The 279,904-nt window shown below is 44.6% G+C and overlaps 14 protein-coding genes and 4 long non-coding RNA genes across 36 annotated transcripts in view; 10 read left to right on the forward strand and 8 right to left on the reverse strand.

Moving 5' to 3' along the window:
• The first annotated feature begins 5,357 nt into the window (after window positions 1–5,357).
• Window positions 5,358–23,937, forward strand: LOC144988798 (uncharacterized). The gene is made up of 2 exons (XR_013652827.1): window positions 5,358–5,772; window positions 21,085–23,937. It is a non-coding gene; the product is annotated as an uncharacterized LOC144988798 (long non-coding RNA).
• On the reverse strand, window positions 11,218–21,180 carry LOC144988797 (uncharacterized). Its single transcript, XR_013652826.1, has 2 exons — window positions 21,045–21,180; window positions 11,218–19,491 (listed from the first exon to the last, which is right to left on the reverse strand). It is a non-coding gene; the product is annotated as an uncharacterized LOC144988797 (long non-coding RNA).
• Window positions 23,938–51,428: 27,491 nt separating the features above from the next.
• Window positions 51,429–57,703, forward strand: cryaa (crystallin, alpha A). Its single transcript, XM_004086021.5, has 3 exons — window positions 51,429–55,507; window positions 55,629–55,751; window positions 57,195–57,703. The coding sequence occupies exons 1-3, from the start codon at window positions 55,310–55,312 to the stop codon at window positions 57,402–57,404; spliced, it is 531 nt and encodes a 176-aa protein (XP_004086069.1). The 5' UTR covers window positions 51,429–55,309; the 3' UTR covers window positions 57,405–57,703.
• A 1,456-nt stretch (window positions 57,704–59,159) lies between these two features.
• hsf2bp (heat shock transcription factor 2 binding protein) lies at window positions 59,160–67,769 on the reverse strand. 2 transcript variants are annotated; one of them, XM_011494486.3, is made up of 11 exons: window positions 67,632–67,769; window positions 67,294–67,391; window positions 65,403–65,538; window positions 63,080–63,177; window positions 62,863–63,012; window positions 61,682–61,826; window positions 61,491–61,608; window positions 61,197–61,300; window positions 60,402–60,601; window positions 59,547–59,646; window positions 59,160–59,340 (listed from the first exon to the last, which is right to left on the reverse strand). In XM_011494486.3, exons 2-10 carry the CDS (start codon window positions 67,333–67,335, stop codon window positions 59,572–59,574), a joined length of 1,068 nt encoding a protein of 355 aa, XP_011492788.1. In that variant the 5' UTR covers window positions 67,336–67,391; window positions 67,632–67,769; the 3' UTR covers window positions 59,160–59,340; window positions 59,547–59,571. The 2 variants fall into 2 exon arrangements, with proteins under 2 accessions (XP_011492788.1, XP_020557033.1); XM_020701374.3 differs by having other exon boundaries at window positions 67,627–67,721.
• A 327-nt stretch (window positions 67,770–68,096) lies between these two features.
• ankrd10a (ankyrin repeat domain 10a) lies at window positions 68,097–81,477 on the forward strand. Its single transcript, XM_004086018.5, has 6 exons — window positions 68,097–68,370; window positions 70,460–70,612; window positions 72,415–72,506; window positions 79,897–80,129; window positions 80,572–80,649; window positions 80,750–81,477. Exons 1-6 carry the CDS (start codon window positions 68,173–68,175, stop codon window positions 81,082–81,084), a joined length of 1,089 nt encoding a protein of 362 aa, XP_004086066.1. The 5' UTR covers window positions 68,097–68,172; the 3' UTR covers window positions 81,085–81,477.
• A 3,391-nt stretch (window positions 81,478–84,868) lies between these two features.
• Window positions 84,869–92,486, forward strand: ddx4 (DEAD (Asp-Glu-Ala-Asp) box polypeptide 4). Of its 6 annotated transcripts, none has more exons than XM_023961237.2 (21): window positions 84,869–85,089; window positions 87,059–87,093; window positions 87,168–87,210; window positions 87,272–87,319; window positions 87,512–87,577; window positions 87,955–87,999; window positions 88,068–88,091; window positions 88,158–88,202; window positions 88,262–88,288; window positions 88,366–88,401; window positions 88,469–88,516; window positions 88,585–88,727; window positions 90,054–90,206; window positions 90,284–90,438; window positions 90,512–90,641; window positions 90,706–90,872; window positions 90,937–91,082; window positions 91,148–91,247; window positions 91,312–91,582; window positions 91,983–92,090; window positions 92,162–92,486. In XM_023961237.2, exons 1-21 carry the CDS (start codon window positions 84,999–85,001, stop codon window positions 92,240–92,242), a joined length of 1,962 nt encoding a protein of 653 aa, XP_023817005.1. In that variant the 5' UTR covers window positions 84,869–84,998; the 3' UTR covers window positions 92,243–92,486.
• Window positions 92,487–93,802: 1,316 nt separating this feature from the next.
• ccdc14 (coiled-coil domain containing 14) lies at window positions 93,803–100,550 on the forward strand. Its single transcript, XM_011494484.4, has 11 exons — window positions 93,803–93,986; window positions 94,098–94,141; window positions 94,213–94,276; window positions 94,372–94,444; window positions 94,551–94,652; window positions 94,883–94,948; window positions 96,951–97,469; window positions 97,938–98,036; window positions 99,545–99,688; window positions 99,942–100,044; window positions 100,124–100,550. The coding sequence occupies exons 1-11, from the start codon at window positions 93,963–93,965 to the stop codon at window positions 100,476–100,478; spliced, it is 1,593 nt and encodes a 530-aa protein (XP_011492786.2). The 5' UTR covers window positions 93,803–93,962; the 3' UTR covers window positions 100,479–100,550.
• Window positions 100,551–101,756: 1,206 nt separating this feature from the next.
• On the forward strand, window positions 101,757–111,055 carry LOC101174082 (ubiquitin-protein ligase E3A). Of its 4 annotated transcripts, none has more exons than XR_013652836.1 (11): window positions 101,757–102,289; window positions 103,078–103,122; window positions 104,633–104,937; window positions 105,036–106,282; window positions 106,353–106,497; window positions 106,954–107,159; window positions 107,991–108,155; window positions 108,246–108,985; window positions 109,065–109,138; window positions 109,278–109,421; window positions 109,993–110,805. XR_013652836.1 is itself a non-coding variant. In XM_023961505.2 (11 exons), exons 1-11 carry the CDS (start codon window positions 102,213–102,215, stop codon window positions 110,111–110,113), a joined length of 2,685 nt encoding a protein of 894 aa, XP_023817273.1. In that variant the 5' UTR covers window positions 101,757–102,212; the 3' UTR covers window positions 110,114–111,055. The 4 variants fall into 4 exon arrangements, 3 of the variants coding, with proteins under 3 accessions (XP_023817273.1, XP_023817276.1, XP_023817280.1); XM_023961505.2 differs by having other exon boundaries at window positions 108,830–108,985; window positions 109,993–111,055; XM_023961512.2 differs by having other exon boundaries at window positions 101,966–102,237; window positions 108,830–108,985; window positions 109,993–111,055.
• Window positions 111,056–112,479: 1,424 nt separating this feature from the next.
• LOC101170498 (cyclic nucleotide-gated channel cone photoreceptor subunit alpha) lies at window positions 112,480–119,934 on the reverse strand. Its single transcript, XM_004086017.5, has 7 exons — window positions 119,704–119,934; window positions 117,612–117,698; window positions 117,237–117,290; window positions 115,656–115,838; window positions 115,437–115,538; window positions 115,238–115,344; window positions 112,480–115,158 (listed from the first exon to the last, which is right to left on the reverse strand). The coding sequence occupies exons 2-7, from the start codon at window positions 117,683–117,685 to the stop codon at window positions 113,801–113,803; spliced, it is 1,878 nt and encodes a 625-aa protein (XP_004086065.1). The 5' UTR covers window positions 117,686–117,698; window positions 119,704–119,934; the 3' UTR covers window positions 112,480–113,800.
• Window positions 119,935–123,983: 4,049 nt separating this feature from the next.
• atp1b1b (ATPase Na+/K+ transporting subunit beta 1b) lies at window positions 123,984–128,262 on the reverse strand. 2 transcript variants are annotated; one of them, XM_023961674.2, is made up of 6 exons: window positions 128,034–128,262; window positions 126,907–127,035; window positions 125,765–125,920; window positions 125,505–125,689; window positions 125,323–125,406; window positions 123,984–125,236 (listed from the first exon to the last, which is right to left on the reverse strand). In XM_023961674.2, exons 1-6 carry the CDS (start codon window positions 128,122–128,124, stop codon window positions 124,976–124,978), a joined length of 906 nt encoding a protein of 301 aa, XP_023817442.1. In that variant the 5' UTR covers window positions 128,125–128,262; the 3' UTR covers window positions 123,984–124,975. The 2 variants fall into 2 exon arrangements, with proteins under 2 accessions (XP_023817442.1, XP_078795911.1); XM_078939785.1 differs by lacking the exon at window positions 128,034–128,262 and adding an exon at window positions 127,156–127,763.
• A 15,772-nt stretch (window positions 128,263–144,034) lies between these two features.
• On the reverse strand, window positions 144,035–160,338 carry arhgap1 (Rho GTPase activating protein 1). 4 transcript variants are annotated; one of them, XM_011492885.4, is made up of 14 exons: window positions 159,859–160,245; window positions 156,353–156,485; window positions 156,108–156,271; window positions 154,078–154,176; window positions 153,905–153,992; window positions 153,174–153,305; window positions 151,373–151,459; window positions 150,388–150,486; window positions 150,195–150,302; window positions 150,042–150,118; window positions 149,804–149,881; window positions 149,592–149,720; window positions 146,115–146,218; window positions 144,035–146,038 (listed from the first exon to the last, which is right to left on the reverse strand). In XM_011492885.4, exons 3-14 carry the CDS (start codon window positions 156,229–156,231, stop codon window positions 145,871–145,873), a joined length of 1,293 nt encoding a protein of 430 aa, XP_011491187.1. In that variant the 5' UTR covers window positions 156,232–156,271; window positions 156,353–156,485; window positions 159,859–160,245; the 3' UTR covers window positions 144,035–145,870. The 4 variants fall into 4 exon arrangements, with proteins under 4 accessions (XP_011491187.1, XP_078795924.1, XP_004084651.1 ...); XM_078939798.1 differs by having other exon boundaries at window positions 156,353–156,400; window positions 159,859–160,171; XM_004084603.5 differs by lacking the exon at window positions 156,353–156,485 and having other exon boundaries at window positions 160,199–160,338.
• Window positions 160,339–164,641: 4,303 nt separating this feature from the next.
• arl6ip6 (ADP-ribosylation factor-like 6 interacting protein 6) lies at window positions 164,642–168,493 on the forward strand. The gene is made up of 4 exons (XM_004084602.5): window positions 164,642–164,894; window positions 167,112–167,165; window positions 168,015–168,147; window positions 168,217–168,493. Exons 1-4 carry the CDS (start codon window positions 164,756–164,758, stop codon window positions 168,308–168,310), a joined length of 420 nt encoding a protein of 139 aa, XP_004084650.1. The 5' UTR covers window positions 164,642–164,755; the 3' UTR covers window positions 168,311–168,493.
• Window positions 168,494–169,747: 1,254 nt separating this feature from the next.
• On the reverse strand, window positions 169,748–179,000 carry slc19a2 (solute carrier family 19 member 2). The gene is made up of 6 exons (XM_011492884.4): window positions 178,276–179,000; window positions 174,030–174,551; window positions 173,715–173,961; window positions 173,449–173,641; window positions 173,242–173,383; window positions 169,748–173,162 (listed from the first exon to the last, which is right to left on the reverse strand). Exons 1-6 carry the CDS (start codon window positions 178,396–178,398, stop codon window positions 173,007–173,009), a joined length of 1,383 nt encoding a protein of 460 aa, XP_011491186.1. The 5' UTR covers window positions 178,399–179,000; the 3' UTR covers window positions 169,748–173,006.
• Window positions 179,001–179,526: 526 nt separating this feature from the next.
• On the reverse strand, window positions 179,527–187,509 carry atg3 (autophagy related 3). The gene is made up of 12 exons (XM_004084600.4): window positions 187,324–187,509; window positions 187,149–187,190; window positions 187,022–187,071; window positions 185,412–185,482; window positions 185,094–185,201; window positions 183,473–183,525; window positions 183,242–183,323; window positions 183,129–183,163; window positions 182,905–183,057; window positions 182,706–182,833; window positions 181,678–181,746; window positions 179,527–180,293 (listed from the first exon to the last, which is right to left on the reverse strand). Exons 1-12 carry the CDS (start codon window positions 187,393–187,395, stop codon window positions 180,212–180,214), a joined length of 945 nt encoding a protein of 314 aa, XP_004084648.1. The 5' UTR covers window positions 187,396–187,509; the 3' UTR covers window positions 179,527–180,211.
• On the forward strand, window positions 187,193–194,442 carry cars2 (cysteinyl-tRNA synthetase 2, mitochondrial). 2 transcript variants are annotated; one of them, XM_004084599.5, is made up of 16 exons: window positions 187,193–187,548; window positions 187,728–188,030; window positions 188,260–188,310; window positions 188,386–188,503; window positions 188,993–189,064; window positions 189,210–189,315; window positions 189,386–189,466; window positions 189,573–189,702; window positions 190,069–190,202; window positions 190,656–190,723; window positions 191,052–191,118; window positions 191,197–191,335; window positions 191,407–191,530; window positions 191,610–191,708; window positions 193,833–194,048; window positions 194,311–194,442. In XM_004084599.5, exons 2-16 carry the CDS (start codon window positions 187,822–187,824, stop codon window positions 194,380–194,382), a joined length of 1,686 nt encoding a protein of 561 aa, XP_004084647.1. In that variant the 5' UTR covers window positions 187,193–187,548; window positions 187,728–187,821; the 3' UTR covers window positions 194,383–194,442. The 2 variants fall into 2 exon arrangements, with proteins under 2 accessions (XP_004084647.1, XP_078796205.1); XM_078940079.1 differs by lacking the exon at window positions 187,193–187,548 and having other exon boundaries at window positions 187,966–188,094.
• A 1,094-nt stretch (window positions 194,443–195,536) lies between these two features.
• Window positions 195,537–279,904, reverse strand: part of LOC105358602 (NACHT, LRR and PYD domains-containing protein 12) — a 99,462-nt gene continuing 15,094 nt past the window's right edge. The window contains exons 2-13 of one of the 5 annotated variants that reach the window (XR_013652868.1): window positions 270,624–270,754; window positions 270,419–270,541; window positions 259,360–259,479; window positions 258,869–258,924; window positions 256,990–258,781; window positions 249,128–249,301; window positions 238,545–238,721; window positions 217,292–217,468; window positions 215,384–215,557; window positions 213,864–214,037; window positions 211,230–213,554; window positions 195,537–211,065 (exon numbers count right to left, since the gene is read on the reverse strand). Coding sequence is in view for 3 of the 5 variants with exons in the window: in XM_078939854.1 (XP_078795980.1) it covers window positions 213,539–213,554; window positions 213,864–214,037; window positions 215,384–215,557; window positions 217,292–217,468; window positions 238,545–238,721; window positions 249,128–249,301; window positions 256,990–258,781; window positions 258,869–258,924; window positions 259,360–259,479; window positions 270,419–270,541; window positions 270,624–270,754 (3,114 nt within the window). In the remaining 2 variants the exon portion in view is untranslated. Of the gene's footprint in view, window positions 213,555–213,863; window positions 214,038–215,383; window positions 215,558–217,291; window positions 217,469–238,544; window positions 238,722–245,013; window positions 245,153–249,127; window positions 249,302–256,989; window positions 258,782–258,868; window positions 258,925–259,359; window positions 259,480–270,418; window positions 270,542–270,623; window positions 270,755–279,904 lie in introns of all 5 variants that reach the window. The other 4 variants (XR_013652869.1, XM_078939857.1, XM_078939854.1 and 1 more) reach the window with 4 other exon arrangements.
• LOC144988919 (uncharacterized) lies at window positions 250,615–251,117 on the forward strand. The gene is made up of 2 exons (XR_013653011.1): window positions 250,615–250,751; window positions 250,839–251,117. It is a non-coding gene; the product is annotated as an uncharacterized LOC144988919 (long non-coding RNA).
• Window positions 254,224–255,808, forward strand: LOC144988937 (uncharacterized). The gene is made up of 2 exons (XR_013653036.1): window positions 254,224–255,651; window positions 255,734–255,808. It is a non-coding gene; the product is annotated as an uncharacterized LOC144988937 (long non-coding RNA).

Below are 279,904 nucleotides of genomic sequence, written 5' to 3' on the forward strand. Positions count from 1 at the left end.
ACCGACCTTTGAACTTTGACCTTGAAATCCCGTAGACCCAAACCTTAACCCCTAATTTCCATTTTCCGGCAGTGAGTGGTGACCATAAGGTCTTCTAAGAACGACCGCTGTGAATCCAAAGACCTGCTTCGTTTGGTAGCAGAAGTGGATGTCAGTGTTTGAACAGAATTCTGTGCAGAACCAAAGTCCGGTTTTGTTGCTGTTTTGTGCCTGTTTGACGTTTCTGATTGTGTCTGCGTCAAAGTGAAGCGCTTCCATGAGAATGTGTGTTTTCGTGTCCGCCTCACATTTGATGTAATTCCCTCCCAGGGCAAAACTCATTCATGCTAACAGAGCCAGCACTCGTTTTTTTTTCTTCTTCTCCGTGTAGATGTTGTTTTTTATTTCTCTCACAGCCACAAAAGCTCTTAGAGGTTTTTTGATGTCTGCCCTCCCCCCTCCTCCCTTTCTCCTTTATCTTCCTCCCCTCTCCTCTGTATCTGGTTCCCTCTGTCACACACATTTAGCCTAACCTAACTGGATTAGTACTCAGTTATTTTGAGAGAGAGAGGAAAGTAATCAGGTCAGCCTAATTCTCATTCATCTCATCGCTCGATTTTCGCCGCCACTTCCTCCGCCGGTTGGGGTTTATGGTATTAAACACATGGATGTCTGGAGATTTTTCCTCACCTGGAAAAGGAGAAAAAACTCCCAACAATCAGTTGATGGGATAAGGAACCTGAACTGAGAGCATGTTGGAGCATAATGGGATTTGAGGCGGGAGATTTCGTTTGGTGTGTAGATGCAGCGGTGCAGGGACGGAGACTTTACGCTAGCATTACGGCTAAACCGTAGAAAGGGGTTTTCTTAGCCGCATTAGTGGGTTCTGGAATTCTGATCCAGGACCTCCTCATCTCCACACGTTCCAACACGCTGCACTTTTGACCTCCTCTCCACCGTCTTTGACCTTTACCGCAGACCTGCGGGCTCTCACCTGGCCACCTTGTCACCAGACCGGACCATGAGGCAAATTTGACCTTTTCATGTTACACAACTGTGACTGTACCACTGCTGCTGTCCGGGTTCTGTGGAGCTCTGAGGGTTACGCAGCAGTGATGGTGGTTCCGTCCAATCAGGAGGACCTACCTCGCCTCTCTGGGCTGCTACATGCCACTCGTCATCACCATCATCACGCCTTCTAACCCCGAATTCAGATCAGTCCGTCTGTGTTGCATCTCCGTTGTGTTGTGTGTGGACATCTCATTGTCTCTGTTGCGTCTCTGGTCCATCCCTCCCACCCCTGGCTACTAGAGGAGTGGTTTGTGCTGCTATCCCCGTGTCATCAACATTCAAAACTTTAGCAATCAGGCGATCAACCCTTTTTGTCCCTTTCAGGGTCACGGAGCTGCTGGAGCCTATCCCCAACATCCAGGACAGGTCGCCAGTCTGTTGCAGGGCCACAATCACACACTCATGCACACTCACATTCACACCCAGAGACAATTTAGAGTTGCCAGTTGACATATGAAGCATGTTTTTGGACGGTGGGAGGAACCCAGAGTCCCCGGAGAAAACCCACACATGCACGGGGAGAACATGCAAACTCCACACAGAAAGGTCCCCCATTGGTGTTCTGGTTCAGGTCCCCCAGCCGGGACTTGAACCGGGGGCCTTATTGCTGTGAGGCAAGAATGCTAACCGAGTAGCTATATCATAAATGCTGATTTGTACATTCAAAATTAAACTGGACTTACTGTGTAAATGTCACCGTGAATAAGAATTAAAACTTTATAAAGTTTTATTTTGAAAGTACAAGTACTACAGACTTGGTGTTGACTCAGTGTAAATCTTGTGAATCTTTTTTTTTTTTCTACAGCTCTATTCCTATATACGAAAGTCTGTCAGAATTCTGTCCGGACACAAACAGCTATTATTTATTTCTTCTCCATGATCAATCTTCAAACGGTTGGCATCATCGTGACGTGAAAGGGACGCCATCCATGCGTCACAACCAAACCCAAGTCTCTGATTGATCAGAGTTCTACGCAAATTTTTCTTCATAAAGGCAAAAAACGAAGAGTCGTATAAGCCTGCATAGCTACACATGGCATGACAGTGTTGAATACAGAAACCCAAAACTAGCATTTACCACTTGAACTGAGGGAGGTGTGAACGTAGCTTAACACCTAAAACTTCTCAGCCAATCACAATAATTTTTGTCTACCTTTAACCCTTTAACACAAGAGCTTTAGCATTCAAGTCACCGGCGACATCTCGGGGTTGAAAAAGTGAAATTCATCATCGTTCTCTTTCTCATTGGTGTCCTGGTTGGTCGACCAAAACGAGCATTGTTGAACCCGAGGAGCTTCCCAACCAGAACATTACTGAGTCTCAAAGAAGGACTGGTTGACTTGAGAATCAATAAATCACCTTCATGGCTAGAAGTTGCCTGAACAAAGTCCCATTGGTGTCATGACTTGCTAGGCGAGACAGACCCAGACGCAGGAACTCGGACAGAAAACACAGGTGAGTAATAAAGTTTATTTGATCCAGCGAGGCTTGGCGTTGTGGCAAAGTGGGAGACTGAAAAATGGCTTGTGGCGTGACAGGATGAATCTGTGAGGAGCTTCAGGCTCAGGTGACCACCTGTGGTAATAATGTCCTGAGAACGAGGCATAAAACGATGGTAGGCGAGAGAATAAACACACGAACTATGAGTAACTTGATGACCAGAATAAGCACCATCAGGGGTAACGAACTGGCACTGAATACTGATTCTTGAACTCCCTTAAGTAGGTCTGGTGGATGATGAGGTGAGTGGTCACAGCTGGGTTGAGAGCAGAGAGGGGAGGGGGAGGAGAGCTGCCAGAGGCACCATGATAATTGGTTGCCACTCACCTGTGTGCGTGGAATTTGTTTTCCTCGTTTGACCCCTCCCCCGGGCTAGCTGTGAGCAGCAGTCACAGGAAGCATTTGTGGTTTAACCCCCCTGAATGCTGAGTCTTAACCATAGAGGCGTTGGGTCCCGATTTTAGAGTTGGATGACTCGACCGTGGATTTGAGCCCATGACTAAACAGTCTCAGGGCTGTGTTCCACTTTACAACTAGGTCCCATGACGGGGAAGAAGAACAAGTCCTTAAACGACGAATGTCATCAGTAGTACTGAAACTGAACTTGAAACTAGCCTTATGGATTTAATGAAGAGGCCTGTTTTATGATTGGCAGGTGAGTGGACCAATGGAGTCAACTGAACCTACCTTTTGCCCTGCCCATTGAACTGAACTGAACGTTTTTTTTTTTATTGTCTGGTTGATGTCAGAGATTTTCTATCTAGTCTATGTATGTCTACGCGTGACACTGACTAAGTAAAGACTGTCTGGTGTCGTTATTGGAAAAGAAAATCCTGATTCAGAACCTGGAGGTGCAGAAAGTTTTCACGTCAAACAGAATTTTCAGGTCAGAGACAGATGAAGCTGCAAGACTGTGATTTTTATTTCAGAGCTAATTTCGCTTGGCGTCACGTTGCACACGGTTACATCATGAACAAAAACAAGCCGGCGCTGCTTTTGGAAAGCCTTCAGAATAAAACATGAGACAGATTTTTGTTTTTTATCTCCAAGAAAGTTAGGATGCACATTAAAGTCAACCCCGGCAGAGAGAGCGCGGTCGCCGTTTGCTTCAGAGGCGTCAGACTCCTCCAGACGAGGACCAAAACTACAACGCCACAAGTCCAACGGCGCCAACGATTGAGGAGTAGAAAAACCTGAAGATCCTTCGGCTTCCCCTTTGAGAACGGAGGAAACATCGTTACGAAAGACCAAACGGCCGGTGATGGAGCGAGGAGGTTTCACCTGTGGTGGGAGGAAGAGAGGACACAAGTTGGAGCAACTCAACAAAGATTAGCAACTCAACAAAAACACCTTTGAATGCAATTTCATCAAAGATTCAAAACAACATTGAGGCGTTCTTGGTAATAAAAACAGGAATGTGTGCAATAGTGAATGGATCTGGGACAATGAAGTGCTTTGGGCCTTCATTCAATTCAATTTCTCCATCCATCCGTCCATCTTCCTCCGCTTTTCCAGGACCGGCTTTTGGGAGCAGCAGTCTAAGTAAAGATGCCCAGACTTCCCTCGCCCCACCCACTTCCTCCAGCTCGTCTGGGGGGGACCCTGAGGCGTTCCCAGGCCAGCCAACAGACATAGTCACTCCAACATGTCCTGGAGCCTCCGCCCAGTGGGACTTGCCCGGAACATAGTTTTTTTTTTGTGTTTATTTGATTCTATTAAAGGTACTTTGAAAAGAATGATGGTACTGTGATTTAGCTGCAGCTTCAGCTTTATTTTTGGAAAAGTCCCGCCCCTTTAACTGTCTCCACCAATCATTCTTGGAGGCTTATTATCATGTCATCAGTCTGACCAATCAGAAGTGCTTAAAGTCTTCACTTCCTCAAGTCACTTCAAGTCTCTCAATTCCAACAAAAATACCAGATAAAGCTCGTCTTTAGCGTTGGAGCTTTCTGCAGGATCCGATGTCAGAACAAGATTTAAGATTGAAACAGTTTTTCAATCTTCTTGATGAAATCAGAGGTCAACAGTTTAGTTCTCCTTCAAGGTTTGTGTTTCTTAACAGCCAAACATCCCAGAGTTTGGTCCAAGTCATCTTTCTAACTGAAACACTTTTCTAATAACGTCTGCATTATTTTATATGTTAAACTTAAGAAGAAGTAATAACAACATTTAAGAAACAGGATTAAGGTAAAGTGGCCAACAGACACAATTAAACTAAATTGAAACAATTTGATCATCTAAAAAGAAATAAAACATTTTTTTTAAAGTTTTCAAAGACTTCTTTTTTGATTAAGACAAAAAAAAAATTATAAAACTTCAACATTTTCACTTTTTGTGTCGCTACAGAAAACATAAAAATAATGTTAGTCTTTTTGTGTAAAATGTATCAAACATGTTGTGATCACATCGTTCAAAAATTACAGTTGCCTTTTCACTAACACAGAAATACATATAAAAAATAAATAAATCACTATTTAGAAAGAATATATTTAGAATATATCCTGGAGCTCATGACCATAGGTGAGTATTGGAACCGGTAAATTGAGAGCTTCCCTCACTTCCACTCGTGAAGACCAGTCGTGAACATTGGGGGACTTTAAGGTAAAATTCAAAAACATTTTGCTTATTTTAGCAGTTTTTTATTTTTGCTTTGGATTTTCTTTGGGGGGGGGGGGGAAACACGTTAATTTGGAGGGGGGACACTTCCACCCCTGGGACCCCCGTAGCTCCGACCCTGCATAATAAAAATCTAAGAAATACTGAAATGTAAAATAGAACCAACTATGTTGGGGGGGGGGGGGGGGCGCTCATTTTGATGCAATTACTAGTGATGCTTTCACCGACCCAGCTGAGCCTGTCAGCAAAACAAACACACCCACCTCACCCATCTGATGAGAATAGGCCACACCTGTGGTTCTCCAGGGAAGTTCATAGTCGATGCATTTTTGATTTGATCTACTAGATGTTGAAAACTGTTGATGACTTTTTCACGGTTATTAACTCAACTAACCGACCCACTAACTGAAGCAAACAAAGGAAGTGGGCGGTTGAATTCTCAGACCATCAGACCAGCTGGAACATTAACAGTGGACTCTCTTTGATTGTTTTTTTTTTTTAGTTGGTGGAGGAACTTTCAGCTCTGCAGGAGAACCGTGGCTTCAGTCTGGATGGATTTTAGTGGAGGGACAGAAACCTGGAAGAGGTGAAGGATTCATCTCGCTGGTGAGTGGCGTTCGTTACACCTCCATCCACGTTCAGGTGGAGTGTGTGAGGAGAGGTTCTTCTGGAGCTGCTGACATGGCACATGACAGAAGTGGACTCTGACGGTCCTGTAGACCACCAAGGAGGTGGAGGGGGTCCGGCTGTTTGGATCAAAGGGCTACACTACCATGATCCATAACTCTGTGCCTCACAGGAAGTAAAAAAAAGAAACTGGAGGCCAAACTCAGCTGGGAAATTCTCGTGTCCACAAGCCCCCACCCTGGAAAAAAAAGAAGAGAAATGTGTAACAAAGGAAATCAGTGTTTGGCAGAAGTCTACAGACGGATCTGGATGCATCATGAAGGAAAGGGAAATATTTGCCAGAAGAATTCCATTCCATTTCCAGAAAGTATTTGCTCCTGCAACACAATGAATAAAAATGAATAAAAATGTCTGCACTAAAAGGCACTTTAAAGCCCTCTTTTTAAAATCCAGAGTGCCTCACAAATGGATTTGTTCAGGTTTACTGATGTCTAAGTGATTTTGAGAGGGCCAAGGCTAAAATGTGGCTAACAGTTAAAATGTATAAATGTGATATTTGTGGCCTAAATCTTATCAATATTTCACTTTTCCTTTATATTCTTTAGTCTAAATGGGTTACCCTGCAGTGGATTTCCTAAAAGAAAGAAATTGGTGGCTTAAAGGAGCAAATCTCCACGATCAGGGGCTGCAAATCCATGAATCTCCTCTCTGAATAACAAGTCTCCTTCCTGTCTTCCTGAGAGTTCAATTACAGCACAAACTGACCCGTTTTCCTTCATTAGTCCGGCTTTTCTCTCCCTTTTCCAGATTATTGAATCAGTTTGAAGTCTTCCACCTGACCCAACGAACACCAGCTAATCCGTGTTTGTTCAAGGACAATTAGGCGCATTCTGCCGGCGTTGCTGCTTCCAGCCACAGCTGGATCCAAACAAGCAAACCCTTCCCTGACAAGTTGTCATGTCAACTAAATTGGCGGGGTTATGCTCGCCTCATTATTATTTTTTTTCCGCTCGCCTTCCAAAGTGGCCAAAAATAACATCAGTGGGTGAAGTTCACGGGTGTGCAGGCCTGGATGTTTACCTGGAAAGCAGACAACCTGGGTCCTTGCTTTAATTAAACAGCTGTCCCACCAACAGGACGCCAGAAATGTCCAACTTCTGACAGCCGACTCGTTAAATTGACCCTTAATTTGTAGAATCTTGAATATGGAGGGAAAAATTGAACACACTTTGTGAATTGGAAGCCCTTTTGGGCTTTTATTTGACTTTAAAACAAGACGAATTTGCCTTAACTTCAGTGAAAACCTGAGACTTTTTCATGAAATCATGAAATTTTCTGTCATATTTGGATCAAAACAAACGCCTGCAGAAACGGGGAGTGAAGCTCCTGAGCAGCAGCTGGACTCATTCACTCATTCTCTGCATGAAATGGGGCTACAGTTCTGCTCTCTGGTGCACACGGGAGGCTTTTGTGGGAAGATTCGCCCCAGGAGGACACTCTTCCAGGTCAGTCTGAGAACCTGGAGGAGCTGATGAGGAAGTTTGTGTCAAAAGTCCGAGCTGTGGCTTTGAAAGCAACATGAAAGACGGCGATATTTTCATGTTTTTCTTCTCTTCCTTAATGTGAGAGCCTGCTGTGTTGCATTCAGGGTCAGATCTTTGCGTCTGCTCAGCAGATGATACTGTGAGTCTCATCTCGCCTGGTGAAAACTGTCGAATGCCGATCGGCTGGACTCATTAGAACGGCTTATGTGAGCTCCGGCTCAGCCCTGAACAGCTCTGTCCTGGTCGGGAACTGGACTTTTATTCCCACTTTCTTCTGCTTGAAGGCAGTATGGATCCGGTTACACGGAGAGGCCAAGGCCCAGCGCTAGAGGGGGGGGTTGGGCCCGCCCATCTGCAGATCAGCCACCCCCGCAGGACAGGTTGATTCCATCTTGTTTTAGTTCTGTACGTGGCGATGGTGGACCCTAAAGTTACTAAAAATGGACGTTAGAACTTTGCCAAATACTGAAAATTGAAAAAACTACTTCAGCATCAGTGAGGAAAAAGCAGCTCAGCGGGTTGTTGACAACTTTATAGTTCTTTTCTTGATAAAAAAAATTAAAATAAACGAAAAATAATAAATGAAAACGTCTCCATCAGCGAGGCAAGTGCAGCAGAGCATCATGGCGACAAACATTTTTAGACATTTTGTTTTCATTTAACGTTTTTTAAAATGATAAAAATAAAAAAAGTACTTCAGCATCAGGGAGGCAAGTGCAGCCAAGTTCCATTGCAATAAACATTTTTGAGAAAAACATTTTTCAAGTAAAATTAAAATAAATATTTTATATTAAAAACATACTACAGCATCATTAAGGCAAGTGCAGCCAAGAGTATTGGCGACGGACATGAAAAGAAGTTTTAAATTAAATACGTTATTTAGTTTAAAGGAAAAAATGTGGAGCCGGTATAGCTCGTGCTGGTTTGCGGCGCCTTTAATCCGTGAAACCGGGGTTCAACTCCGGGCTGCTCCCTGTTCCCTTCTCTACTTCTGTGCCGGTCCCAAGCCCGGTTCCTTTGAGAGGGTCGCGTCAGGAAGGGCATCCGGCGTAAAACATTGCCAAGTTTACCATGCAACTCGTTCGCTGTGGCGACCCCTGATGGGAAAAGCCGAAAGAGAAAGAAGTTTAAATGAAAAAATGTAAAAAGCAGCCAAGCGCCATGGGGACGAGCAGATCAGCTCCAGCACATCCGGTGCAATATTTCTCTAGAAACAAATGTAGTTTCTGTAGTTTGTAGAATCGAAATAAACCCCTCTTTGCATTTAGCCGCCAACGTCTGGCTGTTGATTCATGTCTGAGCAGCAAATCTACGTCCTTTCTGGAGAACCAGATTGATTGGTTTTGGACCAAAAAGATCATCAAGTGCATTTCTATAAGTGGAATTTGCTTTCTCTCTCTTACTGGATAAAATTGGGGCTAGTTCCAAATGCATCACCTCCAACATCCTATTGGAGCGCCCCCTGCAGGCTGCTAGCTTAGCTGCATCGATATGTAGGCAACAGTGTTTGTAAAAACTAGTACTTAATATTCTGTGACATTCCTAAATTTCCTTCTGATTATGATAAATTCTGACTGATTGTGTTTTCAACTGGAAACACTGTAGGATTTCGTAATAATCACTGATCTTTTAGGAAAATCTTCACCTAAAATCAGCATCAAACCTTCAGAAAGTCCAGGGGCCTCATTAATAAACGTTGCGTACGCACAAAAGAAGGCGTACGCCACTCTCTACGCAATAGTTGAGATTTATAAAAAGCAAACTTGAGGGGAAAATGTGCGGTCCTTCACGCAAGCTCTGACCCAGGCGTACGCACAAAAACGGGTGAAATGAGAAACGGCGACACCGTCGGCAGATGGAAGAAACACGTGGAAGTGAAAAGGACAATACTGCCTCTCATAAATAACATGAAGACTTCACAAAGCAAGTCTTACAATTAACAGCTACACCAACACCCGTTGGACCGATCAGCAGTGAAACAAATAAAAAAATCAAACGAAAATTACAACAGGAATTCAAATGAACACTTATTTGGAAAAAGAAAAGTGAAATATGTTCTACAATATTGGCATGTTGTGCAATTCATCCTCATAAATAATATAGTTAACAGAACGAAATAATGTACAAAACTGATATTCTCGTTAATGTGTCCGTCTGGAGGGGCAGATATAGGTGCGGGTGGACTAATTGTCCACTGGGGAAAGTTGTTTTCATAGTAAAACATTTCTTCATAAGCTACAGAATTATGGTATTCATGCATATGCCTTTAGTTTGTTTTATTTTTGATAAAACAATGTATGGCGTATGTCTCAACCATTCAGAAAGCAACAAGAAATTACATTTGCGCTGAACAATTTCCCATTTCCACGTGGATTATTACCGACATCTGTAGCTTGTCAGATGCAATTAAATGGAGGGAAATAAAATGCCCATCACAATGCGTAATGACGCACAATGGCTGATCTTGCACTCTTAGAAGATGTGGCAAATGGAAGAATTCGGAGTGAACGCATCTTTAGACAGCAAGAAGACTTGCTGGCAAACGAGGACGAGTGGCTTATGAGCTGGTTCCCACTTCCTCGAGCCGTCCTGTTGGACCTCTGCGGGCTTTCAGGCCCGGCGTTACAGAGGAGCACTCGGAGGAGCCACGCGTGTCACCCGGTGCATCTGGCGCTCCGGTGTCCCCCCCCCCGCCCCCCCCGATGGAGCGCTGTAGCCTCACAACCTCGAATGGTTGTGAGGCTACAGCATTTACGGCGTCTGCCACCGTTTGCCGCTCACGTGCCTTTTTGGCATTAGTAATGCCCACACTGTGCCCTCCAAACAACACTTTCTCCTCTTTTCCACCTCGCCAACGATAACTTCTACTTCACATTGAGTGAAGTTCTGTTTTTTTCATTTCCTCTCTGTGTTTGCCATGGTTCCGCAATCAATGAATATTAATTTGTGGGCGTTTCACGGACTATTTATGGACAAATATGGGCGTGTCATGTAGCCGCAAAAGCTGCGCTGCATTTAGAATTGATTGTGATTTATTAAGGGAAAGATGCGTAGGATGTGCGTGCGCACGGTTTTATAAATCCGAATATTTCTTTGCGTACGCACGTCCTATGTTTCATCCGTACGCCACTTCTGACGCAAATCCTACGCAAAGTTGCAAAGAACTTTTGGTCTGCAGCCAAAACCGTGACTCCGTCTATTCTTTACTATGGATTTGGTCTGAATTCATGTGACAATGTATCCACTAAATTCATGCTAACATATCAATTCCATGTAGTTCTGCCTGCTTCATTCATGCATTTGTCTTTCAGGGTTTTGGTTGTTTGGGAAAATCCTCCTGCAGATATTTTAAATGATCAGGATAAATGATTCTGTTGGTGCAGATTGTGCTTGGAGCTAAATTTAAAGAAAGGCTGAATCTGTGGCACCGTGGCGCAGCTGGCTGCTTCTGGACGGCGGGGAGTCCTGCGGGACGGGAAGCGGTTCCTCTGCAGAGAAATCTGTCTGTTAAAAACACAAAGTGGAAAAAAAAACAAGGACAGCTTTTAGAACGACAACAAAAGGCTTCTTTTTCTGATTTCACAGGCGTCGATGTTTTCCTTCTTTAAGGCAATAAATCTGATAATACTGAAATTATGCAACCCGGGAAGGTTCCTGGTTTGAATCCCAGCTGGGTCCGTCTCAGTGAAGAGTTTGTCGGTTCAGTCATGGTTCAGAAGCAGGGATTGGCTCCAACATGGTGCCCCTGGCGTGAGTGGAGGTGCGGTTTCTGAAGTACCTGGGTTAAACCTGAAGGAAAGAGAATCGTCCGTTTTTGAGTTCTTTCCATCCATGCGTGTTCGATAGTCGAGAGTGGTAAAACAAACAAGGATTCAACCGGTTTAAAAATACACGGAGTTTATTTCCCTGACAATAGTTCTAAAGCACAGATTAAAACATTAATGCAGATATATCTGGATTCTCAAGTAAAGATCTACTGACGCACAAGTTACATGCGAATTACTCGTAGATTTTCCTAAGAACAATGGAAAACTTTGAAAACAGTCTTTTTAAGATGTGTTTGAATCTCCGCCTTCCGGAAAGATCATGGTCGCTGGTCCTCCGCCCCTGGTCGCTCTGATTCGTTAGCCGATAGCCCGCCTGCTTCCTCTGGCCAATAGCTGACGATTGCCAGCTTCGGATCCGCTCCGCCTCTCGGGGGCCCATTTCACCGGCGCACACAGTCCGATGATCAAGAGAGTCCCCACCTGGTCAGAGTAAATCATTCCTGGACAACTCAAGGTTCCTTTTACCAGTATCCAGAGCAAAGGTCAGCTTCAACCTCCACATGAGAACACGAATCTTAGCACTTTCCCAGGGGAAGAATCTTCAACCCAGATGGTACAGATATCGCCCATGGCATATTTATGGCACCTAAGAAAAACACCTAAGTTTGCACAAAGAACATCCTATGTCTTCACAGGATGCTGCAACCATAAAGCAAAAAGGAATGTCACACGACCATACATCTGGATAGTTCAAAATAAGTTCACTTCACACTAAGGATAAAGCTGTAATATAATAAAGAATAAGATATTAAAACATACATTTTCTACATTTCCCTCTCTTGATCACACAAAGTGTGATCACCTAAAAGACTTAACACTACAACACTCAAAAACAACAAAACATTACAAACCTAACCTAACCTGACAGCTGTGGTCTGAAGCCCGCACAATCTGGAACACAAAATATTTCAAAGGAGTTAGGCGTCCATGCATGAACGTGCAAGCGAAAAACCTGCCAGAGCATACTTTATACCATCTTTGATAAACATTCAGTTTACATCCGGACAGGAAAAATCTTGCGACGGCTCCGTGCTCCGCGGCAACCACCCCTAAGGATGCTCATGCTCACAAGATCGACCTAACCCCTTGGCACAATGTCATTAAGTAAAGTTACATAGTACAAAAACTAAAGTGGTAAACAAGGTAAATAAAACAAATTCAAAGTCTAATTCAGTGTAAGTCAAAGTCAAATAGTAAAAAAAAAGCATAACCGTAAAAAAGATAACAGTTCCTGTAAAGCAAAAGAACACCTGGAATTAAGGGGGAGGAAAGCGAGACATGTTAAGGCAGAACAAAATCACACAGATGACTAAAAGAAAAACAGAATTGTTAAACATAACAGCAAGCGTAATTCAGGAAATTACTTCCATCTCCTCCATGGGGTCCCATTGGAGGGGCTGTGATACATTGTTCTACCTAAATAAGAATAGCAATACGTAAAATGCAACAAAATCCAAAAGGTCCTTCAGGGCCTCGAACACTCGCGTCCTTCTGTATGTCCCACAAGCGCTGACCAGCTTGGACCAGGCATCCTATGAACTTCTCAATAAACCTGGTAATTAGAGATCTGATACAGAAGATACAACAGAACAGCGTGAAAGAGCTTGGAGTGTCCACACATACGTACCTTCTCCCCAAGATGAATCTGCTGTGGATCTAAATATTGATTAGCGTTAGGGTCAGGAACTCTAAAATAAAAAGCAATAACCAAAAACCATATCAGAAAAACAAAACACAAGACACAAGAATCATGTTACGCCTGCGGAGGGGAGAGCAGCAAATGTGATGGGAAAAAGTCCATCAGTGTTTCTCTTCTCAAAGGTCTGCTTCTCCTCATGCTGTCATTAAGAACACAAGTGGGGAAGAAAAAAATTCAAGACAAAAAGAAAAGTTCATTAGAGACAGTCGTATAACTGCCTTATCAACCCAGGACAGTGTCGTAAAACTTCCTCATCCTTGCTGAGGATGAGTGAACCAGAAGAACACACAAACAAAGCTGTAGAAAAAGTGAAAAAGGTCAATCTGAGTTACCATTTAAACATCCCTTCTAAACAAATACATTCAAATGATAATAATAAAACAATTTGACGATGATAATAAAACAATTTCCTTAAGACTCCCTAATGTCCATCTCCCTCTCTTGGAGTGGAAACATTGCAGAGTCAAACAGAGATAAGGCACAAACACAAAACCAGATTAATTGAAAGGAAAAATATAAATTGATTAAAAATAGAAATTGAACATAAAATAGGAGAACAATAGACAGATCAGTGCACAGTTCAGATTAACAGGCATCCTTGTCCACGGTCCTGTGAAAAGCAAGATCACAAGGTGAAGAAATGAAACCACTTATTGTCGTTGCCTTGCAGCCGTGAGGTCTGTCACCCTTGTCGTTTAGCATTGACCTCAAGGAGCAGTAGGTTCCACAAAACAAAGAAGAAAATGTCTTCCATAACCACAAAGACTCAAGAAAACCATAATTTCTCTTACTGTCTCTGGACATTTATGCTGCAAAACAGACTTTCTATGCTCCATAGACATCGAAGATCCTGCGCTGGAAACAGTTGTACCTAAAAATGTGACTTCCCTTCTGCAACGTTGCAAATTCCTGTTAGACACTTCAAAAAGTGATTGAAAATGCCAGGAGAATTTTTAAATCCTTGTGGCAAGCGTGTGTACTGCAAGCGGACACCTTTATACTGTAATGCGAAGAGGTGTCTGCTGTTCTCATGGAATGGAATGCAAAAGAAGGCGTTTGCTAAATCAATAGCAGTGAACCACGCACAAACCACACACATTGTGGGGTTAAAGTTGACAGCATGCTATGTGGATCAGGCACAGGGAGGACTGGAGTAATGATGACTTCACTAACAGCCCTTAAATCATGTGCCATGCGATAAGTTTTATTATCTGCTTGTAAAACCGGTCTCAAAGGAGTAAACCGTGAAAAATATGAATGCTCAATTACACCAGAGTTCCACAAACCAATCAGAATTTCCTTCATCTGCATCCTTCACTCAGCTGCACTGAGATCTAAAAACATTTGCTCCTGCAGTTACCTGAATCTCCACCGGGGAAACGGTGAAGCATGAACAAACATCAAATGAACCTGTTGACCATGAAGCATCAGAGAGCGTTTTTAACATCACCTCTGCATCTTCATGATCTGTCTTCTATCTGCTGCGATGACTGACGATGTAGAAATGCTCCAGAGCTGAGGAGTTAGTTCTTGAATGCAAAGTTATCCTGTACATTTTTATTGAGGGAGAGGAGTGAACACCTGAAAATCACAGTTTAGACAGTTGTTTTGTTTACATCCCTCTCAGTCATGGGTCTGAGTTGTCGAGCTTCATGACCAGGGGAGTGCTAATTCTATGTGCAATACAGGTGTGACTAACTTCCGGTATCATTGCAAATGTGAGTGTGTGAATACAAAATAAACAATATACCCTTTTGACCAATATATATGTCAGTGTAGTTTAAATGCCACGTATGGCTGTCTACCTGATGAAATGCTTCTCGGTACAGTTGATCATCTTCTCTGTCATAATAGAATGTGCATTTCAGGTCATCGGAGGCGGAAAAATAATGCTTCTAGGACAGGACTCATGGCATCCAAACCCGAAATACATGGACACACCTGGCGTTTCAGGGCCCTCTGGATCCAGCAGGTGTCAGCAGTAAGGGTTGTCTGTAGGTTGTGGCATGGCATCCAGTCTGAAAGAATACTGGCTCCTGTTTTGACAAAAATGTTCCATCCCAACAGATTCATAGGCGTGTGTGGTGAATGCACAAATGAATGTTCCACCATCTGGTCAAAAGTCAGTTGGATGGTCTTTTGCCGGGTTTGAGGAGTCAGATGTTCATTTGGCAGAGCTGATGGATTGTCCACTAGACTCATCATGAGTTACCTCTGAGCTTGAAAGGGACCATGGCTCCTGCATCACCAAGTGGTATTGTCCGACTTGTCACTTGTGGTCCTCGCCACAGTGGAGGAGCTTGGAGCGGTCGTGGGTGCTGTTCATGTCCTCTGCTCCTGGTTTGTGCATTCTGCTGTTGGGTACCTTGTTGTGGGCAGTCGTTGCCATTTGTCCTGAGCGCCACAGATGCCATTTCCAACTGCTGCTGGGGGTCCCTGGGTGGCTCACGCCTTCCAGGAGTGGATACCCGTCCTCCTGTCCTGGCCTCCGATACCTGAACATTGCTACGGGTCCTGAGGGTATTTAAACTCATCATGTTATTTGCTTTTTTTTTTTTTAAACAACTTCATTATCCCGTGTGGATTTTTCCTGCAGTATAAATAACTGTTTTTCAGTTGTTCAACTCCTCCCTTTGCCCTTTTTCTGCAAATGTGCTCTGTAGTGATGAATCAGATGCATTTTAAATCGACTCTTATCACCTCGCAGACGCTCCGATGCATTCTCCATGCATGCAGTCATGGCTTCATTTGATCAGCGGAGCTGACCCGAGGGTCAGACACTCCTAACACGGCTCCTTCCTGTGAAGCCAAAGAACTGAGAAATGCTCTTTTTGTCACTCACCCAATGAAGCAGAGGGGGTTTTCTGTGTAAAGATTTATGAGGTCTCAGGACGGCTCTGCTCTGCGCCTTTCCTGCAACATTAAAGCTATGTGCTGCTTGGAAAAAACATGTTACTGCAGATGTTGTTAAAGCAGATTTGTTACTGTCATGCTTTCTTTTCACCATCACCAACTCTATGGATGCTAAAGTTGGTTAATCAATGATGAAAATCAGCAAAGGAAAAAAAAACCTTAAACTTTTCTCTGAACTATATGACGGATGTGGAGCAAAATCTTTGAAAAATACATTGTTTTAGATGCATACTGGCAGCTAATCATTCACTTTTAATCCAGAAGCAAAGACAATTTGTTTTGACTTACCATTAAGGACTTGCTGTCCTACAAAAAGAATTCTGAGAAGTGCTAAAAGCAACAAAATTCCACAATTTAAGCTTTTCCTTATTTAACTAAAAACACAATTCAGACTCTAAACCACAACAGGTTCGTTAAAACACAGACAATCAATACGCAGACAATAACTTTTAACCGTTTTCTCAAAACCACACCAAAAGACATAACACAACAAATTAGGCACCTTACAGATAAACAAGATAAACCATTTCACTGAAATGAATCGTTTATCACTAGCATTAACATTCATGTTCTCCCTTCTTCTGTTCTACTAGAACCAGCACCTTTCCTTACCATACCTTTCTGTGTCCACAGACCCTCTATCACTTCCAATGCCGTTCATTACTACTTTAATTCACTGCTTTGTCCTTTCCCCATTCTGTACAACATCCACTTACACTGTCTTCAAACTATAATTACATCAAAACATGGGATCTGCTGCAAACTATCTTTAAACACCAATAAATCCTTTAACACCAACACTAAGTAATCTGAGAAATATCAAAACATATAACCATATAAAATAAATTAAACATTGCAAACATTCTTTTAAAGGGAGTCCGGATCTAAACCAACAAATACTTACAATTAGTGTCAATAACATTACTTTTTAGCAAAACTTAACTAAATCATGGTAATTAGGAATTACAAAATAAAGTAGAGACATTTATTCAAAATAAGAAAACCGAAATAATTGCAAAATCATTTTACACAAAATATATTGGACCGATATTATCTTACTGTGTTTTAGAAAGATTTGCCCAACTTTAGGCAAATTCCAGAGAAAGTTAGGCCACGTTCGAACAGAGGCAGAACAGAGACTGTTGCTGCAGGCTGCAGCTGCAGTCAAGCTGCTGTTGTGGCTGAAACTTCCATCGGAAGCGCTGCTCATAGACTCCTTTCTACTTAAAAATCTTTTTCGTCGAACTAAGACCACTGAAATTTGGTTTCTCTCCGCGTATAAAAAAATAATTTGTAGAGGCCGAAGCCTCCTTGGTGTTTCCGAAAATCCTAGACGCGCAAAATTAGTTCCTATAATAACTCTGTTTTTCGTAAGGGATTTCTTAACAGGTTGAACAGACACAAACCTAGTCAATTTGCTGCTTTCCAAATATCACAAGCTCCCAATTTGCCAACGTTCAATTTTGTACAGGCCGAACAGACGAAAAACCTGCATAATTATAATTGTCCAATTTTTCAAAATCTTTTACTGCCGCCCAAAGTGTATATTTTGCCACCGTTCAATTCGCTGTTCTAGGGAGGGTGAACCCAACACTTATTTACTGGGGTGCGCTCGCCCGTTCGTTCGTATAGGGTACACTGTACCACCCATACAATCGACTTCTCCTTTAATTTGAGATCATCAATACGCAGACTTTACAAAAGGCTCTGCTCACCATGATTATGAATGAGGCCTCTGAAGAAGTCGACCGCATGGCAGGAAGCATCCCCAGACTTTACGTCGAAAGTCTCAGAAATCTCGTAATAAGCCACTATGATGTGGTCCAACCGGTCTGGTCCGCGTTTCCTATTCACCCCCGACTTCACGTATCGGGGTCACCAAATTGAAGGAAAGAGAATCGTCCGTTTTTGAGTTCTTTCCATCCATGCGTGTTCGATAGTCGAGAGTGGTAAAACAAACAAGGATTCAACCGGTTTAAAAATACACGGAGTTTATTTCCCTGACAATAGTTCTAAAGCACAGATTAAAACATTAATGCAGATATATCTGGATTCTCAAGTAAAGATCTACTGACGCACAAGTTACATGCGAATTACTCGTAGATTTTCCTAAGAACAATGGAAAACTTTGAAAACAGTCTTTTTAAGATGTGTTTGAATCTCCGCCTTCCGGAAAGATCATGGTCGCTGGTCCTCCGCCCCTGGTCGCTCTGATTCGTCAGCCGATAGCCCGCCTGCTTCCTCTGGCCAATAGCTGACGATTGCCAGCTTCGGATCCGCTCCGCCTCTCGGGGGCCCATTTCACCGGCGCACACAGTCCGATGATCAAGAGAGTCCCCACCTGGTCAGAGTAAATCATTCCTGGACAACTCAAGGTTCCTTTTACCGGTATCCAGAGCAAAGGTCAGCTTCAACCTCCACATGAGAACACGAATCTTAGCACTTTCCCAGGGGAAGAATCTTCAACCCAGATGGTACAGATATCGCCCATGGCATATTTATGGCACCTAAGAAAAACACCTAAGTTTGCACAAAGAACATCCTATGTCTTCACAGGATGCTGCAACCATAAAGCAAAAAGGAATGTCACACGACCATAAATCTGGATAGTTCAAAATAAGTTCACTTCACACTAAGGATAAAGCTGTAATATAATAAAGAATAAGATATTAAAACATACATTTTCTACAAACCGCAGCTACATGGGGGTTGACCCGTCCGGGTTCTGTGGGTTCTAGTGTTGAACGGGTTCTTGGCGGGTCGTAGAGGGGAGCGGCTGCATCTTAAGAGAAGTGCAGGTGTCTTGATTTTCCCTTAAGGCTCTTAAGGTAACGTCAAGGGACATACCACTGTCGTGAGTGTGGTAATTGTCAAGTATTCGCCAGGCTAATGGACGTTACATGCACTGTTGAAGGTGATGCTGTGGTACAGTGTCCATCCGCCACACTCTAGTCCTTGGGGAGGTGTGAGGATTTTCCTGACTGCGGGCAAATCCCAATGAGATGTGCACGTGATACAGAAGTGCCCATAGGACGCCCGTAGGACGTCTACACAAACTACACTCCGATTGTCTAATTTCCTCATTTGTGAAGCTGCGTTACACACCGCCCTTAGCAACGCTCAACTCTCAGTCATGTATCTCTACGCAAGTTTCTATGACCGATTTCTGGTTCTACGGATCAAAACACGCAGCCAATGGACGCAGCTAAAAGTTAAACCAGTTGAACTTTGACCAATGGGGGACTCAGATTTGGTAGTGACGGATGGAAGTACCATCCATTTGAAAAGTGATCAAGAAGGAGAAATGAACAATCTTTTATCGGACTAAACCTGTGAAAGAAAAAAAAACCTGGAGAAAGATTTTTGACGTTTTGCCCCGAGACTCTACCAACAGTAGGTGGCGCACATGTGCTAGTAAACCGTAGAAGCAGAAGCCCCTCCCTGTGTGTCCAGTGTGAACACCATGGGCCATACTCGCATTTAGTGAGTACGTACCTCCATGCACAGTTCACAGGATTTTAAAAAAGAACAAATTTGTCCGATGCATCTGTGTCTTACCCTCACATGTAAGTGTTCACTCCCATCTGTTGCCCACAGCAAGCCCGTAGAGAAAAATGTGGATGAACACTTTCTCTCTTCTTCTTCTTGGGTGGTCTACGATCTTGGCACTTCCTGCAGGTCACCTGTGCAGGTTTGACAGACAGCCCGTATCCACCTGTAAGGACAGTTGGGATGAAGGCTTTGGGCTCCAGCGACCCCATGGCCCTATCCAGGATGGACAAATGGATGTTGAGACGGTTTCTTGGACCCCCCTTCTATGCAACTACAGGAGAAGGTGGGCGGATGTTCCTAAACCCTCCCACTGACCTTTTCCTGGCACAGCTCTGCCTCTCTCTGCTTCTCAGAAATGTAAAACCTCATTTAAACTAAAGGAAATCAGATATTCAGCGGGCGGATCGGAAGGGGAAACTCCTGAGGGCACAGGACCTTTTTTTAGCGCCCGTCCGTGTTTAATCACGCTGAATGAAGACGGAGGTGAATAAAACACTGAAATAGACTGTTGGATTTTTTTTGAACACGCCGTCTGGCCTTTAGGATGCTCAGCGTTTGGGTTTGAGAGGGAAAAGATCTTCTCTCTCCTGCTGGACGACTTTCTAAAATGACTCAGAACAACCAGTCTGACCAGAACAAACCTTGACAGTGACTGCGGCTCCAGCTATACGCCTGTGGACACGCCCATTTAGCCCCGTTAAGACATGCTGGACCTCACGTTCTCCCCGGTATCTCTATAGAGAAAAGACGTCTACTTTTCTGCTCCGTCTGTCATCAGATCGAAATTCTTTCAAATCACATTTAGTCCCTAAAGAACGTGAATGACATGAGATCGTTTCAGAAACAGACGTCTCCTGTTAGTTTGACGTCTCCAGAGTTGAATATTTAGAAAGATTTAGCTGTAAATCTAGAAACTAACGCCGTCAACAGGATGAGGTTTATCTCAGAACTGAACAATGTTCTAACAGGACGAAGGAAAAGAGCCGATTTCTCCGTCAGCGTTCCTCAGTCTGCGGTAAACCACAGATAACGTTTTACTGTATTTTACTGTATTCAATATAAAAGTTTCAAAGGTATTTTGAATCTGTTAACGTGATCCCTCTGCCTTGAACAGTTGCATTATGGAGGTTTGGTCTGCTGTAATAAAAAAGCTACTAAACATGTCTAAATGTATCTTTGATGCTTCACGGTACTTTCTTACACCAAAAAGTACCATGTAACTGTAATATATTACTTAGGCAAAGTTACTTCCAACTTTCTTTTCTACGTCAACAACTGCTGTGAAAATCTTCTCGCCTACAAATTCAGAGAAAGTGGAGAAATCTCTGTACGTCCGGGTCCAAACAGGAACCCACAAACTATTCTGGCCGTTTGAAGTCAATCTGATAAATTTTTGTTTGTTTGTCTGATCATTTTGGGCAGCAGCTTACGGCAAACAACACATTTACTTAAATAAATGTTTTTTTTAAATATATGTAAAAAAAAAAAATCGGTTAAACATGACAAAACATTATTTAAAGAATAAAAAACAAAAATTGGTGGAGGCGAGCTTGTGATTGGGCGAATGTGTTTGCATCAAATGTACATATAAAGGTGAAGACAGTAGAAGTTTAACAGAAACCGTTTTTTGTTTTTTTTTTACTTGTTAATTTATAACCTAATCTTGTTCATATCTGTGGTTTTCAACAGTCACTCGATTGATTTTTCTTTACGTACCTCTGTATCCTGATAACAGACAGAATTCTGGTTCTGCTAGGAGGAAGAACCTTGAACTGGAGCTGCTCTTCAGGAACCAGAGTTCAGTGCTGTGGCGGTTTCTCAATGGGAGCAAGTCCAGGACTTCCTGTTTATCTAAACCGCCATTCATTCATCATCAAACGGTTCTGCGTGGAGAACCCAGAAACAAATCAAAAGTTCTCATTCAGATCAAACACGTGAAAGTTGCAAACTAACCCTATCTGGTATTTCTGCTCCCGTTGATCTCTTTACAGTCAGACAGATTCAGGCCGCTCCTCTTCACCGCCGTGATTTCCTTCAGAAACAGGTTTTTTTTTTTAACCGGCTTTTTTTTTGGGTGCTTTTTCACCTTGATGAGATCACTTCTGCTGCCTTTTTCATCCCGCAGCTTTCACTTTTTGATGACACCTTCCTCTGATGCCACCGAGTCAAATAGCTTTGAAGCCTGAATGGCTGAAAGCGGCGGCGGCGGCGGCGCTCCGACTTCTCTACCAGACTGAAAAGCCGGTATGTAAATGCAGCTGCTGTTGAAAGGCGGACGGCGGTGGAAAAAGGCTCTTTCAGCATCCGGCACCTCAGCGGCAGGCGGGGGGGGGGGGGGCGGGGGGGGGGGGGGGGGCAGGCCGTCCCGGCATCCGCGACCTCTTTGGCTCGTTTGATTTGATTTCTTGCGTGGGGGGTGCAGCACGAAGATCACACCCAAGACAAACGGCCCGAAGACACAAAACACGGACGGATTCTGTGTGATGGTTGCAGAGAGAACCAGAGGAAAAAGAACTGAGGAAGTTCAAAGAACACCTTTAAAGATTCATCAGCTGATCCGAACAACAAGCGCGGATCACTTTGAATTTATTGATGCTGGTGGCCTCGCCGTAAAATGATTAAATCTGCCGTAAAACGCCGAAACCAGATTCACTCTCATTAACACCAGCTGGTAAAAAAACCCTGATTATAAATGCTGCCACAGAAAAACGGAAAAGGTGTTGCTTTTGTTTGCTGTTTGCTGATCAGAGGAGATCTTATGGGTGGTACCAACCCCCCCCCCCCCAGACAAACATCAGACAGATCACATCTGCAGCCCACTACTGCTGGGCTACTTCAAAGGCTGACTAGAAGAAAAAGAAGAGCCGGTCCATCTTTACTGCTCTGTTGGGTAAAGGGCCAACCGCTGGCAGCAACAATTTCCCCTGAATTTCTGGTAATATAAATTTACGACGATTAAACGAATCCAATCTCCTCCAAAAGGAAAAGTTTTGGCCCCTCCCCCAACTTTCCCAGCATGCAAAGCATCCACTGAATCGTTGAATGAAAGGGATTCTTCTTTCTCTTCAAGTTGTTTTGCTTTTTCTTCTGTGTTTGTTTCGACTCTGGAAAGCATCCATTCATTTTCTAAACCCGTTCAACCTCTTTCGGGGTTGCTGGAGCCTATCCCACTCACTGATGAAGTGACTGATAAAGTCTTCTCATTAGAATGTCCAGGACACGCCCCTGACTCCTCTGGGAGAGCCATCCAGCTCTCCATCATTTGGGCTTTGCTGGAGAACAAGGACCGCTTTCTGGTGAACTGTGTCCCGGTTCACTTCAGTGTGAATGCAAACAGACTTCCTACCGAGGGAATCAAAAAAAACAAATCTGATGAGGCGTGAATTACAAAACTGTTGGAAAATGTCCCGTCCACGTGGGGTCATGAGGAGGTGCCGGCTTCTGTTTAGACCTAACAGCTAAAGGAGTCTCTGCAGTGGCCACCCCTAGAGGGAGGAGCTAAAAGACAAAGAGGAGCTCAGAAAACCTTTCATTTTTTGTTTTTTTTTCTACTTCCTGTCTCTCCCTGACCTTGAGCAGTCTCTGGAACTGAACGAGTCTTTAGGTGGTTCAGTCCGCTTCAGTTTGGGATCAAACCAAACCAAGTCCAAAGCACGGTCCCCATGTGAAAGTGGATGAAGATTTATGTCACAACTGCATGAATTTCTTCATTTTTCCTCCCAAACTTGAGTAGTCCCGTTAGCTGTCACGAACCTAGGCATGTGAAAGCTGTTTACCGCATTTCACCCCTCCCTCCCCTGGAGGAGCGGTTGTGTCAGGTGACGCCCGCGCTCAGGAGCCATTTGGTGGTTTGACCCCCACCCCCCCAATCCAACCCCCTAATGCTGACTCGGTATGACTCTTGGTTTGAGTTCACGACCTTCCAGTCACCAGACAGACACTCCTCCACAAGGCCACTGAGCTGGTTGACTCAACCGTAGCCTGGTGGACATGAAGGGGAGCGGCCAAAAGATTAAGAAGTCAAAGGATTTTTCCATTTTCAAGTTTTTACTGGTTGTACTTCCTGCTTCTTCCTTGTCTGGTTCCAGCCACTGCTCAATATAAGTCACCAGGCGGTTCAGTCCGCTTCAGGTTTGGGTGTTTAGGACCAAACCAAACCGAGTCACAGCATGACCCCTGTGTGGAAGTAACCTAAAAGTGGATGAAGATTGAAATCATTCCTCCGAAACATCAGCGAGGATCAACAGGAGCCATGAAGGGGAGTGGCTGCACGCAGATTCTTTTTGGTTTTTTTCGTTTTGCATTACCAGGAGGTCATTTCTATAAGAGAAGAACAAAACAAAAGGCTTTTGGCTGCAGGCGTTTGGGACGACCCCCTGATGTCTAGGCGCTGGGAGCCAATGAGGCTTTCAGAGAGACGGAGCAGCTGGAGGACAAGAAGACATTTGAAAAAGAAGAAAAAGAAGCGGATCGCCTCAGAAACAAACAGCGGTGAGGATAATATTGAACGGCTTTGATGGCGGTGGGAAGTGGCGGCGACGGCAAACTGAAACTAAACGAAAAGCTTGGAGTGATTTCCTCTGAAGAGCCCTGAAATAAACCCCTTCTGGTCATTTTGTTTTTTTCTTTTTGACCTCTGAAACTGGATTAAAACCAAAAAATTAATATTAATGAAGCTAATGAAAATCTTCAATTGATTTAAAATCAGCAAAAGTTGTGCTGATGGGGGGGGGGGGGTCACGGGTTTGAGCTGATGGTAGGAGAAGCTGTCGGGTCAGAACTTTAAAAAAAAAGACAAAAAAACCCAAATGTTCTGTGTGTAGGTGTCTCTGCGAGTGTTTGTCAGAGGGATGAAGGGATACGGAGGGAAAGAGGAGAGAGGAGTAATTGCCGTGGGAGGAGGAACGCTCACCTCTGGACCGGCGTGGGCGGCCGGCTTTACTGTTTGGCTCAGAGAGGCTGTGTGTTTATCTGAGTACAGTAGATTTGTGCGACTCTCCGGGGCTCGCCGTGCTCTCCATTCCTCTCTGCATCCGCCGCTTCGGCTATTTTTCTCCCAGAGCCAGCGCTCCCCCTCTCTGCCCCTGCCTCTCCGTCTCCTCCTCTTCCTCCCACTCGCTGCACTTAGCGTTGCAAACCAGCCCACCAGCACGCATGCTCACACGCATGTGTGTGCATCATCGCCGAAGGGCCACACACACGCTTTTTTACATCCCATCACATGCTTGTGCATCAGCCTGGCTCCACGTCAGTTTAGCCCAGAACTCGAGCTGAAGCGCCGAGCAGGAGCTCCGGGTGTCGCTCGGGTCACAGAGAGGCGATTCCTCACGCTTTTCTCACACGTTGCCTCCGTGTTTTCCTGAAATACGGCGCCAAGGCCAACCGTCAACCATCGCTAGCAGACATCAGACACAGAAAATGAATCGTTCCAACAATGCAGCAACAACCGTGAAGATGGCCAACCTCCTCCCTGATCCGCAATCGGAGAAGACGGAGAACGAGAGCCAGGCCAGTTCAGAGGGTCACCACTAGGAGGCTGTTACGCAATCAGGCTCTTTTCTACTGACTTTCACATTTACCACAGAGACTGATTTACAGTATAAAACTAACATCTTTGTTTTTTACCTCTGTGGTCAGATGTCATATTTATTACCCCACTGTGGGGGCAACTATGAAGGGCTTATTTCCTTTGATACCTGTGTTTGAAAATTTGAGCCAAATTGATGCACAGCTAAATCCCAAACTTGAAGTCAGTGTGGTGTGGGGGGTGGGCGGTGGGGGGGACCCTAAGGTCAGTGGAGAGGGGCCCCATACCTTAAGGTAAGTGATAAGAGGCTTGAGCCCTGAGGACAGTGGAGAGGGGCCCCAAACACCAAGGTCAGTGGGGAGGGGCCAAAAACGCTGAGGTCAATGAGAAGGGGCCCCAAACGCTATGGTCAGTGAGGAAAGGCTGTAAAACCTAAGGTCAGTGGGGAGAGGCCCGAGCCCTGAGGACAGTGGAGAGGGGCCCCAAACCTCAAGGTCAATGGAGAGGGGCCCCAAACGCTTTGGTCAGTGAGGAAAGGCTGCAAACCCTAACGTCAGTGGGGAGAGGCCCGAGCCCTGAGGACAGTGGAGAGGGGCCCCAAACGCTGAGGTCAGTGAGAAGGGGCCCCAAACGCTTTGATCAGTGAGGAGGGGCCCTGATCCTTAGGTCAGTGGGAAGAGGTGTGAACCATGAGGTGACTGGACAGGGGCCCCAAACACCAAGGTTAGTGGGGAGGGTCTCCAAATGCTGATGTCATTGGGGAGGGGCCCCAAACACTTATGTCAGTGGGGAGGACCCCCAAACGCTGAGGTCAGTGAGAAGGGGCCCACACGCTATGGTCAGCGAGGAAAGGCTGCAAACACTATGGTCAGTGAGGAGGGGCCCTGATCCTGAGGTCAGTTGGAAGAGGTGTGAACCCTGAGGTCACTAGACAGGGGCCCCAAACCTCAAGGTTGGTGGGGAAGGTCTCCAAACGCTGAGGTCAGTGGGGAAGGGACATGAACCCTAATCTTTACTCTAACTATAACTTCCACCTCTAATGGGTGTGGTTCAAAAACCTTTGTGTCTCAAGCTGCTTCATGTTTGGTTCCGAGCCCGAACTTGGACTAGATTCTGACCCTGACGTCAATGAGGAGGGGCCCCTAACCTTAAGGTAACAGGGTATCCTTGGCAACTCTGATCCATTTTACAAAAATGTCAAATTTCAAGCCAAGAATAAGATAAATACCCCCCTCCCCCATTGGAGTGAAATAAACAAATAAATATAGACGATGGATCTAGATGTTGTCCTCTTCTTACCCCCTAACCCCTACCCTACTGGGAAATTGAACCCATGTGACGCATGCAGGTGTGGAACAGGTGCAGAGCCACATTCAGAACCTGGATTCTGTTTCTAAATGTGGAAAAAGAGAGAGGAAATGAGTTCTTTGTTGCCCTTTCTAAGTGATGTGAGCAGCTGCTGAACCTGCGTTTAGAGCGCTGCCTCAGAAAACACGCAGAGAGGCGAAGGGAACCGCGGACCCAGACAGCGAAGTGGGTCGTCGGGGAACTTTCTGCTGACATGTTTGATGACTTAAGCTGCGCGTGAGGGGAAGTCAGCGCTAAAGTGGGCTGAGAAAAAGCAGAGAGGCTCTTTGTGTCGGCTCATGTCTGCTGACGACGGGAGCTGTAAAGTTTCAACAGCCGTCACTGTCAGGCGCTGTCACGTTCGGTTCCCGGCTTATGGAGCGGCGCCGTGACAGTTGTTGGTTCTTTAGGTATTTTGATAGTGAGCCCGGAAATGATGCTGTGTCATAAAAAACACTTTTTGGGTCAAACACCTGGAGCAAAGCCAAGAGTTTGTATCATTTAACAGTTCTAGTAGTTCTGGGTCTATAAATATAATGTATTTAGGGCGGCAGTGGCTCAGGCGGTTGAGCAGGTCGTCCAATAATCGAAGGGTTGGTGGTTCGATCCCTGCTCCCCCCAGTCATCTGTCATTGTGTCCCTGAGCAAGACACTTCACCCTCCTGTCCTCCAGTGTGGCTCCACTGGTGTGTGAATGTGCATGAATGTCCCGGTGATGGTCAGAGGGGCCGTAGGCGCAAACTGGCAGTAGATGGTAGATACCATCACCAAGTATGAATGAGGAGGGAATGAATAATGGACACACTGTAAGCGCTTTGAGCGCCTGGAAAAGTGCAGATAAATCTAATCCATTATTATTATTAACGGTGTTACCTCTGTGTGGCGGTTCAATTCCGGGGCTTGTCCTATTTGTCTAGTCCAGGAGGTGGGGCTGAAATGGGTAGGTGCTGATAAATCTTCCTCTGGTTTGGGTTCTGTAGGTTTGGGTTCCCTCTCGGTACCGATCCAGAAGCTCCTTTTCGTAGAACAGACAGTTACCGTATAGGTTCTAGTGGTGCTTCGTCTTTTATTGACACAGGTTATAGGACTAATAGATGCTGATCTCCAATAGTAGGTGGACTGTAGTAAACGTTCATCTCCATAGACCCCGCCCACTTTTCTGTACGCTCTTCCATAATAAAGTAATTGCTTTACAGTCTCACTGAGATCATCTATTTTTAAACTATTACTAGTTTATTGGATGATTCAATACGATTACTGATCCCTTTTATTGGTGATTTTTTTCTTTATTTTTTTCTGAAGAATTTTTCATCCTGAAAGCAAAGGAATCATCAAAAACTGATCAGATAACAACTTGCAATGTTGTGTTGTTAAGGGTTACACAAACAACTTGTGTCTCCTCTGGTCATGTGACTGATGGAGCTGTTCAATATACTGCGGGCTGGGGGGGGGGGGGGTTAACACAAATCAACTCACAGAAGAATCAAAATATCTATAAATGACTTTTATTGTCTAATTTCATTACTAATCAATACTTTTACAGAGTAGACAAAACCAAGTGCTCTTTTAAGTACGATTATTAAGACTAGGACTTAGTGTCTGCAGAGCAGCAGTTCATTGGAACATGATCTCTGAGTTGTGGGCAGGAGTAACCCCGCCCCCCTCCCCTACCTGTCGACCTTGGAGCATTATAGCCCCATCCCCAGCGTACGAGAAGAAGCAGACTTTTATGAAGAAGCTGACCACTCAGAGTTATCAGCTGGGACCAAACGTGCCCCAAACCCCTCAACATCCGTGGTTTCAGGACGTTGAGCTTCTGGTTCAGTGCCGAGAGGGAACCCAGAAAGCAACTGAGTGAAGTTGAGGTTTTATTCTCAGACATGAAAGAATCACACAGGTTCTAAAGAAGCTTCATCTTTTCTTTTCACAGAAAGCGTGTGTGTGCACTGTTAAAAAACCGGGGTTCCATTCAGTCCTTAGGAAAGCTCTAATGTCCCCAGATCTCCACAGACACCTCCGTGAACGAAAGAGGAAGTGTTTAAAGCACCTTTTCTTCCATCCCTCACCTCCTTCATTGGGTTTCCCAGCTCGGGGTTTGTCAACACGGCGTCATGTTGTGGCGTCTGTGGCTGAACGAGCAACAATATTTAAGGGAAGGGGGGGGGGGTGCCTGTTGTTTCACAACGACTGCTGCCAAGTTAATTTGTTACCGACAAGCCCCCCCCCTTCCCATGGCGGGGGCCTCAGGTAATTGTCCACATCACTTACCCTCTTTTAACCCCCCCTGGGTTTTGCTGTTACCATGGAAACAGGACACACCAGGACTGAGGGGCTCCACGTGTACAAAGGCAATGAATTCTTCAATGAGAATTACATTTTAATTACATGGAGGAGCTTTAAACGAATCATTCGGCTCCGAAGTTAACACAGCCGACATGGGGGAGGGGGGGCTTGTTTATGGAGCTAAGTAGAGCTTAGTGGAATTGGCATAAAAATTTGTAAACACAACAGACTGGCCTAAAACAGTTTTCACACAGGTTGGTTTGGTCCTAGCATGATCTGGTTGGTTTGGTCCTAGCATGACGTGGTTGGTTTGGTCCTAGCATGACGTAGTTGGTTTGGTCCTAGTATGATGTGGTGGGTTTGGTCCTAGTATGATGTGGTAGGTTTGGTCCTAGCATGACGTGGTTGGTTTGGTCCTAGCATGACGTGGTTGGTTTGGTCCTAGCATGATGTGGTAGGTTTGGTCCTAGTATGATGTGGTGGTTTGGTCCTAGTATGATCTGGTTGGTTTGGTCCTAGTATGATCTGGTTGGTTTGGTCCTAGCATGGTGTGGTTGGTTTGGTGCTAGTCTGATGTGGTTGTTTTGGTCCTAGTATGATCTGGTTGGTTTGGTCCTAGTATGATGTGGTTGGTTCTGTCCTAGTATGGTGTGGTTGGTTTGGTCCTAGTATGATGTGGTTGGTTTTGTCATGATCTAGTTGGTTTGGTCCTAGTATGATGTGGTTGTTTCCAGTTGATCTAGTTGGTTTGGTCCTAGTTTGATGTGGTTGGTTTGGTCCTAGTATGATGTGGTTGGTTTGGTCCTAGTATGATGTGGTTGGTTTGGTCCTAGTATGATGTGGTTGGTTTGGTCCTAGTATGATGTGGTTGGTTTGGTCCTAGTATGATGTGTTTGGGTTGGTCCTAGCATGATGTGGTTGGTTTGGTCCTAGTATGATGTGGTTGGTTTGGTCCTAGTATGATGTGGTTGGTTTGGTCCTAGTTTGATGTGGTTGGTTTGGTCCTAGTTTGATGTGGTTGGTTTGGTCCTAGTATGATGTGGTTGGTTTGGTCCTAGTTTGATGTGGTTGGTTTGGTCCTAGTTTGATGTGGTTGGTTTGGTCCTAGTATGATGTGGTTGGTTTGGTCCTAGTATGATGTGGTTGGTTTGGTCCTAGTATGATGTGGTTGGTTTGGTCCTAGTTTGATGTGGTTGGTTTGGTCCTAGTTTGATGTGGTTGGTTTGGTCCTAGTTTGATGTGGTTGGTTTGGTCCTAGTATGATGTGGTTGGTTTGGTCCTAGTATGATGTGTTTGGGTTGGTCCTAGCATGATGTGGTTGGTTTGGTCCTAGTATGATGTGGTTGTTTCCAGTTGATCTAGTTGGTTTGGTCCTAGTATGATGTGGTTGGTTTGGTCCTAGTATGATGTGGTTGGTTTGGTCATGATCTAGTTGGTTTGGTCGTAGTTTAATCTGTTCTTTGTTTTTTCTTTCTTGGGGGCTCTCCTTACATGGCAGCAATTAAATCACAGCTGACCTTGTTCGAAACCAAAAAAATGATTCTGGTTCTTTCAAAAACAAGGGTTTCCACTTATAAATGAACTCTGTCCCAGTTGACGTCAGTGTGAACACAGACAGACTTCCTAAGCAAACAAAGCAACCAAATGATAGGAACTCTGGGAGAAAACTGTAGCAATGGTTTGACAACACAGACTCAAAAATAGAAAAATGTTATTAAAATGGGTGATTTGTAGGTAGTTTTGTGACTTTGTCCTACATGTAGAGATTATGGTTGTTGTTGTTTTTTAAAAACTGTAGCCTAAACACATTATAAATTAAAAAAAATTATTTTGAACAGTGTGAGTAAAATATTGAAGCATGACAGGACCCGTCCACAAAACAAGTGAAGGTTCAGGTTGATCCAAGCAGATCAAGAAATGAAGAAAAAGACGAATGACGTTTCATAGATGGTGAAGTCAGGATGAACGGACTCAGATTCATTTATAGTTGCTGGTTTCCCTCAGTTTTCATTTCCTGGTCAGAGCTCGTTTTGGTCAAAAACCCCAAAGCAATCAGCTGTTGGAACCACACATGTTCAAAGATGGTTTGGCTCTTCAGAGAACGCCGTATGTCCAAGAAAACCAAACCAATTAGAGGTGTGAGATTCCAGTCAGCAGGTCTGTGAGAGCAAACCTTCAACCCCCGCCCACCAATACACCATGACACCTGACAGCGATCCAGTTACTGAAAACTGCTGTTTTTGACCTGCTGCTCCAACTGTCTGGTCATCGTGTAGCAGCAAAAGAACAAAAATCTGTTAAGAAAAGATCTCTAAAGGTCAAACTAAACATGTCTTCTTAGGTTAAAGCTGCCATTTGTCAGCCCCCCTGATGCGTTCACAGCTTAGTTTGTGTTGAACTCTCCGTTTCCGCTCCGTACAGGACAGGAACTCCTCTCCCCGTCGCCTCACTTGTGTGCGTTTCTTCTTGTCACAGCTGGCTCCGTTGTTTTATTGAGCATTTCTCGCTCCGTCTCCTTGTTCCAGTCGCTCTCTGGAGTCCGAATAAACTTGAGGAAACATTAGCTCTAAAAATTATTAACAAACTGCGGCGGCTCCTGCCAGTTTCCGCCTCTAATAAGACCGTCTGTGTTTATCCGTTCTTGGCATTAACGCCTCTTGCTGCTTTAATGGCTGTACTTGGCAGGCTTTCCCAGAAGCCTCTCTGGTTACAATTATCCTGGTGCTGGATGGCCCTTCTCACACATATCTGCCTTTGCTCTCCACTCTTCACCAGGGAGCGAACACTCGAGGAAAGAGATCAGGAATTTCTCTGCCGCAGGACGAGCCAGCAGCTCTGCTTTAGTGCCTGGATAACGGAGCTGGATGGCCTTTTCTCTTCAACTGTAGCACCAGATACTCTTGTTTTTTGCACCATAAGACAAACTTAAGCCTCGCTTCTCTTTGTCTCTGCGCTCCAGAGGGTTTTCAGCGGCCCCTCCTTATTTAGTCACTTGGCATCTAGAATCTGGGGTTTGTTCGCCAACGGTTTGACCTAAAACCACGATGCAGGATGAAAGATGTCATATTCAAAACTACAATTTACATGCGTGTGTTCCTGATGATCTTAACTGGTGTTATACCATGGTCCGGGTGAATACTTGATTCTGATTGGCTGCTGGGTGTGCATTAAACCACAGGATAACCGCAGGTTGTACCACAGGATAACCGCAGGTTGACAAAAGAAGTTCCGGTCGCATAGCATAAATATTCTGTATCACTGCGCCAGCTTCTTTAAAACAACCTTTTGCTTCATCATTTGGACAAAAACAAGCGGTAAGAGGTGAACTTTCTCTCTGAACTGATGCTTTATTCAACCCATCGGGACGATCAGCATAGATATATCGCTGAATCTTGACTGCAGCGGTGGTGCAGCGCCTTGTCAGATTACATTACCATGACAACCGTTTCACTATTTTACACACTTTCCTTCGTTGATGGACATAAAAAAAGCAGAAAATCATTAATGCCATTTTCTTTACATTTCCAAGACCTGACGTTGTATTTATTTTCTGAAGGGAATAAGAAGGAGCACGATTTTTGATTGAATATTGTCTGGAATTCGTTATTATTTTGGAAGCAAACATGTAGATTTATGTTCTCAGAATAAGTTTTAGATTTGATGGGGATTTATTGAGATGAGACAACTAAGTTCTAAAATGAGTCATTTCCACCGATTACACTGGTTTTTGTCTCTGTGACCAAAATATATGACATTAAGGAACCTAAAACTCCAAAAGTATCAATGTTTTGCTAGAAAGCAAAGCTCCTTTTGGGCTTAAAACATTCTATTTGAAGTCCTTCTATCGAACATTTAGATGTTTTAGTTTCTTTTTGAAAGCTTGTGTGGAACTCCTCGTTTAACTGGATACTTTCTTTTTAAATCAAAACGGACAAACAATTGTCCTGATGTTCTTCCTCAGATCAGGGCAGATTTCCTCATTTTAGGTGACTTTAGTTACGCTACAGAGCCAGCAGTGATTCCTGCAGACGGTGCTCTGCTGTGGGGGTAATTTCTCACAGACTGGGGCAGAAAGAACCAAAGGAAAAGACTTTTGGGTCAGAACTTCCTGTCAGAACTCCGTCATGAGGGGTTTTGGTCATTTGAATCCACCCAGAACCAACACGTCCCAGCAGAACACACTTCAGCAAGCCGCCGGCCGGCCGGCCGGAGGACTGGATTCACCTCACGCCTGCGCTGTTTGTTGACCTCCTGTGTGCTTCAGCAAAGCGGGTCAGCTCCCTGAACTGCAGGATCCACCTGAGCGCACGGCGACGTGACGGGAATGCCAACGCTGCTGTGGAAGCAGGTCTGCTGACCTCACAGGCCAGCGGGGGTTCCAGTCTGAAACCTCCATGGAGCGGACGCTGGACCATCTGTACGCTACTGAACCGACTGGGGGACAAACGGGGATTTTACACACGCGTGACGGAGAAAACATGCAAGACAATCTCAAATCTGAAACTAGCTCTTCTCCTCAGAACGTAAAACAAAACGCTTCCATGCAGCCCATCGTATCGTAAGTGTTTTTAGTCTTATTTTTTTGTTTTATTAAATGTTTTTTGGAGGTTTTTTTGTTTCCATTATGTTCGGTAAAACAAAAAACATATTTGGAAAATCATCAAAAATTCTCAAAAAAAAGGAAAAACAATATTAAAAGACACAAAAAAAACTCGTACAATTATTTGTATCAAAGAGGTCAAGAAAAAAAAAACGATCTTGAAAAACATTTCTAATATCTCAACAAAAGTAAAACATGATTTAAAAAACATATCCAGAAAAAAATATATCAAACGTTTAGAAATTAATATCTCAAAACAAGAAAATGAGAATATCTTGACCAACAGTGAAGTGGATAAAGCTGGAAGACAAAACAGACCTGCCATGTTTGTGTGATCACACGGATCAGGAAGAAAAACACCCGTTTTTCCATTTTTTACTTGATTATGCTTCCGTATGAATGCCTGACGTCTGACTTTAAAGTACAAATGACGGTGAAGTGAATCTTAATTCACGTTTTTCTATCGTCAAGAGTTCAGAGCAAAAAAATCATTTCTGTTTCTACATACCAAACTTTACTATTATGTGATTTAGAGAAAAGTTTAGAAAGACGCAGAGAAAAGACACGTTCGAACAACTGAAAATCATAAAACTTATGTTGAAGATCTAAAACATTTTTTTTAGATCTTTACAATGATTATCCACTGAAATAAACGTAATCTTCACAGAAACAGATGCATTTGCTAATATCATGCTAGTTTTTAGCGCTGACCTGAACCCGTTCTACTCTAAAATCTCCTTTAGTCCAGGGGGCGGAGCTTCCAGACCCTCCTTCATTCACCTGGTTGACACAACCATCCTGAAGTCTCTGACGTACAGAGATTTCTTCATTTTCTGTGGTTTTTTAATGCTCCTCTGCCCCATAGATGCAGGAGACATCAGCAAAGTCTCACAGGAACAACTCCTCCATCATCTTTACAGCACAAACTTAAAATATCCCCAAATGTTGTTGTGTAAATGTGGGTTTCCACCTGATAAAAGACAAAACTAATGTTTCTCCATGGATCTGGAATATCTTTAGTCGTTTCATCTTGAAAACATCGTATTTTATTCAAGTCATGTCTCTAATGAAACCAGTTTTGTGACTTTACAAAAGGGGCGGAGCTACAGGAGGCAAAGGGGGGGGGGGGGGGGGGGCAGCTGCAGCCCCAGCAAAAAGCTTTGCCCCCTGCTCATTTTTCACCGACAGAGATTGAAAAATCATCAGTACAAGCGTCTTAAAGTAAAAATAACACCAAATATAAACAAATCTTTTAGAAAAATTTATTTTTGATCCTTTTCATTTTGTATTGGGCTTCAACTCTGATACCCCCCCCCCCCCACTTAAAAAATTCTAGCTCCGCCCCTGACTTTAGACATCATTTTACTTCATTTGAAAATGTTTTATTCTGGTTTTATTTTGTTAGAAAAATGTATTCTAAAAAAACTGTTGTGGCTGTTGTGTTTAAATGTGACGTTTTTGGCGGGAAAAGGTAAAGATAGAAATGTTCCCATACTCTAACTACATAAAACCTTATTTTTGACACAACTTGCTTGATTTAAGACGTAACGTTTCCATTTGTCAGGGCAATATACCTGAATGAGTGTTTATAGCTCATTTCCCAGCAGGAATCCCTACTTCTTTTAAAACAATTGTTTCACATTTATCATAAAATTTATTCCACCTGTATTCACTTGTTGTGAGGAGGACCGTTTTTTCAGGCTTGCTTTTGCACTGAAAGGTCATAAACTTAGATTTCTGTTATCTTCTCTCAGCTGTATTTTCTAGAAATGTCTTTGTTTTTAACCATTTCTAGCTTATCTGAGACAGTAGCTGCACTATCACTCAAATAAACGCATTTAGCAGCAAAAAGGTTGCATTTCTCACTTAAAGACACTTTTCCAGGATCTATGCTGATGATCTGAGGAATATACCGAGCTGTTTTTTTGTTATCAATGGATTTCAATAGTAATTCATGCTGCACTTTAAAATCTCCTTTAGTTGTGAATCTGATGATTTGTTTTGTCCAATTTTCATTTAATGAACTTCTCTTTTTGTAATGAAAGGAAAGAAAAGTATTTTCTGCTTCTTTGGTCAGCTTGTCTTCTGCAGGCGAGGTTTCAAACCTCCGCATTCAGACACTCTTTTGGGGATCATTTCCTCATCTGCATTCCGGTCCAGGTCCCAGCCTCCTCCTCCTCTTCCTCTTCCTCTGGCCTCCTTTCTGCCGTCATAACTGTCAAACCTCAGGGCCACCAGAGCCGACCTGTCCGGAAAAGTTTAGCCACTTGAAGGAGAAGTTGTTTGGGTCGATTTTTCCTCCCCTGCTGTAAACAAACCCGTTTAGTAACAGAAACTCTTCAGAACAGATGAAGTTCAAGAGCCTGGATTCAACAGGAAATGTTGAGATTTGCACAGAAATCAAAGGTCAAAGGTCAAAGTCGGCTTTATTGTCAAATGTACTGCATCCATAAAGACATACAGCACAGATGAAATTGCTTTCCTCTCACCCCACAGTGCAAGCAGCATATAAAAAATAAATAAATAAACGACTTAAAAAATAGATAAAAAGACGGCAATAATAAGAAGAATAACAGTAGTCTAAACAGTGCAGAGAGCAATGAGATGGTTAAAGTGGCAGTTTAAAGTGACAACAGTGCTGAGAACAGTAAGTGGATGAGTTAGTGATGGCAGTCAGAAATCTGGCGCTCCAAAGCAACTGTACTTCCCTCAGACCTAACAAGTTTTCCTCTGATTCCTCTCAGCTGTGAGGATTCGGCTCCTTCAGTTGGATTTCTTTTGTGCTTCTTGGTTCTTGTCATGTTTTCCGGTCAGAATCTCACCTACTTCCATTTGTTTATTGCCTCCTGTGTACATTACTGTCTAGTTTTCAGTTAAAAATCAGTAAAAATGTTTGTTTTTGGTTCGTTTAACATTTTCTTCTGGCCTTTTTCTCATGATGGAGAGCATATGATGAGAAAATTAAGCTTAAAATCCGATTTCAGAGTATTTTTTTCATTAAAATCATTGTGAATCAGGAGCAGATGAAATATTGCAGTTTGAAAACTATTGTATTTGTGATGTAGAAAATTGGGCGGGGCCACAAGCTCCCTGCTCCGCCCCATTCTGATGAATCCTCATGTAGTCTTGGCTTTCCTCGTCCGAGCTGGCATCTGGCTCCAAACTGGTTCCGCCATTTTTTTCGCATGGCTAATGTTAGCTTACAGGTGTGTGAGGGGCTGTAAGCTAGCAGGAAAGAGTGTAGAAGGGGAAGGGGGCGGGGTTGTTTCTCGTCTCCCTACAGTTTGTTTGTGACCCTGAGCGGGTGGAGGTCGTTGCCGTGGTGAGCGTCACATGTGTTAAAATAATAACACGATGTTCATATTTTACTGGCTCCATCGGTGGCGTTCTGCCTCGCCAAACCTCAGGAGTTATGATCGTCTGGTTCCTCCGGGTTCCTGTGAGCAAACGCCGGCCTCTCATCATGTCGACAGGGCGAGTTTCTGTGCTGCCGTCAGAACAGGAAGTGATCACAACACGCCGCCTAAGACAACAGGGACGTCTCAAAAGAGCTTAGTTGTGGTCAATTAAAGGACTTTTACTGGAAAATGTTTTGGTGGAGGCTGGTTCTGATGGGGCGCCGCTTTCAGCCCCCCCCCTCACCACACACACATGTCTGTGGACTTCCTGTTTGCTGCTGGTTTCAGATAAGGAGAAGAAAAGAAGGAGCGATGAATAAATCATTTGGTTCTGGGAGCTTTTCTTTCTCCACTGCAACCATTAAGAGATTCAAACAAAGAGTTTTTCATAAAAACCCGGCGGTAAACTAAACTTTTACGAAAACCTTTTCCTCACGTTTTACCCGAGGATATGAAAGTCTTTTATTTTGACACAATACTGAGAGTTTATGGAGAATTTATTATATTTTTGCGGATGACAAACACATTTTGTGTTATCAAACAAGTACAAAAAACCAAAAGTGCAAATATTCTAATGTCGCATGGAGAATTGCATCCTTCTATGATATTTTAATTCAATCTTTCTGTGTGGAAAACGCATCTTTGTTCCTAATTTCCACGTCTTAGTTGTCGATTTGAGTCAGTTTGTCACATTTTTGCAGCGTTAGCCGTTTCTGAATGTGGAATGTTTCCAAAACTTTCCACGTGGGACTTCAATAAAGGCTTGAAAAGATGTTTTTTGCTTTTTGGTGCAACACTGTTTTAGCTGCTTTGCTCAAGGGTGACGGACTCAAACTCTCGTGTGTTTTATGCCACCAGCTCTGACATCTAGATAGGCTGCTGTTATCATGTGTCACTGAAATAAATGGTAGCGTCTCTGTTTTTTGTTTTTTTTTGGAAAACCTAATAAAAGAAACTTTTATCCCGACAGATAAAGGGCGTACCGCAGGGCACTATTCCTAACCCACTACCTTTTTTATATGAATTAATACATTCATTAGGGGATTTTTTATCTTTTTCTTATCCCTTGTGCTATCCTAGGCACTTTAACATTGGGAGTTGGGTCATCTAGACCCACTAGACAGTGCTCTGAACCTTTTTTCTTCAATGGTTTGTGATCTTCACTGGTGTCCATGGATTACATGAAATCTTTCCACCTTTATCCACCTTTGTCATGGTAGGGAGAACACGTCAATGGTCATCTTGACCCCACAGGATAGCACAGGGGTTAAGGGCGTACCACAGGGCACTATTCTTAACCCACTATCTTTTTATTTAGTTTTTTAAACTAGAAACTGGAGAAAAATATTTATTGGGGTTCTAAGAAGACGAGACTAAAACCAGGTTTTTAATGACCGTAGTCAAGATCTAAAAAAGTAAATATGATCATGTGATGTCTAAGAAAAGACTCCCAAGTCCACATTTTTGCAAAAGAAAAATCAAATCAGAAATTGGATCATCTCTAATACCTTCTGTTTTTTCTATTCTATGTATATGACATTTTTGTGATCAGTTAATTTTCTTTACAAGCTCAAAACCTTTATAAAAAGTCATCTGAGAGCTCCTGAGGCAAACGCTGAAAGGAAAAAACTGGTCTGTGTGATCAATGCTCCGCCTTATTGACTGAACTCGATTTAAGAGCGAAACTCTGCGGCATCTAAAAATAGCGATTTTTTTCTGTTGGGAAATGTTCATTTTCTGCCTTTGCAGATAATATTTGAATCCTCAGGAATGTTTCTCTGCAGATGCGCCGAGGAAGAAGAGTGACTCTAAAAACCTGCATCATCCCACAAACAAACAAACAGAACAACACACAGCTGCACCTTTTATAGCAGCAGTCCTTCCCAGAAGGAAAATAATTCAGATGGAAAATGTATTCACTTGACGCCCACACAAATAACATACTTATTCTCCCACAAAACAAACATCCAATTATGTAGTTGGACTTGATGCCGGCTCAGGCTGCTCACCCGGCTGGGATCCTCGCGCAACATGAAGACATGAAAGTGACAGCGGTGGAGGAGCCAGGAGCTCAGAGGAGGCCTGATTAGAGACGCTCTGCCTTGTTTTACCGCCGCGAGAAACGTGCGCCGCCATGTGAGGAGCGCCCACGCCCACCTGTGGGCTGGGGCTTTGGCCTCGTGGCAGCAGAACCGGACGGCGAAGTGGAGGACAGTGCCGGATGTGGGCGGGGGCCCCCACCAAGTGCAGGTACTCCCCCCCTCCAGACACGATGGCCTGCAAACATTCAAAATGAACTCAAGGAATCAAATAAAGCACAAAAGTGAATGATACAATTAAAAGCAAAAGCTGGACAGAAGAAGAAAAGAGGATTGCGGCCTCAACAGGGCACTAACCAGCGTCTTGGTTGTGCCTGTCCCAAGCCCGGTAATTGCAGAGGGTAGTGTCTGGAGCATCAAACTTATAAGGCATAGATATGTGGATGGATGAACGTATACGATGATGATATCATTGTTTTCTATGCCTTTCAGAGGATTATGACACCCCAAACTCAACACCCCCCCCTCCCCAAGTATTCTACCTGAGTATTTTAGAGACTAAACTCAGAAAATCCACAGTAGTTTAACTATTGTTACGATAACAAATACACAGTTTACACTGCAAACAAATGCGGATCTGAGGACTTTTGTCTAGTTTCTGCTACTGGTATGAGATAGTTTGGGCACCCCTGATAATTTTCAAGATTTTTCTTCATAAATCACCAGTTAATAATAATAATAAATTTTATTTAGAATGGGCTTTACATTTTAGGTAAAATCTCAAAGCACTAATTACAGAAGTTAGAGAAGCTGTGAGAACAAACTTGTTCCTGTAGCCGGAGGTTCTCCAGGTCCACCAGCTGACCTGCAAGGACTCGGTCATCCCCTTCCCAAACTTTAAAAACAAGTGTAGAAAACCGTTCTGGAACTTTTTCCACCAACTGCTGGGAAGTCTGCAGAAAGCAGCTCCGCTGTTGTTTCTGCGTGCCTCCCCTTGCTGTCAGGTCCATGAGCAGTTCTGCTTTGAGTCGAACGCCTGCAGGCCCACACAGGGAAGCCAGCGGAGAACCCACCGACTTCCCCTCACCTTCTGCATCCACAGCTCTCCTCCAATCACACTCAGTTATCCTGTTGGTGGAGAGACACGAGGAGTTCAGAGATCCCAGGAAGACTACATATTTTAATGTCGTGAAGGATGCGTGATGTCAAACTGCAAACTTCCTGTGACCAAAACCTCCTTAAAAAAATGTAAAAAAAAAATGTAAAAAAAATAGAAAGTTTTATTAAAAAAAATAATAAAAATAATAATAATAAAAAATAAAATTAAAAAAAATTAAAAAATAAATAAATAACAAATAAAATAAATAAATAAATAAATAAAGGGAGGATAAATAAATTGAAAAATAAATAATTAAAAAATTAAAATTAAAAAAATTAAGGACAATAAAATCAAAGGCGTTTTCTACTATCAGACCAGAGGATCTGGATCTTTGTCGTCGAGTTTAACATCGTCTGTTTAACGAGGAAATGGGATGGTCCTGATGAAACTGATGCAGTCTGGAAACAGTTTAACATCAGAGGTGTCACCGGCGACGTCATTATTGTAAAGCTGCTTCTAGCTGCCCCAGAATTCGCTGAAGTTACTTTAACCACATAAACAGTGGAAAAGTTACAAAAATTGAAAGAATGTCAACACTGGAGTTAAAGCTGATTTCAAAGGCATTCTCTAGCTCGGGTTTTGTCTTTGCAATAGTCTGACCCGTTCAGGGTAAACTCCACCCTTCACCTAACAGTGGCTGGGATAGGCTCCAGCAACACCGTGACCCTGAAGAGAATTCATGGCTGGGTGTTTCGTCTTGAAACTTTTGTTAATTAAAGCTTTGTCTCACCGTTCTTGAAGCTAAAGACGAGGACAATAATGTCCCGTTATGTCGGACCAAAAGTTCCTGCACTGAAGTGTATGTACGTATGCACACATCCGGTATGTGACGGACGCTACATGAGTGTCCTTGAACGCGCTGGCATCACTACCCGGTGCTGGCATATGTACCTACATTTGGTAAAGGCTTGGTGGGAAATGTTGAAGCGGTTCCTGGTTGGTCAAAGTTCAGCTGGTTTAACTTTTGACGAGCGTTCAGTAGCCACACGTTTTTTACGTAGAGCCCGAAAACAGTCGTAGAAACTCACGTAGCGACGCGTAAACATTTGCACGTTTACATTGACTTTTCATCAGATGTGGGGGCTTGAATGCGTGTTGCCCAGGGTGATGTGAACGTAGCATGAGTTGCTGGGATAGGCTCCAGCAACCCTCTGACCCAGATCAAGCAGGTTCAGGGATTGGATGGACAGGTGTTTTGTCTTGAACTTGGTTTTAAATAGAGTTATGAAACCCAAACAGGAGCACAATAAGGTCCTGGAGAACAGAACCAATGAAGATGTGGCGTCAAACTGCTGTACTTCTCAGTTTTTAACATATTTCTGCCTCCATTTTTGTTTTGAAGAGGAAATTCTCTCAACTGACAAACATTTTGACACTCATAACCTGCAGATGCTTTTCAACCCTCCAAATTGTGGATTTTGACCGCAGTCCCCCCCGGCTCTTTGTCCTTTTTCGACCTAAGTGAAGGTTGACCGCGATCCTCCTAAAGCCGAGACGGACTGCAGCTCTGCTCTGCTTCAACGTTCTGCTGCTTTTCATGGTACAAACAAAGAGAACTAAAGATGAAAAGGAGTTTTTCAAAACGGGGAAAGCTTTTCTTTTAAAAAAAACTCTGGTTTCCTGGACGGCTCAGACATTTCTCCGTTTGTTAGCTGGACGCTCTGAGAAAAGGGGCGGTTCGTTGCTCCACACCAGCTTTCAGGTTGGTGTCGGCTCAGAACGCTTTTAAAACCGTCCTGTTTGCAGAGGTAGATGCTCCCAGTCTGAATCCACCAAAAAAGCAGCTGGTACTGTTCACTTCAAAAGACTTTTGGGAAGTTTGGTCCACACCGGTCCCAAGATACTCGTAACCCTTGTGCTATCCTAGGCACTTTAACGTTGGGAGTTGGGTCATCTATACCCACTAGACAGTGCTCTGAACCTTTTTTCTTCAATGATTTGTGATCTTTACTGGTGTCCATGGATTACATGAAATCTTTCCACCTTTATCCACCTTTGTCATGGTAGAGAGAACATGTCAATGGAAGGGGGGGTCATAGGATAGCACTAGGCTTAAAGGCCTCCTTAGGGCTCCTCTTGAATGCAACATATGAACTAAAACCTTTTCACACTGTCGTTCTTACAGATGGTTTCCTCTTTGAAAGTATTGCCTCTGTTGGGACTCTGCACTATAAAAGTGAGAACCTCAACAGTTCCGATGGCTCCTCCTCCTGCTGACATTGGGAGGATTACCATATTGGGTATATTGCTGCTTGCTTCATTTCATCTGATCACCTGTTCTGCCAGGTACTGAGGATTTTCCCCGTCTCACAGCTGTTGCCTTTCTCCAGCTTCCCTCTTGAGATCAAAGTGTCCGTCCATCGCCTGTCTCTGACCATAAGCGGCTTCACCCATCATACGACCACCGCCTGTTTGGGTTTACAATCTTTGTTGTTCCAGTTCTAACCCAGAATCCTCCCATGGCTTATTATTGTTTTACATACATTTTGTGCATTTTCCATGTATGAAATGTCGGTCTTTCTATCAAATTGATCACCTAGATGTATATTGTAGGAATGAAGGGGTTTTGTCCTTCTTTAGAACAGAAAGGAGGGAGACTTTCAAAATAAAGTGTTGAAAAAATGGTGGATTCGTTCAGAAAGTTCAGATCAAATGTATTTTCTGCTGCAGCGTTGAAGCTGATTCATTTGGATCGACAGAAACCTTGTTTTATTTTGCGCTCACCTCCAAAAAGCTGGATGCCGATAGAATCGTGACTAATCTGATAGATCAGTCGACTACAAAAATAAACTTTGGTTGCTGCCCGTGTCCAAACCATCTCTATGCTTTTTCTTGATGGTTTTCCCTCAAACTAAAATCTTCAGCGGATGTTTTTTTTTTTATTGTAGAAGCCTGACTTTAATCCACAGCTCTGCCTTTAGGCGATTGAGTCTGAACATCACAGAGAATTTTTTTGATCTCTGAAACTTCATCAACACACAATTTATAATAAATCTGCACTAAAATATACAAGGTCTTTCCCACAGAAGTCATTATTAGAAATGTTTCTGGTCTCCAGCTCCAAACTGCGGCTTTGGCAAAGTCAGTCACAACAGAGACGGATCAAACGGCATAATAAGCATTCATCATCCCGGTTGCTATGCAACAGCCCATGAGCTGGTATTAGCCGTCCAGCCTCAAACATTAGGACAGTAAAGACTGACAGAGTCGGAGAAGCCGCTCCACTTCGTGAAGATTACGTCGGAGAGGGGGGGGCGGCAGGGGCGGTGCGAAGGATGCCCCAGTGGTCCGGGGCCAGAGTGGCCATCACCACATAAACGAGGTCTGAGGAGCCTCGTGACGAGAACAGAAACAGACTGACAATAATGAGGACTTTTAACGGGTTCATGGCTCCTCCCATGAAGTTTCAGCTCCTCCAGATGTTTTGCTTTTACTTTATCTTTATGGTGTCTTCATCAGTCATGGCTTTCTTTCTTTGGTAAAACTCCACGAGAAGAGGAGAAAGAAAAAAAATATCAAAAAGAGAGGCTTCTGGGAAAAAAAGGTTAAAAACATCAATGTTTGCATATTTCTCATATTTTCTTTTACAAAAGCTGTTTCAGAGGATCGTTTTGTGGTCCAGTCAGAAATGTTTTCTTTCTTTCTCTGGATTTTGTCCTGAACTTTCAATTCTTTCACTCAAACATTCATGCGAACGATTCAAATCTAAATCTAACAATCAGAAAGTCCCACTCCTATCATTTTTTCATCTTTTTTCAAAGTGTTCCCAGTGGTTTTTTAATTATGAGGATTCTATTTTAAGACTTTTTCTAGCAACCCTGCCCCTCTTCCCTTAACTGAGAGCTCTCTGTTTACACTCTCTCCCACTAGCTTTAAATGAAGATATACAGTATTTTTCTAAATGTAAATCACGATTTTTAGCTGTTTGGTCAGGGGTCTGATTTATGTGAAATTAAAAGGTTAGTTTTGGCTAAAATATCCATTACTTTGCAGCTAACAACCAATAGAGGGCACTGTTAGTCTGCATATCAGCATTTGCACCGTCCGCCGTTGTGGGCCAGGGCGCCCAGTCCAGGGCTCAATCCTCTGGAGAGCCCCCCCAGCCCCAGACAAGCAGCCCATCGCCCCCCGGGAGCTCTGAGCATTCCCCCACCCCAACCCCATGCACCAACCAGGGCCTCCATAAGGGAGACCCGTCCCCAGGCAACCACACACCCACCCCGCCCGAAGTACAACACAGTGCAAGGCAAGGGTCAAACTCCCTGCCCAAAAGGGGGCCGTCCAAGAGATGTGGGATCCCTCATGGGCTTGGTTAACATTGGCCAACCGGGCTCCCCCCACAGTTGGAATTTTGGAGAGGCTCAGCACTCAGAGGCAAGGACCAGGACCAGCACCACAGTGTAATGGACACCGCTGCTGGGGGCCCAGTTCCCCCCTCCAGGGATAGAGTAGTAAACTTCATGTATCGCAAAAAAAAAAACAAGAGGCAGCGACATTGAGAGTTTGACGCCTGTCGAAAAAGAGACGCAGGACGCGAATTCGACTCGTGAATGACGTTCAATGTGAAGGCAGCATTACCGGGGGGGGGGGGGGGGGGGGGGGGGGGAGATTTGTGGCATTTTTCTACAAAAAAAATTGTGACTTCTGCTGCGGAGCGACTTAGATATGGTTTTTCTGTTTTTCTTATGCATTTCTTGGCTCCACAGGCTTTTCTTCTGGTGCGACTTAAATGTCTGAAAATGCAGATCTCAGAACCGCAATTTTAATCCTATTTTCTCTCTATTGTGAGAGAAAAAGTCACAAGGACATAATAAATACAATTTTCATTGGAGCGGATCTTCAATAAAAATCTGCAAAAAGCTTCTGTCCATCAAGGTTCTGCTGAGAAGGTGGAAAAGTGAGGCGCGTTTCTTATCAGAGTGTTTTTAATTTCTCATTCTGAATAATTGCCTCCATGAGGATGTTTTCCGACTAACGGAAACATTTTTTAGTGAACATGTTCCGTGGTCCGCTCTGATAAAGAAGAAAACCACCTGACTTCTCCCCACATTCAGCTCTGGACTTTGTCTCCATCCTGGAAAATAAAAAGCTAATCAGCCGGAGAAGGGGGTGCTCTTTGGTTTACTGCTGAAGCAGACTTCAGAAAAGCTGGCTTCCACTTTTAATCTCACTGAGTCTGGAAGGTTTAATAAGGAGAATAAGCCTCTGCACAGTCACAACTGCTTCTTATTACTTAGTCAGCAGTGCGGCTGAGCCGACATACAGTATCTCCGCTGCACCACGCTTTCTCACAGAAGAGGACTTCATGGAGAGTTTTGGAAATGAAATTGCTTCTGTCAGAGAAAAAAAACTTGTATTCCTGGTATTGATGGATGTTCTAGTGCTTCAGGAACCACTGAAGCACCACTGGGTTCTTAGTGGTGGTCTTTCTGTTCTCCCGGGTTAGGGTCAGAGTTCAGTCCTTCATTTTTCCATGTTCTTTATAGTTTGGGTTTAGACCTTAAACAGATCATCAGCGATCTCCTTGCAGCCTCATGTTTGCCAAAATACGCCATCAAAACCATCAGTGAGATTACATGGATCCGGTTTGGATCACAGGAGATCCATTCAATGGGTTTAGATAATAATTATCTATCTGATGTACCTCAGGGCTCTTTGTTAGGCATCATCCTTTTTATTTTTACATATCATGTTGTTGAGAACCAAAACCTGGTTGACTAGTGGACATGAGTTGCAAAAACATGATAAATTGGTGGATAAATTGGCAGGGCAGCATATTTATCACGTGCGGTTTGCATTTGTCCCCTCACAGTGAAAGTTCAAATCCAAATTTTTGTGTGAAGTTTGTTTGCTCCCTTTATCCACTTTGGCTTCCTCCAACAGTCCAAAAACATGCATCAAATGTTCATGGACCACTCCCTTCTTTATGATGAAGTACCTAGGATTGACTCCAGCAACCCTATTGACACTGCATAGACCTGGGCAGAAATAGAGGATGGATGAATGATGGAATCACCTAAAACCTGAATTTAATCATTGGTTTAAGGTAAATATCAAGTCCCGGGTTCTGTATCCCGTGATTAAAGGTGGTGGATAAAACACTGCATCATCTGCATACAGAAAATACAAGGAACCTCTAAATAGTACAGAAACTCAAAATAACGTTCCTTATGTGTGAATGGGCTTTGGATAAGAATGATAGAATACTTTCCTCCATATCAAGATACCAGAGTACTAGTACAACTAGTTCATTTGTTTGGAGTTCTGGTAGAGATGGGCATTAGATGTGTTATTTGAAAAATGTATTTACAATAAATATGCTTAATGTCTCATAGCTAAAAATGGATGGATGGATGGATGGATGGATGGATGGATGGATGGATGGAAGGATGGATGGATGGATGGTTGGATGGATGGATGGATGAATGATGGATGGATGGATGGATGGATGGATGGATGGATGGATGGATGGATGGATGGAAGGATGGATGGATGGATGGTTGGATGGATGGATGGATGAATGATGGATGGATGGATGGATGGATGGATGGATGGATGGATGGTTGGATGGATGGATGGATGGATGGATGGATGGACGAACAGAGAGGCAAATGGATGGATGGACCTTGGGATTGGTTCCAGAACCCCCGTTGACCCTGCATTCATCCAAGCAACATGTGGATGTCTGGATGGATGGATGCACAACCGGACAGATGGATGAATGAACAGAGGGATGGTTGGATGAACAGAATGGATGGAAAGGTATTTGTGTGTTTTTGTTGATAAATCTGTCTGCCATCAGCTGGTTTGTGTTCTTTTACAGGTTGGTGGTGCAGTGGCACTAACACGTGTTTAAGCAGAAAGCTGCCATGTTTAACTTAAGGAGCTCCAAAGAGTTCAAGAACAGGAATTCTACGGATGAAAAGTTGAAAGGACTGAAGTCCAGAAAGAATGTCTTCAGTGATCAGCTTCCCTTCCAGCTTTTCCAAAGCCTGGCGCTGGACGCCTTCTCTGCAGTTCGTCACCTGGAATCCCCGTCAGTCCCACAAGAGCCACTGACAGCTGCTCCACCCAGCACAGCCAGGACGCGGCGAGGCGTCTTCTGAGCAGTCAGTCGCCTGGCTCTTTGGGTCAACGTCATAAATAAACAACCCTCTGATTGCTGACGGCCTGCCAAACAAACATTCAGCGCTGGAACGCTGTTTTCCCAGCTTTGACAGCTGAGACGCTGACTGCAGGGGTTGCAGGTGAAGCCTTTGATCTGATCCTGAAGTATTCCTCCACCTCCCAAGGAGCAGGTATCAAACACACAGACGCTGCCTTGCTGCTGCGGTAATTCTCTCTTTCAAAGAGTCCAAATGTAAGGAAATAAAAGGCATGTAGCCTGAAAGCATGGCATCAATCATGAGGGGGAAAAAGCATGAAGTATATTAGCTCTCATTGCTGATTGTTTTTAATAAGGGCCTGAAGCTCCTGTCTGCCTCATTTCTGCCAAAAATGTTTGTTTTTTCCAAATTCTCCTGACTTGAAATTCCTCTGCTTCCCTTTTTATTGTATTTTTGTCTAAACTGACATTCCTAACAGGCTGAAGACGTACAGATAGATGAGAACGGAGAACCACAGGAGAGTTCATGGAGCTTTCACAGCTGCCAATCTCCAAAGGTGCGTTCAATGCGCCCTTGGAAACCGGCATTCAAGCCACCGCTTCTAATGAAAAGTCGATGTTAACGCACATTTCTGGGTCCTGCTTTCAAAACTCTCACCTTCAGGCGCAAGTCTGTACGTTTTTACGACTATTTTCAGGCGCTAAGTACAAAACACACTTTTCAGAGTTGAGTCTTTCTCTAAACGCAAGTAAAACAAAAGTGATGTCATTTTCCCCACACAAAAAAAGAAACAAAAAGTAAAAGAACATTCCTGGATCATCGCTCCAGATAGTTCCACTATTGAAGTTGTAAAGACCTTCAAGTGTTTGGGAATTTTATTGGACGAGTCATCGTCTTTTGAGCCTTGGCTTGATCCTCCAGTCAGAAAACCCCACTTCAAATCAAATCAAATCCAACATATTTTGGATTGCATTTTTCTAACACTTGGTTTATTGAAGTGCTTTACAGTCAATCAAATTTTAAAAACCAAAAGAAAGACATTTCACAAAAAATATGTATAAACCCATACAATGCCCCCCGTCACATGCACATACGCACACACACACACACACCATGGTAGAAACTCAGTAAAAACTGGGTTTCTACTTTTGAAACAAGGTTCGGTTCTCTTTCCATGTTCGAATTATGACACCCATGGCCCCCCACCCAGGCTCTGCGCACGTTGGATTCGGTTTTCCATGCCTCTCTGTGCTCCACAACAAACTCTGGCTCGCGAACTCGTCGCTGTGAACTGTATTCACGAATTGGTTGGCCCACCGAAGCTGTTTTTGGACCACTTGCTGGTACGACCTCAGACACAAGAGCCTCACGGGACGGCTCCCCCCATATTCAAGTGTGGCTGTTCAGTGGAGTTCTGAAGGACCCTTCGATCCCAGGACGTCCACCCGCTGTCAGAGCTGAGTGTCCGGACAGAAAAGCAAAGATGGCCTTTTAGCATAAAGTGTGACTGGGTTCCTCTTAGCACTGAATAAATCAATCACTCTGAAAGTAGATGACCAAGCCAGCAGACTCCAAAGTTCAAACAATGGGATTTTATTGATCCCAAAACAATAATCTTAATTAATAATTCTGGGAGAGCCTGTTGCCACCACTGCAACCAAGACTGCTCTCCTGCAACTGGGAAAAGCTCACCCCAAGGCTTAGCCCCGCCCACAGGCCAAAATAACCAACCACTACTTTGAAACAAATTCCTGGAGGATTCTTAAAGATAACTCCAAAATGACAGATATTTAACAGAAAAAATAGTAAAAATTCAAATATAGAAATAAGTTTGAAACAAAATCAATTAGACAGAAAGAGGAACACAGCGCAAAAAACAATTCTGACATGTGAAGTCACTTCCTGTTTCCTGTTTCCTGTGGATATGTATGCTGATGTGTACAATTCCCCAGGTTGGCTGTTTGTGGAAAGAAACTCAGATGGTGAGTAATATTCTGTTTAAAACCAAGTGTGCACCTTTATCCCTAGTGCTATCTTAGATGACCCCACCCTTCCATTGACATGTTCTCCCTACCATGACAAAGGTGGATAAAGGTGGAAAGATTTCATGTAATCCATGGACACCAGTGAAGATCACAAATCATTGAAGAAAAAAGGTTCAGAGCACTGTCTAGTGGGTCTAGATGACCCAACTCCCAATGTTAACGTGCCTAGGATAGCACAAGGGTTACACAAGATGTGAAATGTGAATGATTTGTTTGCCTGGGTGTGTGAATGTGTCTGCTGAAAGTTTAAACTGCTACTGGTCTGGGAGAAAAGAGACAAACAGTTGAGGCTGGTGTTCAGGCGCTGTCCTGGCACACCTACGAACCGCAAAAAACTGTTCAACTCCCAAAGCTCATTTCAGGTCTTAGTTTGACGCCAGCATGAATTTGATTTTTCATTTGATTTGAAATGGTTTATTTCAAGCAATCAAATAAGAGTAATACACAAAAACAATACAATCATCAGTCATACATTCATACAATGATGAATCAAACTTAGGATAATTAGACATAAAATTAAAAATTGCTTGAAAGGGAGTGGAAGGAACTGAACTTATATAATCCCACTAACCATTTCATTACATGATTTATCATTATCATAACTTTTATCAGACAGAATGAAGAATCTATAAGTATCAATGAAGCACATAAAGTTGAATTACTTATGTAGAAAATAGACATGACTATCTTAGAAATCAACACGGTAAATGCAGGTCAGTTATCTAAATGAAGGACCTGGAGACGAACTCGTTCAGCTGTTTTTAACTTTCTACATTTGTCTAAAATGTTAAAGGATCCCAATGGGACTTTCCTGGATAAATGATGTAAATAACCAACCCAGAGGACTGCTTTGACTGTCAGAGCGTTTGACCTCGACCACATCCATGGTCTAAACGACCCTCCTGGACATCACGGAGGACGAGTTTGACCCAGATTCCTTAATGAAACGTCTCCAACGTTCTTCAAACCCAACACAAGGACACAGCTAAACAGCTCTTTTTATAGTCTGTGATGGTAGGGGGTGGAGTGACCCATTCAGCGCCACTCCACTCCTCTCTTCCAGGGGGCGTGCATTATTCCAGCGCTGCCCTACTGCCTGGAGCGACCATCCAACCACTCCTGGAAAAAAAAAGCCCACGCTCAATAGCTCTAGAAGCAGGTTAGTGCTGCATCGGGGAGCAGGCGGTATTTACCCTGAGAGCTCCAGCCGGATGATGGGGACACACTTTAGCGTCTCTCAAACAGCCGCCGGTCCCTCAGTTTGATGCTGGTTCGCTGTCATTAAAAAAGTCTCACTTTGGCCTAGATTGAAGTTTTCCTTTCTGCTGTGAAACCCAACAGTGTGGGAATGTTTGGTTCCTGAGGTGTGGTGGTTCCCCAGCTTTTCCCAAATGGACACTACTGTCCCAGCCGAGACTGGAGTGACCTTTCATTGAGTCATTATCCTTCAAGTGTTTTCCAGGACGTGTCCTGGAAAAGAGAGGAGGATGTGGACTTTGGGTGGTTTGTCCCATCTGGTTAACGCTGGGAGCTGCATGAGAAGAAAAAGATTTGAATTTTCTGTCCCAATTAAGATGTGAGAAATGACTCTTCCAATCCTCTCTGGAAAAAATGCCACCTTCACATGTGTGTAAATAAGTCTGGAAGGACTGATTTTGCTCTGTTTGTGTGTTTTCTTGGGATTTTGGCTTCTTGGAGCCGGCAGCTACTTCCTGTTTGGAATACCAAGGGGGGAGGAGTCACTCAGTGCTGTTCTCATATTGGAATCAAGCATCAGTTTGGTGTCTCCCTTTTTGTTTCTGGTAAAATCCCAAATCGCCCCAAATCCAACCTTCTGAATGCTGAGAGTCAGGAAGGCCCTGGACCCCATTTTCACAGCCTTTGATATGACCCAACCCAGGATGTGGTAAACAAAGGTTAAAATGTTGTTGTGGTTGCTTTTCTTTTCACATTTCTATGGATTTCCTGCCACTGGGTTCTCCGCCTGACAGAAGGTCTGGAGTATTGACGACCAAACGTAGGGGGGGGGTTTCTACGGTGACCTTTCTCCTCTGCTTCTCTATACTAAGTTCCATCAGTTGCCACTGTGACCCACATCACACCTAAGCGTTTCACGCTCTTATTACTTCGTCGTTTATATTGAGAGTCTGATTTGGGCGAGCAACCCCAGGACGGCCATTACTCAGCTTCTTCTATTAACCCTTATGCTATCCTATGGGGTCCAGATGACCCCACCCTTACATTGACGTGTTATTCCTACCATGACAAAGGTGGATAAAGGTGGAAAGATTTCATGGAATCCATGGACACCAGTGAAGATCACAAATCATTGAAGAAAAAAGGTTCAGAGCACTGTCTAGTGCAGACGTGGGCACTGAGGGCCGCATTCCTGCATGTTTTCCAGCATACCCTGCTCTGGCATGTTCTAATTGGCTGGACACACCTGAAGCAGGTAATCAGCCATGAGTAGGGCAAGATTATTGGCTGGACACACCTGAACCAGGTAATCAGCCATGAGTAGGGCAAGACTATCTGGAAATCATGCAGACACACCGGCCCTCGAGGCCTGGAATTGCCCACCCCTGGTCTAGTGGGTCTAGATGACCCAACTCCCAATGTTAAAGTGCCTAGGACAGCACAAAGGTTAAAATGTCTTTGCAGCTTCTGTTTGGATCAATACTCAGATTGGGGAACACATCTGATCCGGTCAGTGATCTAAAGTGACAACAATGCCAAACCAAACACCCAGTTTTTAACAGACTCTTGAACAGACTCGTCGTTGGCTAATATGAGAAACTTTATATCAAAAGCAGCTTCTGAGTTTTGTCCAAAAAGTGAACGCAACCTCCTCCTTTGCTAGAAAAATAAACTGCATCCACTGCTGTGTGGTGGAAAAAGCTACTTTACAAATGATTTCTGAAGTTCTTGACAAATCCCAGAATACTGTGGGATTGCTTCTTCCAACCAGAGTACAGTCATCTAATTCTCTCAGGATGAACGCTAACCCTGTGGTGTGCTTTGTCATGGAGTTTAGATCATTTTTATGTTTGTTTCCCGCCTGGTCCATGTTTTGTGTGTTTTGGGGAGATCAGGGATCTGTCCCTTTTATAAGTACACTTTCCTTGGTTAATAAACATTGGTGTGGCTTGTGTTGATTGTTTTGTTTTTGTGTGATAATTCAGACGTTTACAGTTTGTGTTTGTGTGAAATGAGCTTTTTGGTCCAAACTGTAGTTTTTCTCTGTTTAACTTCCTTCACTCATTTATCGAAATCTACCCGATTGGACCACATGTGCAGCCCGAGGGGGAGCCTGACCCTAACGGCAGAACACTTCGTCAGATTTCGCTAGACAAAACCTGAAGGGCGTCTTCTAAGGCCGTCCCAGACACACCAGCTCCAGCTTTAATCTGCTTTTCTGGCGGACTCATCATGCATTCTCATATACTGAAAATGTGATTACTTCTTCTTTGTTTTTTTCTCCTCAGCAAGCTCGCTGGAACACAAATCTGCAGCTGTGCTAATAAGATCACAGCTCTTTTGCAATTTCAGTCAAAAACTTATGAGCGATGGGGTCAGAGGGGCTGGAGGAGAAACGCTGCAGATTTGATCCTCCTCGGTTTGCATGCTGATTAGACGTTTAACCCATTTATCTGTCGGGGAACGGCTGCACCGACGACGCTCGGCCGCTGCAGCACATTTCCCGTTCCTATTCTTCAGAGGTAACTCTCATTCTGTGTGTTTTGACATGAAGAAAGCAAAGGTAGACGCTGGAAACTCAACAGAAATAAAAGAGAATTGAAAACATTCTGGGCTGAAACGCTGCGTCTGGATGCTCCAAATCAAAAGGAGGCTTCACAGAACCGGAAAAACACAGGAAAATAATAAATCCATACTCCAACTGAATCATTGTCAGTAAACTTGGCGCTGTAGTATTTAAGAGGAAACACTGCCACCTTGTGTTGGAGCTTTGCACCAACCGACAGCAATGAAGAACCCAGAAACAATACCATTGAGGACTGAGAGCAGCGATGGAGGGAAGGGATAAACTTGATCCAGTTTAACGTCTCAAAACGGAAGAAGAGGAGCCTGAACCATGAAGAAGATTTGTCTTGATGTTTTAACAAAAAGAGATTGTTTCTTGCAGACGATAAAAAAACAAAACGATGTTTACAGGAACAATATAGGAAAGAGATGAATAGAACGTGTGTGGAGGTAAGGCTGTTATTACTATCTGTAAATAATAAATGTGTGTTTTTACACGCCTACAGTGGCCACTTTTCTGTGTTGGTCAGATGGCTGGGCGGGGGGGGGGGTCAATACCTGGAAATAGGACCCCCTGGTGATAATTATCAGGAAGGTGGGCCCTCTGCTGGGTTATGAGCTTGACTCTCTCTCTCCATCTTTGGTTCCTGCTTCCCTTTGTTGTAGCTTTGCTATGTTACAGTAATGGGGGGGGGGCTTTAGCAGGCTCAAGGACACGCATGCTAAAAAATGCACGTTAAAGAATGCAAGTTTAGCACGTTCAAGAACGAAGACCCACAGTCTTCACACCGGATAAGCAGGGAGGGGCTTTTTCTACTTTTCCTACTGTTTACTATCAATCAAACTTTATTTAAAAAGCACCTTTCACATAAAAGCACAACACAAAGTGCTTTACATTAAAACAAAATAATGTAAAACAGGCATGAAAATTCAAATAAACGAGCACAAAAAATAAATAAATCAATCAATAATAGGGCCCCCCTCCCCCTACCTACACACAGCCCCCCACTCCTTTCACTCATCCCACCCCCTAACTGATGGGGAAATACAATGAGAAATAAGAAATTAGAAATGAGCACGAAAACAAGATGTTGGAAATGCTGAGAATTGGATCCTCCCTCTCTGTGAACGGCAGGAAGCCAGCACTCACACCTCACTAACGACCACGGTGTGGCATAAGGGCCCCATGCTACAGCATCACCCTCACATCCTAGGGGTTACAAATACTCCACGATACACTCACAACACGCACGACAATGCCTGTTCCAGCCTCAGGAAAACTACAAGACACGGCTGAGCTCTCTTTAAGATGTAGCCACTCTTCTCTGTGACCCTCCAGGGACAACCCAAACACCTCCAGCACCCGTATGGGTCATGTGACTAAGGCTTCAACAATGTATGGCTAAGCATAGATGAATGGTTGCATTCATATTACCTGCTATTTTTATACCAACAATGGGGATAAGTGAATAATGGTGTAATATACGGAGGGCTAGAAGTGACAACAGAATGCAATAAACACATTGATGTCACATTAATGTTCAAGTTTGCTGACGAACATGTTGTGTGTAGGAAATGCATGTTTTATGGGTTGTATCTCTGTTTTTTTCCACTCTGTCAGGCCTCCTGAAAACAGCTTTTGGATGTGTGGGGGCTCAGAGCTCAGAGCTCAGGCTTTGTCCTTCCCATTGATAAAACCTCAAAGTGCTGACTCGGCCCAACCCCGCCCACTTTTACCACCTCCACGTCCGGTTGGTAGCGGCTCATCCTCGACAACTTGCCCCTAAAACATGCTGCCTGGCTCGGTTGCTTTTGGCCTGCGGCTGCACGGATCGCCTAAACCCCGACTAATCTGCGGGATTAGATTAGCGCATTTGATGCAAAGGTGGTGAACATGCAAAATACTCTCAACTCGACTTTTGAAATGACTTTTATTTTCCTGCAAATGAGATGGATTCTTCAAGTAGAACAGAGTAGCAAAGGGAGGAAAATGGTGCAAAACACCAAAGAATAAATGTGAACAGGTTTTTAGTCTGGTTTATGGAGGAGGTGCAGGTTTTTATCAAAAAATGACAGTTAGGGGATTAGCTGGACTAACAAGTTGTCCAGTTTTCCGGCCTGGTCTTTTTTTTTTTTTTTGCAAGCCTCAAAATGATCATCTGTTGGAACTGAATCTTTCCAGGCATTTCCATTATTCTAATGGAACATAATTAAAAAAACCATGTTAGAATTCATTTTTTCTATCGATTTCAGGTTCTTTGTTGTGAACTTGTCACGTCCTGACGGCGCCTTTAACCGTTTGAAAGGTCATCCTGTGTCCGTCCATGGCTTTCTGACCTCTTTGTCTCAGTCCGAGCCCCCTCTTCCCTCTCTATGCAGCAGGTTTGTTTTGGCAGCCACGGGTGTCTGGCGCGTGGGGGGTGGCACCGGGTCGCACCAGTCATCTCGGATTCTGCTGACCTGGTCCAACCCACCATGAGATAATGGCATTCCAGAGGGATCCCGGCTAAAGCCAGTCTTTTTTGGTGGTCAGGTATATAAAGAGGAGGCAGCTGCAGAGACCGGGACGAATTATCGCTGCCTCTTTGCCCAGAAAACAGAAAAGTGTAGGAAAACCCTGTCTTTGAACGATTTTCCGTCTTCACCTCCTGGACTCCAGGCCAAGTAGCTCCGTCGATTGACCAAACCGGGCACAGCCTTGTTTCTTCAGCCACTATGGATATTGCTATCCAGCACCCATGGTTCCGACGCACCCTGGGCTCCATGTACCCGGCTCGACTCTTTGACCAGTTTTTCGGGGAGGGGATGTTCGATCACGACCTCCTGCCCTTCACCTCCCCCACCATCAGTCCGTTCTACAGACAGTCGCTGTTTCGTAACTTCCTGGACTCCTCAAACTCCGGCATTTCCGAGGTACCCGACACCACTTCTTTAAAATGTTTTCAGCTCTTTTGTTTACAGCACGGGTTCGGTCAGGCACATGTGTCCAGCAAAGCGCATTGGCTTCGTCCATTTACAGCTGTTTGTCCCTCAGGTGAGGTCTGACAGGGACAAGTTCACGGTTCACCTGGATGTCAAGCACTTCTCCCCCGATGAGCTCAGCGTGAAGGTGATCGATGACTTTGTGGAGATCCAGGGCAAGCATGGAGAAAGACAGGTGACCTTCCCCTTCCCTTCCTTCTACTACAACCTGATTTAGGCTCTAGTGGTCAAGAACAGAGCAGAAAAACGCACAAATACTAGGAAAAAAGCATCCTAACAATCAAAACTTAAACAGGATTACTTTATAAAAATGTAACATGTAAAAAAAAAGGTTTTTTCATGGATTTTTAAAACCACGAAGCCATTTTTGTCCTATTACTAGTCAAAAATATGTCTTGGCTTGAGCCCTGTAAAAGAGGGTCTGTAACCCCAATGATTATTTTTCCTTTAGTTGTTTTTGTTGCCTTTAACACGTCAAACATAAACTTGCCTCAAAATTTAGGACCAGGAAGGAGTTAGAATTCTGAAAAACTTAACTTAACCTAACTCCACCCTTTCCACAGTTGCATCATGGGAGTCACCAGAAATTTGGACAAGAATTGAGTTTCTGAGGATAAACGTTGATGTGCAGTAAATGGTGCCACCTTCAGGAGGGTTGTTATCTTTAAAGCTGAAATCCCGAAAAAAACTGCTTTTCCTGTTTCCTTCAAAAGCCTCCTCTGGCTGTCGGAACGTCATTGTTCAGTGAAAATCCTTCTGAGCTAAAAACAAAATGTTTAATGTATCACCATCTCGACTGTGACCTTTTAAATTTTAAAAAAGCAAGATAAGACGGGGAAAAAGTGGTTAAAATCCAAATATGGAAAAATGGTTGACGACTCAAACATTTACTAGAATGTTGGTTTCCATAGAAAAAAGCTCCAACAAAAGCTTCAAAAGGCATAAAACGGCTGATGAAACCTAAACAGCAGGGATGTGTCAGGGCACAAAAGGCGGCAAATGTGTTAGACCTTATGGCTCCTACTGGGTTTGGATCAGTGAGAAATCAACCCAAGTGTTTGTTTAAATTGGTGTCATTTGACTAAAACAACAAAATGTACAAAATATGGATCTGACTTTTTCCTGAAGGCAGATCTGTTTGAAGATGGTAAAAGAAATCCTTTCAAAATTAGAACAAGAGTAGTTCAATAAATCTACTGTCGGTTAGAGGTTATCATACTTTAGATTCCAATTTGAAACTACAGACTACTCCAGAAGTCAAGGTTTCCTTGTTTGCTAAGCATCAATCGGCCACTAAGGGGCTGGGATAGGCTCCAGGAACCCTCAAACCTTTAAGTTACTCTTGCAAGTTACCTTCATAAGAGGAGTGTGGGATCATGGGATGTATATGTTAAAGTGGGGAGGGTGGGTTTTTATTTTCATTTTGGTGTTTGTGGTTTTGAATTGTAAAGCGATTTTTATAAATAAATTTTGATTGATAAAGTAGGTTTAGAAAATGGAACGCCATTTGCTTGTGTGTCATCAAAGGCTTCAAAAGAGATCAAAGGTCAACGTATGCCCTGAGTTTGTTCCAAAACAGGAAGTTCTTTTGTTTTGAAGAGCTACGCTGTTTTTCCAGGATGACCATGGCTACATCTCCCGGGAGTTTCACCGCCGCTACCGCCTCCCCTCCACTGTGGACCAATCGGCCATCACCTGCTCCCTGTCTGCCGATGGACTGCTGACCCTGACCGGGCCAAAGGCCAGCGGGGGGGCCGAATATGGACGCAGCGACCGCAGCATCCCCGTCAGCCGTGACGAAAAGCCCGGCGCTGCCCCATCCTCCTAGACTGAAGATCTGCCGGAAAACCACCAGATTCCTTTGCTATCTTTTTCCTGGGAGGACTTCTCTGAGCTCCTCCTCTCGTAGTCCTAGTGCGCCCTTACAGTGTTTAGTTCTGTTATGGAAATAGTTCCTTTGAGGGGTTTTCAGGAGAAATCCCTGAAAGACCTGCATGTTTCTCCTGCTACGACTCCACCTATTCTGAAGAACCATTTACTTCCTGTCTTCATCATTTGTGGCTTTGTTTAGTGCAAATCTGCTGAAGTCCAAACTGAGAAATATAATAAAGATAAACTAAACTATCAGCAGTGGATCATTATTCTTTTGAATATCACTTCAAGAACTGCCCTTGAAAGACGGGAAGAAGTCTTAAACCCAGAAACTCTGTCTTTAACCTTTAAAAAAAACTGCTATTGGGGGTGACATTTCTTCTAGCTAGAATTTGTGTTTCTAGAACACCGTTCTATCAAAGTAAATGCTCAAAAACTTTACGGTATTTTTCAGAGCGTACGTTTCTGTGTAGTCTGGCCAGGGGTGCAACTTATATGCGATTTTTAGGAAAAAAGTTGACTATTTTCTCTCTAACGACTGGTTGTTTCCCGCTAGCAAGCACTAGAGGGCGCTGTAGGTGTGTGTACAGCGACAGCAACGCAGAAGAAGAAACGCCGTCCAAAACAAACATGGAGGAAAGTCTCATTGCCCAACTAAACTTTAGGATATTTTCCTTATTTGTTTCGAGACAATATTATTCTTGATTTTATTTTTTTCCCTCCTTGGACGAATGCGGGATGGCAAGCCGTCAAACTGGGTCACAGAGAGACGGGGAAGTACCGCTGAAAGCGCCGTCATTCCGATGTAGCTCCTATCGTTTTAGAAGGTAACGATTGCTGTAAGAAAACAACATGCCGACTTGACGTGTGTTGAAATAGGGTTCATTTTCTTCTATAGTACTTCAGAGCGACTTGTATTTGCTTTTATTCTTCTTTACCGTGCCATTTTTTTGGCTTCTGGGACTTATACTCTGAAAAATACAGGACTTAGTTACGATGTAAATTTGTGAGTTGTGTATCAGCCAATAGCAAAAACAAAGCTACGGCTTAGTTGGTTTGAGCACAAAACAATTATTGTTGATTTAAAATTAATTCAGAGAGAGGTATTGATATTTGGTAAAGCATCTTGTAACCCTTGTGCTATCCTAGGCACTTTAACGTTGGGAGTTGGGTCATCTAGACCCACTAGACAGTGCTCTGAACCTTTTTTCTTCAATGATTTGTGATCCTCACTGGTGTCCATGGATTACATGAAATCTTTCCACCTTTATCCACCTTTGTCATGGTAGGGAGAACACGTCAATGTAAGGGTCATAGGACAGCACAAGGGTTACATTCATTTTCTAACACTGTAAAATGTGCAGTGATGTGTTAATTTGGTTGTCGGTTCAAATGTTACTCTTTTAACTTTCTATTTATTTCTATTGTAGCCCCTTGGTGACCTAAAAATGAGATGTCCTCACTAAAAATTGGACAGGATTTAGGTTTTCAAATGAAGAGAAATTGATGTCATTTTGGTACCACGGAGTAGGACGATTGTGTTCAACAGATCAATATAGGCTTGATGGTCTCATCAATACAAAGATAAAGAAGAGGAAACTAAAGGAAAGTTCCTACACAGAAAATCCACCAAAACATGAAAATATAAGATCTTCTTTTAATAAAAAATCGAAAGAGAGTTTGGAACCGTGAAAGAAGCAGGAGACAGAGCTGTGGGTAGAAAAAACTCTTTATCGTCTATGAACACGTGCCGTGAACCACATTAAGAGTGATGTTAAAACCATCCAGGAATCAAACATTCCTCCAGAAAGACTTTCCTTGGAACTGAACGGGAACCGAAACAGGAAGTGGGCGCCAGAACAGCAGACGGAGAAGCCTTCACATCCGCGACCCTGGAAACACACCAGTGAGCAGAGCAGAGGATCATCTGAGGACCTGAAGACCAGGAGCTTCCATGTTTGCCTTGTATGGTCGTTTGTTCTAGATTGCAGCTATGACCAGTTTTGAATCCTTTTATGAGTTTCTTGACTCGGTCAATGTTCTGACCTGTTCTGTGCCTGTTTTCCTCAGGTGGATTCAGGATCTTAAGTCCACTTACCGTCTGTCTCTCTTCTGAGATTTCCTCAGTTTCCTTTAGTTAGTTGAGGTTCTTCCTTTGCTGTCTGGGGAACCTCACCGGCTTGAAGAACCCTCAAACACTGCAGATAAAGAACATTTTATGACTTCTCTCTACTGATTCAAACCCTGAAGTGATACATATTGCAGTTCCACCACTGACCACTAGGGGATGGAGGCACTGGCTTCCATGTTACAAACTGAGAACCTGGCTTCTAGGATATTTATGGAGCTTTAAATCTTTTACGACAACTGTGAGGAGGCAGCTTTCTGTCATGAAAATTATTTTTGATTGACAGACAGACCCAAAAGAGATTTAAATGTGACTTTCAGCATGTTGCTAGGTTGGATGTCCGGTTATGTTTCGATGTTTCGTAGACTGTGTGTTGGAAGTCTAGATAACGTTTTTCTAATGAGCTAGCGTCTTCTCAGATTCCTTATCAGACATTGCGGAAAATAGAATCCAATTTACCAAATGAAATGAGACGACTCAAAGACCAGCAACTGGGACTGTAGCTGTAGCCCCGCCCCCTGTGTTTTCATTACAGCCGCTACGCAGAGTTGTGTCTTTTCTACGTATCTGTAACTGACTTTTCACGAATGTACCACCAATCTATAACTTTTGTATTGCGTATACAGGGCACGTATTGCGTTTAGAGCTAATCATGTTCCATACCTGATTCTATTTAGATCAGGATAGAATTCTATTTAGATTTAGATTGAATAAGGGGAAGAAATGAGCCCCTTCTGCCTCAGGCTGGAGCTTAACGGTACTCCCTTCACAAAGGTGAACAGCTTTTAGCTCAAAGCGTGACTCGTCAAAAAAAGGCCTGGGTACCTGTTTGAGGCTCTGCAGGTCCTGCAGGGTCTGCTGGGCCGTGGCTCGGAGGCTGGGCTGAGCGCTGGAGGTGAGCAGGCTAACGTGAGCCCGCAGCTCCGGGTCCAGCAGGGAGGAACCCAAATGGGGGTGCGTGTACTCCTCTAGTATCAAGGACTGGAGGAGGCGCAGACAGTGGAGGCTCACCTCCCAGTGTCCACCTGACCCAGAACCACATCAGAACCACACACTGAGAGGAAGAATGTTGACGTTTTAAGCCTTAGTCACATGCACCCGTACGGGCTCTGTGGATTTTTGGGTTGTCCAGGTTCATGGAGGCTCGTGGAGAAGTAGATCGTTAGGCCATCTGAAGGGACGCCATGAGAATGGAACGTACCCTTGTTGTGCGTGTGGTAGGTTTATCAAATAGAAGTTGTCCTTACGCCACACTCTAGTCATCAGTGGGGTGCAAGAGTTAGCTCAGTAACTTCCATCTGCACCCGTACTGATGGTACGTACACACCCGGCATGCGGTGTTCACACCGGACTGTCGCTACCCAAAACTAGTGCATGTACCGTTGGTGAGAAAGGTCTCTACGATCGGTGCGACCTGTCGCCCGCAGCATGCCCGTAGAATAATTCTATGTGAACATTTTTGCTCTACGGGCTGATCGAGTGGTCCACAACCTTACATGTGTACCTTGTACAGGTTTGACCATCTTTGGCCTCCAGACACCCCGAATCCACCATGAGGACGGCTGGGGCTAAGGCTTTACCCAAAGATACATGAAACAAAAACACGTGAGGTCTTCTCACCGTTCAGCAGAGTCCAGATGAGGCGCACCAGTCCTTTGTGCCCGCTGATGACCTTCAGTCCATTGATGTTGATGCTCACGTTGTACAGAGCCATCAGCATCAAGCTACAGAACAACAACACAACCGTAACAGAAATGCAAGCACTGGAACATTCTAGAAGCCGGATGGGTACGGGTTCAGTTTCTGCCTGCAGAGCGGGGACTTTCTCAGGTTTGGATATTTTTTTTGTACTTTAACCTGTTTGTGAGTTTCTTAAAGTCCTCTGATCATCTGTGTTCCCACAACCACACGTACACTTTGAGTTTCGGGAAGAACGCAGGCTTCATCTGCTCCAGAAGTTTCATCAGAGTCTCCAGCAAGACTTGTCCCGAACTGCAGAGGAAGTCCCGCCCACAAGCTACAGCCGCTACGTCTGATTGGCGGAGAAGAAAAAGATGTCAGCTGGCATCATTGGAGAGAGGGATCCATCGTCAGGGTCTACTCACTTGTGACGGTCCCCACCAGAGCCAGCACAAACTGGTGCTCATGGGAGTTGTAGTCGTCGGATTGGTCTTTTACCTCCTCATCCAGGGACTTTACGAAGCTCTCCAGAGTCTGAGCCGAAACGCTTACAAAGGACAAAAGCTTTCCCTGCAAAGCATTGGTAAGATTACTAACTCGTCCTGCTTGAAGCTAGTTTCAGAGCGATAACTGGAGCCGGGTCAGTTTACCAGGCAACCACCAGGTGTCTAGTTACACATCAGGTCAACGCCTTTTTGACTTCAGGGATTTAGACTCAAAATCAAAGAACCTGTTCCGACTGGAATTTTGAATAACAGTATTGATTTATTTTTTCTAGGTTTGAGTTGGTCCCTTTATGTTTTTGATTGACAGGTGATTGTGAATAATCAGGTCTAGAACTGGGCGGGTTCTGTAGACGTCCACCATTGTGCATACAAGACCTTTATACGGTGCAATTTGAGCGTCTGCTGTGGCGCGATGCTATAGCGCTAGCATGTTTTGGACTGTGTGACATTTCATTCTGCACTCACGTTAAAACGGAGGCAGGGAATGCAAATTTGAAAGTAGCCTTAGAGGTGCTACAATCTGCATTTTTAACCCTTTATCACCTGAGATGTCACCGGTGACGCCTAAAAATAAACATTTTGAACTACCGTTGTTCTTTGATTGTTTATACTTTAACAACTGTGATGTCACCGGTGACGCCTAAAAACAAAAACTTTGAACTAGCGCAGTTTTTTTAACTTTTACCCTTTAACACCTGAGATGTCACCGGTGATGTCTGAAAACATAAACCCTTCTACCTACTGTAACCTATGAAACCATTTAATACCGGAGCTAGAGCGCCAGTGTTGATGTTTTTTTTTAACTATTATAACTCCTTAACTGCTTATGCAGTTGACGTAATTCCAGCACCAAAGCTGCTTTTCTCCACGTCAGAATCTGCTGTTAATACTTTGTAATTACCGACTGTAGAGTTAGTGTAGTTGTAAGATTATAAACTCTGGAGCTAATGCTTTAATGTTAGAGGGATAAGTTAATGGCTGTCACTGTCAGACTTCCAGCTTTCATGACAGATGTTTGGATAAATTCACCAAAATGATCTGATTTTTGACCAACGGAACTGGTTGCTTTCAGCAGATTTCAGGGAACCTTCTGCACTCACATCAGCCAGCCACTGCGTGACCGTGTCCTCCCTGGCCGAGCAGCTCCACAGCAGGCCGCAGGCGGCCGACCCCAGTTCCGAGCAGAAGTCAGCCTGCTGCTGCAGTTCCTCCCCGCTCTGCCACAGCTGCTCCCGCAGCAGCAGCTTCTCCTGCAAACAGAGGCGTGGTCACGGACTGCCAGAGGAGACCCTCCAGAGAGCGGGCAGACGGCCTCACCTCCCTCTCCCCCTGACATTCGGTCTGAACCGCCTCCAGCCTGGACTTCAGGTGCAAAGCCTCCAGTCGCAGGTGCTCCTGTTCCGTCGGCTCCTTCTCTGTAAACACAGACATTTGTCTGGGTTCTTACCTTCAGACAAACGTCTGTGTTTGTCTGAAGGTAAGAACCCAGAAGGTTGAAGCTAGATACAGTTTTCCTCTCTGTTCTGTCTCGTAGCAGTACTGTCACCTTCTGTTTCCAAGACGTTTGAAATGTTGCAGTTCCTCAAAAGGCCACTGAGGGCTGGCTCCATTCACTTAATCCAAACTGGTCTAGTTTCTGGAGATAATTGGATGTTTTTTTTTTTTTGCTTTATTTATTATCCCTCAAATCTGATGGAGGCCATGATTGTTTCATCTGTTTTGATTTTGTCAACAGAGTGAAGGAACCAAAGACATGGACGTCAATATAAATCTCATTGTCCAGTGACCACCTCTTCTCTGATTCCTTGATGGTCCTTTACCGCCACACGCCTACGTGGTAACACCAGAGGGCGACACCTTCACTTCCTCCCTAACTGTAAAACCAGTCAGATCAGGTCCTCGGATGACCTCTAGGTCAAGGGTGCTCATTACGTCGATTACGATCGACTGGTCGATCTTCAAGGACATTAGGGTAGATCACAGGCCGACAAAGATAAATAACAAAAAAAAAGTACAGTCATCCCCTGCCCATTCGCGTTTTAATATTCGCGCCCCGCCCATTCGCGGTTTAATATTCGCGCCCCGCCCATTCGCGGTTGGCCGCAGGTGACGTCACAAGCGTGAGACGCAGAACAGCGCTCATTCCGCGAATTTTGAGAAACGATTTACTCTGTATTTACTATAAAGTATAACGACCCCGAGTTGGACAGAGCTGCGCCCCCCTGTTTCTGCCAGTTGCTGGACCACAGCGTATGTCAATCAGCGGTGGGCTGGTGACTGGTGGATTAGAGGGGGCGGGGCCTACCTGGGTGCGCGTTGGCTGAACGTTCTCCTCCGGCTGAGTGTATGAGCAGGCTGCGCTATTTTTGTTCGAGCTGTAACCATTCTGACAAGGTCAATAAAAGCCAATAAAAGCCCTGCAGCATCTCCAGCTTCTGGAAATGAACCCAAACGGCAGAAAAAGGTTCTGACTCTGCAGAGGCTCTGGGAGTTTTAAAAAAGCGTCAATTATTCGCGGATTTTCGCTATTCGCGGGGGGGAATTACTGTACTTCTAAAAAATCCTCCAGCCAATCAAAATCCTAACCGAGAAGTACGGGACTTGATTGACATGCAGAATGGCTAATCGGACATCCTCTGATCCATACGTCACTGCACAGGCGTGTTTAAATTCACTGAGCACAAATTCTGTCTGTTATCAGAAAGTGGCTTTCTGTCCCGCGGCACGTCATGTTTCAACAAAGGTTGGGGGGTCCTTTGATCCTGTATTCAGCCGAGACCGCAGGACCAAAAGGAACAGAGAGATGGACGACCTTACCCTGTCTGCTTCATGTGTTCTATTCTAATATATGAAAGTCATATAAAACAATCATCAGCGCAATCATTAATTCCTCCTCAAACGGTTTGTCCTTCCCCGGTTTGTAAAGGTCGCCATCCACACGTCACTACCAAATCCGAGTCTCTGATTGGTCATCTGGTTTAACTACCAACACACATTCCGTGGTCACACATTTTGTATGTAGAGCCCGAAAACCGTTGTAGAAACAGAACGTTGTAGAGTTTTCAACACGGAAGCCCAAAACGCGCAATTACATAGACCTTTGATTGGAAGTGGTCGCTTGAACGCGTTTTTTCCGAGGCCGGTGAGAACGTAGCATAAGAATGGCTGGGATAGGCTCCAGCAACCCGGTAACCATAAAAGATAAAAACTTGTGAAGTGCCGTGTGAATGTGATCGCTCTGAACGCAGACGTCTATAACGCACGACTATGCGTGTTTACGTCGACTTGTGATTGAACGCTCATTTCCGAGGGCGGTGCGATTACAGCGTTACAGGAAACTGCTTCCATTCTGTTATCATCCGGTAACAGGGCAGTTCCTGTGGTGGAGGCTAGTTTTCATACGATGACGGTGGTCATGTCTGCCTTTTTTCCTGCCTGATTGCAGTCCTTCCGCTGAAACCGCTTTTTTATCATCATTAGTGCAAAACGAGCTGCCATGGCAACGGCAGCTGTTTCCTGCAAACGATTACACGCACAGGAGGAGAGCTGCTATCGGAAAACCGCCAGCCCGCCATCAAAGCTTCAGGCGGCAAACACACACACGCCTGATGGCGTGAGCGGCGCGGCGAGGCCCCCCTACTCGTCTCTGGCCCCTGGGCCCTCTGCAGCGTCTCCATCAGCTCCGCGTTCAGCACTCTGGGCAGGAACTCCCGCAGCTGCATCACCTCCGTGGTTAACTTCTCCAAATCTCGCTTCCTCACGCAGACAAAACCGTCCTGGAAGTAAAGAGGAGATCTGAAGAGTGAAACTGGGTTCAGGTGTGATGTTCAGACAGCTAACGTTTCATTTATAGAGCTCATTTTGAAAGAAAAACACCAAAAAACATCAGCTGGCGGAATAAATCGTCTGGAGTGACATTAAAGGGAACTATAATAAACATATTTATGGTGTGCAATCTTCATTAGATTAAAATAAAATTATAGAAACGGTTATATCCGCTCACTTTTAGTGAGCTTCATAAAAACAAAAAGTTAAAAAGTACAGAAAAAAAGGAAACTCTCATTTCTTTGTCTGTTTTTTGATGACAAAAGGACTGAAATTGAAGAAATTAAGATTTTTGACCAGTTTTTATTAATGCAACAGCCCCATCTGCTGGTAAAAACAGTGTAAGACAGTTTGCGGTTGGAGAACGCCGTGGTTCCTAAAGGCCGTGTCCCACAGCCAATACATACATGTAGCACATGATGCATGGATTACAATTGATTATACGTGAATATGCGTGGAAAAAGTGAGAAAAGTTGTGTTTTTTACGTGAAATGTTCATGTAGACCACCAGTGGTCTGCTGGGGGGGGTCCAGGGACACTAATAGACTCAACAAACTGATCCGAAGAGCTGGCTCTGTAATTGGTTGTAAAATGGACACATTTGACCATTTGATATAATAATAATTAGCCAGTTTAGCTCGTGCTGGTTTGCGGCGCCTTCCGTCCGTGAAACCCGGGTTCGACTCCGGGCTGCTCCCGGTTCCCTTCTCTACCTCTGCCGGTTCCAAGCCCAGTTTGAGAAGGTTGCGTCAGGAAGGGCATCCGGCGTAAAACATTGCCAAATTTACCATGCGACTTGTTCGCTGTGGCGACCCCTGATGGGAGAAGCCGAAAGTGGAAGAGCTCTAAAATAATTGTTTTAGTTTAAAACATTTCTAATTTATTTCTACTCAATTTAGATGATTTGGATTAGTGTTATTATTTAAGTTATACCATAGTCCGGGTAAATCCTCGATTCTGATTGGCTGCTGGGTGTGCATTAAAAAGTTATATACCACGGGGTAACCGCACGGTGAAAAAAGAAGTTCCAGTCACCAAGCCTAAATGTTTTGTATCACTGCGCCGGTTTCTTTAAAACAATTTTTTGCTTCATCATTTAGACAAAAACAAGCGGTAAGAGGTGAACTTTCTTTCTGAACTGATGCTTTATTCAACCCGTCGAAAGATCAGCATATATATATCACTTTATATCGGTGAGTCTTGACTGCAGCGGTGGTGCGGCGCAGATTATTTGTTATAACAAATAGTTCGCTTTTGTGAGAAAAGCGATCCAAATTGAAAAAAAAACAACAAGAATTTAGGACTAAATACTGGTTACTTCGCGTCGGACAGTTCAGGTTTCCACGGCGTGCGTTAAAAGTGATAATGCATACTTCGTCTGCCATTAACCCTTACGTAAAAGTCAACGGAATTTGAGTTGTACATGTTTTTAAAATGGCAAAAAGTGAAGACAAAAATCAAAAGTTCCTGAGAAACATTGTTCTTTCTCTGTAACATGCTAAATACTTAGTATTTTTACTCAACTGTGCGAAACTTCACATGGAATCCTGTTAGTTTTCCATGATGTCAATAAAAGAACTGATTTCAACTGTGTTTAAAAAAACCAGGTCAATAAAGTTGATGTTATTATTAATTTATATTTATAGAAAATATTCAAATAATAATACACTTGTAAAGAAAATGTTGTAAATCGTGAAACAGCTCACCTTCTTCAGCCTCCGGGGTTTCCCGCCAGAAAGAGCGGCCATCTTCCAACCAGCAGTGGAATTGCGCCCCCTAGTGGTTTGGAGGTGGATTCTTCCAGCTGTTAAAATGATTACAGATTCAAATAATCATCATTATTATTTTTAATGAAATTGGCCATATAGGTTTGTTTGCTTTGTTGCACGGGCTAGCTAAACTTTCCCAGCAGTTAGCTTGAAACGTGTCGGTGTTAAAGACACACAAAACCATTTTTCTGTCATTTACTCGATTATTAACACAGTCTACTGTTAAATATGACTTCCCCGCGCGCCCTCTTGGTCGGTGCAGTCACGTGCCTTACCGATGCGTCGCGGGAGGCTTCAGCTCAGACGGGCTGATCCGGTCCGCGCTTTGACATTTGCCGGACGTGCACTTCAGCCTACGACCGTGTGGTGCTTTCAATGACCCTCGGAGTCGACATAATCCAATCAAAAAAGGATTTTTAGCAATCTCTTCAGATGTAGACGTACCGACGAATAGGTTGCTTTAAGGTAATACATAAACGCGCATGAAATTACATGTAGCTGAGCAACAATAAATGGAAACTAAGGTTTATGTTCAAGAAATGAAAACTCTTAAAGAAAAATATTAAAATAAAGAAAGTTATTTTATTACATTCTATGTTGTTGTGTAATATGATTTGGGTTCGTTTGAGAAACAATTAAGAAATAAATAACAAGAAAACAGAGTCTCCTCTCTGCCTTTATTTAGTTTTTCCCCGTATAGATTAGAAAAATCCGACTTTCGAGCTGTGCTCAAACGCCTCCCAGCCCACCTTTCCTTTGTTTGAACGTCTGTGTCGAGGCAGACGCGCCGCAGGTCGCTCTGCCCCACGTTCTCCCATGTCTGCGGGATTATCCGCCGAGAAGTGCGGGGAGGAGGTGTTCTTCACGCAGTTTCCCGTCCACCGCGCCTGCCGGGACGGGGATGTGGGCGCCCTGGTGCCGCTGCTGCAGCAGCTGTCGCACCGGGCTCCGCTGACCGCGGAGGACTCCTACTACGGATGGACTCCCATTCACTGGGCTGCTCACTACGGACGGGTAAGCGGCTAGCTTCCAGCTCAGAGACGGACCAGGTTTAGGGGATATCTTCATCCGGAATGTTTCTATTCCGCTCAAATAAACACTCGTCTGTTGTTCTCGTGAGGTTTCTAAAGTAGAACGTGCTCGTAAATGGGTCAGATGACGTATGCAAAGTACTTTTATTGATGTTTCATCTTCACTCGCTCTCATCCGTACATTTGTTATGTCTGGACCACCTGTTGTTAATAAAGTTTTAATCATTTTTTGAAAGCAATGCGAATGCTGAGTTCTGATTGGCTCTACCTCAGCCAATCGCTGATTGAGCGCCAAATTTAAACCAGGAAGAGTTTGTATTGCTGTGAAAAAAGTTAAACAGCTGCGCCTCTTTAAGAAAATGTTTCACTTTTTATTGAAACAAAATCTAAAAATAAATTAATAAAATCAATAAAGGTTATGAAATTATATCAATAGTAGGCTTTATGGACATTTTTAAAAAATTGTATTAATTGTCTGTGTTCCCTGCTGTTTACGGCAGGTTAGCTAGTGTTGTTTTTTGCTTTTAATTTTATTTAATTAATTCATATACAAGCCAAGTTAGGGTGAGCAAACATTTGAAATGCACATAAAAAATAAAAAAAATGGGTAAGGACATGGCAAGAAGGCAAGGCAACAGTTTAAAATAACAATAGTTTTGATATATTTTTGATAAATTACTGTAGTTTTCTTGTTTTTGTTTGAAATGCAATAAGACACTTGAAACATTAGAAAAATAAATCAATTTCATCATTTCTGTTTTTTTTTTTTAAATGCGTTTCTTTCAAACTAGGTGCAAGTGTGTATTTTGTGTGTAAATAAAATGATTTGTCTATCAGGGTGGTGTCTAGTGTTTGTTCTAAAGCTGCAGAAAATGTTCTGCCTAAAGGTTAGTTACTAATTTATTGTTGCATTTTTTATCTTTTATGGGGATATTATTACTTGTCAACTCTGGGAAGTGTGGTTTGATTGCCTTGTAAAATACCATGAATATGATTAAGTGATTTGTTTAGCTGTATGCATAAAAGAACAAAGCCTGTGGTCACATGACTCACTGGTTTGTGTTCATCTTGTCTAGTAGCTCCACCCTTTTTCATATTTTATGGCATCACTTCCTGTTTTTTTTAACTCATCTTTAGAAAAAACACAATTTATTAATAAACGAATCCCAAAATGCCAAAAAAAAAAAAAAAACAAGGTTAGTGTTTTTTATTTTTGGGGTGATTTAAAACCAACGCTATTTTAACCTCAGATTGATGCAAGGGTCAAAAAACGTTTAAAAAATATATTTTTTGCATTTTTTTGTAGAATAATTTATGTTTTATTTCATCCCTTCAGAATAATTACCCAAAAAAACAACTTGTTTTTCTTTTTGTGACAATGAAAGGAAACAGAATTAAATATATTATTTCTGCTCCTTTTACTTCAAAATAAAGGCACAGGTGCACCTTTTTTTTCTCTCAACAATAAACAAAAGGAAAAAAATATGTTGGTGTACACCAACAAATGTGGATTCCTGAATTTAACTTTATAGTATACACAAAACAAACCACTGTTTTCATTGTTAATATTATTGGAATATTACATCTTTGTTCAAATAAATGATTTCAGCAACGTTACTAGCAGTGGCTGTGAGATTTTTTCATACGTAAAGGTTTCAAGTGTGTTTTATAAAATTTTTCAATCATGACTGGAATAAAAAAGAACATGTTTGGGAAGTTTTGGAGCTTTTATTTAGAGCTTGTCGAGGAAAGGAAGTAGTTTTATTGTGAGGTGTACACAACCGTGTATAAAGATACGACAGAAAGGGTCAGGGAGGTCAAACTAAAGAAGCTGGATTGAGCAGCACGCTCATTTGTCCGTCAGCCCGGAGTGCTGACCTCTGACCTCTGGAGCGGAAACACCAGAGTTGAGTTTGTTGTGAGGAACATGTGCTGCGGGTCTGTTCTTCCTCACCTGGGGGGTGAGGGTGGGGTGGGGGGGGTTGTTTGGTGTTTTTATGGTGAAGTTTTCCTTTTGAGCTGGGATCGAGCCTCACCTCCTCCTCTTCCACCTCCTCCTCCTCCTCCCACAGCTGGAGTGCGTGGTGCTCCTGGTGCAGATGGGCTGCGAGGTCAACACCACCACCAGCCGCTTTAACCAGACGCCGACGCACACGGCTGCGTTCGGAGGCCACCCCCACTGCCTGGTGTGGCTGACGCAGGCCGGCGCTGACATCAACAAGCAGGTGGGTCTTTGGGACCGCCCCCTTCCTAATCTGGTCACTCTGAAGTCCTTCATTGGCCCTGAACATCCTCAAACATCTGCTCGGCTTTGCTTTCAAAGCGGATGTTTCCACGTATTTTCAGATTTCTGATTGGACGAGGCGCCTTTATGTATTATTTTTAAATAATACATAAAGTAAGTAACACTAGATTCATTGTTACCTTTCCTGTTCTGTCTTTTCAAAATAAAACTCTACAATCCCTTTAAAGCAATATTTTTTTTTTCAGAGGAAAGGACAGTAATCCGTTTCCATTTTTTTTTAGCATTATGGGATGTATTTTTGTTAAACTGGGCCTTCCCAACATTGGTCCCCCAGAAACGCCACCTGCTAGCTGCCTCTGCTCTAAGCAGTGGGATTGGATCCCCCCAGGTTCTGTGTGATGATCAGTACCAAGTCTAGAACTGGACACCATCGCTCTGACGAGTGTCCGTCTGATTCCAGACGAGTGAATCTCTTTAAAAGCTTTTGCCGTGTCAGCAGAAAACAGCAGGTGAAGCCATCCAGCTCTGCTAAACTCTTGATGACTTAATCTCTGCTGTCTGCCGTTGCTGCTAATCCTCTGTTAGCGTGACTGAGCTAAACCCACAGGGTTCCTGCAGCGCTGCTGCTGTTCTCAAGCGACGCACACCATGTTAAGCGTGGTGTTCACACTGCACAAGCAGGGAGGGGCTTCTTCTGTTTTGTCTTTTTCTGTTCAATAGCGCATGTCTGCCACCTACAGGTCGAAGAGGCTTGTCGAAGCGCCGCAAAACGGTTGGGTCTCATTCCTAGCGTTGTCGCATTGGCGTTAACACAACGTCAGGGGAGTGGCCTTGGTTTGTCTTTACATAAAAAGCAAACGCAGACATCCCAGACATGATCACTTTTCAAACAGTTCGCCTTTCCGTGAATTAAAGGGGACGCCATCCATACGTCAACGCCAAATGCAAGTCCCTGATTGGTTGACGTTTGATCTGGTTTAAGGTCAAATGTATGTTAATGTCCCACAGCCACTACGTCCATTTTGCAAAAGTTGGTCATACATGGAAAAAGTGTGAAAAATTGTGGTCTTCACGTGAAAACTGGACCACATCAAACCACGGAAGAAGTACGAGAAAACCACACAAAGAACGAGTAAACCAACGTAGAACAAGAACCGTGTGTGATTGTTGTGCTGCTCACGCATCAATTACATCCTTTTAACGTGATACGTGCGCCGTATACATGATGTAAAAGTTACACATCGGTGGTACATACATGAAAATCCGTTGGACATACGTGGAACGGTCGTGGAAACTCACAAACATGAGCATGCATCTGGCAAAAATCACACACAATTGCGCAAGATTTGCATAATAATTGTGTATAAACTCTGTAAAACACACATAAACTGCGTAATTCTCAACCGAACAAAAATTGAACAGAAACCCTCGACGGACATCGTTGCACATCGACAAATGACAAACACAAAAAACACTTATAAATGATTACGCGGGAATCACGAAAGACCGAAATTTTATACGTGGAAACTGTGTAGAATGTCCGTAGTGTCTGTGTGACACGACCTTTAACTGGCGACACGGGTTCAGTGGGCGTGTTTTTTGGATGTCCGTAGAGGGCGAAGGAGATCATAGATGATTCCGTAGCTACGCGTGAATGCAACTTTTGGACGTTGTCGAGGACGTAGCTTTAGAAGGCGCGACGCTCTCCGGAATCTTCAGGAAGGAGTCCACGTCCTCAGGTGTACCGCGTGTCGCCTAAGCATGTGTTTGCTGTGTCTTCAGGACTGCGTGGGGGAAGCTCCCATCCACAAGGCGGCTCGCTCCGGGAGCCTGGACTGTGTCCAGGTTCTGCTGATAGCCGGCGCGGAACCACAGTGAGTACACGGGACGGAGCGCTGAAGAAATAAAGAAGTGTGGGCTGGCCAATGTTCCATCCTTTTTTTGTTTGGTTCCACGCACTGCCCTCTCAGGGTGGAACCAAACTGGACCACCTATAAAAACCCCAACCATGCTCCTGTCCACATGTGGGTGCTGTCCTCTATTCTTTTCCTTTTGGCTGCTTAATGAATCATCTGATCATCTCTGCATCGTCCTCCATGTCCTCCTCCTCTACATCCATGATCCTCCCCTTCCTGGCAACAACAGCATCGTAACTAGGCGGGTCCAAACCATCCCCATCAGAACATCTGCCAGCATCTGCTCCTCTGATGGACTCATTCCTGATCCGTTTCGTTCTTTCAAAATAAAAGCTGTGTTTGATCCTCAGCAGGGTCCAGAGGTTTCACACCTGACCGACATTTACAGAAACAAACCGGATCAGATCCAGACCCAAATATGGTGGGAACGCGGTCACAACAGACAATCCAAATACTCAACTTTAGTCTAGTCTTGTTTTGAAAACTCAACAGTTTTTTTTTCTTTGTCTTTGTGGTTTTACTTTTTTTTTTTTTTTTTTTCAAAAAAAAAAACTAAATTTAACTAATCCTTAATCAGAAAACAAAAAGTTCAAAACTTCTAAACAGAAAACCTTTTTTTTAATGCAGTTGGGTTAAATAAAAATATAAAATTTGATCAAGTGTTGAATTTTGAAGACCTCTGATTAAAAATGTTATTTTCAACACGCTATCGTAGCATTTTTCTGACGATGGAGGACATATTAATAATTTGCATTTCTTTGTATTTTTTTTATTTAAATCGCTGTGAATCAGGAGCAGACAAAAAAAAACACTGATAGAAAAATAAACTGGGCGAGCCACAGGCTCCCTGCTCCACTCTGGAATTGGGGCGGGGTTCCTTTCTGTCAACGGTTCCACCCACATCTGGGAGACGAGTTTCTAATGAAGCCCGCTCTGCAGACACTATGTTCTAGAGCCGTTGTCCCCGCCCTTTTAAACTCCACGGACCGGTATGACGTCAGACAAAGTTTGCACGGAACAGTCTTTGAGATATGGTGAATGATTATTGTAGCAACGCTACGACGAAAGAGGAACAGAAACGTGACAACCACACTCTGAGCTTTAGTACTGACACACATAACATTGTACATCGCACAGGTGTGATCACCGCTGCTCTAGAAAACAACATCATGAAAAGACGACTGGGAACGGTTTGAAAACAGATCAAAAGAGGATGGGAGTGGGATTTTAAATAGACTTTTAAGAAAAATAAACTCAAATAATATTCATTCAAATTAAAAATCCTCCAAACCACTAACTTTTATTTAATGCAGTTGAGTTTTCAAAAATAAAAATGTCAGATTGGATCAGACCTTTCCCTTAAGTCCGTGTCACACAGCCACTACGTACATTTTGTGCATATTGCACAGATGAAAATTGGTCATAGGTGAAAATACGTGGAAAAAGTAAGAAAAGTTGTGGTTCTTTACAGGAAATTTTCACAGATGTATCGCGAATGAACCACGTTAAAATAATGGGAGAATTACCAATAAACCACGCAAAGAACGCGTTAATCAACGAAGAACAAGAACTGTGTGTGATTATTCCGCCGTTTATATGTAATTCATTAATGATTCATCTGTCAATTACGTAAATTTAACATGATCTGTGTGCCGTATACGTGATATAAAAGTTATGCATCAGTAGTTCATGCGTGAAAAGTCTGCTAGACAAACATGGAACGGGTCTTGGAAAGACACAAATTTGAGTATGCATCTCGCAAAAATGATGCACAATGCATAAGATTTACACAATAATTGTGTATAAACTATGAATAAATGCACGTGTACTGCGTAAAACTCAACCGACCAAAAGTTTTGAAGATCTCAAAACCGAATTCACGTAAAGACCCGTCGGCCGAAACCCTTGACGAACAACATCACATCGGCGGATAACTAACGCAAGAAACATTTATGAATTATCGCACATGGATCACGAAAGACCGACGTTTAATATTTGGAAAATTTTGGAAATTGTACGTAGCTACTGTGTGACCCATTTGATTGATTTGGACACGAATGTCCCTAAAATTAAGTTCCAAAATGAAAATGATCGACTCTGTAGACTTTTTTCCTAAACATTCCAGAGTCTTGTCCACATGATCACATTATTTTTTAGCTACCAACATTTTTGCTTTTTTTTTTAAAAACCATTTCTTGTGTGTAAAAGTTTATAAAAAAACTGTGAACCCCTTTGGTTGGTTGTCTCTCAAAAACTAAATGTTCTGCTCCGATTCCTCACCTCAGAGAGCCAAAAAGACATCTTTAACCCCTTCCTGCCTGGTTTGTGTCACACCATTTCAAACAGCAGTCTTCAGTGTTTTTTCTCTTCAAGACGCACAGCATGAAGGGGTTGTAATGTTAACTTGACTGAATGTTAGCCTGACTAACTATTACTGGCATGTTCAACGTCACATTTCCCATGATGCTGTTTTGTGTTTCATTCTGAAGAAAACGCATGAGTTCTGCATGTCACATGACTGGTTTCCAGTGACCTATGACCTTTCAGAAAAAGCTGAGAACCTCATGTGTTTCTGCTCAAATGTCATGCTCTGATCCTCAGACTATTCAAGAGGAGACCTGGTTGGTTTATAATTTAAAAAAGGCAAATTTATTAATAATAATCTTATTATTAATTCGATGAATTAATAATAATTCATCGAAGAGTAATGCTAGTTTTCTTCTCGTACTTGTATGTGGTTCTGTCCACGATGTTGGCATAGGCGCTGTTGATCCCGTGTGTTTTAGAAAAATTTGTATTTATCAAATTTATGAATCAAACTTGTCTGACTATAAATGCATCATCCCTTCACTGTGTCGGTAAGAAGAGGTTACTAGGCAACTGTATGGGGGAGGGGCCTACTGCTGTCTCTGAGCACAGAAACACAGATGGGCGGGGTGAGATTTGTAAACACACAGCAAACATTGCTGTCTTTAGTGGGAGTCTACTTCCCACAATTTTACTGCGGTTTATTCGACACTGCGTTCACACCGGGCTCGAAAAAACGCGTTCGTGCGGCCGCTTAAAATGAAAACTCTGAACGTGTGTAAATGTCCGTTCCACATTCAAAACTCTCCCGTCCTCCCGGCGTGGCTACACAGGTTTTTACAAACTTTTGCGGACTCTACGTACAAATTGCGCGCAATTTCAAAGTCATGACGCTAAAGCTGGATTCAGACTGGACGCATTTGGTTCACGTTAAGTAAACCAGTTTGTTTCCCCGATAATCCAGAACTAATTTTCAGTGTGAAAACACCCTCAGTTTATCGGATAGAGCTGTTAAAGAAAAGGCCTGGAACAAGATTTGTGAGACGGAAATCTAAAATGCCACGAAGCAGCCTTGTATCCAATCCGGCTTAATTCTGAATTTAGATGTTAAAGTAATCCTCTGTTTTAGACTGGGAGCAACCAACAGAATCCACTTCTAATTGTTATAATTCTCCCTTGGCATTAATAAACTGATCTATACTGCTTCAATAGGAAACAGCTTTACTTGTGCTCAGCAGCACAGACACACTTATGCATTTCACCGAGTACCGGGGGCGTTTTTTCAACACGTATTATTATTAGTTTAGACCAGTGGTTCCCAAACTGGGGGGCGCGGTGGAGTTTAGAAACAAAGGATTTGTATGTTTGTGTCAGTGTGGGGGGGGGCTCAAAAATATTCTAATCTTCAGAAAGGGGGGCCCTGCAGAAAAAGTTTGGGAACCACTGGTTTAGACTGTTTAGTTTAGTTTAGCTTAGCCATTACCTATTGAATTATATGACTTCATGTTCTTTATGATTCATTTTTATTGCACAATTACTGGTATGAGGCCCGTTGTGATAACTATTATTGTAAGTATTGTGCTGTATAAATAAATTGAATTGAATCTGGAGCACCTTATATATGGTTTAGTTCTGGTTGTGTTTACTGATGTTGATGCCATTTTTGAGGCACTCTGTGCAAATTGTCTGTCTGTTATTGTTTTTTTATGAGTTATTGAATGTTATTGTAAATACTTTGTCCAATCAAGGACTGATATTTGGTAGTGACATATGGATGCCGTCCCTTCCAACCGTTGGAAAATTAATCATGGAGGAGAAATTAATCATTGCAGTTTGTGACCGACCAGAATTGAACAACAGCGAGTGTTTTATAGAGATTCACCAGATCTGCACCGCTTTGAACGGTTGTAGTTCTTAGCAGGATTGCACAGTCCTGATCCATAACATCCGTTTTTCTTTTTGCTTTTTTGTCAACTTTAAAATAAATGTTAACCTTACAATAAACGTTTTCAACAACATAAACATTTTTAGAAGTTATTGCTGTTACACATCCGAAGCTCATTCAACTTCCTTAAAATGCTGTAGCGCAAGTGACGTAATGTTGGCGAATGCGTGGACAGATCGAGTAGCCGTTACAGATCTGGTTGCGACATTGGGCTGAAGGTGCGTTCAAGAACCCACGTTTAGCGCGTTCTTGACCTCGTGTGACATACGTCGTATGTCCATAGTTTTATAAGTACGGTAAACACGCTAATGTGGTTGTACAGTCACTGTAAGCCCAGTTCACAAAGTCTAACTGACAGACCAAAGTATCCTTGACTCTTTAGTCCCGCTTACTGCGTCTTATAGTCCAATGTGCCTTATATAACACAAGTTCCAAAAACAGTTCGGAAAAAATTTTCCAGTTCGGAAAATATGGTGCTGCATTTATCAGACTATTATTGTTGTAAACGCCAAACTATACTAAACTACATTTTGATTCTTGAACTTTTCACTAAACAGAATGTATAACAACTGATATCAACTATCAGTGTTAATGTAAAATCCAAACATAAGGAGAAACTGGAAAATAAAACCTTTTTCTGATGATGGTCAGTATGAAGTAACATTAAGAGAGCTGACATGTTATTGTCACTTAAATATCTCTATTTAGCAATAATCTCAAAAGTTTTTGCTTCTTTTTATTTAGTACGAGAGGTTGTGGTCCATCGGTTGGATCATCTGTGTCAGTGGAAACGCACCATGGGCTTTTCAGCTTTAAATCAGTGGAACACCTGCTGCATTTGAACCCACTACTGTTGTCTATTTCAATAATCTGCTGTTTTGTGTGACCAGAGGAGAACTGTAAACCCTGCTGACTTGGACAAACCAAACTGGTTCTGGTGTTTCTACAGTGTTTGAGTTGAATGCTTTTCTGGATTAATCCCAGAAAGAGGACGCAGTCCCCATTAGGCGCTGCAGAATCTACCTCTGCGCCTCTGCGAGCATCGCAGCTCTGCATCTGGCGAACTGGCGAGGTATTTCCTGAAGAGACTGCTGTTGGTGCTTAAGACAGGCCATGTCATGTGCTTAACTGCATGCCTAAAATGTAAATGTCTCCAGAAAATGTTGTCCAACTGGACGCTAAGCTGTTTACCTTGAAAATGTAATAAAAGTTACTGTAAAATTTCAACTCAGCTATGAGATAAAATACTTTAAGAATTTGTAAACAAGCTTTAAATGGAAGTAACCTATTTCAGTTTTTATTACATTTTAATTCTAGTAAACCTCGTTCACAAAAGCATCTTAACAAGTACTAACATTTGGTTTTAGTCTGAATTAACCATGACAGTATATTGTCTATGAAATATGAATAATTATACTTTTTTTTGCCCATTAAATTCAATTGGAATAGAATTGAATTTTTACTGGTCAATGTCCAAATTTCAACACCACAAACAAAACATAAGTCATACAGCAGTAAAATACAAGTAAAACATACATTATAAACTTTAAAATGTGCTATTTCTTATGTATAATAAAATATCAGCTTAGCACAGCTATTCATTTTGTGCTTTATTCAAGATTATTGTAGCTTTCGTATGCTAAAAGTTAGCCTATAACTTCAAAGATTAGTTTGTTTTAGCTAACGCTTTAGCTGCGGCAATATTGATTTATGATGTATACTAGCTGTGTTTTCATTGCACGTATGTGCATAACTTAATTGAAATTCTAGAAATGTGGAAAAAAACGTTTTTGCAATGACACTGTTTACATTAAATGATAATTATAGGAATAAACACAAACCGATAAGTCATTAAAAAACACAGATGTGAGCAGTACTTTGATACGTTTAGATTTGTGCCACGGCACTAGCGCTCATCATCATGTATCGCACGTGGGAGGGGCTACGGATTAAGTGATTTTTGAGAAATGGTGGTTTTACAGAGGAGCTGTGGATCCAACAAATTCTCGTGTTCCGCAAGTGTTTCCATTGCAGTTTTGCTAAATTTGTCAATTTAGATACGCCTTGAAAATCACCTCCCCCAAGCGCACAACCTTTTTTTTACAATAAATGCGAGTTTTTGGGGGTTTTTTTATGACGTGTTTCCATTAAGCAAATTTAAAATGGCAAATCCACTGTCAGTCAATGGAAAAGCAGCTAGTGCTAATGCTGTAGCTTATATTCTAGTTAGCTTAATGTATTACACAAAAGTGCAGTTAGTTAAACCTAATCATCGTACACGAACACGTTTCCAAATTTATAAATATTTGGGCAAAAGTTCTGATGAATTAACATGTTGGCTAACTTTAACAGTCAGCTAGTACTTGGCATAATATATTGTGGCACTGCTTTAACCAAAGTAAAGTTTTAGAAAAACACATTAGCAAACTTTGTTTGTACTTGTATGTTAATGCATGGATTTGTTGTAAAACGTGTGTGTATTGTGTGTATTATGTGTGGCATATGTGTGCGTGTATTGTGCTGATCATGTTTTAGCTAATACCTGAGCTAATTTGAATAGGTGAACTTACATTAAAGATAATAATTTAGTTAGCATGGAGTTGTGCATCACTAATGTACGGATATGTTTAAAAATGATTGATTTTAATCATGTTTAGGATTTAAAAAAGGCTAACATATTAGCACATTAGCTGTTAATGTATGATGTTTAGTCTGTTTTAACAGTAGATTAGCTTTTGACATCAAGTATTGAAATTACATATTTTTTAATGATTATTCATACTTTTAATATATATACATTTATATTCCTACATAATGTAGACCTTCAAATGTGAAGGGGTTTTTTCTTTTTTCATTTTATCAATGTAGAAAAATAAGTTTATTAAATTAAAATGATTGTATGGCAGCACAGTAAATTACTGAAATTTTGGGGGTCTTCGTTAACCTTTGAAGAATCTCACTGACTTTATGAATAACTGGCTGCATATTTAACCAAACCAGTTTAGTCTAAACAGTTGTTTTTTTTCTTGGACCGTAGCGATTAGTGGGGAGTGCAGAATAGCGTCAAGTTTGCTGAAACTCCCTGTCTCTGCTCAGTTTAAGGAACGCCAGCGGACAGACGGCGGCAGACCTGGCGCACGCCAACGGCTTCCACGATTGTTTCTGCTTCATCTCCAGAGCCCAGACCCGCCTGGGCCACCTCAGGGAACTCCACGCCCACCTGGCGCAGGGCGAAGACCGAGGGCCCGCCAGTCAGGGGCCACCTGGCAGGAAGAGGCAGCAGAACACCGTGGAAGGTCGTCACGTAAAGAAAGCAAGGCAGGCTGATGGTAAGACGACCTTCAGATGATCAGACCGGCCATCACATTCAGCAAAATTTTGTTTTTAAACCAACGTGTCATCCATCAAAAAAGTGAAGTTCATATTTAAAGTGTATTCAGCCTGATGAAGGATCTATAGACCCAAATATGTCAGAATAAACCATCAACAGCAGGAAAGGTTGTTCAAAACTCTTTAGCTTCCTTATTGAAGCTGAGTGGAGCCAGGCAAGTCCACCAGGTAGTTAGCTAGCTACCCAAGCTAACCTGTTTCCATTCATTTCAATGTAAACAATCTGACTTCACAACAGAAATGTGACTTCTTCGTCTTTTTTCTTTACCTTTGTAGTTAGATTTAATATCTGTGATGATAAATAAACGTAAAGATTTTATCTTTGGAATGACCCAAATGTGGGCGTGGCTTTAGAGCTTTGGACCTGTCGTCTGTCTGCAGGTGTATCGGAGCAGATGAAGAGCAGTGCAGGTGAGGAAGAGGAGGAGGAGGAGGGCATGAACCTGGAGCAAAGCTCTGGTGAGTCTGGACCCCCTTTTTCTGTGGTGAGGCCCTTGAAGAGCTTTAACAACGTTTGTTTCTAAACGATCTCAACTCGTTCAAAACTTTTATTTTGAAGGAGACCACACCAAAGCCACCGTGATTGGCTGTACCCCTCCTCCTACCCCTCTGTCTCCCATGCTGGGAAACGCAGAGCAAACCACCAGCGTCGCTCCACCGCTGGACAATCGGAATGCCCGGCGGGCGCACCAACCCTCAGCAGACATGTGCGGCTCGCTGCACCTGAGCGGCGCCGTCAACCACCGCTCCGACTGGTGGAGCCTGATGGAGGCGGGTGGCGGGGATCTGCTGCAGTACGGACACTTCCACGGCTTCGGAGACACGGCGGAGGACCTGAGTGACGGTGGCAAGCCATCGCCTGCGGGGACTCCCATCCTCCTCCACTGCTCCTAGCTCCTACAGGCTGGAAGAAACGATTATTTTGTCCAAAGACGGCTCCCAGTTGCCATCCTGATGTTCACTCGACTACAGTTCAGCCCACTGTTTCCTTTTGTTTTAGTGTTCTCCGGGACTGGAGGGTTTAGGTCCGTCAGGAGTTCTGTCCTTCACCAGCTGAGAAACCCCTCTCGTACCAAAGGGAACGTTTGAACCCCCCCCCCGTCTGAAGTATTGATGTTGTAGGTCAGGTTTACGCAGAGCTGTACTGTAATTCTCTCAATGCACTGAAGACCTGTGGGGGCAAGCACGCCGTCCCCAAAAACTGCCTTACAGCAACACAATGAAGCTCATTTTCTACCTGTTCCTGCTTTTTCCTGATAATAAACTAGTTTTGCATTTTCAGACAAACTCCAGTCTTCTGTTTTTCTTCAGGTTTTGGAAGATTTGCAGTCAAACGTTGACTGGTTTCGACAAAACGCTTCAAGAGGTTTTCACGTTTCACAACCACACGCAGTCATAAACGCGATTTAAGACTTGGAAGAGAGGCTTTTATTTTGATAAATCTATCGCGAAAGCAGAAATGGGTTTTCGCCATCTTTGACTGTTCCATCAAAGCTACTGACTTCACCCATTGAAAACATCTCAGTTCTTGCTGTGACTGAATGAAGTCAATTTTGTTGCCAGTTTTTTCGCAATACGCTCGCTGCCATGTTGGAGCCACACGTCGTCTGTAAGCACTGATTGGTTGGTTGAGTCAATGTTTCCATGACAACCACTCTCTCCAATCAGAGAGCAGGCTTCATGAAGTTTGAACATTAAATGTGGGGCATTTATTGAGGCATCTGATTGGTCCGTTTATAACTTGAACTACAGAAAAACCAATGATCAAGAACATGTAAAAAAATCTATATCAGATCAAGAATTCTAACCAATAGAATGAGTAATGGTTCTCTATTTCTCTTTAAAAAAAAGTCAATGGGTTTTTCCGGGTAGTTCCTGTTTGAAATGCCAAGGGGGAGGGGCCACTCAGTCAGGTTCTTGTATACAGTCAATGGTCGCCATCTACCACCAGACATATCTCCAAGCCAGTCATTTAAGATCTCCAAAGGTGAGAAGCCTTTCACAATAAGGTTCATCATCACTGTTCCAGTAAACCTTGTGACTCGATGTCTGTCACTGTTAAACCAATGGCATTCGTTTTTTTTGTGTTTTTGCAACCATAAGTCTGTTGTCATGTCAACAGGAAGTGAAGCCATAAATCTTTCCCCCAGCCATCATGCTCATAAAGTCCACCGGAAGGGGAGTGTCGCTGCTGGAAGGTTCCATCTGTCCAGTGGACGTGAAAGGCAGCACATTGACGCAAGATATCTAGCTAAACAAGATGGCGATGCATCTCAACATGGAGGAAAAAGGGACGCCACATTCCTTTGTTTACATTCATCAAAAAATGAAGCCTTGTCTTTTGGACAGTCAAATTAGCAAATTGTTTGGTTCAGGTTTGACTTCAGTTTACTTTAAACCGTCGACAATAACATAATCCAAGAATTGTCTGAAGGGAGGAGTTTTGAAGAAAACAGAGGACCACACGTTTCTTTTTGTATTTTTATTTAACTATAATCGTTACAAAACTCTCGCAGACACAACCACACAATGATGCAAGGCACAGCTCTTCACAAAAATAAATAAATAAAATTTACAAAAAAAAACGTGTACAAATATAAAGATATAGAAATCTTTCATCATAAATTGCAGATCAGTAGCCAGTCTTTAGCAGATTTACAAATGTCATCAATAAAATGACTTGAGTTCTGAATACATTTCAATGAGGATAAATAGGCTACGTTCACGCTGCAGGGATTAATGCTCTGATTTTTTTTTTAATTCGATTTTTCAGACTGTCGTGAAAAGATCAGATACAGGTCGCATAGGGGCAAAGATAATCGGAGTTGGGTCGTTTCAGCCTGCAGTGTGAACGTAGCCATAGAGTGTGACTTCATTTTTAAAACACAGGAAACTCTGCTGATCTTTTTATGATAATTTTATGATATTTCCCCAAAATCAGGTGAATGTTCACTAATTTTTCTGTCTCTTTTGACAACTTACTGTTATGAAACAAAATATCTTCTTTTGTGAGTGGTTGAGGTTAATTCTTTGACTTTTTACCAATTGTGAAAATCTCGCCATAATCTTTGGATCACGGGACATGAAAAAAAAAACAGGTGTCTGGTTGTTTCTGGGGCTGTGTGACAGAGAGCACACGGATCATCCTCAAAGCAAATCTACTCCTCAATGTGTCTGCAGATGGGTAATAATTGTTATAATTTTGAATTTTGATCATTTTGGGACCACTGGCCATTTTATGAATTTCCATAGTTGAGCACCGGATGTGACAGGTGTCTCAGTTATTTTTATGCCAAACTAGCGGGCACTTTTCTGTTAAAGTCATGGTGATTGTCTGCATTTTTTTTAGCAGCTGCTATGATATTTTAAATACATTTTTATTTTCTTGTTTAGCAGAAATTGTGGGTAAATTACACAAATCTGGGTTTATCTACCAGGTTGATATTTTAAAAATTAGCCCTTGTGCTATCTTAGATGACCCCTCCCTTCCATTGACATGTTCTCCCCATGACAAAGGTGGATAAAGGTGGAAAGATTTCATGTAATCCATGGACACCAGTGAAGATCACAAATCATTGAAGAAAAAAGGTTCAGCGCACTGTCTAGTGGGTCTAGATGACCCAACTCCCAACGTTAAAGTGCCTAGGATAGCACAAGGGTTAAGCAATTTTTCATCTGATATTTTTTAAGTTTTTTGAGCAGCTTTTTTTCATTTTTAGTCTTTAAACTGCTTTTTTAAGGTCATTTTCATTCCAGTTCCTATAGATTCCCATTTTTCTTTGATCCTCTCTTGAATTGGAGTGTTTCCAGTGTTGGATTTGCTGCATGTAGATTGGGTGATGCAACCAGATTTTCTGCTGGGGAGACTAGAGTGTAGGTTGAGCATCATCTGAAGGATGAAGAGGAAGAAGAAGGTCTGACTGGAAGGAGATGGTCCTTCAAAACCCACATGAACCTTTTAGTCCACATATTTTTGCCAATGTTTGATAGTTTTGATCAAGACGAGACAGACGTTCATAGGATTGTCCTTCCCACCTTCAGAGAAGATTGAAAGTTCTGAAAGAAACATCAGATTAGATTTTATGGTTTTCTGCTGTCGTGTACTTTTATTCGGTCCCTTCAGATGAGCTTTGGGTGGGAGACCACCATGGTTCTGGATCGTGGTCACTTTTGGCTTCTCCTTTGAAAACATTCATGTTTTCAGCTAAAAGCCTACAAAGAAAACAGTTTTTAGGTTGTGCCAGTTTATTTATTTGCTCCAAGCAGTGATTTTTTGAAAGTTTCCTTGTGGTTCCAAAACAGGAACCGATGTCGTAGAACCCAAAACAACAGGAGACCGTTGTTGTGGCGGCTCTCTTCGGGGACAGGTGTGGTCCCAGCAGGAAAACTGTCTCCTGACCGGGCGCTGAGCGCAGCAAAAGGTCCTCTGCTGGGTTCAGGACGGTCAGGTCATTCCCAAACCCCAGGGACCAGGCTTGTGGCCTGAAAACGGAGCCTGAACCAGAAAAACAGAAATGAGATTACATTAACCAAATTTAAGGGCAAAGGACTTGACTGTAAAGACTGTTTTCTTGTTGTTTTTATCCTTGTCTTTCTGTTGTGCCTCAAAACAGAATTTGACCTCTATTAATCACCTGAATTGAATATAAATTAGCGAATGTCTATCATTACCCCTAGCAGTGTGGGTTTGTACAGTTCCATTTCTAGCTTTTCACACGTTTTTACACTGCATTTGCCTCCAAATCTTAAGTTAAACCCCTTTTTCATAGTTTGATTCAACGCTTTCTAAGATTATTTTTTATTTTTAAATGTTCGTTTCTGCTAAACTATGTAACGTAGCTATTGCTCTTCATAATACCATTCCGCCATGTTTGATCAAGGCTCGTCCTCTAGAAAAGGGTAAGACAGCATTTACTTCGGCTTTTGTTTGATACGCCTAACATAAAGATTGCTTATCTTCAAAGACTTTGATTTCATTTATGTATTTGGACACCTGGAAAATGGATGCTGCGGAAATTATTTAAATCTTTGTAGTCTTTTCTCTGTGTTTTTGAGCGGGAAAGTGCCAAACCTGGCAACCCGGCAATTAGCAAGATCGCTTTGCGCAGGCTCGCGCCGCGTGCAGATTCAGTTTGAAGCTAACAGCAGCACGAGAAGCCACACGTGTGGAAAGGCCGCGAGGACAAGAAAAGTTGTTAAATAGTTGGTGAGATTTTGGGTTGTTGTAGATATATCTTCAATTTATTTTAAGAGGAAACCAATATTTATTCTGTTTTACTCAAAAACGTCGTCGACATTTTTTAAACATTCGGAAGATTTTCGTTAAGGCGCTTAACCTCAAAGGCGCATTAAAATATATATATAAAGGTGACATTTTAATCGTTTAACTTGTTTTAGTTGCCTCAGTTTCGTAATTTCTCCGGTTATTCATAAACTACAAAGTTGGCGTCGCCGTTCACGGCCTCGCGCTCGCTTTGCACAGTCGGCGGGAGCCTCTTTGATCACCCTTCTGCGCATGTGCACAAGGTTGTAGCTTACAGAGTTGGTAAATGCGTTAATATATATATTTTTTACTTTTCACGCCCTTAAAATCAGAACTCCACCGTGCGAGACTATTTATTGTCCTGAATTTTAGCGTATTTTGGACGCCAAGCCCCCCCCCCATTCATTTCCCGAAGCAAAAACGTTATAAGTACGAAGAATTTACAAAGACTTTTTATGAACCCAATGTGTTCCGAAAAGAACTTCGATAAATTCAAAAAAATCACATGAAAAATGTTCCAACGCAATGCATTGTGGTCTATATCAGTGAGCAGTGAGACTTCTGGAAAATTTCTAGGGCACTGGATTTTGAATTTGTAGACAGAACAGCCATTTAAAGGGAACTCAGACCAAATTAGTGTACAAATGGACAAATATTTTTTAAATAAAATGTAATCGTGTTCATAACGTTGTCAAGGTGAACGTGTGATGCTTAATAAATCTCCTAAAATTTAAGTCATTGAGAAATAGTCGTTCCTCTAGCTGAAAGTAAATTCTTACCTAATATAATAAAGAATAGTATTTTTTTTCAAAGTTCAGCTAAATTAACCAATAAGATTAAAACTTAAATGTTGTGCTCAAAAAATCCTTTTGCACTTGAAACAGAAAAATCTGTGCAAACAAGTTTTCACTTGGCACAAACCTGATTCAGTGTACGAGCCGATTGGAAGAATTTCTGACCAATCAGCATCAACCGTCATGTCCATGACTGATTGGCTGGCCACAGAAGGCAGTTTCTCACTAGTGAAAATAGTTTTTTGATCACCCAAAATATAAGTATAACAGAATACTGAGGAATGAGAAACAAATCCCTCCTGCTGCTGGTATCTTTTATTTTGAAAGGACGCCCCGTAAACATTTGTCCAGAGTGATAATCTATTTTAATATTTTCTCTAGACACCGGTGTCTTTAAAAGGGGAATTCGGACTTTGTGGGTTGTTGTCGGTCAGAAATGGACTGTAATGGTTCTTCAAAAGATGACGTTTCTAGATCTCCCTGATCTAGAACCTCAATACCTTAAAGAATGTTTTGTTTTTCCCAGATCATGAAAAAAAACCTACAGCTTACTGAAGTTATGACGTAAATGTGAACATATTTCAAAATCGTTGATGTTCAGATCTTTTCACAGAAAAGGAGACAAACGGGATTTATGTTAACAAAATCTAGAAGCTAACTTTTCCTCCAAGATCTTTTAGGTTTTTTAAATCTTGATAGTCTTGGATGGTTCAGGACGGGTTCAGTCTGCTGTGTTCTGGTCAGAACCGGTGTTCTGTGGGGTCAGGTTTTCCATCGTTATGCTCCTCTGAGCTTCCTCTTGTGTCTTCAGATCAGACGATTAAAATGGACGACTGGGAGGAAGAGGTACGCAGGTTTTCAGTCGGTTATCCAGGTGTTTTTTGGTGGACCTCCACCCTGACTCTGACTCTGGTTCACAGGAAACCGCACCGTCCTTCGCGCCCGTCAGCAGCACGGATGCAGGTACCCTGAGGTTGTGTAGCTGCAGGTTGTGTGTCTGTGTGATGATCACGCGTGTTGTCAGCTCCGCAGAGAAGCTCCTGGAACGGAGGCGCCAGGGACTCAGGAAATGGTGAGTTCTTCAGTCAGCCACCGTCCTTACCTTTAGGGTGGGGGTTCAAGCCCGCGGTCCCGTCCAGGACGTTGACTGTCTTACAGCAGAGCGGGCTGGGGGATGGAAGTCCACAGATTTAATCCAGTGTCCTTCGTGCTGTCAAATCCGTCTTCATGTAAGTGGAACCTGACACCTCTGCTTGTGTTTCAGACGGAGACAGCTGGAACCGCTCCAACCGAGGGCGAGGAGGTTCGGCCGGGAGAGGAGGCAGAGGAGGTGCTCTTCATCACTGAGTTTGAACTAGATGCTCTAGGTTCATGTCCACAGAAATCCTTTGAGTAGATGAAGGATAGAATCTGGAGCAGGACTTGGTCCTCTGTCTCCAGAACTCCTCTGCAGAGTTAAACGGTCGTCATGGCAACAGAGCCTGTCCTCTGTAGGGGTTTTAGAACGTTCCTGAGAGGCTCCAGAGGTTTTGGCGGTCCTCTGGGACCCCCAGCCTGCTCTGACGCTCGTGTGTGAAACCTTCTGGTGTGTTAAAGTCCAGACGCTGGGATTTGGACCGACGTGTTCACCTTCTGCATGCTGGATGAAGAGGATGGGACTTTGTCTAGACGCTTTGTGTAATAAAGTTTTTTTCTGGTGCTGGTCAGGGCGCGGCAGAGGCTTCGGACGGTCTGACCAGGACGAGCTCAATGGTAAGAATCCGCTCCGGTTTTCCCGCCGTCCAAACGTTTGCGGCTCTGACGCAGATCTCTGAACGCAGGAGGCGGCGGAGACTCTGAAAACGGTGAGGGGGTTCTGAAGGTGAGGCTCCACTGGGTTCTCTGTGGTTCCTGAACTGTGTGCTCTCCAGGGTTCAGAGGAAGAGGCCGAGGAGGAAGAGGAGGCTTCAGACCAGGTATGTGCTCAGCTTCACCATCCAACGCTTCGACTGCTTCAACGCTTTCTCTCTGGCAGGTGGGGGGGAGCGAGGAAGAGGAGGAGGTACGTGAAGACCTTTAGGGACCTTCAGCGGTTCTCCAGAAGGTCCGATGAACTGACGTGCTTTTGTTTGGCTACAGGTTATCGAGGACGGGATGAAGACGTCTTTGCTGCAGGTGACTGCTCTCAGCTTTCTGTGACCTTTATGACCTCCGACCTCTGACCTTTCGCTTTGTGTGAAAGCAGGAGACAGCAGAGGGGCAGAGAACAGCGATGCAGCTGACCCTGAACGTAAGCAGAACCCCAACCTTTATGTCAGGTTTCAGTTCTGGAGCTGCAGAGTCTCCTCTGATCCTCAGGGCCCAAAGTGACCTACATCCCCCCGAGCCTCCCAGAGGACGAGGACTCCATCTTCTCCCACTACAAGATGGGCATCAACTTCGACAAGTACGACGACATCCTGGTGGACGTCAGCGGGACCAACCTGCCCGCCGCCATCATGGTGAGGACGGGCTTGTGGGAACGTTTGTACCAAGCTTTAGAGGCGGAGCGTGTGAACGTTTAATCCTATACATGTTCAGACGTTCCCATGGGAACCACGCTGTGTTGGAGTCCCATGGGTGTGTTCAGGCCGGACAAGCGGGGCGGGGTTTCCGCTGGTGTCAAATTTTGTCCCAGTGCAAATTTCCTGAATCTTGTTTCCGTCTCTTTCTTGCTGCTGTATGATTCTGGTGTGACACTAATTCATTTCTCCCCAATTTCTCACGATTTCCCGGCGCCTTCGCTCTCCTGATGGGTTTTTAAAATGCCAGAAAAGTCCACCGGGGGGCGCGTCTCCTGAGCATGTAGGGGTGCTTGGCCCCGGTGCCACGTTATCCATTTTTACCAGACCGATAGGTTTCTGGCCATAACAGTGTTGTTAACGTTAGCAGACACGGCGTGTACTATCGCCCTCTTTCCTCCTGCAGGGGGGAGGGGCTTCTCACACTCTCGCATTCCTTAAACTTTCCTAAAGGGCCGGATTTGTGTGTGGAAGTGGGAGGGCCAAGCAGCAGTGTTTGGGGTATTTTCAACCCCAACATTTTTACCAAAATCCCTGTGAATTTCTGTCTGAGTCTGTGCAGAAGGAAAAACCTGATGTGAGCCAGAAGTCAGAGTTCATGTGATTTACTTGGAACGTCATTTCAGCCAATCACAATCAAGAAATTCCACACAGTTCCTAGGAAGGGCTGGAGGCGTATATCATTGATTTAATGAAGGTCTGAATGGTGGCCGCATTCGGCTCACCGGCCAGACTTTGGACATGTCTGCAATCTGGATTTCGTGTTTTCTAGTTTTGCCATTGTTGCTGTCATTGATCTGCTGGGACTTTAGTCAGCAGAAAAACTGCAGAGAACATTTTCAGGATTTGGTCCAAAGTGACCCAAAGCAGCTGTGATGGATGGAGTAGAAGCCAAGAACCAATCTAATCTCATCTATTAGCTTCCTACTCTGAAACGTCACAGATCCCTGGCGTTGAGGGGTCACACCTTTAGTATGTAGAGCGATGCAAACGCACACAAACAGGCGTTTACGCAGACTTTCCATGGAAGCATGAACGCACCTTTCCAACGAAGACAACGAGAACATCTCGGATGATTGGTTCTAGATCAGGAGGATCCAGAATCTGTTCTGGGTTCTACTTCCCTGATCCAGAGCCGACCGTTCTTCACGCCGCTACAGGAACTCCAAGCAGGGTCAAACGGTGGCCTTTGTAAAGATTTCTGGAGTTTTCCGTCTCCTGAACCAGGTCTTGGAGCGCAGATGTTGTGATGGTTTCTGCTTTCAGACCTTTGAGGAGGCCAAGCTGTGCGAGTCGTTGAAGAACAACATCAGCAGGTCCGGATACGTCAAGCCGACGCCCGTCCAGAAGTACGGCCTCCCCATCATCTCCGCCGGCAGAGACCTGATGGCGTGCGCTCAGACCGGCTCCGGAAAAACTGTGAGGCCACCGCCGGTTCCATAAAAGTCCGGGTTTGTTTTGGACGCCGGGTCAAACGGCGGCGTTCCTCCCCACAGGCGGCGTTCCTGCTGCCCATCCTGCAGCAGCTGATGGCAGACGGCGTGGCGGCCAGCCGCTTCAGCGAGATCCAGGAGCCAGAGGCCGTGATTGTGGCTCCTACCAGGGAGCTCATCAACCAGATTTACCAGGAGGCCCGGAAGTTCTCCTTTGGGTGAGTGGGGCTGGCAGGGGGGCGGGGCTAAACTGCAGCGGTGCCGGCATTGAGCCGTGCGGCGTCTCGGCAGGACCTGCGTGCGGCCCGTGGTGGTCTACGGAGGCGTGAACACCGGCTACCAGATGAGGGAGATCGAGAAGGGCTGCAACGTGCTGTGCGGGACTCCGGGACGCCTGCTGGACATGATCGGCAGAGGAAAGGTGAGCGCCAGTTCCTCCTGATGATCTGCCGCTGGAGGCTCCACCCCATAATGCTCTCCTCCAGGTGGGCCTGAGTAAAGTTCGCCACCTGGTCCTGGACGAAGCCGACCGCATGTTGGACATGGGCTTCGAGCCGGACATGCGCCGGCTGGTGGGCTCCCCGGGTATGCCGTCCAAAGAGGAGCGGCAGACGCTGATGTTCAGCGCCACCTTCCCCGAGGACATCCAGAGGTCTGCCCCGCCCACCCCAACGCCTGCTGGATGTTGTCCGCCACTCTAACAGGAGTGTTTGCAGGTTGGCGGCCGACTTCCTGAAGGTGGACTACCTGTTTGTGGCCGTGGGGGTGGTGGGCGGAGCCTGCACCGACGTGGAGCAGACCTTCCTACAGGTCACCAAATTCAACAAGCGGGAGCAGCTCCTGGACCTCCTCAGGACCATCGGTGAGTCTCGGCTTGTGGCAGATCCTCCTGCAGGAGAACCGGCCGTCATGGTGCACTCTCCTCAGGGTCTGAGCGGACCATGGTGTTCGTGGAGACCAAGAGGCAGGCCGACTTCATCGCCGCCTTCCTGTGCCAGGAGAAGGTTCCGACCACCAGCATCCACGGGTACGTCCACGCCTGTCTGCCCCCTGGGGCTGTTCTGGTGCTGATGATGTCACTGGTCCCACAGCGACAGAGAGCAGCGCGAGCGGGAGAAGGCGCTGGCGGATTTCCGCTCAGGCAAGTGTCCCGTCCTGGTGGCCACCTCGGTGGCGTCCCGCGGCCTGGACATCCCTGACGTCCAGCACGTGGTGAACTTTGACCTGCCCAACACCATCGACGACTACGTCCACCGCATCGGGAGAACGGGCCGCTGCGGCAACACCGGCAGGGCCGTGTCCTTCTACGACCCCGACGTGGACAGTCAGCTGGCCCGCTCGCTGGTCGGCATCCTGGCCAAGGTGAGAACGGCGCGATGCGTTCAGGATCCACCCACTCTAGAATGATCATATCTGTTTGGTTTGGACTGTTTAAACCCCAATTTGTTCTTGTTGCCCATGACAACTGGGGTCTGAGATTAGGGGTCGGGGCTTTCCCACAATCCCCTCACAGGAAATTTCCTTATCGTTTTTCTGAAATGTGGGCGTGGTTAACGAAAACCTGTTGCTAAAGAAATCTAACATCTTACTTTAGCCGATTCTTCAAAGAATGACAGATCTGTTCGTCGCCACTGGGTGACCAAAAAAATGAAATGGTTGCTATGGAGATACAAGCAGCAGGAAGTCAGGACCTTCAGCTGTAGGAGATGAGGATCTGCAGGGTGCAGAGGCGTCCTCCTCACGGCTCTCCCAATGTCTGCAGGCTCAGCAGGAGGTGCCGTCATGGCTGGAGGAGTCGGCGTTCGGCGCTCACGGTTCCGCCGCCTTCAACCCTTCGGGAAGGACGTTTGCCTCCACAGACTCCAGGAAGGTCTGCAGCCCTCCACAGCACGCAGAGCCTCCTGGGTGGGGTTGGTTCCTCATTCTGCTTTGTGGTTCTAGGGTGGTTCTTTCCAGGACAGCAGTGTGAAGACGCAGCCTGCAGCGCCCCCTGCTGCTGCTGATGAAGATGACTGGGAGTGAAGGCCCCGCCGCGTCAGCTTCCTCCTCCACTGAATGCCGAAGCGTTCCGTTTTTTTTTTTTTTTTTAAGGCATTTGAACTTGTGTTAAAGTAGAAACTGGGAGGATGAGTGTCCGACCGCCCACGTTCAAGTCCGGAAGAAGAGGATCAGAGGAGCGTTCTCCTGACAGAATGACTATAGAGAAAAGTTGGTATTGTTGTGTCCTTCAGCGGTTTTCTCCTGATAAATAAAAGTTTTCAACAAACGCCTTTTTTTTTCTTCCTTCATTATTTCACCCGACATCAAAGAAACAAACGTTCTTAAAGAATTGAGCCAGAAACTATTGAAACAACGGCTTTTTCTTTTAAAACTTTCCTGTAAATTTGCCAAATTCCCAGACTGCTAGATTATTTTTTTCTTCAGGTTTCTGCCGGAACCCTGAACGTTCCAGTGAAATCGTCGGAACATTCAGCTTCTTCAGGATTTTGTTCCCATTTACCTCAAAGGATAATAAAATTGGAATTCAGGCTGTTGTTTAAAAAATGATTAATAATCATTTGAATTTAAAAACTGTTTTAGGCTGGATGGAAGCATATCTTCGGTTTGATCAGAATTATTATTTTGAAGCCTTTTAACACAAGGTGGCGCTATCATTTCAGCTGTTGGGTGCTCATTACAGAACATTCCTGCATCTGGAAGTGGTTCTGCTCCGGTTTGTAGAACTGGATTAGGTTTGCTCCATATCTGCTTTGAGGAAAGGGGTTTTCTCTTCAAGTTCTTTAGAAAGTTGCAGAACTGCAAAATTAAATAAACCTCATTTAAAAAAAAAAAACCTTTTGCCTAACTGATCACAAAATTAAGACTTGTATTTTTAAAATTACCTATTTTTCCCCATTAAAGAATTTCATATAACAATTACCCATCTGAAGAATTTTGTGACAGAGAAATTTATAAATGGATAAGAAATAATTACTTTATTTATTTATTTGACACAGGGACACAATCGGTTGGACACGGTTCAGTAATCCATGCGCATAGTTTATCTTTTTCCTTTTTTTTAAACCACTAGCACCTGGCGGGTTCCATAGAACATCCCAAAACACAACTTGTCATAAATGTGACCAAATCTTTGAGTGAAACAATTCAAAGTGAATTTGATTTTTTATTCAATAAAAATAGAATAAAGCAAACCAGGAAAATAACAGAGATAAATCATCCGTCCGTCCATCTGTTTTATAGTCCAGATTTAGTAAACCTCTCACCGATCCCCGCCACCATCTTGTCTTGTATGTGTTTATGTGTTCATACATTTGTCTAATTTTGGATTCTTTTATTGCCAATTTACTTTTAGGTTAAATACAAATTTGACTGAATGTATAGTTTAATGTATGTAAGTAATGTTCTGTAAATACGTTTTTTATTTTGATCTTTTAGGGTGATTTTGACTTCTACTTAAGGACTGCAGATGTAAAATAGCCTGACTCTGGAATGTTTATTAGTATTTACATTCCAACTGTTCTATTTAAAAACAAAAAAACGCGTTTCCGGGTGGTCCTCGAACGCCGCACGCGCTGATTGGTCGTTTTGCTGCGTTTGAAGTTCCCTAACGGCCGCGCGGAGCTGCGGTTCGGCTCCCTCCGCGGTCCAAACGCTCGGCGAACGCCGTCAGGTGACCGCACGGGGGAAGTTACGTCACAGGTTCACGCGAGGAACGTTTATTGTTTTAAACGCGGCGAAAGTAATGAGCGTAAAACCTAAACGCCAGGTACGGAAGTGACGTCATAGGCTTTTAATAAAGTTTGGACGCCGCCTGTTGTTAGAGGAAACAAAAAGTATTAGGTCTTGTTGAGCACTTTTGTGTTGTTGTGGCTAACAGGAAGTGACGTCAGGGAGGCTGGCAGGAGCCCTCAAAATGAGCAGGTGAGTTTAGTGTTTTTCAACAGAACTCCTCTGGAGATGTTCTCAGGTAAAGTCTGCGTCTCCTCCTCCAGACAGACTGCAGGAGGTCCGCCGCACGCCGCTTTCTCGCTGTACTCCACAGACTCAGAGGAACAGGTGAGGAACCAGCCGGGGCCCAAACAGGACAGAACCCGGAGCTGTTGAGGCGTCCTGGTTCCGGTCCACTGCTCACACCTGACCTCTGCCCCCAGGTCTCCACCCTCCACAGAGGTCTGGATCGCTGCGCCGTCCTGCTGGACCACATCCTTCAGGCGGACACCGCGGGTCAGAGTAGAGAAATGGACGGGCGATGTTCACATCCATTTAGCCCTAGGGTGGATTTGAACCCACGGTTTGCCACCAGACCGCTGAGGTGATTGGTTTGTTGCAGGGTTGTCGTCTTTGACCAGAACACCGACAGAAGGAGCAACCAGGTCGAAACCGGCAACTCCTGCAGGGAGGAAGACCGTGAAGAAGGTTCCCGGAAAAGCAGGTGAGGGTCCTGGAACGACCACGAGGTCCTTGATCCACAGCAGAGCTGGTTCTCTCAGAGAGGTGTGAAGGCTCACCTGAACCTACAGGGTCCACACTGACCGCCAGCTGTCTTCCTGTTCAACCCTTCAAAATAAAGTCCTTGTTTTCTGCTGGCCACAGCGTCATCCATGCTTTGGTCACGGCGGCTCCTTTTCTGAAGCTTTGGTTGTTGTTTTCTTCTCTGAACAGTGAAAGGCGGAGCTGCTAGATCCAGAGCAAACACCTCCCAGGGAAGGAGGGCCACCACAAAGACGGGTGAGCTGCAGAACACGTGGAAGGGATGGAGCGTGTGATGTAAGCCCATGCTAACCCCCCCCCCCCCTCTGTGTGATTATTGATCAGGACCAAAAAACTCTACCGAAATTTACTGAAATAAAAAAAAAAACTCTGGGTCTTCACCATGATGGACAAAGACCCATAAAATGGACTCCACAGTTATGTCCCCCGGGGGGGGGGCTTCAGGCCAATGTCTGGTAGGACAGACGAAACCCCCCCGCGGTCATTAACACCTAGATGGACGGACTCGACTAGCACTTCGACTTTAGTCACAGTCTGTAGCTCCACTGACGTTTGCTTCACGTGTGTGTAGACCAGGGGTGGGCAAACTGCGGCCCCCACGCTGGATCCGCCCGCCTCCATATATATGTTATTTTTTAATCTGGCCACATGATCAAGAATATGACATTTTCTTCCTCCTTCTGCAGTCTGAGCTCCAACCTGAAAGCCTCTAAAATCTGTCAAACAGAACAGAAGACAGTCTTTCCTTCTACGTCACACTTCATGTTTACCGGTTTAGCTCATTGTTTTGGAGCAGGGGTGGGCAACTATTTTAACTGGGGGGCCACTTTGGGTTCTGAAATTCAATAGCAGGAGCAGATATGTGGAGTGAGAATGATAGAACATGGAATGTAGATAAAAACATTTGGATTGAAAATTATATTCTAAAACAGAATATTGTAGAGATTTTAGTACAAAACTTTTGTTCCCATTTTAGATTCTTTTTTTTTTTATTGTGTAGTCCTTTGGTACCTTCAAGGAGATGTAAAATACTATGAATAAAGTTTTATTCATTCATGATCCCTTTAATAAAATAAATAACATTACTTATGAAATAAAACAATAACACTATGATTATACAAGACAAAAAATCAGAAAAAATATACTGATACATTTTAAATAAATAAATAGTGGATCCTCTCCAGTCAGAATTCCACAGAGACTTTGAGCTCATCACATGTCTCACAGTTTCTCATCCAGTAATACTGAAAAGGCTTGTTTCTCTGTCTTCTGCTGCAGATAATCATAAATCTGTGTTTCCTTTGCACCAGTACAGAGTTCTCTCATTTATGGCAGGAGTTACGTTCTAAAAACAACTGTGATCAGTGAAATCCATGGAGGAAGATTCCAGAAATTTATGGTAAAACTCCTCACTGCTAACTTCTACACTTTTCTCAGACAAACATGAACATTTTCTCCCTTTTCTCTTGTTTAAATTCTCAAACCTTCATAGAAATCAGATCCAGGATCTTAGAATGAAAACAAAGATCTGATGGATCACAGATTTCTGATCTGAAGAGCTCTGCGTTTCTGTACAGGAGACACTGCACAGACTGAGGAGATTGATTGACAGGCTCTCCAGCCAATCAGGACACAGAACAGGGTGTGCTGTTTAAAGGAAGCAGCAGAATCGCTCTAAAAGAATGAGCTAAACCAGGAAAGATGAAGTGTGACGTAGAAGGAAAGACTGTAGCGCCATAGTTTACCCACCCCTCTTTTAGAGCGATCATGCTGCTTCCTTTAAACAGCACCCTGCTCTGTGTCCTGATTGGCTGGAGACCCTGTCAATCAATCTCCTCCGTCCATGTCTCCTGTACAGAAGCACAGAGCTCTTCAGATCAGAAATCTGTGATCCATCAGATCTTTGTTTTCATTCTCAGATCCTGGATCTGATTTCTATGAAGGTTTGAGAATTTAAACAAGAGAAAAGGGAGAAAATGTTCAAGTCTCTCTGAGAAAAGTGTAGAAAGTGGTCAGTGAGGAGTTTTACTGCCATAAACATCATACTAGAAAAAAGTTTTTACATGGTCTGTGCATGTTGTTAGTGTGGTCCCAGCGTGTTGTCAGTGTGGTCTTAGCATGTTGTTAGTGTGGTCTTAGCGTGTTGTTAGCGTGGTCCCAGCGTGGTCTCTCCTCTTGAAGATCCCTGCTGGTTACTTTTGGGAAGACCAGCGTCTGACCACGGGTATTGAACCTGCAGGCCCCAGCAGCTCCGGTCTTCATGGACGAACCAGCTCCATTCCAACGACGACGCAGACTTCCGCTGCAGCCGCACAGTCTGGGCCCAGGCCCCGCCCACTCCAGAGACGAGGTGGGAGGAGTCCTTCACCTCTAGATCCTCCCCCCGTCACGGTGCCCCTCCACGCCAAACGGCAGGTCATTTCTGCCGTTCCCCATGAGGGGCGTCAGGGGGAGGGTGATGAAGAGGACTTTGTCCCTGTGAGAGACCCCGGCCCCCACAGCTCTGCTGCACACCTCCCCAGACCTGTTGAGGGGCAGGAGCAGGACCAGGACCAGGAGCAGGACCAGGACCAGGACCAGGAGCAGGACCAGGAGCAGGAGCAGGACCAGGAGCAGGACCAGGACCAGGACCAGGAGCAGGAGCAGGACCAGGACCAGGCCTCATCCAGCAGGAGGGAGCTCTGCAGCAGCGCAGGACGACCAGCAAAGACTGTCGGTGGACTGCTGGAGCAGCTGAAGGCCGCCGTCGCCGGGCGAGGTGAGCTCTGACACTGAAAGCTGCTCACCTGAATAACCAGGGGGCGGGGTCAGTCCATGTCTCACTCCGCCCCTTAGGTCACTGCTTTGTTTTATCAGTCTTTTCTCTCTTTGACTTTTAACAAAAAATAGAAAGTAAAAACATTTTCTTAATCACATTATGTCCTTAACCGGAATTATTTCAAGTTTGATCAAACCAAACGTCGCTCTGTTCCAGTTAACCCTTCAATATCGGCGCTGTCGCCACGGACAGGAAGTAACACGCGCTCTTTGAACTCTTTGACCCTTTGCACAATTAAGGTGATTCCAACAGATTCAGAGGCTGAGGGTGGCTTTCTCCGCTTCAGGATCCGTTGGAACGACGGCGTCAACGCCGAAGTTAAAGCGCTGGAAACTGACCTAACCTTAACCGCGTGCGTGCGTGCGTGCGTGTGTGTGTGTGTGTGTGTGCGTGTGTGTGTGTATACAGGCAGTGTTGCAGAACAGCTTCTCGTTGGTCTGGAGCAGATCTTGTCTTCACCTCAGGTCGGGGTCGAGCCGTCCGCCCCATCAGCTGAAGGAGCAGGAGGTACATTGATAACGTTCATGTGTGTGTGTGTGTGTGCGTTTGGGGGGGGGGGGGTGTTAAACAGTGTAGTCCATCATTCGAATGTCAAGTAAATCTGACATTTTAATCTCTAACTACTAAAAAACAATGTAGTGCCCTGAATTGTAAAGCAATTGAGACACCATGCTCACTCCCTTTTTTTCCTCTTTTATGACATCCTGGATTTCACTAAGTTAAAATCTAATTAATATGAGTGTTTTACGACGTTTTTTTACGAATTCACTGAGTTCTGAACATAAAAACGTTGATGGTTTATTTAAAAAAATACATTAAAATAAAATTTTGGCTAAAATTGTTCCGACACAATGCATTGTGGTCTATGTTTGCCGATCTAGTGAGCATCGATGCACACTGGTTTTTGGCAGAGACTTCTGGGAAATTGATTTGGGAATTGTAGATTCAGACAGAACTGCAAAATGACGAACGCACAAGATGGGGTGTAACGGTTAGGATTAATTTTGTACCGTTTCTGTTGTATTAAGTATTAAGTTTGCCCCGAGGCGGAACTAATGTTAATAATGAGTTTGTGTGTGTGAGCGCACGGTCAGGGTGTGTTGCTCAGTTTGCCGAGACAGTAACAAAAAAGGTTTTCCTCTAAAAAAACAGAGACTGGTTCTATTATTAACCCGCTCTGGAGGCTCTGAGGGTCCGAACGGGGAAGTGAACCCCAAAGGAAGATCCGCCTTTGGTGGAGAGGATCTCCCTGCGTCTTCCGACCACAGTCAGAAACCTCATTGCAGTTCAGGTTCAACAGCGTTTAGGGGACAGAGGTGACAGTGAGCATGTCATCAGGATCATGCAGACCCCCCCCCATCTTCTTATACTCTCCTGTGTGGGGGGGGGGACACCTTGGCTTTGTTGTCAGCATCCATGAAGGGAAAAGACAGTTGGATAAGTCAAAAGAGTTACATTCACAAAGAGGGCGTATGCCACAGTAACGCATCTGACCTGTTAACGCTCTTAAAACGGCATCACCCGACTGTAACAATCAGGTCTGCAAGAAAAAAATGTTTTTTTAGGCCAGTGTTAATTATCCAAAGTTTATGGTTCCTAACAGCTAATAGTTGTATTGTCATGTAAAACCAATAAATGCATTTTCCAAGTAATTTTTTTTTTATCCCTGCCTTTTTGGTACTGAAAAAAATACTGAAAATGTACAGAACCGAGCCCTATGAAATACTGAACCGAACCGAATTGAGATTTTAGAGTACCGTTACAGCCCTATAGTGCACTACATAGTGCAGTTTCTGACTGTGGTCGGAAGACGCAGGAAGATCCTCTCCACCACTATGTAGTGAACTATGTAGTGCACTATTGGGGTTAGGGTGGGAATTATGACACAGCGTTTGTCGTTGAAAACTGTGCATCCAACTCTGGATTTCTTTCCTTTCTTGTGTTTTAACGGTTTAAACAGTTTAATTCATTTCTAAAGCTCTTCAAGCTGCTAAACGTTCGTCCTGTGTTGTCAGTCGTGGGCCTGCAGGGGGAGCTGGAGAGCGCTCAGGCCAGACTGCAGCAGCTGCAGGAGGACCTCGGTGAACTACGGAGAGCCCTGCAGGACACACAGAGCCAGCTGAAGGACGTGAAGGCAGAGAACGCCATCCTGAAGACAGGTTCTCTCCGTCCATTTGTCTTTAGGGCTTCAGGATTGTGAGGGTCTACAGAGAAACGTTGGAGGTCAAAACCGTAGAAGGAGGAGGCAGAAATGGCCTCATAGATGTTTTATGATCCTTTCTTATTTAATGGCAATAAAGTTATGAAGGAACCTTTATTGGTCAGGGTTCTAGTGAACATTGTGGTTCCAAAAACCACAAATCAAAGCCAGAAACGGGTTTGTCAGCGTTCTCCTTCACTCTGTTGATGCAGATCTGGAGCTCCACAGACAGAAGCTGCTGGACGGCGAGAGAGTCAACAGTGAGCTGGCCTCGCTCGCCCAGCACCGCCTGAAGGAGATGGAGAAGCTGCAGAGGTTTGGGTTTCCCTGAGTGGAGAACTTCGGTTCCAAAAGCCGTCGCTTCACGGTCGCTTCATGTCTTCTGCTGTTCCAGCCTCCTTCAGAGCGCCGCGGACACTCCCACCGACCGGATCAAAGGCTTCCTCCACTCTCTGAGGCAGGCGGAGCCCTGCACTGAGCACGTGCAGACAGGGCTCAGGTCACCTCCTCCTGGAGGCGGGTCCGGTCAAAGCGACAGAGAGAGCACAGACCTGGTGGGCGGGTGTGCGCGGCGCCTCCGCTCCCCGTCTCTCTGTGACTCCGCCTCCTTGTGGTCGGCCTGGAGCGCCAGGTCCTCCTCCACCTTTGACACCAGGGACGAGGCGGCGTTCAGGGACGGCCTGGCGGCTCTGGACGCCAGCATCGCCAGCCTGCAGAGAACCTTCCAGCTGGATCTGAGGAGATGTTGAGGAACCGTGGCGGTCCAGATCTTCTGTAACGTGTAACTTCTGATTTGAAATAAAGCTTTATTTGACTGTCAATCAATCTGTGGGTTCTGTGTGTATGTGTCTGTGTTGTATGTTTAATAGTGTGTCTGTTGGGGGTGTGGGGGTGTATTTGTGTGTGTGCTGGTATGTGTTTTTGTTGGTGTTTGTCTGGTAGTGTGTGTATTGGTGTATGTGTGTCTGCTGGGGTGTTGTGGTTGTGTTTATGTGTGTATTGGTGTTATGGTTGGTTTAAGTGTATTATAGTGTGTGTGTGTGTACTTAACTGATTGTTTTTTTCTTCCAAGTAGCGCATAGTTTGTTGTTGTTTGTCAAATCTTCAAGGTTAAACAACGACAGCAGTCGGTGACAAAATAGGAGCTTTTTTTGGAAAATTTCTGATTAAAAAAAAACACGCTTTATGAAACCGATGTTTGCCAACGGACAATTAATAACTATTGTCAAATATATTTGAACAAGCCAGAGGGTTTCTCTTCTCACAGTTTGCATGGATGGTGAATAAACGTGGAAAAAATGAGAAAAGTTGTGGTCTTTACGTGAAATTTTCATAAATGTATCACGAATGAACCAGGTTAAAACCGCGGAAGAAGTACGAATAAACCAACAAAGAACTCGTAAACCAACAAAGAACATGAACCAAACATGATTATTGTCTGTTAATATACAATTCATTAGTAATTTGTGCGTCAACTACGTATTTGAACGTGATATGTGTGCTGTATTCACGTAAAGACTCATCGGTTGAAACCTTCAGTGGACATCTGCAAATGTTGATGAATGACAAAAATGATCACGCTTAAATCACGAAAGACCAAACTTTTATACGTGGAAAATGCGCAAAATGCCCGTAGTGGCTGTGTGACTCTGCTTTTATACAGAACCAAAACGCCTCCATCACTGGCTGACAGTTCTGGCTGCAGCCTGTAGAGGGCGCCTGAAAGCAGACTTCTGTGGTTCTGGTCTTTGAGGTTTTGGCTTCCAGATCTAGGGTCTCAGACTTTGACAACTGTTTATATCTATATCTATATCTATATCTATATCTATATCTATCTATATATCTATATCTATATCTATATATATATATATATATATATATATATATATATATATATATATATATATATATATATATATATATATATATATATATAGATATAGATATATATAGATATAGATATAGATATATATAGATATATATATATTTTTTTTTAATTAAATTTTTTTTAAATGAATTTATATTAATGTTCAAAAAGGCTCAATTTAAGACCTTAACACGATGAGGATTTGGAAGAATTGAATTAAATTAATTTTAAGAAAAATAAACAGATTACATTAAATTGGTTAGAAATACATAATTAATTTGGATTCATTTCATTTTAATGAGATGAACTCTTCATTTCTTGCTGTCCTGTTCGAGTCCCGTTCCCGCTCAGTAACGATCCAGGCCGGCACGCGCTCAGGCAGCGGCGCGGAGCATTGTGGGACGCTGGCTGACGGCAGAGTCAACATGGCTGCAGCTCTCCGGAGGAGGATCGAACCTGCAGGAAGAAGGCCGTGAATCGAGCTCGGTTGTGGACCCGCTTGGACCGCCTCCGCGTTGCTCTGAAACCTCCGTGCTGTTGAGGGCGCTCACCGACCGCAGAGGACCGAGCGAAGCCACCCGCAGCCGCAGAGGAACCGCCGGGGAGAAAGCCTCGTATGAATCCCGACGAGAAGGAGGACTGTGAGTGTGCGGCACCACAGGCCCAGACCAGCCCGGCGAGCGGAGCTGACAGGTGGGCACGCGGGCAGGAAAGAGTCGGGGATTGCCGGGCATGTCGGGAGCTTAGCTAGCTCCCCGCTGTTAGCCGCGCGGGAGCTCCGCGTTTTCGCTGAATCTGTTTAGACAACACTTCGAGCAGCTTTGAATTTATTTTAATTCAATCACGAAACGTTTAATACGACGTTTTTAAAGTAGGAAGCGCGTGAAATGAAACTAAAAAACGGCCGGCGGGCCTGCTAATGTTTGCTACAGCATTAGCCTGCTCAGTCACGCCAGGCAGAAACCTGCAGTCTGCGACGTTTTCCGCTGAAAGTCCCTCCAAGACTGGATTGGTTCCAGCCTCAAACAGGGACCCGGTCTTTGTGCGGGGGGTTCTCCACCTGCTGCACCCTGACTCCGTGGAGCTAACAACACGCTTCCTGCTGCTGTTTGCAGCCCGCAGACTGCGTCCTCTAAAGGGGAACATCTCTACCAACGCACGGGCTGTTGTCATGTCACACTGGGAGGCTTGCTGTGGTCCTCCTGTCAGTCTGGGAGCAGGTCTGCAGAGCCAGAACCACATCCCATCATCTCCATCTGGATCCCCCCCGCAGAAACATCAGGCTGGAACTTTTGTCCAAGCCTCCAGGAATGTGGGAAAGACCCTCATGGCTCCACCTGCACATCCTTCAGTGCCTGGCTTCTTGTTAACGAAGCCACAAATCGGTGGACGTTTTTAGGGTTTTTGTCAGTGGGGTGCATGTAAACGCCGCGGTCCAAACCCGTTTCATATGTGTGATCTGTTCTTTCTTGTTCCTTCAGAGAACACGAGGAGCCTGACGTAGAAAACCCAGAAGCAAGCCGAATGTAAGTCCCCAACGAGCGCCCAGAGCCGTCTGGATGTCCGTTCTGTGTCCGTCTGTTCCTGTGGTTCCCCACGTCTGTGTGCGTTCATCAAAGGGCTGTTTGCTTTCACGACTAACACTTCGGATTTATTACGTTTTTACTAGAAAGAATTGAGCCGTTGCTTTTTGAAGACGCTGATAGCGTCAGGAATTCTGTATTGTACCCGAGATGTGCTAGGGGCCGCTCTGTTATGCGTCCTGCTGTGGACGCTGAAACGTTCTCTGAAGTTCAGACGCCGTTTTTGAGGCATTTTGGGCGTCCGGGGTTCAGGGGCGGGCGATCGCTCAGAACATCTTTGGACGACATCTTTGGACGTCTTTGATTCCATGTTGGGCCTCAAAAGCTGCAGTAGAACCAGAAACTGCTGTAGTTTTCCCACTTATCGATGTTTCTAACAGGAGCTTTTACTTTCGATACTGAAAATTTCCTCTAGTGCTGATTATTGTGTTCTTTAAACAGAAATCTGCTTGTCTGATATTTCTTACTTCTGCATTTCCTGTCCTAGAATAACCAACAGTTATGTCAAACTTAGAATGCTGTTCTGGTTCCGTTTAGAGGAGCTTAAACATAAACCAGGTTCTGTCCCTTCGTGGTCCTATAGAAGTGTAGTACGATTGGGTGTAAATGAATCGGTCAGGGGTCACCAGAACCGTTACTGAACGCCCAACGTTTTGGTAGAAAGATCTGTTGTTATAAAAACTGTCCAAAAATGGAACCAACAACTCTCCAATCAGCTTTCTTTAGCTTAAGAACGCAGGAGTTTTGAACACGGAAGCCCAAAATGCCCATAGACTTCTTGGAAGTGGTCGGTAGGAGTGTTTCAGAGCCTGGAGTGAACGTAAACAGATTTATTTTTAATGTGTACAAATGAGGCAGAAAAACTATCGGTTTTGGTGTCCAGGCGAAGCATCCGGTTTATAATAAGAACATGTGCTGAGGTACACGCGTGCACGAAGCGTGTCTCGATCCACCGACATTTGTGTGGAGCGTTTCATAACGTCTGGACCAGGACGTGGTCAAACGTCTTCAGCGTGTTGGAGGTCCCTCGCGGTCTTGATGCTTTGCTGATTTTTGTTTTTGTTTTCAGCGTGCTTCTAAAATATTTATGAGTTCAGTGCATTGTGTTCTGCTTCCTGATTGGCTGTTGACCTCGTCAATAAATCTGGCCTGTGCTGTGTCTCCTGAACAGAATGTGTTCAGATCTACTTAACCTCTGGAGACCCTGTGTCCTCACACAATGACATGGTTTTTGTACTTCCTGTACTAACGATAACGGTTATTGGGTCCTACTTATCTCACATAGCATTGTGTCCATTATTCATTCACTAGGAGCTCGCCGCTCCATGGCCTGAAGACGCGGCCGATGTCTCCTTTGATAGAAGACGAGCGCCACGGCAGAATGTGAATGTATCTGCTGTCAATCAAAGTATTGTTCACATCCGAAATCTCTGATTTTTTCCTCTGAACGCAGGAAGCGAGCAGCCGCCAAACATCTAATAGAGCGCTATTACCACCAGTTAACGGAAGGCTGTGGGAATGAGTGCTGCTCCAACCCCTGGTGTGCCTCCTCGGTGGGATTCACGCGCATGGACAACAACGCGGCGGCGGTCAAGGCGCTGGAGCTCTACAAGGTCAACGCCAAGCTCTGTGACCCGCACCCTTCCAAGAAAGGCACCGCCTCCACCTACCTGGAGAGCAGCACGCACAGCAACTCTGCCTCCAGCGACCAGCAGGTGAACCACAAGGAGGCGCACACGCTACGGGAAAATTTTAAAGGTGAGCTTGAGCCCAAAGTTCCGGTTTCGTGTTCCGACCGGTGAAGTCTTGTCGGGAAGGCTGTTCTACCGGTTTCACCCGCTCTGTTTTTCGCGTAGATGTATCTTACCTGACGGAGGAGAAGGTGTACGAGATCTTGGGCATGTGCGGGGAGAAGGAGGATTACTCCCCGCTGATCCGAGTAATCGGCCGGGTCTTCTCCAGCGCCGAGGGGCTGGTGCAGAGCTTCCGGCGGTCCAAACCCCACACCAAGGAGGAGCTGAAGTCCCTCCAGGGCAAGGACGAGGACAAGGACGAGGACGAGAAGGAGGCAGCGGCGTGCTCCGCTACGGCCATGGAGGAGGACTCCCCGTCCTCGTCGACGCGGCCGGGCGAGGGTTCCTCGGGAGACAACGACGTCCAGAAGCTGGCGCCGGACGAGGTCTCGGTGGACATTGAAGCCGTGCGGCGCGTCTACGAGCGCCTCCTGTCCAACGAGAAGATAGAGGCCGCCTTCCTGAACGCACTGGTTTACCTCTCCCCCAACGTGGAGTGCGACCTGACGTACCACAACGTGTACTCACGGGACCCGAACTATCTGAATCTGTTTGTTATAGTGATGGAGAACAGCAACCTCCACAGTCCAGAGTACCTGGAGATCGCGCTGCCTCAGTTCTGTAAGGCCATGAGCAAACTGCCACTGGCCGCTCAGGCCAAGCTGGCCCGCCTCTGGTCGCACTACAGCGCCGAGCAGATCCGCCGCATGATGGAGACCTTCCAGCAGCTCATCACCTACAAGGTGATCAGCAACGAGTTCAACAGCCGGAACCTGGTGAACGACGACGACGCGGTTGTGGCGTCCACCAAGTGCTTGAAGATAGTTTACTATGCAAACGTGCTGGGAGGCGACCTGGACGTGGAGCACAACGAGGACGAGGACGACGAGCCCATCCCGGAGTCCAGCGAGCTCACGCTGCAGGAGCTGCTGGGCGAGGAGCGCCGCAACAAGAAGGGTCCCCGGGTGGACCCTCTGGAGACGGAGCTGGGGGTCCGCACCAACGACTGCCGGCGGCCGCTCATCCCCTTCGAGGAGTTCATCAACGAGCCGCTGAACGAAGTCCTGGAGATGGACAAGGACTACACCTTTTTCAAGGTGGAGACAGAGAACAAGTTCTCCTTCATGACCTGCCCGTTCATCCTGAACGCCGTCACCAAGAACCTGGGCCTGTACTACGACAACCGCATCCGCATGTACAGCGAGCGGCGGATCACCGTGCTCTACAGCCTGGTGCAGGGCCAGCAGCTCAACCCCTACCTGAGGCTAAAGGTCCGCAGGGACCACATCATCGACGACGCTCTGGTCAGGGTACGTGGCGCCGCCCTCCGGCTCCGCCGCCCGCCAGCCCACATGTCTGACCTGTGCTCTGTCCCCGCAGCTGGAAATGATCGCCATGGAGAATCCTGCAGACTTGAAGAAGCAGCTGTATGTGGAGTTTGAAGGAGAGCAAGGTGTGGACGAAGGAGGCGTTTCCAAAGAGTTCTTTCAGCTGGTGGTGGAGGAGATCTTCAACCCTGACATCGGTATGAGACCGTCCATCGCCGCTTGGGTTTCTGCCGGTTCTGAGCCAGTTATAGTGCACTTAAAGGTTGGAGGTGTTTGGCTCCTGAAAACCTCCTTTTGGCTTGATACCCGATTCTTTGACCTTTAACCCTCCTACGGTATGTTTGGTTCCACTGTTTGTCCAGTTCCTCATGAATCTCAAACTAGTTCTTTGGCTTTGGGTTGATGGAACCCGACGAATCACAGAACATCCTTTTTCCCATCAAAAGGGATTTTGCAGTTTCCTGTATAAATCTCATAAAAGTCTATATAATTCAGATGTGGTACGAAGAATGCAGGTCTTTTTATTAAGGTCTTTGTTTGTCTGAACATCCCAAAAAACTTTGATCAAATTCAAATCTGGTTTTAGAAAAACCTGTGGTTCTGGCCCGTGGTGGTGCCGGCGTTGGTCGATAATGTCTCTGGTTTGGCTTCAGGCATGTTCACGTACGACGAATACACCAAACTGTTCTGGTTCAACCCCTCGTCGTTCGAGAACGAGGGCCAGTACACGCTGATCGGCATCGTCCTCGGCCTGGCCATCTACAACAACTGCATCCTGGACGTGCACTTCCCCATGGTGGTCTACAGGAAGCTGATGGGCAAGAAAGGGACCTTCAGGGACCTGGCGGACGCCAACCCGGTGAGACATGCGCCGTTGGGTGGTTTCGTTTGCCCCTCAGGTGGATTGTTGTTTGACAGTCTTAGATCTTGTTTGAAGTAACGGCGGTCGTCTAAAGTACCGGACTTTCTGCATGGTGGGACACACCGTCGATGACATGGTCTATTTTTAAGCCTTTGGCACATATGAGGTGCATTAAACCAGAGGAGTGTCTCAATAGACACGTCGGTCAGTCTTTAACTGCATTCAACAGTCTCTAGAACGTGTTTGTATCACGCTACACGTTATACCCGTTGGCGTGTTCACAATGCCTGTAACTCTTTTTTTCCCTAACAGATCAATATCGCTAAAACAATTGTTAATGTGACAATGCTAACTCTACTTTTTTAGTATCACGTTAAGTAAACAGATGGACACAACTACAAATTAGCCGCGTTAGCATATTTACAATAAATTTCAAACTTGTAATGCGTAAAAAACCAGACCATTATCGCTAAAACAAATGTTATGACTACGTTAACTCCCAAAGTTGTGAGTAACGCATAAAAACACAGTTCAGCACCACTACACGTTAGCATTTGTACAACACCTGTTTACGTCGTTTGCTACAGGTTAAATTAACACTTTGACATAACGTCAACAGCATTTAACGCAACCAGAAAATAAAATAAAATAAGACGCACTGTTGTTTTGTGAAAATATTTTCAGTACACAGTCCCAAAAGGAATGGCAGTAATTCAAAGTATTTTGTAGTAACAGTCTTATGTGTCTTTGAAGTAACTTTACTGCAGCAGCTTCCTGATGTGGCTGCTGTGCATCAGTGGCTGACCGCTGTCTGGCCGTGCCCTGCAGGTCTTGAACCAGAGTCTGAAGGAGCTGCTGGAGTACGAAGGCAGCGTGGAGGAGGACATGATGATCACCTTCCAGATCTCCCACAACGACCTGTTCGGAAACCCGCTCATGTACGACCTGAGGGAAAACGGGGACAAGATCCCCGTCACCAACGACAACAGAAGGGTAAGGGGGCGGGGCCAGGGGCCATTCAAAACATAGATCTACCTTTATAGACTTTTTTTCTTAGTTTTAATGAGAGATTTCTGTTTTCAGTAAAGGAAAGTTCCAACTTTGGTTCTTCATAACCAACCCAGACGAGGTAAAAAAGCAAATGAGAACCGAACCACATGTAAAGCATCGCTAAATGAATCACATCTACCTGCGGCCACAAGGTGGCGCCAGATGCACGTTGCAGTTACTGCGTGCTGAGTCAGCACTGCAGCTGGTGAAGGTCAGACGATGAAAGTGAGGAAGGAGTGTGGCTTCCAGACGCTGTGTGTGTGAAGCCTGAAGGTCGGCAGCTAAGCTAACATTTGGTTTGGCTAGGAGAGCGTTTAGCCTCTTTCTGTTCCAAACAGATGTAACATCTGATGAGCTGTAGGAGCATCTGTTCACTTTGACCGCATACTCGTTCTCCAGACCTCAGAACATCCATCCAAGCTGGAGTCCCACCTTTCAGGACGAAACTTTTCAAAATAAGAGGCGAATTGCCTGGAAAACCCCTGCAGATGCCCATTTGGGGGGGTTACAGATCAAACCAATTCCATCTCTAGTTATACATACGTGACCACAGATCCAGGGGTTTCTGGTTGGGTTCTGAGGTTCCAGGGTGAAGCTGCTGTCGTCCGTCTCCGCAGGAGTTTGTGGCGCAGTACTCCGACTACATCCTGAACAAGAGCGTGGAGAAGCAGTTCAAAGCCTTCAGGAGAGGCTTCCACATGGTCACCAACGAGTCGCCGCTCAAGTACCTGTTCAGGCCCGAGGAGATCGAGCTGCTGATCTGCGGCAGCAGGGTAAGACGAGCTGCAGCCGCTCGGTTCGGCAGCTGCGCGGTGGAACTGGCGCCATGCTAACGTCTGTTCTCCACCGCAGAACCTGGACTTCCTGGCGCTGGAGGAGACGACCGAGTACGACGGCGGGTACAACAGAGACTCACGAATCATCAAGTAAGAAACTCCATCCTGGAAGCAGTCCCTCCGCCCCCCAGGGGGGAGAGTGTCGTATTTCTAGGAGTGGACTCAAACCCACGACCCCTGTTGCAGTTTTTCCAAAATGTGGTGACAGCACTGAAACTGTGTCCTGCAGGGACTTCTGGGAGACGCTGCACTCGTTTGGGGAGGAGCAGAAGCGCCTCTTCCTGCAGTTCACCACCGGCACCGACAGAGCCCCTGTGGGGGGGTTGGGCAAGCTCAAGATGATCATCGCCAAGAACGGCCCCGATACCGACAGGTGAGCCCGCCCGCCCGCCCACAGTGCCAGACCAACTCTTTATGTTTACCGACGCAGGCGTGACCCAAAGAGGAAGTCACATGACCCGGAACCCGGTTATTATGTGTGTCTGTGTCCTAAAATGACATCAACCCCGCCATGATGCTGCCCACATCATGATACTCACTCTGTTCTTTCACAACAAATGAGTTTTGTACAAAACAAAAGCAAAATCAAACTCCTTATTTACATTTACAGGGCTTTCATTTTGTAACTTTAGTGGATTAAACACGGCGCTGTTTTGTATTTTATTTTGAAAATAAAAATAATTTGTTTGCAGGCGCTTTTAGTTTCAGTTTTTAGTTTTAAGTTAATCGTCAGAGTGAATGATGATTTTTGTTAGGGGCCCCGCCCCCTAGTGGCTCCCCGGTGAACTGACATATCTCTAAGTCCTGAGTCTAAGCTGATCTGGAAAAATCCCATCATACCTTTTTCTACAGCCTGAAGGTCTGCCAAAATCATCTGCGCAGCTTTTATTTTGTAAGCCTGCCGGTGGGGTGCGCCCCCTGCTGACGGTGTTGTGTCCCCGCAGGTTACCCACGTCCCACACCTGCTTCAACGTGCTGCTGCTGCCCGAGTACAGCAGCAAGGACAAGCTGCGAGAGAGACTGCTGAAAGCCATCACCTACGCCAAAGGGTTTGGCATGCTCTGAGCCCACCCCCCCTGCTCCAAACCCCGCCCCCTCTCTGGCCCGCCCCCCTTTCATCAGACACGACGGAAACGTTGACGAGTCAGGCCGCAGGGACGTTTGGTTTAATTGTGCGCCCCTGTAGTTCCTCTGCAGCCGCCAGCGCAAGCACACGCCCCTCCCCCCCTCCACTCTGAGCTGCAGAACCCCCCCCCCCCCCCCCTTCGTTTTCCATGTACAGAGAGGATAACTTCATTATTATTTATTTTAAGGTAAAAATGGGTTATTTTTCATGCCTGTCTGTCGCACTGGCGTCCCCAGGGCGGGGGCGGGGTGAACTCTGAGGGGGCGGAGTCTACGAGTTAATTTAAGCCCCGCTTGTGGTACCGCGTTAAGGTGAAAAACCATCCAGCTGTAGGAAAGTCTCGACTATCAAATGAACCGAACAGATAGCTGTCCCTGACCATTCCACTCCCCCCGCCCGCTGACAGGGACGCCACCGCTGTTCCGCACCGTGTTTCTGGGCCTTTTTCCAATGTGGGGGGAGGGAAGGGCGGCACTGCTGGCTAGATCTGGTCAGAGCTGTAAAGTGCACTTAGACATTTTCAGAATGTTTTTGATTTGGGTGGGGGCCGCAGGTTGCCACGATTGTTCGCAGCGTTTTATTTCCTTGTCTTCCTGTGTTGACGATTCCAAATAAAACAGTGTTTGTATACGAGCGCCGTCGGAGCCGCAGTGCTGTGTCCCCGCCGCCATGCCCCCGGGGCGGTCCTGACAGTTGGGGGGACAGCTGGGGAGGGGGCTCCCGGGGCTCACGGGAAACTGTGGACGATCCACAACCACTCAGTCTGTGCGGAAACGGCTACGATCCGGAGCGGGAATGTTGGAGTCCGCTGACGAAGCGAGACCAACAAGGAAGCTCTGGCTTTTCAAAATAATGTCAAGTAAATGCTCTGAAACCATCAACGGTGTTTTCTGTTCTTTACACGGCAGGCGGGAAGGGGATTCAAACCGTGGCACTACTGTTCTCTGCAGTGACTGAAACTTCCACACCAGAAGACGGGTCCTTCACAGTCTAGCGTTCACGCTTAGCTACCCAACTTTCTATGACCATTTTGCTCCACGGCCCTTGAACACACGTTGGAAGTTAAACCAGGTTGAACTTGGACCAATCAGAGACTGACACCTGGTGAATCCAGACATGGCGAGGAGTCCGACGTTGACGTCTGCGTTTGTTTTTCAGATAGACACCAAGACCACTATCCTGACACGATGCTAGTCCATAGCCGTCATTACATTGAACTAAACCATTTCTTGCCCAAACGCAAAATGTACATTTCTCACCAACTGTAGGTGGCAGCCATGCGCTAGTAAATCAGAGAAGAAGAAGCCCCTCCCGGTTTGTCCAGTGTGAACATCATGGGCTAAAATGCCCGGTGTGCACGTAGCTTCATTGGTACGGCCATGACCCAACAGGCCGTTGGTGACGCGCAGAAGGTCAAACATCCACAGGTAAATCTGATCGGATCCTGGTGTTTTATCAACGGAATTTTTTTTTTTTTTTAAAGTGTTGTACAAAAAGTGCACAATCCAACTGATTATCTGCACTTACCAGACGCTCTAGGGTGGATGCTTTTACGTCTAAGCGTTGAACCTTTTCTGTAGTTTTGTCTGAACTAGCGGTTGATCTGATTTTTAAATTACACAAACTGGGCTCTTATTTTCTAAAGATTGGTTCCAGGTTCTGTAGACTAGAGTTTGACTGAAGATCCCCGTAGGAAACGCATGTTTAACCCTTGTGCTATCTTAGATGACCCCCCCCCCCCCCCTTCCATTGACGTGTTCTCCCTACCATGACAAAGGTGGATAAAGGTGGAAAGATTTCATGTAATCCATGGAAACCAGTGAAGATCACAAATCATTGAAGGAAAAAGGTTCAGAGCACTGTCTACCTGGTATAGATCAGGGGTGGCCAACCCTTGTCCTCAAGAGCCTCAACCCTGCCTGTTTTCCAGCTCTCCCTGGACTGCTTGATGCTGATAACCTAAATCAGGTGTGTTCAGTCAATCAGGATGTGAAATCACTTGAGTCAGCTAACCAACAACAATATTTAAAAGAAGGGCCTGAAATTCTGTTGGGTCCAACCGCTCGCCAAAAAAAAGGTAATACACATTAAAATACCCACAAATGTGTGTCATGAATGGACGACAATAATCCAAGACCTTTAAAAGACATTTTTCAGACCAAAGGAATTCTTTTCACCGTGTTCCCAAATGAGTAAGGGTTTTTACTCATTTGGCAATGTACCTATCAAAAGAAGAATACACGTCTCCTAAAAAGACACCCAAAAGAAATAAGGCAATAAAAATAAAAAGTGTGTGAAATTTAACTTTTTAATATTGGAGTGACTGGATAGATAGTAGTTCAAGCAATACTAAATCATTAGAATCGACATGGATCTTTACCAATAACCATTGTAACCCTTGTTCTATCCTAGGCACTTTAACATTGGGAGTTGGGTCATCTAGACCCACTAGACAAGTGTTTTCAGTGTAATCCTCGTTCTACACTAGCAATACACAAATATTTAGGCTACTATGACGCTACGAAAACACCATAAGTGACCAAGAATGTGTATGCAGCCCCCGGCGTTCATACTGGACGAATAGGGAGGGGCTTCCTCTTTTGTTAACCAGCGCATGTACCTACAGTTGGAAGAGTCTTGGTGTGAAATTTCAGCTCGGTGTAAATCTAGTGAAGCTGGCTCCAGGCTTTTTCTTTTACAGCTAGATTCCGACACAAAGACTTCGTGTCGTATAATTCCAACCGGACACAAACCACAATGATTAGTTTCTCCTTCACAATTCAACGGTTGGTACTTGTGTGAATTCAAATCGACCAAATCGTAGTCCCTAATTGGTTAAAGTCCAGCGAGTTATCAGTGGCCGCGCATTTTGTTCGCAGAGCCGGAAAACGGTCGTCGAAACTCTTTGCTATGCTTGAATGCGACTGTTGAACGCAGAAGTCCAAAAGGCATGTTTACAGAGACTTGTCATTGGAAATGATTGTAAACGTAGTTTGAGAACACATTTGAAAACTTGTCTTCCATAAAATCATCTGACTTCAAATTAGAATAAATTAAAGTCTTTGTTTTGGTAATGGTTTAAAGTATCCGGTATTCCCTGTTAAGCACCCTGAAACAGTCTTAGTTAGGAATTTTAACTTTAAAAATAAGATTAATTGCTTTGAAAAAAATAAAGAAAAAGCTTTATAACAAATGGTAGAAAATGCTGCTTGATTTTTATCCCAAATCCAAAATAGTTCTGTGGATTTTTCAAAAATTCCTTTTGCTTTTTAATAAAAATATCAAAATTCTGACATAATTGATTTACCGTTTATAGTTTTCTGGCTAAAACCGGAAAGGACAAAGGTCCCACTACTCTTTTTTTTCTTTTTTTTCTTTTTCTTTTTTCTAATAACTTTATTTTTTGATCAGCATTTGAAGGAATGACAGAAATTGTTTCAAAGTTTCAGAAATTTACAGAAAAAGTCAGAAGTTGGTCAAATTTGACTTTTTTTACCCTTGATGATGCTGTTTCTTTTTAATTATACCATCAGGAAAAAAACAAAGATCATCTGTGTCCATTCCCTCTGAGACAGAAGGTGCTTCTTTAAGAAGCTTGTTTCGGACAGCAGGTGAGGGGATCGTCGTCAATCCACGTCAGTCCTGAGGGTTCTCACCTGGTTGGACAGGTTACTTAACCGTTGCTTTAGTTTGCGCTGAGAGGACTGGTGCTGCGCCGTCAGCTTCTTGAATTTGTTGGTCATCACCTCCACGCTGGCTTCAATCTGGTTGACTTTGTTCTCCAAGTCCTTGGCATCACACGCTGCCACCAAAGACTCGTCTATGAGGTTGTCTTTCATGAGGATGGCCCTTCCCTTGTCCTCCAGGGCGTACTTGGCATCAGGGTACTCCGTTAGCGCCTCCATCAGGTCGTCTTTGGAAAGAGCAAACAGGTCGGAATAGCCAACGCTTCGGATGTTGGCTGTTCTCCGGTTTCCAGCCTTACTTCCCTTGATTCCGAGAATGCTGATTTCTCCAAAGTACGCACCGTCGCTCAGGACCACAAACTGGGTGACTCCATCGTCTGCCACTACTGCCAACTTTCCTTCTTTTATGATGTACATTTCTCGGCCGATATCTCCCTTTTTGCAAATGTAGTCCCCGGGGCTGAAAACCTGTGGCTGAAGTTTCAGGACCAGCTCAATGAGCAATCCAGCTTCACAGTCCTGGAAGATCCGCACTTTGCTCAGAGTCTCCAGATGGACGTTTATCGCGATCTCAGCCTTCAGCTTGTCCGGGAGGCTTTTCAGCACTTGCTTCTCGTCGCAGGTCTTCTCCTCAGTCCACAGGTAGTCGAACCACTTCACCACTCTGGCCTCCAGGTCCTTGGTGACTTTGCGAAAATGCATGTACTGCTTTATGGAGTCGATCTTGGCCTGGAACTCTACACGAGCGGCGCCCATGTTGGAAATCATGGCACCAACGTTGCCGACAATCGTGGCGAAGATGAGAACTCCCGTGAGGAAATCGGCAACCACAAAAAAGTATTCGATGTCTCTGACGGGGGGTGGAGTCTCGCCTATAGTGGTCAAGGTGAGTGTGGACCAGTAGAAACAGTAGATGTACTGAATGGCCAAGCGTGAAAATTTGGGACCAGTTAAGGCCGGGTACACCCAGGTGTCTGAGCCGAAGCCGAGAACCTTGGAGACGGCAAAGTAGAGGCAGGCATTCCAGTGGATGATGATGATTATGTAGAGGACAAGGTTAGCAATTCGGAAGATGTTTGGAAAGTTGGTTCGAGTTTCCGTGCGGTCAAAGAACTCAAAGAGTCTGGGTAGCCGAAAGAGTCGGTTGAACCTCCACTCCGGGTTATTGATCCCGATGACGAAGAAAACGATGTCCGTCGGCAGCAGTGAAATGACGTCAAACTTGAACTGCAGCGTGGTCATGTACTTTTCTTTCAAGACCTTTGGGTCCTTCACAAGCAGGCCTTGCTCCAGGAAACCTGTGGGCAGGTAGACTGCGGTTACCATCCACTGCTCCTTTGACGGCAAACCGTCAGGCCAAAGGAGAACACCACTTACCCGTTCTGGCTCTCACAAACGTGTCGATGTAGTAGAAAACATCGGAGCCGTAGTCCAGAACTATCCACATCGTTGTGTAGTTATACTGCAGCTCGTTGAAGCAAGCCCTGTGAGGGGGTCAAACCGTGAGAATCAGAACCAAACCACAACCGCAGTTCAAACATAGAACTATCGTCGTGAGAAATGGATGCTTCCATACCTCGCCACAAGCAACATGAGGTTGTAGAAGACTGGGACGGCTAGAGCGGAGAGCCAGTGGTAGTATAGATCTGTGGCAGGATCCATGATCCACACCTCCTTCCTGCAGGAAGAGACACTTTTTTTTAGGATGGACTCAACAGACCAACAAGGCATCATCCTTCAGCTCTAGTTCTCGCCTGACAATCGGATACATTCATCCAACTTTTGCCCTACTTACGGCTCCTCTTTTTTTTCGTCCTTTTTTGCATCTTTCTTGTCGTCCTTCTTGTCGTCTTTCTTCTCATCTTTCTTGTCCTCCTTCTTCTCGTCTTTTTTCTCGTCTTTCTTCTCATCCTTCTTCTCGTCTTTTTTCTCGTCTTTCTTCTCGTCTTTCTTCTCCTCCTTCTTCTCGTCTTTCTTTCTGCAAACGTTTACAGAAACAGAAGTCTTTGCTGACTCTGCACTGTCTTGTTCAGGTTATCAAAGGGGAACGTCACTAAACAAAAATGAACTCGAGTCATTTTTAGGTTTATTCCATGAGAACCAAAACAGGTTGGATAGACAGTAGAATATCAAGTGACGTTTCACCCTTGGACCAAGTTCGAGAAGGTGATGTCACCTACAGCAGCAGTATTTAAGGGTGGCGGTGTTGCCTTCAGTTTCTAACTTATCTGATTGGTTGACCCTAATCAGGGTGAAGCCCACCCAATTGCCTGGAGCTGAAGAAGAGTTCATTATTTGTAGTAAGTTGTCGTGTAGTGATGCTTGTGCATTGACTGGGTTGGAGTACGCCAGTAAAGCCTTAGTCACATGGAACCCTACAGGAGTTGACCTGTACGGGGGCTGAGGGTTGTCTAGGTCTTTTTATTCTAACGCTTCACTGAATGGTCTACGGCCTTAATCTTTCCTGCATGATCGCTACAGGTTTGACAATTTTCCGTCCAGACAGTTCATATAGCCGTGAGGGCAGTCTGGACTGAGACTCAAGTTAAAGGGGAACAGCCTTGTGTGTCCAGACCAGAGTCCAGGTTAAAAGAAGTCATCAGTCAGAATGCTTCTTCTGGCTGAAACACCAAGACTCCTAAAACACACAATCCACTACAGTTCAGTTTTCAAAACATGTATTTTTTTAAATCTTATATATTTTTAATAAAACAAATATAAGTACTCACATAAAGGAGCGGCGCTAAAACATTTCATATGGGGGTCAAGAGGGGGCTGAAAATCTCAAAGCTTTCTGAGAGGAGAGGAGCTGCCGCCCCCCCCTTTGCCCCTGTAGCTCCGCCCCTGCTTCCATAGAAGATGCTAATAAGATCATATTATTTTCCTCATAAAACCCATTTGTCCAGGGTTGTTTTGTCATAACTTTCGTTTTTAGCTGCTCTCAAATATTAAAAAGTGGGTCAAACGCTGCTGTTGCTATGGAAACGCTTTCACAAGACCCAGTTTATGGCCAAATGCAGAACACAATGTGACATTGAGGTGGTTGCTCTGCAGGGGCAATAAAAGCACCAAACACTGAATGAGGGACATTTTTGTTTTATCTTGATCCAGTTGAGTAAATAGAAGTGGATCCCCTTTAAGCTTCTGCAAACACTAAATTGATTCTCTTTGTTGTTTTCAGTTCATTCAAGGCCTCATTAATTCCTAAATCTACTGCTGTTTCAGTATTTGGCAGGTAAAAATCAGTTTTCTTTGTTTTTGTTAGAGAAGATCAGCAAAACCATTTTACCCTAAAAAGTATGGACCTTGTTTTTTAATTTGAAAGTTTTGGAAAAACAGAGCTGCTGCGACTGCGGCTGCGACTGCCGCTGCTTACCCATCGTTGTTGTTGCAGTTGTTGGTGTTTGCAGCTGCAGACTGTCGGCCATCTCTGTCAGAGGACAGACAGAATTCACCATAAAGACAAAAATAAATGAATAACATTCACAGAAACTGAAGAAATCCTTGTGTGCCGGGGACAAAGCTAAGGACTTTTGATAGAAGACCTCGTTACATTATTCATAAGTGGAGAACTTCCATGGTTTGGAAGGACTTTCCAAAGAGGACGGTCCGCCTTAAGCTACGTTCACATCGGCAACCTGCGTTCAAGTGGCTTCTTCCGATGGAAACGTCTGTTTCAGTAGAGGAAGGGTTAAACTTCTTGTCCTCCACAGAAACCCGGCTGAAGGTGAGTGTGTGGCGTGCAGCTCACCTGCTCCCGCTTGTGGTTTCTGGGCAGCAAACTCCTGCCCCCGCAGGGCCGACTCTGCCCCTCCTGTAGTTCATGGTGACGGACAGCCTGAGACACAGACGGAACGTTTGGATGATCTTCTGTTTACATTAAAAACCTTCAAAGAGGCTCTGATATGAGGGAGAATCTGTGTTCAAACTCTATTTCCGGTTTTGTTTCTTGTCTAAATAAGAAGATTTACCAACGAGTTTTCCTTCCACACTCGTTTGCTTCCCGACACGTTTTCAAAAGATCTGATGTGTAACCAAAGCGCATCTTTTGAAAAAGGTGATTGGCAATCACTCCTGCTTTGTTCCACATTGACTGTATGCAAGAACTGGACTGAGTGGCCCCTCCCCCTTGGCATTCTCAATAGGAAGTACCTGCTGGATTTTCATATTTTAATCTGTAAGTCAATATCTTCAATTATAAACCGGCCAATCAGATTCTTCGATGAAACTAGGTGGAACCTGCTGCCCCCCCCCCCCACACATCATTTGATAGACAGATTTTGTGTAGCCCACTTTCAACTATTAGGGGTGTGGCCTTCCAGCAAGCTCACTCCTGATTGGCGATAGTGGTTGCTATAGAAACCATATAGACTGACGACGTCCTGAAAAAATTGGGTCTAAATTGACTCCAGTTCTGAGATACAGTCAATGGTCCTTCACAACATCTCAAAGTGTGTATGGACAGACGGTGACGGCGCTGACCTGAAGCAAACAGGGGGAGGAGCTACAGCTGCCAGACAGGTATTAACCGAACATCAGGGAATTGAGATACTGGTGGATTCATCCAGGCAGATTCTGCTTCTTCTCACTGAAATGTTATGGAGAGTTTTGTTCTCAGAGGTGAATCACTGATACACGGGATCAGCTGATCCCAGGTTCTGAACCCTTGACTGGATCAGAGAACTGGACTGAGTGAGTGTGATGTCATCCATAGAAAATGGCTCCTTCCTGCTCCATCCAACTGCTCCAGTAAACAGTGATTGGTGCGAGTCAGTGTGAGTCTACGCTTCTATGGCAACCACTCTCACCAATCAGTAGTGAGCTTGTTGGAAAAGTTGAAAGTGGGCTACACAAAATCTGTCAATCAAATGATGTGAGGGGCCAGCAGGCTCCACCCACTTTTATTGAGGTATCTGATTGGTCCATTTATAACTGGAACTACAGAAAAACTGGATTATCCAGAAGATGTTAAAAAAGATCCAGAATGGTTCTTCTGACCAATAGAATAACTGAGTAACAGCTGTTTACCCCTCTATAGATGGGTCTATGGGTACATCCTGTTTGGAACGCCAGGGGGAGGAGTCACTCGGTCTAGTTCAGAGGGTCTGATCGAAACCACAACAACACTAGATACAAAATCAACAAATGTCAGTAGAACCCCCAAAAGCCTCGAAGATACGTTCTCTTCACAGCACACATTCAAGCGGCCACTTTGTTTTCAAGGGGACGTATGGATGGCGTACCAACCCCATAAATATTTGCGGTTTGTATCCGGGTGGAATTCTACGACACCGAGTCTTTGATATATCGGAACAGAGCGGTGAAAGAACAAGCCTGAAGCCAGATTCACCAAACGTACACCAAGACATTTCACACCAACACTCTTCCACCTGCAGGTGGCAGACATGAGCTAGTGAACAGTAGAAGAAGAAGCCCCTCCCTGCTGGTCCAGTGTGAACACCAACAAAGCTTCAGAGATTGGTAGAACTGTTTAGAAGGTTCTTCCCTTTTGTCTACCATGAAGGAAGCTGCAACCGGAAACACCTTGGAGATAAGGATGGTTCCGTCCGTTTCTGCCTTACCTCCCTCTAGGTTTCTTTCTTCAAAATAACGGTTGGATTTAAGACGAATGTCTCATTCCGATCTGATCATTTCGTGCTTTCAGACCCGACGTCTGGAGCGTCCAGAGATCAAAAGGAGAGTTCAAAGCAGCTCCGAGTCCCGCCTCTGACTTTATCGCATTAGGACTCGTCTTCTTCTTCATCTCCTCCACCAGATTACCAAAGTTAGAGCTCTGTTTCAACGTGTTTGTCTGGGTTCTGGCCACATTCACACCTTTTTACCTGAACCTGAGCGACGACCAGCAGCTGAGGAGAAGCTCCAGAGAAGATGTGACTGAACGCCGCGTCCTCCCTCAGCAGCAGGCTCCACTCCTCATCCGACCGGTGGCACCGCCCTCCACCAGGAGGAGCCTGACAGAATAATCAGGAAGATCACAGCGGTGTCTGCATCACAAACGATGGAGAGCGGCTCCAGAACTGTGCATCCTCAGAGGTTTGATGGACTTCTGCGGGAGCGTCTGTGTTTCCTAAATCCTCTTAAGGTGCTGAACCGTCAGGCTCCACCCGCTGCTCCATCAGGACGGAGACAATCCTCTTCAGCTGCTGCTAATCCTCCTGATCTCTGAGTGACGCCTCAGAATTCAAGGTTCTCCTGTCAGCAAACCAGGACAGAACCTGCAACCTTCAGCAGAACTTTGGGCTCATCTTTAAAAAAAAAAAACACATCAGATTTTAAAAGACTAAACTGACGGCCAAGGGTAATAAGGGGGTGGGGCCTCTCAGAAAGGGGGAGGAGCTGCACAGAAAATTTCCTGAAGACAATCAGAAAAATTGAGGATTCGGGTTGCTGGTTTGATTCCCGGATGCAAAATGGAAATCGTCTGTTTGTCACAGATTCGTCCATTTTCGGATTGGTTCCAAAGTCACCAAATACTTTTTATTTCTTCAACGCAAAAAGCAAATCTGGGGCATTTCTGATTCATTTAACAAAATAAAAGCCTGGATGTTGCTAAATACTGAGGTTCTATACCTTTTTGACAACAAATCAGTTGTTCTCAAATATGTTTGAGGATTTTTGAACAAACGACTTTAGTTCTGGTAAGGTTGGCCACAAAAGTTCTACTTGTGACCTCTGTTAAATAAACATGCTGCTGTCATCTCTCAGAGGGAGTAGGTGCCGGTTGGAAATCCAGACTCAGCAGATCATGAGGGGAAATTCCCCCGAGCTGCGATTGTTAAGGATTTGCTGACAGAGTGTGGAGCAGCAATCAAAGCTTCCGCCTCAGCTGGAGCGCCGCCGTGCAAAAATACAGAAAAATAAACCGTCAGAGGCTGATTTCCCATCTTTCTATCCCATAACCCGACTGAACCATCTCTGTAGCAGCAGAGGGGTGTGGTCCTCAGGTGTCGCGGGGAGGGTCACATTTGTCATTCTTCTGAGAAAAATGCAGACAAAAACAGAACTGCAGACATCAACAATAGAGTTTTCCAGAAAGGCCAAAACCGCACCCCAGCGCCCCCTGCAGGCTAAAGTCAATCACTCATTCATTGCAAACCTTGAAGGCAAAGGTGGGTAGGTCAGGCCAGGGCAGGTGTCCATGGATTACATGAAATCTTTCCACCTTTATCCACCTTTGTCATGGTAGGGAGAACACCTCAATGGAAGGGGGGGTCATCTAAGATAGCACAAGGGTTAAAACAGTAGAAGACAATCTTCTGAAGGCTTTTATTTTGTATGAGTCCAGTTCTCAGCAGAGCCTTTGTGGTTCCAACAGATCAGTGTGTTTATGCTGACATCTGCTGAACGTCCCACCAAACTGCAGCTCAAAGGAGTCTTGGCTGCTCTGGCTCCAGCTTCTGAACAGGAGCCGATGGGTCAACAAGAACATCAGAACAGAAGGACGGTGGAGGGCAGAGTCTGACCCTTTGGGGGCAACCTCGATGGTCCCACAAAGCGGACGTCTGTTGCGAGTCGTGGCGAGACAACACAGCCCTCTTTCAGGAATGTTTCAGAAGAACCGGAAATGAGCGGGATGGTGCTTCCTGAAGAACTAGACGGACATGGTTTCATCTGCCGCCGTGTGTTTGAGTCCATCAAAAGAAGCCGAACAAAAGCCGACTGACAACCACTAAAACAATGACGGTCTGTTCCAGGGTTGTCCAGCTCAAAGCCAGCTCAGTGGCCTTGTGGTAGAGTGTCCACTCTGTGATTGGAAGGTTGAGAGTTCAAATCCAGGCCAAGGCTCCAAAAGTGGGACCCAGTATCTCCCTTCCAGACACCCTACAGGGGTTAGTTGAGGGGATTATGGCTTGTGCTATCTTAGATGACCCCACCCTTACATTGACGTGTTCTCCCTACCATGACAAAGGTGGATAAAGGTGGAAAGATTTCATGTAATCCATGGACACCAGTGAAGATCACAAATCATTCAAGAAAAAAGGTTCAGAGCACTGTCTAGTGCAGGGCTGGGCAATTATTTTAACTCGGGGGGCCACATTGGGTTCTAAAATTGGATAGAAGGGCCGGACCAGGAGCAGATGCATGGAGTGAGAATGATATAACATGGAATGTAGATGAAAACATTTGGATTGTAAATTATATTCTGAAACAGAATGTTCTAGAGTTTCTAGTTTAAAACTTTTGTTCCCATTTTAGATCTTTTTTTTTTTATTGTTTAGTCCTTTGGTTCCTTCAAGGAGATGTAAAATACTATATGAATAAAGTTTTATTCATTCATGATCCTTTTAATAAAATGAATAACATTATTTATGAAATAAAACAAATAACACTATGATTTTTAAAGACAAAAAGTCAGGAAGAATATACTGATACATTTTAAATAAATAATTAAATAAACAATGGATCCTTTCCCGTCATAATTCCACAGAGACTTTGAGCTCATCACGTGTCTCACAGTTTCTCATCCAGTAATAATGAAAAGCACATTTCTCTGTCTTCTGCTGCAGATAATCATATATTTGTGTTTCCTTTCCACCAGTACAGAGTTCTCTCGTTTATTGCAGGAGTTAAGTTCTAAAAATAACTGTGATCAGTGAAATCCACGGAGAATGATTCCAGAAGTTTATGGCAGTAAAACTCCTCACTGACCACTTTCTACACTTTTCTCTGACAGACATGAACATTTTCTCCTTTTCTCTTGTTTAAATTCTCAAACCTTCCTGGAAATCAGATCCAGGATCTTAGAATGAATACAAAGATCTGATGGATCACAGATTTCTGATCTGAAGAGATCCACGTTTCTGTACAGGAGACACTGCACAGACTGAGGAGATTGATTGACAGGGTCTCCAGCCAATCAGGACACAGAACAGGGTGCTGTTTAAAGAAAGCAGCAGAATCGCTCTAAAAGAATGAGCTAAACCGGGAAAGATGAACTGTGATGTAGAAAGGGAAGACTGTCTTCTGTTCTGTTTGACAGATTTGAGAGGCTTTCAGGTTGGAGCTCAGACTGCAGAAGGAGGAAGAAAATGTCATGTTCTTGATCATGTGGGCAGATTAAAAAAACAAACAAACAAACATACATGGGTCTCTGATGTTGTTCAGTGGGCCGGACCAAACATGGAGGCGGGCCGGATCCAGCCCGCGGGCCGTAGTTTGCCCACCCCTGGTCTAGTGGGTCTAGATGACCCAACTCCCAATATTAAAGCTCCTAGGATAGCACAAGGGTTAAAATAGAGAAACTTCTAAAGGGACAAACGGGAGAAAAAAAACCTCAGCAGAACCGTAGGCAGATGTACTGGTCAGTAAAGGAAATCTCACAGTTGGAGGTGCTTTTGGGTGTTTCAGGTGTCTTTAGAAAAGAGACCTTAAATCTGAAAGCTCCGCCTCTTTTACACGTTCAGGAAGATCATGGAACAATAACCCTAATGAAGAACTCTGTTTGGAAGGTGTGGATCAGTGAGGTCTTTGAGGTGAGTTAGTCTGAATGTAAACAAGCTACAATCCTCTGTCAAAACCCGGCCAGCGACACACTTGGGACCTGCCCAGGGGGTACCCCGCCTTTGCCCCACAGTAGCCTGAACAGGTTTCAGGAACCCTGTGACCCCGGAACAGATGGATTGGGATGTAGTCAAAACCAAATTCACGTCAAGACCCACCGGCTGAAACCCCCGACGGGGCATCTGTGCACATCGATGGATAACAAACGCAAGAAACACTTAAGAATCACCACGCATGGATCACGAAAGACTAACATTTCATATGTGGAAATTGCTAAAATGTACATCGTGGCTGTGTGTCACAGGCAAAGGTTTGAGTCTTAAATTCTCGTAAACTTAAAACAGGACAATTGTTTGACACAAGTTTGTGAGGCACATTATCAAAGCACATCAACTCCTTTGATGTTCAATGATAAGACGTTCAAATAACCTTTGATCAAACCTTCCAGGGGCTGAAGAAAACCCTGAAGTCATTATGTTTTCATTTTTCCTATTTCTAGGTTTCCTTTTGAGTACCACAACAAAACAAAAGATAAAACAAAGTTTTAGTCTAGAAGGTCACAAAGGTCATCTTTGTTACTGCAAATGAAACCAGACAAGAGTTTAAGGTTCACTTTATCTTTATTCGTTTCCATCTTTGATGAAATGACAAAGGTGTGAACGGATGAAAGGTCTTAAGATTTAAAGGTTGAGCATCTTCCATCATCGGGATCTCCCACGTGGTATTTTCACAGATGGTCTACAAATCGGGAGCTCTGTCCGAGTTCACCTACAGGTCACTAGTTCAGTCTACTAACTACGTCAGGCAGGGATCCAAAGGTAACCATTGACGAGGCAAGACGCTCGAGCACTTTCGGAGTACTGCATTGCTTTTTACTAGACGCTCTTCGACTCACTTTGGTATTGCATTTATACATTACAATATTCTGCAAAGAAACAAAATGTACATCTGCATAAATATAAAATTCTTCCACCGTCTTCAGATGGTTACAACATTCAGGTACACCACGACGCTGAGAGAAACCCAGCAAAACTAAATAAAAGAAGTCAAAAACATACGACAGCACCGTCGCCTCCTAAAACGGGACCGAGCGTCCGGCAGGCTGAACGCGCCGGTCTACATTCAAGGCGAAGATTAAAAAGGCAGGAAACAGAGAAAACCCTTCACACATTTCAGTGATTAACCAAAGAAAGAACGAACAAACAAACGCTTCCTGGAGTGTAGCCGTTTCCTCGCAGCGTTAACAGGAGTGCGCATCATTCCGGAGGCAAGCACACAAAGCGCTGAAGCTTGAGACGGGAGGAGGCAAAGCAGGAGACAGCGGTGGGACACCCCGCCGCACGCTGTCCTGTGGCTTGTGGGAAAGTAATTTGCAGCTAAATAAATATGCCGTTGGGCCTATATTGCTAATTTTGCTCTAAACTTTTGCCTAAGGCTTGGAGGAGGTGTTGAAGCTACTGATGAATGTGGTATATGACGGGCCCCCGGACGGGGTTTCATTCAAGACTAGTTGTGATGTACGAAACCGTGACAACCCCTCACTGATGTCTACTGCTGGGATGTGAGGTGGGGGGCGTCAGGGAGGCGCCGCTATCATACACTGTTGATCTGGATCTTCAGGTCAAAGCGTCCCTGGTAGCGGTCCTTCTCGTTGTAGTCGATGTTGTCCCCAAACACTTTGCACTCGATGCGCAGTTCCATGTTCTGGGTCAGGTTGGTGAACTGCACCGCCACCAGGGGCTGCAGGTAATGAGGGTGCAGCCGCTTCCCGTAGTACGGGTAGTACTGCAGCGGGAAGCCGCCGTTTATGCCGTAGTACTTGATCTCCCCGATTTTATCAGCGTCCTCCTCTCGCTGTGAAGACAAACGTGAGCGTTGAGAAAATAATACCCGACCCCAGGGGGAGACGGGACGGTGACGGGAGCAGTGAAGCGGGGTACCTTGTTGGTGCAGAAGAGGGGGATCAGATTGGGCTGCACCTTTGGCCAAGCCTCTTCAGGGATGCTGTCGTTGGAGGAGGGAGGCTGGACACAAGAGGCACGTTAGAGACCCTCTGAGACAACTACCAAACAGAAACCTGTAGGGTGACCTCCTGGACCACCGGAATACAAACCAAACTTACCCTTGGACGAAAGTTGACAATCCTGTTAAGCTTCACAATGACACACGGTTTGCCGTCTTTGAAACCAAAGGTTTCATCCTCTAAACCGGAACAGGGGCCGAGCAGGGTCCTCGAGAAGCGACACGCTTTCCTAACACCAGCGTTGTCATCCAGTGTACCTCGCTCCTTGTAGTCTGCGGGTTCAGCTGGAAGCAGGAGCAGATTGGGGTTACGATTCAGGTCTTCCAGACACCAGGAAACGCATTTAAAGCTCTACTTACCTGGGCAGTTCTCAAACTTGGATGCGTCCAACTGTTTGCTGTCGTCATACTGGGACACAAACTCCCTCAGAGTTTTGGTGAAAGGAAGGTAAGTCTCAATACCCTTGATGCTGTAGGAAACCTCGGCTTTGTCCAACTTTGGGGTGTGCGAAAGGCCTGCAAGGACAACAGTTCAATGAAGCGGATTCAAATCAGGCGGTGATACTTTCCGGATCACAGAGGAAACATAAAAAAATAAAAAAAATAAATACATAACGTCATCTTAATATGACGTTCAAGTAAAAGAACAACACGTCTGTAACATCAAAGCATTCTGGGGGATTCTTTTTTGTAGCGCCAATGACTTAAATACCACAATCAGAAAATCTGGATAAAATCGGAGGACACAAACCTACGTCAGCTGATGGAGGATTATAGCCAGAAAACGTTCAGTACCGATAACTTTAAAAGTCCTTAATGGAACCAGAGTACAGACGCACCAAGATGAAGGTTCAAAAACTGTATAAACCCATAAAACTGATCTTTCTTGAAAGGACTGTGGTCATCGGCATAGATGTGTTAGTCCAATTAGTGGGAAAGTTGTTTCTTCATGGCGGCTGAACAGCGATTGGACTGTCAGCAGAGCAAGGCCCCGCCCACCATAGAATCCAGGTGGTTCCCACAGGTGGGCAAAGGCCACAAACAGTGTTGTCTGACATGTGTTGTTGAAAACAACACATGGTCAGTAAACCACTAGCATATTCATTCGTGGGGGGTCATTTGGACGACCTTCGCAGCAACCTTCATGCAGTTCCACAGCTGGGACGCACAGAACGTCCAGATTCTGTGACACAGCATAATCAGAACCGGGTGTCCGATTTCGGCGATTGCACAGCAGCCCGACAGGATCCACGTTTCCATTCTCCGTCAGACCGCTGAAAAAGGATCCATAGCGTCAGCAGAGAGGAAACGTCTGATCCTGCACCCGGGGGATACGGTTACTGAAACCCGTCCTCTCTGCGGCCGTTTGCCTCCAGTTTTAGACTGTTCACTCGATCCTCTCAGACGTTTAAACCCCACGTTGGTTCGGGTTGCCGGGCTCAACCTACAGAACTCCTGTTTTGTAAACAAACCCATTCCAGAGAGCGTGCGGTCGGTCTTACCAGGGGGCGCCACTCGGTCCTGCCAGGTGGGCTTGAAGTCATTCAGGGTGAGCAGCATGACCTGGATGGTGCCGACGAAGACTCCGGCCAGGCAGCCAAAGAAGACCACATAGAAGAGCGTGATTTTGACTGGAGGGAACAGAAACACAATGGGTCAATAGTGCTGTGCAAACGTCATCATACACGCCATATCTGCAAGGTCATCGCCACTATCTGTCCTGAAAATGGACGGAAAGCGGCCGTGTTTACCATAAACAGGTCCTGAAGAGGGAGGCGGGTCTGTTGGGCAACGTCTGATAAAAAAAAAACGTTACGCAACGCCGGAGAGGCAGCATCCATAAAAAACTTTACGACCATTGTCTTAAACATTAAACCGTCAGGACCAGGTGACACTACACCTGCAGAGCTGCTGGGGGGAGGGGGGGGGGCTGCAGAACAGACATGATCTAAAGCCGCAGCGCCGCCATGAACCACATCTGCTGGACGTGAAGGGGCTTTGTGAGGGAGGGGGCTCCGGTTCTCACAGATGTTCCAGGACAATGTCAAACTGACAGCCAGCACGTGGACAGCTGTGCTCCGCTCAGGTGGGCGACCACGCGCCCCACCCCCCTCCTCACCTCCAAGTGACCTTCCAAAAGGACACCTGGAGGCGGCCCACCCAGGTGTTCCACTCCAAGGCAGCAGCCCCTGAAGTGCAGCCCCGCACATGCGCAGTGCCGCTGCGGAGGAACAGGAGAAGAAAGGTCGCGCGAGTTAATGAGTTGTATTGTTCCTTTTATTACGGCGGCACGTGACCAGGCGTGGACACGGGTCGATGGCTCTTCGCGAGTGGGCCCGTCACCTTCGCTCACCTTGGACCGTGATGCAGTTTTAACCCCTTCACGGCGCGCGCCGCGAACAGGAACGGGACGGCCGCCTCGCGGCGCGTGCGCCCCGCGTCTCCGCGTAGAGACACAACAACAGCTGAGCGAGAAAAAAAAGCGCGAGCGCTTCTCAGTTCAGTGTGCGCAGGCGCGCGCCAGACCCTGACTGCGGCAAAGTCAAATCAAACAGGTGGCACGAAACACGAGCCGCACGCGCTCTCCGGGCGGGGGCGTTTGCGTGCGTGGGGGGGGTCGTAGACTTACACCAGCTGCCGCCGGTCCGGCCCATGAACTCCCCCTTGTCGGAGTCCCACACGAACTTCTTCCAGCCGCCATCGTCCTTGTTCCCAGACATGCTGACTCGTGTCCTCCGTGGATCGGCGCGCTAGTCCAGGCTCGTGGCAGGGGCACCGGGATCACGCTGCTCCGCCGCTCGTCTTTATCAGCGCTCCGAAGGTGACTCCGCCCACCCGAGCTGACTGGCCGGCCGCGGCTCCCACGGCCAATCACGGCGCTGGGAGGGCGTGCGTCTCTCTGACGTCAGGAGAAGGAGCGAAGAGCATATAGAAACATAAGGATAAGTGGGGTGGGGTGGGGGGGGGCAGGCCGTGCGGTTCGGAGGGGGAGGGGCATCCTCACCTACAACCATGCACTAATGAGTTTAAAGGGATTATTTTTTGGGGGGGGGGGGGCATTATAACCCCCCACACACACACACACACACAGACACCTTTCAGAAGCTCAACCCCCCCCCCTCCCCAAGTGTCTCTGAGGGTAATCATTCAGCCCCCCCTCCCCCCGCCCCTCAGTCAGAGGTTTCAGAAACCCGCTCCTTCAGGTAAATGGACTCACCTGTGCTGATCAGGGATCTGGTCTCAGCACCCGATCTGGTCCGGTCCTGCTGCAGGTGTGCAGGCTCACCTGGACTCTGCAGTCGACCTCACCTCACCCCCCACCCCCCACCCCCCCATCTCAAGCCCCTGACATGGAGCGTTCCAGATCCACTCTGGTGCGGCTCACTTCAGTGTGAACACAAACCGACGACAACAGATGATCTACGGGGCGGCTGTGGTGCAGCGGTAGTGCGGTCGACCCGGGATCGTAATATTGCAGGCTCGATTCCCGCCTTGCACACCCATGTGTCAAAGGGTCTCTGGGCAAGACACTGAACCCCACCTTGCCTCTGGTGGGAGGTTGGCACCAGTGTTCAGCACCGCCATCAGTGTGTGAATGTGTGTGTGTGTGTGTGTGTGTGTGTGTGTGTGTGTGTGTGTGTGCATGGGTGAATGGGACTGTGACTGTAAAGCACTTTGGGCCTTCAAAAGAAGGTAGAAATCGCCATATAAGTATAAGCCATTAACCATCCAAAGGGAGCTAACCAAAAATAACATTTAATAAAATAAAAACTGCATGTCCAAAAATACATCTTCTTCTGCTAAAGCTTTTTACAGTCAGAATATATTTCGGATGTAAATAACAATAATATCTTCTTCAATTGTTTATAATGTTAAAAACGTTAATTTGACTGTTGACCAAAAAGGAAAAAAAAACAGGTTAGGGATCAGGACTGCACGATCCTTACTGAGCATGTGCAAAACTGGACGGACGGCGGGGTCTACCCGATCTCCACAGCCCAAAAGGTTTTCTTCCGTTTTTATTTCGGTACAAAGATACCGACACTGACGACGCTTCAGGAACTCTGCTAGCTCAAAGACATTGTTTACGGTGAGTTTTGCATTTGGCCAAACTTTTTCTCTCCCTTGTTGAGGAAACATTTGTGTGATCACGGAGTTCCCCGCTTAAAATAGCTTGGACGGGGCAAAGGAGGGAAATGCTACTGAAGTTAGAGTTAAAGTCCTATTGTCTGTGCTCCCATCCCCTGGGGGAGCGGCGAGCTGCAGACACAGCCACACTCAGGAACCATTTGGTGGTTAAACCTCCCCAATTCAACACCTCAACGTTGAGTGTCAAGCAGGGAGGAGCTCTGTCCCATTTTGGTATGGCCCCACGTGGATTTGAACTCAATGCCTTCCAGTCACAGGGCGGACACTCTACCACAAGGCCGCTGAGCTGTAAGCCGTTACATATCGAGTATCCGTTACAGATTGAGTAAAACTGGTTGGTAGGAAGGTTATGTAGAGACAACATTCTTCTTTTCTACTTATATTTTGTCCGGGTTTGCGTTCATTTTGGGCAACACCTCCCCCTAGTGAGCAGCTGCTGTAAATGCAGGCCTTTTTCTGGACGGTTTGATCCGCTTCCCCCTCTGATTTGGAGGAGCCGGTCCTGAATAAATCACTGGATCACTTTCTGTAACCCTTGTGCTATCCTAGGGTCTTTAACTTTGGGAGTTGGGTCATTTAGACCCACTAGACAGTGCTCTGAACCTTTTTTCTTCAATGATTTGTGATCTTCACTGGTGTCCATGGATTACATGAAATCTTTCCACCTTCATCCACCTTTGTCATGGTAGGAGAACACGTCAATGGAAGGGGAGGGGTCATAGGATAGCACAAGGGTTGAACCTGGCAGACTAAAAAACCGCCCTGCGTGTGCTTTCAAATGTGAACATGTGTGACCTACAGAGAGGAAGAGACCCGTGTTTCTACAAGCAACGCTTTGTTTGAAGTGAAAACAGCGGTGTGTGCTGGAAGACGACCCGCTAATGCACAGCCTGGATTTTCCGTCTTTTTGTGCGCCCGCTGAAGGTCCCGGTCAGGCACCCGCTGAAGGTCCCGGTCAGGGCCCCCCTGAAGGTCCCGGTCAGGGCCCCGCTGAAGGGCCCCGCTGAAGGTCCCGGTCAGGCACCCGCTGAAGGTCCCGGTCAGGGGCCCCCTGAAGGTCCCGGTCAGGGCCCCCCTGAAGGTCCCGGTCAGGGCCCCGCTGAAGGGCCCCGCTGAAGGGCACGCGCTGGCGGAAGCCCGGGTCCAGACCTCTCCTCGCCTCACCGGGTCGCCTCTGCTGCCATCACAGCCCTCAAACCTGCAATTCCCAGCACCGCCGGCTCCCTAAAACAGTCATTACTGCACAAACAATGCAGTCATTTCATCTGTGTCACACACACTCACACACAAACACACACGGCTTTGTTCAGCTCACTTTCATATCTGCCTGCAGCTTAACTCAGTGGGTGTCCTGGACCTGTGTGTGTGTGTGGGGGGGTTAATGGACTGTAGTTAAACATCAGATCTTCTTCTGACTCTGAAATCCTTTTCACTGAAAGTTGAAAGCAAACTGCTGAGCTCCTTCCAGGTTCCCTTCCATGAACGTCGCCTCATCAGAAAAGTATCTCACGTCCGTCAAAAACCTTAAACCTTAAACAGGATTGGCTCCAAATGATCACGGAAACATTCAGCGTTGAATCCAGGACTACATTTATCCTCACCTTGAACAGAAAGACACTGAAGAAGATCTGGTCCCACATTTTATTGAGATTTGACACTTTTTCATGGATTTATGGAAGTTTTTGAATCTTATTTTTGGTGCGTTTTCGGCCCTCCATATGGATGTTTGTGTGATCGTTTTATCTTTAACTCACGCATGATTGTAACGTTTTGATGCATTTTCTCAGTCCTGACTCACAGCTGCACACTCTAGTTGACGTGAGCTTTTTTCCAGATCTGGTTGGCGGTTCCAAACCAGCTCTGAGCTCCTGCAGGTGGAGCCTGTTTGGACGTAAACGTCCGGACTTTGGTCATGCTGATGAGGCGAGGTTGGAGCGGCGACGGAGCAGAAACGCTGCATCATCTGAAGGCCAAACATGACTCAGCTGCAGCTGGAGCCCAGAGCAGGAGGAACCGGAGGAGGAAATGAGGTTCAGGCGAATCTGAGGGAAAAACACAGACGTTAATTATTAAAAAAACACACAAACCAACGAGTTGTCTTCAAATCAAATCAAGCTTTATTTATAAAGCACTTTTACAACTCGGGTCACTCAAAGTGCTTTAAAACAATTTAAAAACAAAAGGACCAGACAGACAAAAGTTTGGTTTAAAACCTGCACAATGCCGCCCCCCCCCCCCCCACACACACACACACTCACACACATCGACACACACCATTATTACAAGAATGATAAAATGATAGAATGTAGAGACCTGGCTATGTCCTGAAGAGGGGAAACGATGTTTTGGGGACGTGTCCACATCAGGGACCCCCCCCCCCCAAGTTTACAGAAAACACTACCACAGGACCCCCCCCCCCCAGGTCTGATCTAAAAAGACACTGGAGTTACAAATAAGATGGAGAAGGAATAAAATTAAATTATATTTAAAAGAACAACAACAACAAAAAACAAACAAGTGGATAACAGACAAATAAAATGGTAAAAGTGAATAAAGAAATAAAAAAAATAGTAAAAAAAATAAACGTATATACATATTAATATATTTAACTGATGAATAGAGAACATAAATAGTTAAAATATCAATAAGTTCCTATATTTCATTTAAAAGCTAGATACTACTGAGGCATGCTGGGAGGCCGCTCCACAGGTGAGGTCTATAATAACTGAAAGATCAACTAAAATCTAAAAAGACAAAAAAAAACACACACAAAAACTGAAACCTCAATGCAAGTTTCTGAGTTTTATTCAGAATAAATATTAGTTTATTTTCAAAGACTTCTGGTTAGTTCTGTTGGAGCAGGAGGACTAGGAGGATATTTAATCTCTTTGAATTTCATTTTATTAGAACGTTCTAGTGAAATGTTCCTTTTAAACGGATCTGTAACGGTTTCTCCCCGTCCAGGCTGTCTGCGCTCCTGTGAGGCCTCTGTTTTGTGTTTGCTCAGCACTTTCTCACTTTTCCTTTCTCCCGTGGCGAGCTCTGTGCTCGCATGTTTTTTGGGAAAAAAACAAAGGAGGACTTGAACCTGTAACGGCCGTTTTCGCGGCGCTCCAGACGTGATCAGACACGTCCTGAGAACTTTTGTCTCGCCCTCCCAGAGTTAGAATCAGCAGCTGGGACTGCAGAGGCGGTGAAGGAAAAGCCTGAGAGCTCAGACTAAATGTCACTTCTTCCCTTCCAAAGTGTCCCAGCAGCCAAATCACAGCGTCAGCCGTCACTTCCTGCCCCGTAGGGGTTTGAGGGCGACCACGCCTCGTCACGACCGCTTTCCTCTGTGTACACTATCAACACCAGCTTGATGAGGGGGGGGGGCCCTCAAGGTGAACAGGTCTCATCATGTGTGTCGGCTGCCGTTTGCCAAAAACAGGAATTTCTAAGACACGAAGAAACTCAACCTCAGCTCTGCGGTTTTTCACAAACCCAGACATGTGACAAATTCATGAAGAAAATGAGCCGTTTTTTCAAAATGGACGTTTTTTGTCTTGTTTTCTGTTGGTTTATCTCCATAGCAACCATTTTATTTTTTGGTCGTCTGGGGGTGACGAACAGGTCAATGTTATTTTTAGAAGAATTGGCCAAAGTAAATTTTTGGATTTCCTAGGCAACAGACGTTTTTTTTAATCACGCCCACATTCCTAATATGTTCATATTGTATGTCATATCATTACGTTCAGCTTGAGCCAACAATTCATGTATTAAATTTTCACAACATCCGTGTGAAAAATGCGGGAGCAACAGGGGAACGCCACTTTTGCTGGCTCAGCACACTAACGCAGTTGAAAATCTAATTGCAGCACTTTTTCACAAGGAGCTTCTCAATGATGCTCGAAAAGTTAGGAGGCGATAGATCCAAATCCCTTGGAGTTTCAATTTCTTAAAGGTGCTAGAAGTGGTTTTATTTTTCTATTCAAGATGGTGGCCTCATCCTGAGGTCAAAGGTCAATCTTTTGTTGTGGCATATGTGTAAAATTTCATAACGATCTCTTAAACCAAGATTTTGTATTACATATTGCGTGCCGCCAACGGATAGGTCCTGTAGCCATCCCATAATCATTTCAAAATTTCCTTTGGATATTCTCAACATGTAAGTTTTGGTTTTGAAATTTTTATTTTTTATATTTATCTTGACCCCAGTACCTGTGATGTCATCATTTTATGGAAATGGGGGAGGGGGGGTCATTCACTGTGCCTAAAATGTATTTCATTAACGGGAGCTAAGAGTTTTTGGTTTGGTGGGGGTCTAACTTTTGCTCAAAAGCGCAGTAGGAAAGAAGAATTGTGAAAACAAATAAATTATTTAAAACATTCTATTAATAGATTCAACTATTTGTTTGAAATTGTTGGTTGGTTTAAAAAATAAAACCCTCTGACTCTGAGGAGGTCATTTCAACGAGTGAACCATTCTGGGAAAGCAGCCTGCGACAGTCGGAAGGATAATAGAAAATGTTTAAAAAAGGAACCAGAACAGTGAGAACGTCCCACCTGTGTGTTCCTCAGTATGACGGTCTGGATGCTGATGACCTCACAGGGATGACCTCACAGGGATGACCTCACAGGAATGACCTCACAGGGATGACCTCACAGGGATGACCTCACAGGGATGACCTCACAGGAATGACCTCACAGGAATGACCTCACAGGGATGACCTCACAGGGATGACCTCACAGGGATGACCTCACAGGGATGGTCGTCACTGTAAATTCAGCTCCAAAGCAGCAGAATGTTTATCAGAGCTAAGAAGGGTTCTCCACAGAAGCTGGAATTCGTTAAACGACTGTTTATGGCGGATTAAAGGGATGATGAAGGAGATTCAGCGACAGGAATCAAATGTTCCGCTCGGTTACTGCCGTAGAGACGATCAGGGCAGTAAAGAAATGACATCATTTAAAAAAAAAAACTAAAGGTCTTTTCGTGAAGGTCTCTGATATGTTTCTGTGAGATGATGAATAATGCCCCCCCCCTCCCAGAAACACCTCTGCCTCTGTTGATCAGCTGGTGAATTTTGAATGGAGACGATGACTGTTTTTGTCCGAACGATGACACTCTGGACCAGTGGTCCAAACTCCTGGTCCTGTAACCCTTGTGCTATCCTAGGCACTTTAACATTGTGAGTTGGGTCATCTAGACCCACTAGACAGTGCTCTGAACCTTTTTTCTCCAATGATTTGTGATCTTCACTGGTGTCCATGGATTACATGAAATCTTTCCACCTTTATCCACCTTTGTCATGGTAGGGAGAACACGTCAATGGAAGGGGGGGGGGGGTCATATACTCGTGCAAAGAACCTCTAACATGGATGTTTATTTTTCAGAACCTAAAGTGAAATATCTGACGATGATCTTAGCTCAGCCCGGTTTGTTTATTGCCCCCTGATCTGTTAAGATCCCCGCCTCTCTTCCTGGCTGTATCTCTTGCTCCGCCCCATTCTCAGCTGGAGCCACTTCCCTCATCAGAACAACCGCAGAAAGCCCAGTTCCTCCAACCACTCTGAGTCAGATTGTCCTCTTACTTCAGCTCACCCATTTAGGTGTTTCGGTTCCATCAACCCATGTTTGATCCAGTCCAGCTCCAAGCTCTCAATGAACTGTGATCCAGTGTTCTGTCTACTGTTTTTGATACATCCAGTCCGCTACCTACAACCCGATTTTAGAACCTAAAAACTTTAAGCCAGGACAGGACGCCGTCTCCATGGGAACTGAGTCTCTAACCATGTTTTCACAGAACTGAACACATTTGGCTTCTCAAAAGTGAAATTCAGAACATCCCACTGAATTTGAAAGTTAACCTAGACTCGGTAGTTAGAAAACTTTTTTTTTACGAGTTTTGAATACACCTTTACCAATAAAGAGTAACGAGGCCATTGGGAACAACACGCCTTTTCAGTTACAAGAACAGTTAGAACCACAGAGGTGTTGGTTCAGGTCAGCTTTGGGGACGTCAGACCTCTGCTCACACATGAATCGTCTAACCTTGACTGTGAACCTGGAAGCTCTGGATGTACTGGATGTACAGTACAGCTGTTTACAGGCAAAACAGTCGGAGGAATGTCGTTGTGGGCTTCGTTCTCCTGGATCAAACTGAAGGAAGAATCGTCTGTTTACATGGAAAATGGAAAAAACACTTTGTTCTATAGGAAAACCTGCTCAAGATTTTATGTGAGATCTTTGAATGCAACTGTAACGTTCATGTCTTTGGAGAAAATAGATCAACCTGTATAGATGAAGACATGGAGCAGAAGATGAAGAATTTAATAAATAAAACTATTAATTGCTAAATAAAACATGAATCCCTTTTAGCAGCAGTGAAAGAGTCGGTCTTCTTACATTCTTATTCCAGTCACTGGAGGTTTCCTGAGGTTCCTTTGGTTGACCAAACACTTAAATAACTTACAAGAAAGAAAAAATATCATGAAATAATCCGGATGATCAAGAACATGATAATGAATGGTTATTCTGACCAATAGAATGACTGAGTAACAGTTGTGTTTTTCTCAATTGAATTTACAGGATTTTGCAGGTACTTCCTGTTTGGAATACCAGGGGGGTGGGGCCACTGATCCCAGCTGGTTCTGTTTCAGAATTAATCTGATTTTAGCCATTTTGTCCTTTCCTGGATCTGAGTTCTCTGCAAGAACCCATCAGGACGGAAATGTACAAAGCTGGAAAACGGTCGGGTTCTCTGGTTTGTTTGACGACCACAACTCAGCAGCAGCAGGTGTTTTTCCACCTGACACAGATTTGGTTCAGTTTCATTCATTCATTTGGGGCCAGTTCTACGGCGAACAGACTAAAACTCGGAGTTTCATATGGGTCAATCCGACCCGTCCCTGCTCAGAGCACATGGAGGGCGCATGGAGAACATCAGAAACGAACACGTTTCTTTGCTCATGTGTGTCTAACCAGAGTTGGGATGGGCGGGGAAGTAAATGTGTGTCAGTCGGAGCGTCTGAAGTCCTCTGGTCACTCGCTCTTTAAAGCACAACCTTCCACACGTTAATGTTTGACAGAGGATCACAAACCTTAAGACGTCCTCTGCCAAAGGCAGAAGTTAATGTGTCCACAGATTCACCCGGAAACGTCATGATGATGATGATGATGAAGATGATGATGATGAGTGGGGAGTGAGGGAAAACACTGGCAGGACAGCTCAGGTGTGGATGTAGCCCCTGTGAGGGGCTGAAGGGGAGGGGAGCGGGGGTCGACCTCCTTCCAGGAAAAGAAGAGCTAAATTGAAAAAGGATTAGAGGAACAAAAGCACCCATTCATTCAGAATTCTCGTGCTCCACTTCATAGAACTCCAGTTCAAGGTTGCATTGCAACGACGTCACATGACCCAACATTTCAGACAAGCCTTAGAACCTCTTTGGTTCCGTCTCTGTTGACAAATGACAATGAGATCACAGATTGTTATGGATTGGGAATACTGGCTAAAAAAACTAGCGTGTATACGTCCCAGGACACCTCAACATTTAGAAACCACTTCTAGATTTCCAGAGAAATAGTCTGTGATGTCAACTAGCCTCTTTCCTCCGTAATGAGTAACTGTCCTTCCGGTGCGAGGAGCTTGTTTGTTTAAAAAGAAGGTCCAAACTCATCGGTGAGCCTCATTGCTACATAGCAACAAAACACCGGAAGCCCTGAACCACGAACCGTCACATTTCCTCCATTAAAACACATCGGCAAACCACTTGACCGGTTAACCGAGTTAACCAGTTAAGGACAGTTCTTCTGTTAGGTTTGAAGGTAACGTGTCAGTAAAACAGTCATTTGGTAATCAAACAAACGTTTTTAATGTACAGGTCAGAACCACAGACTTTGGACGGGTTATTTTGAAGAATCTTTGGTTCATCCACAATAACACTGGTGCCGACCTTCCACCAAAGGCAAGGTGGGGTTCAGTGTCTTGCCTAAGGACACTTTGACACATGGCAAGGTGGGAATCAAACCAGCAATCTTAAGATCAGATGGCGACTGCCCTACCACTGTACCACAGCCACCCATGTGGATGACATCACAGGACTCTGACCTCAGACCAAATGAGGAGGGTGCCACTGCGGACGCCCTTTCCTCACAGTTCTGGATGAAGTTCCGGAGTGATTTATAGGTAAGAACCCAAAGGCAGAGAGATGAAAAAAATAGAAAACAAACAAAAAAATGGAACACGAGGTAAAAAAAACCCACAAAGAGTGAGTCTGCAAAAACGCTGAGCAGAAAAATGAAGAACCGCGTAGGAGGGAATGAGAAGTATGATGAAATGGATGACAAGCACAGTGTAAATGAGAACTGAAACCATAGAAGAAACAGCTGAGATAAATAAGAACTGAAACGACGGCACAGCCCTGAAAGAAAGAGCTGAGCTCGGCAAAAAAGAAGCAAAAGCTAAATAAAGAAGGGAAGTCGCCGGAAAACAAATGACCGTGAAGGGAATCACAACACGCTCTTTTAAATAATACATATAGTGTTTTTTTGCTGTAGATGGAGCTAATGTAGCATTTAGAACCGATATCTGAGTACATGTTGAGTCTATTTGCCTGGACACCAGTTTAATGAAAGGTCACAGTAATAAGTACCAGTGGCTTTCACAATGACCAGTCACAGTGTTTGTTAGGGTGACTTGACTCATACTTGCCTTTTTTTAGACAAACTGAAGAAGGGAGCTGCAAAAACACACGAGGACCACTTATTTCCTTTGTGTAACCCTTGTGCTATCCTAGCCTCTTTAACATTGGGAGTTGGGTCATCTAGACCCACTAGACAGTGCTCTGAACCTTTTTTCTTCAATGATTTGTGATCTTCACTGGTGTCCATGGATTACATGAAATCTTTCCACCTTTATCCACCTTTATCATGATAGGAAGAACACGTCAAAGTAAGGGTGGGGTCATCTAAGATAGCACAAGGGTTAATGGCACGTCCTACACAATCCTCCATTGTCAACTTGAATGATGTTGAAAAATCCTGCATTATTTCACATCACAGGACATCACAGGACATTATCTTACAGTCATCGTCTCAGTCAGCTTGAATCGTCTTTGACTGATACCTTCTTGTATTGTCCTGCATGACCTTTATCCCGTGTTGTTCTACATTGGTTTGAGTCAGGCCGAATGATCTGAAACCATGGTTGCAAGTGGAGGAGACAGAAACCACAAAGCAATATTCAGACCTTCACGCCGGCCATCCACAGATGAAAACAGACGGACATTTTCTGGTGTGTTTAGGTTGTGATTGTCCATTTGGGTCGTCGCTATTGGTTCAATGAAGCTGCTGTCAGATCTGCAACCATCAGAGCTCATTTTACACACCTGTTTTCCTTCACGCGTGTTTGGCTGGATGGTTGATGTTGAATTTGTTTCATGAGGAGAAAAAGCAGAGCTCCTGTTTGAAGAACTAATTACAGGTCTGGTTGTGCCTGACGTGAAAGCAAACAGTGGTTAGATGTGCTGGAAGAGCTGAATAACCGTTGGTGGTTTAGCGGTTCTGAGGATCTATGCAGTTTTTAGATACAGCAAGAACTGGACCTGATGGAGGAAGGTGTGTTCTCTTGCTGGTTTGTTACTCACATGGTCATGTGACTGTTTCCTTTGTGAGGTGAGAGCAGGATCCTCAAATAAAGGTAAGACGACAGCAGCAGGTTTGACAGATGAAACAACAATAATCCAAAAAAATGGTGGAAAATGAAAACAAACAACTAAAACCTCAGCAGGTTTTGTACATCCACAGGTGGTCTGAAGACCAGAAGAACACAGACGGAGAAGGCTCAGGGGCCTGTCCAGTCATACGTTTGCAAGCTGGTCTTTGTTCCTGCTTAAAACCTGACCGGAAGATTTGGTAGTTAAAGTATGTCAACGAGAACTAAACAGTTTTTAAAACTAAACACTCAACTCCATTTTTTTATTGGTTCCATTTTAATGAACAGTTAAAAAAAACAGTTTCTTCAGTTGTGTAAGACATTCCTATTCGTCAAAAGATTGAATGTCATCTGCAAAGAAACGAGTTTTTATTAAAGGCCAATACATACTGTATATGTGTGTACATGGACATGTGAGGAAGGGGGTCTCAGTACAATTGTACAAGAACGTTAAGGAGGTTGTCTGAGTTCAGCAGATGGGGTCTCGTAGACTGGCGGTGTCCTCTGCGTAACAAACCCCAACCCTATTAAAGTTTCATTGTTTTTCCCTACAGTACAGGCCGCCAACAGACTACAGACCGTCGGATAACAAAGCCTGCAAGGGCCGATGCTATCAGGCAGGCGGTTGCAAAACTGGACTGGTTACAAATTAATCCACACCTTGGCCATATTTAGCAGAGGACAAAGTTTAGGACTCAATCATTCCAATAATTCATGTGAGGGTTAATATATCAACTCCTCAGATAACCGGCTCTGCAGAATACACACCCCAGCTTGTGGAACTGGGGGCTGTTCTTAACAGCCAAGAGGTGTAGAAAGTCGAAGTGTCTTTGGTGAAGCTGAAAGAGGGAAGCTTCTCCTGGAAGATGCTGAAGTTTGCAGTCTGGGGAGTCAAATGATATTGGTTATGAGTATTTTTGCGAATTGATTCATGCTTCAGTCTAAGGATCTCATCAGTTTAATCCTTTGCTGTTAAATAAATTGACTCATTATAAAACTTGTGGTAGATATTTGTTTTTGATGGTTTAATAAGAATGAAATCTATCCTTTTGAAGACCTGAAACCACATTCATCCAGATTCGTTGGAGGTTGTTTTTTTTGCACATCAAAGTTAGTCGTGGAGTACCGCAGGGCTTTATGCTTGGTCCACTTCATTTTAGATCACACTGTTACATTTGTTTGCTATGTTAAACTGCTCGGACATCTTCGTAAACCTCTCCAGAGTGGGTTGGAGCCGGTGCTGACCTTGCAGAGCTGCAGCTCCCGTCGGTGCAGATGATTGTTGGTTTTTCTCTACGGCTTCTGTCTTGTCACAGTTTCAATCCCCTTCAGGTTTCAGCAGAACTGCCTTCTGGTGTTCCCATGAGGCGCGTTTCCCTTCATAATTCAGCGCAAGTCACTGAAATCTGCTACAGCTGTGCTGAAACACCCTCTTAACCTTCCTTAAAGCCTTTGGGGGTCACCTACAGCTGTTGGGGACCTCTGGTTGCTTGACCTCCCGACCTGGACCATCTCCTGCCTCGCATTAAGGCCTGTTGAAAGCTGAGGCTGGCAGACAAAAGCAAATGCTGTGAAATTGTCCAGAACGCCCTTGAAGAGCTGAGACCATTATGTAAGACGTGAGAGAGCAGTCAAACCCCCTCCTGCCTTTTCATCCATAACATTAAAGCCCTCAAACCACTAGGATGACTCATTTAGTGGAACCGAGGCCGGAGAACATCTGAATTGTTACAATTCACGTCATAGAACAGCAAAAGATGAAAACAAAAGTCAGATATTGTCTTGTTTTGTCAACAAATGAGCCATTTGGTCAGTGGTCAGCTGTGAACACGTCTGCTGGTGAGGCTGGACATTTTCCAGAACTTGATAGTTTATCTTTACTGTGGGGTGGGGGTGGGGGGTGGGGGGTCACAGACATTAACAGAACCTAAAAGGGCCATTTTGGTTCCTCTGGGTTCTGGGTTTGCTCATGTTTTTAACTCCCCCCCCTGATTCCTGCCTACCTGTTCCCCTACTAAAGCTCAATTTCAGTGGGTCATCTGGACCCACCTGAGGGGGTCACTACACTCAGTGCTCAACTTGATGTTACTCGCTGCAACTTCATCCATTTTCCTTCCTCCATGTTTCGGGTTTGGGCAAAGTTTTAAAGTCACCCCCTTTCCTGCCTACCTGTTCCCCTCTTATGGGACAACTTGAGTGGGTCACCTAGACCCACCTGACAATGTCGCTACACCTCCTGAATAATTTAAGGTTCCTCACCGTAATTTCATACATTTGTGTCCCTCCGTGTTTCATGTTTTGGTCCTTCTTCTAACATCTCGCTCATTCCTGACTTTCCGTTCCCCTTGAGTGGGTCACTTGGACCCGCCTGAGAGGGTCACTACACTCACCGCTTAGCCCGATGTTCCTCACTGTAACTTCATTTTTGTTCCTCCGTGTTCAAGTCTGGTCATGTTGGTAAAGTCGCCCCATTCCTGCCCGCTCACTCCCCTCTTTTAGCTTGATTTGAGCGGGTCACCTAGACCCGCCTGATAGGGTCACTACACTCACTGATTATTTTAATGTTTCTCACTGTACCTCATCCTTTTTGTTCTCAGAACTGCTACGTTTGGTTGGAAATCATAAATCTTGATTAAATGGAATTCTTGTAGTGCGACCTTTTATTGTAAAAGCTTCAGGTTCCTTTGACCTTGGATGGCCTTTAAACCCTCCAGCGTTTTTTTTTTGTTGCTTCAGTGACTCCACCTGCACCACAGACCTTTCTTTTGTGGTCGTTTGGTTAGTTGCAGTTCCTCCTCTACATATTAATGACAGTGATTACTCTCACTGATGCTGACGGCTCAAACACGCCGAGAGGACAAAGATCGCGTCGCTCTGCTCTAAAGCTGTCAGCGTTTATGGTTTTACTGCTTGGCTGAACATCACGTTTGTCCTCTGAAGTTCTTTCCAAAGTGAAATGACTTTCTGGGGACTCTGCTTTAGTGTTTCTGTATTTTCTAAACAAGTGAGTTCAGCGGAAGACCCAGGCAGCCATCTGGGACGTCCGGGACTTGAAGCTTTCTGCCCTGCAGAGCAGAAGGAGTCACCTTGCCTTTTCTCCTCCGCTTCCTTTTTCCTGAGGACGGAGCGGCTCCTCCCCCTGCAGTTCCACCTGCGCAGAGGACACCCTGACCTCTGGAAACACCTTCGTTCCCACAACGTGCTCAAGACCTTCCCTCAGCACAGCTCCGCCCCCTGATGATCACCTGTGCAGCAAAGCAGGAAGTGTCCCTTCAGCGTTCACCTTCACCTCACAGAGCTGTGAGCGATCCAACCACGAGGGTCAGCGGTCTGACCCTGACCCTCGGGGTCAGATCTGCAGCCAGGTTCTTTGTCTCATCAAGGTCTTGGAGCCAGCAGCACTGGTGCTGTTTTACTGACAACAAAACCTTTCCACGCACACGCCGGAAAGGTTGGGCCGGGTGGGGAAACGTGACGGAAAAGTACTGTCCCGCCCCGCCGAGGGGGGGCAGGGACCCTCTGCTGACGAGAACCGCAAGCAGAGGCCTGTTCATGGAACGGGATTTAAACCAGCAACCACTGACTGTTCCTCCACAGGAACCTTTATAATAAAAAACAAAAATAAAAATCACGTTAGTTCCGCAGGTGAAACTATATAGAGTCACTCACCTTGATTCGACAAAGACACGCCCCCTTTTCACCTGTACAACAACATAAATGTGAAATGCTCATTTGTTTACAGTGTATGTTAGTGTAACTTATTACGCAATAATTACTTATCTATGACTTCATTCTCAAAAATTTACCATTAATGGCCAAATAACACTTCAGTATTAAACACAACAGGCCACAGACCATAATAATCAATTATAGAACATCAATTCTAACTCATAAAGCAGTAACTACAGAAATGTTTGTAATCGGTAGAACATTTAACCCGTCCCACAGCAAAGATCTAAGGTTCTAGACAGGTTTTTTTTAAAAAACAAACTGTTTTGACTGCTGTCCTGTTGATGTGCCCTTAAGCCTTACAGAGGCTCACGTGAACCTCTACCTAAGGTTCACAGCTGAGGCTGCGCTGCCACCTAGTGGCTCTTCTGAAGAACCGACCCATCAACGCTCAGGTGAGGTTCTCCATCCTCTAGGACACATTTATCCGGTTTTAATCAGACAAACGTTGGCGTGGTGCCTTTCAGACGCCGTTTCCTCACTTCATCCGTCAGTCAACTTCACATCACTGGTTTAGATTCAAGCTGCGTGGAGTGAACCAGGAGGCGATTAGACCGGTTCATCAGGACAAACGGGTGAGTCTTACCAGACGCCAGTGCTCGGGTTTCATGAGCCGTTGTCTTGGCAACAGTCCCGCTCCGATCATCCTTTGATGCATTTTCAAAGCAGGTGGTCGTTTGATTATGACCATCTTTGGACTAAATGAAAGTCGTTTCTGCAGCGACTTCATTAGAAAACCACTTTGAGTTGCAGGCAGGACTAACGGGCAACAACAACGGCGAGCAAAATCCAGCCGTACATTTTGGAGCGAGATGCATCAGTCTTGTGGCTCCGCCCAGTAAATTTTCTACATCACAAAGGGATTTTTCGTCCACTCACAATTCACAGTGATTCCAATAAAGAAATGTTAGTTTAGGCTTCATTTTCTACATTGACGTGATCCTCTACCAGAAAAATGCTGTAAGAACAGGTAAAGAACCTTTGTCGTAGACTTGAACCCGCCCGCTTCCTAAACACAATTTTTTTTTAAAGTGAATAGAGAAAGAAAGAAACCAGCCGCTGTTGACATTTATTGTTACATTGATATTACAGCTTATGAACCAACAAGAAGAAGCTCCACACCACGGTCTGTAAGAAAAGAGGTTGAAGAACACCAGCAAGGATCAACAAATCAGCATCAGTGCCCACCGTCACCATGACAACGATTACAGTACAAAGATCACCGCGTCACAGCGCAGCGGAACCCGCTGGGTCGGGGGTGGGGGGGTTACACTCCGATAAAGTTACGCCACCAATTCAGGAGCAAGGTACAAATGTAGTCAGATTACAGGATGCAGACAGGAGACGGCGGCCGCTCGTCGTCATGACGACAGCTATCGCACCTGCGACCAAATCAAGGAAAACTTTTCTAAAAATATTTTTGGCTCCCTTTTTTTGACACTACAGGAGTTTGAATGGACCTTTATTGACACAAATCAGCACAAGTACAGCTTCCTGTTGTCATGCACACACACACCCACATACACTCACATACTTACACAGGTCAAAGGTGAATCTTTAAGATTTTCTTTGATCATTTTGACCGTTTGAATGGCTTTTGATTAAAATCCGGTCAGAACGACTCGTTAAAACAATCACCAGGGATATTTATTTTTTAATAATCACCAACAAAGTCCTGTTTTTGCTGTTTTTTTCCACACAAACACATACACAAACACAGCTTTGCTGTGACTCACAGGATTTCTTTTTCCTTTTTTTTTTGGGTCTGGGGGGGATGTCAGACTCAGGAAGCTCCGCCCACTTGGGAGGGGCGTGACAGTGATGTCATGAACTCTCTGGTTTGGTAAAAAAAAAATCTGGAATGACAGCTAGGAGCTCTCGTCGCCATGGCGATCACAAACAGTTTGGAGAAACTTCTTGACTTTTGATCGGATTCACGTTTTATCTCGTTTCAAACCCGAAAAACTTTGACGTGTTTTTTTTCTCCACACCGACTTGGCTTCAGGACTCCAGGAATGACGCTCTAAAAGCAGAGAAGCTGTAGTGTAGTGCAGAGCGACAGAAGAGCAGCTTCGGACAGACCATCCCTGCCGGAAACGGCGCCGAACAAACAGGAAGTGCTTCAGGCTTCGGTAAACGCTCGAGTCCAACGACCGGCTGCTTCAAGTGAGGCGGCGTCAAGAGGACCCGACAACTTGGACAAACTCAAACACGGCGAGAAGAGACGTAAGGCCGACGCCAAATACATCAAAGTGCGGCGGCTGGAGGTCGATTCAGACGCAACCAAACCGCGGCGAGAAGCAGCGACTTCACCACCGGCCGCCGCTGCACCACAGCTCCGGCAGACCACACAAATCTGGAATGAAGACGATTATAAAAGAGGAAGAAAAAAGACCCGCCTTGTTTCAAGCACAGATTGTCTGCAGCGAAAGGTCACACCTGAGTTCTTCACTGAGACACAAACTCGGAGCTCCGCCCCCCTTCGGTTTGGCACTCTTCTGGGGCGATCATGAACTCGTCTGGCCCTTCACAATAAAAGCGCGGAATGACGTGGTCTCACTTGAGGTTCGTTTATGTCTCAAAATTTGAAAAAATAAAATAAAAATAAGGCCACAGAGAAACAAAATACGATATTTCAATGAAAGGAATTAAATACTACAAAATAAGAGCCTGGAGGTGAAATTGGGGAACAACTTTGGCGGAACGGAAGAATCTGGGAGGAACGTGTGAGCGTTGGTCGGTTCGTACCAGCAGGTGGGGGGGGAGGGGAATCATGCAGTAAAACAAAGTCCCGCCTCCTGCAGCGAAGACCCTGGACGGATGGACGCCGAAACAACCGTCTTGACTCAAAAACAGGACAGGAAGAACGTTTTTTTTTTGGAGTGTGGCCCCGTTACTGAAAGACCAGGTGCTGCTGGTCCAGCAGCGTCATGGTGAAGTTGTTGATGGGGCCGATGGCGCTGAGCGTCATGGCGTTGTCACGCCCCCACAGCAGGTTGGGCCCGAACACCACCGCCAGGTTGCTGGTGGTCATCTTGTTCACCTCGCTGTTGTTCGATACCTTAAAAACACAAAGCGGGACGCCGGCGGTGAGCGCCAGGACGGCGAGAGGGTGGAGGACGGGGGGGCGGACCCACCTGAGCCAGGAAGGTGATGAGGTACCGCAGCGAGGCGTAGTTCTCCTCAGGCAGAGACTCCAGCATGGTCTTCATCACCTCCACCCGACAGTCGCTTGACAACGCTGAGCAAAGAGCAGGATATTGGTGAAAATGAAAGTATACTAAAACAACTACTTTATCTAGAATCCTCTAAAACTGACGACAGGAAGAAAGAACTCTACGGAAAATGTGTTTTTATGAAGGCCGGATTTATTTTCTTAAAATAGTACCTCAGAGTTCCCTAGTCTATTGGAGCTACGTTCTAAAAATAACCTGATTTATTCCATGGTCCGGGTAAATCCGCGATTCTGATTGGCTGCTGGGTGTGCATTAAAAAGTTATATATCACAAGATAACCGCACGGTAAAAAAAGGAGTTCCGGTCACCTAGCTTAAATGTTTTGTGTCACAACTTTTTGCTTCATCATTTGGACAAAAACAAGCGGTAAGAGGAGAATTTTCTATCTGAACGATGTTTTAATCAACCCATCGGAAAGATTAGCGTATATGTGTGTATGTATGTGTGTATGTATGTATGTATGTATGTATGTATGTATGTATGTATGTATGTATGTATGTATGTATGTATGTATGTATGTATGTATGTATGTATGTATGTATGTATGTATGTATGTATGTATGTATGTATATATATATATATATATATATATATATATATATATATATATATCAGTGACGTGCGGTGAGGTTAATGGCTGGTGAGGCACTGACGTCATCAGTCAGATTTACAAACATATGAACCATACTGAGTATCTTATTCACCATTTAATTGATAACAGTTAAAGTGTTTTGTTTAAAATATCATTTCAACGTGTTTTTTTTTTCATATACAAACTGCAGCATAGAAAAAAGCACAAACGTTATTATCATCTTACCTTTACTTGTAAATAAAGTCCATATGCCGCTCCTTCTGAAGAAAATGACTTGCCGCTTGCAATCACTTATTCTATTGTTTTTAGCGTCATAATCTCAGGGCTCACCGGCGCCCCCTAACATGAGGCACGAGAACTTCTGGCCTCACCCAGCGGCTTTTTCGCCGGCGTTTATCGCTCAGCACAAGAAACACATCCCTCACATACAGTTATTTATAAAAACAAATACTGTACATCATATACATCTGCTAAATTATGCAAACTCAGCTCATATAGTACAAGTGATTGAACCAACATACAGAGAGACAGCAGTACCGTCTGACTGCATAGGTATTGCGCAATCCAAGGTGAGGCTCAGCGGGCTGGTGCCTCATCGCACGTCACTTCTTAGTATCTGAACGGCAAATGCGGAAATTCAGCGATTTTGAAAAGAAAAAACACCCAAAAATGGTACATTTAAATGGAAAATGACTGCAAAGCACAAATTACAGATTAAATATAATAATTGAATTTATTGTTTCTCTTTTCTTCCCATAATGACAGGTGAGGCTGTGCCTCACCTGCCTCTCCTGACTGCACGTCACTGATATATATATATATATATATATATATATATATATATATATATATATATATATATATATATATATATATATATATATATATATATCTTGACTGCAATCTTGACTGCAGCGGTGTTGCGGCGCAGACTATTTGTTACAACAAATAGTTCGCTTTTCTCACAAAAAGTGATCCAAATTGGGAAAAAAACAAGAATTAAGGACTTAAAACTGGTTAATATGTATTGCTTTTGTAAGTGACCATGGTATTTGGCCTTTGAAGTGTACATTATCACTTTTTAACGCACTTCCCAGGCTTCCACGGCGTGCGTTAAAAAGGGATAATGCACACTTCGTCGGCCATTGACCCTTACTTGCAGCAGATACATTTAAAATTCCTGCCACAGCACTAGCGCTCATCATCTACCAAAGGAGACGTCGGCATCTTTGTCATGGAGCGGGGAGTTCCTTACACGTTTGATACGTACGATTCGGTAATGGTGGTTGGTGGTTTTTTAATGGAGCGGTGGATCCAACAATTCCACATGACACGCTCAACTTTTGATGAATTGTGTGACGCTGTGGGACAGCTGGTGGCGCCTGCTGTGCAGCGCCCAAGGCAGCCAGTTCCTACCAAGAAGCGCATCGTCGTCCAGTTGTTTGTCACGTGACTCACTTAATTTCAAAAAGTCTATTGCAGTTTTGTGAAATATGTCAATGCGCCTCCAATCTTTTTTTAATATAAAAGCCAGTTTTTTCTGAAATTGTGGCGTTTCCATGATGCTGCGTTTAGGGGGGGTCGAGTTTCAATGTACAGATGCGACTTTAGGTCCTGCGGCGTGATCTGGCTGTCAGGGCAGTGCTACCCCAAGCAGAGGCTCAGCTTTGGGCACGCAATGTTTTCAGTGACTTCAAAGGGTAGAAAAATCAATCCAGTGTGGCTGTTTGATGCGGGGATTTAATCCTGACCTTCTCTCCACTTTCTTAACCTGCTGGGGTCACTGGGTTGCTAGAAGCTGTCCCGGTTACTGTTGGGCAAAGTCGGGATACACCCTGGACAGGGTTGTCAGGGATTCAGCCCGCTGCAACTGCGGGTGCAGTCTGGCAGTCAAACCCTGAGCCCACGAGCGGTTGGCTGCCCGACAGCCGGAAAGCGGGTGCCGTCATAGCGGCATTCGCGATCGCTCCATTTCCATGGGCTTACGATGTTGTTCACCAAGACAAGAATTGAAAAACGCCCCAGTGGCTCAAACTGGGCCACTGACAGACGGAGGTAACGTTTAAAAACGGCCATAAGGCGCAGGTCTCACTGCAGGAATGAAATGCACCAGAAGAGACTCGTAGGACCTGGTGAACCGGGACACGGTACCACCTCTGTAGAGCTCTCCAAAACACCAAAACCCAAGCAATTTACTCAACACCATCCATGTTTTCATGATGTGTTCATATTTAAAAACACCATAAAACACTTTGTGCTCCGTCAGGAGTTTCATTCCATCAATCTTGACTGAAATGATTTTCGGTTGTCTCTCGCTAAACATTTTGTTTTGCTGATTTCTTTTTACGGTACATTGTGCTCTGAATGCTGATTGGCTGTAGACTATTGTCAATCAATCTCCCTTTCTCCTGTACAGAGTATGTTCGGTTCTCCAAATCTACATAAATCTTCGATCGTGAGAGATCTTTGTTTTCATTCTATAATCCTGTATTTCTACTAATGTTGAGACTAGATGAGTCAGAAGAGTGGATAAAGTACGCAGTGCGGACTTTTACCGCCTAACATTTGGAATCCCACTTTTCAGATCATACCTATTGCAGGTTAATTTTAGAACGTAACTACGTGATAAACGAGGGAACTCTGAACCTGTTTGGCCGTAGTCATGTGACCACAGCTCATATTTGTTTCCTGATGGTCCCTAAAGCTCCATTACCAGGATGTTTAAAGATTCTTTTTTTTGTCAGAACACGAGCGTGACGCTAAAATCCGACGGCGTCTGGACCTACAGCCGAAGTTGACGATGTCGTTGTAGAGCTGGAAGGTGAGCAGCGGCTCGGGCAGTTCCCTCAGGAAGGTCTTCAGGATGACTGCGGCCAGGTGCACGTCCTCCATGTCGCGGAAATTCACCGGCTCGCCTGGGAGACGGCAAAGTGAGAGAGTGCAGACTCCAGCGACCGCCGCGCGACCGTGAGTGATGGCGGGAGGTGGGCGGGCGTACCTGAGTTGTACTTGGCCTGGACTTCCTTAACCAGAGTTACGTTAGCGGAGCGCCTGAAGATGCCCTCGATCTCCACACCTGGAACACAGAGGAGCTCAGCCAAATCCCACGTATCGCCCGCCCCTACCAATCACTGATGTTGGCGTAAAAATGGCGACTGAATTGACTTCATTGGGTTGGAGCTGGAAGTAATCCATCACACTCAGTCCAGTTCTTCTGTACAGGCGATGGTCGTTACCTTGCTCTGACAGGAAGTTGATGGTGTCCTTCATCACCATGGGAACGGGGTCTCCGTCCGGGCTCCTCTGCCTCAGCCTGGAACGCACAAGGGCAGAGGCTCAAACACGCGGCTGAGGGGCCCCCACAGTCCAGAATGGCTTAAGGGACTTACTGGGACAGCGGCACCCCGAACACCTGGTTGGGCAGGGGGGGGCTACGGGGAGGGGACATGGGGGGCGGTGAGCTCGGCTTGGCAGAGGCCCTCAGCTTGTCGTCGTACCTGGATAGGTCAGACAACATCAAAGCGGGGTTTGGAAGCGAGTCGCCATGACAACAGCGGGGTCTAGTTTGGAGGCGGGGCTTACTCTTGGACTCGCTGGGGGATCAGCAGCTGCTCGCACTTCACCACGTCCTCCAGCTCGCTCAGGTAACTCACGTAGTTGATCTTCCTGCCGAACTTCAGGCTAAAAACAGGAAGAGAAAAACAAAAATAACCCTTTCAAAATAAAGTTCCCAAATCTCCCTTTATTTCCTGCCCCCCCCCCAAAAAAAATGTATTTATGAGCATTGAGAAAGTTATAAAACAGTACATTTAAATTCACTTAGGGCCTATTTTCTGGTTTTTACTGTCAAATTTGCAAACTTTATTTTGAAAGTTTGACCTTTTTAAAGAATAAATGAGTAGTTGTTCCAAAACTATAAGGACATGTGAAGGAAATCTGAATGACTTTGGGTAATTTGGCAGCAAAACTCAAGTCGTTTTCAATGTTAACATGAAAATAAATACTAGTTATAATTAATATAATATAATTATAAAGTCAAATCAAAACGCTTCCTTCAAAAGCATCAGTAGTTTAGTGTTTTCAGAGGTAATAACCTTCATTTTTAATAAAAATTCCTGAACTAGAGTCTATAAAAAGAAGAAACTCCTCCAAGGAGTGAATGTTTTGACCAGCAGGGGGCGCCGCAAACACACAAATCACTCCTAAAAAGTCACTTCCATCAGGATGTCAATGCTGATGCTCCTCACCAAACACCTGCTGCGGCTTCGTTTACGCCACAGAACCAGAACCAACACTCAGATCTGGTTCCACCCGAGGTTCTCCACAGAAGGAACCACCGTTCAACCATCATTGGTGGAGCAGAGCATCCCTGACGGCGACGCCTTCCTTCATTTCAAAAGCTCTTTAATTCTTTGATCCTATCAGAGTTCACCTGACCCGACCTTATCAGAACATTTCACAGGTGAACAACCGGATTTTTTTTTAAAGCATCAAGAACCTCTTTTATGACTCCAGACATTCAAGAGAGCTCAGCGTCTCTGTTTACGGAACAAGAAGAGGAAGGAACCTGATGATGGGCTTGAAGAGAACCAGCAGAGTCTTGATGAACAGGGTTGGATGGACGATGTACAGCGCTTTGATGTTCTTCTTGTACCTGCAGACATGAGAAGGTTCTGAGTACACGGGAGTCTGTGGAGAAACACGCAGAAGCTTCACTGCATTGACGTTGACGAATAAACTCGTCTGCAGGAACCAAAACAACCAGCGGGTTGGTCTGGAGAACCTTTAGAGTTCAGACCAAACGGATCCTGAAAAGGTGCAGCTGAGCTTTGTTTAGTTCCTGATCCAAGAGCTTCAACACAATAGAAACAAAACCTTATAATGCACCTGGAAGAACACATTCTGTCAGTGGCAACAGGCTCTCACTGATTAGGCGTTGTCTTGTACCTACAGAACCTCTCTGAGGTTCCAGCCTTAAACTGTAGGTTTGATGTCACACTTAGAAAATGCCTCACCTGCAGCTCTAGCGAAATCAGGCCAAATCCTTCACCAATGCCTCCTCATATGGGCGCCGCTATGTTGAAACCACGTCGCCATTGCCCATAGATACGATGACTCAGCGACTCTGACCAATCACTTTCAACTGGTTTCAACATGGCGGCGCCCGTATCAGGAAGCACTGGTGCTTCCCATTTAGGTAAACGAGAAGGGAGGGGTTGAGCTGTTCATCGTTTCTACAGTCAGTGGTTCCAGCACATATATGCAACCCGCTATACTGCAAGGGGCCTTATGGAAAGCCAACAGGGCCAAAAAGTCATCAACAGTTACAATTGTCACAGTTGCTCAAAAGTCTTAGATGGATACAATTCCATCAATATTTTAACCCTATTGGTTTGCCGTAGGGTTCGGTAAAACTTTGTGTATCTCCACTTTTAGCTGTGCATCACTGTCAGCCATCTTTTGTCAACTGCATGGTTGAGAGACAATCTTAGCATTCTTTCAGACGTCGTCACGCCTCTTTGAGGCGAGTCAGTGGCGTGTTCGGCTCAGCTGATCCCACTGAACACGCCCGAACACTAGCATGCACTAAAGACTTGATTTACAGTTGACCAATAAAAAATCTTTTAAACTGTAAGGGTTTTGAAATTAAACCATAAAAAGTACCAAAGCTGTCTGAAACTAAACATGACACTGGTAAAAACCTCCTAATAATACCTCTAGCTAGTCAAATGCTGGCATGTTTAGATTTCAGGTATTATGGCAATTCAACTTCCTGTGTGTACCTTGTTTGATTGCTCTCACTGTATTTAGGTTGTTTATCGTGGAAACCATGGAGACAAGTGTGTGTGTGTGTGTGTGTGTGTGTGTGTGTGTATAATGCTCTGTTGCAAAAGGTTTGAATAAAATATAAGTTAAAAAACAAACAAACACAAATCTAAAGCCGGTTTTGCGTTACAAAACGAGAAAAAGGTGGCTCAGCTGTTGGCCAACCATTTTCTGTTATTTATCGGTAGCATTGGAGGTTGAGTTTAAGGGGTTTTAAACACTTCCAAACTCTCTATAGACGTCAGTTCCAGGCATTTTCCTCTGTATTGACCCGTGTCTGTTTCTTCAAAAAAAAAAAAAAACGGCCTAATCACTGGGAATGCTTTGAAAATAGCTCTAAATGTGGTCATAGTGGGATGACCACTAGCTATTTCCAGTTTATTCACCTTTACAAGCGATGAGGTCTGTGTTGTTTGGCGTTTAGACGCCATTATTTTAGTTTCTACTGCGAGGGAAAATGATGTTATTGGCTGTTAGTATTGACCCTAAAAAAAGCCCATCGGTCGTTCCCCGGTTCGCTTCGTGAGCGCCTTTGAACCTACTTCCTGTCAAACTCCTTGTAGGCGTCTCGGAGCCAGCCCAAGGACGGTTTGTTCAGACTGGTCAGCCCGTGGTGGAAGTAGATGAGAGTGTAGTCGCTTTCCACGTACTGGTCCAGCGTAGCTTTCAGGTACCTGCGGCACGAAAACACACCGTCACTGACAGGCGAAGCTGTGAGGAACTAAACGCTCTCACAATGGAGGTCGGCACTTCCTAGTTCTTGTCTTTTTCACCTTTTGAAAGTGGCTTCTCTTTGGAGGGACTTTCAAAGTAAAAGTAAGATCAATTGCAATGAGCAACAAAACTACATGAGGAAAAGAAAAAAAGTTTGTAGGATGGGGCGTTACTCCCAAATTCCTGAACCAATTCAGATTTCTTTTTTTAAATATCGATAGATTTTTCTGAATTCCTTCAAAAACCAGATTTGTTTTTTCATTTAGAAAAATGTTTTCCCACAACTTTGGATGTAAACTAAACATAAGCTGAACGTAGAAACGTTTGACGTTTTTGTCTTTTATTTTGAAAATCTACATTAGTATTACAGGAACGGGCTAAAGCGAACTAACGTTTTCACTCAAAAGGAGAAAGTCTTCAGATGTGCTGCTAGTTAATATTTTAAACAAGGGTTCCTTTGAGTTTGACCTCTAGGTTTCATCATTGGGCGGGTCATTGTGGCGTCTGACACACAAACGCAACATCAAAAGGTTCGATTCCTGTACCGCTACGTACTCACATCAGCAGCTTGTGGTGGTCCAGCTCGTGCTGCGGCGGCATCCTGCAGGCGCTGAAAACGATCACCTTCCTGCCGAAGTTGTCGTCACCTGTGAGCGGAAAGCCGCCATGACTCAACAGGAACTTTGCCTTCGAGGTAACAAGACCAACTTCGAGGTGGTTTCTAGAACCCACCGGCCACTTCTATGATGTGATGGCGTGCGATGTCGTAGAAGGGGTGGTCCCACGGCAGGTGAGGAGAGCTGGCATCGAAGCCCTCCGACAGGTGGGTATCTGTGGGATCGTCAAGACGCGTCAGAACGTGAGCGACGCCTTCATCTGACGCTCTACAAGCTTCTGGAAGGACAGCGCTTTGGGTTTTGATCATCTACGCACACCAGGTTCACCTGTGCCAGACTAAAACCCTACTGGTCCCTTTCTGGTGTTCACATCGTCCCAAACGATCCGAGCCCGGATGACAATAGTCGACATTCTTCATCGTAGGATCCACCCTTTTCATTGGTTTACCATCTACCAACCAGCACCAAGTATGTGGTAGGATAACCATCAAAATGAACGACTTTGCACACAACTCTACAAACAAAGTAGGAATACAACACTGAGTTTAACATGTGAAAATGTTTTCTGTTATGTTTTAAAAAATGACGTCACAAGGTCAAAGGCTAGATTTCAAGTCATGAAACAGATGTTTGTCAAAAAAAAACAAAAAATAGGCTAATGAGAGAGTCATGGAAAATAACAAGTAAGCTAACTCAGACCTACGCTAAGGAGCCACCTAAGTAGCACCGATTTAAAACAAAACAACATCATCACCGTGACAATACCCCACTTTTTTTTCTGAAATGTTTTTGCCGTTTCAGTTTTATCTACACCACGTGTGTCAAACTCAAGGCCCGCGGGCCAAATGTGGCCCTCCATGTCATTTTATGTGGCCCGCAAGAGCGTAAAAGTTTTTAATTTCTTAGAATTGAAATATCAGATTGGGCAACTATACATTAGGACTTAAACACTGTCCATATAACCTAACCTGACAGAATCAAATGTAAAAGGATTATGCTAGAATAACAGACAAACATACAACTGTCATTGTCACTTTAAATAAGTAATTAGTTATTTAACATTAAGTAGTAGTTACATTTATTTTTCATTACATTTAGTTACATGTATAAGTTATATCTGACCCTTTGAGGACAACCACTATGATGATGTGCCCCTAAGTGAAAATGTGTTGGACACCCCTGATCTACACAGCCCTAAATATGTAGCAATTGTGTTATATTATTGTTGATAAAACTTCACCGTCACTTGATTATGACATCACTGCGACAACGTGAAGGTTGGTGACGATTTATTTGATGTGACTAACGGTCAACAAAACACTGAAGTCAAGTAGTCAGCAGGTATGCAGACGTTGTTGAATTGATGTGTGGAAGCCTGGAACCACAAGTTGTTTTGACTGTAATGTGACGAGAAACTTTGTAATCAGACCAAAGAAGTTATAAAATATATTTTCAAAATAAAGAAAAGTCCTATTCAAATCAGAGAGAATTTGTACTCTAAACAAAGTGTAACAACTTAGTGTCACGTTTGCCTTTGACAGTTACCCAACCACATGAAAATATGAAGGCCTCGAGGGCGTCCCATAGAACTAAAGCTGGATCTTTTGGTCTTTCTTGGACAGCGTGGTGTTGTTTACATTTTGGTTGGTGATGAGGTTTTTAGCCGCTTTGTTTTGACCCGATAAACATTCTCAGGCAGGATTAGCAGTCAATGCAGCACTGCTCACTTCATTCTTCTACCTCACCACCGGGAACTGCAGGTTGTGACGGTGCGGTTCGGTTACAGGGACTTCCTGTTCAGGGTGAGTGTGGTGTCCCATAGAAATTAGGAGTAAATTTCAGAGGTTTGGCCTTTCGCATCGAGCAGATCAGGCTGACGTGGTCTGAATATCTGGGAAATGTGTCACCTGGACGTCTACCTAATAAGGGCGTGACAAACACGTACAACCAGGCAGGCTGCAGTATCCACAACCATGTGTGCAGGAAGAATCATCACTTGATTAATCGACCTCTGCAACGGTTGTACGGTGCAACAAACTCAGAACTTTCTAAATAAAAGCATTGAACTGCGGCTTCCTGTAATTAAAGCTGCCATAAAATAATCTGCCTCTTCAATCGTCCAGAAAAAAACAACACCCGACTGACCTGACTTGCTGAGTGGGAGCTCGTCCGGGGGCCACTGCTGGTCCTCCATGGGGGCCAGCTTCAGCTGTCCCAGCTGATCGGTTGCCGGGTCTTCGCCCACGTCGACCAGCAGTTCAGAAGACATGGCGCTCGCTACGGAGAGGCCCTACACACCGAAAGGGAGCCTGCAGAGACACACAGCAGACTCATAAACGTCGTCCAAAGGGGGATTCTGGGTCTGAAACGCCGCCAACAGGAGGCGTTACCTTCAGACGTTTGGATCCTCTGACGTCATCTCTACCTCAAAGATGAAGCTAAATTGACCAAATGCATGGATTTCTTTGAGCAAAAACAACACCTTCAAGTGGTTCCACCTTAAAAGATGAGTTTGGTCTTCAGCTGTGAGAGACAGAATCTTTCACTCAGAAGGAACATATGAAAACCCAACATCCTTCACAGCTGCTGCTGCTGCTTTTGAAGAAAGAGGAACCAACGATGCAAAGCCAAAAGAACAATGAAACCTTAGAAACCTAACCTCTCCGCAAGCGCCATCTGCGAAGGCCGCCGTTTGAGGAACCTGGCTCAAAGTTACAGTTCATTTCATCCATTTTTCTGTGTGGAGGATGCACATTTACAAAAACCCACAAAGAAACAGCAAGCGTAAGACGTTCTGGTAACGTTATCTGCAGTCAAGCGTGAAATTATTCCGACCTAGACAAATTTGATTTAGTTGCCGAGTCAGCAAGTCTCTTTATTTTATCCCCCCCCCCCCCCCCTCCCCCAATTGGACATGACAAAGACGTCTCCCAGCAGGTCAGACCAACAGGAGGAATGGCTGTGAAAAAGTCCTCAGTCTTGACTGGCATTTAAAAAAAAGGGAATCCTTTCAGGAGTGACTGTACAACTCTGACGCTGAAAGGAAAGATTGAGATCCTCATAAATGAAGGCAATTTTTTTTATCATTTGCATCCATCATGAGGATTTATAGCTCTCTGACCTCCAGGGGGCGCTGCAATTTGAGTGTCACATCAAGGACAATGTATAAATTGTGCTTTAAGGGTTCAGGATTGAATAACGGGGTAGAAAATCGCCATTGAGCTGCCATCTTTGACCATCGTTCTACCCAACAGGTCTGACGGACAATTATACAAACGTGTTTCCGCCCAAAGTTCTCCTGTTCATGTATGACGACCACAATTACAGGTTTTAAGAAAAAGTCAAATAAATGTGTGACAAACGTTTGGGGGGGACGGTGAATTGTCCGATATAAAGAAAACTCGCTTTGTGCCATGTTAGCGAATAAAATTGCGATGACGATATGACTTAGACATAGACAAGATGCAAAACAAAAAAACGAATGCATCATTTCCATTCACTGCAAACGTTTTATTTAAATTAAACTCTAAATGTCCTTCGTCTGCTTAAGAGGAGGTTATCCAACATGAAAGGGCTCCCTCTGATTGGTCAAATGCGTAAAAGCCCCTTTTTAATTTGTTAAACGTGTGTAAACATTTAAGGGAACCACCCATTAGGATTTGCGCCATGGCGGGTATTGCGTTGACGATAAATTTGCGATTTAGTGTCGTAGGCCTAATTCTACCCATTGACTGGACAAGAGAATGGAACCAGGTAAGTGGGATGTTACCCATAAACTACTTCGGCTCCAACCTAATCATTTTTAAAATCAGTAGCCTAATGAAAACAACTCTCACCAATCAGGAGTGAGCTTGTTGGAAGGTCACACCCCTACCCCTTAAAACGAGGGCTACATGAAATCTGTTGGAGATGGGGGGCCAGCAGACTCCACCTAATTTTACTCGCCCAGGGGGCGAGTGAGGGGGGGAGGACCCGAAAAAATGGAGACGGGGAGGGGGACGACCCCCCCTGGGCAAGTGAGGCCGTCCCCCGTCTCACAAAACAATTGCTGTTATTAGCTTTTTTTTTTTTTATTCTTAATTTTTATGCTAAAAGATTATTAAAGGTTCAGGAGCTTCATGAACCAGTAAATGATTAAAATCAGTGAAGGGTTTTTTTTCCTCCACTTGGCCTCTGGCGAGTGCAGTTGGACGTCAGGATGTCCCTTGAACCTGAACCCTGGAGAAAGGTTGTGGAATCTGCCCTGCAGTTGACACTAAGCAGGTTGAAGCTCCGAAGCAGCTTTAGCCAATCAGAAACGCTCTCGTGACCTCAAGAAGGGAGTGTGAATGCAGAGGCGCTGCTCCTCCTCCTCCTCCTCTGTGACAGTTCCCGCTGTGCCTCCAGCATCTCCAACAAGTAGACGTTCGGCTCGCTGAGCACGAAGCAGCTGCATGCGACCACTGCAGTGGATTAACCAGCGTCGCCCTACTCCTCCTCCTCCTTACAAACTCGCTGCGTCTCCATTTTTCTAAATATACCCCATTAGCTCCCAACCCCCACAGAGGCAGGCCTCGTGCCCCCCCCGCACACTATAATGTGATGTTATGCTAGCTGACAGCATGTTGCTTTAAATAAATATTGCCACAAACCAACAGATAAAGTCAGCCGAGTGCCGCTGAACAAACACACACGGAGACGCTGCCGCACAGCTCCACTGTCAGCTCTGACCCATGCAGGTTTCCCAGCAGGGCAGTCACCGCAAAACGCCACCTCTCTGCTGATAACAAAACGTTTTACTCAAATTCTGCCGAGTATGAAGACATTGTCATCAGCAAAAAAACAAACAAAAACCAGTTTTTACCACCAGAGGGGACAAGTTCCCACAAAAATAAGCCTTTGAAGGTCAGCTAACTGGAGCGAAAGGAGAAGAATTCACAAGAGAAGCTTCCAACGACTTCTTGGAAGTGAAATACAGCAGCAGTGAGGAGTCCAGTCCTGTTACTATGACGATAAACGTCATCCAACAATGACAACATGATCAGAATGTCAGTAGAATTCAGTACATTCAGGCTGGAAATATGAGAACAATGTTGGATCAAGAACACGAACCACCTTCAGTTCATGTCTGAAGGGCCAAAAACAACAAGACCTGCAGAATGGTTCAGGCGGTAAGGAGAAGGATGTGCAGCCGTCGCTATGGCAACAACCCCTACTTTCAGGGTAAGATGGCCCATCGGACAGATGACGGAAGAACCCAACAGGTTTTCTGCCATCACTACCAACAACATAAAGAGATGAGGCCAAAAAGAGCCAAAGTTGTTCTCGATTGGCGTTCAAACTGAAGATGCAATTATAGCATACAAGCTATTTTGGGGGACTTTTGTTACTTTTGACGTAAAACTGTGCTAGTTTCAAAGAATTCCATTAGTGGGAGGAGCCAATGGAACCATCCCCAGGTCTCAAACAGCGGTCATTGTGGATGATTGACATAAGCCCCTCCCCCTTTGAGTGACTCCTAACAAACCATCAAACACTGCCTAGTACTGAAAAAAAGTTCACTCCGTTTATGGTGAACACTTTCTAAAAATGGCGCCTTCTCTTCGTCTTTGATGTGAAAACATCACACATGGACTGGAGGCTGTTGAAGGGTAGCCTTCACCTTAAAAAAAAGCAACCAGCCAAAAGGGCACGCGCAAGTGACGTCACTCAACTCTTTGAAGAAGCCCTGAAAAGGTAAACCGACCGCGCATGCGCGGCTACCAGGATAACTGATTGCAGCTTTGATATCATAATTAGAGGCAAAATTGAAGAAAAAAAGCCTTAAAAGACCAGAACTTCGAGATCTATGACCCGAGGCGTAAACTAGCACGATTATATTGGACGCTAAAGACTCATAAAGGTGAAGAACATTTACTTTATAATCCAGAATCCTCATGCGGATCTAATAAAGCCACAGGTGAGGTGTGAGCAGGTCACAGCTGTTCTTTACGGTCAACGTCGGCGGTTTTAGCTTCGGAACCACCGCGGAGGCATGTCAAAGAAACCGTCCGGACGGGAGACACAGCTGGGACTCGAACCACCAGCCCCGATAACACTCAGGAAGGAAGAACAGCTTGATGTCCACAGAGATACACAGAGCGACGGACGGCGCGCGCGCGCGGTTAGCCTAGCTTCGCCCCCTGACACGCCAAGGAAGACCCCGGGGCAGCCGCGTGCCCCCCGTCCGTTTGGATGGTTTTATAGTCCCGGTTTACCTTGCGCACGCAGCTGCTCCGATCATCGGGCGCGACTGGAAGCGCCTGAGGTCTGACGTTCGCTGCTTCACGACACAAACAGACAGGCGTCGAAACCTGTTCCTGTTTGGTACTTTCAAAGTAAAACACGCCGCTCTGTTTTTTCCCTGTCAAATTAAAAGCACAAATACTCATTAGGTTAACTATTCGCTCATTCCACCGGTTTTTGAGGTTTCAAGACCCTTAAACCAAGTGTTTAAAAGAAAATACCCGTCATATATTCCCTAATTATAGCTGTAAATCTACAGGTTGAATGTAAAATTTACTCAAAATAACAATTATTTAAAAGTTAAATTAGAATGAAAATGTATAAATACAAATGTGCTATCGTGTTTGATGCACTACGTAGTGTACCAGTTCATATTTTGAAATCTGGGTTTTGGTAAACATACTTGTTGGAAAAACTATTTCTGGGATTCAAAACTGAAGACCTGGCTCAATAAAAACTGATCTCTGAAGACCAAAGCTCACATAAAAAACGGATTTTAACGTACTTACATCAAACTTTTCCTGTTAGGTGAACATCACGCAGATTTTCTGGATAGTTATACCTTTTATTGAACAAAAGATGAAAGAATCTTGAAGAATATGAATTTAAAAAAAGAAAAAGTTGATTTGATGTCAAACCTGATATGAAAACTATGGAAACGGCCGTGCTTGATTAAAGAAATAAACATTTCAGGCTGAAAGGACACAAGAAAAACACATTTTTATGACTCAACATATCATTTCAAGGTCATTTTTCTTTTATTTAACATTTTTTAAAACAAACTTTCGGCACAGAAAAGTGTCTTATTTCTTTTTAAATCACCGTCAGCTTTTAATGTTTTATGAAAACAAACCCATCCATTCTCAGAAACTGAGCTTCTGTCAGCTATTTTACTTGATCTCTGGTTCTCAAAGCTCAGCTGATTAGAGAGCAGACAAAGACGCTGAAATTTACTAGAAATTAATCTATAAATTAAACAAAATTCTTCTATTTTGGATCATTTTACCCCCGACTTAAATCTGCACCCATACCCATAAAATTTGTCTAATTTGTTTCAACACAATTGTTGGGTTATTCATGGGATCCATTTGTGGGGGTTTCTTTTTGAAGAAAACCTTTTTTTTGGGTTACAGTGGTTCCACTTTGATCCAACTTGTGTTTTCTTTTTCTAGAGTTAAAATAACTCCAGCTAGTCCTTTTTTTAACCTTAAACATTTTCTTGTTGTGTTTATGCTGCTAAATCGTTTGTATCGGTGCAAACCCGTTTGACTGCTTTTCTTCACGGAAACTGCTACAGTAATGCTGCTGGTTGGGAAAAAAAAACCAGACAAAATAATCTCTGGCCAAACGTGATGTCTTGCGTTTATGGAGACAAACGGAGTTGCACTTTTAGCTTTACAATGATTTCTCAGTGGCTGCCTTGCCCTTGTGTGGCATTAGGGGGTAACTGGGGCCAAACTTGTTCAATTAAATGTAAAAATAAATAAATATAAGTGATAATTGGATGATTCTCCAAAGACTCTAACTGAAAGTCAGTCAAATGTGTCAGACATGTGATGGTAAGAGTGTCTGACTTGTGAGTAATTAAAGAGGGGAAGCCAAAATGTTTGGATATAAGATGCTGGGGTATCTAATAGTGCCTTAAATGTTATGGCCCCATCCTAAATAAAATACCTCATAGTGGCTTATCAACCACACAGAACACTTCACTCACTAAATGCAGGACTGCTTGTGGTTCCTAGAATTAGTAAAAGTACGGTTGGAGGTAGAGCGTTTAGCCACCAAGCCCCTGTCTTATGGAATAAACTCCCAGCTCATGTAAGAGAGGCCGACTCAGTTTCTACATTCAAAGCTAGACTGAAAACATTCCTCTTTGGACAGGCTTATTGTCAGACTAGTTAGTATTCAGAGATTATTTAACTTAATGTTAATTTGTTTAAATTAAACTTAATAACTATTTCTTTTAAAAGGCTGCTAGAAGTTGAAGCTGGGGTAACTATGGTACACTGGGGTTCTGTCCTCTTTTCTTTTTTACTTCTACCCTTCCTCTCCTCTATTCTTGATCATAATTTATCATTTAGTTCTCCATGCCTCTGTTTGGTGCAGTGCGATTCATGTATTGTCCCTCTTTTCCTCTCCCCTCCTGGGGAGTGGGAGTGCTTCCAGACTCCAGTTGTTTCATCCGTGCTCCTGTTCCTGACCGTTTACCTCGCCTTTGCTCGCGCTCCTACACCTGGCTGTGGATCTTGCCTCTGGCTCATCTCTGGCTCATCTCTGCTCTGTACCTGACCGAGTACCTCGTCTCTGCTCCTGCTCCTACACCTGGATGTGGTTCCTGTCTCTGGCTCGTCTCTGGCTCATCCGTGCTCCTGTACCTGACCGAGTACCTCGTCTCTGCTCCTGCTCCTACACCTGGCTGTGGTTCCTGTCTCCGGCTCGACTCGCGCCTTTGACTGTCCCCACAACCACGGCTGGATGAAGCTCGTCTGCTGGACTTTTATATATGTAGTTGTAGATTTAGATAAGTTAATTCTTCTCTAAGATTTCTGGTAAATCGCCTGTCCGTCCTGGGGGAGGATCCCTGCTTCATGTGGGCACCCCTGAGGTTTCTTTGTTTTGACCGGAATCCATTTTTTTTAGGAGTTTTTTCCTTACCGCGAAGGGGGGTCTAAGGGCAGGGATGTCAGTTTAGTCTGTTCAGCCATTACCTATTGAATTCTATGACTTCATGTTCTTTAGGATTTTATGTTTACCTTGCAATTGCCGTTATGAAGCCCATTAAGATGACTATTGTGATTGTGATATTGGGCTATATAAATAAAATTAAATTGTTTTTGCTGCAAATGTCTGAATTCTACAGCTGAGATTGAACAGTTTTACTGAAAACAGTCGCGCTTTGTCTGAATCTTGTTTTGAGGAAAACATTGTTCTAAGTTTACCATTTTGCTCAAGAAGAAAACAGATCTGAAGCAATAGAGATGCTTTCTAGAAGATCACCGAGAACTGCCAGACCTGTAAAGACCTGGGGATCCGCTTCAAGGAGGACTTCAGTAAACGACGTCTTTCTCTTTTTTTAAGTCTCTAAATTCTATGTGGTCTTTGATTTCACTAAATACTAGTGGTAATAGGGTCTCTGCTAAAAGAAAATGACTTTTTTATTTTGCAAAAGCCAAAAAGTTAAATGTTGTTTTCTTCAAGAAACTCACTCCAAAGAGAATGATGGAATTTTTTTTGTTCTAATCAGTGGGGAAACAAAATCTACTTTTCTCGTGGCACCAATCGATCAGCAGGGGGCGCTATATTACTAAATAATAAGTAAAAGGGAGAGATGATTCTGGTCACTGGTTACTCTGTGTTTTTATGAAAGATGATACATTTGTTTTTCTGGGAAATGTATATGGACACAACTCTGCAGCACAAAACAAAATCATGTTTTCAGACTTTACAAACTCTGTTAAAGAGCTAAACCACAGATATCCTAGCAGTAATCTCATCATTGGAGGTGATTTTAATATGCTGGAAGATGAACACCTCGACAGATTTCCTTCAGCGTTTCAAAACCACCATCATAATCCAGTTTATCTTCATTTATGTAGAGATTTAAATGTTTCTGATGATAATCCTGATGCTCAAGCCTTCACTTGGTTTAAACCAGACGGATCTGCTAAATCTAGACTGGATTTTTGGTTGACATATGAAAATCAACAGAATTTTACATCAATAGCCAATATTTCAGCTGCACCATTGACAGACCGTTGTATGATTAAGATCATTATTCAATAAGCCCCCAAAACAAAGGTTACTGGAAGTTCAACTCTGGTCTATTAGAGGATGAAGATTATAAATGAAATCCAAAGGATAACTAACGACAGACAGTTCACCACTCAGAGGGATAAATGGGAGTTTTTCAAATTCAAAGCAAGACAGATTTCTCTAAAGGCAAACTTGCTTTTATTTGCTAAATGGGTTGAAGAGGGAGAAAAAAGCTTAACTCAGTTTTGTAGACTGGAAACAAAGCGACAAGAGAATATACTGTTTGGTATAATTAAATAACATAAAAAATGAAAAAGGACAGGAAATGAGATCATCACACTAAAATGAACTTCTTCTTTTAAAAGGAAGTTTCCAACTTTATATCTTTAAATCACAAAGTTAGAGTTTTGTAATAAACCTAAATGTAAACTAATTTATGAATTAACTCGCTGGTTTTTGGACTTAAAGTTGTTTATATTTTTTTATTATTGACTAACTTTTTGAGAGTTTTTTTGTCAAAAAAAGCTTAACGGTTAAATTAAAGTTAGTTTTCGTGGTTAAATAGATACAATAAAATAAAATAAAATGAAAACAAGGATTGAGAAAGAGGAGGCGGAGCCTCCTAAAGGGCGGTGAAATTCCTCCTCTTCCTGATTGGTCAGTTGTTGTGTACGGAAGTGTTCAGACCGGAACCTTTTTGCCGTCTTCAACCAAGTTTCTTCCCGGACAAAGTTTTCTTTCCCTCTTAGAGGACTCGCACGGTTCCGACCCGCGCCATGGAAGGCCCCCCCGCGTTGCAGCGGGCGGGGAGCGGACCCAGGACGTGGATCACAGCGGCGCTGTCGGTCGTGGGTTCGGCTGTGGCCGTGGCCGCCGTGGGCTGCCTGTGCGCGCTCTTTTACCCCATCTTCAGAGGTGAAGACGCAGCTACGCATGCGCAGAGGCGCTCTCACCCCAAAATATGTAGTTGTCATGAACGGATGCGCGCGTGGCCGTTTGCTGTTTCATTACACCAAATGTAATATTTTTCTGGTAAAGCAAAAGTTTTAGAAAAGTTTCTTTTCCACTGATTTATGGTCGATTTAATAAGTAGAATATTTTTGTCTTTTTATAATAACCATAAAGGTCAAAACACACAAAATACTTTAAATTAAATGTCTATTAATTAATATGATAATTTTTATCATTTTGAATAACATTTTCAAGGATTTTAGAATAGTCTGTTTTTTAATTATTATTACATACAACATAATTGTGTCCAAAACATTACTAATTGAAATATTCTATACTTATACTCTTTCTTGGCAGCAAATTTCAAAATAACAAAAAAACATAAAGTTATTAATTTAGATGATTGTAATAGGCTTTTTTTGTAAATTTCTGAAAACCTGATGATTCTTTTCTAGTTATAACATGTTGGGGGGGGGGGGGAGGTGGATCAGTTTCACAGCTGTTGATTAAGGCAGTCAGACAAGTAGAAACTAGTTTCTATAGCAGTTGTTTGGTTATAGGAAGGCTCTGTCCTTCCAGCAACTGTGTTTCTCTTTTAGTCACGGTTTGGGAGGAAATCATGAAGAGAAAACACAACAAACTGGTTTTGGTCTGCATTTCCACTTAAAAGACTATGGAGTGAGGGACCAGCTCCAAGTGTCCTGGATTTGGACACAGTTCAGCACATGCTCAGTCCTTCTTTTTTTTTTTCAAACAGCAAGTATGACATCAACCATCGACCATTTATGAATCTGTGTTCTGACCCCTCCCCCCATAGACTTCTATGGCTGTCACTCATTCATTCCATTGGTCAGAATAGCCATTCTTGCATTGATACCTTTTTATTTAAATATCTTGCTAATCCTATTTTTTTCCCATATTTTCTCTGCAGTTCAAGTTATTCAAGCTATAAACTGGCCAATCAGATGCCTAATTAAAAATGGGTGGAGCCTGCTAGCTCCCATGTCCAATGATCAAAGCATTTGACAGATTTCGTAGTAAGGGTCTGGCCTTTCAACAAGCACACTCCTGATTGATGAGTGGTTGCCGTAGAAACGTTGACTCGGAACAATCAGTGCTTACTGACGACATCCAGTTCTAGCATGTTCGTGTCTCTAAAACGCTGAATTGACTTGATTTGGTCGGTTGGAGTCTGAAGTAACGCATTCAGGTCTAGTTCTCTGATACAGTTAATGGACCGGATTCCTAGTGCACTATAGAGGTTGTTCTTTTTTCTGGGTTTCTGAAACTACATTTCCAAAATCCAGGGCCGTAAAAACTTCCCAGGAGTGTCTTTGTCCGAAATGTGAAAAATACCAGGGCCCTAGATTGGGGGATCTCAAGGGGATCTCGGACACAACCAGCCTGTGTATGGAGACAGTGTTTGTGTGTTGTTCCCTCGAGAAACTCCAACACAAGGTTCTTACCCAAGCTTGGGACGTGCAGCGGATCTTCGGTTGTTCGCTCAGTCAGTGCTTCTTTTTTTGCCTCCTGCTGCAAACCCTTGGTCCTCTGAAATTTCCTTTTAAATGTTTGTCCAGCTCTATGGCCTAATGGCGTCTGCCCTGAGACTGGGACGTCACGGGTTTGAATCCACGATTGGGTCTTATCAAAGACTGTGAAAAATAGGGGACTCTCCCTTATTGACATGAAGGGGTTGTCCAAAGCGTGGCCAGAAGAGGATGGGTCAGATGTGACTGAAGCTTGGGAAGCATTACTGCATCATTTGAGAAGAACAAATATGGCAAAGTGTCCAGTTTTACCCCCCAGAGGATTTTTTAAAGGATGCTAAATGTCATCCTGAAAAGAAAAGAGAATCGCAACGGAAATGTGTCAATATTTCTGCTGGAGCTGGAGAAATCCGGGAAAGAGCTCTACCTGATCATGATAGCCCAACAGAAATGTGGTCTCTGTCATTCAGTGAGAGGCTCCACCCACAAACCCGACTGTCGGCTGACTTTTTAGCAGATGACAGAGAAACGTTCAGGAGTTTTTCAAATTCAAAGAAAGACTGTCACTCTGATCTACTTTGACTTAACAAAACCCTCATGTTTGTGTATCAGAGAGTAGATTTATATGGAGTTAAATCAGTCTCAATAGATTTAACCCTTTCAGTCTCACACCGTCCCGTTGATGTTTCAGAGCTGAGAGCCGGGACGGTGAGAGGAGAAAACGGGACGAAGGAGAAGATCCTGGGTGAGGAACCTTCTCATCTTTTGCAGGGATTCTCGGTTTTTCTCAACCATCTCATTTTTATCTTTTTATTGTCTTCTAGCCAATTAAATATGTATAAAAACAAACGTACATTTGCACATATTGCACAGATGATTTTGTTCATAGGTAAATCTAGGTGGAAAAAGTGAGAAAAGTGGTGGTTCTTTATGTGAAACTTTCACAGATGTGTCACAAATGAACCGTGCAAAGAACACGTAAATCAACATAGAACATGAACGGTGCTGCTTATATGCTATTCATTAATACTTTAATGCGTTAATGACATCATTTGAACGTGAGCTCACAGAGAGCTCTGCTCTTATTATTCCTGCAGGGTATCTGATAACCGGCAGTGCGTAGCTGTTTATTGCCCGGGTCTTGTTCTTGTCATTGAGCTGCTTCTCAGGACTTGCCTTACCTGTTGGAGGAATTTGTTCATATTTAAAAATCTAAAAAATGTTTCCTGAAATGCAAATGCTTTCTTTTTTAACTTCCCAGCAACCGTAGATTACAAAAGATGTGCAGGTTACATAAACGTTAAAAAAACGTTGCTAAAATTACTTCATTTTTAATATTTTAAGGTTATGTTTAGTTGAAAAATCTGCGAATAAAACAAGAAATGAAAAGATATTTAAAAATATGATTTAGCAAAAAATGCTCAATTGTGTTTTGAAAAACTCAAAATGCATTATTTACAATGTTTCAGTGGTACCGTCATAAATACACAGAATTAGACTTTAAAGTCTATTGATGATGTTGGAAAAGTGTTTATTTTAATTAAATTAATCACAAATTAATGAAAAACCCTTAAAGCGATTCGCGCGTCTTCAGGGTTCTGGAGCATCCTGGTGCTGTCGCTGTTTGGGGGATGCGTCTGCTGGCTGGTCTCCTGGACTCTGACCCACCTGCACAGGCACCAGCCCCGCATGGCGTTCCCAACGGCAGCGTCGCTCACAGGCTTCAGGTAAAGCGGTTTTAGGCCTGAGAGAAAGGGGTTTCTGCAGGAGCTAACCTGGTTTCTCCTCTCATGCAGAGATGTGTCTGGACATGCCGTCTGCATGGATTATGGGATGGCTTTTCTCAACGGGGTCATGGGCATGCTCACGGTCGTCTGGTGCTTGTCATGACCAAGAAGGTTTCTGAGCCAAGCAGAGGGTCCGGGTTTGGACCATGTCTCTGCCGGTCATTCTGCCTCGGTTTCTGTCAAATCCTAGTTTTTATGGATCCCGTTTATCGAAAATGGACTTTATTTCAGAAGATATTCATGTTTTCACATTGGAAAATCAAATAAAACGAATCTGATGTAATCATCTATGGCGTCTTTGTGTAGCGTTCGCATCGATCTTTTTGAAGAAAACTTGTGTTTTTCATTCAGAATTACTGGTCATGCTTATTTGACAATTTCCCTGCAGCTAAAATGTTGCTGAAGATTTGAGTCTCCATGGAAACGTGTTGGAATAAGGTGGTGTGGACTGATGAAACTAAAATGGAGTTTTTTGGACATAAGGGGCGGTACGCTTGGCAAACAAAGAACACAGTATTCCAAGACAAACACTTACTAGCCACAGTCACATTTGGTGGCGGTTCCATCATGCTTTGGGGCTGTCTGGCCCCTGCAGGTTCTGGAAATCTGTTCAAAGTTGAAGGTCGTTTAGATTCCAGTCAGTATCAGCAGATTCTTACAAACAATGTTCAAGAATCAGTGACAAAGTTGAAGTTGCGCCGGGGCCGGATACTTCAACAATACAATGACCCTAAACACTGCTCTAATTCTACAAAGGCAGTCATGCAGAGGAACAAGTCCAATGTTCTGGAACGGCCATCTCAGTCTCCAGACCTGAATATTATTGAGAATCTGTGGTGTGATTTAAAGCGGGCTGTCCATACTCTGAAGCCATCAAATCTGACTGAACTGGAGATGTTTAGCAAAGAGGAAAAATACCTTCAACCAGAATCCAGGCCCTTATTGGAAGCTATAGGAAGCAATTGGAGGCTGTCATTTCTGCTAAAGGAGGATCTACTAAATATTGATGGCATGTTTCTGTTGGGGTGCCCACATTTACGCACCTGCCTATTTTTGTTTAAGTAATTATTGCAGTTTCTTTAAATCCAATAAACTTCATTTCACTTCTCAAATATCACAGTGTTCATCTGCTAGATGATATATTTAACTGAAATTGATGATCCGAACAACCAATGATTTATGAAGAACAATCTGGAAAATTATCAGGGGGGCCCAAACTTTCTCAAACCACTGTAAGACAAGAGGTGGTGGGTCTCCCTTTAAAGAAGGGGGACCAGACGGTTCATTCCAGCTCCAAGTTAGAGTCTATTCCAGACTACTGGGAGGAGCATTCCAACAATAGTCAAATCTCAGGCGCAGGAACAGCAGTGGAGTTTTAACGCACCAGTGGACCAGCTTTACGTTCTCCAGAGGGTTCATGGGAGTTCTATCAACCAGTCCATAAGTGTCTGTCCAGGACGGGCTACCCCGTCACATTTTCACTTTCAATTTGTAAAATGACAAAATAGAAATCAACTTTCTGCCAAACACAGCCAGTAAAAAGAGTTTAAAGCATTTATTTAAACATGAAAGCAGCTGCAACAAAATAACAGTCTGTAACGAAGACCAATAAGTCTCAGAATACAACGGGAACTCCCCCTGCTGGTGGACTCATGGCAGAAGGCACTTTGTTGTTTCACCTTACAGCTTCTCCCGTTAAGATCCACTGACTCACACAGGTGTTTGGGTAAGGGTTTTACGCCAGATGCCCTTCCTGACTCCACCTTGTACCCAGATTAGGCAGCAGCGTGAAGGGTCGCAATAGATTTTTGGCTCATTGCAAGCCTTGGGAAGCACAACTCAGGTTTCCTGCATGACAGCCCTACACCCACCCAACCGAGCTATCCAGCTGAAAAACTTCTTCAATAATGAAAAAAAAAAGTGCTGGTCCCTGGAGCACTCATTGATAGTGATATGCAAACGTTAGACGGCGCTTTCACACTGCACTGATTGGTCTGGTTCTTTTTTCTCAGATAATGTGCAACATCAGTCAGGTGAAAACTCATCCTAAATCTAGTGCGGTTCTTCCCAAATGTTACATTTCTGGTTAGTTTGACAACAAAACCTAACGGTATATATCTGATACAATCATAAATTTACTTCAGGTATTTAACCCCCCCCCCCCCCCCCCCTTAAACCTTGTGCTATCCTAGGCACTTTAACAGGGAGTTGGGTCATCTAGACCCACTAGACAGTGCTCTGAACCTTTTTTCTTCAATGATTTGTGATCTTCACTGGTGTCCATGGATTACATGAAATCTTTCCACCTTTATCCACCTTTGTCATGGTAGAGAGAACACGTCAATGGTCATCCTGACCCCATAGGATAGCAATAGGGATAAAGTTTCGAAATATATTATTGGATTGTGAGATTTTGTTCATACATAGATACAAGGAAACAACAGTAATACTTGTCAATACTTCAGTGAATTTTAAAGCTCATTAGCTTTATTTACATTTACTAACCACCCCTTCTAAGCCTCTCTAGGCCTGTTTTTGTCTGTGCGATGACATCAAGCCCTGATCACAAAACTTCTGCTCCCTCTACCGTCTTTGCCCTTCATGACTTGGCCTAAATCTGAATTGCTTCCCTTACCCCATGACTCCTATTGCTCCAGTTGTTGGGGCATTTGAAGCTGTAGTGGTGCCCAAAAGGTTTTTTATTTGAAAGAGCCATAGCAACTTAGGGCTGGGTAACCCCCCGCCGGCAGGGTGATCCGCGTCACCTTGTAGTGAGGAGCAGTAACGTGGGAGTGCTCTGAAGCACAGAAACTTACATTTAACCCTACAAAACTTAAACCATCACTTTTTATATCGGGTAATTTTATCCAAGCCGATACAACATACCCAACAAAAAGTACTTGTCTTAAAAAATAGATCAAAACATGACAACACATGATAAATCTAATTGGTTTTCTTTTATTTTCAACTTTTTGTGTACCAAATAAAAAAAGAAAAACATAGAAAATTCCTAAGAATTTTCTAAAAAAAAATCTGGAAAAAAAAGGAACTTTAGAACATTCATTCATTTATCTTCAAATCCGTTTGTTCCCTCTCTGGGTCACATGGCTGCTGGAGCCTATCCTGGCCACTTATTGGTAAAGGCAGGGGACACCCTGGACGAGTCGCCAGTCTGTCACAGGGCCACAATCACACTTCCATGCACTCTCACACATATGGACAATTTAGAGTAACTGATTAACCTATGAAGCATGTTTTTGGACTGTGAGAGGAAGCCGGAGACCCCGGAGAAAACCCACGCATGCACGGGGAGAACATGCCAACTCCACATGTTCCTCAAGGTCCCCCATTGATGTTCTGCTTAAAGTCCCCCAGCCGGGACTTGAACAAGGGGCTTCCTTCTTGCTGTGAGGCAAGAGCGCTAACCACTGTGCCACCATGCAGCCCATTCGAGAACAGAAAATTCCTAAAAAAAAATTTAAATAGGGGACGTGTGAAACTTCCCTGGTGAAGGTGCAGACTCCTGGACACGCGACATATTTGAATTCATGTAACTAGATTTGCTCGAGTGAAAATCACCCGGCGATAGTGCTCTGGGGCTAAATGTAAGTAGTGACTGTTTAAAGTTATAAAACCAATGTTTTATGTATTTTCCGAGTACTAGCAGCTATGCGCCAACGTAGATGACCGGCGAGTATTGATAATGTCAGAGTGTTAGTGACGTCCGGATTTGAAGACACTATTTTTTTGCGAATCTGTCTGCTTGGAGAAAGAAATTTAGGGATAGGGAAAAGCTATGGGGGGGTAGGGAAGTAATTCGGACTCATGCCCTGTCATCCCCGCACCAAGACCCCCGCTGTGGCAGACTCCCCCCTAAGCAAAGCCTGACCCCCACCCAACTGCGCCATCCATATGCCCGAGAGACCATGCAGCGCCCCCGAGACTAACACAGCCACCCCTGGCACCAGAAGGCCCCCGACCCCAGCCTCCAAACCACAACAGATAGACAAGGAGCAGCGACGCCCAAGCACCCCGCCCCCCCAAATCATGAAGTTAGCAAAAGGAAACCAGATAGACTGAATTCTGTCTACGTTACCTGAACTCTTAGCTGACAGATTTTCCAAGCTGATATGATCAAACAGCAGATTCATGTATTGACTTACATTCATATAACCTCCAACTCTGCAGAAGATATGGAGTTAAAACGTTAAGTTCATACATTTTTCTAGGCGTTTTGTTGTGATCGGCTGATTGGAGCATGGGTGGTGGGGGCGTCACCTGAATGCGGTGATGCTATGAGACCTTCTGTTGACCGTATGGGTTTAATCAACACATGCATTAGAGATTCCACACAGGATTTCATCTCTTATATGATGGCTTAAATGTTGAATGAGGCATCACTGTTATCAATCCAGACCGACTGACGGACACTGGTGGCCAACATCCTACAGCTGCTGTCCTAGCCCACAGAGAGCGTACACAACTCTCTGTTCCTGCTACTACGGCCAAAAGTGCTGCTTCTTTTTAGTTCAGACGACTTGGGGTCGTCAAAATAAAAGCACAGAACCTTGTTGCACCGTTTCCATCCAGCAGACGATTCAGGAATCAAAGAAACGAGGAAAGGCTTTTGGTTCCATCATCTTCATCACCTGACGTGCTTTCAACAGCACACTACAGACTACTGCACCACCTAGTGGTGAAAATAAGTGAATGCAACCCTTTGTGCTGCATGGTTTTTCACTTTGTGGAGCTCAGTTTTTGCTCTTGTTGGGTTGTGAGCGGATCCAGGTAACTCCACACTACATGCAGGAGGTCCCATCGGGAGAACAACTCAACTCCTGCACTTCCAAAGATGGCTCCTCCTTCTTGGAGATCCGCTTGGATACCACGCCGCAGAGCCAGGCGATGAGAAAGACCACAGCGATGGCGGTAAAGTAGGCGGCGTAGACGAGGAACTGCGGAGGAGAACGGCACATCTGTGTCACAAATGTCCTCAGAGGAGACCTGGACCACGCCTGGCCTGCCTCTCCTCACCTGGGTGTGAATGTCCAGGCCCAGACCGGCAGAGTCCACCACCACCAGGGTGAGCAGAGTCTGCAGCAGCAGAGCGCCGAAGGTGTTGACGCCGAACACTAGAGCGTAGCGCTGCATGCTGAGACTGGCGGCGATCTGGAAGCTGAAAGGAAACATCTCCACAAAACGCTCAGCGCCTGTGCTCTGAAGTAATCAGAGTACACTCACGTGGCCATAGTGATGAGCAGCATGTAGACGGCTCTGAAGAGAATGTAGCAGCCGTAGCAGACCCAGATGTTCCTCAGCGTGTCCATCACAAACACGCACACCGCCATGAGACAGGACAGCAGGGACAGCGCCAACTCGCCCCACGTGGACCAGGAGACGGGGAGGTACCCCACCAGCAGCGCCGCCACCACCCCTGCAAGCCAACAGCACAGCTGGTTAGCCCCCTCCTTTGGCGCTCTGACGGAGAACATCTGAGCAGATCTGACCGAGCAGCGTGGCCAGAGTCTCCACGTAACCGTTGTAGATCGTCAGTTTGCCGGACGGATGGATGTCCTCCCACAGAGCCTGAGTGTAGTTGATGATCTGGAAGTAACCACAGGTGGAGAGCGCCCACCAGACGGACCAGGCCAGGAGGGGGCGACACTTGTAGCACTGCACAAAGTCCTCAAACAGCATCGTCAGAACCCCCAGGAGCCTGCTGCCTCCCTTCCTCGCCTCAGGAGACCTTGGTATCTGCAGAGAGGAAGCGGTGAGTGACTCTCTGTTCCTTCCAGATCCTCCCTCTGCAGCATCTTCCTCACCATGGCCTCTTTGCTCTCTTTCATCTGCTCTGACGGAGAACTGCTGCTGAGAGCCGCCGTTGAAGGACTCGTGTGGAAGAACAAGCTCCTCTTGGGCATCGGGAGGAACCAAGCGGTGATGAAGGCCACCGCAGCCGACGCCAGGGTGATGAAGGCCAGGTGGAGCAGAGGCACCTGAGCCACGGAGAACAGCAGCTGGCCCATCAGGGAGCCGGCGGCCGAGCCCAGCAGAGTGGCGCCGCGGCAGAGGCCGGTCACTCTCTTGTAGCGCACCGGCTCCACCACGCTGTAGATGTAGGAGTAGTAGGCCACCTCGGACGCCGTGGCCAGTCCGAAGGTGAACTCCAGCAGCTGCGTGGCCAGCAGGCCCCGCGCCTTCCACAGCAAGACATAGGTGACCAGCAGGCTGCCGGCCTGCAGCACCAACAGCGGCTTGTAGCGCAGGAAGTCCGTGGCCAGGAAGACGGGGAACAGCAGCGCCAGGTAGGAATACGTCCAGACGGGGAAGATTTCATTTACAACCTAAACGGAGAAGAACACGCATGTTTTTACGTTAACGGTGAGTCCACCTTCATGTGAGGAACAGTCCTACACCGATCCTGTTTGACCTGTTCTCAAAGCGTCTTTCAATTGTGACTTTTTTAGACCGAATCAAAAACCTGTACCGTTTCTTAGAACACTGGTCTCCAACCCACGAATCTGTCTAACGTCAGATAACATTTTCATTGACCGGCCTGTTTGAGGCTGAAGCTGGTGTCTAGTGATTTTTCTGCTTCGCTTCCAGTTTACCTCAACTTTTGAGGGTAAAAAGTTTCTTCATCCCCTGTAAAATCTCTGCTTAAACTTTATTTATACACAGGATTTCATGTATAAATGATCTAGATTTTAACCCATAGCTGTCAAAGTGGAAGCTAAAAAAAATTTAGATGCCAACTTCAGCCTCATCCAACTTCTAATGTGCGATTGATAAATTAAAAATGATCACGATCTGGTATTTTCTAAGTAAAATCATAAACATGAATCCACCGTTTGAACAACTTTATTAGCAGCATCCAGGTAACATTAGACAGCCAGTTGCTGAATATTCTGCATTATTATTATGGTCTGTGGGAACCACTGTCACAATAAACACATTTTCAGGTAAATGCAGCTTTTATTTTGAAGTGGAAGCCTCTTTTCTCCTTTCTGCTTTTCTGACATAAGAAATGCTATAATTACATTCAGGTTTTTTTTAAACATAAGCTTCCCAATCTATTAGCAACAAGTGTAAGTGTTTCTGAAAATAGTCAGAAGAATATCAGTAGTTTTTTTAATATCGCAGATAAACTGAAATTATGCAAATATTGGCCAATACCGATACTGGCACCATTGTATCGCCCATCCCTGATATGACTATTTTCGTATGAGCCGATACTGAAATCCTGCTGAGTCATCCTGTCAGGGTTAGATCCTTAAGTTGTTGGCTAGCACACCTGAGGGAACACAGCTCAGCATTTCTTACTAAAGACAGTTGACCTATGTCTGTTTGACATAGTTTCTGCAGAGCGGCAGGACTTCATTGAAGATGTACCTCTGAATTGTAGGCGAGACCCATGGCGCATGGTAAGGCTGTTCCTCTGTTTACACGCTCTCCTGCTAGCTTACAGACCCTCACAACCCCAACCTAACATTAGCTGTGCAACAAAAATGGTGATCAATATCAGTTATCCACCTGTACAGTTTAGAACCAGATTCCAGCTCCGACCAGGAAAACAAAGACGTTTATGGATGGAAAAATGTTACAAGAACACATTAATAACATAGGAAATGCTGTTAAGAAAATATCTGATATTCGTTTTTGAAATCAGCAGAGATTGCTGTAAAAAAGGCGGAGCTGACGGTGGTTTTGGCCTCGTTTGTCCTTCAGATCTTCCAGTTCTACCTTTGGCCCAGAAGGGCACGCTTCACAGAAGATAACCGCTCTGCCACAGTCACAACATGAGAATCAACCCCTTCAAGGACCGTCACTGATGTAAACGCGTCTGGTTTTCTGTAAGGCGTGTGGTCCTGAATCCAACATGGACTGCTTCAGGCTCTGGAACCTGTCTTTTAAAGTATTGGCGCCCAAAAGGTAGAAAGACTACAGTAAACGTGGAGAGATTGATATTTATTGTTCCCTTTGATCTCTCTTTCATCTACGTTTCCTTTGATGTTTACCTTTGTTCGGCAGGTTTAAGGTCTCACCCGACCTCCTGCTTCTCTATCAACATTTACAGAAGAACTTCAAGGACCAAATGTTTCCACTCCATCTGCCGGCCGTACTGGAACCCCCCCTGATGGGTTCTAAAAACAATCGTCATGTCATTCTGGAGACGCGGTTGGGGTCTTTATTCTATCGAAGAACGAATCGTCAGAGACTACACGTCCTCAAATCTCTTACTTAATCACCTTCAGACCCTCGTCAGACTTGCCCCAATCCGTGCACTGCTCATTTCCCAGAAATCCCTGCCCTACTTGCTGCCACTGGGCTGGATTGGGTAACCAGAACTTGGAATCGCCTGATTCAGGTAATCAGCAGGAAATAGGCCACTAAGCAGGGTGGATGTCCAAGAACGGTACCAGGGGTTGCCTCAGTCTGAGAGGAGGATTTTGTCTGGAGGTTTCGCATTTTAAAGCAATCTCTGCACTAATCGACTGACTGCATTTATTCTTTTTTAATTGAAAATTCCCAGACTTATCGGGACAAGAGGTTTAATTCTGTTGTTCAGCAGACGGAACACGGATTTAAAACCATTAAAAGGTGGATTTTTCTATAATGCACTAATTATTAGTACTTTCAACTGTTTAGTGAAAGAAATGTAGGATTCCTGAGATGTTTGCACATGGCCGTACTTTTTTTTTTCAGCGTCTTAAAGGGTTAAGGAAACATTAAAGCAAAAGGACGATCTCCATCGCAAGTTTATTGTTATCGCGACATCAAGCTGTGCAATATGCATATCGTAAAAGACGACGAAAATTGTGCTAAAACAGTCGTTTTGGCAGTTTGAAGTATTTAACGGATCACATAAATCCCTTTATACCTTTGACTAATCAGATGGACCACCTGACCTTGTTGACTGATCGGATGGAGCCCCTTTATGTTAGATGTTCGCCTCCTAAGTAGATGGTGGTCATTTGGAGTATAATGTTTCCAAGCTGATATGATCAAACAGCAGATTCCTGTACTGACTTACATTCATTTAACCTCTAACCCTGTAGAGGATCCTAGAGTTAAAACGTTGAAGTTCAGACATTTTTCTAGGCGTTTTGTTGTGATCGGCTGATTGGAGCATGGGTGGTGGGGGCGTCACCTGAATGCGGTGACGCTATGAGACCGTCTGTTTAATCAACGCATGCATTAGAAATTCCACACTTTCCACCACTTTCACCACTTATATGATGGCTTGAATGTTGAATGAGGCATCACCGTGATCACTCCAGACCGACTGAAGGACACTGATGACCAACATCCCACAGCTGCTGTCCTAGCCCAGAGAGCGTACACAACTCTCTGTTCTTTGATGAATGCGTCACAGTTTTTCAGTTAAAATCTGCTGTTCTGTGAAAACTTGTTTTCAAAATAAAAACCAATATAAAATAAACCCATTTCTATCGTTTGTAAATTAGGTTTTTAACTAATGAACTGAAATCAAATTGATTTAGATTTACTTCTATAAGTAGTCAGCCTCAACATTTAAAAATCTTTGGGTTTAGGAGTACACCAGCACTAAACCTAGACGGCTTTTATTTTAGACTTTAACCCTATCGGGGACCTTTTTATCCTGGCTTGGTGGGGTGGGCCCCTCTCCTGCACGGGCCCCTCGAACAGCAAGAAACGGCCCTGCTCCTACTGTCACAAGTTACTTTAGATCGCACGCGCGCGGATGTTTAGCGTTTTTACATCCATGAACAGAACAGAAACAATTCCGACATGATCAACTCTGTAGGTTATATTAATTAAAATGAAAGTTACATTCTTTTAAAGACTTTGGTATCTGGTTTTGCTGCTCTTTTACAGTCCGTGCCATTGAATGACGAAATATAAGCGGATGTTTGCGACACGAACTAAGCTCCTGCGCGCCAGGGACAGTTAGCAAATAAAGTGAATAAAAAAAAAAAAAAAACATCTGTTGATGCGCAGACAAAACGGGACTAAACCACGTGAAAGACGTTTGGAAAGCTGTCAAAAGCCGCAGAAGGACCCAGCTCCCGCTGCGCGCGTGCTCACCTGGGTCTCCGTCAGGTTCTTGTCCGGTCCGAGCAGGAAAGCGGTGATGAAGGGTTCGAACGGCCTCAGGCTGGAGAAGAAGCCGAACGCACACAGCAGCAGGGTCGGGTCGAAGAGGGTCATTTTGCTCCGACCTCCATCAGGAGCTGCTTCTGCTTCTTCTTCTTCTTCTACTTCTCTGAGCGGCGTCCTCGCGCGCGGCGAAGCGAGCACCTCCTGCTGGTCAGAGCGAGAACTGCAGCGACAGACAGACGAGCCAGAGCCCTGGACATGCCGTTTAAAAATTACACGAGAAATCACTCCCTCAAATTTGACGATTTTCAACGGAGGGTTGATTTGATTCTGCTTCAGATCAGTCTGGATGGATTGTAGGAATTTAAATTATTTCATCAATTAGGCTGTAAATCATGACACTAATTTGTGAGCACAAAAATACTAATATGTATACATAGTGTTACGTTTGTGAGCATAAAACGACCATTCTATGCCCACAACGTATTAATTTGTTCATATTGATAAGGTGCCATGTCATTTTCATGCTAAAAGTAATTGAGATCCTTAATACAGTGGAGCAAAAAAGTATCTAGTCAGTCACCACTGGTTCAAGTTCAAGTCCTCCCACTTAAAAAGATGAAAGGCCTGTAATTTACATCATAGATAAACCTGAACTATGAGAGGCAAAAGGTGGAATCCAGAAAATCACATTGTCTGATTTTTTAAACAATTTATTTGTAAATTATGCTGGAATATAAGTATTTGGTCAATAACAAACAAAGATATCTGGCTGTCACAGACCTGTAACTGCTTCTGTAAGGTGATCCTCAACTGTCAATGTGCTGGTCAAGGCCATGTGACGTAACAAGGCCTTGTTTCCATCCATCACATGATTTGTCTACTTGTCTAATCACTACTGTGTGACACTTCCGGTTAATAAAATATTGATGCTGTGTCGAGAAAGACATGTGTACTTGAGTGATTTGACCTTCAGGGCCACCGTCGAAACTTGTAACGGGTTGTTCTTTGGAAAAACGCAGCATTTTTAAGCTGTGTAAATAAAAAAAGATGACTGACCTTACATGTCAGTTTAGAAATGCTAACAGGAGATAAAACTGTTGTTTAGGATGCAACTAGCAGAGACGGACATGACCCTTAGCACGTTATTGAACAGAAACCTTTTGTTTCTGTGAAAAATATCAGTTTTAAAGCAAACATTAGTATCTGTCAGCATTTCTGATGGACTTCACAAAACAGTTTTGGTGTTTCAGGAAACTTTATTCTTGAATGTCCGTCACTGAAACAGACGAGTGTGAAGCCGTGGAGCGAGGACAGGAATAACCGCAACACATCCTTTAGTGGAATATAGTCATTAACCATGATTTTTTTTATATTTCAGGATAAGTATTCAGCACTAAAACCCTCACGGGGCTCTCTGCTGCCCCCTGCAGGAACACCGGACACATTCACAAGAGGCTTCATGAGACCAAGCAGCATGAAGACCACCAGAGTCCACGTCAGACCATCTCCGTCAGCTTGTGGGTTTGGGTTCACTGCAGCAGGCGAGGGGGTTCCACTCAGAGGAAGGAGGGTTCTGCTCAGCAGGTTCCCCAGAAATGGACCCGAGGCTTACATTCAGAGAGCAGCAGGTGAGCTTTAGGTCCCGCTGGCGCCGGTTTGACCTCACAGCAGCAGAGGAGCAGGGGGGACGCTTCCTGCACCAGTGACGGACATCAAAGACATTTCCAGACTCCACTGAAAACAAAACCCCACAAAGGTCCAGAAAAAAAGAACACCAACGCAAAGAGACGAAGCAGACAGGGGACGAAGGGATGAAACGGATGCTGATTTCACCCGGCTTTCTCAGAAAACAAGCACACAGACAGGAGAAAACAAAAACTGTTCCTCTGACGGAGACCCGGCGTCCTCAGGAGCCGCTCGGCTACATGGTGAAGTGTCTCGTGTAGTCGTACTCTATCGTAGGAATGACGGCCTGCACAAACTTCAGGAAGATCAGCAGGTACCTGACAGGACGGCTAAGGAAAACAGAGGAACAGCCCCCACAAGACCAGAACCTGGAGAACCCCAGATCCAAACCACTCCCAAAGGAAGACCACCTTCAGATCTACTGAGTCTCATTGGTCTGCAGGCCGCCAGAGGATGCTTGATATGAAACCCAAATCTGTCATCCATCCATCCGATCCTCCGTCTGTCTGTCTGTTCATCCATCCTTCCATTTGTTCAACCATCCATCTGTTTGTCCATTTGTCTGTACATCCATCCATTCATCAGTCTATCCATTTCTCCATCCATATTTGTCTCACCAATCATTTTTCCATCCCTTCATTCATCCACCCGCCCATCTACCTGCCCATCCCTCATCATCACTCATTCAGGGTTCAAACTGAAAGGCCATCAGCCAATTCCAGTTCTCTAGGATCTGCTGTGGCGCCCCCTGGTGGACGTATCTTTAACGGCTTCTTAGAAAAGGATCTGGATCTCTTAACTGAACTGGTTCGTGTAGGTGTAAAGTAGCAGCAGCTTCACTTTTAAACTCCTCCGTCCATTTTTGCAGCATGTTTTGGACTTGTCCTCTGTTCAGGAAGGACAGGACTCCGTTCTTCCTTTGCACTCTTGGTTTGGTGTTGGACCCATTAAAATTGGATGGCAATTTTCCCTGAACCGCCACAGTGGAAAGTACAAACCGGACTTCAGCCTTGTCCGACGTTTAACTGCCACACCTCAAGAATATCACTCTTAACACCCGTGGGATGTGTTCTGAGTCCGGTACTCGCTCTAGACATCGGACTGTAGACCTGCCTCCACAGAACATGGTCAACAGTAGTGGGCCGGCTAGTAGGAGACGGCGAGACGCTCTACCGGGATGAGTTACTGCTTCTAGAAAAATGGTGCTCAGCCAACAACCGGAGACTAAACACCGCAAAGACCAAGGAGCACGCCACGCCTGTTCATCAACGGTCTGAGTCAGGTAAGGACTCTGAGGGTACAATGAAGGGAGAACCTGAACACCCAGCTGATGGTGACCTTTAACCGCTCCCACATAGAGGGTCTCCTGGGACTGCGGCTGCACCAAGGTTATAGAGCATTGAAAGCTCGATATCTACCGCTCCTACTGCCTCAGTAAAACCCAGATTACCACCCCAGACAGTCTCCACCATGGACATGACCTCCTTGACCTGTTGCCCTCCGGGACCGAGAGACATCTTCTACTCCAGAGCCGTCTCCTCCCTAAACTTTTTTGGGTAGATCTTATTCTTGGAGTCTAGGACTAGAGAGTTCCTTCTGAATGTTGTTGTCTCTGTACTCTGACAACAAAGCTATTCCAATTTTGAAAAGGACGTCCACTTTGGGATTGGAGCGGTGTGAGAGGTGGAGACTAAAGGATACATGTGAACTCCCAGCTCTCCGCCTCCTTCTGCCACAGTCTCGATGATCTTCTTCATCACCTCTGCGTGTCTGAGGGCAAGAGAAGAAAAAGAAAATTTCACTTACAAGATGTAAACGCATTTTTGTTTGGCTTGAATGTAAAGAAAAACTAATTCTGAAGAAATTACCACCTTTGTTTTTCTCTAAAGTGAATTTGGGTGTGAAAAGTGAAGCCAAAATCGTGAATCGGATCTTGTCATGACCTTGGTGCTCCGATTCGTTAGCAACTTCTCGCTTTTACCTTTTCTCAAACTTAATTATCAAAAGTAAAGACAGCTGGTGTAGAACAAAAAATAGTAAAACATTTCAATTTGACTGATATTTCAAAGTAAAAGCTCTTTTTCACATTTAGTTTTGATTTTAAGATATAAAGTATTTGATTTTAAAATAACTACGTTTATTACATTTTTTAAATTAGTTTATTTAAAATGAAAAGCTTCAAAGCAAAAAATGTATTAGAAAGTAAAACTGACAGCCTCATGACTGCAAGTCCAGGAAATTCTTCTTCTTTGGTATTGGTTTATTTACTTTAACTGGCAATGAAAAATAAAATAAAAAGTTTGGAATCAATTTGCTCAGTTTAAGACAGTTTCTCATTTTAAAGATGTAATTTGACAGAGATCTTCTGATAGTTACAAAGCTAAACTAAAGATTTGTATTTTTATTTTTCCGAGCATTATTATTAGCTCAGCTGTTGCTAGGCAGAAAATGTCGGTTCATGAAGTCCCTCAGAGCGGCATTATAAAAAAAATAACTTCATCTAGGGAATAAAAAGGTCAAATAGACACTTTTATGTTTTCCATGTTCTTGTCTGAATTAAATATTAAATTACAGAATCTGAGTATTTTCATTTTCATTCAAAAAAATAAAATAAAAGTCCCTGATTTTTCTGGATATTAGCCTGTAGTGGACAGACTAAACTTAAATCTCCATGGTAACCTGAATATGCACTACCACTTGTGGGTTCTGGATCTTGGATTTTGACGCACCTGCATGGATGCACGGAGCACATGGCAGGTGGGGGGAGGTGGGGGTGGTTCTCGATGGTGACGGTCTTCTTCACGTGGTCCTGGCTGATGTCCTCGTACATCTGCTCCACCGTGAGCGGCTGCCTGTCCTGGAAACAGCAGCCGACAGCTTCAGACACGCCCAGCCCACCGGTCCCTTGCCACTACGGTCACTACGTACTTCGTCGTATCCGAACAGCCAGAGTCGGGGAGTCTGGTAGTATTTGTCATAAGTGATGTACAGGTCGTACGTTCTGGTCTGTAGGATGGCGTCCTCGCTCCCAGGTTCTGCCTTTGCTTTACTCTCTGTGACTCTGTGGGTGTCCAGGGTCGCCTGGGGACGGGACAAAGTCAGGCGGGAGGTGTCGGAACATTCCAGACGACATCAATGACAGCTGTTCATACCTCGTCTGTCTCCAGCAGGCCGCTCTCCTCATACTCTAGAACCACCAGCAGAGGAACAGGTGAGGAACGTAGAGAGACCGAAATGTGACTCTTTAGCAGTAAAGACGGGATACCTTCCATGTCTGCTGCCTCCCCTTCTTCATCCTCGTCATCGTCGTCGCAGCACGGCGCGGATGTGGCGTTCATGTTCTTGTCCTGTAACCGGTGAACGCTTATTAACAGGTTCTCCAGAACCAGCATCTCTGCCCTTTTTGTTGTCGATTGGCCGACTGAATCAGGTGACTCCAGGTCGTGATGACTGGACACACCTGATCCAGACACTGAAACCTTGACATGAGACTGACCTTATTATTGTCCAGAGAAATCTCCCGAACAGCATCAGTGACTCCTAACAGACCTGTAGAGACAAGAAGACACCAGCATTTTAGGACCAGAACCTGGTCGCCAAAACAATCTGGAGAAAAGGGTTTCTGTACAATCCTTACTACCAATAGACTGGACGAAGGTCGTGGTCACATGCTTCCTGATCAATAACCTCGACTTTGGGGTCAAAGTGTTAGTGTGAGACGCCTCTGGAAAACTAAAATCTTGTCATTTCTGTGTAATTTGTGTAGAAAAAGTGCGAGTAAAGCAGAATAAAACTGAACCCGTTCCAAAACGGCTAAGAACTACGTCTTTGTCCTCACCAAACTGGATTAGTGAGCAGCTAAACATGTGATGGGGATTCTCCTGAAATCAGTTTCAACTAAATCTGAAAACAATCCGCAACCCAAACTATGTCTAAACAATACACATTAGGGATAACATGGGCCAACCTGTACTACTCTGTACTAAACTATACCAAACTGTGCCAGTCTGTGTCAAACTGCACCATAATGTCCCCTATTGTACTACACTGTACTGCTACACTGCCAAACGGTCCTAAACCTTGCCAAACTGTATTAGACTGCTTTGAACTGTACCACACATTGCCAAACTGTAGTACACTCTACCAAACTGTACCAGTCTGTGCCAAACTGTGCCTAATTGTACTACACTGTGCCAAATTGTAATATGCTGTACCACACCACGCTAAATTGTTCTACACTGTTCTTACTGTGCCAAACCACACTGTATAAAACTAGACTGCATTGTCCCAAATTCATGTGTTGTCCACAGTACTAAATCATACTAAACTGTGCCAAACTGTACTGGACTGTGCCAAGCAGTACAACACCATACTAAACTGTAGTAAACGGCTCTAAATAGTGCTAAACAGAGCTAAAGTGAACCAAAAGTTGACATTTTTCTGTAAACATAGAACAGTTTAGATTCATTTGGATGCCATAAAACCTTTGGTTGTTTTTCTTAATCTTGACGTAAACGTTAGCATGGTTTGATGCGGACTCCCTCACAGATGCAGACCCCGTAAATCAGGGGTGTCAAACTCATATTCACTGAGGGCCACATCAGCATAGTGGCTGTCCTCAAAGGGCCAGATATAACTTATACATGTCACTAAAAGTAATGAAAAATAAAAGTAACTACTCCTTGATGTTAAATAACTCATCATTTATTTATTATAACTTTTTAAGGTGACAATTACAGTTGCATAGAAAACAGATGTTTGCTTGTTACTTTATAACAATTTTTAGTTTGGTTTACTTTATATTACTGTATAGTTGCCCAATCTGATATTTCAAGTCCGTTTCCCAAATTATGAATAAATAGACACCATTTTTTTATTTTAAGAAATTAAAAACTGTTATGCTCTCATGGGCCACATAAAATGACATGGAGGGCCACATTTGGCCCCAGGGCCTTGAGTTTGACACATGTGCTGTAAAGGGAGGCTCCCTGAAGTTTCTTATCCCCCTCATGGGGACCAAACTTTGACTGATGTTTTTTTGTTTTTAATAGCAGACATTTGAAGGGAATGTTGCGGCGTTCTTTGTAAACGCCATGCGGGTGTGTTAGGAGTCCGACCTGAGTTATGGTAAGTGTCCACCCAGCCCCCGTCGCCATCGTCCTCCTCTATGATGGCCTCCAGCTCGTCAGAGTACTCCATCTGTTTACAGCGCTTGTAGCACGGAACTGTGGGGCGGAGAACAGAGCTGCTTATAGCACCTTCAATTCATCTACAGTCATGTTCTCCTGACGTTCTAGGAGTCTTTAGGAAATGCTTATCTCCTAGAGTTCGAATGATTCTAGATCAGGGGGGGGTTAAAGACAAAAAAGGCACAGACAGAGAGAGGACACCACATCCACAAACAGAACCAGCAGATGCTACGTTCTCCTCCTTACCGTTGCGAGTCAACAGGAACTGTTTGTCTGGCGGCAGAAATGGCTTCACCTTAGCTTCCTCGCCAGCGGCCCTGAAAAGAAACACAAAGCTGAAGCCGTCACAGACGAGACCGCCACGGACAAAGTGAGGTACAGTTCCTCTGTTCAAAGGAATAAACGCAGCTTTGGACGGAAGCACGCTCCTCTGACATCAGGCCAAAACTAGAACCAAAGATAAGAGTGAGGGATGGGAGCTGAAGGACCACCCATGCTGCCGTGACGGCTGAACGTTAGCGTAACAAAACTAGCACAAACGTGATGCAGAGTGCTAATACTGTTGGGCAGAAGTACCGCTGTGCCTGGATTATTGTGACTCGGTGGGATCACTGTTCTGTGGTGGACCGTACCAATGCAGATATTGACAAACTCGTGTGTACGTGAAGGTTTGATGCTACGGTCACACCGGGCTCTGAAATGTGCGTTCAAGCGGTCACTTTCAATGAAGAGTCTTTGCAAACGCGTGAAGATGCACGTTACGGACTTCCATGTGTAAGACTTTGGAGTTCATGCATCACTATGAACGTTTTTAAGTCCATGTATGGTTCTACGTACAAAACAAAGGTCTATTGAATGTAGGCCTGCACAATATATCGTAAATGTATCGTTATCGCGAGATCAAGCTGTGCAATATGCATATCCCAAAAGATGGCTTTCCTTAAATGTGTTAAAACAATCTTATGGCAGCTTGAAGTATTTAACGATTTAAATAAATCCATTTATGCATTTCACCAATCAGATGCACGCCATCACATTGCTGACCAATCGGATGGAGCCCTTTTATTTTAGATGTTTGCCTCCTTCGCAGATAAGGGTCATTTGGAATAACATTTTTAAAATGTTTCAGTGAAATGGAAATTATGTTTTTGGTTGTTTTGCCATTCATTCATATAGCGCAAGTTACATCGTCATCGCGATATTGATCACTAATTTCGCATATTGCGAGTTTTCCTCATATCGTGAAACCCTAATTGAACGCGTGTTAAAAGTTAAACCAATTAAACTTTGACCAATCAGGCACCCGGATTAGGTAGTGACGTATGGATGGCGTCTTTTTTAATTGACGGAAGTACCAACCGGTTGAAAATCAATAATGAAGGAGAAATTAATCATTTCTATTCATACGTGTGTCGGAATAGAGCTGTGAATCAAAAAGCGTGGAGACAAATTCAGGATTTCCACCGCTACGACATTTCACACCAAGACTCTTAGCTGTAGGTACCTGAGCCGGTAACAGGTAGCCACAGTCCAATGTCATCAACCTATGGTACAAGTACTATCAAGAACCCGTGTTCTTGAACGCGCATCACATGCCAGGTATGAACGCAACTTAACCCTTGGATTGTATTTTGGGTCAAAAGTAACCCATTGTCCCACTTGAAAAAAGGGTCACTTTTGACCCGAACACAAACAAAGGGTGTTCTTGAGGACGAAAGGTTTGGATTCAGCAGAAACCGGACTTAGAAGAGTCTAATGAGTGTCTGTAGTGAAAGCTCAGCTGGTAGGAGGGATGGAGAGGATGACTGCTGATCGTCAGAGTCGGTCGTCTGTGAGCAGATGGAGGAAGAACTCACCATTTCCACGTCGGACAGTGGTGAACCAGGTGATCTCCTGCTGCTACAAACTGAAACACAGAAACACACCATGAAGGAGGCGGAGCTCGCTCCTCAGCTCAGCCGTCCCAGTTCCGCCCGGCCTCACCTCCTCTGGAGTGATCACCCCCGTCTCTTTGAACTTTGACTCCTGTGGAAAACAAGAAAAAGAAGAACTGAAGGCTCGTGCAGTGGCTCGCGGGGTTCCCGTCGCCGGACTTCCTCACCGCCCCGCGCCTTCACTAGAAGCGACGCTCGAACCCTGGCTGGACCCAGTCACCCACCTTCAGCACCGGGGTGAGGAACTCGGCCACGCCGAGCGCGGTGCCCTTCACCGTGTTGATCACGTTCTGCATGCCGGCCGAAGCTTCCAGAAACCCGCTCGAGCCGCCGCCTCTTCCTCCCTGATGGATGTCCGATTATTTTGACATAGCTGCGGTGATCACATGACAAGCCCAAACTTCCGGAATCAAAGTCTCGCGAGATTTGGAGCAACTTTATTAGCAAAGGTGCACAGCGCGACATGTTTTGATAAATTCGCATCTTTGTAGATCTTAATAGTAAAGTGAATGCTTAAAACTGCATAATAAATTCCCAAATAATAACTGTTTACTAAAATACGAAAATAAATGAGGGTTTAATGGCCATATATTTGGTTTGAGACTCTAACTATACACTTTCCTACCAGGAGATGGCGCCAGAGCCCTCAGCCAAAGACACCAAAGAAGAAGAAACTACTGTCAGGTTGTCTGTGGATCTTTCAGCATCCAGCGGACACTGTAATGTGGGGACCTCCTGCCCAGGGAGCAGCTCTCCTCCGCCGGGCTCTGCATCGTGGCCTGGTCCCGGGCAGGTCCAAAGGGACCGGCTGCGGTGGTTCCGAGAGAGCGTGGGTGAGACCGAGCGGATTCGACACGGGGGTGGTGACTTTCAACAGCCTCAGCAAGAAGAAGGAACCCCTGATCCTGGCCAGAGACCGGGTAGCGACCTGGTAACCCTCCGCCTGCTTTAACTGACGCACAGAAGCGGATCTTTTCCACTGACTGAGTTCTTTGGCATGTAGTAACGACACTATAACAATAATCAAGTATTTCTTTGAAAACTTTCTGCTTAAGTCTCTGTTTATTTAAGAGAAGGCAAAGAACCTAGGCATTTCAGTTTTTGGTGAAAGTTGTTGCTCTTTTGTGATGTCTCTCTCTCTCTCTCTCTCTCCTGTCCAGGTACAGCTGTGGCCCCACAGTGTACGACCAGGCACACCTGGGACACGCTTGGTAATGTCGACCTGCACACCTGTGTCTGCGTCTGTGTTTCAGAGTAAAAGCGTCTGACTTTGTGTCTCGCCGCAGCTCCTACGTCCGCTTCGACATCCTGCAGAGGGTCCTGTCCCGCTGCTTCGGGGTCGTTGTCGTCCACGCCATGGTCATCACCGACATCGATGACAAAATCATCCAACGGAGCTGGCAGGTGAGCAGGCTGGTAACGCACAAATTTCCCACGTGTGGGATCGATAAAGTATGTCTGATTCTGATTCTTCTGATCAGAGGTGGACCGATCTGCCTGCCGCAGAGATATACTTCATATATATTAGGAATTTTACTTTAAAAGAATATTTGAAACATCATCTGTGCTAATTTCAGGCAAAGATTAAGCCAGTTTATAAATGCCATACAAGTGTTTGCAGTAAACGGGAGGTTTATTCAGCTAAACTCCTGGGAGGAGTTTGATTAACTTTCTTTTATAGGGTTAAGTTATTTGGATTGGATTTCGGACTAAAGTGCTCTCACTTCTCAGTTTAACATTTAGTATCTTCATTATTTTCTGTTGTCATGGAAACGTCTACTATCTTTGAGAAAGGTTCAAACTTTTCCAGCCATGAGTTCAATTCTTGCTCGTTTTAAACAAACAACTGTTGAGGTTTTTTTGATCAAGCTCTTTGTTTACCTGCTCTGACAGGAAAACGTTTCTCCAGCCGTCATCTCCAGAATGTATGAAGAGGAATTTAAGAAGGACATGCTGTCTCTGAAGGTTTGTCAGAGGACTTTTCTCCAGTTTGATCTATTCCAGTGGAAAGGTCCAGCATACATCTCTGACGTTCAGCAGAACGTCTGTAGAAGAAGCAAACAAAGCTTCAGGCTTGGGTTTCAGTTTGGTTTTCGTGTTTCTTTTCCAGGTTATTCCTCCTGTGGTGTACCTGAGGGTCACGGAGAACGTGCATCGCATTGTTGCATTTATCGAAGGAATCATCAGGAACGGGAACGCTTACGCCACCAAAGAAGGTGAGAGGTGCGTTGGTCTATCATTGTGTGTCAGCAGAACGATGGTCAGTCTGTGCTCCTTTGGGAACAGGTGATGTTTACTTTGACGTCCAGTCCATTGGAGACCGTTATGGCAGGTTTACCGGAGCCACGGGTTCTCATGGAGAGCAAGGTGAGACATCCTGCCTCCTAAAACTTGTGTTTATATTGACAAAACTATCAGTGAAACAGGTTTTGGTGCTGGTTGTTGCTAACAGATTATAAACTGTGCTTTGTAGGCAGCTCCAGTAAAAGAGACCCGAGGGATTTTGCTCTCTGGAAGAAATCGAAGCCTCGGGAGCCGTACTGGGAATCCCCGTGGGGTCCAGGAAGACCTGGCTGGCATATCGAGTGTTCCACCATTGCAAGGTTGGACTCACTGCAGTCACAAGGCTGTTATTAAGGCTTCATCTCACTGTTGTCTGAAGTAAAGACAGGTTAATGCTAGACGTTCCTTTGCATTTACGACCCTGAGACATTGAGGGTAGCTCCTCCTACACATGGTGGGAGTGCCATCAATGGCGTTGGGTGTGAACACAGCATTAGGTGATGAAAGAATCCAGTAGAACTCCAAACATGGAAGGAATTCATGAAACCAACAGGAAGTCTGAAGTACTGAGTCAGGTTTTCAAACGCCGCCGTCTACAGCTCCATCCTCCCCTCAATGTTTAAACGATCTGAGATAAAACCAAACTTGACATGAAGCCCTCTGATGGGGACGTCCTGTTTTTGCAGCCACATCTTTGGGAATCAGCTGGATATCCACTCTGGAGGGGCGGACCTGGCCTTCCCCCACCACGAGAACGAGATGGCTCAGAGCGAAGCCTACCACCAGTGCAGACAGTGGGCAAACTACTTCCTCCATTCAGGTACGTGCCAGGAGTCCCAGGCAGCCATGGAGAACAGGAGCTCCTACCTGTTGGCGTACCGATCACCTGGATGAGGCGTGCAGCGGGTCAGAAGACTAACTGTCCGTCTGAGGTTTTAGACGTCACAAAGAACAAGTCTTGTTTTCTGGCTCAGAAGTAAAAAGTCTGCAGAGTTGTTAGTTTTCATGATTTTCTCAGATACTTTGAGCGTTTTTCCCCTTGTACAGCTCAGTTCTTGCTACTATTCACGGTCGGATCTCTAATCAGTCAAATTCTTAGTGAGGAATTCATGATCCGAAGAACCGATCAGAACATCAGCATCTTCATCAGTCACTCCACAGTGATGATGATGATGATGATGGTACAAAGGGAAAAATCCAGAAGCCTTTCAACATAAGGTACTGGAAGGTCAAATATTTGTCCCTTTTCTGATAATTCTGTTATTTTGTTTAGGTCACCTGCATCTCAAAGGCAGTTCAGAGAAAATGTCCAAGTCTCTGAAGAATTATATCACCATCAAGGTAATGTCAGGCAGATGAAACACTGGAAGCTACAGGTCTCCCCCTAGCGGTTGTTAGTGGTACAGCATCCTCCATTTTTTCTCTGGTTTGGTATCTCAGTCCTGCTGACTCAGCGACATGTTTTTATCCATCCAGACTGGTTCCATGTGACCAGAGACCTTTAGTTCTTCAGCATTTAATTCTCTGAGTACATTCTTTATTTTCAAAAAGGTTTAAAACTTTCCTGGAAACATGATAGTGTTTCTTTCAGCAGAATCTGTTTTCAACAATTAAAAGGAATAAAAAGAAAGTAGATTCAAACTACGGTCGTCTTTTCTTTCCCCGGCAGGATTTTCTCCAGTCTCACTCTGCCAGTGAGTTCCGGATGTTTTGCCTTCTGACCAAATACAGATCAGGTGGGTTCATTGTGGGTCAGTGACGGGGCGGGGCGGAGACTTTCCTGATCTCATTGAGCTTTGCCGGCATCTCTGCAGCCATAGACTACGGCGCCGGCAGCATGGCGGAGGCCCGGGCGTCTCTGGAAACCATCCGCACCTTCATGGAGGCTGCTGAGGCCTACATGAAGGGTCATCTGCGGTGCTCGCCGGTGCAGGAAGCCTTTCTGTGGGAGAGGTAGTGTCGGCTGCAGGGAAGCAGGTTCTCTGCAGTCTGCTCCGGTCTCAACTCTGGTTTTGTTTCTTCAGGCTGCTGGAAGCTAAATCCGGCGTTCTGAAGGCTCTCGCAGACGACTTTGACACGCCAAGGGCCGTGGGCACCCTGATGAACATGATTTACCACGGGAACTGCCAGCTGCAGCCTGTTGCTGTGGTAACTAACCGGGATCGGGGGTGTGGCTCCATCACGGCTTCAGTCAGTGTTGTTTGAGTTAAGGTGGTGTTTCTCTCAGGCAGATGAGGCGGCTCGTAGCCCTGCGGTGTTTGGAGCCATGGTGACCTTCATCAGAGAGATGCTGGAGGTGTTTGGGGTCGATCTGGTGCAGGATAAGGTACTAAAACACCCTGGCGCCAAACTTTAGTCAACAAACCAGGAGTTTATCAACACTGAGGAGTTTGGCTCTTAGGTCCAAACCAGAGTTGGGGTCCTTGGATCCTCTTCCACCTTTGACAGGTGTGAAAGAACCAAACCAGAACTCTGGTACTCGACAGTGAACAATCATCTGCTCACCTGCAGATGAGCTTTGAGGTGGTTCAGTTTGAAAGGTGTGAAAGAATCACAGAGAGAACGTGTTTGGATGTATCGCAGAAGCCTCTCTTTCAGATAACCACACTTGAAAATATCAATATGGCAACCAATATTCAAGTTGGCCAACTTTCACTCTCCAAAATAAAAGCTTCTCATGTATATGATACATGTTTGCAGTTTGGACAGTATATTTTAACAGACATACAAATGGTACAAAAGATGATCCAAACAAACAACGAGAAAAAACATGTTTATTTGGAAATGGCGTCCGTATTGAAATTTTTAGGCAGCTAATGTGTTTTTCTAAAAGATGAGGCTCTAAAGCAGTGGCGATTTCTTTAAGACTGCAAGCTAAGCTTCCCTTATAATGACACAAAACTAATGGTCAAATATGTACTATTGTATTGTATTATAATACATTTTATTGACTAAAAATGGGTCAGAAAACGTTCATCTCAAAGACGAGTTTGTTCAGAATCAGTTACATATAGCAGGTCGGCTGATTCGATTTCCTTCTCATACATTCCTGCAGCGTCTCAATGTATTTCCCTATTGAAGCCCAGCGTCCATTGACTTCAATAAGGCTGCTTTGAACGTTTTTTTTTTTTTCAGTGCTTAGAAACTAGACGGTCATTGGATAAACGCTGTGATTATGTCCCGCCCACGGACGCTCAGCGTCTCTGGGGGTCAATGAAGTGGGCTGGCCCGGACTCCAAGCTTCTGCTTGATGATTGGAGGGTCTGTGTGTCGATTAGACTGCATCTCCTTTTGACTGACAGCGATTCTGTGCTGTAAGGAATCACTGAAGCTATTCGCGCTTTGGCCACACGCTGCTGGTCATCGTGGCCACGCTGGTCTGCGCGCTGCTCTTCATGCTGTTCAGTGAGTCTCCCGGGAACAAACGGTAACACGACTCAGACAAAGCAGCTCATCTGCGTCTCCGGCTGATACCGACTCGGAAGCTAACAGCAGCAACTAGCTACTTATTCCTGTTCTGTATTGGATCGTTGTGATCAATAAAGTTCTAGAAAAAAACAAATAAAATACAGGGTAGTGTGCACAAGCCACCAGATTAACGCAGATCAATAAGCAAAAATAGTCCTTCAGTTTTTAGGTTTATAAGTTGTGTTTTGCCTGGTTCTTCTATCTATTGATCTGAGCATTGTTATATGCTCTCTATTAATAAATGTTGGTTCTGTTTGTTTTTATGGTCTTGTCATTTGGGCATTGAGTCCGTCATAGATTTTTCATTCATTCATTCATTTTAAAAATATGTTTATATAGTTGTTTTTTTGTGTAGCAATAAACACAATTGAACAAATATGAATAAATAAAACCAAGATTTAAAAGATTCAATGAAAATTGATTTTTATAAAGAACGCCCACATAAAATCAGTCATGATCCTTTTTTAAATTGCTCCGTCCAAAAATGTTAAAATTAAATTGCTGTGATTATATTGTGTTATATTGCTTTAAATTATATTACTGTGAAGAATATACTGTCAAAAAATGGTCGACAGGGTCACAGACCATTTTCTTGTAAAGGAACGTAGGGCAGAATTTACTTTTAAATAAATAAACAATTTTATGATGTAGGCCGAAAATGAGCTTCCCCTCTCTGACAGACCAGTAGCCGACACTGTTCTAAAGTACACCCGTCCTATGGGTTCCCATATTAATGAACCGAATGAAAAATGATAAAGCTTTAAGGTTTTTTAGCCAGTTTTAAAACTTGAACTGATTAAATGAGTTACGCATTGTCCACAAAGGACCAGAAGGCCACACCCACATAGATTTCTGCTGTGGTACAACAAAAACCAAGGTCTGGTACCTGTCCCACAGAGATTTCTTCCGTTTCTGTCCTTCTTTTGGTGATTTCCAGCAGACCTCTGGGCTAAAACGTTGATGAAACTCCCATTTCCTGCAGGAGGCCGATGTTTCCAGCAGAAGTGGAAGTCTGCAGGCCGTTGTGGAGCAGCTGACCCGTTTCAGGAGCGAAGTTCGAGAGTTTGCGCTCGCTCGTCAGGACGGCCTGTCATCTGGATCCTCTGGGAAACCAGGACTTTACCCGGACAGAGCCCCCCTGCTCAAAGCCTGTGACACCCTCAGGAACGACCTGGCGCCTCTGGGTGTCCTGATAAAGGTCAAACCTGCTATTTTTTGGTTGGTTTGCTCCAACGGTCGGCTCAGATTGCCTTAAATGTGAAACTGAAGCTAAGTCAGTGAAAGCACTGATTTACTTTAAATGACAAAAAATGTTCATTCAAGGACCTGCATTGTAGTCAGAAGTGAAAACAAAACTAAAATAGGAAAAAGTGTGGTTTGCGGGCTTTTGAAAGATCGGTCATTGACCAGAAAACTGCAGTCGGTTCACCTCTAGAAATGATGTTTCTGTTGTTTTTCAGGACAGAGGATCCACCTCCACCTGGGAGATCAAAGGAGATCAAGATTCCAGGATCCAGGACAGATGCAGCTGAAATCCTCTGAAACTCAAAGACTGAAGAAAAATTAAGAAAATAAACTGAATTTGTCACCAAGACCCTTTCTGATGTTTTAGCTGAAGACAGCAGAGTCATCAGCATAGAAGAGAACTTTTAGCTCTAAATGGGTTTGAATGATCGCCGTCTGACATTTGGAAAGCCTCCTTAAGGACAGAAAAGTTTCCAGATTTACTAGGGCAGTGTTTTTCAACCTTTTTTAATCCACGGCATACTTTAACCTTGACAAAAATACTGCAACACACCAGCATCCCAAAAAAACCCAGAAACTCATGATCTGTATTGATCTACAGCCTCTCCGCAATCTCACGTGCATTTTTGTGATAATTGTGGCAGAAAAAGCTGGAAGCTGCAGCTGTTTTTTCTAAAAGATGTAATAAAAGTTAAGTTAGAAGATTTAAAAACTGTTTGATGTGTGTTCGTTGTGGTTTCAAGACTTTTAACATGGAAGACTCATTGTGCGCTGAGACGTTGTCACTGTAACCCAGTGCATCATGGGAGATGTAGTGTAAACAGCCACAGAACGCAGAAAGACTGGCTTCTCTGAGCTTCATGTTTTTGTTCACTTTTTCCACGGTCTGATACCGGATTCTGTGGGAAGCTACACCGTTAAAGACGAGCTTTATCTGGTATTTTTGTTGGAACTGAGAGACTTTACGAGCAGAATCAGAACAAGGAAGTGAAGACTTTAACCACTTCTGATTGGTCAGACTGATGACGTATGATTAAGCCTCCATGAATGATTGGTGGAGACATTTAAAGGGGCGGGACTTTTCCGAAAACAGTTATAGCTGCAGCTAAATCGCTGTATTGTCCTTCTTATCAAAATGTCTTTAATAGAATCAAATAAACACAAAGAAATAAAGTATTTTACGATATTTCATATTCCTAACTACTCAGTGTTTTACCAGGGACTGTTTGGATGAACACAGAGCTGATATCCCGAAGATGGGAAATGTTTTTAGATCAGTGAAAGAGGGCAATTTCCCACGGCACACCATCTCCATCTCCACACCGGTTGAAAAACACTGTACTAGAGGAAGAACGAGAAGAAGCTGAGATGAAGAAAGAGGGAGGACTTAAAGGCAGAACCATCTTTGCAGCATTTAGCTCTGATTGGACGAAAAAACATGGAGATTTTAAGGCTTTAATCCAACAAACAACAGAGACATATGGTGGAGAAATGAAACATAGCAACCTGTTCAGATCTGGAACTTGCACAGTTTCAGTCATTGTCAGTAAAAGCAGATAAACTGGATTGGTCATTCTGACGTGCTGACATTTTGCTTTTGTTCCATTATCATTAGTGATTGATTATGAATGGATTATAGATAGAAAGACACAAAGAGAAAGTCCTACAGATGAAATCTCTCGTGGGATGGTGGAAGTTGTGGTGGTTGCCCATGTGGAAATGATAGATGAATTTTCTAAGATTCTGTCTCTTATCTGAAATTCAAATCTATTCAAATCTTGTTTACTATCTTTTAACTTTATTTTAATGATCTCATATTTACTATTTGTTTTTAATTGTTCTTTTAATTTTTTATGTAAAGCACTTTGAATTGTCTCTGTACAGGAAATGTGCTATATATTTAAACTTGCCTTGCCTTGAAACTTGTAAGTTAGGCATAAGAAAGTCAAACCACAGATCCTTAATAAAATTGGACAATATGAAACTTGTATGGTTTGGTAATATATAAGAAAATTATATGGTAGTAGTTCCACACACATTATTTTTAGAAGAAATGTGTCAAATGAAACTTTTAGTAGATGAACAACTTAAAGGGGAAAAAGTAATCCTACAAGTATCACAGAAAACATTTGTAAGTGTTATTTGAAAAAAAGTCAAATGACACAAAACATTGGAAAATAAAAATTTGGCAATTACTAGGTTTTCTAAAAACTTGGTTGTCCATTAATTTTTTATCTAATGGATGTTCCTAAAGTATTCATTCATTCATTTTTTCCCCATTTTCTGCTGTTTTATCCCTTTCGGGTTCATGGGGCTGCTGGAGCCTATCCCGGCCACTTGTGGGAGAAGGCAGGGGACACACTGAACAGTTTGCCAGTCTGTTGCAGGGCCGCAATCACACACCCATTCACACTCACACCTAGGGACAATTTAGAGTTGCCAATTGACCTATGAAGCATGTTTTTGGACAGTGGGAGGAAGCCGGAGAAAACCCATGCATGCACGGCGCGAACATGCAAACTCCACACAGAAAGGTCCCCCATTGATGCTATGGTTCAGGTCCCACAGCCGGACTTTCTTGCTGTGAGGCAAGAGCGCTAACCACTGCGCCAACGTGCAGTCCTGTGTTCCTAATGTATTGCTTATGAAATTGGCAACATGATATTGTGTCAACAAAGCAAATATTGAAAATACATGTGGAAAGTAATTAATATGAAGCAATGCAAGCTAACGGTTTCTCCATTAAATAACCGTATTCTCATGACGATAGGGCACACTGGGTTATAAGGAGCGGTCTCAGTAATGGGGGATTTTTCAGTCTTTGACACATTCAAAAGGCGCACCGTGTGGGCGCGGGCACGTTAACACCCCATTTGGGCCCTTAGAGCCTCCAGAGCGGGTTAATAAAAGAACCAGTCTCAGTTTTTTTAGAGGAAACCTTTTTTTATTACTGTTTATTATTGGGAGGAATTCAGTAAGGCATCGACTATCGGTTGGCCTCGAAAAGATTCTGGCAAATTGTCCGGCGCATCAGGAGGGGAAAGCAGTTCTCTACATTCACCGTTTTCAGTGCAGGCGGGGACCCTTTGCCTTTGACTGGGGACATTGTCGGGCGGTGGAAGGTACTATTCGAGGATCTCCTCAATCGCACTGACGCGCCTTATTCTGAGGAAACAGAGGTGAGGCTCTCTATCACCCAAGCTAAAGTCACTGAGGTAGTCAATGAGCTCCTCAGTGGCAGGGCTTCGGTAGTGGATGAAGTCCGCCCTGAGTACCTCAAATCTCTGGATGCTGTTGGAGTGTCTTGGCTGACACATCTCTGCAGCATCGTGTGGCAGTCGGGAACTGTGCCACTGGATTGGCAGACAGGGGTAGTGTTTCCCCTCTTTAAGAAGGGGGACTGGACGGTGTGTTCCAACTACCAGGGAATCACACTCCTTAGCCTCCCTGGGAAAGTCTATGCCAAGGTACTGGAGAGGAAAGTCCGTCCTATAGTCAAACATCTCGTTAATGACGTCCTCAGAGACTTCCTGAATCGTTTCATGTTTGTCTACTTAGACAACATACTCATTTACTCTCGTGACATCTCTCAACACATGACCCATGTACGCCTCGTTTTGGGATGCTTACTTGAGAACCAACTATACGTTAAAGCCAAAAAATGTGAATTTCATGTTTCTACTATTTCTTTTTTGGGTTATATTTTTGAGGCAGATAATACCTGATCCTGTTAAAATCGAAGCCATTACCAGTTGGGAACCCCCCGATACTCAGAAGAAGTTACAACAATTCCTGGGGTTCGCTAATTTCTATCGATGCTTCATTAGGAATGACAGTAGCATTGCTTCCCCTTTAACTCAGCTCACCTCCATCAACAAACCTTACATATGGGGTCCTGAGCCCCAGTCAAATAACTCTTTGTCACAGCTCTTATCCTTATACAGCCCGACCCCACCAGTCAGTTCATTGTTGAAGTCGACATCTCTGAATCTGGAGTGGGAGCAGTCCTTTCTCAGACGGAGAAATTATCAGGAAAACTCAAGCCATGCGCTTTCTTTTCCCATAAACTTTCCTCTGCTGAACGCAATTACGACGTGGGAAACTGGGAGTTGTTGACGATCAGAGATTACGTAGCTGCCTGCAATACCTGTGCCCATTCTAAGTCCTCTAACTCCCCGCCCTCTGGGTTTTTCAACCGCTGCCATACCGAGTCGTCCTTGGTGACACATTGCCATGGACTTTGTCACGGGACTCCCACCTTCTCAAGGCAACACCTGTACAAAAGACTCAGATGATTAGGTTTACAATTCCTCTACCTTTAAATTTTGTTTAGCGTTAGACGCATGCTAATTACAAGAGTGATGACGTCATCGTGATGCTGCACGGCACCTGCCTCCCTGCTTTGCTCCGTGCATGAGTGTGCCGCTGCGTGGCATGAAATGAAGTTTTTCCCTTGGGAGTTTAGTGTACATTGATGACAAAGTAAGTTTATGTTAATGCATGTTTTCTTGTAGTATTTTTGTTCAAATATTCACAATGTTTAAGTCAGGGGTGTCCAATTCCAGGCCCCAAGGGCCAGTGTCCTATATGTTTTCCAATCAACCTGCCTTTGAAGCTCCTAATTGGCTAAACACACCTGATCCAGGTAATCAACAGCAGATGAGGCAGGGTTTCTGGAAAACCAGCAGGTTGCCGGCCCTTGAGGCCTGGATTTGGACACCCCTAGTTTAAGTAGTGCACAGGTAAATTAGTGTTAATTAGTCAAAAATGAGCATAAAGCGCACATGTTGGTTTCTTTGTTCTTTTTATTTGATTTAAGTTGCATATTGAATTTATATTTGTGTTTACTAGAGACCACACATATACATATGTTCATCCACCTATTGAAATTTACCTGCCTCTGCATGTCAAACCAAATGATGTAAAGCCTGAAGTCTGGATTACAGTTATTGAAGCCATCCTCCTGCCTGATGTCATTTATTTCATGCACCAACAAAAGGAAACAGCCTCATCCGGGCCTTGACGTAGTGCTCTGGCCGGCACTCCTGGTTCGAGAGTGGTGTCGCCCACAAACAGTTTTAGAACCCAGATCCTCATTTACAACACCATTATCCTCACTGTCATTGACCGTTTCTCTGAGGCCGCTCACTTCCTTCGTCTTCCAAAGTTACCCACCGCTTTAGGCGACATAGTTAGCCTGACTTCCGGATACCACCCTCAATCCAAAGGTCAGGCGGAGAGAGCTAACCAGGAGTTAGAGGCCGCTCTTCCTGTGCACCAGGAAGAGCAACTGTCGAATCGTCAATCGCCACAGGGTGGTGGGACCCACGTACCAGTCTGGTCAGAGGGTTTGGCTCTCATCTCGGAACATTCCCATCCAGGCTACTTCCTGTAAGCTGGCTCCCAGTTTCATTGGACTTAACACCATCGAGCAGATCATCAATCCCTCTTGCGTCCACTTACAACTTCCAGCGGCCCTCAAGGAACACCCGTCATTCCACCTATCTCAAATCAAGCCTGTCCAGGAAAGCTTTCTATGCCCGCTGTCCACTTCCCCTCTGCCCGTATCATCCACGGCCCCCCGGCTTTCATGGCCCGCCAGGTGTTGGGTGTTCGGTGCCGGGGTACAGTTCCTGGTGGTCTGGGAGGGATAAGGTCCTGAGGAACGGTCGTGGATCTCCCATTCATACATCCTGGACCCTTCCTTCATTGAGGACTTCTACCGTGCTCACCCGGATCGGTGTCCTGGACCCGCCCGGTGGCGGTCGTTGAGGGGGAGGTACTGTTATGATGCCTTTGGCAGTCTCTTCTTTCCGTCCCATCTCTGCTCTGCCTTTCAGATTGGAACCAGCTGTGGACACTCACCTCATCTATTGAATGCCTTCTTCAGGAGATCCAGCACCGACATCCATCGCCAGTTCTTTGCCCATAATGGTGCTTGGTCTGGTCACCAAGTTTTGTCTTGGCTTCCAAGTAATGGCGTTTCCTTACTTTGCTTTTCCGCCTCATTTTCAGGTCTTTTCACCACGAGTGTCCACCTGGGTCTACCCTCTCAAGAGCAGTCTGGCATCATCGTGAATCACCATCATTCATTTCAAAATGTGTACTATTAATGATGCCCCTGCAGCATTAGAAGAGAAAAATTTTAGTACCTACCTGTAAAATGTTATTCCTTCCTCCTTCGTGGACTCATTTCGTTGAGGGGGAGGTACTGTCATGGTGCCTTTGGCAGTCTCTTCTTTCCGTCCCATCTCTGCTCTGCCTTTCAGATTGGAACCAGCTGTGGACACTCACCTCATCTATTGACTGCCTTCTTTAGGAGATCCAGCATCCATCGCCAGTTCTTTGTCCATAATGGTGCTTGGTCTGGTCACCAAGTTTTGTCTTGGCTTCCAAGTAATGGTGTTTACTTACTTTGCTTTTCCACCTCATCTTCAGGTCTTTTCACCACGAGTGTCCACCTGGGTCTACCCTCTCAAGAGCAGTCTGGCATCATCGTGAATCACCATCATTCATGTCAAAATGTGTACTATTAATGATGCCCCTGCAGCATTAAAAGAGAAAAATTTTAGTACCTACCTGTAAAATGTTATGCCTTCCTCTTTCGTGGACTCATTTCGTTGAGGGGGAGGTGCTGTCATGGTGCCTTTGGCAGTCTCTTCTTTCCCTTCCATCTCTGCTCTGCCTTTCAGATTGGAACCAGCTGTGGACACTCACCTCATCTATTGACTGCCTTCTTCAGGAGATCCAGCACCAGCATCCATCGACAGTTCTTTGTCCATAATGGTGCTTGGTCTGGTCACCAAGTTTTGTCTTGGCTTCCCAGTAATGGCGTTGACTTACTCTGCTTTTCCGTTTCATCTTCAGGTCTTTTCACCACGAGTGTCCACCTGGGTCTACCCTCTCAAGAGCAGTCTGGCATCATCGTGAATCAGTATCATTCATGTCAACATTTGTACTATTAATGATGCCCCTGCAGCATTAAAAGAGAAAGAATTGTATTACCTACCTGTAAAATGTTATGCCTTCCTCTTTCTTGGACTCATTTTGTTGAGGGGGAGGTGCTGTCATGGTGCCTTTGGCAGTCTCTTCTTTCCCTTCCATCTCTGCTCTGCCTTTCAGATTGGAACCAGCTGTGGACACTCACCTCATCTATTGTGTAAATGCAGCTGAAATTTATATATTTTATTGAAGTCCATGGGTTGTTAAATGTTTAATAATTGGTGATTTAATTTTTATTTCTTTGGAGTGTACAGTGAATTTTGTTTGAATTATGTTCAGAGGAATAGGATTATTCTCACGAGAATTTGAGCCTTTTATGTTGGCCGCAGGTGAGCACGTCTTTTGCTCATGAGGTTGCAGCAATTAGGAGTTCAAGCTGGGAGAAAGAGCTGCAAAAAGAAATACCTTGGACTCAAAGAGACTCTTTTTCTTGACAAGCGGAAACGAGGTATTTGTTATGCTTGTTTTGTGTTATTTTGTATTGTTTATTTCTCCTCAAGCATGTATAATATTTTGTTATAGTTTTCACGGCGTAATGAAGGCGTAATGAAAGCGAAGGCACGCAATGTCCCACAAGAAGTCTGATGACCTGCAGAAGTGCAAATAAACGCCCGTTGTAAACCAACCTGTGTTGTCATGAGAAGAGTCATAGTGAAAACTCGTCTGCTCCACACGGGGAGGAGAGAGTAAACTGCAGCGGAAGCCCGCTAAACCGAGCCGAGAGCCACGGGGAAGCCGACGCCAATTTCCTTACTGCGTGCAGGCAAGCAGATGAAAGGACTGTCGGAAGCGCAGCTCGTCCAATGAAGCTCAGAAAGTTATTTTCCAAAAAGTAAAGAAATACTGTAGTGTGAAAAGGGGATTTAAAGTTTGCAGCTAAAGGAATAAGTTATTTGTAATCTGTGGAATTCTAAAGCGTTTCTACTATATTGTTACGTATCAAGTAAATGTTTTTGTGACTTATTTAGAAAAAAGAAATGTTGTTCATTTAAGGGGTAAAAATATTTGAAAGCAAAGTTAACACTACAGTTTATCAGTAGTGGAGATATCATGCGAGAATTAGTAAAGAAATGTTATCAGATAAAGTTTCCAAGGAGGAGCTAAATGAAATGATTGAGGACCTTTAAGCTACCTCTTCTGCTGTACAGGGGATGTACGATGAGCTGCGCCAAGTATGTACGCCAGAGTCAGACCTGCGGCGCAAGGTTGATACCTGTATGTCACTGTCAAGATATATTATCCAAAAGGCTAAAAGACAGCTTCAAGGGTCACCAGCAGAAGAAGAGGAGGAACCTTGGCCAGATGTGGGATCAATCTTAAATTCAACAGTTTCATCATCTCAGTCAATGTCTGATCGGTCAAAGTGTGATTCTTTGCACTCAAGTGTCCAATCAGCCAAAAGAAGAGAAGCTGCTGCATGTCAAGAGGTTTTGGCAGTGTTGGAGGAACAAGAAAAGGAAGCAGTTGAACTTCAAAGGCTGGAGGCTGAAGATAAAGAGCGTCTTGTTCAGTTTGAGTCAGAGAAACAAGCTAGACTTCAGGCTATACAAGACAAACGTAGAAAACTTTAACGACTCGAAGAAGTCAAAAAGCTAAATGCTGCTAAAGCTACAGTAGAAGTCTACGACCAAGCAGAGGTTTCCTTCAAACAAGGTAACACTGAAAGAGTAAGAACTTCTCAAAATATTCCTTTGACAAAGTCATCATCTATGCTTCAAATACCAAGACCTCCTGTGTTTCCTAAGTCTTTTCCAGCCCCTGTTCAAACACTTGATGCCTCAAGTCCTCCATTTATTCCACAAGCTATCACATACCAAATGACGACACCCCCAACAACCACGACTCATGTGCAAGACGGTGCAAACTTTGTTAGTATTTTAGCAGAAGCCATAAGTGCTAATCGTCTTCCAACACATGAGCCCACAATTTTTACTGGAAATCCTTTGAAATTCAAAGATTGGCAAGTGTCTTTTAGACACTAATAGACAAAAAAAATATTACAAAGAATGAAAAGCTGCTCTACCTTCAAAGGTACGTAGGCGGCTCTGCAAAAAAGGCTGTAGAAGGATTTTTCATGCTCAGAACAGAGGCTGCATATGACTCAGCGTGGCAGATCCTGGAAAAACGATTTGGTGATCCATTCATCATAGGGAAGTCTTTCAGGGATAAACTCTACAGTTGGCCAAAAATAAGTTCAAAGGATGCACATGAACTTAGAGAATTTGTAGACTTCCTCCAGAGCTGTGAAAAGGCAATGTCACATGTAAAGACCTTGGAAGTTCTCAATGACTGCAATGAAAAGATCTTGCTCAAACTTCCAGATTGGTTAGTTTCCAGTTGGAACCGCAAGGTTATGGAAACTAGAGAAACCTTTGACACGTATCCAAGGTTTAAAGAACTAGCGGACTTCCTCTCAAGAGAAGCAGATCTTGCTTGTGATCCTGTATTTTCAGTACAAGCATTAACCCTCCTGTTATGTTGCGGGTCAAATTGACCCGATTTAAAGTTTGAACATCTAGGAAAAATAGTTAAAAGTATTTTTTCAGCATGAAACTTCTTCTGCTTGCCTTAATTAGTGTAATCCACTTATATTATGAATTTGGTTCATCTCAAATATTTGCAATCCCCCCTGCATGTTTATACAACATAAATACTGTTCGGGTCAATTTGACCCGGCAGTCAAACTGGAGGTACAATGATGTCTTATCATAAGACTGCAGGGGCTTCATTAATAGTCACTTTTGTGCTGTGTATGTACAGACACACACACAACTTCATATTGCAATTGCTTGTCTGTTGTACTGTGATTTTGTTTATTTCTGGTTCACAGTGCATGTATGTAAAACAACATTTCAAGATTATGTTTCAATGTTATGTAAAAGTATTGTGTTTTATATGGTGGTCTTTTAAAGTAATACAGTAGTGAAAAATTTGAAAAAAGTTAGAACATGTATATTTTTAAGAAAAACAAGTGAATTATCTAATAATTGAACCACTTCCTGTTAGAGGTAAGGACCACCATTTCACTAAATTTTGATAGAATAATTAGGAATGGAGTTAGTATTGGTATATTCACACTGCTTGTTAGGATTTTTTGGGTTTCAGACATCTTTTAATTAATAAAACCTTCAACGGGTCAAATTGACCCAGGAACATCATCTCTGTTCCTCATAAACGAACATAACAGCAGAGTTAAAGAGTGTGGAAGGAGAAAAACCTTAACAACCAAAATATCAACCAGTTCAAGCAAAGACTCTGTTTACAAACACAACAGAAAGAAGTTACCCACCATGTGCATTTTGTAAACATTCAAGACATTTCATCGCAGAATGTAAAAAGTTCTGTGAAAAGAATTTGCAAGACCGTGTTAAGTTTGTGCAAGCAGAAAAACTCTGTTTTGGCTGTTTGAAGGCTGGCCACCAGTCAAAAAGGTGCTACAAAAGAAGTACATGTGGAAAATGTCAAAAGAAACATCCCACCTGTTTGCACAATGATGACTTTAAAGAGCAGCAAAAGTCAACACTACAAAATCCAAAGGATAAAATAACAGAAAATGAAAACACAAAGAAAACCATTGAAGCAGCAACATCAAACAGAGTGATACAAGAAAGTCAAATTTCACAAACCTCCTCCATAGTACCAGTTTGGGTATCATCCTCAAAAGAACCAGATCGAGAGATTCTTGTTTAGGCATTATTAGACGCCCAAAGTGATACTACTTTCATTTTAGATGAAGTAGCACAAGATCTCAACACCCACAAGGAAAATGTAAGTCTGCATTTTGTCCACAATGTCATCCAAGTTAGCAAGTATTTCATGTCAAAGGCTAACAAACCTACAAGTAAGAGGATACAACTTGGAAAGAAGGATCTCACTGCCACCAGTTTTCACACGAGAATATATTCCAGCAAATAGATCACACATCCCAACATCATCTACTGCTCTAAAGTGGACTCATCTGGAAAAGTTGGCTGACAAGATCCCACCTTTGCTGTCTTGTGAAGTCGGCCTTCTTATTGGGTACAACTGCCACCAAGCCCTTCAACCAAAGGAGATTCTGCCTGGTAAAGAAAATCAGCCATATGGTCAACGAACTGATTTGGGCTGGAGCGTTGTTGGCTGCTCACAATCCTCAAGTGATTGTGTTGACTCTATAGGAGTCAGCCACAGAATAATAGTCAGCCAAGTAACACCATCTGCACATCCATCAGTTGAACTCAGGAGAGAAGTAAGCTTTGTATGTCAAACTCAAATAAGAGAAATCACTTCAACAGAAATTATCAGAGCATTAGAGTCAGATTTCTCAGATCAAGCATCAGATGTTAATCCAGTCTCTCAAGATGACCTTCTCTTCTTGTCAAAAATAAAGGCAGGCATCAGGCAGAAAGAAGATGGCCACTATGAACTCCCACTGCCATTCAGGGAGGACAAGCCTGAGCTTCCAGATAACAAAGGTTATGCACTCCACAGGTTAGCATCATTAGAGCGACGGCTGCGAAAGAATGAACAGTACTTCAAAGATTATGTTCATTTTATGAATGACATAAAATCAAGAGGAGATGCTGAAAAGGTTCCACATTCTTAGTTGGATAACCAGCCTGGATGGTACATTCCACACCATGGGGTTTACCATCCACACAAGCCAAGTAAGATCCGTGTGGTGTTTGACTGCTCAGCTAGATACAAAGACGTCTCTCTAAATGATCATCTTCTTACTGGGCCAGATCTCACAAACACCTTAGTTGGTGTGCTTTGCCGGTTCAGAAAAGGTCCAATAGCTATCATGTGTGATGTTGAACGGATGTTCCATCAATTTCATGTTGTAAGTGACAATCAAGACTACCTCAGGTTCTTGTGGTGGGAAAATGGAAATCTAAGCTCCGCCCCTACAGTGTATAGAATGAGAGTCCACCTGTTTGGAGCTGCCTCATCTCCAGGCTGTTCTAATTTCGGACTCAAGTATTTGGCATCACAGGGCCACGGAACCTTTAGCGAAGAGGCTATCAATTTCATTCAACGAAGCTTCCATGTTGATGATGGCCAAATGAGCTGTGAAACTCCAGCTGAAGCCATACATCTGGTGAATGAGGCAAGAGCTCTATGTAAAACTGGGAATCTTCGTCTCCACAAGTTAGTCTCTAACCATTCAGAAGTCTGTACTGCAATACCACCTTCAGAACGTTCACAGAGTGAAGACATAAACATGGCTTTTGGTGAACTTTACATCGAGCGTGCTTTAGGTGTCCAGTGGTGTGTTGAAGTTGACGAATTCCAGTTCAGAGTTATTGTCAAGGACAAGTCCATGACAAGAAGAGGAGTTCTTTGAACTCCACAACTTTTCAGATGCAAGTTATTTTTTTAAATTTTTTTTTTATTTTTATTTTTTTTCAGATGCAAGTTATAATGGATACGGATCCTGTTCATATCTCCGAGCAGTAAGTGAATCAGGAAAGGTGTGTTGTTTGCTTGTAATGGGAAAGGCAAGGGTGGCCCCCACCAAGCAGCTGTCAAAGAGGAACTTGAGATTGAAAATTTGGACGTGTACTTCTGGACAGACTCAAAGGTTGTTCTTGCATATGTGAACAATGATGCAAAGAGGTTCCACACCTTTGTAGCCAACCACATTCAGCGCATAAGGTCGAGCTCAGAACCAAAGCAATGGCATTATGTCAGTTCAGAAAACAATCCAGCTGACCATGCCTCAAGGGGGTTAACTGCATCACAGTTAAGAGAATCTAACTGGCTAACGGGTCCAGATTATCTCTGGCAACAGACACTTGAAATGCAAGTTGGTGAAGAGGAGATGGTGGGAGTTTTGGAAATATCAGACTCAGAGCTTTGCAAGTCTTGTGTCAACACTGTGAAAACAGAAACGGATTCAGTTGTGAACCGCTTCACCAAGTTTTCAGACTGGTCTAGAGTTGTGAAAGCTGTTGCCAGGCTGAAAAGATTTGTCTAAGAACGTAAGGGAGTAAAGGCGAGGAAAGGCGACAAGCCGAACTGCTTATAATTAAGTTGGAACAAAGAGAAGCCTTCGCAGAAGATATAAGGAAATTAAAACAAGGAAAAGTCAACTCTTTTAACAAACACAATCAGTTACACCGTTTAAATGTTTTTCTTGATGACGACGGAGTCCTCAGAGTTGGAGGAAGGCTTTGCAGATCAACCCTGGACTATAGTGCAAAACATCCAGCTATACATCCCAAAAAGTCTCATGTATCATCCTTGCTTGTGAAGCACTATCATGAGCGTGTTTGTCACCAGGGCATAGGAATGACCATGAATGAACTGCGTGCGAATGGGATATGGAAACATGGTCTCCTCACACATTTACAAATGTGTGAAATGTAGGAGATACAGGAGAAATACAGAAGTTCAGAAGATGGCTGATCTGCCAAGCGAGCGGACGGAAACAACCCCTCCTTTTACATATTGTGGCCTTGACTGTTTTGGTCCCTTTATAGTAAAGGATGGAAGGAAAGAATTAAAAAGATATGGCCTCTTGTTTACTTGCTTGTGCTCAAGAGCTGTTCATATTGAGACACTGGATGATATGACGACTGATGCTTTCATAAATGCATTTCGAACCTTTGTGGCAATCAGAGGACCAGTTCGCCACGTAAGGTGTGATCAAGGCACCAATTTTATGGGAGCCAGAAAAGAGTTTTCTGAGTTGCTCAAGAAAGTGGACGTCAAAGAGCTCTTGGTTGTGAGTTTGTGGCAAATTTTCCATCTTCAAGTCACATGGGTGGAGTTTGGGAGCGCCAAATAAGAACGATCCGAAGTATTCTTGCGGTCATGCTTGACAAGACAGGAACCAGACTTGACACTACATCTCTGAGAACTTTTCTCTATGAAACAATGGCTATAATTCACACACTAGACTACTGCATTTAGATAGACCTGTTCATAAGGTTGTAACGCTTGTAGAAGCAGAGTGAGTAACAAAAGCAGTAGTGGTTTGACTTGAAAATCCCATTTATTCTTCATAGGAGTGATTTTGGTGGGAGTGTAAATGCAGCTGAAATTTATATATTTTATTGAAGTCCATGGGTTGTGAAATGTTTAATAATTGGTGATTTAATTTTTATTTCTTTGGAGTGTACAGTGAATTTTGTTTGAATTATGTTCAGAGGAATAGGATTATTCTCACGAGAATTTGAGCCTTTTATGTTGGCCGCAGGTGAGCACGTCTTTTGCTCATGAGGTTGCAGCAATTAGGAGTTCAAGCTGGGAGAAAGAGCTGCAAAAAGAAATACCTTGGACTCAAAGAGACTCTTTTTCTTGACAAGCGGAAACAAGGTATTTGTTATGCTTGTTTTGTGTTATTTTGTATTGTTTATTTCTCCTGAAACATATATAATGTTTTGTTATAGTTTTCACGGCGTAATGAAGGCGTAATGAAAGCGAAGGCACGCAATGTCCCACAAGAAGTCTGATGACCTGCAGAAGTGCAAATAAACGCCCGTTGTAAACCAACCTGTGTTGTCATGAGAAGAGTCACATATTGACTGCCTTCTTTAGGAGATCCAGCACCAGCATCCATCGCCAGTTCTTTGTCCATAATGGTGCTTGGTCTGGTCACCAAGTTTTGTCTTGGCTTCCAAGTAATGGCGTTTACTTACTTTTCTTTTCCACCTCATCTTCAGGTCTTTTCACCACGAGTGTCCACCTGGGTCTACCCTCTCAAGAGCAGTCTGGCATCATCGTGAATCAGCATCATTCATGTCAACATTTGTACTATTAATGATGCTCCTGCAGCATTAAAAGAGAAAAATTGTATTACCTACCTGTAAAATGTTATGCCTTCCTCTTTCTTGGACTCATTTCGTTGAGGGGGAGGTACTGTCATGGTGCCTTTGGCAGTCTCTTCTTTCCCTCCCATCTCTGCTCTGCCTTTCAGATTGGAACCAGCTGTGGACACTCACCTCATCTATTGTGTAAATGCAGCTGAAATTTATATATTTTATTGAAGTCCATGGGTTGTGAAATGTTTAATAATTGGTGATTTAATTTTTATTTCTTTGGAGTGTACAGTGAATTTTGTTTGAATTATGTTCAGAGGAATAGGATTATTCTCACGAGAATTTGAGCCTTTTATGTTGGCCGCAGGTGAGCACGTCTTTTGCTCATGAGGTTGCAGCAATTAGGAGTTCAAGCTGGGAGAAAGAGCTGCAAAAAGAAATACCTTGGACTCAAAGAGACTCTTTTTCTTGACAAGCGGAAACGAGGTATTTGTTATGCTTGTTTTGTGTTATTTTGTATTGTTTATTTCTCCTGAAACATATATAATGTTTTGTTATAGTTTTCACGGCGTAATGAAGGCGTTATGAAAGCGAAGGCACGCAATGTCCCACAAGAAGTCTGATGACCTGCAGAAGTGCAAATAAACGCCCGTTGTAAACCAACCTGTGTTGTCATGAGAAGAGTCACATATTGACTGCCTTCTTTAGGAGATCCAGCACCAGCATCCATCGCCAGTTCTTTGTCCATAATGGTGCTTGGTCTGGTCACCAAGTTTTGTCTTGGCTTCCAAGTAATGGCGTTTACTTACTTTTCTTTTCCACCTCATCTTCAGGTCTTTTCACCACGAGTGTCCACCTGGGTCTACCCTCTCAAGAGCAGTCTGGCATCATCGTGAATAAGCATCATTCATGTCAACATGTGTACTATTAATGATGCCCCTGCAGCATTAAAGGAGAAAAATTTTAGTACCTACCTGTAAAATGTTATGCCTTCTTCCTTCGTGGACTCATTTCGTTGAGGAGGAGGTGCTGTCATGGTGCCTTTGGCAGTCTCTTCTTTCCCTTCCATCTCTGCTCTGCCTTTCAGATTGGAACCAGCTGTGGACACTCACCTCATCTATTGACTGCCTTCTGCAGGAGATCCAGCACCAGCATCCATCGCCAGTTCTTTGTCCATAATGGTGCTTGGTCTGGTCACCAAGTTTTGTCTTGGCTTCCCAGTAATGGCGTTTACTTACTCTGCTTTTCCGCCTCATCTTCAGGTCTTTTCACCACGAGTGTCCACCTGGGTCTACCCTCTCAAGAGCAGTTTGGCATCATTGTGAATCACCATCATTCATGTCAACATGTGTACTATTAATGATGCCCCTGCAGCATTAAAGGAGAAAAATTGTAGTACCTACCTGTAAAATGTTATGCCTTCCTCTTTCGTGGACTCATTTCGTTGAAGGGGAGGTGCTGTCATGGTGCCTTTGGCAGTCTCTTCTTTCCCTCCCATCTCTGCTCTGCCTTTCAGATTGGAACCAGCTGTGGACACTCACCTCATCAATTGTGTCAATGCAGCTGAAATTTATATATTTTATTGAAGTCCATGGGTTGTGAAATGTTTAATAATTGGTGATTTAATTTTTATTTCTTTGGAGTGTACAGTGAATTTTGTTTGAATTATGTTCAGAGGAATAGGATTATTCTCACGAGAATTTGAGCCTTTTATGTTGGCCGCAGGTGAGCACGTCTTTTGCTCATGAGGTTGCAGCAATTAGGAGTTCAAGCTGGGAGAAAGAGCTGCAAAAAGAAATACCTTGGACTCAAAGAGACTCTTTTTCTTGACAAGCGGAAACGAGGTATTTGTTATGCTTGTTTTGTGTTATTTTGTATTGTTTATTTCTCCTGAAACATATATAATGTTTTGTTATAGTTTTCACGGCGTAATGAAGGCGTTATGAAAGCGAAGGCACGCAATGTCCCACAAGAAGTCTGATGACCTGCAGAAGTGCAAATAAACGCCCGTTGTAAACCAACCTGTGTTGTCATGAGAAGAGTCACATATTGACTGCCTTCTTTAGGAGATCCAGCACCAGCAGCCATCGCCAGTTCTTTGTCCATAATGGTGCTTGGTCTGGTCACCAAGTTTTGTCTTGGCTTCCAAGTAATGGCGTTTCCTTACTTTGCTTTTCCGCCTCATCTTCAGGTCTTTTCACCACGAGTGTTGAAGATAAAAACCTAGGAGAAATGAGAACCACAAAAAATAAATTCCTTCAGTTTCCACCTGGGTCTACCCTCTCAAGAGCAGTCTGGCATCATCGTGAATCACCATCATTCATGTCAAAATGTGTACTATTAATGATGCCCCTGCAGCATTAGAAGAGAAAAATTTTAGTACCTACCTGTAAAATGTTATGCCTTCCTCTTTCGTGGACTCATTTCGTTGAGGGGGAGGTGCTGTCATGGTGCCTTTGGCAGTCTCTTCTTTCCCTCCCATCTCTGCTCTGTCTTTCAGATTGGAACCAGCTGTGGACACTCACCTCATCTATTGACTGCCTTCTTTAGGAGATCCAGCATCCAGATCCCTAACCCTATTAATGAAGCCCCTGCAGCATTAAAGGAGAAATATTTTAGTACCTACCTGTAAAATGTTATGCCTTCCTTCTTCGTCGACTCATTTCTCTGATTTTGGCAGTTGAACTGGCATTTTGCAAAAAATGTGTTCACATGCATGCACTGCAGCATTGACTTCACCTCACCAAGATGGCGGTGCTCTCCTCCCATGAGGAATCGCGTGATGTCTCCTCTAGCGATAGAACTCATTGATGCAGACCTACTACAGTGAAGCCATCAAGATCATCCTGACCAGCTGCATCACCGCGTGGTACAGAGCCTGCACCGCGTTCTGGCAGAAGACTCTGCAGCACATTGTGAAAACAGCTGAGAAGATCATCGGTGTCCCTCTCACTGGCCTCTCGGACATTTATCACTCCCGCCTCACCAGCAAAGCCATCGCGATTGCAGGGGACCCCTCACACCCATCCCAGAGACACTTCGGCCTGCTGCCATCAGGGAAGAGACTACAAGGTAGGGTTGTGCCGATGGACGATACCATCGTCCATCGTGATGGGTGACTGATATCACGATGGAGAGACACCATAAAACGCGGTTACATGTGCAAAATATCTTGATAAGGATTATTGGTCGGATTAGAATCCAACCGTGTAGATGGGCCCAGAAAAAAAACATTCACATGGGTCACACTTTCGGTCGGAATAAATCATTTGCACATGCAGTAGTGTTTTTAAAAAACGGAAGAGAAGCTTAGTTCCGCCGAGCGGCTACATACATAGATACGTCAGCTCGGTAATATACAAGATGATCTCCTAAACGTGCTTTTATTAATGTTACGGTTATTATGAAGCGCCTGTTCGCTCATCATTTTAATTTTAATCCGTGTGGTCAGTGCTTTTTCTGTTGAAAATCGGAGCCGGAAGCCAGGATTAGCAGTATGCTAACACGTGCTAACAACATTAGCATGAACATAAAATCCATGTGGGAAATGCTGCAATCTGCACCTTGGCTGAACGTAAATATGTGGGAATAACATCAGCCTTTAATTTGTCGGGACACGACTGGAAACACAAATCCACGTGATTATTTGAACGGTTTCTAAGGACTGAGCGGCCTCTCTGCTTCGATGCTTACACACTGCGTTAGCTAGCGCTCCGAGCTCTGCCCCGACACACACTTTTACCGGGAGACCCGCTTCTCCTAAATTCCGGTTGCTCGTTCACGTAGAGCTGCAGGACGGATCACAGTCCTAAGTCTCCCACACGTAACAAAGCATCCTTACTTCCCCTAAAACACAAAACTGTGTCGCTCGCTCCACAAGTGCAGGACCGGACCACTTCTTTTCTATTTTTTTTATTTTATTTTTTTTAAAGTCACTGGCCTTAGTTTAGACTGGATCATGGGGGATGAGTCATTATTTTGTAAATAAAATAAATAAAGTAATAAAGTAAAATAACGAATAGCAATTATACAACAGCGAAAAATAAAAAATAGCCCCCCCGACGATATCATCGTCCATCCCGATGGTTGACTGCAAACATCGTCAACTGCCAATTTAGGGGACATCGCCCAATCCTACTGCAAGGTCTCCAGGCCAGAACCAGCAGACTCACGGACAGTTTCCTCCATCAGGCGATAAGGACACTCAAATCCCTCCCTACCCTCCCCCCTCTGCCCCCTCCACTCCCTGCTACAAACTCACATTGAAAACCTTCACTCCTGCTTCAGAACATTTTCTTCACCAAAGACTGCCATCACTGACTCATCTACTTACTGCTCTTAGCACTGTTGTCACTTTAAACTGTCACTTTAATCATCTCGTTGCTCTTTTGCATTATTTAGATTGCTGGTATTCTTCTTATTATAACTGTTATTTTATCTATTTTGTTTTATTATTTTATAAGTGGGCTGCACGGTGGCACAGTGGTTAGCGCTCTTGCCTCACAGCAAGAAGGGGACCTGAAACAGAACATCAATGGGGGACCTTTCTGTGTGGAAAGTGCATGTGTGGGTTCTCTCCGAGATCTTCCTCCATCACTCTGCTCTCCACCTCCCAGGAACACCGTCCAGTCACAACATCTCTGCAGACCAGCTGCTCCTGCTGCTCCTCTCTGCTCCTCCAGGAGGAACATCAGACTCACCAGTACTTCCAACTGCAAATAGACAAAAAGCACAGATGGAGTGTCTCCTGATCCTGGTCTGTCAGTCAGTGATGCAGCACAGCAGCAGAAAGAGCAGCAGGAGCTTCAGTCCTGTTCAGAGCAGCAGCTTCCTGTCATCTTCACCTGTTGGAGCTTCTGCTGCTCTGATTGGCTGACTGTTGTCCTGAAGCCTGTCATCATTCTCCTCAGAGCTTCACTGAGAAGCTGCAGCTTCACAGGAAACTCTGCATCTTTGCTCTCAGACTAACTTTAGGACCAAACATCTGGAAGCAGCTGGACTGACTCCAACCCTCTACTGACCTCAGAGTCTGCAGTTTGGAGTTTGGACTCTCCACCAGATCCCAGAACTGCTCAACATCTGATAACTGAAGGTTGTTGTTCCTCAGGTCCAGTTCTGTCAGGTGGGACGGGTTGGACTTCAGAACTGAGACCAGAGCAGCACAGCTGGTCTTTGACAATCTGCAGCTCCTCAACCTGAATCCAGAACAAAGAGTTGAGTTTAAAGACAAAGTTCATGTTTTTCATCCTTCACTTCTTCTAAGGAGTTCAGAGCTGAAGAAGATCAGAAAGTTTAGAAAAAGTCCAAAGATGTGAAGCAACAGCAGCAGATCAGAAGAGTCCAGCAGAAGCAGAGAAGAAGAACATTCAGGAACATTCAGGACAACATGCAGCTGCTTCAGGAAAGAAGTCCAGATGTGTGAAAGTCAAACATCAGCCTGTGGCTTCATCCAAACCAGTTTTTTTTTCAACCTTTTTTGAGCCAAGGTGCTCCTTTTCCTTGACAAATATCCTGCAACACACTACCAAAATAAAACAAAAAGAGAAACTATTATCTGTATTGATCTACTGTCTCTTCACAATCTTACATGCATTTTATGTGATAAATTTTTCCTACAAGTTGTGAAATTGCCCTGTTAGTTTTTCCCGTCCAATTAAAGAAATTGCAATTTTATGTAAACCCACAAAAATCAAACAAAATGGCATTCTTTCTAAAAATTAATCTATTTAACTTTAATTAATAAAAAAAAATGTTTGTGCCTGTGCGACTTTTGACAAATACATATAATCACAGCATGTTTGATTCACTTTAGACTAAAAAGACCTCCTGTTTCTTTGATTTTGTTTTACTTCTATTTAAACTTAACTTCAAGTTTTTTTAGAAGTGGATAGAGTTCGTCCCTCAAACAGACTCTACTAGAAAGCAGCTGTTTGCGTTACAAAGATGATTTGGACCAAAAACACTGGAATTTCTGACTTTAATTCCTTTGTTCTCCAACAAGAACCTTGAAGGAGAAATAAACCGTTTAACTCTGATTTCCTTAAGAAGTTTTACAAACTGTTAGAATAGATGTTTGGAATCAAGATGTAAGAGTAAGAGATGCTATCACATTAACCCAATGCATAATAGGAGATGTAGTGAAAGCAGTGGTCCTAATGAAGGACAGACTCACGTCTCTGAGCTTTATCATTTTATGCACTTCTTACATGCTCTGACACTGGATTCAACGGAAAGCTAGTAAGGGGTGCTCAGATGATCCGACTTGGATGAGCTGCGATTCATAAAGATCAGTAGCCCAGGTTCTGTACAGATGTGTGTCGTGGATTGCACCATCCCCCTCCCTTCCTCCCTCCACATGCTTTATTTAAGACAATTGTCTGTTTAAATCAAAGGCAATATGCGCATCAAATTCATGTCCTCTGCCTTTGTTTTAACACGCTGATCCAGATTCTATTCAGAGTCTGGACATTTCTGCTCACTGTGGGTCAACACAACTTTGTCATCATATTGATCTGAACACAACTGAAACATGGAGTCTGACCTCAGAATCTGCAGTCTGCAGTCTGGACTCTCCAGAAAACCACACAGGTGAAGAAATCCTGAATCCTGCAGGTTGTTCTCGCTCAGGTCCAGTTCTCTCAGATTGGAAGGTTTGGACTTTAGAGTTAGGTCCAGAACTTTAATGCTGATCCATGACAAACTGCATTTCTTCAACCTGCAATGAGACAGAAAAGTGTGTTCAGGAGCAGTGATGCAGCTGGAGGTCCAGGAACTTGGTCCATTCAGTCAGGTGGGACCCGCCCTGATGACAGACTGACAGATGACATTTTCAGGTGAAATTTGGGATGATAAATCATGACGACCGTTAAATGAAAGGTTATGAGTAAAAAAAACCTCCGTTGTTCAATCACATTTTAATGGATCCAACACAAAATCAAGTGAGCAAAAAAAGTTTAGACCCCCTGCAGATATTTCACAGAGGATGATGATTCAAGAAAGAAAAATGCTGATTCGTGAAAACTTGGAAAAGAGACATTGAAAAATTTTCCAACAGCAAAGTTAAAATAGACAGAATCCTGTTAAGAACCTCTGGCACAGAAAATCCTCTTCTGTGTTAAAGAGATTTAAAAAAGAACTGGGATTACCAGTTTGGCCCTGAAGAACTCATGACCAGAACTGCTGCTGAACTAGTACAGATAGTTAACGGCACATTTGATGGGAGAGAAACGACAGAGCAATGCAATATTTGAGTGAAGGTCACAGACACAACAAGGTCTGAAAAATCAAAGTCAACAGATCATTCTGGCTTGAAGTGGGAATCTTCAATTAGAGAGCAGATTCCATTTCTATGACATCAGCAATGTTTCCACTTGAACTGCTGAAGTTTCATGAGGTTCAACACAGATTCAGATGAAGAAGACTGAAGAGGACAAAAGAAAACCAGCATTCAGTTGTTCCATGGAAAGATTCTGCAGACACTAAACACTCTGGTTCCTTTTAAACCAGGAACAATCAAAAATTGTTCCTGGTTTAAAAGGACATTTGTCCTTAGGACATTTGTGTCAAACTCAAGGCTTGGGAGCTAGACCCTGCTTGGCGTTTGATTCTATCTGGCCTAAGGGCCGGTCGATAGATCGATTTCTGTTGTATCCAGTAATTTGAATTTGTTGCTTTAGAAGTTAATTTTTGGGAAAATCTGGATTTTATTTTGACAGCTCTCTGCTTTCTTGGGCTTCTGTTGATTGGCGTAAAGACAGCCCCCCCCCAAAAGAACAGACATAAAATCAGCAGTTAGCAAAGAGGAGCTTGTTCTGTGAGGAATACAAGAACATGCAATACAAGAATCTTTTCAGGCTGTTATGAAGGTGCACACATAAGACCCTAGGGGGGCTGGAGCACCTGTCCTTTTTGCCTCGCATTAAAAAGTGCCCTAGTGTCCTGTTCTTTTATTAATTTTAAGGTTTAATCTAAAAATAAATAAGTGCCCCCCCAGTATTGTATCATACCTGTTTTCTTGTAATACGGGGTTCTAAACCATTGCTTCTGTCTTTGCAGCTCCACTCAGACTCAGAGCCGCCAGAGGTAAAAAGACAGTGAGGAACAGGGAGAGAAACTGCTGCCATACAGAGAACTGAAGAGACGCAACAGTGAATCTACCATTTTTTTTCCCTCTCTGAATTTCACTCATTCATATAATTGCTGATAAAATGCTCCTCCACCTAAGTTCAGATGCAAATATCACAGGAGTTGTATACAGCTGATATACCTGAGTACCTCTGTGGGAAAAAAGGAGACCCAGAGTTGCAGTGAATCCAGTCAGCAAAACACGGTAAGGTGGAAATTGGGGGGGGGGGGGGGGGGTCTAAATCATGGTTCTGTATTCATGTCATCAGTCAGTCCTCTGTACTCATCATATTGATCTGAACACAACTGAAACATGGAGTCTGACCTCAGAGTCTGCAGTCTGCAGTCTGAACTCTCCAAAAAACCACACAGATGAAGAACTCCTGGATCCTGAAGGTTCTTGTTCCAGCTCAGGTCCAGTTCTGTCAGATTAGACGGGTTTTTCTTCAGAGCTGAGGCCAGAACTTCACAGCTGATCTCTGACAAACTGCATCTCTCCAAACTGCAATCAGACAGAAAAGTGTGTTCAGGAGCAGTGATGCAGCTGGAGGTCCAGAAACTTGTTCCATTCAGTCAGGTGGGACCCGCCCTGATGACAGACTGACAGATGACAAGTTTCAGGTGAAAGTTTGGGCTGAAAAATTGTGAACACCTGTAAATAAAAATGCATTATGTCTGGGGGAGGGGAGTGTTGTTATTTTTTTTATCTTGTATTCTAAATTACAAAATGCATTTTCAAATGAAATCATCACATTGTAAAGTAAATTGTTAATTTGAAGATGCCTTTGAATGGCGGGTAAAAAAAAACTTCCATAAGAGAATCTTAATCACATTTTAAAGGATCCTACACAAAATCAAGTGAACAAAGAAAGTTTAAACCCCCGTAGATATTTCACAGAGGATAACGATTTAAGAAAGAAAAGTTGCTGATTCATGAAAACTTGGAAAATAGACATTGGGTTCTGTCTAATTTAGCCAGAATCCTGTTAAAAACCTTTAGCTCAGAAAATCCTCCTCTTGGTGACAGTAAAATACATGAGTCCAGATTTAAAAAGACCTGAAGATGAAGTGGAAAAGAAAAGTAAGTAAAGCCATTACTTGGAAGCCAAGACAAAACTTGGTGACCAGACCAATTTAAAAAGAACTGGGATTATCATTCATATTTGAATGAAATGAATGAATGAATGGGATTACCAGTTTGACCCTGAAGATCTCATGACCAGAACTGCTGCTGAACTAGTACAGATAGTTAACGGCACATTTGATGGGAGAGAAACGACAGAGCAATGCAATATTTGAGTGAAGGTCACAGACACAACAAGGTCTGAAAAATCAAAGTCAACAGATCACTCTGGATTGAAATGGAAATCTTCGATTAAACAGCAGATTTCCACAACTGTGACAGTATCAATGTTTCCACTTGAACTGCTGAAGTTTCATGAGGTTCAACACAGATTCAGATGAAGACTGAAAAGGACGGAAAAGAAAACCAGCATTCAGTTGTTCCATGGAAAGATTCTGCAGACACTAAACTTTCAAAATCCTTTCAAATCAGAAGAACAAAAAGAACATTTAGAAAATTATAAAAATGTTGGATTTCATGTTTGATTTTTGGAAACAAACTATTGGAAGTGTAGAAAAATCCAGGTCAGCATGAAATTTCTCTGCAGAAACTCAAAGATGTTCACCACAAGAAAAGAATGAAGCAGAACCAAAGCAGGTTGTGCAGAAAAACAGCTAAAAAAGTCTTTAGTTCTCCTCTGAAAGAATTTCCTGACATCTCTAAACTGTAGAAGGGCCTTGAGAAACATGTGGATCCACGAGGCCCAAAATGTCTGAATGTGGCCCTGAAGAGGAGCTGCTGATGGTTCTGTTGCTAGTCTAAGGGTTTCAGCTGGTTCTACTGGTAGTCTAATGGTTTCAGCTGGTTCTGCTGTAAGTCTAATGGTTTCAGCTGGTTCTATTGGTAGTCTAAAAGTTTCAGCTGGTTCTGCTGTTAGTCTAATGGTTTCAGCTGGTTCTGCTGGTAGTCTAAGGGTTTCAGCTGGTTCTGCTGTTAGTTTAAGGGTTTCAGCTGGTTCTGTTGTTAGTCTAAGGGTTTCAGCTGGTTCTGCTGTTATTCTAATGGTTTCAGCTGGTTCTAGTGTTAGTCTCAGGGTTTCAGCTGGTTCTATTGGTAGTCTAAAAGTTTCAGCTGGTTCTGCTGTTAGTCTAATGGTTTCAGCTGGTTGTAGTGTTAGTCTAAGGGTTCCAGCTGGTTCTATTGGTAGTCTAAAGGTTTCAGCTGGTTCTGCTGTTAGTCTAAAGGTTTCAGCTGGTTCTGCTGTTAGTCTAAAGGTTTCAGCTGGTTCTGCTGTTAGTCTAAGGTTTTCAGCTGGTTCTGCTGGTAGTCTAAGGGTTTCAGCTGGTTCTGCTGTTAGTTTAAGGGTTTCAGCTGGTTCTGCTGTTAGTCTAAAGGTTTCAGCTGGTTCTGCTGTTAGTCTAAAGGTTTCAGCTGGTTCTGCTGTTAGTCTAAGGGTTTCAGCTGGTTCTAGTGTTAGTCTCAGGGTTTCAGCTGGTTCTGCTGTTAGTCTAATGGTTTCAGCTGGTTCTAGTGTTAGTCTCAGGGTTTCAGCTGGTTCTGCTGTTATTCTAATGGTTTCAGCTGGTTCTAGTGTTAGTCTCAGGGTTTCAGCTGGTTCTATTGGTAGTCTAAAAGTTTCAGCTGGTTCTGCTGTTAGTCTAATGGTTTCAGCTGGTTGTAGTGTTAGTCTCAGGGTTTCAGCTGGTTCTGCTGTTATTCTAATAGTTTCAGCTGGTTCTGCTGTTAGTCTAAAGGTTTCAGCTGGTTCTGCTGTTAGTCTAAGGGTTTCAGCTAGTTCTGCTGTAAGTCTAATGGTTTCAGCTGGTTGTAGTGTTAGTCTAAGGGTTTCAGCTGGTTCTGCTGTTAGTCTAATGGTTTCAGCTGGTTGTAGTGTTAGTCTCAGGGTTTCAGCTGGTTCTGCTGTTATTCTAAAGGTTTCAGCTGGTTCTGCTGTTAGTCTAAAGGTTTCAGCTGGTTCTGCTGTTAGTCTAAAGGTTTCAGCTGGTTCTGCTGTTAGTCTAAGGGTTTCAGCTGGTTCTGCTGGTAGTCTAAGGGTTTCAGCTGGTTCTGCTGGTAGTCTACGGGATTCAGCTGGTTCTGCTGTTAGTTTAATGCGTTTCAGCTGGTTCTGCTCTTAGTTTAATGGGTTTCAGCTGGTTCTGCTGGTAGTCTAAATGTTTCAGCTGGTTCTGCTGTTAGTCTAATGGTTTCAGCTGGTTGTAGTGTTAGTCTAAGGGTTCCAGCTGGTTCTATTGGTAGTCTAAAAGTTTCAGCTGGTTCTGCTGTTAGTCTAATGGTTTCAGCTGGTTCTGCTGTTAGTTTAAAGGTTTAAGCTGGTTTTGCTGTTAGTCTAAGGGTTTCAGCTGGTTCTGCTGTTAGTCTAAGGGTTTCAGCTGGTTCTGCTAATAGTCTAATGGTTTCAGCTGGTTCTCCTGGTAGTCTAAAGGTTTCAGCTGGTTCTGCTGTTAGTCTAAAGGTTTCAGCTGGTTCTGCTGTTAGTCTAAGGGTTTCAGCTAGTTCTGCTGTAAGTCTAATGGTTTCAGCTGGTTGTAGTGTTAGTCTAAGGGTTTCAGCTGGTTCTGCTGTTATTCTAATGGTTTCAGCTGGTTCTAGTGTTAGTCTAAGGGTTCCAGCTGGTTCTATTGGTAGTCTAAAGGTTTCAACTGGTTCTGCTGTTAGTCTAAAGGTTTCAGCTGGTTCTGCTGTTAGTCTAAAGGTTTCAGCTGGTTCTGCTGTTAGTCTAAGGGTTTCAGCTGGTTCTGCTGGTAGTCTAATGGTTTCAGCTGGTTCTGCTGGTAGTCTAAGGGTTTCAGCTGGTTCTGCTAATAGTTTAAGGGTTTCAGCTGGTTCTGCTGTTAGTCTAAAGGTTTCAGCTGGTTCTGCTGTTAGTCTAAGGGTTTCAGCTAGTTCTGCTGTAAGTCTAATGGTTTCAGCTGGTTCTAGTGTTAGTCTCAGGGTTTCAGCTGGTTCTATTGGTAGTCTAAAGGTTTCAGCTGGTTCTATTGGTAGTCTAAAAGTTTCAGCTGGTTCTGCTGTTAGTCTAATTGTTTCAGCTGGTTGTAGTGTTAGTCTCAGGGTTTCAGCTGGTTCTGCTGTTATTCTAATGGTTTCAGCTGGTTCTAGTGTTAGTCTAAGGGTTCCTGCTGGTTCTATTGGTAGTCTAAAGGTTTCAGCTGGTTCTGCTGTTAGTCTAAAGGTTTCAGCTGGTTCTGCTGTTAGTCTAAAGGTTTCAGCTGGTTCTGCTGTTAGTCTAAGGGTTTTAGCTGGTTCTGCTGTAAGGCTAATGGTTTCAGCTGGTTCTAGTGTTAGTCTCAGGGTTTCAGCTGGTTCTGCTGTTAGTCTAAGGGTTTCAGCTGGTTCTAGTGTTAGTCTCAGGGTTTCAGCTGGTTCTGATGTTAGTCTAAGGGTTTCAGCTGGTTCTGCTGTAAGTCTAATGGTTTCACCTGGTTCTAGTGTTAGTCTCAGGGTTTCTGCTGGTTCTATTGGTAGTCTAAAGGTTTCAGCTGGTTCTGCTGTTAGTCTAAGGGTTTCAGCTGGTTCTAGTGTTAGTCTCAGGGTTTCAGCTGGTTCTGCTGTTAGTCTAATGGTTTCAGGTGGTTCTAGTGTTAGTCTCAGGGTTTCTGCTGGTTCTATTGGTAGTCTAAAGGTTTCAGCTGGTTCTAGTGTTAGTATAGGGGTTTCAGCTGGTTCTGCTGGTAGTCTAAGGGTTTCAGCTGGTTCTGCTGGTAGTCTACGGGATTCAGCTGGTTATGCTGTTAGTTTAATGCGTTTCAGCTGGTTCTGCTCTTAGTTTAATGGGTTTCAGCTGGTTCTGCTGGTAGTCTAAATGTTTCAGCTGGTTCTGCTGTTAGTCTAATGGTTTCAGCTGGTTCTATTGGTAGTCTAAAAGTTTCAGCTGGTTCTGCTGTTAGTCTAATGGTTTCAGCTGGTTGTAGTGTTAGTCTAAGGGTTCCAGCTGGTTCTATTGGTAGTCTAAAAGTTTCAGCTGGTTCTGCTGTTAGTCTAATGGTTTCAGCTGGTTCTGCTGTTAGTTTAAAGGTTTCAGCTGGTTTTGCTGTTAGTCTAAAGGTTTCAGCTGGTTCTGCTGTTAGTCTAAGGGTTTCAGCTGGTTCTGCTAATAGTCTAATGGTTTCAGCTGGTTCTGCTGGTAGTTTAAGGGTTTCAGCTGGTTCTGCTGTTAGTCTAAAGGTTTCAGCTGGTTCTGCTGTTAGTCTAAAGGTTTCAGCTGGTTCTGCTGTTAGTCTAAGGGTTTCAGCTAGTTCTGCTGTAAGTCTAATGGTTTCAGCTGGTTGTAGTGTTAGTCTAAGGGTTTCAGCTGGTTCTGCTGTTATTCTAATGGTTTCAGCTGGTTCTAGTGTTAGTCTAAGGGTTCCAGCTGGTTCTATTGGTAGTCTAAAGGTTTCAGCTGGTTCTGCTGTTAGTCTAAGGGTTTCAGCTAGTTCTGCTGTAAGTCTAATGGTTTCAGCTGGTTCTAGTGTTAGTCTCAGGGTTTCAGCTGGTTCTATTGGTAGTCTAAAAGTTTCAGCTGGTTCTGCTGTTAGTCTAATTGTTTCAGCTGGTTGTAGTGTTAGTCTCAGGGTTTCAGCTGGTTCTGCTGTTATTCTAATGGTTTCAGCTGGTTCTAGTGTTAGTCTAAGGGTTCCAGCTGGTTCTATTGGTAGTCTAAAGGTTTCAGCTGGTTCTGCTGTTAGTCTAAAGGTTTCAGCTGGTTCTGCTGTTAGTCTAAAGGTTTCAGCTGGTTCTGCTGTTAGTCTAAGGGTTTCAGCTGGTTCTGCTGTAAGTCTAATGGTTTCAGCTGGTTCTAGTGTTAGTCTCAGGGTTTCAGCTGGTTCTGCTGTTAGTCTAAGGGTTTCAGCTGGTTCTGCTGTTAGTCTAAGGGTTTCAGCTAGTTCTGCTGTAAGTCTAATGGTTTCAGCTGGTTGTAGTGTTAGTCTAAGGGTTTCAGCTGGTTCTGCTGTTATTCTAATGGTTTCAGCTGGTTCTAGTGTTAGTCTAAGGGTTCCAGCTGGTTCTGTTGGTAGTCTAAAGGTTTCAACTGGTTCTGCTGTTAGTCTAAAGGTTTCAGCTGGTTCTGCTGTTAGTCTAAAGGTTTCAGCTGGTTCTGCTGTTAGTCTAAGGGTTTCAGCTGGTTCTGCTGGTAGTCTAATGGTTTCAGCTGGTTCTGCTGGTAGTCTAAGGGTTTCAGCTGGTTCTGCTAATAGTTTAAGGGTTTCAGCTGGTTCTGCTGTTAGTCTAAAGGTTTCAGCTGGTTCTGCTGTTAGTCTAAGGGTTTCAGCTAGTTCTGCTGTAAGTCTAATGGTTTCAGCTGGTTCTAGTGTTAGTCTCAGGGTTTCAGCTGGTTCTATTGGTAGTCTAAAGGTTTCAGCTGGTTCTATTGGTAGTCTAAAAGTTTCAGCTGGTTCTGCTGTTAGTCTAATTGTTTCAGCTGGTTGTAGTGTTAGTCTCAGGGTTTCAGCTGGTTCTGCTGTTATTCTAATGGTTTCAGCTGGTTCTAGTGTTAGTCTAAGGGTTCCTGCTGGTTCTGTTGGTAGTCTAAAGGTTTCAGCTGGTTCTGCTGTTAGTCTAAAGGTTTCAGCTGGTTCTGCTGTTAGTCTAAAGGTTTCAGCTGGTTCTGCTGTTAGTCTAAGGGTTTTAGCTGGTTCTGCTGTAAGGCTAATGGTTTCAGCTGGTTCTAGTGTTAGTCTCAGGGTTTCAGCTGGTTCTGCTGTTAGTCTAAGGGTTTCAGCTGGTTCTAGTGTTAGTCTCAGGGTTTCAGCTGGTTCTGATGTTAGTCTAAGGGTTTCAGCTGGTTCTGCTGTAAGTCTAATGGTTTCACCTGGTTTTAGTGTTAGTCTCAGGGTTTCTGCTGGTTCTATTGGTAGTCTAAAGGTTTCAGCTGGTTCTGCTGTTAGTCTAAGGGTTTCAGCTGGTTCTAGTGTTAGTCTCAGGGTTTCAGCTGGTTCTGCTGTTAGTCTAATGGTTTCAGGTGGTTCTAGTGTTAGTCTCAGGGTTTCTGCTGGTTCTATTGGTAGTCTAAAGGTTTCAGCTGGTTCTAGTGTTAGTATAGGGGTTTCAGCTGGTTCTGCTGGTAGTCTAAGGGTTTCAGCTGGTTCTGCTGGTAGTCTACGGGATTCAGCTGGTTATGCTGTTAGTTTAATGCGTTTCAGCTGGTTCTGCTCTTAGTTTAATGGGTTTCAGCTGGTTCTGCTGGTAGTCTAAATGTTTCAGCTGGTTCTGCTGTTAGTCTAATGGTTTCAGCTGGTTCTATTGGTAGTCTAAAAGTTTCAGCTGGTTCTGCTGTTAGTCTAATGGTTTCAGCTGGTTGTAGTGTTAGTCTAAGGGTTCCAGCTGGTTCTATTGGTAGTCTAAAAGTTTCAGCTGGTTCTGCTGTTAGTCTAATGGTTTCAGCTGGTTCTGCTGTTAGTTTAAAGGTTTCAGCTGGTTTTGCTGTTAGTCTAAAGGTTTCAGCTGGTTCTGCTGTTAGTCTAAGGGTTTCAGCTGGTTCTGCTAATAGTCTAATGGTTTCAGCTGGTTCTGCTGGTAGTTTAAGGGTTTCAGCTGGTTCTGCTGTTAGTCTAAAGGTTTCAGCTGGTTCTGCTGTTAGTCTAAAGGTTTCAGCTGGTTCTGCTGTTAGTCTAAGGGTTTCAGCTAGTTCTGCTGTAAGTCTAATGGTTTCAGCTGGTTGTAGTGTTAGTCTAAGGGTTTCAGCTGGTTCTGCTGTTATTCTAATGGTTTCAGCTGGTTCTAGTGTTAGTCTAAGGGTTCCAGCTGGTTCTATTGGTAGTCTAAAGGTTTCAGCTGGTTCTGCTGTTAGTCTAAGGGTTTCAGCTAGTTCTGCTGTAAGTCTAATGGTTTCAGCTGGTTCTAGTGTTAGTCTCAGGGTTTCAGCTGGTTCTATTGGTAGTCTAAAAGTTTCAGCTGGTTCTGCTGTTAGTCTAATTGTTTCAGCTGGTTGTAGTGTTAGTCTCAGGGTTTCAGCTGGTTCTGCTGTTATTCTAATGGTTTCAGCTGGTTCTAGTGTTAGTCTAAGGGTTCCAGCTGGTTCTATTGGTAGTCTAAAGGTTTCAGCTGGTTCTGCTGTTAGTCTAAAGGTTTCAGCTGGTTCTGCTGTTAGTCTAAAGGTTTCAGCTGGTTCTGCTGTTAGTCTAAAGGTTTCAGCTGGTTCTGCTGTTAGTCTAAGGGTTTCAGCTGGTTCTGCTGTAAGTCTAATGGTTTCAGCTGGTTCTAGTGTTAGTCTCAGGGTTTCAGCTGGTTCTGCTGTTAGTCTAAGGGTTTCAGCTGGTTCTAGTGTTAGTCTCAGGGTTTCAGCTGGTTCTGCTGTTAGTCTAAGGGTTTCAGCTGGTTCTAGTGTTAGTCTCAGGGTTTCAGCTGGTTCTGCTGTTAGTCTAATGGTTTCAGCTAGTTCTGCTGTAAGTCTAATGGTTTCACCTGGTTCTAGTGTTAGTCTCAGGGTTTCTGCTGGTTCTATTGGTAGTCTAAAGGTTTCAGCTGGTTCTGCTGTTAGTCTAAGGGTTTCAGCTGGTTCTAGTGTTAGTCTCAGGGTTTCAGCTGGTTCTGCTGTTAGTCTAATGGTTTCAGGTGGTTCTAGTGTTAGTCTCAGGGTTTCTGCTGGTTCTATTGGTAGTCTAAAGGTTTCAGCTGGTTCTAGTGTTAGTATAGGGGTTTCAGCTGGTTCTGCTGGTAGTCTAAGGGTTTCAGCTGGTTCTGCTGGTAGTCTACGGGATTCAGCTGGTTCTGCTGTTAGTTTAATGCGTTTCAGCTGGTTCTGCTCTTAGTTTAATGGGTTTCAGCTGGTTCTGCTGGTAGTCTAAATGTTTCAGCTGGTTCTGCTGTTAGTCTAATGGTTTCAGCTGGTTCTATTGGTAGTCTAAAAGTTTCAGCTGGTTCTGCTGTTAGTCTAATGGTTTCAGCTGGTTGTAGTGTTAGTCTAAGGGTTCCAGCTGGTTCTATTGGTAGTCTAAAAGTTTCAGCTGGTTCTGCTGTTAGTCTAATGGTTTCAGCTGGTTCTGCTGTTAGTTTAAAGGTTTCAGCTGGTTTTGCTGTTAGTCTAAAGGTTTCAGCTGGTTCTGCTGTTAGTCTAAGGGTTTCAGCTGGTTCTGCTAATAGTCTAAGGGTTTCAGCTGGTTCTGCTAATAGTCCAATGGTTTCAGCTGGTTCTGCTGTTAGTCTAATGGTTTCAGCTGGTTCTGCTGTTAGTTTAAAGGTTTCAGCTGGTTTTGCTGTTAGTCTAAAGGTTTCAGCTGGTTCTGCTAATAGTCTAATGGTTTCAGCTGGTTCTGCTGGTAGTTTAAGGGTTTCAGCTGGTTCTGCTGTTAGTCTAAAGGTTTCAGCTGGTTCTGCTGTTAGTCTAAAGGTTTCAGCTGGTTCTGCTGTTAGTCTAAGGGTTTCAGCTAGTTCTGCTGTAAGTCTAATGGTTTCAGCTGGTTCTAGTGTTAGTCTAAGGGTTCCAGCTGGTTCTATTGGTAGTCTAAAGGTTTCAGCTGGTTCTGCTGTTAGTCTAAGGGTTTCAGCTAGTTCTGCTGTAAGTCTAATGGTTTCAGCTGGTTCTAGTGTTAGTCTCAGGGTTTCAGCTGGTTCTATTGGTAGTCTAAAGGTTTCAGCTGGTTCTATTGGTAGTCTAAATGTTTCAGCTGGTTCTGCTGTTATTCTAATGGTTTCAGCTGGTTCTAGTGTTAGTCTAAGGGTTCCAGCTGGTTCTATTGGTAGTCTAAAGGTTTCAGCTGGTTCTGCTGTTAGTCTAAAGGTTTCAGCTGGTTCTGCTGTTAGTCTAAAGGCTTCAGCTGGTTCTGCTGTTAGTCTAAAGGTTTCAGCTGGTTCTGCTGTTAGTCTAAGGGTTTCAGCTGGTTCTGCTGTAAGTCTAATGGTTTCAGCTGGTTCTAGTGTTAGTCTCAGGGTTTCAGCTGGTTCTGCTGTTAGTCTAAGGGTTTCAGCTGGTTCTAGTGTTAGTCTCAGGGTTTCAGCTGGTTCTGCTGTTAGTCTAAGGGTTTCAGCTGGTTTTAGTGTTAGTCTCAGGGTTTCAGCTGGTTCTGCTGTTAGTCTAATGGTTTCAGCTGGTTCTAGTGTTAGTCTCAGGGTTTCTGCTGGTTCTATTGGTAGTCTAAAGGTTTCAGCTGGTTCTAGTGTTAGTATAGGGGTTTCAGCTGGTTCTGCTGGTAGTCTAAGGGTTTCAGCTGGTTCTGCTGGTAGTCTACGGGATTCAGCTGGTTCTGCTGTTAGTTTAATGCGTTTCAGCTGGTTCTGCTCTTAGTTTAATGGGTTTCAGCTGGTTCTGCTGGTAGTCTAAATGTTTCAGCTGGTTCTGCTGTTAGTCTAATGGTTTCAGCTGGTTCTGCTGGTAGTCTAAGGGTTTCAGCTGGTTCTGCTGTTAGTTTAAGGGTTTCAGCTGGTTCTGTTGTTAGTCTAAGGGTTTCAGCTGGTTCTGCTGTTATTCTAATGGTTTCAGCTGGTTCTAGTGTTAGTCTCAGGGTTTCAGCTGGTTCTATTGGTAGTCTAAAGGTTTCAGCTGGTTCTGCTGTTAGTCTAAAGGTTTCAGCTGGTTCTGCTGTTAGTCTAAAGGTTTCAGCTGGTTCTGCTGTTAGTCTAAGGTTTTCAGCTGGTTCTGCTGGTAGTCTAATGGTTTCAGCTGGTTCTGCTGGTAGTCTAAGGGTTTCAGCTGGTTCTGCTGTTAGTTTAAGGGTTTCAGCTGGTTCTGCTGTTAGTCTAAAGGTTTCAGCTGGTTCTGCTGTTAGTCTAAAGGTTTCAGCTGGTTCTGCTGTTAGTCTAAGGGTTTCAGCTGGTTCTAGTGTTAGTCTCAGGGTTTCAGCTGGTTCTGCTGTTAGTCTAATGGTTTCAGCTGGTTCTAGTGTTAGTCTCAGGGTTTCAGCTGGTTCTGCTGTTATTCTAATGGTTTCAGCTGGTTCTAGTGTTAGTCTCAGGGTTTCAGATGGTTCTATTGGTAGTCTAAAAGTTTCAGCTGGTTCTGCTGTTAGTCTAATGGTTTCAGCTGGTTGTAGTGTTAGTCTCAGGGTTTCAGCTGGTTCTGCTGTTATTCTAATAGTTTCAGCTGGTTCTAGTGTTAGTCTAAGGGTTTCAGCTGGTTCTGCTGTTAGTCTAAAGGTTTCAGCTGGTTCTGCTGTTAGTCTAAAGGTTTCAGCTGGTTGTAGTGTTAGTCTAAGGGTTTCAGCTGGTTCTGCTGTAAGTCTAATGGTTTCAGCTGGTTGTAGTGTTAGTCTCAGGGTTTCAGCTGGTTCTGCTGTTAGTCTCAGGGTTTCAGCTGGTTCTATTGGTAGTCTAAAGGTTTCAGCTGGTTCTGCTGTTAGTCTAAAGGTTTCAGCTGGTTCTGCTGTTAGTCTAAAGGTTTCAGCTGGTTCTGCTGTTAGTCTAAGGTTTTCAGCTGGTTCTGCTGGTAGTCTAATGGTTTCAGCTGGTTCTGCTGGTAGTCTAAGGGTTTCAGCTGGTTCTGCTGTTAGTTTAAGGGTTTCAGCTGGTTCTGCTGTTAGTCTAAAGGTTTCAGCTGGTTCTGCTGTTAGTCTAAAGGTTTCAGCTGGTTCTGCTGTTAGTCTAAGGGTTTCAGCTGGTTCTAGTGTTAGTCTCAGGGTTTCAGCTGGTTCTGCTGTTAGTCTAATGGTTTCAGCTGGTTGTAGTGTTAGTCTCAGGGTTTCAGCTGGTTCTGCTGTTATTCTAATAGTTTCAGCTGGTTCTAGTGTTAGTCTAAGGGTTTCAGCTGGTTCTGCTGTTAGTCTAAAGGTTTCAGCTGGTTCTGCTGTTAGTCTAATGGTTTCAGCTGGTTGTAGTGTTAGTCTCAGGGTTTCAGCTGGTTCTGCTGTTAGTCTAAGGGTTTCAGCTAGTTCTGCTGTAAGTCTAATGGTTTCAGCTGGTTCTAGTGTTAGTCTCAGGGTTTCAGCTGGTTCTGCTGTTAGTTTAAGGGTTTCAGCTGGTTCTAGTGTTAGTCTCAGGGTTTCAGCTGGTTCTGCTGTTAGTCTAAGGGTTTCAGCTGGTTCTAGTGTTAGTCTCAGGGTTTCAGCTGGTTCTGCTGTTAGTCTAATGGTTTCAGCTAGTTCTGCTGTAAGTCTAATGGTTTCACCTGGTTCTAGTGTTAGTCTCAGGGTTTCTGCTGGTTCTATTGGTAGTCTAAAGGTTTCAGCTGGTTCTGCTGTTAGTCTAAGGGTTTCAGCTGGTTCTAGTGTTAGTCTCAGGGTTTCAGCTGGTTCTGCTGTTAGTCTAATGGTTTCAGGTGGTTTAAGTGTTAGTCTCAGGGTTTCTGCTGGTTCTATTGGTAGTCTAAAGGTTTCAGCTGGTTCTAGTGTTAGTATAGGGCAGGGGTCGGGAACCTTTGTGGCCAAGAGAGCCATAAATGCCACATATTTTGAAATGTAATTTCGAAAGAGCCATACAATAATGTAGTGTCCCTTCCCCACACTGAGGCACGGAGACTTAACCTCTTTTAAAGTTCTTTATTCTGGTGACTGCAGACCGCAACAAACGCCGTTCAATTAATTCAGCAACTCCTGAATCTCTCCCGCCGAGACGAGAGCGCGTCTCCCAACTTTATATTCGCTCCTACCGCTCCAGCCCTCCCATTTCCCTTATTCGGCCCATAGCTGAACCCCATTGGTCCAAACTACCTAACAACAGGCTGAGCGACAGAACTGAGAGCCAATCAGATCTCTGCTTGACGCGTTCAATGAACTCCAGAACTTTTAACGCGACCCAACAGCCATCCAACTCAGTCCGCGACAATTTGTTTAAAACTAAATATACAAGTGAATGTGTGCATTTGATTTAATTTCAACATTTTTAAAGTACAATAAGTCTGTGGATTCTTTTTAATAACATTGTTATGCTGTTGCTAATAAATGATGAGTATTTCTCGTGGTAGTTCTGCTGATGGTCTAGTCTGGTTTATACGTGGTGAGTTTCTGCTTCATGCAGGCGTTGAGACTTTAAACGTGATCGTAGGTCTGAATGTTCTGTAGATGTGAGACAGACTGATCACATGCAGACGGGGAGCCAAACACACACTCACACGCTGCAGTGAGTGACGGGAAGCGGGTTTTACGTTTTTACAATCCCTGCGCGATTCACCTGCTGCCGGTCCCCACAACCCCCCACCCTCTGCTTTCTCCCTCACACATCCCGTCCCCGCATCTGCGCGCTCTTTCTCAGAGACGGGAGCGCGCAGTTTTAGGCACGTCAATTCACAGGTTTCCAGCTGGTACAAACTCTGTGAAATAATAGATAATAGTAAACTGATAATGCTGGCGCAGATTTCTCTCTCTAAGCACTGCTACTACTGCGCGCCTCTGGCATCGCATCGCGCCCGAGAAGGACTGGTCTAATGAAAAAAAAAGTATAAGTAAAGATTTGTCTGCGAGCCACATGTGACCATCAAAAGAGCCATATATGGCTCGCGAGCCATAGGTTCCCGACCCCTGGTATAGGGGTTTCAGCTGGTTCTGCTGGTAGTCTAAGGGTTTCAGCTGGTTCTGCTGGTAGTCTACGGGATTCAGCTGGTTCTGCTGTTAGTTTAATGCGTTTCAGCTGGTTCTGCTCTTAGTTTAATGGGTTTCAGCTGGTTCTGCTGGTAGTCTAAATGTTTCAGCTGGTTCTGCTGTTAGTCTAATGGTTTCAGCTGGTTCTATTGGTAGTCTAAAAGTTTCAGCTGGTTCTGCTGTTAGTCTAATGGTTTCAGCTGGTTGTAGTGTTAGTCTAAGGGTTCCAGCTGGTTCTATTGGTAGTCTAAAAGTTTCAGCTGGTTCTGCTGTTAGTCTAATGGTTTCAGCTGGTTCTGCTGTTAGTTTAAAGGTTTCAGCTGGTTTTGCTGTTAGTCTAAAGGTTTCAGCTGGTTCTGCTGTTAGTCTAAGGGTTTTAGCTGGTTCTGCTAATAGTCTAATGGTTTCAGCTGGTTCTGCTGGTAGTTTAAGGGTTTCAGCTGGTTCTGCTGTTAGTTTAAAGGTTTCAGCTGGTTCTGCTGTTAGTCTAAAGGTTTCAGCTGGTTCTGCTGTTATTCTAATGGTTTCAGCTGGTTCTAGTGTTAGTCTAAGGGTTCCAGCTGGTTCTATTGGTAGTCTAAAGGTTTCAGTTGGTTCTGCTGTTAGTCTAAAGGTTTCAGCTGATTCTGCTGTTAGTCTAAAGGTTTCAGCTGGTTCTGCTGTTAGTCTAAGGGTTTCAGCTGGTTCTGCTGGTAGTCTAATGGTTTCAGCTGGTTCTGCTGGTAGTCTAAGGGTTTCAACTGGTTCTGCTAATAGTTTAAGGGTTTCAGCTGGTTCTGCTGTTAGTCTAAAGGTTTCAGCTGGTTCTGCTGTTAGTCTAAGGGTTTCAGCTAGTTCTGCTGTAAGTCTAATGGTTTCAGCTGGTTCTAGTGTTAGTCTCAGGGTTTCAGCTGGTTCTATTGGTAGTCTAAAGGTTTCAGCTGGTTCTATTGGTAGTCTAAAAGTTTCAGCTGGTTCTGCTGTTAGTCTAATTGTTTCAGCTGGTTGTAGTGTTAGTCTCAGGGTTTCAGCTGGTTCTGCTGTTATTCTAATGGTTTCAGCTGGTTCTAGTGTTAGTCTAAGGGTTCCAGCTGGTTCTATTGGTAGTCTAAAGGTTTCAGCTGGTTCTGCTGTTAGTCTAAAGGTTTCAGCTGGTTCTGCTGTTAGTCTAAAGGTTTCAGCTGGTTCTGCTGTTAGTCTAAAGGTTTCAGCTGGTTCTGCTGTTAGTCTAAAGGTTTCAGCTGGTTCTGCTGTAAGTCTAATGGTTTCAGCTGGTTCTATTGGTAGTCTAAAGGTTTCAGCTGGTTCTGCTGTTAGTCTAATGGTTTCAGCTGGTTGAAGTGTTAGTCTCAGGGTTTCAGCTGGTTCTGCTGTTATTCTAAAGGTTTCAGCTGGTTCTGCTGTTAGTCTAAGGGTTTCAGCTAGTTCTGCTGTAAGTCTAATGGTTTCAGCTGGTTCTAGTGTTAGTCTCAGGGTTTCTGCTGGTTCTGCTGTTAGTCTAATGGTTTCAGGTGGTTCTAGTGTTAATCTCAGGGTTTCTGCTGGTTCTATTGGTAGTCTAAAGGTTTCAGCTGGTTCTAGTGTTAGTCTAGGGGTTTCAGCTGGTTCTGCTGGTAGTCTAAGGGTTTCAGCTGGTTCTGCTGGTAGTCTAAGGGTTTCAGCTGGTTCTATTGGTAGTCTAAAAGTTTCAGCTGGTTCTGCTGGTAGTCTAAGGGTTTCAGCTGGTTCTGCTGGTAGTCTACGGGATTCAGCTGGTTCTGCTGGTAGTCTACGGGTTTCAGCTGGTTCTGCTCTTAGTTTAATGGGTTTCAGCTGGTTCTGCTGGTAGTCTAAGGGTTTCAGCTGGTTCTGCTGTTAGTTTAAGGGTTACAGCTGGTTGTAGTGTTAGTCTAAGGGTTTCAGCTGGTTCTGCTGGTAGTCTAAGGGTTTCAGCTGGTTCTGCTGTTAGTTTAAGGGTTACAGCTGGTTGTAGTGTTAGTCTAAGGGTTTCAGCTGGTTCTGCTGTTAGTCTAAAGGTTTCAGCTGGTTCTGCTGTTAGTCTAAGGGTTTCAGCTAGTTCTGCTGTAAGTCTAATGGTTTCAGCTGGTTGTAGTGTTAGTCTAAGGGTTTCAGCTGGTTCTGCTGGTAGTCTACGGGATTCAGCTGGTTCTGCTGGTAGTTTAATGCGTTTCAGTTGGTTCTGCTCTTAGTTTAATGGGTTTCAGCTGGTTCTGCTGTTAGTTTAATGGGTTTCAGCTGGTTCTGATGGTAGTTTAATGGGTTTCAGATGGTTCTGCTGGTAGTTTAAGGGTTTCAGCTGGTTCTGCTGTAAGTCTTATGGTTTCAGCTGGTTGTAGTGTTAGTCTCAGGGTTTCAGCTGGTTCTGCTGTTATTCTAATGGTTTCAGCTGGTTGTAGTGTTAGTCTCAGGGCTTCAGCTGGTTCTGCTGTTATTCTAATGGTTTCAGCTGGTTCTAGTGTTAGTCTAAGGGTTTCTGCTGGTTCTATTAGTAGTCTAAAGGTTTCAGCTGGTTCTGCTGTTAGTCTCAGGGTTTCAGCTGGTTCTGCTGTTATTCTAATGGTTTCAGCTGGTTCTAGTGTTAGTCTCAGGGTTTCAGCTGGTTCTGCTGTTATTCTAATGGTTTCAGCTGGTTCTAGTGTTAGTCTCAGGGTTTCTGCTGGTTCTATTAGTAGTCTAAAGGTTTCAGCTGGTTCTGCTGTTAGTCTCAGGGTTTCAGCTGGTTCTGCTGTTAGTCTAAAGGTTTCAGCTGGTTCTGCTGTTAGTCTAAAGGTTTCAGCTGGTTCTAGTGTTAGTCTCAGGGTTTCAGCTGGTTCTGCTGTTATTCTAATGGTTTCAGCTGGTTCTAGTGTTAGTCTCAGGGTTTCAGCTGGTTCTATTGGTAGTCTAAAGGTTTCAGCTGGTTCTATTGGTAGTCTAAAAGTTTCAGCTGGTTCTGCTGTTATTCTAATGGTTTCAGCTGGTTCTAGTGTTAGTCTAAGGGTTCCAGCTGGTTCTATTGGTAGTCTAAAGGTTTCAGCTGGTTCTGCTGTTAGTCTAAAGGTTTCAGCTGGTTCTGCTGTTAGTCTAAAGGTTTCAGCTGGTTCTGCTGTTAGTCTAAGGGTTTCAGCTGGTTCTGCTGTAAGTCTAATGGTTTCAGCTGGTTGTAGTGTTAGTCTCAGGGTTTCAGCTGGTTCTGCTGTTATTCTAAAGGTTTCAGCTGGTTCTGCTGTTAGTCTAAGGGTTTCAGCTAGTTCTGCTGTTAGTCTAAGGGTTTCAGCTGGTTCTGCTGTAAGTCTAATGGTTTCAGCTGGTTGTAGTGTTAGTCTCAGGGTTTCAGCTGGTTCTGCTGTTATTCTAAAGGTTTCAGCTGGTTCTGCTGTAAGTCTAATGGTTTCAGCGGGTTATAGTGTTAGTCTCAGGGTTTCTGCTGGTTCTGCTGTTAGTCTAATGGTTTCAGCTGGTTCTAGTGTTAGTCTCAGGGTTTCAGCTGGTTCTATTGGTAGTCTAAAGGTTTCAGCTGGTTCTAGTGTTAGTCTAGGGGTTTCAGCTGGTTCTGCTGGTAGTTTAAGGGTTTCAGCTGGTTCTAGTGTTAGTTTCAGGGTTTCTGCTGGTTCTATTGGTAGTCTAAAGGTTTCAGCTGGTTCTAGTGTTAGTCTAGGGGTTTCAGCTGGTTCTGCTGGTAGTCTAAGGGTTTCAGCTGGTTCTGCTGGTAGTCTAAGGGTCTCAGCTGGTTCTGCTGGTAGTCTAAGGGTTTCAGCTGGTTCTGCTGGTAGTCTACGGGTTTCAGGTGGTTCTGCTGTTAGTTTAATGCGTTTCAGCTGGTTCTGCTGTTAGTTTAATGGGTTTCAGCTGGTTCTGCTGGTAGTCTAAATGTTTCAGCTGGTTCTGCTGTTAGTTTAATGCGTTTCAGCTGGTTCTGCTGTTAGTTTAATGGGTTTCAGCTGGTTCTGCTGGTAGTTTAATGGGTTTCAGCTGGTTGTAGTGTTAGTCTAAGGGTTTCAGCTGGTTCTGCTGTTAGTCTAAAGGTTTCAGCTGGTTCTGCTGGTAGTCTAAGGGTTTCAGCTGGTTCTGCTGTTAGTCTACGGGTTTCAGCTGGTTGTAGTGTTAGTCTAAGGGTTTCAGCTGGTTCTGCTGGTAGTCTAAGGGGTTTCAGCTGGTGTTGCTGGTAGTCTAATGGGTTTCAGCTGGTTCTGCTGGTAGTCTAAGGGTTTCAGCTGGTTCTGCTGGTAGTCTAAGGGGTTTCAGCTGGTTCTGCTGGTAGTCTAATGGGTTTCAGCTGGTGTTGCTGGTAGTATAAGGGTTTCAGATGGATCTGCTGGTAGTTTAAGGGTTTCAGTTGGTGTTGCTGGTAGTATAAGGGTTTCAGATGGATCTGCTGGTAGTCTAATGGTTTCAGCGGGTTCTGCTAGTAGTCTAAGGGGTTGAGCTGGTTCTGCTGGTAGTCTAAGGGTTTCAGCTGGTTCTGCTGGTAGTCTAAGGGTTTCAGCTGGTTCTGCTGGTAGTCTAAGGGTTTCAGCTGGTTCTGCTGGTAGTCTAAGGGTTTCAGCTGGTTCTGCTGGTAGTCTACGGGTTTCAGCTGGTTCTGCTGGTAGTCTACGGGTTTCAGCTGGTTCTGCTGGTAGTTTAATGCGTTTCAACTGGTTCTGCTGGTAGTTTAATGGGTTTCAGCTGGTTCTGCTGGTAGTCTAAGGGGTTTCAGCTGGTTCTGCTGGTTGTCTAATGGGTTTCAGCTGGTTCTGCTGGTAGTCTAATGGGTTTCAGCTGGTGTTGATTGTAGTCTAAGGGTTTCAGGTGGTTCTGCTGGTAGTCTAAGGGTTTCAGGTGGTTCTGCTGGTAGTCTAAGGGTTTCAGCTGGTTCTGCTGGTAGTCTAAGGGTTTCAGCTGGTTCTGCTGGTAGTCTAAGGGGTTTCAGCTGGTTCTGCTGGTAGTCTAAGGGGTTTCAGCTGGTTCTGCTGGTAGTCTAATGGGTTTCAGGTGGTTCTGCTGGTAGTCTAATGGGTTTCAGCTGGTGTTGCTTGTAGTCTAAGGGTTTCAGGTGGTTCTGCTGGTAGTCTAAGGGTTTCAGGTGGTTCTGCTGGTAGTCTAAGGGTTTCAGCTGGTTCTGCTGGTAGTCTAAGGGTTTCAGCTGGTTCTGCTGGTAGTCTAAGGGTTTCAGCTGGTTCTGCTGGTAGACTAAGGGTTTCAGCTGGTTCTGCTGGTAGTCTAAGGGTATCAGCTGGTTCTGCTGGTAGTCTAAGGATTTCAGCTGGTTCTGCTGTTAGTCTAAGGGTTTCAGGTGGCTCTGCTGGTAGTCTAAAGGTTTCAGCTGGTTCTGCTGGTAGTCTAAGGGTTTCAGCTGGTTTTGCTGGTAGTCTGAGCGTTTCAGCTGATTCTGCTTGTAGTCTAAGGGTTTCAGCTGGTTCTGCTGGTAGTGTAAGGGGTTCAGCTGGTTCTGCTGTTAGTCTAAGGGTTTCAGCTGGTTCTGCTGTTAGTCTAAGGGTTCCAGCTGGTTCTTTTGGTAGTCTAAGGCAGTGGTCCCCACCCCTGGGCCGTGGACTGGTACCGTTACGTGGGTAATTTGGTACCGGGCCACACAGAAAAAATAAAATAACTTACATGACTTTCGTTTTATTTATTTCGGATGTTTTATTTTGAAAATTGCCAGATTATGTGTTACATCCTTCTATGTCACTCTTAGTCTTGATGCCGACCAATTCGCTCGTCCCACAATGCTGAATTGTTCGAGGGAATCTCCCGTTGGGATAAATCTGTGTTTTAAGTAGGACTCCTGATAATGTCCATTAAATGTAGCTTTCTTTTTTTTTTAATCAAAGTGGAAGGCTCCTCTTCTGTCTCTTGGCTGGGCTTTTCCACTTGGCAAAATTTTTTTCCAGACTTTTGTTTTTATTCATTTTGCTAGTTCCTGCGTTTTAATTTAGCGGTATCCTATCACGTGACCGGTGAGTTGAATTTTCCATGCACTTATTTTGAAGGCATGTTTAAATGTTACCATAGCGACCAGGGAGTGTTGCGGGCAGAGAGGACGTTGCTTATGTTATTATTCGTGTTTATTGTTCTGTTTAAAACTGCTGTCGGAGTTCCACAGGCTGAGGAACTCAGCTCAAATAGGGTTGAGCACAGGTGTTTCTTTTTGCCTACGTGTCCTCTCATCTGGCAGTTATGTTATTTCACCCTTAGTTATTTCTTCTTGTTGTGTTTAGTTCTTTTTAGCACAATGAGTGTGGGAAGGGTAGAGGATGATGACACCTGTGCGATGTATAATGGTTTGGGTGTCCAAATAAAAGTGCGAAGTACATCTTATCACATGTCTTTGCCTTTATTGCAGCGTTCATGCAGCGTGTGTCCGCCACATATAACATACTGGTCTGTGAGAATTTTGCCAATTTTGTCCTTAGTAGGGCTGGTGGGCAGGTTGCAGGCTGTGCAGTGTGGGCTGGCCATAGGTCATCCCGGCCTGCCTCTGCCTCTACTGAGCCATATGTCAGGTCCAATTGAAAAAGAGGACAAAGATCCTGAACTCAGAGCAGGAGTGTTCACCATACAGGTGGAAGTAGGGCGCTTTAAAGGCGTTCCAGAAGAGGAAAGACTGAGTTCTGTGAGCTGCAACTGGTGGAGGATAAATTTAATTTCTGTTTTATTGTCTTTTGTATGAAAAAAAACAGACTTTTTTTGTATGAGGTCATAGAAAAGAAATGTTTTGATTTGTTTTGGTTTCTGAAGATAACATTTTATGTTGGCTTTTTGAAAATGAATGTTTCTGTTTGGAAACTTTTGTGGCAAAGGCATGGACAATAAGAATGGACACTTTGATTTCTGTTAGACTTTGATTGGATGGATTAGTGTATATTGTTCTGTTAGTTATGGGATGGCCATTTTCTGCTGTCCAGTGTCACATAAGCCCATTAAGGCTTGACACTTGAGTGCATGACACTTCAATCAAATCAAACTCAAACTTAAGGTGTAAAGATTATTGTTCAATTCTGTAATATGGAAAATTGCCACCACCTCTTGGTGGAATAATGAACCTTCACTGCAGTATAAAAGCAAAGCATTGTGGGAAACACTCAGATGATAGATGTGGTTCACAGAGAGGTGACATCAGAATTATTTCATGAGTGAAAATGACCATAAGCTGTTCAAAAATTAATGCTAATTGTAATATGAGAATTGTAATAGGAGAAACTTTTCGAATATTTCATCTTCCATTTTTGTCCCTTTAGTAGCATTTAACTGGCTACTAACAGGTTATTGGATTGGCCGTTGGAGCCGTTTAACATCTGACTTCTTTCCCCAGTCAATTCAATTCAATTTTATTTGTATATCCCAAATTCACAACAACAGTCATCTCGATGGGCTTTGTATCGGTCAGAGCCTCTATGCTCACAGATGGATCAGCTGATGTCCTTTGTATTGTGGCGACCTGGGGGTTAGCCCTGCCTTCAGCCCCAAAGACTCATTGGAAGTGGGGAATCTTGGGTGAAAACCATGAGTGAGGGGCCTGGGAACAGAAGCGATAACCCTGCTATTTGTGGTGTGTTCATATAAATGGGCATTGATGCTGAAAAGGAGACTTTGCTTCTCTGCCTATTTCTTCCTCACTGAAACTGTCCGGGGTCGTTCAATGTGTGTGGGGCTCAAACAGCTATGCAATGAAGCCACATAATTAGCAGCTCGGCAATAGTGACGTACTAGCTGGTTTGTTACAGTATTTCTAGCTTTCATTGCAGGTCTGTTTCCATATGTAATAATTTGTTTTTGAAGGCTGTCACTTTTGTTGTATTAAAAACTCAAAATATGTTTGAAGCTGTTCAATTTTTTTGACGACGTTCATCACAGACTTTGACTTTTGAGTTTTGGCACTTGTGCCTTTCCGTACAACCGCGCCGTTCAGGAGTACGAGGCAGAAATGGACGTCCAGAGAGGACTCCTAAATGACAAGTTTCTTTTTAAGACTAGAGCTGTGATAGTGTGGGATTTTTGATCACCGACGTGATAAAGCAGCAGGAGTCGAGGTGTCGCGGTTAATAAAATCTTCCAGTGAAACATCAGAAAGTTCTTCAACTGATCCGTTCTTCTCATCCTTCAGGGAGTTCAGCTTCTTTACTGACCTCAAAGTCTGCAGTCTGCAGTCTGGACTCTCCAGAAAACCACACAGATGAAGAACTCCTGGATCCTGCAGGTTCTGGTTCCAGCTTAGGTCCAGTTCTGTCAGATTAGACGGGGTTTTCTTCAGAGCTGAGACCAGAACTTCACAGCTGATCTTTGACAAACTGCAGAACCACAACCTGCAGTCAGACAGAAAAGTGTGTTCAGGAGCAGTGATGCAGCTGGAGGTCCAGGAACTTGGTCCATTCAGTCAGGTGGGACCCGCCCTGATGACAGATGACATTTTCACTGTTTGCTCATTTCTTTTGGATTTGGACCCAAAAACATGATCAGGAATGAAAACATAATAGATTAGAAATGACTTGAAATTAAGTTAAAACAGACGAGGAATTGAAATGTTATTGATCATCATGAATTATTGAGGACTAAATATTTACAATCCAATAGATTTCAAGCTTCCACATCAAAAATGTCAGATTAAATTGTATTTCTTCATCTTGAATCCTAAATTGTAAAATGCATTTTCAAATGATCACATTGCAGAAAAACAGCTGTAAAAGTCTTTAGTTCTCCTCTGAAAGCATTTCCTGACATTTCTAAACAATAGAGGGGCCTTGTAAAACATGAGGATCCACGGGACCCAAAATGTCTGAATGTGGCCCTGAAGAGGAGCTGCTGATGGTTCTGCTGTTAGTATAAGGTTCCAGCTGGTTCTGCTGGTAGTCTAAGGGTTTCAGATGACACAACATGTTTGGAGGAAAAATGGCACCGCACATCACCCCCAAAACACCATACCAACAGTCAAGTTTGGAGGTGGGAGCATCATGGCTTGGGGCTGTTTTTCAGCATGTGGTACTGGTAGACTTCATATCATTGAAGGAATAATGACTGGAGAAAAGTATGGAGACATTCTTGATCAGAATCTGCTGTCAGCTGCCAGGCTGCTGAAGATGAAAAGAGGGTGGATCTTTCAGCAAGACAACGATCCCAAGCACACAGCCAAGGTATCACTCAACTAGTTGAAGAAAAGGAAAATAAAGCTGCTAGAATGGCCCAGTCAATCACCAGACTTGAAAATCTTTGGAAAGAACTGAAGATCCGGGTTCACAGAAGTGACCCCCGGAACCTTGAAGATTTGAAGGCAGTTTGTGTGGATGAATGGGCCAAAATCACACCTGAGCAATGTATTCCACTGGTTTCTCCATACAGGAGGCGTCTTGAGGCTGGAATCACCAACAAAGGTTTTTGCACTAAGTATTAAATAAATTTCAGTAAGCGTGTTCAATACTTATTCCCTGTGCCATTTCACTTTATTACACATAATAACACCTATCTCCTCGAGACATGCCTGGATGGCAAAACAAGTTAGGGTGGGAGTGGAATCCATTTTTATATATAACTGTGTGTCATTGGTGTAACAGTGGAATGAAATGTTGTGTTTCCGAATGATTTTTCCAAGTGGAGATATGTAGATGGTAAAGAGTGAAGGTCCAAGAACAGAGCCTTGAGGCACTTCGCAGGTGACTGTGTGTGTGTGAGATTTAGCAGTCCCCAGAGCCACATATTCTGTCCTGTTTGTGAGATATGATTTAAACCAGTTGAATATGTTCCTAGAGAGTCCAACAGTAGTATGAAGACGGTTACGGAGAATGCCGTGATCCACGGTATCAAATACAGCTGATAAGTCCAGAAGGAAGAGTAGAGATGGGGAACCCTGGTCCGCAGCTATGAGAAGGTCATTCATGACTCGGACCAGGGCTGTCTCTGTACTGTGAGCTGGCCGGAAACCAGACTGAAATTTTTCATATAAGCTGCGCGTTGAGAGATGATGGTGGAGCTGAGCAGCGACAACTTTTTCAAGAACCTTTGACAGGAACGGTAGGTTAAAAATGGGTCTGTAATTGGCCAAATTATCAGGATCCAGTGCAGGTTTTTTTAAGTGTGGTCTTATAATGGCAATTTTGAGAGCAAGGAGAACATGACCAGCTTGTAATGATTGGTTAATTATAGTTGTGATGATTGGACTGATAATTGAAATGTTGTCTTTGATCAGGGCTGTTGGGAGGGGGTCAAGTTTGGCAGGTAAGTAGTTAGATCTCATGGAAGATATTTTTTTGGTGAAAAAATCCATGAATCTATCACAGCTGCTGACACTAGCATCACTAGCATCACTATGTGTGGGGGGCTTAAGCAGAGAGTGTGTGGTGGAAAACAGCTGTTTTGAATTTCCAGTGTTGCTATTGATCTTGTGGGAATAGAACTTTGACCTGGCTATTGTAAGGGCTCTGCAATAGACTTTTTGATGGTCTCGATAGGCCTATTTATGTACTGCCAGGTTGTTTTTTACAAGTCTTCGTTCCATGGCTCGTCCAAGTCTTGTAAGAATTCGCTGTTCCTCTGTTTACCACGGGGCTAATCTTGCGAAAGAGACGGTTCTTGATTTCAGGGGTGCATGGGATTGCAGAGTGTTATGAAGTGTAGAGTTGTAGTGATCAACAGATTCATTAACTGAGGTGAGTGGTGATAGCAGAGAGAGTTTTTGTATGTCCTCTTGTATGGCTGCATGGTCAATGTTTTTCAGGTTCCTGAAATATATTTACCATTTTGTGATTTGATGTTGGTGAGCTAATGCTAGTTCCAATGAAATAACCTTGTGGTCGGACACGCCCAAGTCGTAAACTTCCATGCTGGTAATGGGGGCTGTGTCAGTGATAACCAAGTCAAGAGTGTATCCTTTATAGTGTGTGGGTTCTTTTACATGCTGTGTTAGCTGTAAGGTGTCAAGCAATTCCAAAAACTCGACAGCAGAGCAGTTTTTGGGAGTGTCTACATGTAAATTAAAGTCACCTAATATGAGCGTACTGGGTGATGTGACGCGTATTGTTGTCAGCAGGTCTTGAAGTTCAGTGAAAAAGCCGGGGTTCATTTTGCGTGGTCGGTAAATAAGGATTATTGCTATTGTTATTTTTCTGTTCTACATTTGAATAACAGGCATTCGAATGTAGACAATACAGGTGGTGAAATGGGTGTCAGATAAAGGTTTCTGGGACATATTACAGCTAGGCCTCCTCCTTGTACAGTAATTGTGGCTTTTTCAATGGCTTTTTCGGGGCATTGATGGATATCACCAGACAGCAGAAGGTAGATGGCGATGACTAAAGCAAGGCTTTGTTGCGGCTTTAATTTAATTTCAGAGTGCATTTTTATGCGCCGGTAGTGATGTGGATGGACAAAGAAGGTGGTAGTAGTCAGGGCAAGTTTCCCGAGTGCTTGTTTAGTTGGAATTCCGTTTTTGGTCGCATATATGATGGCTTACTACTGCTGTTTAATTCATTGACATTTAAAGGTTGATAGTTGTCATCATACTTTAAACTATTAAGCAATACATAAACAAGCAGAGCTGCGACTACACCTGCAGAACCTGGCGCCACCATCTTGGATCCTTAGGCTTCAATTAACCAGAAGCTGATAGAAATGGGGGAATGCGGAAGGTAAGGGGATTTTTTTTTTTTTTTTTTTTTTTTTTAACTTGTCCTGTCCAACAGCTAGGCAAACAGATGAGAGCTGATGGCCTCTTGTGTTGGACATATTTTATTTTAACAAGAGGGGTTATTCATCTTCAGACAAACCAAAGGTATGTCTGAATAAACCCCTTTTGTAATTGAGGCCAAAATTTATTAATTTCAATCATGTTTGAAAATCTTTGGTGTTGGACCGGACGGAAAAGGAAAGAGGGGAAGAAGAGAGAGGGACGTTAGAGAGAGGGGGGGGTAGGAGGGTGATAATAGGAGGGGAAGGGGGGTAAGACCATGAAGCAGCATAGAGCAGACAGGTTTACTGGTTGTTTATCGTTACGGTACGGTTCAAATGTAGTACAAAAAGGGCGGGGCCTGTTCACACACACTCAAATATTATCAACACACCTGCTAGCCGCAAAAATGTCCACATGTCAACATGCACACAAAACAGATAGTGTTCACGAACGCATACCTATGCCTTTAAACCAACTAGTGTGAAATCTTTCATTCATTCAATCATGCAAACTATTAGTGCAAAGGTGAGCTAACACCTGTGCTCAGGTGAGTGTTTATGTTCTTCTAAAATGGATGGTGGAATGTGAAAACAAGTAGGAGGAGCGCCCAGCCACCCCCACACCCATACCCCCGCCGCAGCAGCAGCGGCAGCCGGAATTCCCCCAACGCCACACGGGAACAGGCAGGGAACAACCGCCCCCCGGGCGACCAAGACCGCCACCCAGGCCAGGGCCAGCAGGACCGCCGCGAGGCCCCCAGAGCCAGAGAGCAGGGAGGCGCAGAGGGAAAGAGAGCGCCGCCCCAGCCCAGCCAGGAAAGCAGCCCCCCGCCGCGCCGGAAGAGCCCAACGCAGGGCCCCACCGGAGAGGGACGCCCACAGCCCCAGACGAGCACCCCACCACCACCCAGGAGTTCCGGGCATCCCCCCGCCCCGACCCCAGGTACGAGCCAGGACCCCCCAAGGGAGACCCGCTCCGCACTCCAGGCAGCCACCCACCCGGCCCACGGTTGGTCCAGGTAGGAGCAAGGCAGGGGCCCGCCGCCCCCGCCCAGGAGGGGGGAACCCCGGGGAAAAAAGGGCGGCCCACAAGGGATGTTATAAATATGGCCCGACCAGGCTCGGCCATGTTGAAAGTTTGGCGGGGCCCAGCGCCCAGGGGCAAGGACCAGGACCCACCCCCCAGGGACACAAACACCCCCGGCTCAGGTGTAATATGAACCCCCCCACCGTGCGGAGAGAGCACCGCCGGGCCCAGGGAGCCGGCACCCAAGGGACACGGCCGCCATCGCCAAGGGGCCCGCACCCCCCACCAGGGAAGGGGTAGGGGACAGATGGACCCAGGTCCCACCTTCCTTGTAAAATGTGTGTGCGTGTATGGGTGTTTGAGAGGGTGTTTGTGTGCATGTGTGTGTGTTTATGTTTGAATGTATATATTGAAGGGGGAGGGGTGTGTGTACTAAGGGGGGTGCAGTTAAAATTGGCGAGTAGGGCACTAAGGGGACATCTCCTGATTACTCACAGTGATGTCCCCTCACCCTCCACACCAAGGGGCCCTAAATGTCTAAGGTGCGGTTAAAATTGGCGGGTAGGGTGCCAGGAGGACATCTGCTGCTTGCTTGCAGTGATGTCCAAGCACCCCCCCTACCAAGGACCCTACATGTCTAAGGTGCAAATAAAACCGAAAGAGGGGGGGCCCACTCCATACGGCAACCATAGGAGGGGGGCCACTCCCAAGTAGCCCCCCCCCAAGGCGCATCGCAGGCTAGACCCCCCACCCCCTCACCCTAATATGAGGTTATATAAGGAAGGGGGTAAGTTGGGGACAGCTGGTAAACTGTCCCCCGGTGGTCAAACAGCCGTCCCCCAGCCCACCCCCAGCAAAGGGGCCAGGGCCACCCAGCCCAGGGGCCCACCCCCGGAGGCGCCGACACCCCAGGCCCGGCACCACCCACCCCACACAGAGAGAGAGGAGCCAGAAAGCGTCGCCCCCCCCCGGAGCAAGCCCAGGCCCCCACCCCCAGACGCCGGCCCTAGAAGAGCTCTGGTCAGGCCTCGACGGGACCGAGGAGGCCAACCGGCCGAGGCAACCACTGATTGCCTCAGCGGAGACCCCGACCCGCTAGCCCCCCCGACCCGTACTAATAATGGGCCCCCCCTCCCCCCCAGAACGCCCCCCCACAGGACAGGGCCGACAAGCCCCCCACCCCACCCCACCCCAGACCCCGCAGCCGACGCGGGTGACACCCAGAGCGACCGGGGGCCCCGAGAGGGTTGTCCCGTCCCGCCCCAGAGCCAGGGAAGGGCCGATCCCAGCCCCAGGTGCAGATGGGCAGCCCATCCGGCGCCGCTGGGCCCCCCCCACCCGAGCAGGGCCCCCCGCCAACCCCCCCCAGCACAGGCAAAGGGACCACCCCCCCAAGCCAAGCCAGACCACCACCCCACCCCCCCACCACGCACCCCCACACCCAAGCCCAGAGGGCCACGCAGCGCCCCAGCCCGCCCCACCCAGGCACCGGACCCGACCCCCCGACCAACGGAGCCCCCCACCGCCCCCGCCAGGCACCGGAAGCCCCAACCCCCACCCCATACCACGGCAGAAGGGCAAGGAGCAGCGACGACCAAGCCCCCCACCCCCTAAGTCATGGAGTCAACCACAGGAGACCAGAGAGACTGAATTCTTTCAAAGTTACTTGAGCTTTGGGCTGACATTTTTTCCAAGCTGATATGATCAAACAGCAGATTTCTGTGTTGACTTATGTTTATATTTTTCTTGTTTTTCCAATTTATTAAAATAGTTTTTTTGGCAATACAAAGAGTTATGAAAATGATAGATGCTAATCCTTCTTCTATATCGATGGCACTCATGTCACCAAGCACACAAAGTGACGGTGAGGCAGTGATTGAAACCTTAAGCCAGACTGATAAATCGGCACATACCTGCTGCCAGAGAGCCTGGACAGGAGTGCAGAACCACAGTGCGTGCATGTAGCTGTCGGGTAGATTATTATCACAGTGCTCGCAAATGTCTGAGTTACTGAGACCCATCTTGAACATCCTCTGTCCAGTGTAGTAAATTCTGTGAAGAGTTTTGAGATGGATTAGCTGCAGATTTGGACTTTTTGTCAGTTTAAAGGTGTTTAGACAAAGTTCTGACCAGAAGCTTTCATCTGTGCTGATGCTCAAATCTGCATCCCATTTTTTTGTTGGAAGGGCAATATTGTTATCTAAATTACATAAAAGTTTGTATATTTTGGAGAGAGTTCTATACATTGAAAAATTAATCAGAGTGGTAACTACATCTGGTAGCTTTAAATCGTCGTCTTTAATTTTATACTTTTTAGTAATACTTGATTTAAGTTGCTGATATTCCAAGAAGTTATTTATTCCATGTTTGTCCTGAAGTTCCTGGGGGGTTATGAATCTTCTATCAATAATTACGTGCTCTAGTTGTTTTATGCCCCCTGCTTGCCAAGCTGGGAAGTGAATCATTTTTTTGTTAATAAGGATGTCCGGGTTGTTCCAGATGGGTGTCATTTTGCACGGTTGAATTGATGATTTTGATATTTTGAGAAATTCCCACCAGGCTGTTAAGGTGGCATTTATATTAATGCTTTTGAAACAATCCTGTTTTTTAACTGTTTGGCTAATAAATGGTAGCTGTGACAGGTTGATCTTTCCACATAACGCCTGTTCCAAGTCTAACCATGAGTTGGTTTCTGGATTATTTTTTAACCATTTTAAGATGTATTGTAATCTATTTGCAAGAAAGTATTTGTGGAAGTTAGGTAATTCTAATACTCCACAGTTTTTTGCAGATTTTAAAGTTTTTAGACTAATTCTTGCAGGTTTGTTGTTCCATAGAAAGCTTGATATGGATGAGTCTAATGTTTTGAACCATTTTAATGGCGGTTGTGTGGGAATCATTGAGAAGAGATAATTAACCTTGGGTAAGATTTTCATTTTAACCGTGGCTACCTTGCCCATAAGGGACAAAGGCAGGTTGGTCCAGCGTGTTAGATCGTCCTGTATGCTTTTCAGTAATGGGGTGTGGTTTAGCTGCACCAGTTCTGATAGTTTGGGGGAAAAGTAGATACCCAGATATTTGATATTTCCTGTTTTAACTGGAATTGTGAGTCTTTGTTCCATATTCCTGTTGAGTGGTAATAAAACAGACTTATTCCAATTAATGGAATAGTCTGATATGGAGGAGAATTCATTTATGATCATTGCTGTTTCATTTACAGAATGTAAATTCCTTAAAAACAGTAATATGTCATCTGCATAAAGACTAATTTTATGATGGCTGTGTTTGGTTTTTATTCCTATAATGCTCTCATTCTGTCTTATTGCTGCAGCTAAAGGCTCAATGAATATAGCAAAAAGAGAAGGAGAGAGTGGGCAGCCCTGTCTGGTTCCTCTTCCAAGAAAAAACCTGTTTGAAGTCTGTTTATTAGTTCTAACTGATGCATTGGGGTTGTGATATAATATTTTGATCCAATTGATGAATGCTTCTCCAAAACCAAACTTCTGGAGGGCAGCAATAAGGAACTTCCAATTAACTCTGTCAAAGGCTTTTTCAGCATCCAGCGATAGTACCGTCATTTCCTGGTTTTTAATGGTGGCAAAGTCTATTATATTAACTTGTCTACGGACATTATCATCCGAGTGTCTGCCTTTGATGAATCCAGTCTGGTCGAAGTGAATTATGTGAGGAGTGATTTTTTCTATTCTCTGTGCTAGTGCTTTGCAGATAATTTTTACATCTGCATTGATTAGAGAAATAGGGCGATAGCTTGAAGGACTAGTGGGATCTTTGTCTGGTTTTAGAAGAAGAATTATGTTGGCTGAGTTCATGTTAGGTGGCATTGATTGGCTCTCATTAATAGATGTGACAGTTTTATAAAATGTTGGTGCCAGTTGTTCCCAGAATTCTTTATAAAACTCAGCAGGAAAGCCGTCAGGCCCTGGTGCTTTACCATTGGGCATAAGTAACAGAGCTTCATGAAGTTCAGACGGCGAGAGCGGAGAATCTAAGTTTGTGATTTGATCCTCATTTAGCCTGGGTAGGTTTACATTATTAAGAAATGAGTCAATACTTTGCTCTGACGGATTGATCTGCGGTGTGTACAGGTTTTTATAAAAGTTTTCAAATGCGTTATTAATTTTGACCGGGTAAGGGGATTTTTATTCGCAGAGAGAGGGTAACTGTCTCTGAGACAATTAAAATCCAGACTGATACATTCTATCCCGTCAAACGTGTGGCTATTGGTTGAAAGAGTTGCTCAGGGCGAAGTGGGGAAGCAGCAAGCTTGGCCATCCTAAATATTAGGATATTGTTTCATTTTTATCGAGATAATAATAAATTGATCATTCTTGTTTTTATTTTTCCCCTCTTGAACGAATGTGGGTCACAGAGACACGGAAGTTACCACTGAAAGCTGCTTTTGCGGCAGGACGGAGACCATACCGGGATGTGAATGAACGCAGACAAGGAGACGTGATTATCGATGCTTTTGTGCTTTTTAAAATGTATAAATCTGATCTTTAAACATCCTCCGTGTCTTCCATGTAATGTAATGAGACACACACAGACAGAAATGTGAAGGTATCTGCTGTAAATCCAAGTAACAACATCCGTGTTTATGAATGACAAATTATTCTTTCCAGGGAACAAGATATTATTTTCTGGGAACGGAATATTTATTATTTTACCCCTGTCAGTTCCCGGGCTCAGTAGAATGCTCATGATTGCACATCGCTACGCCAGTTCTTAAGTCCTGGCTTGCAGGCTACGTACAAATAGGGCGTTTATTGATCACATGCTGAAATTTTAACCAGTTGAATGTGCTGTGAGGCAAGAAGTGACTCTCTGATGACAGACAGAATCTGCGCTCAGTGTATTTAAACACGCATGTGCAGTGACGGATGTTTCAGAAAATGTCCAATTGGCAGTTCTGCATGCCAATCAAGCCATGTACTTCCCAGTGAGGATATTGATTCGCTGACGGATTTTTGAGTATATTTTTTACATTTGTGGTTATTTATCTTTGCTGGCCTGCGATCTACCCTCATGTCCTTGAAGATCTACTGGTCGATCGCAGTGGACGTAATGAGCACCCCTGATGTAAACAATCGTAAATTTGTTTTCAGTTGTGTCCAGACAAAGAAAAAAAGCTGAAGTTCTTCCTATGTATTTACATCCAAGAAGCAAATTGAGCTGCACAGAGGGTAAGTTCATCCTTGGCTAAATGTTGTTAGCACGTATTAGCCTCATTCTAACCATTCTTCTGGGTCCAAGCTGCCGAGAATAAAGCACTGGCCGCACAGTTTTAGAAAATTATGAGCACTTAATAATAATCATAACAATAATAAAATCACGATAAGAAGATCAAATGTAAAATGAAATCAGAGAAGTGTTGCTGTGGAGAAGCGTACTGATGCTAAACTCATTCTCTGTAGATTTTGCATTTAATCATTTATCAAATATTGTTAATCTATAACCTCTTTACTCTTAACGTCGTTGATCTTAATCTTTCCTTAAAAAAACCCCAAAACACAACGATTTTAATTTCAATATTTAGAAAATATGCTAATATTTCACATCCATCACATTGGCCAAGAGCTTAATGGCTCTACAGAATTATCAGAACCCTTTAATGGTGAAAAATAGATTTGACAGGAAATGGGAAGTTAAAAAAAAACCCATCAGACTTACTTAACTGACATTAAACCGATAAGCAGCTACAGATCTACCTTTGCAGGTTTACTCAATTCTTTCATTTCTCTTCACCGAAACTCTCCTTCTTTCTTTTTTTCCTCTCTTTCCTCTCTAGTCTGAACTCACACTTTTGTGCTCTGCTGTGTCTGATTTGAACTTTGACCTCGCTCAGCTTTCAGGCAGGTTTGATCAGGATGACTAGTCTGTCATTAGTTTGAGTTCTTGTTTGTTTTCTGACTCTTAAACTCGCAAATCTGTCAAATGTTTCCACAGCTGAACCTTTGGTTGCCATGGAAACATATTTGTTCTAAAGAAATTATAAACAGTTCTGACCTCAGAGTCTGCAGTCTGCAGTTTGGACTCTCCAGTCCAGAACACAGACCCTTCATGGATGAATCCTCCAGTCTGTTGTAGGTCAGGTGCAGTTCTGTCAGGAAGGACGGGTTGGACTTCAGAGCTGAGGCCACAATTTCCCAGTCAGTCTCTGAGAGTTCACATCCTGAAAGTCTGTGAAGAGAAAGAAACAGGTGAACTATGATGAATTCAGGCTGTGATGAAGTTCCAGTTGGACATTTGTCTCTTCATCAGAGCTTCATCTTCATCATGAACCAGTCCTCCTCATCAGTCTCTCTCAGACCTTCATCTTTCTTTCATCTGCAGCTGGAGGAGAGAAGGTGGAGCTCCATGGAGCTTCATGCTCCCCTCAGTCTGTCAGTAGCCACGGTTACATGGGCAAAATATCTTGATCGGATCAATGGTCGGGTTAAAATTCAACCGTGCACATGGGATCAGAAAACCTTTTTCCGATTCCGTGGGTCACACTTTAGGTCGGAATAAATCATTTGGGCATGTGCAGTAGTGTTGAAAATACTGGAAAAGGAAAGGAGTCCCACAGTAAACAAACCTTGCTGTCATAAACGTTTATGCAGCAGCTCTGTAATATACGAGATGATCGTCTAAACGTGCTTTTATTATTGGTATGGTTATTACACTGACCAAAAATATAAACGCAACACTTTTGTTATTGCTCCCATTTTTTATGGTATGAACTCAAAGATTTGAAACATTTTCCACATACACAAAATAACCAGTTCTCTGAAATATTGTTCACAAATCTGTGATAGTGAGCACTTCTCCTTTGCCAAGACAATCCATCCCACCTCACAGGTGTGCCATATCAAGATGCTGATTAGACAGCATGATTATTGCACAGGTGAGCATTAGACTGGCCACAAGAAAAGGCTAATACACGCGCTAACAACATTAGCTTTGTTTGATGAACACAAAATCCATGCGGGAAATGCCGCAATCTGAGTATTGGCTGCACGTAAATATGTGGGAATAACATCAGCCTTTATTTTGGACACGTCTGGAAACACAAAATCCACGTGAAAATTTGCCGCTAACCCAGAGCAGCAGGAAGGATCGCGGTCTGAATTCTCCCACACAAAACAAAACAACAAAACACACACGTAATAAAGCATCCTCCCTCACCTTAAACACAAAGTTATTAATCCGGCTACTCTGCTCAGAGACACAGTTCGTTCGGTCCACTGGCACCCAAGCCTGGACCGCGCAGGGTCCACATGTCACGGGGCAGAGAGCGCTCTTTCCCGGCACCCCCCTCTTGAGGGGTGTAAGAGAGGGGAGAGGCGACGAGCCAGAGGGGCGGGAGCAGAGCGGCGCTTTGCACCGGGCCTCCGCAGAGCAGGAGGCCTCGGTCCCGTTTGAGCTTTAAAGCTTTCTCTGGAGCAAAACACCATCTATGCATGACGTTAAACCAGAGCAGTAGTGACACACGATCGGAATGTACTGTTTATGTCATGGTGGCCCGTCAGGATCCTCCCCCTCCCAGCTCTGCTCACGACTCGCAGCTGTTACTACTCACCTCATCTACACACCTGCTATTTAAGGAGATCCACCTCAAGCTTTCTTCGCCAGTTCGTTAACCCTGATGGTGCTCACCTCACCTCATGCCATGTCTGGCCCTCAATGCCAAGCTTCGCCTGCTTACCTTACCTTGCTTTGTTTTGCTGTGCTTCAGGTCTGCCGTTTCTCCACGAGAGTAACCCGAGTCCACTTCCATCTCGAGCAGAAGCTGAAGTCCGCCACGCTCCTCCAGAACTCCAGCCACGCCACCGTCAAGAACTCCTGCCACGCCACCGTCAAGAACTCCATTATCGCCGCCGTCAAGAGTGCTGATCCCGCCGCAGAGAAACTCACGTGTACACCGCGGGCCGAAGACTCCTCGTCAAGCTCTACGCCACATCCCCCTCCTGGATCCGCCGGCCCTTTCAAAATAAAACCCATTACTTAACTTTCACCTATCTGCCTCTTCCTTCCGGGTTACAGCATCTGGGTCCACCTAGTTCAGATCATGACAGAACGAACTGGCCAAAACCCCGACCCAGCTGACCCGGAAGGACTCCGTCTGGCCATAAGTCACCAAGGCATCTTGTTAGGACGCCAAGCCGACGCCCTTTCCCAAATGGATTCAGCTCAACAAGACCTTTTTCGCCGTCTCGACGGTATGACACAAACTTTATTAGAATTAACTGGACAATTTTCTGGTTCCGCAGCTCCAGTCCCCGCTCCACCCTCTGTCAACCTGGGACCTTCCGCTTCCTCCTCAAACCGGAAAAATTACAGACTCCTGCCAGAACCGTTTTTGGGTGATGTAGAAAATTGTGGAGGCTTTCTACTCCAATGTCAACTCTTATTTCAGCAGGCTCCCAGATATTATCACTCGGACCATAGCAAGATTACGTTGGTTGTGAATTCCCTGAGAAGTAAGTCACTCCAGTGGGCTCAAGCCTTCCTCGCAGCCAACCCCATCTCCCACTTGACGTTCAAACGCTTCATTGGTGAGTTCAGACTCGTTTTCGACCAGCCTCGCAAGCAAGAGGAAGCCACTAGGCGACTTCTCAATCTGAAACAGCGCAACCGGTCCGTCAGCGACCACGTGGTAGATTTTCGCATCCTGGCGGTAGAGGCAGGTTGGACAGATCCCGCCCTGCGAGGTGTTTTTTATCAGTCACTCAATGAAATCATAAAAGATCATTTATGTACCCAACCAGAAGCCCTATCTTTTGAGGAACTTGTAGCCGCCGCCTTGCGCTCTGATATCAGACTAAAAGAACGTCAACATGAACGCTCGTATCCTGCTCGTAAGACCACCATGGTCAGTACTCCACAGCTGTCCTCACTGGAACTCCCACCACAGAACCTCCAACGTAAAACCCCTGGTGAACCTATGCAGATCGGTGTCTCTCGCCTTTCAGCGGAAGAACGTAACAAACGCCGTGATGAGGGGTTATGCTTCTACTGCGGGGGTCAAGGTCACCAAGTCTCACAGTGTCCAATTCGTTTAAACTCACGAACCCCCCTGTTAAAAGACAGGCCACGGGGGAATATGCCAGTTGTTTCTTCCCGGAATAACTTCTGTTATATTCCTGTCAAGTTATGTTTCCAGTCTAAGTGTTCTGAAACCCATGCCCTAGTTGACTCTGGTGCCGAACAAAGCCTTATTGATCATGCTCTGGTTTCCTGTCTCTCTCTTCCTATAGAAACCCTCGACAATCCTATCAATGCCGCCGGTTTGGGAGGTCAACATCTCTCGTGCATCACCCATCGCACTAAACCCATGTTAACTCATCACTTCCGGTAACCACCACGAGTATATTCGGTTTTATGTCACTTCGTCCCCCCAAAATCCTGTGGTTCTGGGGTACTCATGGCTTAAGGTCCACAACCCTCAGTTTGACTGGGCCGGGCAGCGCGTTTCCAACTGGAGTGGGTTTTGTCTGGCTAATTGTCTCCAGTCAGCCATTCCTCCCGTCCCTCCTGCTAGTACCTCCTTGCTCGAAGACATTGACCTTTACTCCGTCCCTTCTTGTTACCACGAGTTCAAGGCCGTCTTCAGTAAAAAGAAGGCTGGTTCGTTACCCCAGCACCGCCCCTACGATTGTGCCATTGAGCTACTTCCGGGCGCTACGCTCCCCAAGGGCCATTTGTATAATCTCTCCGGTCCGGAAAAGACCGCCATGGAGACATACATTCACGAGGCCCTTACCTCCGGTCATATTCGTCCCTCGTCGTCTCCCGTAGGCGCTGGTTTTTTCTTCGTAGAAAAGAAGGATAAGACCCTTCGCCCCTGCATCGATTATCGTGAGCTTAACTTAATCACCGTGAAGGACAAATATTCGCTTCCCCTCATCAGTTCCGTCTTTGACTCGGTCCAGGGAGCCCAGGTTTTTTCAAAATTAGATATACACAACGCCTACCACCTCGTTCGCATCAAAGAGGGCGACGAGTGGAAAACGGCTTTTAACACACCCCTTGGGCACTACGAATACCTTGTGATGCCTTTCGGTCTCACCAATGCTCCCGCGGTATTTCAGAGACTAGTCAACGACGCGCTTCGTGACTTTCTCAACCGGTTTGTATTCGTCTATTTGGACGACATACTCATTTTTTCCCGCGATCCCAGTCAGCACGAAAACCATGTCTGGTCAGTTTTATCCAGGCTCCTCGAAAATCAACTTTATGTTAAAGCCGAGAACTGTCAATTTCACGCCAAGTTCATTTCTGGGTTATATTTTCGAATCCGGCCAGGTTCGCCCCGATCCTGCCAAGCTTGAAGCCGTTTCTCAGTGGGAACCCCCCTCTAACCGCAAAAAACTGCAACAATTTCTGGGGTTTGCTAATTTTTACCGCCGATTTATACGTAACTATAGCGCCTTAGCTGCTCCCCTCACTCAGCTCACCTCCGTCTCCAAGCCCTTTACCTGGCACCCTCAGGCCCAAGAAGCCTTTGACCGGTTAAAGTCTCTGTTCATCTCGGCGCCCATCCTTATTCAACCAGATACCACGAAGCAGTTCATTGTTGAAGTCGATGCCTCGGACACAGGGGTTGGGGCCGTCTTCTCCCAAAGAGAGGAGTCCTCCGGCAAAATAAAACCCTGCGCCTTCTTCTCCCGCAAACTATCCCAGGCGGAACGAAATTACGACGTGGGAAATCGGGAACTACTTGCCATTAAGCTGGCTCTGGAGGAGTGGCGTCACTGGCTGGAGGGAGCTGATCACCCATATATTGTTTGGACAGACCATAAAAAACTGGCTTATCTGCGCACAGCCAAGAGACTGAACTCTCGTCAAGCTCGGTGGTGTCTTTTTTTTGACCGCTTTCACTTCACAATTACCTACAGACCCGGAAGCCGCAATACCAAACCCGATGCTCTCTCCAGAAAGTACAGTCCTGACGATGCTCCGCCTCCTTCTTCCATCATCCCTGCTTCCTGCATAGTTGGCAACCTAACCTGGGACATCGAAACCCGCGTCAGAGATGCCCAAGGTGAGGAAGCCTGCAATACCCCCTGCCCTGATGGCACTCTGTTTGTTCCCACGTCCCTCAGGTCAGACATCATAGCTTGGGGGCACAGTTCTCGGATCGCCTGCCACGGAGGTGTTCATCGAACCCTATCTCTCCTCCGTAAGAAATTCTTCTGGCCCCGTATGGACAGGGATGTGCGTGAGTTTATTGGCGCATGCACTGTCTGCGCCCGCGCCAAATCCGGTAACTCTCCACCTGCCGGTTTGCTTCATCCGTTGCCCACTCCTCATCGTCCTTGGTCCCATCTTGCTGTTGATTTTGTCACAGGGTTGCCTCCCTCTCATGGAAACACTGTAATACTCACTGTTGTCGACAGATTCTCCAAGGCCGCGCATTTCATTCCACTTCCTCAACTTCCCTCTGCCACCGAGACCGCCAAGATCCTAGTCAACCAGGTATTTCGCCATCATGGTATCCCAGCCGACATTGTTTCTGATAGGGGACCCCAGTTCATTAATCAAATATGGAAGACATTCTGTTCTGCGCTCGGTGCTACTGTCAGCCTGTCCTCAGGTTACCACCCGCAGTCCAACAGACAGGCAGAACGAGCAAACCAAGAACTTGAAGCCGGCCTCCGTTGTCTCGCTGCCCAGAATCAATCCGACTGATCTGAGTACCTAGTCTGGATCGAATATGCCCACAACACCCATCCGTCTGCCGCCACAGGATTGTCACCCTTCGAGGCGTCGTTGGGCTATTCTCCCCCCCTGTTTCCCTCTCAGGAACTCGAACTTGCGGTTCCCTCCGTCCAGGAGCATCTCCAGCGCTGCCAGCGCATCTGGACTCAAGCCCGAGAGGCCCTCCTTCGTACCAAGGAGGCTAATTGCCGCGTGGCCAACAGGCACAGGATGGAGGGTCCTGTTTATCAGGTCGGGCAGAAGGTGTGGTTATCATCAAGGAACATTCCCCTCCATTCCTCGTCACGGAAATTGTCGCCCCGGTTCATCGGGCCGTACGTCATCGACAAAATAATCAACCCTGCCTGTGTTCGCCTCCGCCTACCTGCCGCCCTTAAGGTACACCCCACTTTCCATGTTTCACAAATTAAACCCGTTCTGGACAGCCCTTTGTGCCCGCCTTCCGTCTCCCCACCTCCCACCCGTATCATTGACGGCGCCCCGGCCTTCACTGTTTCCGGGATCTTGGATGTTCGCTGGCGTGGTCGTGGTGTTCAATTCCTGGTGGATTGGGAAGGGTATGGGCCTGAGGAACGCTCATGGGTCTCTCGTTCTCTCATCCTTGACCCTTCCCTCATCGCCGATTTCTACCGTGCCCACCCGGATCGGCGCCCTGGCCCACCTGGAGGTGGTCGTTGAGGGGGGGGTACTGTCATGGTGGCCCGTCAGGATCCTCCCCCTCCCAGCTCTGCTCACGACTCGCAGCTGTTACTACTCACCTCATCTACACACCTGCTATTTAAAGAGATCCACCTCAAGCTTTCTTCACCAGTTCGTTAACCCTGATGGTGCTCACCTCACCTCATGCCACGTCTGGCCCTCAATGCCAAGCTTCGCCTGCTTACCTTGCTTTGTTTTGCTGTGCTTCAGGTCTGCCGTTTCTCCACGAGAGTAACCCGAGTCCACTTCCATCTCGAGCAGAAGCTGAAGTCCGCCACGCTCCTCCAGAACTCCAGCCACGCCACCGTCAAGAACTCCAGCCACGCCACCGTCAAGAACTCCAGCCACGCCACCGTCAAGAACTCCTGCCACGCCACCGTCAAGAACTCCATTATCGCCGCCGTCAAGAGTGCTGATCCCGCCGCAGAGAAACTCACGTGTACACCGCGGGCCGAAGACTCCTCGTCCAGCTCTACGCCACATCCCCCTCCTGGATCCGCCGGCCCTTTCAAAATAAAACCCATTACTTAACTTTCACCTATCTGCCTATTCTTTCCGGGTTACAGCATCTGGGTCCACCTAGTTCAGATCATGACAGTTTACATGCACAACGATTGGATCAACAATCGGCATAACCCATCTATCTCGATCAGAAATAAATTTTGATCCGAACGAGTCTGATCGGGGCAGAGTTTTCCGAACGGTGTGTTTACATGATGCATTTTCCTTCCGATGAGGCGTTCTTTCCGATTACTTTGGCCCATGTAAACGCAGCTAGTGATCTGAGGTCTTAACCCCCAAGTTCACAGTAGAACATCTGGATCACAGAGACTGACAGCTATCACTCGGACCATGATGATGACGACTATGATGAAGACGGAAGACATCAGTTGTAAAATGTCAGGTACTGGTATGTGAAAAAACAGAACCGTGTCTGATATAGAAGAACCTAAGAAATCAAGTTTCTGCTTTAGTTTCTTCTTTTAGTCATCAAACTGTTTCATTCACAGATCAATGATTTCTCTAGAAAGAAGATGATGAACAGAAGAAAGAGGATTGTAGAAATGTGCTTCTAGAATGACTGACATTGTAGAAATGTGCTTCTAGAATGACTGACATTGTAGAAATGTGCTTCTAGAATGACTGACATTGTAGAAATGTGCTTCTAGAATGACTGACATTGTAGAAATGTGCTTCTAGAATGACTGACATTGTGGAAATGAAGACATCTTTTCATTCTGGACCGTCTGCTTTGGGTTCAAACCTTTCAGAAGGTTCTGGATTGGATTTAATTTGGACAAATATGATCCTTCTTTGGTCTTTAGCTAAAAGATCATATGAGTGTTAAAAACAAACAGATTTTCTTCTTTAATGCTTTTATTTCTAATTATTTTCAAACCTTTCATTCTTTGTAAATCAATCTGAACACTGATCTGATTTATCAACACAATCACTTCTGGACTCACCTGAACTTTCTGCAGTTCCTAACAGCTGGGATCAGTCTCCGTTTACCCTCATCTGATGTGTTGAACTGGTCCAGGTCCAGCTCATCCAGAACCTCCTCTGACATCAGCAGAGTGTAGGCCAGAGCTGAGCAGTAGATCTCTGAGAGTTTCTTCTTTGATTTGTTCTCTGACTTCAGGAACTCTTGGATCTCCTGATGAACTGAGAGGTCCTTCATCTCTATCAGACAGTGATAGATGTTGATGCTTCTGTCAGAAGAGACTCCTCCACTTTTGATCTCCTTCAGGTTGTTGATGGCTCTCTGAATGGTTTCTGGATTCTTCTCTGTCTGACCCAGCAGGCCTCCTAAGAGTCTCTGGTTGGACTCCACAGAGAGACCATGAAGGAAGCGAACCAGCAGGTCCAGGTGTCCAGTTTGACTCTGCAGGGATTTCTCCATGACTCTACTCAGAAACTCATTCAGGGACCGGTTCTCCCTGTTGTCCTCCAGGAAGTCCTCAATAACCTCTACCTTCCTGTTGGAGTAACAGTGGAACATGTAGACTGCAGCCAGAAACTCCTGAACGCTCAGATGAACAAAGCTGTAGACCGGTTTCTGGAAGATCCCACACTCTCTTCTGAAGATCTCAGTACAAACTCCAGAGTACACTGAGGCCTCTGTGACATCCAGACCACACTGCTGCAGGTCTTCTTGGTAGAACATAATGTTTCCTTTCTCCAGATGTTCAAATGCCAGCCTCCCCAGCTTCAGAAGAACTTCCCTGTCAGTCTCTGTCAGCTCTTGTGGACTTGTCTGATGTTCCTGCTGGTACTTGTTCTTCTTCCTCTTTGTCTGGACCATCAGGAAGTGGGAGTACATGTCAGTCAGGGTGGTGGGCAGCTTTCTTCTCTTCTTTGTGGTCAGCAGGTTCTCCAGAACCACAGCAGTGATCCAGCAGAAGACTGGAACTTCACACATGATGTAGAGGGACATGGAGCCCTTGATGTGGGAGATGATTCTGCTGGACAGCTCTCCATCTGGGAACCTCCTCCTGAAGTACTCCTCCATCTGAGCATCATTGAACCCTCGGACTTCTGTCAGTCTGTCCACACATGAAGGAGGGATCTGATTGGCTGCTGCAGGTCTGGAAGTGATCCAGACCAGAGCTGAGGGCAGCAGACGTCCCTGGATGAGGTTAGTGAGCAGCACGTTGACTGAGGACTTGTGTGTGACATCAGACACCAGCGGACTGTTGTAGAAGTCCAGAGAAAGTCTGCTTTCATCCAGACCATCAAAGATGAAGAGAAGTTTGCAGACAGACAGCTGTTCTGCTGGGATCTTCTGGAGTGTTGGATGGAACAGCTGGATCAGAGTGAGAAGACTGTGCTGCTCATCTCTGATCAAGTTCATCTCCCTGAAGGACAGAGGAACCACAGCACTGATGTCTTGGTTCTCCAAGCCCTCGGCCCAGTCCAGAGTGAACTTCTGCACTGAGAAGCTTTTTCCAGCTCCAGCAACTCCGCTGGTCAGAACCACTCTGATGGATCTGTGTTGGTCAGGGAGGACTTTGAAGATGTCTGGGTTCTTGATTGCAGTGTCATGGAGCTGGTTGGTCTTGGTGGTGGTCTCCAGCTGCATCACCTCATGTTGGGTGTGAGCCTCTGGTCTCAGTCCCTCTGTGATGTAGAGCTCAGTGTAGACCCTGTTGAGGAGCGTTTCTCTTCCTGCTTCTTCAGTTCCTTCAGCCACATGTTGACTTCTGCTCCTCAGACTGATCTGATGTTCTCCAAACATCTCCTGCAGACCAACATCTGCTGACAGAGCAGAGAAGAAAGCTCCTTCATGAGTGTTCCACATGTTTCCAGAAGAATCCATCAGCAGATGATCAGGCTCTGACTCACCAGCTCTGGCTCTTTCTGCAGACTGGGGTCCGCTCCTCTTCTTCTCTCTGTGGACACTAAGGAGAAACGTTAGTGAACAACAATCAAAGCAGTCAGTGGGAAGTTCCAGACTGACTCTGATCATGGAGCAGATCCTCTCTGATCTTCAGACTCAGATATTGGGATCCAGACTGTGCTGAATGTGAGCAAATGTGTTTCCAGGTGAAACCAGAGCAGATCTAGTCCATCTGAAGGTCTAAATGATGCCTTAGCTGTGTTTGGAGCTCATGTCTGGACTGAGCTCAGAGAAAAGTTCAGCTGTTTGCTTCATCCTCACAGACTGAGCTTTGTGTCCTCCAGAGTTGTCCAACTCTTTTCTTTCCTCTCAGACCTAAAACGCTCACAGCAGATGGTTGACCTTCCTGGATGGATCAGCTGATGTTCTTGATGAGAACATTGTTGTTCCTGCTGAGAGCTGAACTCTGCTTTGTTCACTAGAAACTGCTTCTTACTGTGAGTCTGAAGGTCCTGGTTCAGTTCTGAAGTATGGAGGACCACCTTTGGACCGGTCACTCTTCATGGATCCACAGCTGGAGGCTGCAGACTGGACTCTCTGTGTGACCTGTTGACCTCTGCAAACACCAAAGCATCAGAGTGTTGGAGGATCTGCTTCTTCATGAACAGCTGATGGACTTTGACATGAACACAGACTGAGCTGTTTAGTCTGGAATAACATGACATGTTTGGATCAACAGTTTCCAGCTTTCAGCATTTTCTGTCAGTCAATCCAGACTTTTTTCTAGAAAAGCTGATTCCAATTCTCCATGTAGAAATGGAGAAATTCTGAGAGCAGAAAGTCAAACTAGAACAATGTGATGTTTAGAAAGCCATGAAAATCTGAATCCTAGGAGTCTGCAGTGATTCTTCTCATTAGACTGGAGCTGCTGTCAGAGTCAGCAGTCAACATGTTTTCTTCTCCAACATCTCTGCTCTCAGAGATACGGTGCCTGTGAACTGACATGGGTAAAATAATAAAGATCTCGTTCCTACACAATAATTAAGTTTTGAGAGCAAAATACTTATTCACGTCAGAAGTGGGTTCCGGGTTGCAGCACAGTCGCGTGTGGCTCACGGTAGCGATACAACTTAAGTGACTTAAGAGTTGATTTTATCTTTAAAAAAAGGGGGGGGGGGGGGGGCTGACCATGTCTCTAAAAAAAACAAGCAACAGGTGACTATGATATTAAAAGATTCTTGATTAAATCCAAGCTACGTTGTATCATTTCATGGAGCAAATGAACGCTAAGCTAACTCCTCCTAGTTCCGAAGTCTCTGAGCTCAAAACGAGCAAAGAGATAACCGGGTCGACATTCTAGAGAAAAGACTGAATGATGTGGAACAACAAGTAAGGATGAATAATGTCATTCTCACCAGATTACAGATCAAACCTCGGGCAAAGCTAAATGCAGCCAGAGTTAGCATTGCTAATGCTAATAGCGCTAGCATTGCTAGCAGTTCTTCTGAATCTGGGAGCAATGGAGAGTCTCAGGAACACCAAGTGGAATCATTTCTCACGTCTAAAGGGATTTCTCTGGATCTAAATACCATCGAGACCTGCCACCAGCTCCCCAGGAGAAAGGAGACGGATAAACCAGCGATGCTCATCAGGTTTGTAAATCAAAAACACAAGTTAGCTCTGGTGAATCAAAAGAGGAATCTGAAAGGATTTATTAACATCTAAAGTCAGACCATTGTCTTCTAAATCCATATTACTAAACTGCTTATAAGCTTTACAAATGGATTAATTAACTTTTTTAAAAGTTTGTTAATTGTTTTGCAGCACCTCATCTAAAGTGAGGACGGTTTTTAGCACAAACAACCACAAACCATAAAGCTTGTAAAAATAACTTTATAACATTTAAACAGACTAAACATACACAAATCGTTCTGTAAAAGATATATAATAATTTAATTCAGACAAATAAAAAAAATTAAAAACATAGATAGGTGTTGGATGACTCTAGCATCAAAGCTAATAAGGATAAAGTATTAGCATCTATCCTGAGTGAAACATTCATTGCAAATCCCATCACCAGGAGACAGTACTCTGCATTCAATGCCAACTGCATTCAATCACTGTTGCCTTGCTTCAAAGTCCACAAGAAAGTTGCACAAGCTAGTAATTTTTGAAGACCGAAGACAATAAACCTACAGGAGCCATGCTAAAGCTAACACGCCAACCTGCCCATCTTTGATTCTGAAAGGAATCAAAGATGGGGGACGAGTGGAAGACTGCGTTTAACACTCCATTAGGACTTTTCGAGTATCTAGTCATGCCCTTTGGCCTCACGAACGCCCCCGCAGTCTTCCAACGACTGGTTAACGACGTCCTCCGCGACTTCCTCAACCGTTTTGTTTTTGTTTATCTGGACGATATTCTGATCTACTCTCCCAACTTGTCTCAACACACTCACCACGTACGACTTGTCCTCGAACGTTTGCTAGCTAATCAGCTTTTCGTGAAAGCAGAGAAGTGTGAGTTCCACGCCTCCACAGTCTCGTTCCTCGGGTATATCTTTGAAGCCGGCAATATCAAACATGATCCAGCAAAGATCGAAGCCGTCGCTAATTGGGAACCCCCTGAAAGTCGGAAGAAACTGCAACAATTTTTAGGGTTTGCTAATTTCTACCAGAGGTTTATTCGTAATTACAGTTCCATAGCTTCCCCCCTCACACAGCTCACCTCCACCAAGAGACCCTTTGTCTGGACCCCAGAGGCTCAGTCTGCTTTCGATAGACTCAAGGAACTCTTTATCTCAGCGCACATCCTCATCCAACCTGACCCCCTCTAGCCAATTCGTTGTTGAGGTGGACGCCTCGGACACAGGCGTAGGGGCCGTCCTTTCTCAACGGGAGAAGACCTCCGGCAAGTTGAAGCCTTGCGCCTTTTTTGTCCCGAAAGCTATCACCCGCCGAGAGAAATTACGACGTGGGTAACCGAGAACTCTTGGCCATAAAACTAGCCCTAGAAGAGTGGCGTCATTGGCTGGAGGGAGCGCACCACCCGTTTATCGTCTGGACGGACCACAAAAACCTGGCCTACTTAAGATCCGCCAAAAGGTTAAATTCTCGACAAGCCCGTTGGTGTCTCTTCTTTGACAGATTCAACTTCTCCATAACTTACAGACCCGGTAGCCGCAACATCAAGCCGGATGCACTCTCTCGACGTTACAGTTCCGGTGAGGATACCGTACAATCCACCATCCTACCATCCACCTGCATCCTAGGCAACCTCACCTGGGATGTCGAGTCCAGAGTTTTACAGGCGCAAAGTGAGGAGCCTAATCACCCTATTGCATCTCCTAACACTCTCTATGTTCCTACGTCCCTCCGCTCGGAAGTCCTCTCCTGGGGTCACGCCTCCCGTATAGCCTGCCACGCCGGAGTCCGCAGAACATTGAACCTCCTGAAACGTCGGTTTTTCTGGCCCTCCACGGAGAAGGATGTCAGAGAATACGTTGCCGCCTGCACAGTCTGTGCCCGTTCTAAGACTGGCAACTCACCTCCGGCTGGTTTTCTTCAACCCCTTCCGGTGCCGGGACGTCCCTGGTCTCACATAGCAATGGACATCGTTACTGGCCTGCCTCCCTCACAGGGTAACACTGTCATTCTCACTGTTGTGGACCGTTTCTCCAAGGCTGCCTATTTCATCCCTCTCACTCAGCTGCCCACAGCTACGGAGTTGGCTGAGATACTGGTCCAAAACGTATTCAGGCATCATGGCATGCCTACGGACATTGTTTCGGACCGTGGACCCCAGTTCATCTCGCAGGTGTGGAGGGCCTTCTGCTCTGCGTTAGGGGCCACGGTCAGCCTAACGTCTGGCTACCATCCGCAATCCAACGGTCAGACTGAAAGGGTTAACCCGTACAGGAGAGTCCCCTTTGGATGACGAAACAGGCTCCGTGGCCCGTGGACGTCACAGGGCAGACACGGAAGTGCAAGGAGGAGGGGCAACTGAGAGCAGAACTCAACAGAGCGCAGATGTAAATAGGTCTCTTTACCCCCAGTTAGTAAAGGATCCCCCACCTAATGATGGGGAATCCTCTCAAACAGGAATGTTGACTATATCACAGACAGGGCAGAAATTACAGTGGTCAAAAACGATGGGAGAGGGACTTTCTCCTCTCCCCTCTGCACCTGAAGAAACATCAGCAATGACAGAATCATTTCCAATGATCCAGGTTGCAAACCCCCAGGCAGGAGATGATCAACCCCCTACTATTTTAGTATATAGGACATGGACAACGGAAGATGTTAAGAAAGCTATAGAAGGTGTGATTTTTTACAAAGCAGATGTGAATCAGTTTGTGCAGGACATGGAAAGTTTGAGACAATCATACCATACCATCTGAATGGTCAGGAAGTGCAGCAGGTGTAGACGGCCGCTTTGGGGCCGGATTGGCATTATGTGCAGGGAGATTGGAATCCTAAGGATGGCAACGCCCCAGTGATTCAAGGTTCAGACCTACTGGAGCAACCAGTTCAAGGTTTGAGAAACAGAGTAGAGGCGCGTTTTATACGCAGAGCTAACTACACAGAGATTGGTAGAATAAAACAAAAAGATGAGGAAAGCTTTGATGATTACAGACTTTGTATACCTACTTTTCAAATTCACTATGGTTTAGAGGATGATGCACGAGCAGATGGGCCCTATCAGCAGCAACTCAAAAAGGCTCTACATGCTGGATCAAAAGATGCAATGAGAAGCTGGGTACAAAAACATTACATTGATTTATCCATGGGAACATTAGAGCAGTATGTGAATCCCGCTATACATGCTGAAAAGCTAGTGAAGGAAAAGAGAAACAAAAAAACTGGGAGCATTCTTTGAGGGAGGAACAGAAGAAGTGTTTTTTCATGGTGGAGGCAGCCGAAGCAGGGGAGGTTTTAGAGGACGTAACAGAAGAGGTTTCAGAGGTAGATGAGGACATCAGAGAGGGGCTTATGGTTACCCCTTTCCAGGGTGTTGGACCTGTGGAAAGGAAGGACACATAGCTCGGGATTGCCCCGAAAAAAAAAGAACAAGCAAGACTCGGCCAGGGGACAGAGGACCTTGCATTTTCTGATACAAAACTTCCTGAAAGGCAGAATGATGAGTCAGATGGAGATGATGAGGAGTTGATAAACTTCCAGGATTTATTGGCTTATGCAGATGTTAAACCAGAAGTTAAATTAAGGATGAATGGAAAAGAAATGACTTTTTTGTGTGACGCTGGTGCATGTAGGACAGCTATCAAAGAACCAATTCCAGGAGCAAAGCCTGCAGCCACGAGAGTTTCAGTGAAAGCAGTGAAACTGTGAACATTTCTCAGTCAGTTTGTGCGACTAACAGATCCTTGTGGAACCAGTTGTGAGTTATCAGTCCTCATGTTTCCAGAATGTCCAGTCAATCTTCTAGGAAGAGATGCACTGTGGTTGTTAAACATTGCACTCGTCCCCACTTCTCAAGGGAACATTGAAGCTAAACATAAAAATGAGATGAAAGAAGGCGGACTCTCTGTGGTAATAGGGGGAGGCTCCTCCTATTACTATTACACCTTGGATGTTGCAAACAACCCTCCAATAAACACAGGACTTGCTCTTTTAGCAGAAGCAAAAAAACATGTCATAGATGTAAGAGATTAAATGTCTCCGGATGACCTTGTGGTACAAAAGATTACCTGCTCCAGAAGATGAGTATGAGCAGCAGCTGGCAAGAGCTACTCCAACTAAAATCACTTTAACGTATTTGTATGCAGATGAACAAAGTAGTGCAGCTGTAGCTGCAAAAATGGGAGAAAACATGTTGTAATTCTAATCACATGTGGCACCCCTACACGTCTCCGTGCTGAAAGGGCACAATCAGCAGTGGCAGGATCTGGGAGTTATGGTTAGGATGGGAGAAAATGCTGATGAACTGGATTCCTACACTATCACGTCCCTACTATCAAGTCCCTCAACTGGACTGACTCAAGCGGCTTTGTTTTGGACGACCTCTGTTAAAATGGGTGTGCATTTGCAAGAAAAACCAAAGGACTGGGCCAAATGATTATTAGTGTTAACTGAGGAGGAGGAAGATCTGTTAAAAGATCTCCCTGAAACCCTGTGGTCTAAAGGACCCACAGCTGTAGGGTTAATTACCAGTTCAGATTAGACCAAAAACAGAATATAGAAAATGTGTTCGACAATACCCTTTAAAACCAGATGCACAAGAAGGAAGTAAACCAGTAATTAAAGATTTAATAGCTGCAGGAGTAATTGTCAAGTGCAATAACTCACCTTGTAACACACACAGCTCACACAGCAGGATGAGATAATGTCTAAAGGAAATTTAGAGACATTTTGCTGATAAAATGGCAAAGGAAGCAGCAACAAAATCTATCCAAATGTTCGCACTAGAAATCAACGCAAATGAAAAAATTAACAATTAAATACTTGTGAAATGCAACAACGGCGTTTACAATCTGAAAATACTAAGGAAAAAACATAATGCTAAAACCCTAAATGATAAACAGTATATGTATGACCAGACAACAGACCTAATTTACCCAAAAATCTTTATAAATGGGCAGCTATATTGACCCATGGGGTAACCCATGTGTCGACGGAAGGACTGATGGGGCAGGTAAACAAACATTACACGACCTATGGATTTAATTCTTATTCAAAAATGTTTTGTAGAGCATGTCTCATCTGTGCCAAGCACAATACTCAGGGAAACCTTAGACCAAAACGAAGGAGGTTTCCAACTCCCCAGTATCCGTTTCAGGTTATACATATGGACTTTAAAGAATTAAACAAAAGTGAAGGGAAAAAATTCTGTCTGGTCATAATAGATGCATTCTTGAATTAAATTGTTCCTAACAAAACATACTGAGTCAATAACAGTAGCTAAAGCATTATGCAAAGATATAGTTCCTCGGTATGGTATACCTGAAAAATCCTATAGTGACAATGGGTCTCATTTTGTTAATCAAATCATAAAAAGGATAGGAACTATATTTCACATTGACTTAAAGAATCACTGTGCCTACCACCCTCAGAGTGCTGGGTTAGTAGAAAGAATGAATGGTATAATTAAGAATAAGCTAAAGAAATTATGAAACTGGAAGGCCATGGACTCAGTGCCTAGATTTAGTAAAACTGTACATAATCATTACCAGTAATCTAGCCACAGGGGTTGCAAGCCAGTTACTTCTGTGCCGGTCCCAAGCCCGGATAAATAGAGAGGGTTGCGTCAGGAAGGGCATCCGGCGTAAAAATTTCCAAAATAACCATGCAAATCATCCACAACACTTTAGACATACCGGATCGGTCGAGGCCCGGGTTAACAACGACCGCCACCGATGCTGTTAACCTACAGGGTGTCGGTGGAAATTTGACTACTGTTGGTCGAAGAAAGAGGGGAGGCAGAAGGGTCCGTGGCCAGAGAGAGAAGGGAAAAGGCAGGAACATAGGTTTGAGAATAGGGACTCTTAACGTTGGCACAATGACAGGGAAAGGCAGAGAGCTGGCAGACATGATGGAGAGAAGGAAGGTAGATGTACTGTGTGTGCAGGAGACAAGGTGGAAGGGCAGCAAGGCACGTAGTATTGGAGGAGGATACAAACTGTTCTATCATGGTGTTGATAGGAAGAGAAACGGGGTAGGTGTGATTCTGAAGGGGGAGTTTGTAAACAGTGTTCTAGAGGTGAAAAGAGTCTCAGACAGGATGATGAGCCTAAAGTTAGAAATTGAAGGGGTGATGGTGAATGTAGTCAGTGGGTATGCGCCACAGGTTGGCTGTGAGTTAGAAGTGAAGGAGAGATTCTGGAGTGAGTTGGATGAGGTCATAGAGAGTTTTCCCAGAGGAGAGAGAGTTGTTATTGGAGCAGACTTTAATGGGCATGTTGGTGAGGGCAACAGAGGTGATGAGGAGGTGATGGGCAGGTTTGGTGTGAAGGAAAGGAATCTGGAGGGACAGATGGTGGTGGACTTTGCGAAGAGGATGGAAATGGCTGTAGTCAACACTTACTTCCAGAAGAGAGAGGAACATAGAGTGACATACAGAAGTGGAGGTAGGAGTACTCAGGTGGACTACATCCTATGTAGACGAGGTCATTTGAGAGAGGTTAATGACTGCAAAGTGGTGGTAGGAGAGAGTGTAGCCAGACAGCACCGCATGGTGGTGTGTAAGATGACTCTGGAGGTCAGGAAGAAGAAGAGAGGGAAAACAGAAAAGAAGACCAAGTGGTGGAAGCTACAGAATGAAGAAACTTGTGAGGAATTTAGGCAGAAGTTGAGACAGGTCCTGGGTGGTCAGGATGAGCTTCCAGATGACTGGGAAACTACAGCAGAGATTATCAGGGAAACAGGTAGGAAGGTGCTAGGTGTGTCATCTGGAAAGAGGAAAGACGGTAAAGAGACTTGGTGGTGGAATGAGGAAGTACAGGACTGCGTCCAGAGGAAGAGGTTGGCTAAAAGGAAGTGGGATGTAGAAAGGACTGAGGAAGGTAGACAGGAGTACAAGGAAGCGCAGCGTAGAGTGAAAAGAGAGGTGGCAAAGGCCAAACAGAAAGCTTACGATGAGCTATATGACAGGTTAGACACAAAGGAAGGAGAGAAGGACTTGTACAGACTAGCCAGACAGAGAGACAGAGATGGGAAGGACGTGCAACAGGTAAGGGTGATTAAGGACAGAGATGGAAAGGTGCTAACAACCCAGGAGAGTGTACAGAAAAGATGGAAGGAGTATTTTGAGGAGCTGATGAACGAGGAAAATGTCAGGGAAAGAAGGGAGGAAGATGTGGTTGTTGTGGAGCAGGAAGTAGCAGAGATCGGAAAGGATGAGGTTAGGAAGGCTCTGAAAAGGATGAAGAGCGGAAAGGCCGTTGGTCCTGATGACGTACCTGTGGAGGTATGGAAGTGCCTAGGAGAGACAGCAGTGGAATTTCTAACAAGGTTGTTCAACAGGATTTTAGAGAGTGAGAAGATGCCTGAGGAATGGAGGAGAAGCGTTCTGGTTCCGATCTTTAAGAACAAGGGTGACACGCAGAACTGCAGCAACTATAGAGGAATAAAGTTGATGAGCCACACAATGAAGCTGTGGGAAAGAGTAGTGGAAGCCAGGCTTAGGAAGAAAGTGGAGATTTGTGAGCAGCAGTATGGTTTCATGCCCCGTAAGAGCACCACTGATGCCATTTTTGCTTTGAGAATGTTGATGGAAAAGTACAGAGAAGGTCAGAAGGAGCTGCATTGTGTGTTCGTAGATTTAGAGAAGGCGTATGACAGGGTGCCGAGGGAGGAGCTGTGGTACTGTATGAGGTCGTCTGGAGTGGCAGAGAAGTATGTCAGAGTAGTTCAGGACATGTATGAGAGAAGTATGACGGTGGTGAGATGTGCTGTAGGTCAGACAGAGGAGTTCAAGGTGGAGGTGGGACTACACCAAGGATCAGCTTTGAGTCCTTTTTTGTTTGCTATGCTGATGGACAGGCTGACAGACGAGGTAAGACAGGAATCTCCCTGGACAATGATGTTTGCGGATGACATTGTAATTTGCAGTGAGAGTAGAGAGCAGGTGGAGGAACAGCTAGAGAGGTGGAGGTTTGCTCTGGAAAGAAGAGGCATGAAGGTCAGTCGTAGTAAGACAGAATGCATGTGTCTGAACGAGAGGGATCAAGGTAGAAGCGTTAGGTTACAGGGGGCTGAGGTGAAGAAGGTGCAGGAGTTTAAGTACTTGGGGTCAACAGTTCAGTGTGATGGGGAGTGTGGAAAAGAGGTGAAGAGGCGAGTGCAGGCAGGTTGGAGCGGGTGGAGGAAAGTGTCAGGAGTGTTGTGTGACAGAAAAGTGTCAGCAAGACTCAAAGGAAAGGTGTACAAGACAGTGGTGAGACCAGCTCTGCTCTATGGGTTAGAGACGGTAGCAGTGAGACAGAGACAAGAGGCTGAGATGGAGGTAGCAGAGATGAAGATGTTGAGGTTCTCCTTAGGAGTGACCAGGTTAGACAGGATAAGGAACGAGTACATCAGAGGGACGGCTCATGTTGCCTGTGTTAGCGACAAAGTCAGAGAAGCCAGACTGAGATGGTTTGGACATGTTCAGAGGAGGGACAGTGGATTTATTGGTAGAAGGATGTTGGACATGGAGCTGCCTGGCAGGAGGGCAAGAGGACGGCCAAAGAGGAGATACATGGATGTCTTAACAGAGGACATGAGGTGGCTAATGTTAGGGTAGAAGATGTCCATGATAGAGTGAGGTGGAAAAGGATGATTCGCTGTGGCGACCCCTGATGGGAAAAGCCGAAAGAGAAAGAAGAAGTACATAATCATTACCAGTACAAAAGGCCACACCCTATGAGACACCTTATGAGTCCAACACCTTATGAGAGCCTTTTGGAAGACCTTACAGGTTACCACAGTTTAAAAACCGATGGGAGACTAATGAAGAAGAAGAAGCAAACCTGGCTGTTTACATGAGGACATTTTTAGAAAAACAAAAAGAAAACTTGACTAATGAAGAACCTCTTGGCTCTCAGTAGGAAAACCAGCTGGTGGAACCAGGTGATTGGGCGCTAATAAGAAGCATAAAAAAACACTAGTATTCACCCAGGTGGGAGGGGCCATACCAGGCACTTCTGATCACTCCTACTTGCTGAAAGGTCCACCTGGATTCAACTGACACACTCTAAAAAGGTAAAAAGCTCAGCGCATATGTAAATTAGGAATACCCAACAAACTTAATAAAAGAGGAGGCAACAGAATATGCGCCAGAGCAGAGAGAGATTGTTGCTGGGTATCATATCTGTCTGTTCTCCTCGTAAAAAGGTACCTTTGCTCTGTTGTCTTTCTTTTCTTATTTAATTATTTTGATGTTAAAGGTTGTTTTAACCCAACACCAGTAGACGGACAGCCAGGTGCGGTATGGGATATTTTAGTTTAGGGTCGAATAGGAATAATAATATTCACGACTTGTCTTCTATTAACATACTTGTTAGCAGCATTTTACATCCGAAGGCTACATGCTACGTATCCCATAATGCATCACACATACATCACACATACATCACACACATCACATACATCACCAGACATGGAGACCTGATTACAGATGCTTTTGTGCTTTTTAAAATAAATAAATTTGATCTCTAAACATCATCCGTGTCTTCCATGTGTTGTAATGAGACACACACAGACAGAAATGTGACGGTATCTGCTGTAAATCCAAATATCTGTGTTTATGTGTGTCTTATAACGTAAATAATTATTTCATTCGCACAAATTGATTAATGCGTGGGAGCTGAATATTATTTTGTGGGAACAAGATATTAATTCGGTGGGAACGGGATATTTATTATTTATCCATGTCAGGTCACGGGTTCCGTACAGAGACTCTCAGAAGACTCGACTGAAAAGATCTCATCACACACATGATGCTCCAAGTGAGTCTGATCAGAGAGATCCAGAACTGAACCAGACCTCAAGTCCTTCATCTGAAAACTGTTGATCATCTGAACTAGAATCCAGCCTCCAAAAACTCTGACAAACACTCACTGGTCCACTGCTGGATGGATGTTCTTGAAGTCTGGAGTCCAACCCTTTGACTTGTCACTCCTGTTGGACCCCCAGCTGGATCCAGATCCAGATCCAGATCCAAGTCCAGGTCCAGGTTGGTTCCTGTGTAGAATGAAGGTTGCTGGTTTGAGTCCTGAGCTCTGACATGGAGAAGATCATGGACAGTTGGAGATGTTCATCTCACCTCTGAGCTTTGCTCTGGTTGTCATGGTTACCATCTCTCCTTTTAGAGGGAGGGGCTCCCTCCTGTGGCTCCTCCCTCTGATCCATGCTGCTGGATTCACTGGACCCCATCAGCTCACCTTTCACCTTCACCTGCAGGGGAAACCCTCATCATCATCATCATCATCATCATCAGTTCATCAGGATGAAGTTTCTGCTTTGGAGCTTCATTTTCAATCCTCTACAGCTTCATCAAATCTTTATTTGCTGCAGCAGAAAAGTGTTTCTTCTGTCAGAAGATGATTCAAATGTTCTGAGAAGTTCTGTCTGCAGCAGGATCAGGATTCTGTGGATCTGAACCAATTTCTCTTTTCTGCTGTTTTTCTGGGACTAAAACTAAATATCTGAATGAGCTCAGAGTTTCCTCACTGACATTTGACCTTTGACCTGTTTTCCTTTATGTCCAGAATCCAGTCAAGCTGCTCTGAAGAAAATCCATGAAAGGAGTTAAAATATAAACGTATTGAAGCATAATTGAAATAACATCAGAGCAAAAGCAGCAGAAAAAGATCAAAGCTGTCCAGATTTTCTTCCTCACATGAGACCCTCTCATTTCATCTGATGAAGATCAAACATTTCCTCCACTCTGACATTAAGTTGCACTTCTTTGCTCCAAAATGTGTTTTCATGGCAACAGGAGGTCGTCAGCTGGTCCCCCCCCCCACTTCAGTTGGAGCAGAACAGAGCTGCTCAGAGGTCAAAGGTCAGCTGCTGCACCTTTCTGACTGCAGTCCTTCACCTGCTGACACGCACACAGGACACCTGAGCAGCAGCTCCGCCCCCCAGCAGAGTCTGTGTGGGAGCTTCCCTCTGCCCACGCTCACATGAGGAGAACCCTCAGCTGATCCTCTTCCTCTCTGCTGCACCTTGTTATGGGGTTGAGTGTGACGGGATTGAAAATTTTGATCAAAATAGCCGCTGTTTCATCTAAAATCATTTCTAAACTGTACTACAGCCTCATTTCATGTCAGAAAAACACAACTTTATATGTTAAAGAAAAGTGGGAAAAGGAAATGTCCATCACTATGTCAGAGAAAGAATGGTATTCAATATGTGTATTAACTCAGTCTTCTACCACATCACTGAAATGGAGGGAATTTAACTGGCCCCGAGCCGGGCCTGCCGTTCTCCCGGCTCGGGGCTCTGGTAGCCCGGAGGGGGGGGGGGGGTGCACTCTGTCGGCAACTACGCAGGGGTTCCTGGGCGGGTGCCTTCTGGGCGCAGGGTAGGCAGTGCGGCTGACCGGGAACGGCGGCCGGGTGCTGTGCTGGGTGGTTGGTCGCCGTGGCGGGGGCTGGGGTGGGGGGTGCTTGGGGTTCTGGGGTCGTCTGCCCGTGGCCGGTTTTTCGTCCCTGGCCAGTAGTTGGCGCGTGGCCTGGACTCCCGGGGGTCGACGCTGCATTCACAGCAGGGGTTAAGGCAGGGGTGTCAAACATACGGCCCGCGGGAAGATACGAAGAGTAAAATTTATAAGGATGTTTAAAAAAGGAAGCAAGTTTCTAGTCCATTCCTAGCGACTTGTGATTTTTTTTTAAAATAACCGAAATGTGCAATTCGACACTAGGGGGAGCAAAGGAAAACCAAAACAGGTGAAACAGCATATCTCTGCACGTGCCAAAAGCAAAACTTAATAGCTCTGCGTCTGGGTAGGATGCACTTTGGTTCCCTATGAGCAACACCCTAAAGACCAAAATGTTGTCAAAAAGTGAAGTGGAGTGCTGAGTTTTACATGAAAAATGGACTGAGTTTTTTTTTGCTTGTGTCCATTTGCAATTAAAAAAAAAGAGAAGTATTACCAAAAATTAGCTGGACTGAAAAACAATCGTTTGCATTCACTGCAGCATTGACATCAGTGATGGAGCAGTGACAGCTACCTTTTTGTAAACACGTTGGTGCAAACATCCAAATCCTTTTCAGAGTTGAACTTGTGCCCCAAAAAGCAGTCGATCTTTGCCAACATGAGTCTATCAAGGATTACGATTACAGATACAACATCTCTGAGGAGAGTTGGACGCCAAATGAAGCAATCCAGTCATTTATTGCATTTTCGGTTGCTATTTATGAAAACACCAACATCACAGATATATACAGCTGTGCATATTTATTAGAGATGTTAGAGAGACCATCACAGCTGAGTTCAGCGCTCTAGTTACTGCGCCAGACTATGCTGGAGTGAACTGGTCACGTGATGTCAGTCTGGTCACTGATGGCGCCCCATCAAAGTTCAGGAAAAGGTCAGGTGTTGACTCAAAATTCAGGCATAAACCAGGAAAAGACTGTTGGACATTTCATTGTGTTTTAAACACTTGAATGACAGTAAATGTGTTGCTGCACAGAATTTGAATCCTGATATTGACGGTTAAGTCAAGTTTAAGGAGAGAAGGGGAGGTTAAATTCTTATGTTCACAAATATTAGCAGGTTAAATTTTTTAATTCAATTTTTAATAGTTTGGACATTTACATTTTAGGGCAAGGTGTTTCATTTTTTCTGGAGCGCCTCTTAATTTTTTATTGGGATTGCTTCAATGTCAGATGTCAAATATTCAGTCTATAAAAAATTGAATAGACCAACTTTTTTTGAAGTGAAATTAATTTTATTTGAGATCCATTGGCCCCAAGTGATTAGGCAACTATGTTGGTCAGAGCATTTTTTCCAAATGAGTAAAAAAACTAAAACTAAGATGTTATTTTGCTTTTACGCTACTGGTCCGGCCCACTTGAGATCAGACGGGCTAAATGTGGCCCCGCACCAAAATGAGTTTGACACCCCTGGGTTAAGGGGTTCACTTGGGTGGGTTTATTTTATTATTATTATTATTATTCATTTTTTCTTTTAGTATTTTTATTATTTAATCTATTTTGGGTTCCCTTTTTTTTTTGGGGGGGGGGGGGGTGTGTGTGCTAGTCCTTAGGGAGGTCTGCTCCTCCCCGCTCCTGCCCAAATAAATGTTGCACACAGGCAGATGGGGCTCCAGGAACTGGATGGGTGGATGATGCTGGCGGGGCTCACTGGGGACATCTCTCTCTGGGGTCGCGTTGGTGCCCGCCCTCAATCCCGCTTTTACTTGCATATTAGACACTCTGATTCATCTAGGGCCTTGTGGGGAGGGTCTGGTGGAGGGGGACACGGTGAAACATCCGTGCTCATCTTTCACTGCCCCCCCCCCACAATTTGAACTTCCACTTTAGACACACACACTGCATGCTGGCAGCACACACACAGCAAATACACACCACTCACAGAGGGACCCCGGAGTGGGGGGCTCTGCGGCTTGGCAGCGGTGGGGCCCCCCACACTGGAGACCTATTTTACCTGTAGCACACACACAGCACACCTACACCACCATACATGGGTGGGGTCGGGGAGGGGCGGCCGGTCTTCACCCGCCTGGTCCTCTCAGGGCGGCCAGGCTTGTGGGTATCCTGTCGGCTGCGGTGATGGTCGGGCATACGGCGCTAGGGGTCGGTCGGCTGGGGGGGTTACTGCATGGTACCGGGGTAACCAGAAGATTGTGAGTATGTGTGCGTGAGTGCATGGGTGGGACGGACCTGGGGGCTGGCTCGCTGGGACCCTCTGGGGCGTTCCCTCCCCATCACAGAGAGGGGAGGGCACTGAGAGGGTTGGGGAGGGGGGCTCAGATAATGTGGCAGGGGGGGAGGGGTTGTAGTGTGTAGGGTTATGGGGGGGGGGGGGGCTGTGGGTGCGTGGCGATCTCTGGGTTGCTCAGGTCGCATGCCGGGGCTGGCTTGCGGAGAAGGGGCACCGGTCGGGTGGTGGGCGGCTCAAGGGTTTTGGGGGCCCTGGCTTCGTCCTTGGCCCTTGTCTCGGTGTCCGGCCCGGTGACCCCATGGCTGCCGCCTGGTATGGCTAAGAGCTCCTGTCCTGTGGCCTGGGGGCCCGGACACCAGGTTCGCTTATGTCTCTGGGCGTTGGGGGGGGCCCTGTAGGGGGGCCTTCTCTGCGCTTAGCTGGTTGGGTGGGCAGTCCCCTCCTCCCCCCCTCCTCGGCTGCCTGTGTCCGGATGCTGGGCGGGGCTCCTGGCCTGGGGGTCTCTCCTCCTCTCTCCTGGTCTGGCTGGGTAGGATCTGGTTCCCCTTATGAACACACGGCTCACGTTGGCAGCATGCATGTATCTCCACCCCCACGTGCACGTGCACACTGCCACACTGCTCCCTGTCTGCATTATCCCTCCTCCATACCCCCAGTGTATTGATGGACAGATAGTTTCCGCTCATTTTCGTGTCAGATTCTCACCTTTGATGTAATATTTGTCTTTCCAGCATATCTGGTATAATTGTTACAGCTTAAATTAATAACTTTTTCAAATCAGTGCTTGTATCCCCCACTTTCTCAACTTTCTTCCTTTTACTCTCTTCCACCCCCCCCCCCCCCCCACACACACTTTCCCTGTCCCTCCCCACACATACTAAATGTAACAATTTAGTATGTGTGGGGGCCCTGGCTTCGTCCTTGGCCCTTGTCTCGGTGTCCGGCCCGATAATACAACAAAAAGGGGTTAATACAAATCTGCACTCTGGCTTCTAAAGTTCTATAACCTCTTTTTGTGATAGTAAAACCTGTCCAACACAAAAGGTAACTGCTCCATATCTCCCCATTATCTTCTCATTGACATCATTTCATATAATAGAAAAACCTGCAACTTTTAATGTGGTTTTGTTTTTTAATTTATTCTTAAATTTTCCCCGCCGCAAACAATGTTTTTGTAGTAGGATGGTGATCACAGTAATGATGGTGAAATTGTGAAGTCAATCCAGTGCTGACTGCTCCTGGTAACATTAGCCAGACCACAAACTCTGGTGTGTGTGTGTAAAAGATAGGAACCAGATAATGGTTAATCATGTAATAAAATGGTTACGGTATAACGGGATGGGATTATATAAATTTGCTTCCTTCCACGCCCTTTCAAGCAATATTTATTAATATGTCTAATTATCCCTAAGTTTGATTCATCATTGTATGAATGTATAACTGATGATTATTGTATTGTATTGTTTCCAATTTCTGTGCTATAAATTGATTCTTGAAATTTAAAAAAACTGAAATATTTGTAGCCCCATAACTCAGCATTAACTTAAAGAATAGTAACCTACAGAGTCGTGATGGGGGGATTGGGTTCGTTGAGCTATGGTAGCTCCCAATCGGGTTACCTATTTAAGTCTAAAAAGTTACAGCATCACAGAACTCAAAATAGACAAGTATGCCTTCCTAAAAAATACGACACCAGACAACCATTTGAAACTGAACACTGTCTCAAGTTTAATACAATAAAGATTTGACCCTCAACACGAACAAAAAATATCGGTCAATATATCTTGGTTTTATACTCTTCCTCTTAAATGAAAAAATATAAACACTTGAGAAAAATGTAAATTTCAAAACTTAACTGAACATTCATAAACTGGTTTAAAAAGTTATGACGCCATGAAAAATAACAAACTGGGCCCATATTCACTCACTCATTCACACAGTCAGGCTGTGTCCGAATTCCTACCCTAACCCCTAACTACTGAAACCCTATATAGTGCGGCACTATATAGTTCTCTGAAATTTCAAAGCAATTCGGACACCCATACTCACTACTTTTCCTCTTTTTGGTGTTTTGATATGGCGCTTGACACGAAAACAAAGTGGCGCATTATAGTGCCGCCACCACCTGGTCTGGAGGGGAACTACTACTATTTAACAAAAAAACATAATAAATATGAAAATCTTTACAAATACTATGAATCTGCTGTGTTCTGATCATGGAAAACGTGGCTGATTTATAAATAATAAAATTACAAGCACATTGGTGTTAATTTAATGTATTTGTACAGAACTAAACCCTCAAGTCATTAGTCCATGGCAATATTTATTTTTTATTTTTATGCCACTGAACGATTTACGGGCTCTTGTGAAGAGGCATTTTTTCAGTAGTTTTCTCTTCCACCTTACTGAAAATAGCTATGAATATGAATCTGTCCGTGTTCCTGTTGGCAGTAATTCAACCGTTTTTCGTGAGATCAAACCGAAAACGAGCAGATATGCAGCATCACAGGACAGCAAGGAGGAGGAACAGACGTCTCAGAAGATTTCCTCTGAATGCCCTGGCCAGACATGAACAACCTGTGAGTTAAACTTCAAGTTTTTTTTAGTTAAACTTAAGCATTTGTCACTTATTGTGCTCAAGGTTACACAATCTGCTGGGTAAGACTTTAACATTCTTTTTCAACATTGGATTATGAGTTGTATAGTCTAACTACATGAAACACTTGTGAGTTCAAAGTTTAGTATTTTTTATTCAGAGTCAAACCATATCACTTGTTTAAATCAAAAATACTTTCATTTTTTAAATACTTACACAAGATTTTCCAGCATTTAAAAATACTTCATAAACTAAAATGTAAGACATCAAAATAAATAGAAACATTCAAAAAATGAGATTTAATTTCGTCAATGAAAGAATTAATATTGGATTTAACAGAGTCTTCCACGTCTCTACTGCTTTGCAAACATAAAGGTTTCTGTCCTGGCCCTTTACGCTGACGGTCAGTCCAACACAAGACTGGATTTTCGGTTGACCCGCAGGACCATCGAGCATCTGGTGGAGCAGCTTCGGGTTCCTCACACTCTGGGGGCACAGGAGACTGAGGTCCTGGTATTACTTTTATGGCTGGCGTGTGGCACATCTTACGTTGTGGTAGCCAGGGCCTTTGACATGACACGGTCCACTGTGAGCCGGGTCATCCAGCTTCCCGGTGGGAATGAACTACCGTTAGTCACCCCTGGTTTTTTAGCAGCTCGCTTGGTCTTCCACCTTCCAAAAGGTTGTGGGGAGCATCAATGGCTGCCACATGAGAATAAAGGCCCTAAAAGAAAATGCAGCTTGTTATTTTAACAGGAAGCTTTTTTATTCCATTCAAATGCAGGCTGGATGTGACTCTAATGCCAAATTTAGAGATATTTTTGTTGGGAATCCAGGATCAGTTCATGATTCACGGGTTCTACGTAAAAGCCCAATTTATGTAAATAAAACATTACCCACCTGAAGGATCCTTTTGGGTGATGGTGGGTATCCCTGCATTGCTCATCCCATCATGCTGCTGACACCCTACAGGGAACCCATGAGGAATGTGGTTGAGGCAGTTACAACCAGCACCACTCCAGAACACGCACTGTGGTGGAGAGAGAGCATCTGGCATTATAAAGATGAGGAGGAGAGCAATATTTCTGGGGGCACTGGGAGTAAAACCAACCTTTGCAATGAAAATCATTGCCTGAAGTTTAATTCTGCACAATCTGTGCATCAGCAAAGGAGACTGCTGGGAGCCAGAGCAGGACGACACCAGGAACCAGCAGGACGAGCAAAGTGGCGTCCGTCTGGGAGGACAAATCTCTGCTTTCCTTTCAGCTCCAACTGTGACACACATGACTCTGGAGGAGCACAATTATTGTTAACATGTGTAAAAATAAATGTTAACATATAACACGAAATTGTAAATGTGTACATTTAATATTTATATGAAAATCCTTTTGAGATTGTTAAAAATGGCTCAGATTTAAATAATACATGTAAATTATTCATTTTTGTTCATGCATTTAGTAAACAAATTGGAAAACAACGGCAACATTACATTTTTGAACAATATTTGTAACTTAAGTAAGCTTAACAGACTCTCCTGTCGCTCTTCCTCCCTTCTTGCTCTTTCCTCCTCTCCTCTGGCTCTTTCAACAAAAACCTTTACCCCAATATGACAACGATTAACCGTTTATTAACAGACAAATCTGATGATGATCATCAACAAGTGACTTGACTCCCATCCGACACGAGCTTGCCTGAAAAAAAACAGGCTGTCTTTCTCCATCCACAGATGGATCAAATTTTCCTCATCCTCGTCTCTCCATCCATCCATCCATCTTCCTCTGCTTATCCGGAACCGGGTCGCGGGGGCAGCAGTCTAAGCAGAGATGCCCAGACTTCCCTCACCCCAGCCACTTCCTCCAGCTCCTCTGGGGGAACCCCGAGCCGTTCCCAGGCCAGCCAAGAGATGTAGTCTCTCCAGCGTGTCCTAGGTCTTCCCCGGGGCCTCCGCCCAGTGGGACATGCCCGGAACACCTCTCCAGGGAGGCGTCCAGGAGGCATCCAGGAGACTAGATGCCCGAGCCACCTCAGCTGGCTCCTTTCGATGTGGAGGAGAAGCAGTTCTACTCCGAGCTCCCCGCGGGTGGCCGAGCTTCTTACCCTATTTCTAAGGGAGCGCCCAGCCACCCTACGGAGGTAGCTCATTTCAGCCGCTTGTATTCGGGACCTCGTTCTTTCGGTCATGACCAATAGCTCATGACCAAAGGCAGGGGTTGACATAGCCCAGAAATTTGCACTGGCCCACAGGGCCAGTAGTTTTTGAAACTTACTGGCCCTGCCTGAAAGTTACTGGCCCGACACCGCGCATAGCGGGACCCGCCGCTTCGCAGGTGCTTGCAACTTTAGGGGGGTCTGGGGGCATGCCCCCCCGGAAACTTTTAATATGGTGCAATTTGGTGCATTCTGGTGACATCACTTATTTCTACACTTTTCAATGACTGAAAATAGACCATATCAAACTTAAATCTGCTCTAGTCTGTTTCAGATGTTTTGAAGAGAGCACTGCAGTGTAGTAGGTAACACTAGTTCAGAAGTTTTCATGGTGCTTCTAACGGCAAATATCGCAATAAATCATAAACCTTAAATGTGTTAAAACAATCTAATGGCAGCTTGAACCATTTAACGAATCAAATAAATCCCTTAATGCATTTGACCAATCGGATGGACGCCTTCACATTGTTGACCAATCAGATGGAGCCCTGTTATGTTAGATGTTTGTAACCTATGTCAACGTGGGTCATTTGGAGTATAATTTTTAAACTGGGAATGGTTATTTGGTTATTTTGCTGTTTGTTTATATGGGAGCTGGTTTAGCTCGTGCTGGTTTGCGGCGCCTTCCGTCCAGGAAACCAGGGTTCGACTCCGGGCTGCTCCCTGTTCCCTTCTCTACCTCTGAGCCGGTCCCGAGCCCGGTTTGAGAAGGTTGCGTCAGGAAGGGCATCCGGTGTAAAACATTGCCAAATTTACCATGCAACTTGTTCGCTGTGGCAACCCCTGATGGGAGAAGCCGAAAGTGGAAGAAGAATGCTGTTTGTTTATATACCGCAAATTATATCGTTATCGCAATTTTAATCTCTGATATCGCATATCGCGAGTTTTC

Source organism: Oryzias latipes, chromosome 2 (genome assembly GCF_053564925.1).
Source record: "Oryzias latipes strain Hd-rR chromosome 2, Olatipes_Hd-rR_3.1".
NCBI lineage: Eukaryota > Metazoa > Chordata > Actinopteri > Beloniformes > Adrianichthyidae > Oryzias > Oryzias latipes.

What these genes read in the sequence shown, in the direction of transcription:
- cryaa (XM_004086021.5), top strand. Translation starts at nt 55,310, where the DNA reads ATGGATATTGCTATCCAGCACCCATGGTTCCGACGCACCCTGGGCTCC. An exon ending in CAAACTCCGGCATTTCCGAG is followed by an intron (nt 55,508 to 55,628) that starts GTACCCGACACC and finishes TTTGTCCCTCAG; the next exon opens with GTGAGGTCTGACAGGGACAA. An exon ending in GCAAGCATGGAGAAAGACAG is followed by an intron (nt 55,752 to 57,194) that starts GTGACCTTCCCC and finishes CTGTTTTTCCAG; the next exon opens with GATGACCATGGCTACATCTC.
- hsf2bp (XM_011494486.3), bottom strand. Translation starts at nt 67,335, where the DNA reads ATGGCCGCTCTTTCTGGCGGGAAACCCCGGAGGCTGAAGAAG. An exon ending in GGCCCAGGGGCCAGAGACGA is followed by an intron (nt 63,178 to 65,402) that starts GTAGGGGGGCCT and finishes CTGTGTTTACAG; the next exon opens with AGAAGGAGCCGACGGAACAG. An exon ending in TTCTTCCCGAAACTCAAAGT is followed by an intron (nt 61,301 to 61,490) that starts GTACGTGTGGTT and finishes GTTGTTCTGTAG; the next exon opens with CTTGATGCTGATGGCTCTGT.
- ankrd10a (XM_004086018.5), top strand. Translation starts at nt 68,173, where the DNA reads ATGTCTGCGGGATTATCCGCCGAGAAGTGCGGGGAGGAGGTGTTCTTC. An exon ending in GAAAGCAAGGCAGGCTGATG is followed by an intron (nt 80,130 to 80,571) that starts GTAAGACGACCT and finishes GTCTGTCTGCAG; the next exon opens with GTGTATCGGAGCAGATGAAG. An exon ending in GAACCTGGAGCAAAGCTCTG is followed by an intron (nt 80,650 to 80,749) that starts GTGAGTCTGGAC and finishes TTTATTTTGAAG; the next exon opens with GAGACCACACCAAAGCCACC.
- ddx4 (XM_023961237.2), top strand. Translation starts at nt 84,999, where the DNA reads ATGTTCGTTTCTGCTAAACTATGTAACGTAGCTATTGCTCTTCATAAT. An exon ending in TGGACGACTGGGAGGAAGAG is followed by an intron (nt 87,094 to 87,167) that starts GTACGCAGGTTT and finishes TCTGGTTCACAG; the next exon opens with GAAACCGCACCGTCCTTCGC. An exon ending in GGACCTCCTCAGGACCATCG is followed by an intron (nt 91,083 to 91,147) that starts GTGAGTCTCGGC and finishes CACTCTCCTCAG; the next exon opens with GGTCTGAGCGGACCATGGTG.
- ccdc14 (XM_011494484.4), top strand. Translation starts at nt 93,963, where the DNA reads ATGAGCGTAAAACCTAAACGCCAG. An exon ending in GCGTAAAACCTAAACGCCAG is followed by an intron (nt 93,987 to 94,097) that starts GTACGGAAGTGA and finishes TGTGGCTAACAG; the next exon opens with GAAGTGACGTCAGGGAGGCT. An exon ending in GAAGGTTCCCGGAAAAGCAG is followed by an intron (nt 94,653 to 94,882) that starts GTGAGGGTCCTG and finishes TTCTCTGAACAG; the next exon opens with TGAAAGGCGGAGCTGCTAGA.
- LOC101174082 (XM_023961505.2), top strand. Translation starts at nt 102,213, where the DNA reads ATGAATCCCGACGAGAAGGAGGACTGTGAGTGTGCGGCACCACAGGCC. An exon ending in ACCTGGCGGACGCCAACCCG is followed by an intron (nt 107,160 to 107,990) that starts GTGAGACATGCG and finishes CGTGCCCTGCAG; the next exon opens with GTCTTGAACCAGAGTCTGAA. An exon ending in TGCTGATCTGCGGCAGCAGG is followed by an intron (nt 108,986 to 109,064) that starts GTAAGACGAGCT and finishes TCTCCACCGCAG; the next exon opens with AACCTGGACTTCCTGGCGCT.
- LOC101170498 (XM_004086017.5), bottom strand. Translation starts at nt 117,685, where the DNA reads ATGAACTACAGGAGGGGCAGAGTCGGCCCTGCGGGGGCAGGAGTTTGC. An exon ending in CTCATGTTGCTTGTGGCGAG is followed by an intron (nt 115,345 to 115,436) that starts GTATGGAAGCAT and finishes ACCCCCTCACAG; the next exon opens with GGCTTGCTTCAACGAGCTGC. An exon ending in GTTTGTGAGAGCCAGAACGG is followed by an intron (nt 115,159 to 115,237) that starts GTAAGTGGTGTT and finishes ACCTGCCCACAG; the next exon opens with GTTTCCTGGAGCAAGGCCTG.
- atp1b1b (XM_023961674.2), bottom strand. Translation starts at nt 128,124, where the DNA reads ATGTCTGGGAACAAGGACGATGGCGGCTGGAAGAAGTTCGTGTGGGAC. An exon ending in CCGGACCGGCGGCAGCTGGT is followed by an intron (nt 127,036 to 128,033) that starts GTAAGTCTACGA and finishes TGTTCCCTCCAG; the next exon opens with TCAAAATCACGCTCTTCTAT. An exon ending in GGACCGAGTGGCGCCCCCTG is followed by an intron (nt 125,921 to 126,906) that starts GTAAGACCGACC and finishes TTGTCCTTGCAG; the next exon opens with GCCTTTCGCACACCCCAAAG.
- arhgap1 (XM_004084603.5), bottom strand. Translation starts at nt 156,231, where the DNA reads ATGTCTTCTGAACTGCTGGTCGACGTGGGCGAAGACCCGGCAACCGAT. An exon ending in ATCCCCCAGCGAGTCCAAGA is followed by an intron (nt 150,303 to 150,387) that starts GTAAGCCCCGCC and finishes TGACCTATCCAG; the next exon opens with GTACGACGACAAGCTGAGGG. An exon ending in TTCGGGGTGCCGCTGTCCCA is followed by an intron (nt 150,119 to 150,194) that starts GTAAGTCCCTTA and finishes TGTGCGTTCCAG; the next exon opens with GCTGAGGCAGAGGAGCCCGG.
- arl6ip6 (XM_004084602.5), top strand. Translation starts at nt 164,756, where the DNA reads ATGGAAGGCCCCCCCGCGTTGCAGCGGGCGGGGAGCGGACCCAGGACG. An exon ending in CTTTTACCCCATCTTCAGAG is followed by an intron (nt 164,895 to 167,111) that starts GTGAAGACGCAG and finishes TTGATGTTTCAG; the next exon opens with AGCTGAGAGCCGGGACGGTG. An exon ending in GACGAAGGAGAAGATCCTGG is followed by an intron (nt 167,166 to 168,014) that starts GTGAGGAACCTT and finishes GCGCGTCTTCAG; the next exon opens with GGTTCTGGAGCATCCTGGTG.
- slc19a2 (XM_011492884.4), bottom strand. Translation starts at nt 178,398, where the DNA reads ATGACCCTCTTCGACCCGACCCTGCTGCTGTGTGCGTTCGGCTTCTTC. An exon ending in AGAACCTGACGGAGACCCAG is followed by an intron (nt 174,552 to 178,275) that starts GTGAGCACGCGC and finishes TTCTCCGTTTAG; the next exon opens with GTTGTAAATGAAATCTTCCC. An exon ending in CTGCTCATCACTATGGCCAC is followed by an intron (nt 173,384 to 173,448) that starts GTGAGTGTACTC and finishes GTTTCCTTTCAG; the next exon opens with CTTCCAGATCGCCGCCAGTC.
- atg3 (XM_004084600.4), bottom strand. Translation starts at nt 187,395, where the DNA reads ATGCAGAACGTGATCAACACGGTGAAGGGCACCGCGCTCGGCGTGGCC. An exon ending in GGAGGCAGCAGACATGGAAG is followed by an intron (nt 183,164 to 183,241) that starts GTATCCCGTCTT and finishes TGGTGGTTCTAG; the next exon opens with AGTATGAGGAGAGCGGCCTG. An exon ending in GCCTGCTGGAGACAGACGAG is followed by an intron (nt 183,058 to 183,128) that starts GTATGAACAGCT and finishes TCCCGTCCCCAG; the next exon opens with GCGACCCTGGACACCCACAG.
- cars2 (XM_004084599.5), top strand. Translation starts at nt 187,822, where the DNA reads ATGTGGGGACCTCCTGCCCAGGGAGCAGCTCTCCTCCGCCGGGCTCTG. An exon ending in GCACACCTGGGACACGCTTG is followed by an intron (nt 188,311 to 188,385) that starts GTAATGTCGACC and finishes GTCTCGCCGCAG; the next exon opens with CTCCTACGTCCGCTTCGACA. An exon ending in CTCTGGGTGTCCTGATAAAG is followed by an intron (nt 194,049 to 194,310) that starts GTCAAACCTGCT and finishes GTTGTTTTTCAG; the next exon opens with GACAGAGGATCCACCTCCAC.